Source organism: Euleptes europaea, chromosome 9 (assembly GCF_029931775.1).
Source record: "Euleptes europaea isolate rEulEur1 chromosome 9, rEulEur1.hap1, whole genome shotgun sequence".
NCBI lineage: Eukaryota > Metazoa > Chordata > Lepidosauria > Squamata > Sphaerodactylidae > Euleptes > Euleptes europaea.
In genome coordinates this window covers 70891688-71180045 of record NC_079320.1, presented here as the reverse complement: position 1 = coordinate 71180045, position 288358 = coordinate 70891688, and the positions used below count along the sequence as shown (strand labels likewise).

At 44.7% G+C, this 288358-nt stretch overlaps 1 protein-coding gene across 1 annotated transcript; it reads left to right on the top strand.

Annotated features, from left to right (window-relative positions):
• Positions 1 to 48432: 48432 nt before the first annotated feature.
• On the top strand, positions 48433 to 286073 carry LIMCH1 (LIM and calponin homology domains 1). The gene is made up of 25 exons (XM_056855094.1): positions 48433 to 48530; positions 142965 to 143035; positions 158423 to 158492; positions 189335 to 189441; positions 197865 to 197895; positions 207918 to 208028; positions 215714 to 215909; positions 218459 to 218711; positions 240114 to 240149; positions 245415 to 245544; positions 248717 to 248874; positions 251016 to 251424; positions 254963 to 255184; positions 257916 to 257985; positions 259705 to 259883; positions 261861 to 261966; positions 263633 to 263661; positions 264784 to 264867; positions 272956 to 273048; positions 275144 to 275248; positions 276009 to 276145; positions 279545 to 279622; positions 280788 to 280896; positions 282195 to 282297; positions 285791 to 286073. Exons 6-25 carry the CDS (start codon positions 208020 to 208022, stop codon positions 285814 to 285816), a joined length of 2532 nt encoding a protein of 843 aa, XP_056711072.1. The 5' UTR covers positions 48433 to 48530; positions 142965 to 143035; positions 158423 to 158492; positions 189335 to 189441; positions 197865 to 197895; positions 207918 to 208019; the 3' UTR covers positions 285817 to 286073.
• The last annotated feature ends 2285 nt before the right edge of the window (positions 286074 to 288358 follow it).

The window sequence follows — 288358 nt, the reverse complement described above, 5'->3', positions numbered from 1 at the left end:
GGGCCGCTCCATAGGTTAGAAATTGCTGTCAAATCTCATATGACAACGTGGCCTATCAAAAGCTGAATTGCAGAGTTTCTACTCACAGCATAAAGGAGCAGGTACCATCATATTCCATGTTTACAAACAGAGGCAGTTCTCAGTGCCAAATGTGGCATGATATGGGAGACCTGTGACCCGACATTTTTTTCTTTTTTTCCCTTTTCTTTTCTCTTTTTCTATTAATCGTATTTTTTATTGTTATAAATCATATATAGGGATACAAAAGGGGAAAGAGATAAGGAATATTGATTAAATTTCCATTTAACTTATCATATTTCTTCCCCCCTATGAGACGCGACATTTTTTTTAATAGCTGAAATGTAGCTATGAGAGGTGGACTACATTCTCAAAAGAATAATGAAAGGACTCTTTATCTGCAGTCCATTTTTAGTGTTTTTTCGATGAATGATGCCGGCCACCCAAGGCTAGAGTTTTGAATGGAAATGGCTTGGGGGGAAACGGGTAGTAGCCAATTCCTGCTCTTAAACTTGAATCCCCGCCACTGCTACATTTCAATTTTTAAAAAATGGCTCACTCGTTTTTGAAGTTTGACCCTCAGCCTACTTCCACTTGTGTCTTACTAGTAAGAACGCCAAAAATGGCCAAGAGATCTCATGTTAGGAGTCTTTACCCTCTATTTCCTTAGGAGCACTATGCTGAAACTATGGGAGCAATCTTAAACAGGCCTACTCAGAAGGAAGTCCACATTTTAATCTGTGGGGCAAGTTCCAGGAAGAGTGCTTATAGGATTCCAGCTGGTGTCATCCACAAATTCCACCAACCCCACCCACATCTGGTCTTCTTGCTCTTGCATTCGAAATCAGGCCCTTGATTTGGGATTTGTATAGTTCTTGTGGTGCTAGCTTCCTGATTCATAACTCAGTTTTTTCCAATAATTTCCTTCTCATCTGTTAGTCCTTTCTTCCATTAAAGCCCAGAGAATTAAACAAGTTACTGACAAACTATAAAGGCCTTCAAAATCTTTGAATATTTATTCTTCTTTTCGCAAGAGATCCCCCCTTTTTAGGATCTATAACTAGCATCAAGTACGTTTTAAATCTAACTACTGAGCTAGAAGTTTATTGAAGCTGCCTCAAATATAGAATACTTTTCTCCAAGACCAGATTAAATGCACTACCGTTAGGGGAGTCAGTAGGCAGGTTTTCAGGGATCACATGAACACATGAAGCTGCCTTATACTGAATCAGACCCTTGGTCCGTCAAAATCAGTATTGTCTACTCAGACTGGCAGCGGCAATCCAGGGTCTCAGGCAGAGGTCTTTCACATCACCTACTCACCTAGTCCCTTTAACTGGAGATGCCGGGGATTGAACCTGGGACCTTCTGCATGCCAAGCAGATGCTCTACCACTGAGCCACAGCCCCTCCTCTTTTCTGAACGATTTTGGGATTGTAATTCAGGCGATTTGGACAGCATTTGGCATTTTTTAAATTGATGTAAAAAGTATGATCTCGTCAGAGATAAATGGATCATCATATTTATCCAGAAGTGGGGACCTGCCCTAAAGCAAGAGATAGTTGCAAAGCTACTGGTTGATGCTGATCCAAATGTAACCCTCACCGTGGCAAAAAAATTTATCTACGGCTTTTAATGATACTTCCTCTTAACTGCATACCTTAGATTTTGTATCTCTGTATGTTTGGTCATTTCTATATTACTGAATGTATTGAATTTGTTTTGCTAGTGATCTGTTGGTCTGCAACCATAAAGAACAGAAATAAAGGAAAAGACTCTGAAGGTATGTGATGGAATTCTACCGTTGAAACCAAACTAGATTTAGCCAATGAATGAGAAATTGTCTAATAATCCCGCATGCAATAACTTATTTAAACGTAGCCAAAGCAGTATCTTCAAATCACAAAATACTTCACCCTTTCTACTACAGCCCACCTTTCACAACGGGATTGTCCCATCCACACAGAAAAATCCAGCTACAAATGACTGCTATAGTGCAACAAAAGTGTGATATTCAATGATGTGTGAATGTAGCCTTCGCGATGTCATGATGAGATACCTGCATTCGGCATATGCGTACCACTCTAACAGCGCATTCCTGGGAGGGGGGACCACAGAGGCTGGGACGGCCAGCTGTGAAGACTCCTCAGAGGCTTCCTGGCCGCAGTGGAGGGTGGGGGGAGAAAGCGTTTCCAAAATAAAAACAGGAAAAAATACTTTTTCCCCATAGAGGAAAGGGGGCCCGCACTTCAAAAGGTGGCGCAGGACCACCGGACTCCCGGGAGGTGTTCCCAGGGAGAAAGGGGTTTGGAAGCTATCCAAAGGCAGCTCCACCCCCTGGAATGCCTCGGGAACACCAGCACAGGGATTTGCACCAGGAGAACGCCGGCAGAAGGCCCTGCCGGCGCCCGAGCCCCATCCTGCAGCGTGGTGTCCCAGGGCCGGTGGGGATGCCCTCCATGGTGGTGTTAAGTGTCCGGTTATCACGGGGTAACCGGGCACTTACACCATCGCAGGGTCACACTGGCTCCTAAGCTGACTTGGCCCCCCCTTCAGGAATGCACTGTAAACCTCTCTGACGCTACAATAACATTAACCATTTCTTCCATATGAATTCAAACCTGAAAATTAAGCCAATCTCAGCTGCAAATATTTAAGTAGGGCAGCAAAGACTTTCGCGCTGCATTCTGGATCAAGTTGGATTAATAATGGCATTTCAAAGAAGCGTGCGGATGATTTTGCATTCATAACATTCATGTTTATGACATTAAGAAGAAGAAAAACAGAATACTGACCAAGAATGCAGAAAGAATCCAAATTTAATTACCAGGCACAAAATCTCTCCGCTCAGCTATCAGGCTGATCTACAGTCGACGTTGCAGCTGTCGCGTCTACCTAATGTGAACTCGGCAGTCTTATTTTAAAGGCTGACACACGCATGCCAGTCAAATAATCCAAATTTAAGACTTCCTCTGTACTTCCTGAAGTGGACCTTAGCGGCTTCTCAGGAGCGATACTGTTTCTCAAAACAGAAATCAGAGAGTTCAAGGTCCAATTCCAAATTCACAGATCCACTTTAGCATTCAGCTCCTTAAGTCAAATGCTGGTTTTTATACTAGACCACCTCTAGTGTTATTACTTGACTACATCAGGAACTTCCAGGTGCTACTCGGCTGAAGCAGGCTAGACTACATAATGGCATCTTCTAGGAAATACTCAGATGTATTAATTTGATTGTACTTTTATTAATTTGTTTATTTATTTATTAGATTGTTAGTCCACCCTTTCCCGACCAAAGTCAGGGCGGCTGATATCCAAAACATAGATTCCAGTAACATTCCAGTTAAAATATGACATCACAACAATAATAAATATAATTTAAACCTGTAATACAGCTTGATAGTCCACCAAACTAAAACCAAGAAGTCCAATGAAGCCTTTAATATTGGTACTGGTGGCATCATAGCCAGGGGAAGAAATGGAATTAGCTGAGGTAGAAAATGCAGAAGATGGTCAGGTGGCACAGAGAGGCCAACTATGTTGGCACCATCTCTGCCCTTATCTGTAGGCCTGGCAGAACATCTCTGCCTTACTTCTCCTTAATCCCTTAGAAGCTCCTTGATCCTTTGAACTTGAGCAGCATAATTTTAAGCCTAATGTTTGAGGGGTATAAGGACTGAAATAAATTTTGCCACTGTAGCCTTGGGATCCCTATCACTTAATAAAAAATGCATTATATCAGCCATGGAGGCATTGGATATCTCTGTCTTTACAGGCCCTGTGGAACTGAGCTAGAGTTTGACAGAGTTTTACCAGGCCAGAGCTGAAAAAGCTCTGATCCTGGTTTAGGACAGCTGGATATCTTTTTCTTTTAAAAGAACGCAGATCCTGTCTAAATGAAAGGCATTTTTGTGTGTCACTGAAATCCATGAAAGATGGAATGAGCCAAGGGCTGTATCAGTACAGGGAGACAGGAGGCCAAACATCTCTTCCCATGGAGTTATTGCCTTGTGTTTTTCTGAATTCTGTGGCACAAAATCAGGATTACACTTCTGTCCAACTTTTTCATGCTGCTGCCCCCAACCTAAGCCCAAAGAGTCGATCAAAGGCAAGACCACATCATGGTAAATAAAGGTAAAGGTCCCCTGTGCAAGCACCAGGTCATTCCTGACCCATGGGGTGATGTCACATCCCGACATTTACTAGGCAGACTTTGTTTACAGGGTGGTTTTGCCAGAGCCTTCCCCAGTCATCTTCCCTTTACCCCCAGCAAGCTGGGTACTCATTTGACCGACCTCAGAAGGATAGAAGGCTGAGTCAACCTTGAGCAGGCTACGTGAAGCCGACTTTCGTTGGGATCGAACTCAGGCCATGAGAAGAGCTTGGACTGCAGTACTGCAGCTTACCACTCTGTGCCACGGGGTTCCTACATCATGGTACAGGGCTGCATATTAGAGTTTATCGATTATCTTATGGTTTGGATTTGGTTTGTAGGACTCTTGGCCATAAGAACTGGGGCTCTAGGATAAGCAACATCAGCTGGATTCACATGAACAAGGTAGTTATCATGCAGCAGGCTTGTGCCGTGCAAACTTCCTAGCCCATGGATGAAACACAACCATTACATATATGAAAACATGTTCTTCACAAAGTCCAGCGCAGAGCAGAAATTTTGTACAGTTACTGCACACAATGCCGTACAAACAGGCATGTTCTTTTTGCAAACCTTCTTTCAAATCACATCAGGGAATGTTTGGTCAGCCATTTTTTAACATGTGGGAGGTTGGGTCGCAATGACAAGCCTCGGGAACCCCAGTTCTGTATTCCAAGAAGGTTTGCAAAAAGTCCAGGCAAATCAGAATATTTAGTTGGGGAAGAAAGTTAACAGTTAGCTAGAGGAAAACGACTGCACTTGTGTTTCTCAGGTTAGGGAACTGGTCATCATGGAGACCAGGTGACAGCCACCAAATTAGGTACCTACACAGGAATTAAGATCAGGCCAAGAGACAGTAGCGTGCCAAATTGTAACTTTGGTTTTGATAAAATAGCTCATTTTTAGGCAGGCTTATGGAAATGTATAAAGGTCAAATCCCTACAGATTTTATTCTATATTGCCTTAACCATTTCCTTTAATTTTAACAACCTAAGAACATAAGAAAAGCCATGCTGAATCAGACCAAGGTCCATCAAGTCCAGCAGTCTGTTCACACAGTGACCAACCAGGTGCCCCCAGGAAGCCCATAAACAAAACAACCGCAGCAGCATTATTCTGCCTGTGTTCCAAAGCATCTAATATAATAGGAATGCTCCTCTGATCCTGGAGAGAATAGGTATGCATCATGACTAGTAGCCATTTTGACTAGTAGCCATGGATAGCATATCCTCCATGAACATGTCCACTCCCCTCTTCAAGCCTTCCAAATTGGCAGCCATCACCACATCTTGGGGCAGGGAGTTCCACAATTTAACTCTGCGTTGTATGAAGAAATACTTCCTTTTATCTGCTCTGAATCTCTCACCCTCCAGCTTCAGCAGGTGACCCCGCATTCTAGTATTATGAGAGAGGGAGAAAAGCTTCTCCCTGTCCACTCTCTCCATAGCATAATTTTATAGACCTCTATCATGACTCCCCTTAACCGCCTTCTTTCCAAGCTAAACAGCCCTAAGCGTTTTAACCACTCCTCATAGGGCAGTGGCTGTAGCCTCCCTGATAATTTTGGTTCCTCTTTTCTGCACCTTCTCAAGCTCTGCAATTTTATTGTATTGATCACCAGGTTTGATTTACTTCCATGCACTCAGGGTCCTTTGAGCACAGTTGAAGAAATATAATTTTTTTAAAAAAATGCTGTCAACAGAATGATTTATACCACCTTTGACCCTTCCGGAACTGGTACTAACCTATAAATATATCCCACTGTGTCCTTCACTAACATGCCTTTGTCTCAAGGTCTTCCAGTTTACTCTGGGTCCACCCTCTTCCTTTCCTAACGATGGGAACCAGAAGATTAGTCACCCTCTGGCTCCCCTGCGTCTTTTGTCAAGAGCTTCAGGATGGGCTATACAGTTCCTTGTTATTTCCTTCTTGGCTGTAGAATACTAGTCACTTGGCAGACTTCAACTTCTATTTACCAAGTTTGTTCAGGTGTAACAGCAAAGTCTTTTAATACGTTGCTTCCTCACAGGCACAGAAAACAGTTCTTCCCAGGACACTCCTTCTGACTTCTTGTCGGATCAGGCAGACTCGTCATTCCTTTTAAGCTATTAGTCTTTAAACAAGCCTTACTTTCCTTTGTGGTTCCTTTTATCACTTGATTTGTTTTCTTCTCATATTAAAAAATGGTATTTATTTACTAAATAATTGTACAGTGGCAGATACAGAGGGGGAATCTTGATCAGCTATCACCCTAAGTGCTAATTTTCATGCACGGTGCTATAAGTCTCACCCATCTTCCTATAGCTTTGGTGAACCTCAGACATACTCCAGTGGCCAGAAACCAGCAACACCTTACGTCACGCTCCTTCATGGGATGACACAATGAGCAGATAGTCCAATTTCATGTTCATATTTACCCCTGAACACATGAAGCTGCCTTGTACTGAACCCTTGGTCCATCAAAGTCAGTATTGCCTACTCAGACAAGCAGCAGCTCTCCAGGGTCTCAGGCAGAGGTCTTTCACATATCCTACTTGCCTAGTCCCTTTAACTGGAGATGCTGGGGATTGTACCTGGGACCTTCTGCATGCCAAGCAGATGCTCTACCACTGAGCCATAGCCTCACCCTCCTGGCTGAAGGATGTTGAGAAACACAACCTTCTTGCCACAGAACAGAAGTCATAGAGGGAGAGGTCAACAGGCCTAGGTAGAGCAGGAGCTTGCTGGGCTGAGATGACTTGAGGAGGGGCAAAACACACCAACACAGCATCTGGCACTGCTGTGTGTAACAGTGGCGTTCATTTGGGACAGCTGTTTGAAAAGCTAGTGATGCAACTGTAGGCTTGAACACTAACAAAACTTGGCTCCCTATCAAGAGGTTCTGGAGTCTTGTGATAGAAAAGTTTTAACAACTATAACTGTTCCACAATAACCAGCCAAGCTATCGATATAAGATACTTGCGATTGTCATGTGAAACAGCCCAGAGAGAACAGGGGGAAGAGCTTGATGCTTCAAGCTTCCATTTCTAAGCCAGGCACGCCTCTTACACGTACAGGGGAGGGGTTGTGGCTCAGTGGTAGAGCATCTGCTTGGCATGCAGAAGGCCCCAGGTTCAGTCCCCAGCATCTCCAGTTAAAGGGACTAGGCAAGTAGGAGATGTGAAATACCCTTTTCTGCCTGAGACCCTGGAGAGCTGCTGCCGGTCTGAGTAGACAATACTGACTTTGATGGACCAAGGGTTTGATTCAGTAGAAGGCAGCTTCAGTGTGTTCATGTGTTCACCTAGTTGCTACCCAAGAAAGGTCTCTTGAAAGTCTTTCTTTATTCCCTATGTTTATTCCACATAAAGATGTAATATTTCCAGAAATTCTGTACCCATGGGGGGAAATGGTTTCTTTGAGGGAGAGCTGAAAGGGATGGGGTGGGGGAGATTGAAATATATGCAATACTTCATTCCCTGTCAAGCTTAACCCCACCTGGCTGCTTTAACATGAAAAAACATCCATTATACTTCAGTTTGCATTAAAAATTGTATTAATTGGTGTATTTATGGAATTTAAATATTGGGTTTCTACAAGCAAAATTGCAAGTATGTGTGTGTGTAAAGTGCCGTCAAGTCGCAGCCGACTTATGGCGACCCCTTATGGGGTTTTCAAGGCAGGAGACTAACAGAGGTGGTTTGCCAGTGCCTTCCTCTGCACAGCAACCCTGGACTTCCTTGGTGGTCTCCCATCCAAATACTAACCAGGGCTGGACCTGCTTAGCTTCTGAGATCTGACGAGATCAGGCTAGCCTGGGCCATCCAGGTCAGGGGTAAAGGTGCAAGCACCGGGTCATTCCTGACCCAAGGGGTGATGTCACATCCCGACATTTACTAGGCAGACTTTGTTTGCGGGGTGGTTTGCCAGTGCCTTCCCCAGTCATCTTCCCTTTACCCCCAGCAAGCTGGGTACTCATTTTACCGACCTCGGAAGGATGGAAAGCTGAGTCAACCTTGAGCAGGCTACCTGAAACCGACTTCCGTCAGGATTGAACTCAGGTCATGAGCAGAGCTTTTTGACTGCAAGTACTGCAGTTTACCACTCTGCACCACAGGGCTCTTTGGTATTGCAAGTATACACAATACCAAATCAAGCAGTTCCAAACTGCTGCCCTGTATGCGATCTTCACACATTTGACTCATTCCAAAAGATAAAAACATATTTCAAAGGAGTTTTTTCAGTGCCCCCCAAAATTTCCACTGGAAAAATGACAGGGGGAGTCTTCATGCTTGCATGGCTATTTTTTTTTTCATTTTGAACGAGTAAAACCTTGTCATAAAGCCATCTCCTCATTCCAAAGGGAAAAAACCTCTAGGAATCTTTTTCAGTGCTCCTCCAAATTTCCTAGTTTTCCTAATAGAAAATATTTGTTTTTCCATTATCTCCCCCTTCCCTAGCCTTCACATTTTAATTACACATGTAGGAAACATTATTATGGATAACTAGCCTATGTTGTATGCAAGGTATCATTTTTAAACAAATAAATTTATAAGGTCCAAAGTTCAATGGTAGAACAAATGCTTTGCCTACATAAAGTTTAGTCCCTTGCATTCCCTAGGTCTGAGTAGAAAGCATGCAACAAAAGACCAGCTGTCTGACTCAGCGTAAGAGGAATCTTTGTATGAAAAAGAGTTGTTTTTAATATGCCAACTTTCTCTACCTTTTAAGGAGAATCAAACTGACTTACATACTCCTTCCCTTCCCCACAACAGACACCTTGTGAGGGAGGTGAGGCTGAGAGAGCTCGAAGAGAACTGACTAGTCAAAGGTCACCCAGCTGGCTTCATGTGTAGGAGTGGGGAAACCAACCCAGTTCACCAGCTTAGCGTCCGCCGCTCATGTGGAGGAGTGGGGAATCAAACCCAGTTCTCCAGATTAGAGTCCACTGCTCTTAACCGATACAGCACGCTGGTATGTTCCCACATGCAAGAGAAATGTATGGAATGTTCTTCAAGAAACCAACTTTAAACATCATAGCATTAAATCATTACTTCCAAAAAAAAAAAAAAAGAATGAAAACAAAATCTAAATTACAGCGGAGGTGGGGTGAGGCAAAGCAGACACTGTTGAAAGTCTCAAATGCTTTCCACCTTTCAAAAATTAACCAAATATTATTATCATACAGGCAGGGAAATTAGTTAGGAAAATACCCCAAACATTACAAATGCTTGATTATTCCACAACTAAAAGAACAGCATTAACCAGTAAGCATTTCAATGTGATCCCGCTGGGTGCTATTAACCAGCTTCAGCACAGCAATGTTCAAAACATGAAGCTGGGGCCGCCCCGGCCTACAAATTTGATGTGGAAAGGAGATAGAAGAAGAGTTGGTTTTTATATGCTGACTTTCTCTACCACTTAAGGGAGAATCAAACAGGCTTACAATCACCTTCCCTCCCCACAATGCACACTCTGTGAGGTAGGTGCGGCTGAGAGAGCTCTAAGGGAACTGTGACTAGCTCAAAGTCACTTCTTCACGTGGAGGAGTGGGGAAACCAACCTGATTCACCAGATTAACGTCCATTGCTCATGTGGAGGAGTGGGGAATCAAACCCAGTTCTCCAGATTAGAATCCACTGCTCCAAACCACCCTTAACCACTGCATCCCACTGGCTCTCAGTATCAGCCGGCAATGTCCACAGTGCGTCTGGGTTAGAACTACATTACAGACATTGCCTAACTATACGGTAGTACATGACTTGACAAACCATCAACCATTAGAAAGCTGCCCAAACATTCCTCTTACTATAGAATACATTGAAAATAGATACGCCACACAATATCCTGTGGCTGCTGGATACTCTGAGAGGGGTGTCTGCGCAAGAGGTGTAACAAGTCTGTGATGAACTGACAAAGCTTAAATTACTCAAGAAAGCACCAGATGCTCGTCAACCACTTCAGCATCTCAGAACGCAACGGCCAGGGAAAAAAGGAGCAATGATTTATTTCTTAAATGAGCAATTGATCTAGGTTGGTAGATTACTGATTGAAGTTTTTCCCTGGTATTTTATTTTACTTATTTATTTTCAAATTTGTATCCTGCCCTCCCCGGCAAGCTGGCTCAGGGCGGGTAACTTCATTAAAACATAACATACAATCCAATAAAGAAATAAAAGCAGCAATAAAATCCTCAAACCCCACAACAGACTCCATAAGAAAGATGGTGTGCAAATTACTAAACTGTGGGCACCATACAGGTGACCCCCTCCTTTCACTCATATTGGAAGGGGGAGGAGGAGGAAAAGCTCTGTCTTATTTGTGTACCTTACAATACTAGAGGCCTATGGGGGGTGGGAGATCTGCAACCTAGGTCTCCCCCCCCCCAGCCATTGTGCCTGGATTCATTTCCAATGGAGAGGTCCCTCTTCTGCCCCACTGAGGCCAGAAGAAAAGGGGGCAGCAGCCAGGTATCCCTTTATGATGCCTGGACCAAACCCTCATGGAGAACCCCTCCCTTTGAGCATTTTTTAAATGACTGTGTAAGGGATACTTGTTGAGGTTTCTGTTTCCACAATCTGCTTTGCGAGCCAATATGAGAGATAAAAAAACTATACAATAAATAATTAAACAGCCAACCAAACAGTCCCAAAATAGCCTCGGCTGTGGCCCTGCATCAGCACACTCTAAATAAAGGACAGACACCTCTTGCATCTTGTAGAAGTCACTTCCTCCCTTTGCAGTTGGGAGTCTGAACTCAGCCTGCATTTTGCAGTCTCTGCAAGATCCCCCCCTCCCCAAATGCACAGTCTCAATTCGGTTTTCCACTGGGACGTCCATGGGATTATGCTGCAGGAAGCCCAGCATATTAACATGTCGTTCGCAAAGCAAGGGCCGCATTAGAATAATTGCCCTTGTTCTTTACTTCACAGTTTCAACCATGCCCTCAAAGCACCAGAGCCAACACTGGGTTCCTTCAGTCTTTCAGGCAGAACTCATCACTGGCCAGATTCTCTGACAACACATCAAAAAACACAACCAGGCAACAAATGAACCAATTATGCAACAATTGGAGAAGGGGTGGTCTCTGGAGGGGGGTGTCTTCCTTCCCCTCCCAAAAGCATGCCAAAATCGGGAGGGAAGAAAATAAAACACCAAGTTAAATAACAGATACAGAATGCTTTCAGGGTATATGGGAGACAAGCGAAGGCCGTTTATGCATGGGAGGTTTCCCCACTCTCTAGATGCAGAGTTTTGAGCATCCGGATCCGAAAAACGTGCAGGGGGGGGGGCTTATTTTTGAGTTTTGAGCATCCGGATGGGGAAAATGTGCATCTAGAGAGCGGGCAATCCAAGGCCAAACCTCCCCTGCAGAAATGGCTGATCTGCTTGAGCCAGGAGGCTTTAACCGGGCCTCCTGAGCAAGGCACGGACCGCAGCCTGGCAAAAGAGGGGGCGAGAACCCAGGGCCGAAGGTGCGCTCGCCCCTCCGCCTGGCCGCTCCCCCCCCCACCCAGCCCCATTCCGCCCCTTGCTCTTCTACCCCCTCCACCAGCCTCTTCCCTTCGACTCTGCAATCCGCTCGGCCTCCCACTGCAGCGGAGAGCGCCCCCCATCCTGAAACTCGCAGCCTCCCCCCCCCCACCCAATACACACACACACACTTCCCCACCCGGAATCCAACGCGGATGCCACCCGTTTCTCCATTGCACACACACAGCCCGGAGCAACTCCGGCGCCTCCCCGCCTCGCAGCCCCTCCAGGGCAGCCCCTCCACCCGCCGAGAAGCTGAGCGCGACCCCCTCCCCCAAAACAGCTGCCAACCTTGCAGGGACAGCGGCGCCCCCTTTCCCCGCCTGCATCCTCCGCAGGGACGAAGCCGCCGCCGCCGCTGCAGATGTGGCAGCTGGGAGAGACAGATGTGCCTGCCTGCCTGCCTGCCTGCCGCGCGCCCAGCCCCGCCGCCGCCGCCGCCTCCACGCGCTCCCTCCCAGGCCCGCGGGTGGGTGGGTGGGGGGGGGTGATGCCTGCCAGCCCCCGGCCGCAAGGAGAGCCGCGCCACCGGGCCGCTTACCTGCCCAGCGGCCGCGGCCGTCCCCGGCTCCTGCCTCCAGGCTGCTGGCGGCGGCGTCGCCCGCCCCGGCCGCCTCCTCCCCAGCCCCCAGGAGCGGGATGCAGCCGGCCGGCCTGCCGGAAACGCCTTCCCAGCCTGCTGCGCTTTCCCCGGGAAACAATTCCGGCCTCTGGCGGCCTCTGGCTCCTCCTCCTCCTCCTCTCCCTCCTCCTCCCGGGCGGGGTTGGGAAGCCGAGCGCGCCGGCCAGGGCCGCTCCGAGGAGGAGGAGGAGGAGGAAGGCGACGCGCCGTGGCCGCCGCTGGTCCTTGCAAGGAGCACGGCTGGGAAGAAGGGGAGAGAGGGGGGAAAGGGGCTCCGGGCACATTTCGCACATCCTGAACAAGGCCCTCGCCATGCACTTTTCTGTTGGTTGAGATGGCGATGCTTGCAGCTTTGAGGAATCAGAATGAGAATGAACAATTTTGGGGGGGGGGAATGGGAGGCTTGGAGAATGTTCTGTGCAAATTGTTTTTTTAACGGGACCGTTTCAAGGATACTCGTTGATCTAATCCCTGATTCATACTTTGTGTTAATTTTTATATTAGGGATTGGTTTCATAATGTTGGATACGACAAGAACAGATTAATTAAAACAATATTGGGATTATTGGTTCTTGTCGGTTATCCGGGCTGTGTAACCGTGGTGTTGGAATTTTTAAGGGGGGGGAAATTAAGGAAAGAAAATTCCAAGACCACGGTTACACAGCCCGGATAACCTACAAGAACCAATGAACTCTGACCGTGAAAGCCTTCGACAAAATATTGGGATTAGTTCCGTTAGCAAAAGATTATACAATTTAATTTTAGATGGAAGAGGGAGAGGGGGAAGTCATTTGATTGTTAAATTAGAAATACTATTTGTTTTTCTCTTTATTAGTATTATTATATTGTTTTTATGGATATATTAAATAAAGAAAAATAAAAAAAATAATTTTTTTTTTCAAAAACATACAAACATACCTCTCTCAACCATTCGTATATATGCAAGATAATGTAAGCAGGTGTTCAGGGAGTTCATATTAGTCCTTGTGTCAAACAGAACATTTATTTGAAAAGGGCAAGAGTCCAGTAGCACCTTAAAGACTAACAACAATATTTTTTGTTTTTTGTTGCCTGCTATTCACATTTTTGTTGCCTGCTATTCACATTTACATACTAATGCTTGTCTGAATTCACTCTCCTCTACTTAAAGACAGATGGATTCACATTCTAGCTGTATCTGAAGAAGTGAGCTGTGGCTCACGAAAGCTCATACCCTGCCAGAAAATATTCCTGTTAGTCTTTAAAGTGCTACTGGACTCTTGCCCTTTTCTACTACTGCAGACAGACTAACACGGCTACCCACTGTGAATTATGAACATTTATTTGATCAGTTGTCTACTTAAATGTATGAGCTCTGTGGCGCAGAGTGGTAAACTGCAGTACTGCGGTCCAAGCTCTGCTCACGATGTGAGTTCGATCCCGACAGAAGTTGGGTTCAGGGAGCTGGCTCAAGGTCGACTCAGCCTTCCATCCTTCTGAGGTGGGTAAAATGAGGACCCAGCTTGCTGGGGGTAAAGGGAAGATGACTGGGGAAGGCACTGGCAAACCACCCCATAAACAAAAGTCTGCCTAGTAAATGCTGGGATGGGATGTCACCCCATGGGTCAAGAATGACCTGGTGCTTGCACAGGGGAACTTATTGCACAGGGAAAAAATATTGTTGTTAGTCATCCACGCGTTCCAGACATTTACCCCTAATGGACTCAACAATGAGTTCGATCTTTCCTGTTTCATATAAGTAATGTCCCCTTTAAGAACCTGGGACTACATGGTCTATCTGATTGGCTAACCCGCCTTTAAATTATCTTCCTTCCCCAGCCCTCTTTACCGCTTCCTTGAATAATTCTGCGCGCTGAATTCCACATAGACGCAGTTTCAGGTAACAACTTGATGATAATCTCCCGGGTTTTATTTTCTATGCTTGTAACATGTAATTTAAGTATAGTGATATATTGTAAATATATGTGTGTATTTCACAGTTGACGGTCACGGGACAACGTGCTGTATACAGTTGGATTGTTTAAAAGCATTATCGTTGCCTACTAAATGGAGCTGAAGAAAGCTTTTGAAACGTGTTTTCATGACTAGCCACACGTTCTCCTTTTTTTCGTTCTTTTTTGACCTTCTCTGAGCCCTACAGGAGCTATTTTTGATTTTCAACATGCACTCTCCCGGGCGGGAGGCTTGCTTCACCTACGGACCTTCTCGGATTTCCGTGGCTCCTGGACTGGCCTCCATTCTTTTTGTCCTCCTTTTTTTCGTTCTTTTTTGACCTTCTCTGAGCCCTACAGGAGCTATTTTTGATTTTCAACCTGCACTCTCCCGGGCGGGAGGCTTGCTTCACCTACGGACCTTCTCGGATTTCCGTGGCTCCTGGACTGGACTCCATTCTTTTTGTCACCTTATCTTGCCTTGTGCGCAGCGGAGCTATTTGGTTCCAATTGAACTTTGCACTCTCCCGGGCGGGAGGCTTGTCTAATTTGGACCTGGCTCCTATACTGGAGTTGCCTATTCGTGATTCTATTTGGTTCTTTACATGTGTGCTAAATGATATGTTGTAATATGCCTGCTGCATAATGCCTGTTGTATTTTATGGTTGGTTATTGTTTTGGGGCATGATATTAATGCCTGTATATTTTCAAATTATATTGTTCTATTCAACATTGTGTTGTTGAATTTTCAATGGCGTGCCGCCATTTTCTTCAATTTACATTAATTGTGGCACAGGTGTTTCGCTTTATAGTATCTTACTAACTATGGCTCAACCTCTTCCTACGTTTAGCTACTCTGCTTCCGACAGGGATAGAATTTTTAAGCTATTACCTAATCTTAAGAACAAACCTCCCACCTTATCTATATCTAAAGACTTCTCCAGCATTACCAATTTGTATAAGAAAAGTATTCGCTGTGAGGCACATGCTCTGAATTTGTCACAATACATACAATTGGATATCATTCCCCGTGGACTACGCATCCAAAAAGCTCCTGCTTTATACCAGACGGATAAGGAGTTTGAAATAAAGGACTTCTGTTTCTTTCCTAAAGTGACAAGCCTCATGTGGACTTTATTCCAAAAGCAGCATCCCCGTTCCACAGCACAAACCAAGCTGTAAGCGAACATACCTCTCGCAGTCGATATTATGCAGTGTAAGGCTGAAAGCTGAGAGTCAAAACTGTATTGGGGAAGCTGAAGAGTGGGGGCAGATTGCAATTAATCAGTGTTTTACAGTGCCACCCTAAGCAGAGTTATGCAATGAGGTCTATGGACTAAGAAAGGTGTAACTTTGTATGGGATTGCTATCTGGGGACAGACTCAGACACCATGATCTCTGCCACCGCGGCAGAGTCCATCCCTGCCCAGGCATTGAGGCCTTCCTGACTCCCTCTGCCAGCCCCTACCAGAAACCCCCAGCCCCACTTACCTGCTGGGGGGCAAGAGCAGTTGCCCACCGCACCCACAGTCCAGGAAGGTACCAGACCTGCCACTGAGCAGCGGCAGAACCCTCCTCTCTACAGCCAGCAGCCCTGCAAATGCACTGGCTGCCAAGCAAGAAGGAGAAGCAGCTAAATGCCTACACTTGGGAGACAAGGTCCCAGATGGAGGAAGTGAGGAAAGGCCAGCACAGCTGGGGAAGATAGCTCATGAAGAGCCCTGAGAGAACAGGGAGAGCCAGGCTCAGATGACCATTGGTTAATAGGCACAGGGGAAAAGGGAAGCACCTGGGAGAAAGGGGTGGGGGCTGGGATTGAAGGGGGAGATAGGGATAAAAGGCAGCAGAAAGAGCCTGGCTAGGGAAGACAATGGTCTGAAGTTTGAACCAGAGAGACCAGTGGGCAGATGTCTTGGGTGGTTTGAGATGAGAGAAAGATGTCTCCAAGAACTCTGCCCTTTCTGAGGCTGGCTCAGGTAGGAGACTGCATCATTGGCAGGACAGAGGAAGAGGGAAAGAACTCTGTGGGTAGTACTCCAGCTTACAGTTACATTGATCATTACCTAATGGGTTATACTTCTCTACAAATTATTTCTTCCAATCTAGAAATTTGTCACATAACATTAGGCTATTAGATTTCTGTGGTTATTGTACAATGAAGGAAAGGCACTCTATGCATGCCTTCATATCAGACATTATTCTTGGCTAAAGTTTATTTTGATGCCAGACCTTAAGTTCTCTGTAGTGGGAGGTCTGCTCCCAAAAAAGGAGTGGTTAGAAAGTTTGAGGGAACTGTATATATGGAACAGGTTAACAGCTTTCAGTAAACTCAAAGAATGGACAAGGGTGTTGCCAGGGGAGGTAGGCTTTCAACTTTCCCTCTGCTCCATTTTCCAGAGCCAAAACACCCACAGAGGCAGATATGGCCCCCCTGCAGCTGTTTCAGCTCACAAAAAAAAAAAAGACATAGGTGGGAAGACTGATGCTCCTCTCTGCTGCATTGTGTTCCTAAACCAAATTGGGCTCCTGCACTTTTGAGAATGTTAGCTGTCCAATGTCACCTCTATCTGCAAAAAGGATACCATTAAGTGTGGGAATCCTGGTCTGACCCATGTCACTGGGACATGTAGTTTGGCCCCTACTGAGTTTCAAACTATTGTCGGGGCTCTACCACTTTAGACTGCAGGCAGGGACTCTGACTCATTTGACTGAATCTTAATCTACATAAAAAATTAACCCACCATATAGAGAATAAACACATATTCAGAAGAGGGTTCTAGGTTATTTCCCCCCCTGCATATTACAGCTCAATGTGGTGGGGTTTTTCTATACAGTGGAATGTTCAGTCATGCTCGACACTCCTAAAGCATGAAACGGGATCTCCTGCATAAAGGTTTGCCACCTGGTTAAGTTTTCTTCCATGTTGGTTTTTAAATATGTTTTTCATTGTTAAATGCATCTTGTTATGAGTCTGTTTTTTTCAAAGAAGACTGATGTACAAAGTATTGTGAACAGCTTCAGTGTATGTACGCATAATCTGTGCTTCAGATTATTTTATAGTATTTCCAATTAAATAACAAAAAGAAGAAAACAGTCACATTCAATAGTAGCCCTCATTAAATAGCTGCAATCAACCATCTTTATTCCCCACTGATCTCAGTGGGAAAGATTTATGCACATGCTCAACCTTAACATCAAAGAGATCTAAAAGTTTTCAACTTTGACTGCATAATGCTTATTGTGATTTGTCAAAGAGCTTAAAGTGGAATTAACATTAATGGGCCCTAACATCACAGTTTGAAGAACACTAAATTGAAAGTAACCTTTCAATCAAATCGATACAGATTTTCAACTAAAGCAGTTACTAAAATGCAACTTCAGCCCCATAACATGAGGCCTCAGAATTGCTTGATCGTTGGAGTCTCATCAGCTATGGAGATTAGGCAGACTGTGATGGCAGCACAGCGTAACAGCTTGTGTGTTGCACTTGGCTGGGGAGACCAAGGCTCAAATTTCTGCTACATCAAGAACCTCATTCACTGACGGAGAACCAGTAATGCTCTAAATTTGCTTGGCAGGGTTATTATGGCAGTGTACCTGTGTACACTGCCTTGAACAGTGACGCCCATGGCACCCCAAATTAGTTCCCTGGCATCCATTTGTTGCTTCAAGAAAGCATCACTTCCCCACAGCAAATGACCAATCCTGGCTTTCCATCCACCTCTCTGGAGCAATAGACACTTTATGAAAACGCAGGAGGCATCACCTTTGTTTCTGCAGGGAATAACCATTAGCTGCCTACACCAGAGGTACATGCTTGGCCTGAACCTAGGGCTGCCAGGTCCCTCTTTATCGCCGGCAGGAGGTTTTTGGGGCAGAGGGTGAGATTTGGGGAGGGACTTCAATGCCATAGAATCCAATTGCCAAAGCAGCCATTTTCTCCAGGTGAACTGATCTCTATCGGCTGGAGATCGCCAGCTAGTAGCTGGAGGTTGGCAACCCTACCTGAACCTCCAGCTGTTTGGCCCCTGAACTCCATTGCAGCCATTTTGAAATTGCCCCATGACAGCCATTTTGCGTTAGTGCCCACTCCCCGTTCTTGAAACTCCAAGAGACTCAACAAGATGGAGAACTCCTGCCTTTGAGGAAAGGTAGAATATAGAATTGCCAACTCCAGCTTGGGAAGTTCCTAGAGTTTTAAGGGGTAGAGCCTGAGGAGAGCAGAGTCCACCCTCCAGATCAGTCATTTTCCCCAGGGGAACTGATCTCTGTATTCTGGACATCAGTTGTAATTCTGTTTTTTAAATTTTTTAATTATTTTTCAAAATTATTAAACACAAAGTTCAAGAGTTAGTATAAACAAAGAATAAAATGCAATGGAAAACATTAAGTATGATCAAAAATATATTGACTTCCCCTACACCTCCCTCCATCTATTGATTAATTAGTAATCTCTTTTGCATAAGCTTCTAATCCTAATATTATTACTAATACCTATCAATCTCTTTGGCATTTATATTCTTTAAAGAGAGAATGATTAATGATTAATACAATCATAAAAAGAAGAAAAGACAAAAATTAGTAAATCTCATTAATAAATGGATTAGAATAATAGGAAACATTTAGTTGTTTTCATTAAAAAATAATTATTTTGTAAACCCTCAATTTCTCCCAAACACTCATCAATATACTAGAAATATAATTTGTATTAAAATATCTTGTTATTTCATTTCCATCAAAACCAAGCCTTTTAACCAATTCCTGTTTAATCCCTTCCAAAAGACTCTTTTAAATCAGTTCCTTTGTCCGGAATTTCCAGCATTTTTTTCTTTTCTTCATTAAGACTAGACATCGAAGAGCATCCTTGGAAGTTGTTGGTAAGATTTCTTCTGCTGGTGAATGATCTTTGTAGTACATCTGTGTTGCAGTTTCTTCCATCTCTAAGTCAATAAGAGATCCCCATAGCTCCAGTTTTTCTACCCTTTAAGTCCTCCAAGCTGGTGTTAAAAAATTCCTCAGGCAGATTATAAAAACAAAGATCTAAGTCGCTCACATTCAGATCCATTGTTGCCAGCTGGACTATTGCAGTTTGTTGTCATTCTCCATTTCCTTTGCAAGGTTCTTCTGTTCTTCATCTTGTCATCTGAAGAACCCTCTGATCTCACCTCCGACCTCATTGTGATGATTTGAATTTTTATATCTTTAAGGTCATCTAAGATAAAATCCAGTTTTTGGTTCATCAAAGCAGAAAATTGATCCAACTGTTTAATCAAACGTTCCATGGTTGCTACTTCTGAAAGTTCCATTGAGACTTAGTTGGTAAAGTCCCGACAAAGACCGGTGTTATAAATAGCAGAGAGGTGCTGCAGTTATCAGTGTCGTAAACCTTCCGTCTTCCTTTTGTTCAGGAACTTGGGAGGTATTTGCCAGTTGCACGATGATGCCACACTTCCGATTCCAAGTTCTCTGCTACTCTCGCGATGATAGATTATTTCCAGGAAGGACGTGGCAGGAAGACTTAGTGTAGTTAGAAAGATGACACCTCGCGATGTGGGGGGATTACTCCTCCTCCCTCCTCTTTATACATCGTAGTTTCTGATTGGTCGCAAAAAAATCTTAGTTGTTGTGTCTTCCCACCGATTAAATTGATAAGATTCTGCCAATTTATCTGATCTTTTCTTGTTTTCAAAGAGTCATTTAAACATTAAGTGGGGAGAGACAGATTCAGCAGATGTAATTCGCAATCTCCCTGTGCTTCCAGATCCAGGTAAAACAAGAGTTATTTTAACTTACTCAGATTTTAGGAGAGTAGGTATTCTTGCTTCTGTGTAGTTGCTTAGATGGTGATAGATAGGGGAGATCTGAGCATAATTCCAAAGACGTTTTAGGCAGTGTTTCCCCCTCAGGCCGGCGGGACCTCGTCCAGGATCCCGAGAGTCAACCGAAGACACTCTCAGCAAAACTGGGGGTCAAGACCGCTCTTGAAGGCAGCAGGGGTGTTCCTGTTCCTCGGTCCACTAATTAGAACTGGGGTGCGGTGCAAAAATTTGCCCCCAAGTTCAAACATTTCTTGGTTCTCTCGGGAGCCCCCGAGAAACGTGGCGCTCAGATCTGCGTCCCTAGCGGAAGTCGAGATCAGTTGTAATTCTAGATCTAGCCCCACCTCGAGGTTGGCGATCCTAGTGGAATATAAATGTGATCATGTTCATTGTTAATGATGGTAGGATTTCCATTAGTTAAACTTTATTATTATGGAAGCGAACTGCATCTTGTTAATACAATTAACTGTCTATATTTAGGGTTTTGCATCGTGATCAAATAGCTGACAACCGTAAAACAAATAGTGGAGATACACCCATAATACAGAGAACACTTCCTATACACATCAGTAAGCAGCCCAGACCAATCTTGCAACAAAATAGCTTCACATATTATGTTCAATAAGCGATCAGAGTAATAACTGAATAAATTATCATCTGTCAAAAAGCTCAATTCACACAATTTACCAAGAAAAGCATTAATTCTTGATGATAAAAATGAGTCTTGCCTCATAAGACATACTAAATGACTCAGGGGTTCTAGCAAGAATAATTTTAACCTCAAGTTGATAGCATAGTTCTGTGTAACTGACTGTAGGGAACAGAACCCAGTGTCTAATCTAATTACCAAACTGGAGATACAATTGAGAATTCACAATAAATTTTTTAAAAAGCTCATCTGCAATCTCAAGATCTTTAGCAATTGCATGCTGCCATAACGGTGCCACATACATGATTGGAGGTAATAACTTAGTTATATAATTTGAACAGTGCTGAAAAGGACTGTCCACTCTCCATAAAATATTTCCTTAAGGATGTTGACAGAAGCTGAAAGCTACTTATTATATATTTTAAATGGGGTTTCCATGTCACAAATGCATCAAAATGGATTCCCAGATATTCATAAGAATAGACTTGCTCAAGCTCCATTCCCTGCACACACATCCCACAGGATCCCTTGCCTTCCTCTGAACATGAATAATTTAGATTTGTTTTGACTTATGCTAAGTACCGGCATTTCACACTAAAAAATTGCTTAATTTCTTAAGAATTGATTTTTATACACTGACTTTCTCTACCACTTAAGGAAGAATCAAACCGGCTTACAATCACCTTCCCTTCCCCTCCCCACAACAGACACCCTGTGAGGTAGGCTGGGCGTAGAGAGGTCATAGCTGGAGATCCCCCCGCTATTACAACTGATCTCCAGGCGACAGATCAGTTCACCTGGAGAAAATGGCCACTTTGGAAGGTGGTCTCAAGTCCCTCCCCTCCACAGCCCCTGCCCTCCTCAGGCTCCACCCTCAAAATATCCAGGTATTTTCCAACCCAAAGCTGGCAATGCTATTCGTATCCATATTGCTGGCATCTGAACGTATGTCTTTTATATTTTCCCCCTTAGAATTCTGGCATGCACACTGAGTAAGCAAAAGCGTCTGAAATCTCTTGCAGAACAGCGGCTGCACATCTGCATTCCTCGGGGATCTCTCTGGAAAATAAGATACGCTGTTTTAGTCTAACTCTTTCACCTCGTGCATTTCTCAAGGCTGCTTTCCTCCCCCCCGCTTCCATTCATAAGTCTGTGCAAACCATCCCCCATGACAGAAAACACAAAGATAGGATTTCTTCCTTTACGCATTTACAATTTGGGCACCGCTCTGCATGAAAAGCCTTGTGTAGAGCAACATATCTGGGTACAGACAAATATTCATATAATTCTATGCCTGGTTACAAGTTCTGTGGGAGAAAGAACTTGTAGCTAATCTATAATGAATGACATTCATTATGAGGGAAGTAGACCTCGGGGGGAAATGCCAAGACATCCAATAATATTTATTTTTTGTTCAAATTTTATTTTTTCAAATTTATAGCCCGCCCTCGTCCCCAGCAAGCCAGGCTCAGGGCTTTAAAATGTTTTATTTTTCTTTGTTCTTTGCTGATAGCATTGTCAAACTATGGTGTTTTCTGGAGTTCTCAAGCAGCTGAAAAAAGGTGCCTTCCATAATTTCACAACCTATACAGTTCTAATGGTAAGAAAGTAGGTGTAATATAGGATGAACTGGGTTATATTAAAAATGCCTGGATTAGGGTTGCCAACCTCCAGGTACTAGTTGGAGATCTCCTGCTATTACAACTGATCTCCAGCCGATAGAGATCAGTTCACCTGGAGAAAATGGCTGCTTTGGCAATTGGACTCTATGGCATTGAAGTCCCTGCCCTCCTCAGGCTCCGCCCCAAAAACCTCCCGCTGGTGGCGAAGAGGGACCTGGCAACCCTAACCTGGATGCTGCACATGGTCCTCATGAAAATGTTTATAGCTGCAACTTATCCTTTATGAAAGGGCTCCAAGCTGAAGGTTATTTAGTCATTGTCTAGGCAGGACTGTCCATATACAAGTCCTCTCCACCACCATCATCTGGTTTTCTAATGATGGTCCAAACCGGTTTTGCACTGCTTTTTCCCTTGGGTATTTGCAAAACTTCCAAGAGATGGTGATTATGCACTGCTACCACAGGAGTATACTTAAGTCCCTTTTGTGGAATTTACCATAAAGATGGCATTGAGATGTCCAGAATCTGCAAGGCATTTAGGACTCTTTAAATCAGTGGTACTCACTCCGTGGACTGCCAAAAAAATAAATCAGTGGGTTATAGATCAAATCAAGCCTGAACTGACCCTAGAAGCTAAAATGAATACACTGAGGCTATCGTATTTTGGTCACGTCATGAGACGACAAGAGTCACTGGAAAAGACAGTCATGCTAGGAAAAGTTGAGGGCAGCAGGAAAAGAGGAAGACCCAACAAGAGATGGACTGACTCAATAAAGGAAGCCACACCCTTCAATTTGCAAGATCTGAGCAAGGCTGTCAAAGATAGGACATTTTGGAGGACTTTCATTTATAGGGTCGCCATGAGTCGGAAGCGACTTGACGGCACTGAACACGCACGCACACACACACACGCTCACTCACTCCACGGCTCACAGAGCCACATTTACAACTACCATCAACCAAAAAAAAACAAAAAAAACCCAGATCCCACACCCATTGAAACAAATTAATATATTTGTTTCTATCATCTGATATGGGATTAAACAAGTTGAGGGGTATAGTGCTTTCTCATTTCTTATATAAAAGCAAAAATATACTTGGATTATTCTAACTAATATACTCTGGGTATCTCAAATTTGACAAGTGGAGTAAAATTTAACCAGAGAACTGAAACAAGAAGAAAGAAATATACAGTTTAGCTTTCTAATATTTTTGTGAATTCTGATGGTGTTGGGGTCTCTTATCCATAATTACACTGTAAAGGACTCACATTAGTTTATAGGATTAAATGGAGGAAAATGTGTTTGTAATTTTCTTACCATTTCTCCCAAATCGATTTGCTTCTTTTCTATTCCTTTCCTGCCAAAGGGAACTATAATAATGGTTTGGTTTATTTTTTCTTGGCAGCTGTTGGCATGCTCAGTTCAACCTCCAAGAGTTTTTATTTCTTTAACTTACTTTCAGAGATCTGACTCCCACACCAGATTAGTAAATTAAATTTTTTGTTTGGTTAAAAGTTACTTCAGTTTGCAAGCCTGTACATATTTCCTAGGTAGGAAGTTCCATTGAACTTGGTGGGATTTATTTTTTGATAAACATGCATAGGATTACATCATTGGATTCCTTTATTAGTTCCACGTTTTTTTCTCTAGATGGCAGAATTGGGACACTGTTAAGTGAATTCTCAAGCAAGAATTGAACACTAACCTGAGCTTTTTCTTTTCCAGAATCATACACATTCAGAGATAGAAAAAGACTAGTCACATGCACACAGTCATAGCTATAGTATTATAACAGAATGCTGCGATTAGTAAAAATTCTCAATAGGCATTGGGTGTTTTCGTTGGCTTTTATTGGGTTCTGAAAGAGCTGTACATTTTGCATTTGTAAAATAGCAAAAAGTTAGATTCAGTGATTGGGAATGCCAAAAAGGACTGCAGCAGAACTCTCTCTTTGTACAACTTTGCTTATTCATTTGGAACAGTTCCAGATGAACTATGGAGTAGCATAAGGAAGTGCACATGGGAAGTGCTTCCGCAGCAGAGGTACTGGGTTTACCTTGCATTCGAAACACAAGTTTTTCTTGTAAAAAAGATTTGCCTCTTCAGCTGCTGTATTCATAGTGCTTGTGAATACTGTCTGGAATATGGTCGTGACTGTTAAAGGCACTTAGTGGGCAGTTCTTGTGACTTCATTGTTGGCAAGTTGCACAAATATATAATGTGAATTATGCTGCAGGGCAGGAATTTTCTGGCAGTCATTCTTTAAAACTTTAGAGAAACAATGTCCTCTTCCCATGTACTCATTCCCCAGAATTTTAGGTACCATTAAAAAAAACTGTACACAAATGTGGCGAAATTTGACAAGCATCTTCCTCCCAAGTTAAAACAAATTTCTACAAATTATTTATCTGGAAAATGAAAAAAAAGGTATTAAAACGCCAGCGTTAAAAACCAAACCCAGCATTTAAAACCCAGCATTAAAAACACAAGAGCATAAAAAGAACGTAAAATCGCTTTAAATGAGTCCCATGAAACAGCTCTGAGACCAGAAGCAGTCTGTAAAAAATTATTTTAAAAGGTCAACTCCTAAATTAAAAGCCTGGGTCAAAAGTAAATTGTGAACTAGGATGTGGATGCTTGGCTAAAAGGCCATTTTCTTCCTATGAAGGGTTCGTGGATCTCAAGGCTGAGTGGAACTCTTTAAAGGGAGAGGTGAGAAATGGTTGAGTAGATGTTGTCCAAGGCAGTGGGGCAGCAGCCTGATTGTACTCAGATAATCAACCTGCAGGAAACAATGAGGCATGCATTGAACATGGGGACAGGTACATTGTCTGGTTCAGCGTGTTAACACATTGGTCTTTACTCAAAAGATATTCCTTAGACTGAGGAAACAAGCTAGGCTTTACTGGGAAGTGAAATGCAGTTGCTGAGACAGTGAGCTGTAGTACCTACTTCTGGCCACCTACATTGGTGGCTCCCAAGCACAGTGGTTAGTAGGCTAGCAGCTTCTTCTGCTGATGCCACGGTGGGGATAAAACATAAAATTATTGAGGCTGGCGGCCAGTGTACCCACTTTCAGCATACCCTGATACCTTACATAGTGTTGATTACCTCCCCTGTTGTTGAATCTCAATACACACTTTATGTTGGCTGACGTTTATGGATTTAAAAAACAAAGATAATATATACAATACAATTACCTTTATTGGCATATGATGTGATACAACAGATCGTCCATACAGATAAATAATATATACAACTTAATATCTGAGGAACAATTTAGGTTGAAGGGCACTGGTTCTTAGAGAATTCGGAAAGTCATTTGACATCCCTGCTGATAATGCACTGAAGCTTTCCCATACAGGCTTCTCCCACATCTGTGCCCACAGGCCAATGGACTGATATTTTCTAGTCTCACGAGTGAATATCTGGTATTTTGGACCAAAAGCCTACATTAAGACCTTTCTCTAGACAGAACAGACAAAGACTGTGGTGATTGGTGGGGGAAACATTCACCCCAAGAGGTAGGGTTGCCAACCTCCAGGTGCTAGTTGGAGATCTCCTGCTATTACAACTTATCTCCAGCTGATGGAGATCAGTTCATCTGAAGAAAATGGGCGCTTTGGCAATTGGACTCTATGGCATTGAAGTCCCTCCCCTCCCCAAACCCCTCCCTTCTCAGGTTCTGCCCCATTTTTCATTTCATTTCATTAACCTTTATTGGCATACCAAAGACAGAGATAGAAAAAACAACAACAAAATACCTCCAAAGGGCAATACATATAAGTTACAGTCGGGTTCTGCCCCAAAAACCTCCCACCGGTGGTGAAGAGGGACCTGGCAACCCTACCAAGAGGCTACAGTTGTTTAAGTCCTGATTTCTGTGCCATGTCAGATACTGAGGTTAAAACAAACAAATAATATATTTGACCAATGTATATTACGTATCTAATTACATGGATTATAGGAGAGAAGAAAGGGCTGCTTTAAAGCCCCATTTCAGAGAGAAGTTTGTCCCAGCTGCTATTCTCCGCAGAAGTCATAAAGCGCTGTCTTTAGCCCACATGAAAATGTGAAAAGCGCTCTTCCATGTGGCACCAAGTAGTGATCCTTCTGAGCCAACTGTCGATCGAGCATTTTCCAAATATTTTTGCCCTGTAGTTTACGCAAGCCCAATTTTATATTTGAGATCAGGGAAGCCACAAGAAGGTGTGTGTCCCTTCTGAAAGTCATACAAGACCTTTTTATCTGAAGAAGAATCTTGTGACCAAGGATGTTGCCAAAACTTGGCTCAGGGAGACCCCATATATAGCAGACATCAGTCTTCCCTCCACCCCTTACGAAAGTTGTCTGTCTTTTAAATAATAGGCACATATACATTTACTAAATCACAGACATTACAATAATGTTCAAAACTGTTCTGGAGAGGGAGTTGAAAGATGGATTTTCATGACTGGGGTACTGGCCCATAGATACCTACTACATATGGATTTTCCTCATTTAAGCTCCACCACACTGAAAAGTTAAGACTTAGGTTTTTCAAAGATTTTTTTATTCTTCTAGGAACATTAAAAATATGTATATGTTTACAGAGCAGTGAAACTGCCTCTGCTACTCTCAGAACGGTACATTTACACCTCAAGTAAAATAAATACACCTCTCTTCAGATTCCATTTCTAAAAGCATTAAAGCCTGATGGGCTTTAGACCCATTTCCCCTTTTCCAGTCCATTCATGAACATTTGGTTCTCTTCTAACAGCTCAGCAAATTCTCGCTGGAAATCCCAGACCCAGACAGAGGTTGTATGGCTCCCTCGGGACTCTCCTTTCTTGCAGATCATGGGGGTGGCTGAGATGCACAGTAAACAACGTGCCTGTGATGCGGTACAGGGACACATTCAGTCCCCTAGCGAGACATGTATCCCTGCAGCACACACAATTAACTGTGCTGTAGAAACAGATAAAAGATTACATAGCAAACAATTATGTAAATACTTAATGGATGGAAATGGCAGAATTTGCTATATGAACATAGCCATGGTTACCAAGGGGGGGGGGGAAAACACATAACAAGTGGCCCAAATAGAGTGCAGTGTATTTACATAATGTTCAACAGCTTTGATCTCTACAAAAATGTAGTAACATAAATTATTTAACTATTTTTATTTGCATCTACCCTGAAGGTCCTAAATGCAGCGCAGATGTCACTATGCAGAGGCATATTTTCATAAGGGGAGGGGGAGGAATTCACAGCAGTGTTATCTAGGAAACTCTGTTGTTACTTTACATATCTCATAGTAGTCAGAGATTTATGTTCCTGAATAATCATGTCTAGTCTACAAAGGCACACCTGTTTCTCTACCTACTCTTCTGTGTTAATTTTTCTTAATAATTTTTTGTTTTTATATATTATGATGCAGAAAAAGAAAACGGGAAGGGGGGAAATCAAGAGTAAAAATATATGTCTGTGTTAGGGTTGCCAGGTCCCTCTTTGCCACCGGTGGGAGATTTTTGGGACGAAGCCTGAGGAGGGCAGGGTTTGTGAGGGGAGGGGCTTCAATGCCATAGAATCCAATTGCCAAAGCGGCCATTTTCTCCAGGGGAACTGATCTCTATCAGCTGGCGATCAGTTGTAATAGCAGGAGATCTCCAGTTACTACCTGGAGGTTGGCAACCCTAGTCTGTGTCCAAGCATCCATATAATACGTGCATACACCCATTATTATCTTAAAACTAAGGTTATTAGGTTCTGATACAGATTGTTAATTTATCATTCTTTTATCTTACATACTAAACAAATAAATTGAAGGGCCTTAATTAGTAATTAATTGTTATAATAACTGTTCCGGTACAGTAAATATGTACACATTTATATATTTTCTGTGTTACATTTCTTAATAAGTTCCAGTTCCTGCTGTCTTGTCACTTCTCATTCCTTTCACATGGAGCTTTTTTGTGGCTGGGTACTACAAAGGCTGAACAGAAACAGTATAAAAACAAATTAATGTATTATGCAGTGCACTTAAAATACAAATTTAAAAAACATAAGGCCTTGAATTTAGCCTCTAGCCTGACAGCCACCGGACTAAGTAGTCCTCAGTGTACAATATATAATACGTATGAATATTCCAAAATTGATGTTGTACAAAAAAGACCACAATCACAGTGAATGGAACTAAATATGCTTTGGCCTGTTCACAAATACATACATATATGTACACACCAAGAGCAAGTGTTGATACAATAAGGCAAACCAGGTGTTGATTGATTCACATATCATTCCATGTGGCCAAATGAATACATTATTAAGATTATGGATGTTCCATGATTTTCATGCTCGTGCATAAAGAAGGTATGATGGTAAATTATATCAATCTAATTTTGGCAGTTCATTTCCTCATGGTATGTATGTATATGTCAACCAGTAATCAACAATTATCACACTGGAATAGGATTTTTTGGAGTATTCGCACAAAGTGGTCAGCCAATTATCCACTTTCCTGGTTTTCCCCCTGCTTTGCTCTGTTCTTTTCCCAAATTTGCTTTGCTACAATCTGTTCTGAAAGATCTCGGCCAAAGCAGGTTTGCACACTGTATGTAGAGGAGAATGTGCACTTTTAAACCTCCTACACACACAGTGACATCATTTTACTGCCATCATTCCCTTGTAGGGTTGCCAACCTACAGGTGGTTGGAGCAACCCAAAACAGCACTTATAACAATGCAAAGCAAATTAAAGTGAATTTTATAAAGTGCAATAGTGAAAAAATATATACACAAAATATATACAAAATGCAAGTACAACAAGATACAAAATTTACAAAATGCAATCCAATAAATATGACTCTTCAAAGGATATCACAAATCCAAATTCAACAGGTAAGTCAAAATATATAACCCATTAGGGCATCATTTGATATGAAAGTCTTTTGATCTTTCAAGATTATTCCATGTATTGGAGCAAAGCCACAGAAGAAAGATGTCAGACGTGTAGTCTAGATCGGGACCACGTTTCGCACAACCGTGCAACCTACAGGTGGTGGCTGGAGATCTCCTGGGATTACAAATGATCTCTAGGTGACCCAGATCAGTTCATCTGGAGAAAATGGCCACTTTGGAAGGTGGACTGAATAGTATTATGGCCCATTGCAGCTCCTCCCCTCTCCAAACCCCTGCCCTCCTCAGGCTCCACCCCCAAAATCTCCAGGTATTTCCCAACCCAGAGCTGGCAACCCTCTCCCCTCATGACCACCATTCTCCCCACCCTGCCACCTGAGGGTTTTTTGTTACCTTTAAAAAAGTCAATTCTTGCGATGTCACTGTAGTGTGATAATACTATGGAGATAGAAAAACTACCAAGGTTTTTAAGGCCAGTTTTAAGCCAATTTTTTAAAATTTCCTTTCCCCCATCTCCCTCCCTTCCCAGCAATGTATTAAACTCCCCCCATGCTTTTCATTGTTTTATAAGCAAAATACACTAATGCAATTTCTAGTGCATTTCTACAGACCCGTTTAATTGGTAGGGCTAAGGACAATTTTTTAAAAAGGGGTTTGAAGAAGCCCTGCCAAATGAGCAAAGTTAGCAAGCAGGGAGGGGGGGAGAAAGAAATAAGGTGTTCCTGTAGACACTGGTAACTCGGCAAGTGAGCACATAAACCAAGAAAAACCTGCATTTTTTCTAACTGTCCAATAAATGTGAAGGATGAAGGACAAGCCAATAGCCGGGATGAAAGGCATGGTGAAACCTTTGTCCAAAAGACCAATAAAATGAATTATCTTCAGCTGTGGCTGAATCATGCCTTAAGCAAAAATCCATATGAGCGACATAGATTAGATAATTTTCAAACGATGCACCCCTCCAAGGACTTAATTTTCAAATTTACATTAATCAAATAGTATTTATCATAGGAAATTACAATTAATCTGAACTAAAGCTTTGCCTTTAGTGGAATGAATGTTTATACGAACAAAAAAAAATGCTGAAAATGTTAACCTAATGGATGCTTGGAACAGAAATGCACAAAGCATAAATAAAATATACCAAGTTAAAAGTCTTAGCATATTTGTTCAAATACTATTATAGACCATTTAATAAGTTCAGAAAAAATACAAAATGGCTAGGACTTTTGTCATCTGAATTTCATACATTGTACTCTTGAGCAGACACCAACAGAGTAAGTCCCCTTCTTTGGTGACAGTATGCAATTCATTTGACTATGAAACACTGTGGGTATTTTCTTTAGTATATATTTTAAAGGCATAAGAATAATTGGGCATAGTTTATAGTATCCACATTATACATTGTTTGTCATGGAAACTCCCTATATTTGCCTGCTTAGGAAACACATATTTTCTACTGCACTCCTTGATAATAACTCCAGTGATGTAGCTGCATTACTCTGTGGCAGTAAAAATAAACAAGAGTCTTGTCACATTCCTCAGAACCAAGGTGTGGGATTAAATTTTATCTCACTATAGTTGTTTAGCAGTTACATTCTCAGCCTAATCTTCCTCACAGGGTTGTTGTAAGGATAAAATGGAGGTGTCCTGCACTCTGCAGGCCAGCCAGTCATGTCTCCTCTGGAGCGGTGCGAGGGTTGCCGGCTCCAGGTTGGGAAATACCTGGAGATTTTTGGAGCAGAGCCTGAGGAGGGTGTGGTAGAGTCCAATTGCCAATGCAGCCATTTTCTCCAGGGGAACTGGTCTGGGTCACTGGAGATCAGTTGTCATAGCAGGAGATCGCCAGCTAGTACCTGGAGGATGGCAACCCTAACAGCGCACATACTGTTTCCTGCCTACATAAGTTTCCCAATAATGTGGTGGTGGGGAGTTAATTACCAGAGGACCCTCTCTTTCCATATGTCTCTGTGCACCAACTATGATGATCAGGCAGCCATCTATTGGCTTTCCCAACACATATGGTAGAATGTCTGGCATTTTCCATGGTGGCTCCAGCTCTGTGGAATGGGTTTCTGAAGAGGTGAGGGTTGCCAACTCTGAGTTGGGAAATACCTGGAGATTTTAGGGGTGGAGCCTGAGGAGGGCATGGCTTGGGGAAGGGAGGGACTTCAATGGGGTACAATGCCATAGAGTCCACCTTCCAAAGCGGCCATTTTCTACAGGTGAACTGATTTCTGCCGCTTGGGTATCAGTTGTAATCCCAGGAGATCTCCCGCCGCCACCTGGAGGTTGGCAACCCTAATGAGAAGGCCTCTCCCTGTGGACCTTCAAGAGGCCCTGAAAGGCTGTTTACCAGGGCTTTTGAGGGGGTTTAAACGGCAGGCATGTTTTAAGGAAGGGGGAGAGGGATTTGGGGCTTGCTATTTTATCTTCGGTTTAGCTGGTGATGTTTTAGCTATTGTTGAAAAACCCCTTGAGCCAAGAGGAAAGGTGTTATATAAGTGTTTTAATAAATAAAGAATAAAGACAGGCACCTCCCATTCACAATGGACTTTAAGGAAGTATGCCAGTAGTTACTGAAAACGTGAGCATCCATTTAGACCTGTACCCTGTGACCTGGCTGGTGCAAAAACACCCCATTGTGCTCTTGCCGGCCTATGCTAAAGGCTATAGCACAGTCAGCATTTTACAAAAACACTGAATTCCAAAGCAGGCTTTAATTGATAAGCAAAATGCCTTTCAGGCACCAATAGCTTGTTATTTGCTTGCGTCCATATCTGGAAATTAGTCATTATTGAATGGCGCACTAGCAGATAATGTGCAACCATTAAATGAAACTCTACTGACAAGTGCAGGGCTTTTTAATTAGAAGCACAAATGACAGCATTGCCTAACAAGCAGATGCTCTTGTTAGCCGTCAACAGTCAAGGAAAATGGAAGCGTTTTGGCACACCGCTCAGGTTTCCTGGGTTGCTAGGGCTTTATTTTCCAAATCGACACAACAGAAATTATTCCAAACAATTCTTCGAAATTATTTTCAGGGGTGCTACAAATGTTTTATTAGTGCCATCAAATGCAGCGCTCCGGCCAGCAATGTAGAACAGCCGGCATCTAATTTCACAGATCATTTAAAATGGCAGCTCATTTGAAATCTTGTCCCTTGAGAATAATGCTCTTTTCCCCCAGGAAATTTATCATACATTGGCCTAGATTTTAGAATGTAATTTGTAATGGATTTTCCTGATTTGTGACCCAGAATTCTGACATAGTCAAGTAGTCTTAGGGAAGTGAGAATGACAAGATACCATAGATCTATGTCCAGTGGTTAATTTTTTCTTGTCTTTTTTTTGGGGGGGGGGAGTTCAAAGCAGAAGATGGGAGGTGCTACTTTGGCCATTTTCTTATCAGTACTGAGTACAATGTCCACTCAAATGATTCACTATTAAAAACTTACTAAGGCTGAAACACTATGAATTAATCTTTTATGTCTAGCGATCTACACAGTTATTCTAAGACACGCATGTCTTCCACACAGGGACAGGATTTTGTGGTTTCCCTGTTGATGCTCCTGCATGCTCAGAATGGATAGTAGTCATGAGGCACACCTATTCTCTCCAGGATCAGAGGAGCATGCCTATTATATTAGGTGCTGTGGAACACAGGCAGGACAATGCTGCTGCAGTTGTCTTGTTTGTGGGCTTCCTAGAGGCACCTGGTTGGCCACTGTGTGAACAGACTGCTGGACTTGATGGATCTTGGTCTGATCCAGCATGGCCGTTCTTATGAGATGGCAACCCTACTCTTGATCCAATGCTCTTGTTGAGGCTCCAAAGAGAAGTGAGGAGCCTCTGAAACTAGGAACCACTCCAAGCATTTCTTGCTGACCAAACACAAAAAACACACAATTAAAATTATAAAAACATAAAGGAGCCCATAAAATAGCCTAGCGGGGATTTTCCTCCTATTTCTCCCCCTCCCTTTCATTTGTTTTAAGACCAATCTTGGTGAGTTTTCCTAGAGGCATGTTATTGCACAGCAAAGACTTCTTGGCACTAACAAGTGTTTTCGATTTGGGTTTGGTGGGCTGTTTTCGTATTCTTAATTATTTATGGGAGTTTTATTCAACAGTTCAGCAACATCAAATGACATTTTCCTCAGATACAGCTAGTCAGCACTGCATCCAAAGAGACAACGTAAAAGATGACAGAGGTTTCAAGGCATGATGTAACAAAAAGAGCAAAATTTAGGATCCAAGCATGCTATCTCCGAAACAAATAGGACACCATTTTAGTTTTCAGTGTATTGAGTGCCCCCATTCCATCCCACCTAGAGCTGTCAACTAGCCTGGAGAACAAAGTCTTGTCCCTTTAAAAGAGCCTTAATGTGTGAAAACGAGCAGCCAAAGCTTTTTATGGCATGCAAGTAAATAACATATCCTGGTAAATAACATACCATTAAACCAATTAAATTGAAGGGACAGGACAGTTTCCCCCAGAACTAGTGTTACCAGGTCCCTCTTCACCACCGGCAGGAGGCTTTTGGGGTGGAACCTGAGGAGGGTGGGGTTTGGGGAGGGGAGGGACTTCAATGCCATAGAGTCCAATTGCCAAAAAGGCCATTTTCTCCAGGGGAACTGATCTCTATCGGCTGGAGATCAGTTGTAATAGCAGATCTCCAGCCACTACCTGGAGGATGCTACAAAAAATCAGTACACAGCCAACAATCAATAGTATATTTCATTAATTGCAAAACATCATAACATTTAAACCAAGTAAAATTTATATACGTGTATATAGGTTTATGTCTTGTCTGTGCACTCTCACCATTGTACATATGATTTTTCACTGTTGTAAATTTCACTTGGTTTAAATGTTATGACGTTTTGCAATTAATGAAATATACTGTTGATTGTTGGCCGCGTACTGATTTTTTGTAGCAATCAACTTTGAGTACTGGTGGTATTTTCTAGCCACTCCCTGGAGGTTGGCAACCCTATCAACAATATACTCCGCCTACAAAGGTTCTTTTTAAAAGCTTTTACATTTGCAACAGGACAGCTTCCATCTGAAGAATGAGAGCTTCCTTTTACAATAGGAATTGTTCTTATTTTTTTAACCTGAATCTCTGAATCTGGAACTCACCCCCACCCCGCCATCTATCACATGTGAGTGATATATAGTTGTGATATAATTATTGGCATTTTGCATACTAAATTATACAAATGATAGAGATCATTGGGTTTGTATAATGTCATGTGGCTCAGAAAGAAGTAGTCCAGAACTGCTGTCAGTGAGCTTGGCCATCCTTTGTTCTACATGTCACACAGAGCCGGTGCCAGAGATTCTGCCCACCAATGTTTATACCACAGTTACATTATCAATAGCTATGCTGACCAAATTAAGACTTATTTATTTGTTTAGAAATTTTCTGTGCTTCCTTTCCAGAGGAACTGCTTGAGGTGACTTGCAAAGTAAAACACCGACAAATCATAAGCCAGTATAAAAGTGGCTGAAACTGACAAACTGCTAAAAACCCAGCAAATCATAGAAACATCATAAACATTTTGCAATTTAAAAACGAGTCCCTGGTTGCTACTTGTCTCGCCTCTGTAGGCATGGAGAGCAGAGCTAGTGAGGAGGATCTTAACTAGAGGGCTGGACAGTACAGGAAGAGCCCTTAAGAATTTCACTCACTAGTGTTTTGGACAGTTCTAGAGAGGGTAGCTGTATTGGGTTGTTTATGCATGGGAATTTTACCTGAGGTTTGTTGCTCACTGGACCCACACTTTCCTGTTAGGAATCTGTGCACCAGCAGTCTCCAAGCTCAAATAAAGAAGCATTTGAGTCCCGCCCTTTGAAATGCTACCTTGTAATTGGCTGTAGTGTCTACTGGGATAAAAGCCCCCCCCCCAACCTAATTGCTGCATAAAAAAGCATTTAAAAAAATGGAACGCTCTAAAAGAAATGGGGGGGACCCAAGCCTTGTTTTTAAAAACCTTTCTTCTCCTCAAAAAGAACTCCCAGGAAGCATTTTAATGCCCGCCCCTTGACACGTTGCTTTGTAATTGGCTGTAGCGCTTTCTGTGAGAGAAATGTCACTGCCCCAAGTTTCTGAGTCCTGCGCTTTGCCTTATGCATGGGGATTTCACCCAGGCTGAGCTCAGGGGAGATGGAAGAGTCGGGTTAATAGAGGAACGGGAACTCCTGGGATTTGTGAGGGCTGGCCGCGAGATCATTTCTAATGGATAGAAAACTAATGCATAACTCTAAGGAACAACCGAGACAGACTGGGAGAGAACATGAGGTAAAGTACTTAGGCATAAATGACTTTGATCTGCAGTAGAACAGCTAGATTCTAGTCCAGTAGCACCTTAGAGACCAACCAGATTTTTGGGTGTACAAGCTTTCAAGTGTCAAAACTCCTGTTGTCAGATTCCTGATGGAAGGAGTTTTGACTCTTAAAAGCTCATACTCTAAAAAAACTGGTTGGTCTCTAAAGTGCTACTGGACTAGAATCTAGTGTTTTGGACAGTGGACTCTATGGCGTTATAACGTGCTCTCCCCAGGCTGTACCCCCTAATCTCCAGCAATTTCCCAACATGGAGCTGGCAAACCTGCGCTGTGCCTAAATGGGATACACCTGGAAAAGTCTGCCCTGAATTCCATGATTCAAATCCAAAAGAGGATATAAATAAAAGGTGAAGCCTTAATCTCTCACATTTAAAAATCCCCCGTTTTTACCCTTTCCTCCTGTTGCTTTGCTTTGGTTGGCTTCACTGGCTTTTCTTTCCCCTTTTATATTTCCCTTTAAACATTCTTACTTTTATCTTGATTTCCCTTCTGATTTCCTTATCCTGAACTGACACCCCATTCTGCCACCTTTTGAACTAACAGAGCAGAAACTGCATTCTGGCATAGATCCAAGTCCTGATTCAGTTCTTTGCATTCCTCTTGCATTTTTACACACAATACTATTAAGGAGATCCTAAAAGAGCATGGGTCATTCACCAACTCTTCCTGGATGGTCATGTTGAAAAGGAAAGACTGCTGGGTGAGAAAAGCTATGTTGTTCCTCTTGGTTTTCCCTCCACATTCCTGGGCAGGTTTCCAGTAAGTCATCCTATTTACACAAGTAAGCACTTTGTAAAGCATTTATCCTTAAGCAGGTTCCCGGAAACATATGAAGTACACTGATAACAGGGGTGTATGGAATGGGAAGGATTGGAACTTTACTGGTATATAATTCATGTTAATATTATCAGGAGTTGGATGATGGAAATATTATCAGGAGTTGGATGATGAAATTTACAGAAGCTCTTAGCAGTGTGGGGAAGCGTCCTCTTTGGCATTTCATTGATTTTAGGTGACTCTCATAGCATGCTAATAGTTATCTTTGAAGTTACTGCTTGTATTTGTTTCACAAAAACAAGCTCGGGCCTACCTGACTCCATTCCTTCTTAAACACACTTGCAGCCCAATCCAATGTATGTTTACTCCAAGGTCAATCCCACTGTATTTAATGGTACTTACTCCTAGGTACAGGGACCTTAATTCTCAATGATACTTGCATTTATATAATTTAACGTAGTTGCCAATTTTGAACTAATCCCCATAGCTGAGTCATGTGATCTGCAGCTGTTGGCATGTTAGTTTTTCCTCTACTGTTCACATAGCCAGCTGTTGTTAAAGGCACAAGAGAGGCCAGGCCAGTTTTTGTCATTAACAGGGCAATCCTAAATTGAGTTACACCCTTCTAAGCTCATTGACTTAAATGGATTTAGTAGGGTACAAGTGGGAACCCTCAAGGACCTTTCCATCCTAAGGAGAAATATTATAGGTAGACATGGAATGTTCAAAATCATTGTTTGAATTAAGTATATTGGTTTTATTTCAGGGTGATTGCTAACAAAATACTTGGCAAGGCACATTGGATTTACGAATTTGTACTAATTTGCTGTAGCTTGACATCACCCAGAGTACCTTTGGGAACCATTTATTTATGGAAAGTATTTGGAAAATCCAGAGCAAAGCTTTAAAAAGTACAATTAAACAGCAAAGACACTTCTTTTATTTCCCGTGTATCTTTTGCCTTGCTCATGTCATAGTTCTTAACACTATTCTGTTGCGAGTGCTTCCGTCTCTTGGCAGCTTGTACGCTGCTGAATCAGTGCTGTAAAACTGCTGGAACCAACAGCTCTGGCATTAGGCTTTCCACTGCTGAAAAAATGCAGTACGATATTTAACAACAATTGGATTCAGGAAGGTGTTTTTATAAAGAGTACAGGAGGAGTGTAGTCTATGCCACTGTGTATGCTATATGTTGTCTACTTGTTGTATGTATTATCCTGCTTTTACTGAATTATTTTCTCCTTTTGGTTCCTTTTCAGCCCATTCCTGAGCTTTTGGTGGCTGGGGACAGCGTGGCTGAGGTGCCACTGTGGCGCCTCCAAAGCCGTTCCCTGGCCACCGAAAGGATTTAAAAAGCCTTTTGTTTATTTATTTTTTAAATAGGGCATTTTGCCCCACTGAGAACAGCAAGGCTGCCCCAGCAAAAAAAGATGACACAGCAACGTTGTTCTCCCCGTCAGTGTACCGGGCCAAAAGGGGACAGGAAGCTGCCTACTGGCAGCTCCGCCGTGGCACCCCATGGAACCACCCCCCTGGGATGCCGGCGTGGGGCTTTGCGCTGGTGAGACGCCGGTGGAAGGCCCAGCTGGTGTCCCTGGGTGGCACTGCCATGGCAGCGCCGGGAGACCAGCTTCCCGGTCCCCCCGCTGGCGTCTGTGCCCACCTGGATGGCGTAAGTGGCACGTCTGCCAGTGCAGCCCTTTCCTGGCCCCTAAACGACTTTTGTTCTTTGAGGGCCGGAATGGCCTGCTTGTAATTCCATATGCTGAATAGCATGTCTGATATTTTTTGCGCCAGTTCCAATGTTTGCAATCCTAGTCCTATTGCATTGCTAATGAGATCTCTCATACTATTTGACTGTGTTTATACCATGTAATCAACCTTGAGTCTCAGTGAGAAATGTGGACTATAAATAAAGTAAATAAAATAACTTCCCCTTAAAAATAACCCTGGGAATTGGGGTTTTGTGAAGTCTTTGAGCCTTCCTACCTTCCAGATTTCTCTGGTAGAGGAGAAAAAGCAGTGTACTGGTTAGAGGATTGGACTGGGATCTGGGAAACCCAGATGTGAATCCCCTCTCTGCCACAGAAGTACCCTGTTGCGTTAAGTAGTGGTTAAGAGCAGTGGATTCTAACCTGGAGAACCAGGTTCAATTCTCCCCTCTTCCACGTACAGCCTGCTGGGTGACCTTGGGCTAGTCACAGTTCTCTGAACTCTCTCAGCCGCACCTACCTCACAAGGTGCCTGTTGTGGGGAGGGGAATGGAAGGTGATTGTAAGCCACTTTGATATTCCTTAAAGGTAGAGAAAAGCAGGGTATAAAAACCAAGTCTTCTTTTCTTCACTGGCTGACATTGGGCTCGTCACTCTCTCAGCCTAACCTAACTCATTACAGGGTAGCTGTGAGGATAAAATGGGGCAAGGGGAAAACAATATTGTAAACCACTGGGGAGAAACACAGGGTATACCTAACTAACTAAATAAAAAGAGTTAGTATTAAACCAGGTTACGCCTGTTGTACAGACACTGCAATAGGCAAATAGAGTATAATGAAGGGTTGACAACTGCCCTGCTGCTTTAACACCAGCCTGATTTGCAGATTGAACTAGTGAAGCTTTTTAGGTGGGATAAACATCATTGCCGGTTGGATTCAAGTCCAGTAGCACCTTAGAAACCATCAAAATTTTCAGGGTATAATATTTTGAGAGTCAAAGCTCCTTTCGTCAGACACAAGTAGGAATGGAGATCTCTTTTTATCCCAGTCAGAAGGTGGTGGTGGTGGAGGGTTGCAAAGAATCCTTGTAAAGGGTGCAAAAGGTACAATGCATATTGTAATCAGGACTAGTAAAAGAAAAAGTTCACAACCTTAACATAATATACTAGACAATGCTTTAAAATGATACGCAGGAGGGTAGATTCTTGCTCCAAAGCTGGCAGTAGTTAAAAGAGATGATATAGCCAGACTATGCAATGAAGTGGTGGCCCACATCCCAAGCCGCAAATGAGACCGGAGATGCTGGTGAAGGGAACAGACTGCTGAGCTCTTCAAAGGAAGGAAATCTTGGGAAAACATTGAAGGAAGCTTCAAGGAAGTGCTGCTAGACTTTCTGGATTGGTTCCAGTTCAAAACAGGGATAAAGCCGGTTGTTGTCTTTGCACTGAACAATTACAGTGAACCTAGTTGGTATATTAGCACGTACACTGGTCAGTACATACATTGCTAGCAGGAAACAAATATTTTCAGTCTGGCTAGTGGGATTTAATAGCTTATATGGCAGTACATGGTTCAGTGGTTCCTTCTGCCTCATCCTTCCGATTTAGCAAGCTGCTAGAACAATGATATTAACAGTGGAGTTTCTAAACTATGACACTTAAAAAAAATGTATTAGCCTTTTGCTATAGTAATACTAAAATTTTCTCCTTTGCATGGCCTAGGTCAGGCACATTTGAAAAATAAAACAGAAGTCCAGTAGGAGCACCTTAACATCTGACAACATTTATTCCTTCAAGCATGAGTTTTCAAGAGTTGGAGCTCACTTCTTCAGATGCTTTGAATAATTTCCCACATTTAAGTAAGCAGAATTAGAGAAGGGGAAGGGAGGAAAAGAAGGAATTGGGGGCAGAGAGAGGCTTGATGTGAATCCCATCATAAATCTTTTAGGTGTGCTTCCCAGTGCAAGGGACTGGAACCGATCAGGTTGTTACACAAAACAGATGGTGAGAAGTCAGAGGTTCCAGCCCCTCCCTCACAGGGTGCAGAGAAATAAAAATGGAATTAAGGAGGGTAAACAACAGCAAATTGAGGAAGAAGCAGAACATTTTTTTTAACTATAGCAGATTTCCAGGTTATGCCCAGAATAGGTACATGACAAAGAAAAGGTTTAGCAAATAACAGTTTCCCCATGGCTCAGTAGCAGAATATTTGCTTTGTTTGCAGAAGATCCCAGGGTCAGTCCCTGGCATCTCCAGTTAAAAGGATCAGGTAGTTGTCTATATGAAATACCTCTACCTGAGACCTAGAACAGCTACTGCCAGTAGGGTTGCCAGGCCCCTCTTCGCCACCGGTGGGAGGTTTTTGGGGTGAAAAGTGGGATAAACTACAGACAATATTTGTCTATCTTGATTTATTATTTAGCACTGTCTTTAGCAGTTTTTAGGAGGCACCGTGAGGACATTTTATTTGTGAGGGCTTTTAAGGGGGCTTAAGCTGCTTGCATTTTCTTGAGGGGGGGTTAATTGGTCTCATATGCAGGGGGAAATCTTCTGATTCTGGCGCCCTGGGCAAAGGTCCTGGATGGGGCCGAGGAATTACTGCCCACACACACATATCCCATCGGATATGTAATTGATCCTTGTAGATCAATTTTAAAAAGCCTCTTAGGGTTGCCAGCCTCCAGGTACTAACTGGATATTTCCTGCTATTGCAACTGATCTCCAGCCAATAGAGGTCAGTTCACCTGGATAAAATGGCAGCTTTGGCAATTGGATTCTATGGCATTGAAGTCTCTTCCCTCCCCAAAACATGCCCTCCTCAGGCTCCGCCCCCAAAACCTCCTACTGGTGGCAAAGAGGGACCTGGCAACCCTACTCTTAGTTATTATGTTAATCCAACTGAAAGTGTTTCTGGGTGCTGGATTTGCACCAGGGATGTCCAGATTCAGACCAGGGATGTCCACTCAGCCATGGAGCTCACTGACCTTTGTCCAATCACTAGAGATTTTCAACACTAAAGCTGTTCTCTGCTATTGATGGATTGCTCTTACAAAACCATATGGAAGCAGAATTTAAACTGGATATTTAAACTGGATATAAGACGTGTTGATAATTCCATTGATATTTGGCCTAAAATGTGCTAAGTAAACAAATAAGCACCACCTCATCCATCTCCACTGGCCATATCCTGCTAAATATCTATTTGAAAACAAACTCTATTCAGGTCAGTTCCGCTTCTCCCTGCAGCTTCCCTCTGACTATTTTTGTTTCCCTCTTACTATTTTTGTTTCAGTCTAATTCTTTACTTTTTGTTTCTCTAGCAACCAGCATTCATTTATCAATTGCAAATTATCAATTCTTATTCCCTTAGGAAAGGGGTATATATACTGTTTCTTCACTTTGCCTCTAGCCAAAGCCGCTACTCATTATTGTTTTATTATACAATCAAAATGGGGTTACAAAATGATGAAAATATAAATAACAAAGATTGGCTTTTGATGGACACAAAGTGAAAAGTATTACTTACACACATGCACCCCTTCTCTCAGGCAAACAAGAATGGATAATTTGAAACTGATTAATTATTGCTGGCTGCAAGAGAAATAGGAAATAACGATAATCCTTACAACAATCCTGTGAGATCGATTAGGCTAAATGATCACCATGTAGGCTTCCTGGCTAGGCACAGATTTTAGCCTGGATTTCCCTGGTTTACATTTTATGTTCCGGCCTCTATATCATATTTGCTAGATCTGTTACTTCAGATCAAACCAATCTGAAGACTGTGTGGGTAAAGTGCCGTCAAGTCGCAGCCGATTTATGGCGACCCCTTTTTGGGGTTTTCATGGCAAGAGACTCACAGAGGTGGTTTGCCAGTGCCTTCCTCTGCACAGCAACCCGGGTATTCCTTGGTGGTCTCTCATCCAAATACTAACCAGGGCTGACCCTGCTTAACTTCTGAGATCTGACGAGATCAGGCTAGACTACAGAGGATTATTTTGCAACTGATATTTTTGGCGACTGAGCATTTATGTCTGATATCTTTGTTGAGCATTGATTAGTGTATAATGACAAGGACCAAAAGCAGACACAATTAATATTCACACTGTTTTTGAATGACACAGATTGCTGATGCCAAGTTTGACAATATGCTATTGAGGATGAATGGCCTAGCAAGAAATGTGACTGCTAGATGGCAGCATGGCAAGAACAAGCCAACAGGTGCCAGCAGGCAAGCGTCCTTCACAGTATGTATCATAACAGATGTCTTGATTAAATATTTGCAGTTTCAGCATTCATTTCAGTGACTGAAGATAAGAATATTCTAGTGGACATATTGGAAGTAATTAGTCATTGAAAAGTAATTCTGGTTTAATAATTGATTAGAATAATGTTGAAACCAAGCAAGGAAAAAGCCATAAATATTTACATACATATTGCTTGACCCTAGAATGTCCTGCTTTGTGATCACATGATAGGGTGAACTGATGGTCATTGGGTTGGATAGCTTTTAATAGGGTTAGACAACTCTATGAAGGATAGCTATAAACTATGATAACTATAGTGAACACCCAGATTCAGTAACAGTATGCCTCTAAATGCCAATTGTTGGATGGGGAGATGTCAGAAGTCTATTCTCTTATACCCTGTTTGTGGGTTTCCTAAGATCTAGTTCAGTGACACTCATTTACAGAAGAAGACGAGGAAGAGTTGGTTTTTATACCCTGATTTTCTCTACCTTTTAAGGAGTCGCTGGTTTGGAAGCCACATGTGGCTATTGGTCATGCTACTTGTGGATATTCTGAGCACCATTCCTCAATGTGGCACCTGCCCCATGTGTCAGGAAAGTGGGTAAGGCCATTGCCTGGTGGGACGTGTGGTTGGCAGGTGGTTCTCACCTTGAAACAGTTGCTGACAGAAGACTGGGTAAGCTGCGAGCCCCCTGAGGATCAGGCTTCATGCCAGGGATGGAAATCCATGTAGTTGCAAAATCAATGGTAATTGCAAAAATGGCTCTCTGAGAGCCAGAGCAAGTACCACTGATGTAGTTAGTCACTGATGGAAAGGGTGCTGATCAATCTAATCCAACATGGCAATTCTTCTGGGATTTTATATCTTGAGCAAAAGGAAATTAACCCCTCCTTGAGAGGAAGAGTATTCCAATTAAATCCTGGGAGTCAAGTAATGATGCACAATAAACCCATTCCTCCTTTTTCTTTGTGGTTCTTTCTTAATTCTCCACTCTTTCCCAACAGACATCTGCCAGGGCTGACTGCAAGGATCCTCTCTGGGAGCTGCCTAATGAAAGTGACTCATAGGGGAACTCCAGATCCAGTGGGTGTTGCCCTCCTCCGCACTAATTTAGCCCCCATTGTCTGTCAGCAGAAGACCTTATTGAGAGCCTACAGGCATTGTGTAGGGGCAGCACTCAGAGAACCCCAATAATGTTTATTTTGCACAGTAGTGCCCAGAATCATAGAGTTTTGGAAGGGACCACCAGGGTCATCTAGACCAACCCCCTGCACAATGCAGGGAATTCACAACTACCTCCCCCCACACCCCCAGTGATCCCTACTCCATGCCCAGAAGATGCTCAAGATGCCCTCCCTCTCATGATCTGCCTAAGTTCCTAAAATCCGCATTGCTGACAGATGGCCATCTAGCCACTGCTTAAAAACCTCCAAGGAAGGAGAGCTCACCACCTCCCAAGGAAGCCTGTTCCACTGAGCAACCGCTCTAACTGTTACAAACTTCTTCCCAATGTTCAAGATCTTTGTGGCGTTGTATGTTTAAACTGCAAAGTTGAATTGACACATTAGGCATCCTAAACTGGAGCATGGGCCATTTTGCAATCTGTCTGAACCAGACCCTGGAGCTGCATCACGGTCTGTCCTCTGACAAAAAGGTTTTGCCAGACAGAAAATGGAAAGCCAGGAAAACCAGCAAGCTCTCCCTTCTCCCTGTAACACTGGCCTACTGTTTTACCTCCTGAAAGGATAACTACGTTGTATAGGAGGGGAAATCTTTGCCTCGGAGCTTACGGAAAGCTGTGCAAATCCATAGGCAGATGGCAGTAAAAATGTTTCCATAGCAACTGTGGAGCACAGATACTGTCTGGGCTGCTTGGTTGAAAGGGAAACAGGTTCAACACTAGCAAAGCTAATCCTGTTTTCTGTGAAATCTCCGGTGTTCTGTTTGCGCTCGAGTATCTGAACATTTTCACTCACAATCTCAACATTAGGCCTCTCTCTACCGGGGACCTGCCTGTCCGAGGCCTGAAAAGGTTTTGAACCTTCACAAGGTTAGCCCAGTGACTCGTAAGAGGATGTCCAAACTAAACTGGCCTTGTTAACACCGTCAAGGAGTCACAAGTTATTTTACAGTGGCTCCTGTGGAGACGGCATTTGCAGCCACATTGTATCAGCGACAGGTGCTTGTGGTATAGACCTGTAATTTAAGGCTGCATATCTATGCACAATTAATGGGAACTCATTCGGAAGGAATTCAGTTTCTTCAAACAGGAGCTGAGATGATAAAACTTGTGTCTGAACTGCATTGTCTGTCTTTGTATCGATCTTATGTGTACACCTGCTCTTTCTCCAAGGAGCTCGTGGTAGCATATGTGGGATTATCAGATTTATCCTCACATCAACTCTGAGATAGGTTAAACTGACTTGCTGAAGCACACTTCATAGCTGAGTAAAAATTTGAACTAAGGACTCCCTAATCTGAATCCAGAATGTTCTCCATTACACCACACTGGTTTTCAGTTTGACTTGTGAGTAGAAATGTCTACAAGCCTGGTTTTAACATCTGGAGATAGTTGCATGTTCTATTCCATCTTGGGGGGGGGGGATGGCCAAGAGTTCAGTGTAAGAGCACACCCTTTGTTTGTAAAAAAAAACTCCCATATTCAGGCCTTGGGCTCTCCAGTTAAAAGGTACTAAGGTTGCAGTGCTGGGGCAGATTCTTCTCTATGGGGTATTTTTCACGGTGGATTTTGCTTCGGTTTCGAATCGGAGCAAACAATAAACCAATTTAAATAGCTTTTTCATGGCAGCACAGATTCTCCCCCCATCCCGAGGCATTTTCAATTTTTCACGGGAGAAACAGCGCACTTCTCTGCGCTGCTTACGTCTGCTGCCGCTCATGACTCACCGCTCCAAATCCGCCTAATCCCGCCCACTCTTCCCATGATCCTGTGTGTGTGTGTTTTTTGGGGGGGCATCCTGAGAGCAGCACATCCAAGCCAAAACTCCCGTCACCCTTCTTAAGAGAGGCAGCCAGTCTGCTCTGGGTCTCCCTCCAGCCGGTGCGATCCTATGTGTGTGTGTGTTGGGGGGCGGGTATCCTGAGAGCGGCAAATCCAAGCCAAAAACCCCATCACCCTTCTGAAGAGAGGCAGCCAGTCTGCTTTGGGTCTCCCTCCTGCCGGTGCGATGCTGTTAGAGTGGCAACTCCCCCAGCCAATCACCGTTCTTGGGGGAGGAGAAAGGAGACGTCCCGGGGAGCGAAGCAAACATTTTTTCATGGGCATCCGAGCAACAAAACGCTCTTCTACTGGAAAGTACGGCTCAGAAGTGGTTTGGATTGCCTCTTTTAACCCGGCTTATTTTGCTCAGTGGGGGAAAACACGGATCTGCAGTGAATAACCAAAATTTGCCTCCGACGCAAATCAGCATCGAAACAGCAGCAAATCTCCGTGGAGAATACCCCTATGTGAGGTTTTGGAGAGAGAGAGAGACATTGCCGATCTGTCAAATCAGAGTGGAATACAGGACTAATGGTCTGCCTTTATATATAGCAGTCCAATGTAAATAGTTGCTCCAAAGTAGACACCAGCTCTAGCTTTTCAGAAAGAAAAGCAGGTGGAATGTGTCAGTATGGAACTTTTATAATAAATAAATTTTATTTGCGGCTAATATGCCAGATAAAACAAAAACTGAAGGAACTTCTAAAAAAAGCTAAGATCCTCTTCTTAAGCCCTGCACCCTATGCTCCCCTCTCCATGGAAATAATGCAGATGACAACTAGAGGAAGGGCTTTTTCAGTAGTGGCACTTTGCTTTTGGAATGTCCTCCCCCTTGAGGCTCACCTGGCACCTACTTTACTGTCCTTTAGGTGCCAAGCTAAAACATTTTTGCCCAGGCTATTAACTGAGGGGTTCTGTCTTTTATAGCTCATTTTATGGTCCGCTTCTAGCCCAAGGATTGTTTTATGGTTATACTTTTAGGCCGTGGAGTGTTGTTTTGTGGCTTGTTCTAATATTAATACTTGCGTTGAATTTTTATTTTATCATATGGTTTTTAACTTGGCGATCCTCCTAGAACAGGTCTCTGTAAAGGATGCATAGAAAATTTATGAATAAATACAAGATATTGATTTTTAAAAACTGTTATGATGCTCTTATGAATGTAGGGTATTATTTTAAACTGAGAGGCCTTGGAAATTGTGGTTGAGAAGTAGATTATACATGTTGATTATCCCTTATCTGGACCTCTTGGGACCAGAAGTGGTCCATATTTCAGATCTTTCCGTATTTTGTAATATTTGCATATACATAGTAAGATATCTTGGGGATGGGACCCAAGTCTAAACATGAACTTCATTTATGTGTTATCTATACTTTATACACATAGCCTGAATGTAATTTTAAGCAATATTTTTAATAATTTTGTGTACATCAAACCATCAGTGGCACTGCTGAGGGCCTGTGAGTAATGCCTGCATGCCGGCTCAAAGGGTCTGGTTTTCGGATGTAGGGATAAGGGTAGGGTTGCCAGGTCCCCCTTCGCCACCGGTGGGAGGTTCTTGGGGCAAAGCCTGAGGAGGGTGGGGGTTTGGGGAGGGACCAATGCCATAGAGTCCAATTGCCAAAGCGGCCATTTTCTCCAGGTGAACGGATCTCTATCGGCTGGAGATCAATTGTAATAGTGGGATCTCCAGCTAGTACCTGGAGGTTGGGAACCCTAGATAAGGGATACTCAACCTATACGTATTTTTAGTCTATCAAAATGTGTGTTGGGGGTTGCTTAGCGGTTGACCTGGGGTGAGGGTTGCTGTGGTTATTTTGAAGGGTTCTATTATTTTGGGTGCAGGGATTTTATTTTTTATTTTTCATCCTGGTCATTTTAACTCCTGAAGGGTTTTTATTGTTTTTATGATCCTGGTCATTTTAACATAACTCCTGAATTTTTTCAGAGTGGAGGGGAAATAGAAGAAGAAGAGCTGGACACATAAAGGGCCCCATTACCTTCAATAGCTTAGGGCCTCATCAAACCTAAATACTGGCCCTGATCCAAAGCAAAACCTCCCATGCATAAATGGCGTCAAACCTGCTTACAAGCACCTTCCCCTCCCCACAACAGACCCCCTGTGAGGTAGGTGAGGCTGAGAGAGTGTGACTAGCCCAAGGTCACCCAGCTGGCTTCATGTGCAGGAGCGGGGAAACCAATCCAGTTCACCAGATTAGCCTCCGCAGCTCCTGTGGAGGGGCGGGGAATCAAACCTGCTCCTCCAGATCGCCTCTGCAAACCACCGCTCTTAACCACTGCACCACGCTGGCTCTTTATTTCTTTTTTATTTTTTAAGGTTTATTTTTATAATTAAGGGGATGCAGAAGGGAAAAGAAGGGAAGGGTAAAAACCGCGTGATATACCAAAACAATATAGCAGATTCAATGGAAACATAAACTTAGTCGAAGGCAATACCCTATAACAAGCATGAATATCAATCAAGTCAAATAAAATATATCTGAACATGTAATTGTAGAAAAAAAAATCAGAATATCTACCTATTACATAATAAAAGCATAGTATACCGTTTGAAAAGCCAGGAGTTCCATGACGAATGGTTGGAACATAATGGGTAAAACATTGCCTATTACTCATTCTAGTGCTATTCGGGATGTAGCAGTCTTTTGATTCCCTGGAAGTCCTATAAAGACGCCGGCTCTGCAGAGCCGCACGCCGAGCTGCCGGGGAGCCGCTGAGCCTCGAACTGGGGGAGAGGCCGGCTGGGCTCGGCCCGGCCCGCAGCGCGCGCTCTGCGCTCCCTCGGCGGGGCGGTGGCGAGCAGCCCGGGCAGCGGCCGGGGCCGGGGCCGGCGTCCAGCGCGCCTCCGGGTCCTGCGGCTTTATTTTTAGCCGCGCGCCCATTGCGAGGGAGGCGGGGCCGAGCCAGGTGTCCAGCCAGCCGCGAGCCCCCTGCCGAGAGGGGACCGCAGGCGCAGAGTCGCTGCCGCCGCCGCCGCGGCTGCAAGCGGCCGCCCTTCTCCATCGCAGCTTGCAGGAAAGCCCCGGTCGCCGGAGCCCGGCCTCCCTCCTGCTGCTGCTGCAGGAGGGGCGCGCAGCTCGCCTCTGCAAATGGCCAGTCCCGGCTGCGAGCGGGTGGACGAGCCGAGCCGGCCGCCGCGCGACCCCCCGCAGCCCGAACCCGCTTTGGCCGAAGCCCAGAAGTGGATCGAGGTAAAAGAATAAGAACCCCCACCCCTGTCCCCATGTTTGGAGAAATGATTCCTCTCCTTTCCCCCCCACCCCTCCAGTTAAGGCATGGGGATCCTTGTAACCCCCCCCCCCCCACCGCGCGCCACCCTCTGCAGTGGGCTCGATTTGCAGGCGGCTGGCGAAACCGGGGCTGGGGTTCGGCGGGTTTCCCCCCCTCGGATGGTGCAGAGTTACAGTCGCCAGCGAGGCGCAAACTGTAGCCGGGGCTGGAGGCGCGGCTAGACAGGGCTGCAGCGGCCGGTGGAGCCCGGTGGCGCGCCTCCTAGGACGCGGCTGGAAAGATGATGCGACTCTTGCCACCTCTTTTGGTCCACCCCCCCCCCCGGTTAATCTCTTAATCGCATTATTTCCCCCCCCCTCTCTGGTGGCATGAAATGAAAGCGGGGGTTGTAAACAAGAGCCCTGTGTGAGACGAAGAGGGCTGTCATAGTCTCTGGAGGAGGTGTGGGGGGTCTTCAAGGCTATTTATTTATTTATTTGGAGCTCTCTAGCAGTGGGATGAAAAGGGCAAGAGTCCAGTAGCACCTTAAAGACTAACAAAAATATTTTCTGGCAGGGTAGGAGCTTTCGTGAGCCACAGCTCCCTTCTTCAGATACAACTAGAATGTGAATCCATCTGTCTTTTAAGTAGAGGAGAGTGAATTCAGACAAGCATTCGTATGTAAATGTTAACAGTATGTCAATGTGAATCGCAGGCGTGATGGGATGAGGTGTGGTCTGCAGAAGAGCCTGTGATGTCCAGGGGAGAGATGGGGGTGGAGAAATCGGCATTGGTCATGAGCCATGAATGCAAGGTGAATTCCCACTGCGAATTAGCAGTGGGGTGTTCAGCTATCCCGAGGCCGTGAGAGACGGCATGCTTTTAGTAAAGGCGCAGAATGGCTGTCGGAATGAATTTGGAAGCGTGTGGGGATGCTGGAAATCGCTGATCCTGTGTGCCTTTGGTAGTTTTGTTGCCTGCGCTACTCCCTGCTGTTGCTGCATTACGAAAAGAGCGTCTTCCCTTGGAGAACACAGGAGTGTGGGTCTTTACACTTTTGTTGGTTGGGTACCTTGATTGGGATTGCACGTCTGAGACCTACCCAGAACGGCTGTGTTGTTGGAGTATTCATAGCATTTAGCGGACTGTGTTGTGAGCCTCTGCAGACAGGCAGGAGGTGCCCCTGTGAAGTTGGCAGAACTTTGATGCGCCAGGTTTCTCCATCAGAAGGTCCTGCGTTCTCAGCTGCCAGCTGAGTAATGGCTGCCTTCCCATTCTGGTGGAAGACCAGTTCTGTGTGACTTGAATGTTTGCGTAAAACTTCACGTTCAAAATACAATGTTTTTGGCCTCTTTGTGACACAAAACCATTTGTGGACCAAGCTTGAGATACGTTCTGGCCTTGGGGAAAAGAATCTTCAGGTCAAAGTACATTTCTAGAGTAACCTACTTGCTGGGCTGCTCTAGATGCATGAGGGCAGCCATATTGGTTGTTCATGCCCCGACCCTATACATAAAGCAGTGAGTGGTCTGATTTTAATGTCGAGATATGTAGGTGTCGAGCCTTTCCACTTTCCTGTCTTACATTCCTGCGCTTTTCTATCAGCCTGCCCCATTTTTGATACTTTGGTACTTGAGAGAAAAGACCCTAAAGTAACATTGGAGGCAGTGGGGATTCAGTTCCCCTCACCTATGTGCCTTGCAAATGTGGTCCCCCACACTTCGTGCTCCATAAATGAATGGGGTGGACACACATAAACTCTTCCCATTGTGGCCAGTTTAGCAACCAAGTTTCCTTTGCATTCCATTGTGACCGCCAGTGATCCATGGTTTTATTGGCTTCACCCAGGGAAGAGGGCTGTTCTTGATTGATAGGTATGAGGGTTTATTTATGGTATGATTGTTTTTAGAGACCTGTTCTTAGCCAAATCTTTAAGGCTGCAGGTGTTTTTCGAGACTTTGCTGTGGTGAGGGACTGCTTCTTTTATCAACAACTGATAAGAGGTGATAGAAAGGAATTCCTAGCCTGAACCTATGCATGTTTGTTCAGAATCTAAGCCTCACTCAGCTCAGTGGGGCTTACTCCCATGTAAGTGTGAAATACCATTGCAGCTCCAAATTTAATGGTTTGGAACCATGTGATTCGGTCAGATGGGTCATCTAATTATATATTGATACCCATTTTACAGGAGCCCCATGGCGCAGAGTGGTAAGCTGCAGTACTGCAGTCTAAGCTCTGCTCACGACCTGAGTTCCATCCCGACGGAAGTTGGTTTCAGGTAGCCGGCTCAAGGTTGACTCAGCCTTCCATCCTTCTGAGGCTGGTAAAATGAATACTCGGCTTGCTGGGGGTAAAGTGTAGATGACTGGGGAAGGCAGTGGCAAACCACCCCATAAACATAGTCTGCCTTGTAAATGTTGTGATGTGAAGTTACCCCATGGGTCAGTAATGACCCGATGGTTGTCCAGGGGGTCTGCCTTCATCTACTCATTTTAGACTAAAAATGGACAGTTTGTTTATGAATGAGAGCCAAATAAGAAATAGATCATGAATGCACACCCCTCCTCCTCCAAAAGGACCACTCTAGTTACATATTAAGATACTATTTTGGACCAAAAATTGACATTTTCAGAGAAACCCAAAGGGGGGGTAATTGGGATGGGCCCGGGGATGGTGCTGCCTCCTGAGCTGCTTGCTGCCTCGGGGCTACGCATCCCTTTTTGCTGCCACCAGTTTGCACCAGCAAAAGGGGGCATTCCCACAGCGAAAGGGCTCAGGGAGCTGCCCCACCCCCAGGAATGCCCCCTTTGGTGTTGGCATGAGCCCTTGTGCTGGGGAAATGCTGCTGCGGTGGCTGTGCCGGCATCCATATGTGGTCCTGCTGCACGGCTCCCCAGCACCAATGCTGGGGCACCAAGTGCCCATTTAGCTGGCACAAGTGGCACTAACACTGGCGCGGGGGGGGTCACTTACACTGCTCTAAAGGCCTCCCCCCCCCCCGGCCATGATTAAACCTCCTTCTCTAAATGGACTTTTCCAACTTAGCAATAATGTTGGGGAGCTACTCACATTTTCACTTTGGCTTAGGAAGCATGAAAATACAACAGATTTAGTATTTTTTGGTATTTGGTTCTCTCATCATGACGTGATTTGCTGGAGACTCCTCAGTTTTTAAGAAGATACAACAGAGGTTTGTTAAAGATCCTAAGATGTCAAATGTGCCTCGAGGGTTGCCTGCCGCCACCCACCCTCTTTCAGGCTGTGCATGATGAAACATAATAGTTGGTTGTCCTGAGCTAGCCTTAAAATAGATTCGAACTCTACATTGTATTTTAACTTATGCAGAATCAGTTGCCTCTTCAGATAGAGCAGTTCAGTGAATGCTGGGTGGTCCTCAGCTCAGGTTTGTACCTCATGGAACTGATAGATAACTTCTAATCACTGTTTGTTCAGGAAGGCCTTTAAGAATGCATTTCTCGGGGAAACAAATGCAGGTTTGTTTCCCATTTATTTTGTGCAAGCTGTGTCTTCCTAAGATTACAGGGATGTTAATTTCCACACTGCTCAGGACTGCGGCACACAGCGTGGCTGTTTCAGGAGGCTAGCCATGTCAGGCTCTTGCTGCAAACAGTAAACCGGAATCTTGTGATACCTTAAAGATTACCAAGTTTGTATTCTAACAAAAACTTTTGTGGAATATTTCCTTCTAGCTTCTGTGGCTGCTTGTCCCTGGAAATTTAATGCTAGCCTAAAACTGTGTCAGTCTTTAAGGTGTCACGAGACTGCCAAATGGAATGGTTCTTGGAGTATCCCAGGACCCCTGTGTGCGTAACAAAATTACTCCTTCAGCACCCTCCTGTGAATTTGCTCCTTTGTGTGAGCTGCTTATTTGTACTTTGGCACATCTTGTACACCTCTAAACAGATTTTTTTTAATTAAAAGGAAGAGGTGAACAGCATCCTGGTAGAAAAGCTAAACCATTTATTGTGTTGTGGGGAGGGGTCCTGGTCTTGTTGAAGGGAACTTATGGGGGAAAGTCAGCATAACAACTTACATGTGTTTGGAGCATACTTTGATAATGTGGAAGACTCTTTTGGTCTGTTTTCCCTCATCGGAAATAATTATGTAGCGAAAAAACGGATTTTTCCGATTCATTATTAATAGTATTAATACTTAGGTTCAGTGTTGTTGTTACATTCACCTGGTCACAGTCCTAGCTCTGTTGTCCTTCTTTCTGTCCTCCATCAAGCCCAAATGGAACAGAAGCACTCGAGCAGGTACTTGGTGACTTCAAGAATAATATTTGATGGATGTAATTGGATTGCTCTCCTGATGTGGATAGCCTAGGCTAGCCTGATCTTGTCTGATCTCAGAAGCTAAGCAGCGTTGGCCCTAGTTAGTATTTGGATGGGAGACCTCCAAGGCAATGGCAAACCGCCTCTGAACGCCTCTTGCCTTGATAACCCTATGGGGTCGCCATAAGTTAGCTGTGACTTGAGAGCAAAAAAAAAAAAAAAAAAACCTGGATTGCTGACATTGATAGAAAACTAGCACTTTGCAAATCAGATTAGTTGAAAGGCTGGATATAGCTCTAGATAAAAATATTTTGTTGCTTTTAAGTTTAGAATTGTGGTGTAATATGAGTGGCAGTCCAGGAAAACATACAACTGTGGGTTTAAGGTATCTTGAGGGGGAGGGTTCATAGATAGAGTGTCCCAAGTTCCATCCCTGGCATCTCCAGTTGGTAGAGGTCCCAAGTGCCATCCATGGCATCTCCAGTTAAAAAGGATCAGGTAGCAGGTGATATAAAAGACCCTGGAGAGCTGCTGCTTGAGTAGACAATGCTGATTTTGATAGACTAAGGGTCTGACTCAGTAAGGCAGCTTTCTGTGTTTATAAAGCATTTTCTATGAGGATAGACCACACTTCATTGAGAGGCTATGCTATTCTGAAAGGTCTCAATTGAGATTTCCTTGAATTGGATGGTGTTTGGACAGGCAAAGTATGTGAACAAGGGTTTGGCTGCATGTCTAGATGTGGCCTCAGAGATAACACTTTTGTGTGGGATGTGTGCCCTATGTGGGGATTGACAGGAAAGGGTGTGACGCTAGTTGGATTTTAACGTAGTTGGAATTTTATCTCACTGTTCCGTTAGCTTAAAATCATGGTATTGCATATCCACAGTGAACATTCAGGATTGCGTAGGATAAAAGCTGCTGTAAGTAATGAGGCATAACGCCTGCATTCTGTACTGGATGTACCAGAAGCTGGTTTCTTGTGGCCTTATTTATTTATCGGAATTTTCACTCCACCAATGGACCTACAATGGCTTACAAAATTTAAAGGCAACCACAAGAACAAATACGTTTTCAAAAAATAAACAGACAAGCCCTATCTGTTGCCAATGCCACGGAGAGGCCACGCCAGCTCAGGAGGGTGTTCCGGGGGCGGGGCGGGGGGAGGAGCCGCCGGTTAGGAGACTTCCTAAGCCCTTTCGGCCACTTGCGCCGGCGGCCGGAATGGCATTGCTGCGCCTGCTGTTTTCAATGGGGCGAAAAGCCCCAGTTAAACAACAACAAAAAAAGCCGCGAAATGGCTTTTTTGTTTAACGGCGTGCGCGATTTGGCTTAGGAAGAGGCACCGCTGCGCCTTTCCCCTGCTGACTCCACACACCATATTTTCAGGAATGGGCTGTTAATATAATAATAAATTTTTATTTAATAAAACAATTAAGCACCTATGCTTAGAATAGATCCTGGACACATTCTGGCAGCCAGTGTGTGTGTTGATAACGCTGTGTGATATGTGTACTCTGTCATGTTTCCTTTCTGATTTTTTTTTACAATATGTATGTGATTTAGCCTGAACCTTCCTTCCTCTGTTTCAGTATCAATTTCCTAGCACTTGTTGACCCCATAGTTCGTTGGTTGGCAATCAGTCTTTAACCCTGTCTGAAATGAGTTGGGATTAGAGATGGGAAGGCCTGGAAAAAAGCCAGAAAAATTGAAAAAAACAGCAACAGTTTTTTTTCCTTTTTTTCTGGAAAAATTGAAAAAAAATGTGTGTGGAATATGTTCTTTTCCATTGATAAATAATATATTTATAACATGATGTTCAAACTATATAACATGAAGACCTTAATGAAAGATTTCTGAGACTTTTTGTAAAGTCTTAAATTATTGCAAGTTCTCTCAGCTGGCAGTTCTGATCCAAAAGCATATATTGCTCTTGCAAGGGCATGATCAATTTTCTCCTGATTTTCAGGTGTCATTTTATCTATAAATGAAGATATGGTGCATTTTTTTGTGAGGCAGTGGTTTGCAACACTTCTTTACTTGAAGATGCTGCTGGTGAATACACACTTTGTAATGATCCAGAAGCAGCAGAAATAGTGTTCCTGGAATTAGAACTCTGGAAGGAAAAGTTACTTGCACATTTATTCTGGTCCTCATAATTTAATTCCATAAAGTATTTTTTAATGTCTTTATGGTACCTCTGGCATGCAAGAATGTGTTTTGTCATCCTTGTAGCATTTGCCAAAATAATATTTCTATGGAGCTTAAATACTGAGGTGAACCTTAACTTTATTTGCTGTTGGTGCTTAGGGGCAAATCTGATTATTTTTTATGTTGATGGTTTCTTGCTTTTTTTGTTGCTTTTGAGGGAAAGGGGGTAGTTACCTTATTGCAAGCATAATACTTTTATATACACTGTGTTTCACGCAGTTTGTAAAACTACTCCACACTGAACTTTTTTCAATTTTTCCAAAATTTCAATTTTTTCCGGAAAAAAACCAGGAGAAAAAACGTTTTTTTCTCATGGCTTCAAAATTTCCGGAAATTTTACATCTCTAGTTGGGATGGCAGTGTTGACTCTCCCTCTGACCGTTCTTTCTTGCATAAGTGAGGTCTGGACTGCAATCACCTAGCTGGTTAAGAGTGGTGGTTTGATTCTCCACTCCAGCACATGAATGGCTGACTCTATCTGGTGAACTGGGTTGGTTTCCCCACTCCTGCACATGAAGCCTGCTGAGTGATCTTGGGCTAGTCACAGTTCTCTCCGAATTCTCAGCTCCACCACCTACCTCACAAGGTGTCTGCTGTGGGAAGAGGAAGGGAAGGTGATTGTAAGCCGGTTTGTGTAGGGGGCTGGGTTGTGCTGAATTAGTATGGTAACACAGCTACCTCACTAGAAGGTATATGCATGGAAGCAAGCAAGTGGAAGAGTTCACTTTTGGATCACCCCCAGCCTGTGTTCTTCCCACTCAGCTGGAATTTATTGAACCCATCTGAGGTCGTATTAGACCGTTGACTGTTTGTTCCATATGCTCACTTGCAGATGTGGCTCTTGGGGAGTCTGGTTAGGTGCAGTTGGCACCTATTGCTACATGTGACCATTTTAACTGGTTGGTATCAAGGGTTCAGCTTTCAATTGGCTGTGTTTTGTTTTGGGTTAAGTACAACCTGGTAGCTTTGCGCTGTGAATCAGGAAACTTCTAGGAGAGCCAGCATGTTAAACACAATGGCAGGGCATGATCTTTTTTTGATGAGGACTCCTTGGCGTATTAAAGGTTAAAAGGTCCCCTGTGCAAGCACCGGATCATTCCTGACCCATGGGGTGACGTCACATCCCGACGTTTCCTAGGCAGACTTTGTTAATGGGGTGGTTTGCCAGTGCCTTCCCCAGTCATCTTCCCTTTACCCCCAGCAAGCTGGGTCCTCATTTTACTTACCTCGGAAGGATGGAAGGCTGAGTCAACCTTGAGCCGGCTCCCTGAAACCAACTTCCCAACTTCCGTTGGGATCGAACTCAGGTCGTGAGCAGAGCTTTGACTGCAGTACTGCAGCTTACCACTCTGCGCCACGGGGCTCTTCCCTAGGCATATTAGGAAACTCTTAATTCAGGGTAGGAGCCCTGTGTCGCAGAGTGGTAAGCTGCAGCACTCCAGTCCAAGCTCTGCTCATTACCTGAGTTCAATCTTGATGGAAGTCGACTTCAGGTAGCCGGCTTAAGGTTGACTCAGCCTTCCATTCTTCTGAAGTTGGTAAAATGAGTACCTGGCTTGCTGGGCATAAAGGGAAGATGACTGGGGAAGGCACTGGCAAACCACCTCATAAACATAGCCTGCCTAGTAAATGTTGGGATGTGACATCACCCCATGGGTCAGTAATGACCCAGTGCTTGCACATGGGACTACCTTTTCCTTTATTAATTCAGGATACAAAAAATTTTAATCTTTGTGTAAATTCTAGGTTGTGGCAGTAGAAACTAGTTTGTGGTTGGAAAAAAATGGCACCAGAGGCGTGTCTTTTTTGTTAATCATAACCTTTTTTTAAAGCCCTTTCCAGTAACAAAAAGACCTAAAATGAATGCACCTACTCTGTGAAACTTTTAATGCTGCCTGCATTATTGAAGGGCAGGTATGGATCTCCTTTCAATTAATACGTCTCAGTTTCACAGAAAGAATATATCAGACTTGCAAAAGTATGGCAGAGGTTAAGACAGTGAAACCGTTAATCTCACATGATGTATTTGGGGGCGCGACCCAGCAGATGGAGAACAGAATGCAGACGAGGGGCTCCTCCAGAGGTCGTAATGCAAGTCTCCCCTCCCCCTCTGGTTCTGGGCATGCTTCAGTGTGGCTGACCTTTCTTAGTAAGCCAAAGACTCCTTGCGCATCGCTGCCGTGCATCCAGCAGCCCTCCATTCCCCCAGCATTCAACCTGTTCCTGGCTGGACCTGACATAGTGTCTGGGGAACATCAAGCCACTGGGTACCTTTAGATAGAGTGCAGGAGGGTCTTGAGTTATACGGGATGGTCGCCCATTATGGTATCCCAGCCTGAGGCCAGCATGAGAGAAATGGCTGGGCTAAGGTTGCATTAGGAGCCCCGTGGCACAGAGTGGTAAGCTGCAGTACTGCAGTCCAAGCTCTGCTCACGACCTGAGTTCGATCCCAACAGAAGTCAATTTCAGGTAGCCGGCTCAAGGTGACTCAGCCTTCCATCCTTCCAAGGTCAGTAAAATGAGGACCCAGCTTGTTGGGGGTAAAGGGAAGATGACTGGGGAAGGCACTGGCAAACCACCCCGTAAACAAAGTCTGCCTAGTAAACGTTGGGATGCGACATCACTCCATGGGTCAGGAATGACCCAGTGCTTGCACCTTTACCTTTTAAGGTTGCATTGAATTCTTCAGAGAGCCTCCCTGCCCTTTGGTCTCTGCTTGTGTAGGGGGCTGGGTTGTGCCTGAATTAATTTTTCCTGCTGGGGGTGATCCAGAAGCGAACTCTTCCACTTGCTTCCTTCCGTGCATATACCTTCTAGTGAGGTAGCTGTGTTACCATCCTAAGCAGAATTCCACACTATCTTCTGACTCCCTTGACTTCAGTGGGCGTAACGCTGCTTAGGATTGCACTGTTAGTCTGTTGCCTCAAAAGCAAGCCTTGTGGTACCTTACTGTGCCGGATTCAGACACATCTGGTTGATACTGGTATGTACGCCTTCTATGGAAGGCTAACACAGCCCAGAAAAGAATAAGCAGAAAGTACTCCACGGCAGTAGGCTCTTTAATTTTAAATTTTTTATAGAATATATTGGGCACAGAGTCAAGTTGGAATACATCCCTACATACATAACCTGGGTTGTTGTTGTTATTCTGCTATAATATTGTTATACATGTTTTATTATGTGTTGGTGTGCATTATAAGTGATGTTATTAGACCACTGATGAAGGCCAGGGGGCCGAAACGCGTTTGGAATTTGGTTTTAGTTTATCAGCCTGTATTAGTTGCCATTTGTGCTTTCTTTCAATATAATTTTTAATGTTTTAATATAGCTATCAGCGCCTTAAAATAAATATATTCTTGTGCATAATTGATTTTTTCCACCCAACCTTTGGGTACCCATCTCTTGCAGGTGGGTCATAAGGCCATCGTGAGCTCACAGAAGTGAATACTCCAATAAATCTTAGGGTGTTTTTTTTAATTTTAAACCGTAAGAACACTCACTTGCACTGGCCCCTTTAATTGCTGCCCAGTCTGGGCAAATCCTGGCTGTCCTTGGAGGAAAGTTTGGTGAAAGGAAGGCATTGTAGAAAGGAAACTTCCCCAGCTGCCTCTGATGATACTTCAACGAGAGAGAGAGAAAGGCACAGGGGGGGTTGTATGGGACAAGTCCCTCCTGAAGGTAGTCTGGGCTCAAGCTGTGTAATGCAGTGAACTATAACCTTGAAACATCAATGTTGGCAGAGCAGAAGGGTTTTGTTTTTGTTTTAGATTAGGATAACAGATGGCCAAAAAGAGCATCTGTAAAAAATAGTTCTTCCACAGATTTATAGGAAGATAATACAGCAATAAAATTGCATGTGGTGCCTGATTAATTCCTGGGGGTATTATTATCTCCTCTGAATCACACCTCCTATTCATGCCTTATTGTCCTGCTATATCCTTGTTGCTGGAACTTTTTGTTAGGATTTTTCAATGTAGAGATGGCTTTCCCATGGGCTAGTATTCCTTAGAAAGGCTGCCAGTTGATAAGAATGCTTCCTTAATGTCTGCAAAGGAGCTGCAAACAAGTCCTGTTTTCATCTTGTTTTTACATTCTGTGTATAAGGCTGCTTTCCCTGAGGATTTATGTTGGCCAAGAAAGCAGTATCTTTAATAAGGAAGACTCGGCATGTGTGTTATGTAGAGGGGGTTTGTGCTAAATCAGCTATGTTTCATCCTTGAGGGTTGATAATGGGGGTCAGTCTCCTACATCGGAAGTGATAATTCTTGTATACAAAATGCGTTCCCATATGGAAGATAGTATACAGGCCATATCCCATGGGGAAATGTCATGTGTCTTGCTCCATGTACATGCAAAAGTAGAGCCAACTGGACCTTCCGATATGTAGTAGGTTGTAAAAGCACATGGGATATGTCATTTGTGCGGACTGTGGTACTTTGTCCATGCACAAAATTCATAGAACAGGTAGTTATGTTGGAATGTCCCCAGTACAATTCTTATCGCGATCAATGGATTACCCATTTACCCAAATTTTAATCAAATTACCTGCCATCGTAACAAAAGATAAAATAGTCCCCTTTTTGCTGGTGGGTAGAGATCCAAGAACAATACTGGCAGTGGCCAAGTATCTCTCCACCATCTTTTCCTTAAAGAAATAAAGGCTCCCTTTTTATTGCTCAAGACCTTTGAATCATGGGAGCTTAAAAAAGGAAAGAACCGGTAGTGTACCTGTTTCACAAATGGACGTTTCTCATATGGAAAGGAGAAACATGTGAAGCTAGGTGGTGTGTCAGAGAGTGGAGTAGACCCCGACACCAGGCAGCGACCTCTGCAGGGCAAGTTTGACCAACAGCAAGCTCCCCCTTTCAAGAGCTGGTTGAACTACAGCCTATCAGCAATGGTGTCATGGCTAGGCGAGGCCTGGCCTTGCAACCAACTCTGCTGACTCACTATCCTTTTCGCTCGGGGATTGGGACATTCATGAGAGTGGGAATGGCAGCAATCTAAGAGGCAGTGGAAGGGCTAGTGAGGAGTTCACCGGCTTCCTGCTCAAGTCTGTGCGAGAGAGGAGCCCGGGGAGAAGGAGCAAGATTTGGATAAGCTGAAGCCTCTTCCTCTCTCCATCTGAGGCCACATGGGCATTGACCTTAGTACTGAGATGGGTAGAGCTGGATGCTTCCATTTACAGGTGTGTGATGTAAAGTGCCGCTAAGTCACAGCCAACTATGGTGACCCCAGCAAGGGACTTTCAAGGCAAGTGAGAATCAGAGGTGGCTTGCTGTCTCTTTCCTCTCAAGTCCTCCTTGGAGGTCTCCCTCCCAAGTACCTGCCCTGCTTAGTTTCCGAGATCTGATGAGATCGGGCTATACTATGCTGTCTTCCATCCCCCCAGTTATAGGTACTGCTGGAAAATTTGCACTGATGCTTACATGGAAGTTATGACAATCATCTTGTCATACTGAGCAGTATGCCACCTTGGTAGGATAGTTGTATGCCATGACGTCTATTTCTGATCCTCTTTCATTCTTGGTAAGTGTGGATCCAGCCCTAAAATAACTCTCATATATTTGAGTCAACACTATTCTTTGCATAGTTGCCTTTTGAATCTGGAGGCCTATTATGTCAGTGATCAAACTGGTGTTGCTAAAAATATGTAGGCTTGGGTCCTCACCAAAGTTTACTGGTGTCTATGGAAAAACCTCTGTTGACTTTGAGCGTGAAGTCACAAGTCACAATCTAGCCCAGCGTTAAGCACCCTTAAGCCCAGCTGACTTCAATAGGATTTAAGTGCACATACCTTTCATTGGATTGTGGCCATGTTCCCTATGTTTGGGAGAAAAATTGTCCTAGACAGTGGAGTCATGAGTCTGGGAATTGACTTTCAGAAGATTTTTTTATCTTCCAAGTGGCATAAACATATGGCTTTAAATACTTTTTACAGGTTGATTCCTGTCTACCATTTCCTTTGTTGGGGCAAAGTTGCTGTGGGTCTGATTAGGGCAATTGTTAGATCTCCCTCTCTCCCCCCCCCCACTGGTGCCAGCCCAAGCCATGTTGTTGGCCCAAATGACTACCATGAGATCTGATCTGAGGTTTCAGTCTCTCAAAGGGAATTTTGTGTGTTGCTTTCCCTTTCTGTTCCTATGTTACCCTGTTTGCCTCCAGGCAGTTTCTCTCCGGGAGAGCCAGAGTGGTGTAGTGGTTAAGAGCGGTGGACTCTAATCTGGAGAACCGGGTTTGATTCCCCACTCCTTCACATTAAGCCAGTGGGTGACCTTGGGCTAGTCACAGTTCTCTCCGAACTCTCTCAGCCCCACCTACCTCACAGGGTGTCTGTTGTGGGGAGAGGAAGGGAAGGTGTTTGTAAACTGGTTTGATTCTCCTTAAAAGGTAGAGAAAGTCAGCATATAAAACCCAACTCTTCTTCTTTTAAGTACAGATGTTTTGCTGCAAATCCTTGAACTCCCCCATTTCCTGTTTGTGGCTCTCTGCCCCCTTTTCCATCCCCCAAACTCAGGGGTCTGCAGCAGCAGCCAATGCTCAGTATGAAACCAAATACGGCTCTTTAAAATAAAAAATTGAATCTTTAAGTTAAGGTATATTGGAGGGGCAGGTGGGATGTTGGATTAACCAGTGTGCGAAGGAAACGGTAGGCAGAGATTTTCATGGGACAGAATGGCTTATAGGTGCTTCTGAGAAAGGAGAATGACAGAGGGGAAGAGTTGCCCGGAATCCAAGAGCGAACCATGTACAGATTTATGCCAGTGCACTAAAACAATCACTCCTGTGTACTGATTATGAGAACTTTTGTGTGCCCCTTCCACGAACAAGACTGACAAAAAGCAGAGTTTGGTCTAGAGAAACTTAATGGATTATTAATCAATATCTTAATTGTCAGTAATATTAAGTAGTAAATTTTCAGTTATGCAGGTGGGTTCTTTTACAGTGGCTCTTTGTTGATCACTGCCAACTTAGTGTGCTTTTCAGGATGCACCACTTCATTGATCGCTGCAAATTTTGATGTAGTCTGGCGCTTTCTATGTATTTCAGCTCTGGTTTTAATGATGTGTTTTGTTGTGGTTTTTAATGGTTTTAAAAATGTGATTTTATTCTTATGTTTGACTTTGTTAGCTGTGTTGGTGACCCTTACGAGGGCAGAAAGGGGCACAAATTTTCTAAAAGAGATACAATAAAACTTATAAAAGGATGCTGGAAACTGCCTAGGTCTGTTTTTCCCCTTAGGCTCTCCCCCCCAACGTTCCCCTTAGCCTCAGACAGGTACTTACATATAGGAGTGTTTTGTCTGTTTTCATCTGCTAAATGTTAAATGGTATGGGATGGAAACGCTACAGTCTCTGGATTCTGACAGTCTCTGTTACTCTTCATCACCCAAGTATTTTTTTTGAACCTGAGGATCTCCTCTTCCATCCTCCACTGTTTCTTTTGTTGTCGCTCAACCATCACCACCTTTGCATCTGTATTCTTTTACGCAGTTTTGCCCCCCCCCCTTTGGTACTGTTATTCTGGCTATCCTGTTACCACTGGCTGGAGAATAAAGCACTGGTTCTCAGACTGGGCCTTTTATACAGGGACGTTTCCCTGCAGTCACCCCTGCTGACTGCTTTGGGGCTTCCTTTTGATTATGCATGCCTTTTCCGACCGTCAGAGGTCGCCTTGCTCTCCCCGTACATTTTGCCCGTGTTTTCCAGATGCTGTTTTAGCCAGAATCTGGGAAATGCGGGAAAAACACGTGGGGAGAGCGAGGCGACCTCTGGCAGTCGGAAAAGGCATGCATAATCAAAAGGAAGCCCCAAAGCAGTCGGTGGGGGTGACTGCAGGGAAACGTCCCTGTATAAAAGGCCTATGGGTCCGGACTAGGGGTGTGCAAAAAAATATTTTTGGTAAAATTTGGGTTCGGGTTTATTGGGTCAGATTTTTTTTTGGAATACCCGAAATAAGCTTAATTTCCTAACCGGTAAATATGAGAATTCGGTTTATTTTTGGGTTTCCTGAAAAAAATTGGCCCTGGGGGGGGGCATTTTGTGAGGTAGAATCCCCAAACTTGCAGGGTAGCTTGCAGGGACTCTCCTTGCAAGAACCCCCAAGTTTGGTGAAGATTGGGTCAGGGGGTCTGAAGTCATGGGGTCTGGAAGAGGTCGCCCCTTCCCACCTCCATACACAAGCATTGGAAAATAAGAGATTCTCTGTTCGCTAATTGGCTAATGCTTGTCTATGGAGGAGGGAGGGGGCGACCTCTCCAGAGCACATAACACCGGACCCCGTGATCCAATTTTCACCAAACTTGGGGGTTCGTGCAAGGAGAGTCCCTGAAAGCTACTGTGAGCTCTTGACCCAAAGAACCAGAAATCACCACAGAGACATTTAGAATCCAAGCAGATGGCTTTTACTGGTCAAATAGGCGATACAGTGCACAGAAGATAAAATGACAGCTATGAGTGTCTTGCTAGCTAGTTGGCAATATAAGGCTTGAAAACAGCATCACCAAAGCCTAAACAGAGCACACTTTCCCAGGCTTTGGTATGTGGAGCTGTCCTTGAGGTCTGGACGGTTCAGCAAAGGAACAGAGGCAACAGAAACTGAGATAACAGCCTGACATCCTGCTCCCCTTAAGGCCCCCTCCCATTCTGCAAGGGGGCTGGTCTGTCTGGGTAGGCAATGTGAAAGGCGTTGACGAGTTTGGGGGCGGAGACATCCCGTGCGCGAACCCATTCGTCATAGGCAGGGGGGAAGTGTTTCCAGCGGACCAAGTATTGCAAGACTCCATGGTGTATGCGGGAATCCAGGATTTTAGAGACTTCGAAATGTTCTTCCCCCCCCCCCCACCATTATGGGCTGTTTAGGAGGTGGCTCCGGGTGCCATTGCGGGGAAGCAACATGGGGCTTTAGAAGGCTGATATGGAAAACGGGGTGCACACGCCTCAGGGTTTTGGGGAGAGACAGTTCCACCGTGACAGGATTTATGACGCGAACGATGGGAAATGGGCCAATGTACTTAGCATTGAGCTTATGGCACGGACGGGTGGAACGCAGGTTCTTGGTGGAAAGGTATACCAGGTTACCCACTTGCGGGTCCCCCCCGGGGGAACGATGCTTGTCGGCCTGCGCCTTGTATTTGCGCTTGGCTCGGTCAAGGTTGCTAACCAGCCAGGGCCATGTGGTACGGAGGGTGTGTGCCCAAGAGGCAATGTCGGCATCCCCCTCCCCCTCCAAACCTTCTATCGGGGTGATAGGACCGAAGTCCTGTCCATACACCGCATAAAACGGGCTGAAGCCTGTGGATTGATGTACAGCATTATTGTAAGCATATTCTGCAAAAGGCAACAGCTTTAACCAGTCATCTTGGTGGTAGTTGACATAACAGCGCAAATAACATTCAAGTACAGCATTGACACGTTCGGTTTGACCATCCGTTTGGGGATGGTATGCACTAGACAACCCCTGTTCCACCCCCACCAATTTGAGAAAAGCTTTCCAAAACTTAGCAACGAAACTACTTCCGCGGTCGCAGATTATTTTGCGCGGAAACGAATGTAGTCTAAAGACATGTGACACGAAGAGGCGGGCCAACTTCTGAGCGGAGGGGATCCCCGCACATGGAACCAAATGTATTTGCTTAGAAAATAAGTCAGTGATAACCCATAATACAGTTTTTCCCCCGCTGAGAGGGAGATCCGTCATAAAATCCATAGCAATCACTTCCCAGGGTCTGTTGGGTATTTCAAGTGGTTGCAGTAGGCCTGGGGGCTTGCCTTGAGAACGTTTCACTGTGGCACAAACAGGACAGCTGCGAATAAAAGAGTCAATGTCAGAACGCATTCCCCCCCACCAGAATTGTCTGCGCAACAGGTGAAGGGTTTTCAGGAACCCAAAGTGTCCAGCTGTCTTTACTCCATGAGCCAAGTGTAAAACGTCTTTTCGGAGCGCTTTGGGCACATACAATTTCGAGTCTTTGTACCAAGAGCCTCCTTGTTCGATTACACCAGGAGGCAGGGTTTGATCTGAGCGTTCCATAAGGCATTGTTCCCGAAGGGACTTTAAGAAGGATTCGGAGATGGGCCCCCCCCCCTTGGTCATAGTGGCATCAGGAGCAGTCATGGGGGTTGACGAGGGGGAAGCGCTTACTTGCGGTGGTGTGCAGACTGCAGGCGGCAGGGCGGCCGGTAGAGCTGGAGGAGCGGGAGCGCCGGCCATCATGAGTTTCGGTTGCAGAGGCGGCTGGGCAGCCGGTAGGGCTGGAGGAGCTTGTGCTTCGGTTATTGCGTGCTTCCGTTGCAGCAGCGTCTGGGATCGAGTTTGTACAGCTAGTACAGGCAGGGCTTCTCTTTGTGCGGGTGTAAATAAAGAGTTTGTTGGCCGATCGAGTTTCGCCGGGTATTGAGGTAACCGGGAGAGAGCATCTGCGAGAACGTTTTGTTTTCCAGGGACATGCTTCAGGACGAAATGAAACTGAGCAAAGAATTCTGCCCAACGCTGCTGTTTTGCGGACAATTTATGGGACCCCGTGAGGGCAGCTAGATTTTTGTGATCGGTCCAAACTTCAAAGGGGACTTTAGACCCCTCCAGGAATTGTCGCCATAGAGTAAGTGCATGGTGAACGGCCGATGCCTCTTTCTCCCAAATGGGCCAGTTCAATTGGGAGTGCGCAAACTTCTTCGAGAAGTAAGCGCAAGGGTGAAGGAGACCATCCGATCCTTTTTGAAGAAGAGCCCCTCCCATAGCCACGTCGGAGGCATCGACTTGCACAATGAACATTCGATTCGGGTCTGGGTGCCGTAGCACGGGTTCCGAAGTGAAGAGGCGTTTGAGGGCTACAAAAGCGATTTGGCATTTATCAGTCCACAGTATTTTAGCGGAGGGTAAAGTAGCCGAGTTTTCTTTACCCTTGGTTTTCAGCAGGTCGGTAATGGGTAGCGCCACTTGGGCGAAGTTAGGGATGAATCCGCGATAGAAATTAGCAAAACCTAGAAACTGTTGCACTTGTTTGCGGTTGGTAGGAGGGGTCCAATCGAGAACGGATTGGACCTTGGTAGGGTCCATGCTAAGGCCATGGTGGGAGATTATGTATCCTAAGAACGTTATTTTGCTCTGATGAAATTCGCATTTAGCCAACTTTGCAAAGAGTTGGTGATTGCGCAGGCGCTGCAGAACTTCTCGGACCAGAACTACATGCTCATCCATGGTTTTTGAATAAATAAGAATGTCATCCAAATAAACCACCACCCCGCGATACAGCAAATCGTGGAGGATTTCGTTGATGAGTTGCATGAAGACCCCCGGGGCCCCTTTCAACCCGAAAGGCATCACGAGGAATTCAAACATTCCAAAACAGCTAGAGAAGGCAGTGAGGGGCTCGTCTCCTTCGCGGATGCGGACCCGGTAGTAGGCTTCTACTAAGTCCAACTTGGAGAATATACGACCCTCCTGCAACTGCCCCAAAATATCTGATATTAGTGGTATAGGATAGGCGTTGGCTTGAGTAACTGCATTGAGTTTTCTGAAGTCAATGCATAGGCGAAGGTCGCCCTCCTTTTTTCGGACGAAAAATGCAGGGGCTGAGTTTGGGGCATTCGATGGGCGAATGAACCCTCTGGCAAGGTTTTTGTCCAAAAAGTCTCGTAGTACAGTGCGCTCGGAAGTGCTCATAGGGTAAATTTTACTCTTGGTTAGTGTGCAGTCCTTTACCACTTCAATTGCACAGTCAGTGGCCCGGTGGGGGGGTAAGGTATCACATTCTTTAATGTTGAAGACATCAGCAAAGTCCTGGTATACATCAGGGAGGGATGGCGGTGATGGAACTTCGGAGATTAATGCCGAAGCGGGTGGAGACAGCACCGCAACTTGCTGTCGGTGCTGGTCGCATTTTGGGTTGGCAAAGGAGATCGTGTTCGTGTCCCAGTCTATACTGGGACTATGACCTTTAATCCAGTTAATTCCCAGGACCACTTCAAATCGGATAGGGGCTATGGTAAAGTCTATTTGCTCCCAGTGGGAGCCAATTCCCATCGCCACCCCTATAGTGCGATGATCAACTGGGCCCCCTTTGAAATGGCTCCCATCCATTTGGGCAAAATGGACGGGGGCTGGTAAAGCCTCGGACTTGACTTTGAGTGCTGCAAATGTGGCTTCATTGATGAGAGTGCGAGCGCAACCGGAGTCAATAAGTGCCTTGACAGGCAGTTGGGGACCCCCTTTATAGTGTTGTAACACTGCATCCACATACACCGTACTTTCTACTTCTTTCACCTTCGTCGGTTTCGTAGGTTTTACAGGAGAAACTGCGGGGGTCTGCGGGGACGTTCCATTCACCGCAGACTGTGACCGGTTATTAGACAGGTCAAGAGGCGAGTCCAGGTTTAGCACTGGGGTATCCTGGAGATGATCCCTGTCCGAAGATGGAGAATTGTCCCCCACTGGGGCACTTATAATCCGAGACCCGGAGGGGTCTGTAGAAACAGGAAGATCGGGAGAGTCTCTGAACAGGAGTGCAGAGGGTGTGAACCGACCTGGCGTTGTACTGCGGGCGGTCGCAGCGCCTCCGCGTTGAGACCTTCCCCGGTTTTGTGAAAGGTCAGGAAGCGAGTCCAGGGTTAACGCTGGGGTATCCCAGGAAAGATCCCTGTCCGAAGACGAAGAATTGTCCCCCATTGGGGCACTTGTAATCCAGGACACGGAGGGGTCTGCGGAAGTAGAAAGTGCAGAGGGTGTGGGCCAACCCGGTGCTGTACTGCGGGTGGCCGCGGTGCCTCTGCGTTGAGGTCGTCCCCGACCTGGCGTTATACTGCGGACGGCCGCGGCGCCTCCGCGTGGAGACCTTCCCCGGTTTTGCGAGAGGTCAGGAAGCGAGTCCAGGGTTAATGCTAGGGTATCCCAGGGAGGATCCCTGTCCGAAGACGGAGAATTGTCCCCCAATGGGGCACTTGTAATCCAGGACCCGGAGGGGTCTGCAGAAGTAGGAAGTGCAGAGGGTGTGGGCCGTCCCGGTGCTGTACTGCGGGTGGCCGCGGTGCCTCTGCGTTGAGGTCGTCCCCGAGCTCGGGGCAATGCATTCGGTCGAGGGAGTTCCAGGCGTTGAGGACATGCTGAAACAAAGTGGTTCATCGCGCCGCAAACGAGGCAAGCTCCCCTTTGGAATCGGGATTCGCGATCTCGAGGGGGCCGTGCTGATCTCTGCGGGCAGGGAACGGAGACTTCGGGGGGAGGCTTTTGGTCTCCCCTCACCTTGGGTCGCTGACAAGGTAGTATCTCTGCCGAGTCGGCAAAAGAGATCTTCAGTTTGGGTGGTCTCCATGGAACTGGAGGTAGTACGGGTGCTGGTGTAGATCCAAGCAACGGGACCCCTGGACTTCCTGGGGGTGGCAGGACGGGAGCTCTGGGGTCTCCTGGCACCACAGGCACTGCTAGAGTTACTGGCAACATGGGCGTTCCGCCCAGAGGTGCCGCAGGTTGCTGCGGTTGAGCCTGATCCGGAGACCCTGGTTGTGGAGCTGGGGCCAAGCCATCCGGGTCGGCTTGTATCTGCTGCAAGCAGTCGTTGTCGTGAAGCAAAACGTGCATTTGACCCTGCAAGTGGGCCACCCGGTCTATGTGTTCCCGATTGTGCTGTCGGAGCAAAAACATATCCTTGCCCGCATCACCTAAGCGACGGGGCTGGCTGATTCGGAAGTTTGCAGTCCAGAGAGTTTCCTCATAGTGCAAGTCCTCTTGGGTTCCCTTACGATCCGCTAAAACTTGATCCGTTTCAAGTTTGGTGGTCAGGGTCGTGGTCACTAGTGGCAGAGCTTCCTGCTCCCATGCCGACATAGAGCCGGCTTGATCCGGAAGATCCAGTTGCGGCAGAACCTGAACCGCTAAGGTCGCTGCGTTGACGCCAAAGACGGGGGTTGACAGCTTAGCAATCCCGGCCATTGAAGTGGTGGTCTAGGTCATTCCGTGGAGGAGCGCAACCATCCGTTTCGCCAGTACTTTTAACCCGGCTCCGCACAACCGGGCCAGTTGAGCATCCTCCACTAGACAATCTGACACTAGGAGGTCGTGGCGGGCGCTGGCCTCCACGCTACGCCCTTACAAGTCCAGTCAGGCGGCTACGTTCCACTTCTGCCCGATGAACGTAGTCTAGGGCTTCCCCAAAGGAAGGTATCAAGGAGGAGACCCTTCCAGAGCTCCTGCTCCGGGGAACAGATCCACTGGGAACGGGCTCACTCGGAGAGCTCTGTAGTAGCTCCCATCCGAGCGGCAGGCGAGCCACACGGGGCTCCAGGCTGACTGATGAAAAGGGTGATGAAGGTGATAGCTGTCATAATGTGAGCTCTTGACCCAAAGAACCAGAAATCACCACAGAGACATTTAGAATCCAAGCAGATGGCTTTTACTGGTCAAATAGGCGATACAGTGCACAGAAGATAAAATGACAGCTATGAGTGTCTTGCTAGCTAGTTGGCAATATAAGGCTTGAAAACAGCATCACCAAAGCCTAAACAGAGCACACTTTCCCAGGCTTTGGTATGTGGAGCTGTCCTTGAGGTCTGGACGGTTCAGCAAAGGAACAGAGGCAACAGAAACTGAGATAACAGCCTGACAGCTACCCTGAAAATCTGGGACCTCTACCCCCCAAAATGCCCGAACAGGAGCTTTGCAAAAAATCTCCATAGACTTTAGTGGTGGGAATTTCTCCATTAGCCAACTTTTTGCAACATAGGCACAATCCTGGGGACTCTACCTCAGTTGAGGTCCAGTGAGCTAGAGAATTGGCTGTATGGGTTCTCTAGGATTCTAAAGTAATATGAGTGGTTTCCAGTTGAGATCATACACATCCAACTTTGACTTTGCTGTAATGCTACAGAAATATTTAATGTTACCATTGTTACCCCGGTTGTACTGCAGTTAATCTAGAGTTATATGATGACAGGCAATTGATCGGTCATAAGTGATCACTATATAGGTGCAACTAGTGGAGTTCATTGCCAACTCTGCAGCCCCTTTCATATTGCCATTCTAAGCTGGTTGTTATCCAGCCTGATTCGGAGTATGATTCTGAGTAAAGTGATATTGGAATAGGGGTTGCATAAAGTGTATTAAAATCTGTTTATGAGCTGTATCTAAAGCGCTCTGTCCATTTCAAACTGTGCTTTTTTCCCCCCACTGCCCTTTTTCATGGCATCTTTTTTTTGGGGGTGGGTGGGGTTGGATCTAACTTTTGCACTATAGTACTGGACCAATATAGCATGAATGCTGGCGATATAGCATTGAATTGTTATATTGGTCCAGCACTATAGTGCAAAAGTTAGAGTGTTAGAGCTGAGTGTCATCTGCATAGTTATTTCTTTATTCATTTTGTACTGCACCTTTCTCCCTGCTTGTTTTCCCAACGTCCATTTTATCCTTTATTTGGAAGGAGAAAGCATGATTAAGCTGTGCTTTTGATTCCAAAGGAATCAATGCCAAGTACCTAAGCGTGTGTGTGTTTGGGGAGGGGAATTCTGTTGTGTCATGTTTTCCATTATACTGTGCTTGATGACAGCTTTAAAAATAATGCAGCTCTGTTTAATAGTATTACTAGTCCGCATGACTTGAAGTGGGAATGAAGTTATGTGCATAAATCTGTACATGCAAATATGGCAAGACTAATTCTTCCTCCTTAAAGTTCAGATGGCATTGAATCGTTGACCTGTCAGTGTGAGAAGTTCTTTGTTTTCCTCTCCTCGGGTTTCAAATACTGCCGTGTGCTGCGTTAGAATAAACCATTGTGTAGTGGTTGTTTAAGCGATCAGTGTGTGGGGATAGTAGAAAGGAAGCAGAAAACCAGAGAAAAGATCCAAATTGCAGCCAGGCAGGAGGAGCTGACTGTTGAAGACTTCTTTACTCATGGGCATTGTGTGCAGGTCTACCACAGTGGCAGAGGTCGGTGTTATTCCTTATGTCCCTTTGTGGGTTCACCCAATATTCGTGTTACTAAATTCTGGTGAAACTGCCTCAGACAGGGCTGGTCCTACCATTAAACAGAATGAGGTGATCTGCCTAAGGCAGAAGATCTTAGAATTAAAAGGTAGCAATAATCAACCATTAGTTTATATTTTTACTACTATGTGATTGTTGCTATTTGGGGTTTCGCCTCAAGTATCAGAGAGTCTTGATGTCTTTGGCCTTATGTCTGCGTTTCCAGATTAGTATCAAGATCTGTTTATTTATTTCGATTTATATCCTGCCCTCTATCCTGGCCGGGGCTGGGCTCAGATCTTGGCTTGAGCAGCAGTTACTCTGCATGTGGTACTTTGCTCTTCAGTTTCCTATTTGTTTCTGGTGCTGTTTCTTCTCTGGATTTTCCTCCTGGTATCCCTCTGAGTGACTTGGGTGCTCCTTTTTTAAAACACCATTTTTTGTTTGCAGAACTCGACTCCAGGCAAATTACAATGATGATAAAAACAGTACAGTCAAACCCTCAAAAACATACGTGATTAAAAATTAGGTACCAGACCTGTCAAAAAGCTTTCCTGAGTAATCCTGCCTTACCTAATTTGTGGACACTCAATGAAGTGGAAGCCCTTCTAACAACTTCAGGAAGGCTGTTCCATGGGGGGGGGGGGAAACCTAGTTCTAGCAGTGACCATCCTAACTGCACTACAGGAAGAAATAACCAATAGATCTGGGGTCCCCAATAGATCTGGGGTCCCCAATGTGGTGCCACGGCACCTGCCAACACCTTTCCTGGTGCCCGCCAAGCATTTTTAGAAAGCAAGCCGGGCCAAGTAGGCCTTTCCCCCAGCAAGCCTTCTAATTGGGCAATGGAAATTTGATTGTTTTAAAGGTGGCTTTGGCAGCAGTTGCCACCACAGCACAAGGATCATCACTGTGTGAGTGAAGGTAAGCTTCAGCAGCCGTTTTGTGTCTGGCTCCACCTCCTGCTGTGGCCGTTTTGTGGCTGTGCTCGCCGTGCTATATCAGAATTCGAAAGGGTGCTCACGTGGTCAAGAACGGGACCCCAACAATATATATGAACTCCAGTTTCAGTGGCTTTCTTGAACCCTATTCCTGCTGGCCACCATGTTATCCCTGATCCTGTAAATGCTTTCGGGGATTGTAGTTGACATACAACTGGGTGAAGCGGTGTGTGGGGGGGAGGCTTCTTCGTTAGTATATGAGGTTAGGAAGGCATCCACACTCCTGTTGTTCTGTAGAATGTGTAAAGCAGGATTATTCAAAATGGCATGTTCATAAAGTGAATAAGATTATAGTTACGACTAGTGGAATTTTAAGTCTTCCTGTATTATGCTGTATTAACAGCGTTGTCTTCTAATTTTATAATCCAGCTGTGTTACACTGTCTGTTGAATGACTCTATTACATCGTTTGCCAGTCTGGTAGTTCCTGTGTTACGGTCTGTATTAGACTCTTTATTTTTAGTGCAATGTTCTCTAATGTTTTTTTAGAATTATTATGGAGTAATTGTTGGTTGTGTGTATTGTACTGTTTGTTTGTGTGTGTGTGCCATCAAATCACAGCTAATTTATGGTGACCCCGTAGGGTTTTCAAGGCAAGAGACATTCTCCTCTGAGGCAAGGGCATCTTGTAGCTGTGGGTTGTTGTCACGCCCTATCCGGGAGGCAGGACCAAATCTAAAACCCTGACGCCCCTATCGGGACAGCAGCCCCTAGGAGCTCAGTCTTTTAGTCCTGCCTAAAGGGAGAGCAGTGATTACCACAGCTCCGAGTAGTTTAGGAGTAGGATAGTGATCTGTTTGTCCTTTCCCTTTGTCTTTTCCTGAGTCCTGTTTAGCCATTCCTCACCTACCTGTCCCAGTCTCCCTGGTGTCTATCCCGTCCCTTTAGTCCCCCGGGGGATCGGGGAAGAAGACGGAGAATGGCGTACGCCATTTTGAGTAGAGAGGACGATCTCCTCTCGGTGGAGGATTACACGGCGGGGCTGGTCCGATTCGCCCCTGAGGACGGCGGTACACCCAATGGCCATGAGAGCGGACCCTTGGTGGCTGAGGAGAATGCAGGAGAGCAGCAGAGCGCCCGGGAAGCCGCCTCTCAACCGAAGTTGAAAAAGGTGTGAAAAGCCGCAGCGAGTCTTTCTGGCGCTAAGAGGAGGAGACGCGGCGGCGGTAGAGTCTCCACCGGAGTGAAAGCCAGCGGGAAGGTCCCTGATGCCTATTCGCGAGCCGAGTGCTGCAGTACAGCCTTGCCCGCGACTATGGATCCCGAGACAAACGAAGTAGCCCCAACGGGAGGTGGTAACGTACCCCCTCGCCTTTCTCAGCAGGCAGCGCGGCAGTTCGCGCCTAATTTCTCCTCCCTTCCTTTAGATCCTGCAGGGAGCCGCTTTATTCCTATGGAGCAGGCGGCTGCCACTCAATATTTTGCCAACCCCTTCCCCGCACCAGGAATGTCGGTGGGACGGGTTTTGATGGCCGAGCAGCAAATTACATGGTCAATATAGCCTTGCAGAGGCAATGGCAAGCTTTTCAGTTGCGCCTGCCTCAGTTCCCCTGAGGGCTGGCTGTGGGGTCACCATCCACCTCTCAGTCCCAGACGCAAGGGGAGGAGGGGAGTTCTACTGTCTCCGGGGGTCCCAGTAAAGGGGAAACCTCCGGTTCATGGCCAACTAAGGCTTCCATGAAGGCTAAAACGCAGGCGACTTCTCTAGCCCAGTCCCTTTCCCCCAGCCATCAAGACTCCCTTTCTTCAGATCAGGAGTCAGCGGGGGAAGGGCGCAAGGAGAGGGAGTTCGATTCAGACGAAGAGACCCCCCCACCCAGATGATCAGCAACCCAGGTTGTTCTCAGGGGAGGACTTCCAAGGACTGCTAGCAAAGGCTATGCTAGCCCTAGATCTCAATGAAGAATTGCAATCTTCTGAGGAGCCCAAAACAAAGTTCAAACAGGGAGTCAAAGAGTGTTTCCCTAGGAAAAGGGCACAAAGCAACCTGGTTCCCTTTCCAGAGTTTTTTATTAGAATATTGTCGAACGCTTTCACGGTCAGAGTTCATTGGTTTTTATTAGAGCTCTAACGGACGAATGTGATAACCCTTTCTCCAATAAACAAGTACCAGCCCACGTAAAGAAGCATTATAGCCTGGCACCCCATGCTATGCAGATGCTGAAGGTCAACTTAGTGGATGCCCCTGTGGCAGACCTTCAAGCTCCTGGTTTAATACCTGAGGACGGGGTGGGGTCCATCCGTGACCAGTTGGACAGAAAAACAGACCACCTGGCCAGGAAGGCCCACGAAGCCTCGGCACTGGCCATCCAGGCCAGTGTCACCACATCCATTTTCGCGAGGGAGTTGAATTTATGGGTTAAGAAACTCATCCAGTTGGTTCCAGCAGATAACCGCCGGGTGGTAGGAGGGCTGGAAAGAGTGCTCAGTGCCATCACCCTTATGGCGGATGCCTCCCTGGACACAATGTCCTTTGCGGCCAGGTCCATAGCTTCCACCACCTCCATTCATAGGGCCTTATGTCTCAGGGCCTGGCCAGCCAATTTTAGATCTAAGACCATCCTCATGGATTACCCCATTAGGGAGGGCCGACTATTTGGGGAAAAGATGGACGGTATATTGATCAAGACCAGGGACAAGAAACACGTGCTCCCAAGACAACTGCGGAAGGAGACTAGAGCCCCCTCCTACCCTTCCTTTTGGTTGTCCAAAGTCTCTCCCAGATACCGAGCAGACTACAGGAAAGGTTCCTGGAATTCTAATAGGTCCTTTCGGAAAGGGGGGAAGTTCCAGAGACAGGGGCAATCCAGGCCCGACAAAGGGGACAAGTTCCCCAAGAACAACAACTCCCGGTGACACCACCTTGCTGGGAGTGGGGGGGGGAGACTTCAGGCTTTCAGCCCCATTTGGGCCATGTCCAGCCCAGATTCACGGGTATCCCAAATATCATCTCAGGGATACCTCCTGGAGTTCTCTTCCCGACCTCGGGACCGTTTCTTTTCATCTCTCATTCCCCTAAAGGAGGAAAAAAGAGCCAGAACCACCAGGGCCATTCACCATCTATTACAAATCAGAGCCGTGGAGAAGTTTTCTTCGCCAGAGAGGGGACTGGGAGTTTACTCCCTCTTCTTCACTGTCCCAAAGAAAAATGGGGACTGGAGGGCCATCCTCAACTTAAAGTATATAAACAGGAGGATGAGGCGCAAGCACTTCCGGATGGAAATGCTAAGATCCATCGTGGAGTCCCTCCAGCCACAGACCTTCATGATGGCAGTGGATCTGACAGAGGCTTACCTCCACATCCTGATCCACCCATCTCACAGGAGGTTCCTTCGTTTCACTCATGGCCACGACCATTATCAGTTCAGGGCCCTCCCCTTTGGGTTAGCTTCTGCCCCTCGGGTATTCACGAAGACCCTGGTGACAGTGATCGCCATCCTCAGACAGGAGTCCATCCAGGTACACCCATACCTGGACGACATCCTGACCTGCGCTCAATCCAGGGAACAGTCCAGGGCCCATACCACCAGAGTGATTCAGACCCTTCAGGCCCACGGCTATCTGGTGAACTTCGAAAAAAGCTCCCTTATCCCCTCACAGACCCTAGTACATCTAGGGGTCCGTATCGACTCACTGACAAATACACTATCGCTGTCCCGGGAGTGAATAGAGAAGATTTATATCCTGGCCTCAACTGCCGCCAGGACCAAGCTGGCCAGGTTAATGTCCTTAGCAAAACTTTTGGGGCATATGATCTCGTGTATAGCGGTGGTATCTTGGGCCAGGTTCCACTCCTGACTGTTGCGATGGCTCCTTCGTCCACATCAAAGGGACATCGGAAGGAAGAGGGACAGGGCTATCCCCTTACCTCCCAGAGTCCGCAAGAGTCTATGCTGGTGGGCATCCAGGGACAATTTAAACTACTCTACCCAGTATCTGCATGAGGATCCTCTCCAACCTTTTACAGACACCAGCTTGGAGGGTTGGGGAGCTACCCTCAATGGTCAGATAGCCCAGGGACGCTGGTCTACACAGGAGTCAACGCAGCACATCAGTCTGCTAGAGTTACAGGTCGTAAGACTGGCACTTCTATGCTTCTCGGCAGACCTCCGCAATCATCACGTCCTAGTCAGGATGGACAATACAACGACCAAGGCCCACCTGAACAAGCAGGGGGGTACAAGATCTACGGTCCGGCATCAGGAGTCTGTCAGAATATTCAAATGGGCTCAGGCCAGACTCCTATCCCTGAGAGCAGAGCACATAAAGGGAATCCTCAATGTGGAAGCCGACTGGCTGAGCCGACAGCGAGTAGATGAAGGGGAGTGGGCCTTGGATCAAGACTCCTTTCGTCTCATTACTCAAAGATTTGGTCTTCCAGAGGTCGATCTGTTTGCCTCATCAGACAACTGCAAACTTCCAAGATTTTACTCAAGATACTTCCACCCAAGGGCAGAGAGAGTAGATGCCCTTCTCACCCCATGGCCAAGGACTCTTCTATACGCTTTTCCACCACTGCCAATTCTACCAAAGGTCATCCGCAAGATTCAAGTGGAAAAAGCAAATGTCCTACTAGTAGCTCCCTTTTGGCCTCGCAGGCCATGGTTTGCCACACTACGACAAATGGCAATTCAGGAGCCATGGCAGATACCATCGGAGTGGGTAATCCTTCGCCAGGGGCCTCTAGTCCATCCAGACCCCCAATGGTTTTGTTTGACCGTCTGGCACTTGAAAGGATGAGCCTCGTCAAACTGGGGTACTCAAGAGGTAGTGGATACCATTCTGGAAGCGCGACTCGTTGTATATACTCGGCTTCCTGGAAGGCTTTTGTAAGATGGGCACGTAGAAAGAAATTCGACCCTCTCCAACCAGGAGTCGGTAACATCTTGGGCTTTTTACAGGAAGGAGTGAGATTAAATCTATCTGCCTCTACTCTGCGTCAACAGGTAGCAGCAATAGCCACGGTGATCCCTCTGTTGGAGGGATAAACACTGACGCATCGTCTTCTTTCTGAAGGGAGTCTCTCAGAATCGTCCTCCTGTCGTTCACCGTTTCCCCACGTGGAACCTTAACATCGTGCTCAAGGTCCTAACGAAAGAACTGTTTGAACCCCTTCGAACAGTTCCTCTGAAGCTGCTTAGAATGAAGGTTCTATTCCTGGTGGCCATCACGTTGGCAAGGCGCGTCTCGAAGTTGCGGGCCCTCTCCATTCGCCCGGGGCTTTGTACTTTCCATAAGGACAAGGTGGTGTTAAGACCAGACTCCACCTTCATCCTGAAGGTTAACTCGCCTTTTCATCGTAACCAGGACATTTCTCTACCTTCATTCTGCCCAAAGCCTTCTTGTCCAGCAGAGCGGGCATGGCACACATTGGATTTGCAACTGGCCCTTCGCATTTTCATCAATAGAACAGAAGTTCTGAGAAAAATGGACTACCTGTTTATTAACATTTCAAACCCCAATAAGGGTCTCAGAATGTCAGCGGCATCCATTAGTTATGGTCTAAAGAACACCATAGCAGAGACCTACAAGGCCTCCAAGGTTCCTGTCCCACAGAGAATCACGGCCCATTCGCTCCGCAGCACCTCCACATCGGTGGCATTTGACAAGCAAGCCCCAGTCGACGAGATTTGCCGGGCGGCCACGTGGTCCACGATATCAACTTTCACCAAACAGTACAGTACGTGGTTATCTGCACAAGTGGCATTCGGTCGCAGAGTGCTACAGCATGTAGTGGGAGAAAGCATGTAACCCACCCTGATGGGAGCTCTTATAGGTCCCACAGCTACAAGATGCCCTTGCCTCAGAGGAGAATGGAGCCTGGACTACTTACCGTGAGGACTCCTTCTCTTCTGAGGCGAAGGGCATCTTGCCCACCCGGGCGAAGATTCAAGACGACATTCTATGGACCACACATTCAAGAAATATTTAAGACGACACGCTATGGACCACACGTTCAAGAATACAGTTGTTTCAGACCCAAGTTAGGGTCTCAATACCTGTCAGTTAAATAATAGGAAAGTTCCTTCTTGTTCTGTTGATGTTGCAGTTTGTCCTGTTATGCCTTGTTTATTCCTGTCTAAGAGCTAGGCAAGCCTGTGACTGAGCTCCTAGGGGCTGCTGTCCCGATAGGGATGTCAGGGTTTTAGATTTGGTCCTGCCTCCCGGATAGGGTGTGACAACAACCCACAGCTACAAGATGCCCTTCGCCTCAGAAGAGAAGGAGCCCTCACGGTAAGTGGTCAAGACTCCATTCAGAGGCGGTTTGCCATTGCCTGCATGTTACAACCTGGTATTCCTTGGAGAGGTTGCCCATCCAAATACTAACCAGGGCCAACTCTGCTTAGCTTCTGAGATCTGGCGAGATCAGGCTAGCCTGGGGCTATCTAGATACTGTTCTTCCTGCTTTGTTTTTAGTTGCAGTCTGCCTTGATTCTAAGTGAGAACTATAAATAGAGTAATAAATATGTTTCGCATGGGGGTCACTGCTCACTCTTAGAAATGAAATGCTGGCCCCTATGTTATGATCCAGGTCCCATTGACAAGAGTGATCCTTTGCACTGCATAAGTATGCAGTTGCTGCTTAAATAGTTGTCTGTTAAAAAAAAAATCAACTATGTGTGCATTTGTATGATGTGTAGCAGTGGTTAAAACCAGGCAAATGACCAGAAGCTAAATATGAACTATGTGATATGGAAACAGACAGTAAAGCTCTGAGTTAAGCAAAACAATTGCATATGTTATCAGTAGCTTTGCCAACATGTTGATTGATGGAAAACATTAAGAATGAAGGATAGGGAAACATTTTCCTGCAGGAAACATCTGTAATGAGATGCACAAATTATTGTATTGGGATCAAGAAGAAGTAATGGCAATTAAATGATAGAGAATTTAAATCCTCAGACTTTAGAAAAGAAATACATCTTTATGTCTACGTCTCTCTATAATGTATAGATTTGTCTTGCAGTGCAATTCAAAATGCTATAAAAGCATCCACAAACCAAATGGTGATACTTACAGTGTAATGTAGTAGTTAAAAGATCAGACAAAGTCCTGGGATCAATTTCTGCGCTCTGGCATGAAGCTCAGTGATGTAGTTTGGGCCTTCCCTCTCTCTCACAGGAGTGTTGTGAAGATAAGTGGAGGAGGGGGAGAATCGCATACTCTGCTCTGAGCTCTTTTGAAGAAGGTTGGGTAAAAATGTGACAGATGTTATGCGAGTCCTAGGAGAGCTGCTGCCAGTCAGAGTAGGCAGTACTGACCTTGATAGACCAATAGTCCAACTTGGTATAAGGCAGCTCCATGGAAAGAAAGCATTATAGTCTTCATCAGCGTAAGTTCTTCTAGACTGAGCAGGGAAGGCCAGCTTCTTAATCCTGGGAGGGATGGGTATTTTACCCCTCAAGTTGTTTTCTCAGAAATAAAGCAAACACAGTTACTCACGTATAAACAACGTGACAAATTTGTACAGCATGTTTTCTTCCCCCTTTGCCAGTCCTAGTGCAGTGGCGCAACAAGCATGACTGTCCAAGACTGTTGGTATTGCTGCTGCTTGTTTATTTCTCCCATCCTGATGGCTTGCCTCATGGTGGAGGTTCTGGCTCCAGATTCCAGGCAGTGTGATCTGTCTGCAATGCTGTCTCTTGTAGGTGACCGAGAGTTGTGCTTGCAGTCTGATGGAAGTTCAGTGCTTAACTTTATTTACTACTTTTGGAGATGAATAAAATTATCTTGAGGAGGATGGATTTTCCATTTTCTAGTGCAGCTCTGCAGCAAGTATTCTTCCTAGCTATGGGAGAATCCATACCATATCAATCATTTATTTTTGAAGTCTGTGTGTAATACAGCAAAGAGAGAATGAAGAAGAAGAGTTGGTTTTTATATGCTGACTTCCTCTACCACTTAAGGAAGAATCAAACCGGCTTACAATCACCTTCCCTTCCCCACAACAGACATCCTGTGAGGTAGGTGGGGCTGAGAGAGCTCTAAGAGAGCTGTGACTAGCCCAAGGTCACCCATCTGGCTTCATGTAGGAGTCGGGAAACCAACCTGGTTCATCAGATTAGCGTCCACCGCTCATTTGGAGGAGTGGGGAACCAAACCTGGTTCTCCAGAGTAGAGTCCACCGCTCCAAACCACCGCTCTTAACTACATGCTGGGGTGTGCACAAAATCTGCAAACTATCTGCATGTTCTTTGGGCACACATTAGCACTCTCCCTTCAACTGGTACCTTTACTGACTGGTGGAAGCAGCTGGCAGATATATTGAGTGAGCACCATATATTGTGTGAGCACCCAGCAAGTTGTACCACCTAGCTGGGAGAAAATACACCTATGCCAGTATGACTCAAAAGTCTAGCTTGGCATAGCAAACATTTCTGGCAACAGAAGGGCCAGACATTCGCCGTTTTGCATTCTCAAGCTGTACAAGAGATCAAGAGTAACCGCAGATGGCTCTGATCTTAAGAGAATTTCACACAGCAGCATGCATGCCACCAAACTCCTGCCCCGGGACAAAGGCCACCTGTTCTAGGAGGAGAAAGGGACTGATTGGACTCAGCCCCACCAACAAGTGATCATTTGTTGGGGAGGAAGAGTTCTGGTTCAGCTGTCCATATATCTCTGCCTCCCTCTTAATCAGCTTTGTGTATAGCTGATTTGCTCCGGTATTCTGTTGTTCAAAAGTCTGGAGGAATATAACATTTTGGAGCTTTTGCTGTGCTGGGTTTTTCCTTTTCTGTTTGCTTTAAAACCTCAGAGATTACTCTTGAAGAATATTTGCACCTGCCAAGGAAAATATATATTACACTGTTTTCTGTGACAGGTGCAAATATATATAATATATACACACACACCCCTACCTGTTACATTTTCCTATGTGCAACCTGACATAGTTCCATACAATTTTGCAGTATCTAAGAGGCCTTTGGTTTGAAACTGTCGTACTTTTAGCGTAAATGTTTGGAGTGCAAGGTCTGGGGACTGTTTGGAGGCTAATGTTTTTAACTGGCCAGGCATTCCGGGTGCTGCTAAAAGTGGACATAGCGGCTGTTCCCTAGCGATCCCTGGCATTCAGAAGGCTCAAGATTGGCATATCACAGCTGGGTTGCTTGAGCAGAGGAGTGGATGTGGGAGGAGGCTGGGTGGGTTTAAAAATAAAGACAGCCAGGCTGCTGGACTGAGTCATACAGTCTTGCCAAGTAGAATCCATTTTTAACCAATGTAATCAAGCCCTGCAATCACTTAGCAGCTTATGCGAGTTCCCTCGCAGGAATATGATTGTTCCCTCGGAGGAGATCAGCTTGTACTTCTTTTTTAAAAAAAAATCTGGAGAATGATGGTACATTATAGACCATGGTGAAATGTTAAGTGAAAACAGGTGTAAATTTGCGGCAGCAGGGGGAGGGGTGTTGCAGGGGGGTGCGTCCGTTGTGTCTGGAGCAGAACCATCTTCTTTGACAGTTGATTCATTATCAATAACTTTTCTGGGTTTCTTCCATGGGGAAATGTAGGCACTTGCTCTGATCGTAACATTCTGATAACCTCACATCCTTGAGCAGGGTAACAAGGGAGAGTTTTGTCCGATTAGCCTTACTGTGAACTACAAGATTTAGTAGCGGACCTGGCTGTGAGTAGTTTGAAGCAATATCCATTATTTCTATTATTTTCTGTCTATTTGGTTTTCATTATATGGGCTTTGATTACTCTTTATTGTACTCCTGTTCTCTGCTAATTTAATTGACCTTTTAGTTTTGGCTTGTGGTCAAAGTTTTGAATTATCTATATCTAGTTTTGGGGGTCGTCATAGATTCTGTATAGTTTTGTTCCTGATTCCTGGAAACATTGATTTTCCGCTGCTTCATGCTTTCTATGATATTACTGTTTAGCCTCACGACAGTCTGTATTAAATTAGTGTAAACAGCTCAATGGCCTGTTAGATTCTGCTTTAAAAACAAACAAACAAGGAGCGTATGTATTTGTGTGGCTTAGGTCATGGTATTCTTAATGCAGGGCTGGCTTTTTATGGCCTTTAGGCACAAAATGTTTGTGGGTCCATCCATTAGAGTTCTCCCCCCCCCCCCGCCGCCAATGGGTGGGTATATCCATTATATATCAATCTGTCATTAAATTTCAGTACTCCCTCTTTGAGCCATCAACAGCTCCTGACATGTTCCAGTTTGTTAATCTCAGATATCTCTGGGTCCACCTGGACTAGTAGGTTAGACAAAAGATTTTTCCTTCCAATAGAGCGACTGAAAGCTGCAAGGAATAGTACTCAGAAAGCAAGCTGCAAACAGTTGCAAAACAAGATCTTAAATGAGGATTTGTCCTTTGTGTTTAAGGACGCAAATCGTAAATGTTCACCTCGCTTCATCCAGATACCCTTCAACAGAACAGACTATTTCCGCTGGTTAGAAATTCATAAGTTCAGACGAGCTTCCTTATAGGTGAGATGTAAGGCTCTGGACTCAGCCGAGACACAAAGGCGATACAATAAAATTATTGAAGAAGAACAAAAATGCCCATTTTGTCTAGATCAAATAGATTCCCTAGCCCACATTGTTTTAGCATGTCCAAAAAATAATATTGCCCGAAATAAATATATCACTCCCTGGATAAAACAGCTTAAGACACTTTCTGAGAAGTGGATACCGCGTTATCTGCTGTCAAATAGATCGGTCAATTGTGTGTGAGTTGTGGCAACGTTTCTCTTTATAGTGTCAAGGAAAAATTAAATTTCATTCCCCCTTTTTGAAGTGTGAAGTGGTTGATGGATAGCCAGTGGCTGTTAAATCTAGGGAAAGGAAGATATTCCTTTTTACCCCATCCCCAATCGTGAATCCCCTTTCTTCTCTAATCGTGGTTAGGCTGGAGGGAGCAGATTGAGCCTGTGGGTCTAAAAGGTCCATGAAAGTATCAGAGGTCTGGCCCTTGCAGTGCTTCTCCTTCTGGAAGAGACACGATGCCCCAAAGCAGGAACCTCAGGGGTGAATATCTGTGTTGGAATATCTATGGTCTGATATTCCAATATTCAGCAGAGTGCGCAAAAGGCATTCAGCGCAACGGAATCACTCGTTAGATTCTGAACACGTGTGTGTGTGCAAGTCTGAAACAAAAGCATCAGGCTTCTGTTCTATTTAAACTAAACTCATTTATTGGTGAAATGAGGATAGGAAAGGACAAACAGGGTCCCCTATCCTGATCTAGCTTGCTAGCTTTCTAGATATAAAAAGGTAACCTGCCTTCCACTCCATTGTGGGGTAAGAAGGCCTGAGCGCGACAGCGCTCGACTCTAGCGGCTTGCTTGGATGAGGGCGAGTAGGCGAGAGAAGGGAAGTTTTCCCTGACAATATAACTCTAAACATCAAAGGGGACAGGAAATGAGGGAGAGGTGTAACTGGAGAGGACCTCCTGTGTCCTGTCTATCTATCTGACTCTCTGGTCAGTTCCCCCCCCCCTCTGAATGTGGAGGCAAGTGACACCATTAAGAAGGGCATATTTTCCAACAACCTGATGGGAAGAGCATCAGGAGGCAGTTGTGGGAAATGATTCTTCTGTCCTGTTTTTAAACCCACCGGCAATTCTCCTTGTGCTCCACTTCCACCTTTGCTCTCAGCACTCGATTGGTATGGTGTCTCCAGTTGCTGGTGGGTCGCTGTTGGGTTATGGGCTTCAGAAAGGTACTCTGCTACAGGCTTGTATGTGTGCATGTGTGATGGTACTCGCTGGTACTGAAAACCGGCATCTTTTTTCAGGGCTGTCCCAAGTTCTGATCCTCATGTGTTGGTCTGTGCTACTTAGCCAGAGAAAGAGAGGGTGGACCCTCGGGATCTGCAGAGGGAAATAGGTGCCACCTTATGTATGAGAACTGGCACCTCAACTAAAAAGCACCGCTCTGCTAAACTAAAATGTGATGCTGGTTATGCTCAATGGTTGGGTGCCACGGACAGAACCCCATCAAGCTCCCTTGCTCCTATTCCAGCGTGGTATAGTGGTTAAGAGTGGTGGTCTCTACTCTGGAGAACTGGTTTCCATTTCCCATTCCTCCATGTGAAGCCTGATGGGTGACCTTGGGCCGGTCACAGTTTTTTGAGAACTCTCCGAGCATCACCTTCCTCCTAACATAACTATTGTGGGGAGAGGAAGGGAAGGTGATTGTAAGCCACTTTGAGACTCCTTAAGGTAGAGAAAAGCAGTGCATAAAAACCAGCTCTTCTCCTTCTCCTCCTAGGTGGTAAGTAAAACCATCTTTTATTAAATCATATCAAGGGGTCTTCTGGTGGTGTGGTAGGGTCTTTAAAAAGAACAGCAATAACATCCAAAGTATTTTTAATATATTTAAATGTATGTTTGCATTATTTTTGTACATTTGAGTTTTGAAATGTGTGGTTAACATTGTAATAATGGGGTTAGTCTGCTAACGGGAGTGATGGATTTGTCATATTTGGTTTCAAAACCCCTTTTTTCAGCATATGGAAGGGCCGCTGGTACCCCATTCTTTTAAAGCAAATTGCTCTTGATAGAGAAAACCAAGGCCCTGCATACAGGTGGGAAAGAAAAATAGGTTGTGGGGAGGAGTCGGATTAAGGGCAGGATCTTCATTCCTGGGTGTGTTAAATTTGTTGTTTTCAGTCCCATTTATTGATGAACTGAGGCCGAATATTTGGCAAATATTTTAACTAAGGATCTTCGTACCGATAAGTAATAGTCCATTTTATTGCCTATTTTGTTCATGGCGTTTGTTGCGGAATTTTACTACTGAATTCGTACTGATTATGATCGGTACTGTATTATATTATTCTGCTTTCCTCTTTGCTTTTATGCCATTAAAGGTTTTGAAATTTGAAATTTGGTGAACTGAGGCATCTTCGCAGATTCTTGGGCGTGCTTGGCAGCCATTCCTTTAGATGCATTTTCATGTGCACTTTGGTCAACAAAGGAGTTATTCTGCAAGTGGAGCGCAACATGGTCCTTTAGTCCCATGTACACAAGGTAATATTTTGGAGGGAAAAAAGTTCAAGGTAAAATGCTAAGTGTTGCTGCTGGCTGTTACAGATGGTTGTTTTGTGGAGTTCTGCTTGTATTGTTAGGGTGCTTATCTAGAGCAGTTGCATCGTAGGTGTGAGGTGGTGAATTGGGACCTGCCATTAGGGGGAGGGAGAAGTCCATGGCCTGGTATTGTGGGTTTCCATAACCGGAGAAAACTCCTAGGGCCAATTTAAATGCATGTAGATTACTTACCTGGCATGTAGATTACTTGCTGATGAAGGTTTGAACCAAGGGTGGGGTGGTATAAAAGTTTTCTCTGTGGGTGGTCCATCTCCAGGTCATTCACATATGAGTGTCATCCAGTGATGACATGATGTGTCAATCAGCTCTTGGTGTTACTGCTGTTGCCTACATTGTGAAAAATCTATGGTGTAAAACAGACTTGTAAAACAGAAGCTTTGTTGTGTGTAGTAGGTGAGAAATCTTGAACAAATCCACCCTGGGAGGGAGAACGTGGTTTGTTTTCTGTGCTGAATGTGTTGCCTTTCCTAACATAAGTAATTATGTGCCTAGTGTGGCTAATTATTGCATCTCTTTGACATTTTATTAGGTTAACGTTTTCCCCAGTAACAATCATTCACTGGCATTAATGGCTTTCTTCAGTCCTGCTTCTTGGCCAGTAGAGTTCTACGCACTTAAAGTGTTATTTATCATGGCTGTTAAAGCTGTAGCTCTCTTGAAGGCAAGTTGTAATACTTGGTGTCTTTGTCTGGAAGTGGAACAGATGGAATTGGGGAGGAGAAAGCTCCGCAAGATGTATGGCTTGTGTTGTGTGTGCTTAGAAAATGTCTCCGTAAAAAAAACGTTTAATTCTGAACAACTGCAGGATCCTTGTAATGCTTGAAACAAGAGTTACTAATTATTTGAAACTAGGGACAATTTTTTTACCTAGAATGAATTTGGGGATTCCTTCTTAAATGCACCATTTTGAAAGCACCTCAAGAGAAGCAAAAAGTTTCCATGAAATTAAATAAATTCCTCAGTAAGAATTTGCACATCAGTGCTTGATGCTGGGTTGATTCAAATCCAACAAACTAGCCGAGCGCACCTGAGCCTCCCCTTTCCTTTCCCTCCCCCCTCCCCTGATGTACTCTGGCTTGGGCTGCATCCACCTCTCATTCCAGTTGTGAATCCACCACACCTAAAAAAAGGATATTACAGAGCTTGAGAAGGTGCAGAAAAGAGCAACCGCCCTATGAGAAACAGTTAAAAGGATTAGGGCTGTTTAGCTTGGAAAGAAGGCAGTTAAGGGGAGACATGATAGAGGTCTATAAGATTATGCATGGTATGGAGAGAGTGGACAGGGAGAAGCTTTTCTCCCTCTCTCATAATATCAGAATGCGGGGTCATCTGTTGAAGCTGGAGGGTGAGAGATTCAGAACAGATAAAAGGAAATATTTCTTCACACAATGCATAGTTAGATTGTGGAACTCCCTGCCCCAGGATATGGTGATGGCTGCCAACTTGGAAGGCTTTAAGAGAGGAGTGGACATATTCATGGAGGAGAGGGGTATTCATGGCTACTAGTCAAAACGAGTACTAGTCATGTTGCAGACCTGTTCTTTCCAGGATCAGAGAAGCCTATTACATTAGGTGCTTTGGAACCCAGGCAGGATAATGCTACTGCACTTGTCTTGTTTGTGGGCTTTTTCGAGCCACCTGGTTGGCCACGGTGTGAACAGACTGCTGGATTTGATGGCCTTTGGTCTGATCCGACATGGCCTTTCTTATGTTCTTATTAGATATTGTGCAATGGGGTGCTACAGCCATCCAAATTAACTTGCCCTCACTAGAAAATCCAGTTGTGAATGGTTGCTGCAGTGCTACCATGGCACAGTAGTCGTCAATGGGTGGATCCAATCTGGGTTAATGTGACCTCCAAACAAGGGTTGCAAATAGGGGTTGCCAGCCTCCAGGTGGCACCTGGAGATCTCCTGTTATTACAGTTGATCTCCAGACAACCAAGATTAGTTCTCCTGGAGAAAATGACTGCCTTGGAGGATGGGCTGTATGGGATTATACCTTTCTGAGGCCCTTCCCCTCCCCAAACCCTGCCCTCCCCAGGTCCACCCCCCAAATATCCAGGAATTTCCCAATCCAGAGCTGGAAACCCTAGTTGCAAACATTGTAGTTTATAATTTTAAAGCTGTTGATAGTAGACATAAAGACTGAAAGATCCATTTCAGCTAGTTATCTTTTCTCCTTCATTGTGTCTCCGGGGCTAGCATTTGTGGCCTTTGCAATTAACCCACAGGTGTTTTACTCTGTGAGATTTGGTGCATGTGAGAGCGTACATTTGGCATCTCCTTTGAACACAGGCGGTATTGACGAGTTCTTTCCTTAACCTGCTGAAAAGTCCAGAATGACTTCCACCATACCTGCTATCAGCTTCCATGGTTCTCTTCCTGTTCTTTTATGCTTAACTTTGTCTGTAGTCGGTTTCCTCGTACTGTATTGCTAGTTGGTAAATATATGGGGGGAAAAACCTCCGGGCCCCCAAGAGTCTAAAACTGCTGGTGATGCTCATAGGAATGCTTCCTCTGGTTTCTTTGTCTTCTTGGTAGAATAATATTAATCAGTTTATTTATTGCACCCTTGTTGTGGCAAAATGGTTTGGGCCTTTTATTATTCTGATTGGATCTGTTAATGGAGATTCCAAAGACCTGTGGAGAGGTTTACTTAACCCTCTTTGCATTTTTCTTTTTATGAAGAAAGTTCTTAGCACACTAGACTGATGCGTTATAGTTCAAAATAAATGAGAGTTTAGACTTAAGTCATTTAGGTTTTCTGCTGACCTAGGGGAGATCGCTGTCTTTTCTTTCAACGAAGATATTTCCCCCTGATTCTGATTTTTCCAGGAACTGACTTGAATAACTTTCCCTCTTAAATGCTTAACTTCCCTCCAAAAAGCCCTGGATGGTGTGTGCTTTCTTGGCATAAATTGTTGCTGCATTTGTTTTACCGGGTACAACTCATTACAAACTATTCCTCTTGAGATTATTTCCTCTTTTTTTAAAAAAAGAAGGGAAAGAAAGTGTAGTTTGGCTTGAAAACAAGAAAGGTCCTTAGCACTTGTGACGACTTCAGGGAATCCTGTTACCAAAAGTAATTTCCCTGAATAAACCATGAGTTTCACTTCTTTTGAAGGGAAAGGCTGAGGGGTAGGTAAAGAGAAGTGGAAAGGGTTTGTTTATTTTTTTGCGTTTGCCAAGATGTGCCCTTTCAGAGTGGGAGAGAGAATACCAAGATGCAATCAATTGAATTGTCCGAATTCTCTGGCTGGATTTTAGAATGTGAAACTTAATAGATCAAAATGCATCTGTTTATAAAGGGTTCGGCCTCAAGATTTGTGCAGTGGGTTAAGGTCTGTTCCTTGTCTTGATGGCATTTTGGCTCTGCTTCCTGTCACATTTAAAATCTGCTTTATGTCTGTGTTCTTGGTGGTTTGCTTAAGGTGATGGACTTCTTAATAAGCAATAGAACTGGAAAAGGCCAAAGTCGAGCAATTAAACACCCACAATATACGGGTGGGGGATTTAATATGTCACAAAGCAGCATTCATTTGGAACTTGCTGCAATCTACAATTTTATATGGCAGATTTTAGAATAAAGACTTATTGTTGGCTTTAAATGCAGTCTCAAATCTCATGCTTTCTCCCCAGCCATCACTGTAGAAGGTCTCCTAAAGTTTTTTGCTTCTTGTATGCATGCAGAAGGTGCCACGGGGAGGGAAGGAAAGACAAAACAACAAGAAAAATTGGAAGCCATTGCGTCGGTCTAGACTCTATAGGGGCCCTGGTAACCCACAATGCATTCCGATTACTTCTCTGTGTAATACTGTGCCAATAACAGGAAATTTTGATTATCCATTCCATTAAAAATAAATCAACGTAAAGCTAGAAAAAGTTATAGCAGAGGTGAACTGTCTGAGTGATCACCTTCTCGCCAAGTTGTGCTGTTCTATTGAAGTTGATGGGCTTAGAAGAGTGTGGCTGTGCTTAGGATGGCACTGTTAGGGTGCATTCCTAAGGGGGGGGAATCGGCTTAGGAGCTGATGTGACCCCGTGCGGGCGTAAGTGCCCATTTATCCCTTGATAATGGATGCTTGCGCCTGCACAGGGAGCATTTCTGCCAGTGTCTGGGTGCTGTGGAGCTGCACCGGCCTCCCCCGCAAGCTCAGCCTCCCGCTGGCATCCATCCGGCGCAAGTCCCTGCACCGACATCCCAGGAAGCATTCCCTGGGCGGAGCTGCCTTTAGGCAGCTTCCTAGCCCCCTTCTCCCCAGGAATGCCCCTTCCTGTGGCGGCGTGGCTACTCCACCTTTTTTTGTGGCGTAGCCCTGCTTAAAGGCAATGGGGCTTTTCTGCCCTTCTATTTTTTTAAATTTAAAAATGGGCTTTTTGTCTCCGTGGTGGCCGGGAATCCTCTTTGGTGATGGGATGGCTGCGCCACTCCTAGCCGCCACACAACCCCCCCTCCTCAGGAATGGGCTGCCCATGTTCAAATGAGGGCTTTATATGAAAGGTAGCAGAGGCTAGTATTGCAGAATCAAATACAACATGTACCTTCTTAGTTCAGTCAGAGTACTTTGAGAGGAGTTTCACATGTTATACAGGGGAAACCTGTTTTGCCATTAAGATCACAGCGTAGTGGGAGCTGCTGGTTATCTCCACTACTTTATGTCTTTATGAGTTACATCACATGTAAAGCATTTTAGGGGCCTTGGACTAAAGGACCTACCAGCCTACAGGGGACTCCCGTGCTTGTAGAAAGTAGTAGCAGTGCAGTAGTAGAGTCCTGAACTGGTAGAATGAAGTATGCCACTTCAGGCAGGTGGGACATTATCACCTTTTAAAAATACTCCCCTACTTATCCTGCAAGTAGAAAACTAATGTAGCATAGCACAGTGGGCTGAACGGCATCTCTTCTCTCTGGTGTGTCAGGGTAGGATTTCCAGGGATTTTTTACGCAGAGATATATTTAAAAATGGCGCCCTTCATCTGTAACCCTGCCCTGGTGCTGCCCATGTTATGTTACTGTCTCATGCTGCATATGTTTAGGTCTGGTCTACACACGGAGCACGATCAGGGGGTAATGAGTTGGCCAAGGAATGAGGTAGTAGAATGGACGGTACCATTTCACACTGGAAGCTCGGGATGTGTTTTCAAAGTACATTAAGCAGAAAACCTACGCAACATGTGAAAAAGTGAGGTGTGCTAATTTTTAGTTTGGAGTGAGGTTTTATGTAGGTACATACCCTCCCCCCGCCCCAGCCACCATAGTTTGAAGTGATACAGATAATTAGGCTGCATGTATAGATGAAAGACCAGATGGAACCAGTTTCTCTAGAGGTGAAGAAGAGAGGGTTCACGCAGAAGCCTGAGCTGAGGATCATAGGGCCTGCGCGGGCAAAATCCATGTTGGACAGTGGTTGTAGTAAGAAGAGAAATTGAGTGAGATTGAGTGATAAGGCTGGCTGGATCCAACCCTTAGCCTCATCTGTTTGTGATCAACTAATGGGTTTGACACAGTTTGTACATTTTGTGAGCTTTGTAGGAAAATAAGGCCCTTGTCAACAGTCAACTGCAAGACTTCTGTATCATCCCAGGTTTGGGCTGGCTGGGTTTCTTGTTTCTGCTCCTTGCCAAAACCTGTTGGTTTAAGATTTCTCTTGGCAGATGCCGCTGACAATGAGAAACTGACTGAAATGCCAAACGGAAGCGGTGGGAGAAGCAAAGCAAATGGGTTCTCTAGTCCCGCCCCATCCACCATTCTCCTTCCCTCAATAGCTATGCAGTAAAATGGAGCTTTATTTTGTGTATTCAGCCTTCTTGCCAGAAACAGCATGGTTCTTCTGAGGAACCAAAGCTTGAAGAAGCAGATTTTAGGGCATTTTTTCATATAGAGCTTAAAGTTACTTTTGCCTAAATTTGGGTCTGTACTGTGAAAGTAAAGCTCAATTCACACAAAGGGACATTTGAATTTCCCACGGCTCCCTTTCGTATTCTGTTTTGCATTAATAATGATCAGACATTCACATGCATAGCAATAGAGGCTCAAAGGAGGCAAGCCTTATGTGTGATTTTGTTTAAAGATGTCAACCATTATTTTGAGTATTATCATTTAAAAACAACTGATGAAAAAGGAGAACAAGGAAACTCAACCTAAAAGTCAGGGGAGACCAAAGGGGTTGAGCTAAACACTATCTAATATAGCAACCAATAAATCTATTTTTGTTATATATTGTGCACAATTGTATTTAAAAACACAGGGCCTGATATACAGGCTTCCTAAAAAACAAATATAGTTACAAATATTACCAACACATAACAGTTGATGCCAGTGCAAAAAATGACCAAAATCTGACCAGACATGTTTTAGCCTTTTATAGGCCTTCCTCAGTGGTCATACATACACAATTTTACAATACACATCCTGACAGATACGTTGTACAAGGTAAAAAATATATTAAAGCCTTTTATTCTGTGTGGCTTTATGTTAAAATAGTTAGTCCATGTGCCATAAAACATGGCTCACGGCTCACACCTTGTGTATGGTGTCCAGCGTTTCAGGATGTGCATAACATCAACAAACGTGAAGAAAAGGATTATCATTTAAGCCATTGAGGGAATATTCTTATTATGAGCAGAACGCTTCTTTAAGAGTACATATCATAGCACCAGAATTGATTTGGATAGAGCCATACGCTTGTCAAGTGCAGAAGTGGTCTGGGGTGACTTCACCCAATGGAGTATACAGGTGAGTTCTGACACTCCCAGCTTGTGTAAAAGTCAGATGTGAGTTGCAGGTTCTCCTCAACTCCTGCATGTCTAGTGCCTGGTTCAGATCACAGCCATGGCTCATGTGGAAAAGATGCTTCATCCTTCCCCTGTACCATTTTCCCAACCTGAAGCAGACCCAAGGGTTGCTACTTAGCCCATTGGGGACATGGAGGTTCCCCAGTGGGCCAACTTGTACCTCCCTGGAACCATTTTAGATTGGGAAAACAGTGCAGGGAGAAGGTTGAAGCCCCTTCTCCACATGCGCCATGGTCCTGATCTCAACTGAGAGCCAGCATGGTGTAGTGGTTAGGAGTGGTGGATTCTAATCTGGAAAACTGGGTTTGATTCCCCACTTCCACATCAGTGGTGGACTCTAATCTGATGAACTGGGTTGGTTTCCACTCCTACACGTGAAGCTGGCTGGGTGACCTTGGGTTGGTCACAGTTCTCTTCAAGCTCTCTCAGCCTCAACTACCTCACAAGGTATCTGTTGTGGGGAGAGGAAGGGAAGGAGATTGTAAGATGGTTTGATTCTCCTTGAAAGGTAGAGAAAGTCGGCATATAAAAACCAACTGTTCTTGTCCTTCTCCTTGTGGTGAACCTTTGACTCATGCCTGACTGTTATGCATTGTGGGGACCCAACCCGTGTACTCTGTGATGAGTGGATCAGGATGAAGACAGGTGAAATTTTAAGAGTGGTGGAGGCAGTTTGGTGGTACCTTCTCTGTAAGCACCTGTTCATTTATCTCTCATGGGCATCAGTTCTGGAAAAAGCAGTTCTTTATTTGCAGAATGGTCTGGCTGATGGGAGAGGGAACAGCTGTGGAAGGGGTTCATTGGCTTGCTCCTGTGACATTACAAATATAAATCCTTCTCAAGTCCTCAGAACTGCTTTTGTAACTGTCTTTTAATTGTTTGAGGGTGTTTTTTTAATTTTGGAAATATTAAGGATGAACATGTATAGAAATAAAAGTACACCTGCATGCGAGGCGGCGTGGTATAGTGGTTAAGAGCAGTGGTTTAGAGCAGTAAACTCTGTTCTGGAGAACCGGGTTTGATTCTCCACTCCTTCACATGAGTAGGGGAGGCTAATCTGGTGAACTGGATTTGTTTCCCCACCTCTACACACGAAGCCAGCTGGGTGACCTTGGGCTAGTCACAGTTCTGTTAAGAGCTCTCTCCGCCTCACCTACCTCACAGGGTATCTGTTGTGAAGAAGGGAAGGGAAGGTGATTGTAAGCCACTTTGAGACTCCCTTAAATGATAGAGAAAGTCAGCATATAAAAAACAGTTCTTTAAAAAATAATAATTGTGGATGGCCCACTTGATGAACGAGGAGAGATGGAAATCTCAGCCAGTGTTCCTCTGACAGGTCTGTATGTGTGCAGATGGCAAAGACAGGCTCATGCTGTGGGTAGGGACTGCTTGTAACATCTGGTCTTAAAACCCCGTGTCTGTCTTCACCTCTGTAAATCACGAGCAGGAGTAGTGGGCTAGCAAGCTTTCAGACTGGAATGAGTGACTGATCTAATATTGTATCCTCTTGGCTTCGGAGGTTGCCAAATAAATCATATTGGTGTCTCTCCGCCTCCCCCCTTTCCCCCCCACATAATGTCTGTAAACAGTAGAACTAATATCGTAGAAAGTAGCAGGAGAGCACAACTTCCCAAAAGGGAAAACAAGGAGGGGAACAAGTAGGTAAAATTAACATTTGGCTGGAGCCTTGGGAAAATGTTAGCGGCAGAAGTCCCTTGTGCAAAGGAAACCGTAATCTGAGAAGTTTAAGAAGCCCTCGCACAAGGTGGCTTTGTGCTAGCAACTGTAGATTGTGAAGAGAATGGAGCTAGCTGTGTGACAGATATACGAGATATTGGTTACTATTCCGTCCATCTCTTTCTTCCTGCCCCTCCTTAAAATCTTATGTGGGGAAGGGAGGGGGATGTGAAAGAATGCTAACAGTTTCTCTGTATATCTGCCATCAAAGTGACGTGGGAAGATGGCAAAGACAAAGCTCATCCAAAGCTGATTTTGGAAAAAGGTATCCCACTGCCTTACATCTTGAAAGCTGCTATGGTCTTGCTTGGTTATGTCACTGATACTCCCCAGAATGGATGTCCAGAAGCCACTGGAACAGATTAGCAGAGGAGCCACTTGTTAAAATTAAAAAAAAAGGAGAAATACAGTATACTTTCAGAGCTATACAGACCATCAAATGATTCGTTAAAGCTGAATAAGGTCAAGAGTGATTCCGTATGAAACGCATGAGTCAGACCATCATTCTTTCAAGGTCAGTATTCTCTACTCTGACTGGCAGCAGAGTCTCTATGGTGGAGGTCTTTCACATCACCTACTACCCAACGAGATGCTGGGGATTGATCCTGGGACCTTCTGCATGCAAAGCAGATGCTATAAATTAAGAGTATATTTCAAAGTTGGGTTTTTTTGTTTTTGCTTTTACAAGTAATTACGAGAAGAGAGAAACCCTTACTCCTACCCCTCCATAACATAGGCACAGCAGCCTAAAGAATACAGAAGAAGAGTTGGTTTTTATATACTGAGTTTCTCTACCACTTAAGGAAGAATCAAACCGGCTTACAATCACCTTCCCTTCCCCTCCCCACAACAGACACCCTGCGACAGTAGCGGACTGGGTCTAAAAATATTGGTTGCCAGGAGACAAAGGGAGCCCACCCACAACTATAAGGCTTTAATTTAATTTTTATAAGAAATAATTAAAATTTTCAAAAAATACCTAAGTGGAAAAAAGATACAATTAATTTTTTTGTGAAAAAATGTATAGATTTTTTTAGTAATTACAGTGTACATATAGCATACATATTACTGGCAGTATACAGTAGATACTAAATGTAAATACAGATTAGTATAATTGAATTTTTATTTTTAATTTTTTAAAAATAAATAATTTTAAATAAATCTGTTATATTTTCAAGCTACTAAAAGGTCATTAACATTTTTAACATATAGTCTAATGTTTAAGGAGGAGTGGGGAATCAAACCACGTTCTCTAGATTAGAGTCCACCGCTCCAAATCACTGCTCTTAACCACTATACCACACTGGCTTCTACATAGAAGAAGAGAAGAAAGACCACTAAAAGGTGGAGAAGAAGGATAGTGTGAATGAAGTTGCATGCTCCAGTCAAGCATGGGAGATAGAGTGTAGGGTGCATCGATGTCAAATAATTTGAGAAATGCATACCGACAGACAATATGTGGGAGAGAAATTTGACTCTGTCTAAAGGTCATTTCAAAACTGTGGCTGAATAGCTGTTTTCCTGTTCTTGAAGTACAAGATGTTTAGCAATCATGGCTGCCATTAGGGTCTTAAAGCTAAGGGCAGAAATCCCAGTATGAAGGAGAGTTGAAGAAAAATAGAACTCAATCCAAAGTGAAGTTGATGGTGCTGTCGCCAAGACTGTAGGTGAAATTGGTATGCCATGACATGAGTGGCTCAGGCTAGCCCAATCTCATCAGATTTGGGAAGCAAAGCAGTGTTGACCATGGTTAGTAGTTGGATGGGAGACCACCAAAGAACTCCAGGGTGCTATGCAGAGGCAGGCAATGGCAAACCACCTCTGTTCGTCTATTGCCTTGAAAACCCTACAGGGTCACCATAAGTTGGCTGTGACTTGATGGCCCTTCCCACCAACAAAATTATTCTGGTGTCTAGTAGGAACAGAGGAGAGTCTGGTTTTGTATCTGGTGTAGCCTTTGAATATTTTTTTTACTGCTTTAACTGATTTAAAAATTTGATAGACATGAAAAACGCATTCAAGATTTTAGTTGATCTAGGTACATGTTTGATTTCTCGGGTCCATTCCTTTTTTAAAAAAATCAACATTTTATTTATTTTTATACCCTGCTTTTTTTCTTCGAGGGATCCGGAATGGCTTATCACATCATTCTCTACTCTTGCACATTACCTTCACAACAACCATCCTTGGGGGTAGGTTAGGTTTAGAGAGTTGATGGGCCCAAGGTCACCTAGTGAGCTTTCATGGAAGAGTGTGAATTTAAACTTGGCTCTCTCCAGCACTCTTATCCACTCTGCTGCACTGGCTGTCCATGTTTAAACTTTATAAACATTCAGCAGTCAACGAAGAGCCCGCAGTTCCTTCTTATGAGACATTTTACCTGCCTGATACCCAAGATGTAGTGCATGCTTGTCCATGGTTTGCTGTACATGACTGATGCGCAGGGCTCTTGGTAATGCACATTACCATCTCCAACCTAACTTTGCAAGCAATGAGAACTTAGTTATTTCCAGTCTTGCAGTAAACCATAGTTTGCCATTTTAACAGAATAGGTTTGTTCTTGCCCTGCAGACCTGGATTCCAAATACTGTTTGTTCCCTGTGAGAGAACATAGGGGTAGAATGCCATCCCAAGAATCCCCTGGGCTTATTCCAATCTGAACCAAGTCTATGTGAATACATGATGGCAGAAACGTCTTTTACAGAAACTCTGCAATGTGTCCATCCCCAATTTGGAGGCGGATGTCGTTTTTGCCCTTCTTGCTATGAGTAGTCTGCATGCCTCCAATTTGAGGTTTGTAGTGATAATTTGGTTAACTAGTAATAATAGGAACTTGTGTAATATTTCTGGCAGCAACAAAGCGCTTGTTTCTTTTAACAAATAGGGACCAGCTTGAAATGTTAAAAACAAGTAGGAGAAAAAGCAGAATGTATTGACATTTCTTCCCCTTGTGGAATGTGCCTGCTTGAGTGGATTATGGTTCTGAGAGAGTGGTTTTGTTTGAATTGGCTTGGGTAAGAGAGCTTCTTTCAAATAATGGACCTTTGATCCTAAGACTTTAAGTTCTTCTAAATCATCTTGTTCTTCAAGAGGGATGCTGAGGTGGGCCCGTCTGCTGCCAAGTCGAACTTTGCTGTCGTGGGGAGGTAGTTGTAGTAATCGCTAGGATATGATTTGCTTTTCTTGTGGACTATCAAAGAAGGCGAGCTAAAACTACACCCTATCACCAAAAAATAGACAAGACTGTTGCCCTGGGGAATGATTTTTTAAAAATAACATTTTCCCCACTGAAGCTGCTTGGGGTCTGCGTGTGATTTTAACGGGGAGGGACTGTGGCTCAGTGGTAGAGCATCTGCTTGGCAAGCAGAAGGCCCCAGGTTCAATCCCTGCCATCTCCAGTTGAAAGGACGTGTAGTTGGTGATGTGAAAGACATCTGCCTGAGACTCTGGAGAGCCACTGCTAACCCAAGTAGACAATACTGATCTTGATAGTTCTATCTGATTCTGTTTAAGCCAGCTTCATGTGTTCATGTTGATGTGTCAATGTGTTCATAAGGATAATGGTGCGGAGAGAAAGTAGATGCGCATAATACAGGTATGGATTAACCACCGCTCTTAATCACTACAGCATGCTGGAAGGAGGTGGCCTTGGTGATGGACTCCTGGTGAGGTCGAGAAGCCAGAGGAAGGAATCGGTACCGTGGTGCAAGGGACTCACAGGAACTGAGGGAACTGGGACATTGTGCACTCTAAGACCAAGAAGGATCACTAAGGGATAGGGCTGCCAGCTCCAGGTTGGGCAACACCTGGAAATTTTGGGGGTGGAGCCTAAAGAGGGTGGGGTTTGGAGAGGGGAAGGACTTCAGTGGGGTATAATGCCATAGAGTCCACCTTCCAAAGTGGCCATTTCTCCAAGTGAACTGATTTCTGTCAGCTGGAGATCAGTTGTAATCCCAGGAGATCTCCAGCCACCACTTGGAGGATGACAGTGCTACTGAAGGACTAGTCGGCAAGTGCATTGCTGGTGGCCCAGTCTGAGGCTGTGGGAATGTATGACACTTGGTTATAGTTATGACATCTGGATGGAGAAGTTCAAATAGACCGAGGCTCGGTGGTTGGCACCAAATCAGATCCTTTTATTGCATTGACTCAAAGTCGTAGCAAACAACAAACTCAGAATCATAAAAATCACAGCGCAAACAGAAACAAATATAGTTACATTGCCAGCTACTGGGTTTGGGACAGTGCGCTCGTTCCTGCTCCCCCTCCTCGATGTGTAGTATTCTCCCTAGATATGTTATCTGAGGAGTGCTGCTGTATTCACTAGGGCTGTTGAATTAAAAAAAATTCGATATAGTTCGGATTCGGCTGAATTCGGCCCGTTTAGATTCGGCATATGCCGAAGTCCGAACTCCCCCACTTCGGGTCCGTGCAATTCGGTGGGAATTCAAAGTTCGGGGAAAAATTTGGCCGAATAAAGCCATTAAAAACACAACCGCGCCTTTCCGCGGCTCTGGGGGGGCATTTTTGGGGGTAGAGGTCCCAAACTTTGAGCGGAGCTTCAAAGGACGCTTCTTGAAAGACCCCCCAAGTTTTGTAAAGATTGGGTCGGGAAACTGAGATATGGGCCCCGAAAGGGGTCCCCCCCACCCTTAATGTGCATCTCTGAGCAGAGCTTGCCGCCCACGCACAAAGCTCCCAGCTCCGACAAACAGCTGATAAGTTTGCAAAGCATTGCAACACAACTGCAAGCAACACGACTGCAAAAGCAACACAACCTTGTAAGCAACACCTTTGCAACTGTGCAAAGCAACACCTGACACCTGGGAGTTTGCAAACCATGGAAAGAGGCAGCTAGCTATGCATAATGAGCAGGGGTGGAATTTCCCCTTTTGCATCGGACTCCAAATGCATTCTTTAAGTCACCATTTGAAAACAAGTTTTGATCAAGCATCCAAATAGACCTAACCCCTCTTATGAATGAGGGAAAACCTGAAGACACACAACTGAAACCCCCCCTCAAACCAGGGAGAGAGAGACTCAAGGGGGAACACCCCCCCAGGCAGAACCGGCAAAAGCCCCCTTTGGCTTCCCCCCCACCCACAGAAACTGCTCCCTCCCCACACAGACTCTGCTTCCCGCCCACACACACACACACACACAGGAGAAAAATTATAGATTAAAGCCCCCAAAGGGGTCTTACTGTGGCTGACTTCTGTTCCATCAGGAGGGGCTGGGGAGGACTTGTAATCCAAGACGATTCCAATTAGGCACGGGACGTTTTGCTCTGGAGATGCACAGGATCAGCTGATCCATTCATCCCAATAGGGAAAAGGGGAAAAGGGGAAAGCCCATATCTCGAGACCCCCTGACCCAATGTTTACAAAACTTGGATGGTCTCTTAAGAAGCCTTGTCTGAAGCTCCGCTCAAAGTTTGGGATCTGGACCCCAAAAAATGCGCCCCCTGCAGCCACGGAAAGAGAAAAGCGGGGGAGCCGATATTTCTGCCCCCACTGAACCCATCTTTACAAAACTTGGGTGGTATCTTAAGAAGGATCATCTGAAGCTCCCCTGAAAGTTTGGGGTCTGTACCCCCAAAAATGCGCCCCCTGCAGCCATGGAAAGAAAAAAGGGGGGAGCCCATATCTCGGGACCCCCTGACCCAATGTTTACAAAACTTGGGTGGTCTCTTAAGAAGGCTTGTCTGAATCTCTGCTGAAAGTTTTGTGTCTGTACCCCAAAAAATACGCCCCCTGCAGCCACAGAAAGGAGTGAATGTGCACAAGCACACCCCCCCCACACACACACGGATTTCCCTCTCTCTCTCTCCCCAGCCGGGCCGCACATCAGCTGATTCCTCCAGTACTCAATCCTGACTGATTGGCCAGGAGACCCAGCTTGGCCACCGATTGGCCGGGGGAGGAGAATGCTGCTTACTGACGGTTATGCTGCTTACTGAAGGCCGAATTTGCCGGATTTATTCGTGGACTCCCGAACTTGCTGAATTCGGCCCCCCTGGTTGCCCGCCATTTCTGAGTTCGGTTCGTCCCGAACTAAAAACCACCGAATCAGGGGAAATTCGGCTGTTTTTCAGTTCGGGCCGAACCGAATCAACAGCCCTAGTATTCACCCCCTTGCTAGGAAGGAGATACTTCCCCAAATCTACTGAACTGTTCTGAAAGAGGCTCCCTGAATTTTGTAAACATTTTTGAGCTCCTGTGTGCCTGTTTTTGGTGGTGGGGTGTGTGAAATAATGTTCAGCGTTTCATAGGGCATGTTCTCATGGCCAAGGCTGTGGCCAAGGGGAGGGTCTGTGGCTCAGTATGTAGAGCATCTGCTTGGCATGCAGAAGGTCCCAGGTTCAATCCCTGGCATCTCCAATTAAAGGGACTAGGCAAGTAAGTGCTGTGAAAGACCTCTGCCTGAGAGCCTGGAGAGCCGCTGCTGGTCTGAGTAGACAATACTGACTTTGATGGACCAAGGGTCTGATTCAGTATAAGGCAGCTTCATGTGTGATCAAATTCATGTGTGAGGGCAACTCAGTTGAGGTCCAATGAGACAAGTGGCTTTTTTCATCAGGTTGCTGAGAAAGGTGCACAATGTATGAAGACTTGTCCTGTTAAAAGCCATGCTGGTTGATGGCATCCCGATTCAGGGCAGCTGCTCGTCTAAAATCCAAATTCCGAGTCAAAAATCTGAGTTGTCAGAGTTTTCCAGTAATACTAAAAACAGCAAATTCGGGCACGGCTGTATTTCTTGACACGTGGAAGATAGCCGGAGTTAGAGGTGAGGGCCACTTGTTGATTGACTTAGCGTCAGTCTACTTCTTGATTAATGTGTCTCTGTCGGACTATTTCCTGTCAAACCATTGTCCTGACAGTGCAGAATACTCTTATTCTCTTAATATGTATATCAGACTTTTGTTCATGCTTATGGACTTTGGCACACATTTTCTTCCTTCCTTAACTGACTTCCCCAGTTACAAATAGTCTCTCTTTATCCGATTTGTGCTAGGAAACAGGAAGGCCACTGTTATTATGTCTGCAATTCACAACATTCTTTAGTCTTAGTGTAGGGAATCAAACTTATTTTATACTGTACGTAGCACCTTCTAACTGCTAAGATTCTGCCTTGGCAAGCAGATTTTTTACCTCCTCTCCTTAGTCTGTTAACACCCCACACAGAGCCTTGTGGCTGCCAGAACAAAAATCCTGTGTTAAAAATTTGGGTTCATTTTCAGTCTTCGGTGCAGCCCCACATGTGGGACTGCGCCTGCACGCAGGCCTGCCGCCACTTTTTATTAGCCTCAGACCTCTAATTGGGGATGCCCTTCCCCTTAGCAGGCGGGCCGGCTTCGCGCCGAAACCACCGCATGCTCCTGGGCGGGGCATCCCCTCCCTCCTCAGTTCCTTCTTTGCCGCCGCCAAGAACGGAGCTTTCTTCTGACCTCAGAGTTTTTTTCCTCCTTACTCTTCAATCATTCTCGATTCGTCACTCCAACTTCAACGCAGGTCTGTAAGACCGTCTCTTCGCATACTCTTCCCTATTCCTCCGGAGAAAAGAGGAGCTTGCTATACCTCGGTCCCCTCGGCCATGTGCTGAGGGCCGGGATGGCCCCCAAGACCCCATTCAAACTCTGTCCTAAGTGCGCAACCAAGATACCGCACACGGACCAACACGAACTGTGCTTAATTTGTTTGGGCCAGGGGCATAACGTTGCAACTTGTGGCATCTGCCAGAAATTTCCCACCCGGGCACAAAACGCCCATGCACACCGCCTGAACGCGGAGCTCTGGAAAAAGCCCCTGATGGCTCCTTCCCCATCAGCCAGTTCCAAGACGCCAAGAGATGCGCAGTCCGACTGCTCGGCACTGACATCGCCAACACCCGGATCCGGCTCGGATCCGAGACGCTCGGATCCGTCCCCTCAATCGATCCGACGCATGTCCCTAAAAAGCATAAGCACAAGACAAAGCATAGGGATAAGCATAGCGGAACCGGCCGCCCGAAGCCTAAGCCGGCCACCCCCGCACCAACAACCTCGGATCCGACGATCTTCCAACCGCCAGCGATCTCGGTACCGAGAACCCCGTCTTTCTATTCGGGCTCCCCGCTCCAGTGTTTTTCTGAGGTGGAGCTGGATCCGTTAGAAGACCCTCTTCTGCTCTCGAATCCGATTCCCTCGGATCCGAGCCCCCCAGATCCGAACCCCTCGGATCCGAGGAGAACACCACAGCCTCCTGCACCTCTCGCAGCTCAACCTACCATCTCACCTGAACTGGTCCGTGATTGGATTGAGTTTTGCAAATACCGCCAAATCACTCTGCAGGGCAAGCCTCTAGTTTTGGACATGCCACAACTACCTTCACCCTTTATTCCACTGACTCAACGGAGCCCTAGGTTTGAATCAGAGCCAGATGATTCAGAAACCAGAGCCTCTGTCAACAGCTCTGAAGGCATCTCAGAACCCTCCCCTGATGAGTTGGTGGGTGATACGGATGCAGTCTCCCCCTCAGAAGATTTAAGGCTTAGAATGGAACAGATTATAAGAATGGCGGAAGCCCTAGATCCCCCCCCCCGCTTCTTTTCATGGTGCTACGTTTTTTGTTTTTAAAATGCTTTTTGTATGCGGCAATTGAGTTTTTTTGTGGGGGGACTTTTCTGTCACTACAGCCAATTACGAAGCAGCATTTCATGGGGCGGGGACTTGATTTGAGCTTGGAGACTGCTGGTGCATAGATTCCCAACAGGAAGGTGTGGGTCCAGTGAACAACGAACCTCAGGTAAAACTCCCATGCATAAACGACCTTAGTGTATATACTGTAAAAATATTTACTCATTTACTTGAAAGGGGTAATTCTGTTTAGTATGGCATCATAAGTTTCTTTCAGTGTTTTTTACTATGTCTGTTGGGTGCTGCATGAATCTGTGGACCCCTTCAAGATTACATCTTGCAAAAGCAAGCTGAGATGGCTATCTGTGACTTCCAAATAAGTATCTCAGCATGCTGGTTGAATTTTTCCCTTTTTAAAAGACATTCTGTGCGACTCCTTTCCCCTTCTTGTTGCTCTGATCTTCTGATGTATCTCCAACAGAAATGCAGAAAAGGAACAGACAAACCATTGTGCAGAAATGAGGGATAATTCAAAGTGCAGCAGAAAGAAATGACCGCTGCAGAAGGACCCCAGGGCAGACATGCCTAACAATGTCATCCTAGCAAGAATCACATATTTCTAAGCCCATTGACCTCCATGGACTTAGAAGGGTGTAATTCTGCTCCTGCTGACGTAGCACCCCTAGGAGAAGGGAGATACGGAAATTAGAGAAAGCAATAACAGTAATCGGGATTACTGTTGTCTGCTTCACTGAACAGCCAGAGTCCACCCATACATACACAACGTTCCTATTTTCATCTGTAATAATGTTGATTTCTTCACTCCTGTGTGATTTCGAGGTTTTTCTGTTGCCGGGATGGCCTGAATAGCAGCAACCATACTGTTTGTATAACATAAGTATCTGGCTTTAGTATTCTATGGATTTCCATAGGACATACGCAAGATGAACTATATGTAAAATTCCTGGCATCTGCTGGATTTTCAAGTGATTTCCTGTGGCTACCATGTGCCCATTCATCATGTGATTTGGCTCTATCTTTTGCCAGCTTTTTTTTTTTTTTTTTAACAAAAATGCTTTTCATAAAATACATTTCCACAGTGGTTATTAAAAACAGATGTTCCTGCACACAGGCCTAACACATTTTGACTGTGACACATTGGATATAATAAATCCATGTGACATACTCCGGACTATTTCCAGTTGTAGTTATTGGCTCACATTTGGGTTTTCTCCTGTTTCTTCAACATGGGATCTACTGTAAGAAGAGTTAATTAATGAGCCTTCAGTTCTACGTGTATTTATCAGGATTTTTATTGAAACAACATATCATCTGCAGAGTAATACTAAGAGGTATAAATATGCTCAGGGGTATTCCAGTTTGGAGGCATTCAGCCATAACTACGAGACAGTAGCATCACACCATTAGTTTATCAGACAGACGCATAACAAAAGTCTAAACCTGCAGTTCTTCCTATACTGAGCAGGAGTCCTACTGGATCAGGACATCATGGAGTAAGGTGAAATTGGCTGCTGTTACATTTAGATAAGATTCTTAAGTTCATAATGGTTTATCATGGCCCAAATGTAAACTAGTATGACAGATAAGTTTACTGCAGTACATTTTCTGTGGTCCTCCTGATCCTTGTGGCAAAGCCTCACGGAAACTGGTTAATTATCTCTCTGTTAGTACTACCTGTGATGTTCTAATGCTGGCTGTTCTGTGGTTGGCACTTTTTATGTATGTTCAAGGGATGTAGAATACGCTGCTCTGCAGTTGAGGCTTTCATTAGATCAGTAATGACCTGTTGCTTGCGCAGGGGACTACCTTTACCTTTTACCTTTGTTGCCAAATATATTCTCTCAAACCATGTGCTGATACCAGTGTCAATAAGCCTTTCAATGTCCCTTTATCCAAGCAAACCGGGATATTTTAGAATGGATTGTTCCATCTGTAGGATTAGCAAACATCAGCCATGCCATTTGTAATAATACTTTTTGTGGTGCTTTTAGTGTTCAGAGCCTTTTGTATGCATGATCACAGTAATTGTCAGTTTTCCAGTACTGATAGTTTTGTCTTATAGTTGAATATATTTGGCAGAACTCAGAATAATTTCTGATAAAACGGGCACGTTGAAACTAGTGAGAAGCATAAAAGGGTTCTTAAATTGTTTATTATACTTAACTGTATATTATATTTGTAATCAACTACTCATATATGCAGTTTTTGTAATTACACTTAATGAAAATATGGTTGAATTGAACTTTAAAAAATAATTTTAAAGGAACATAAACTTTGTAGCTTTCTACACAGTAAGCTCATGATACACAAAACTTTCTACCATGAAAAAATCTTTCTCTAACATCTCCCTTTTAGATGCCAAATAAAAATGCTGTGAACATCTGTTGAGTTGTCCAAGGATGGCAAAAACCATCCACGTAATAATATGAATGTCTTGCCAGATTCTGCCTGAAGTTAGTAATTGTGGATGACTCTAGTAGGTGTTATCTGTCAAACCTGGTAGTGATTTAAGGGGTGGGTGAAGAGTCCTCATCAGTTGCTAATAGCCCACAGGATGGGATAATGATGGGAAAATAGCTTCTGCTTACAAAGACAAATGGATTTGAAAAAGGAAAAAAAAGACCACATGGTCTTATGCAGTAAAACTAGCAGTGTGCTTGACCTGGGAGTTGGTCCTATTCAGGTCTTATGTATGGATGAGAAGAGTAAAATACAAAGTCAAGATGAAAATTGTTGGACCCAATGGGTTGGATCCAGTCAGGTTTTTTTTGCTCACTCACAACCAGTCCTCCTCTTTACTACTGTTCCCTTCCCACCTGGCTTTGTCTGTACAGCAGAACTTATTTGTGGTCAAAGGCGGGGGTCGGGGAAGACCCCTTTCTCTCTTTTTTCCCGCTAGCAGAAATGTTGGTTTCATCCAACCCACTGCATTGTATCCTATGACTCCTTTCCACCAAATGTTTGTCCAAAAGAGGGAAATTTCCTTTTACAGAGAGAGACTTTTCTTCACCAGAAGGAGGCGTTCTCCATCAGAAAACGTCATTCTCCTTTGGAGGAAGTCTTTCTAAAGTGCCTTGGCTACTGGTGGGTGCGGCGGGCAGCCGCCTCCTTCTTTGCCTTGGCCCGTCTTGAGGGTCCCAGGTAAGGGTCGCGGCGTGCAGGAGTCTCGAGACGCTGCGGACCGCTGGTGTCTCAGGACACTAACCCACAAAAATGCGTAATTGGATTCTTCCCACACATGGCTGTGTTCATCACTTCTGCCCTAGAGGAGGGGGACACCCCCTTCTTCTGTCAAAACACCTTGTGCCTATTCTTACTAACCATACCCTGGTGCCTATTCTTACTAACCATAAGTGACTGTGTGGGTATCAGTTTTCAAGCCTGGCTTATTGTTGGTTGGAAGGCAGTGTGTTGTAGTAATGGATGGGGTGTTAAGCCTAGGCTTAAGAGACTGTAGATCAGCTCTGGCCTGGGGCCACTTGCTGTCACTCATGGTCGAACTACATGTTATGTTTTTGTCGCATGTGCTATGAGTTGAATTCCCAAGCACACAGGGGCTGATTTGTATTGGGACAATTGCATACACCGACAGCCTTCTTGTCCCCCCTTCCATTTTCTCAACCTGAAACACCCCATTGGGGTGGGGAATGATGCATACATGTATACACTTCCCTGCTAGGATACATAGCAGCTCCCTGGGTCTGTACTAGGTCTGGACGATGGTGTTAAGAAAAGATTTAACTGCCTTCTCTCCATGCACCACAGCCCCAATCTGTATCTGCCCCTGTGCACCTGGAATGGAATTCTGTTCTTGGAACTCACAGCACTTCTCTGATTGCCGTAACCCAGGAAAGACATGAGAAGGTCATGTGTGGTTAGGCCTTCAAGCTAAACTGCCTCACAAATTTGTTGGGAGGATAAAGTGGGGAAAGAGATATACTTGCACCTTTCCTCTTATAACTTGGCAGTGAGAAGAACCAGAAAATATATATTTTTAAGTGAAAGTTGGGAACTAGTATATTGTTTCTATAGATTGTTATAACATTATTATGCTATAGCGAGCTAACTGTTACTGATTTTTTTAGAAAGTGGTTAAAAAGCCCTCTGGTTGTAATGGCAAAAAAAATGGTAGTTGCAGGGGCCAAGATGAAGAAAATTATGCCAATGTGGGCAGGACATGCAAAAATGTCCCCCATTCCCTACCTGCTCAGAATCCAAAGGCACTGCAGCCTTTCCAAAAGTATCTTACCAAACCAGGTTTGGGGAAGATGGCAGCAACGTACGGAAAAACACGAAAGCAGGACAAACTAAAGACATAATGCAAATGTTCCTGAAACCAGTGCCTATTAAGGAAGCCAAGATGGAGCGCGTGTCTGGCAGCAGCTATGGAATAGGCAAAATTTGTGGACCCTTTGCAAGTCTGAAGTATTTATTCAGGATTATTATGGGTATTCAGAAACTCTTGACTAATTCCATGACAGCCTCAAAATATTTGAAATAGTTTCATTATCTTCAGTGTAGTGCACAGGTGAAACAAAGAAGTTGGAAAGTCATGCACAACTATGCAACTGTTGGAACACCTCCCTGCCTAAAGAGGAGGGTATTGGGTGATCAACCTGCCCAGACCGGTGCCAGCGTGGAGCTCAGTTAACCTCTCTCTTTCTCTTTTTTAATGAGCTCTAAAAATAAGGCCAGTGTGAGGCTAAGAGTCACATGCGTTTTGGGGCTTCCCCAGAGCAGTCTCTGGAACTGGGAAGAGTAGCAAAGAGAATGAGCGGTGATATTTTATATGCACACAGGAACTAAGGGAATCACTTTTCTTGTCTTCCTTGCAGTTACTGAGTGCATGTGGTTCACAGGGTTTTTCAGAGATGCTTTCCAAGATGAATCTGCCTGTCTTCATTTTTAAGTGATTTTGACCTCCCTCTCTTTTTGGGGAGGTAATGAAAACATCTGATATCAACTTTACTTTAAAAAAATTATTAGAGATTGCCATCAGCAGTGGATTATTCCCAACTGTGTAAACAGAGTTTTAGGAAAAGTGTCCTTTTTTCTGCAAATGTTCCAGTATACATTGTCTCTGACCTTGGAATTAACATATGCTGAGCTTGTTTGCGTGGGGGCCTGTATGTAATATATGATGTGAGCAGAAACATTTGCAAGTTATTGAAATGTGTTTAATTAAAATTTCTTGGATTGAAAGCAAGAAGAATCTTAAATGAAATTTGAACGGCAGTTTTTCTAGTGTACTGATGACAGATTGTTGTTTTACTTTAACTTGAATTTTTTTACCTTCTTAAGTCTGACCTATCTTTGTAACAGTTTTATGATCATTTTTCTATCTAGCTGTTGACACAATTTCTGAAATGTGGAGTGAGGTTACATATTTTTTCATTGGTGTGCAGACATTAAAAAAAAACCAGTTGAACTTCATAATTTATTATAAAATGTGAAATAAAACAATAAAATGGGCATTTGAATTAGATACAGTCTTTTTCTCTTTCCTCTATCGTGTGTGTGCATATATATACATAAATATATAGATTTCCTTTTAAATACCATACATAGATATGCATTTTGTTTTGTGGTAATATTTTATTTCCTGCTCTGAGAGAAGGGCCTATCTGCACATTCCTATTCATCGATTCCACCATCGTTTCCTGAAATTCTCCTACCTGGACCTACATATGCAATTCAAGGCTCTTCCATTTGGCCTGGCCTCAGCTCTAAGGGTCTTGTTGAAAGTCCTGGTCACCTTGGTGGCCTCCTTGAGGAGGGAGGGAATTCAAATTCATCCCTACCTCAACGATATACTCATCTGTGCTTTGTTGGTGCTCCATAGAGAGACAGTAATGATCTTCATGTGGGCGGAAACCGATCTGAAGTCTCTCCAGGTGGAGCACATCCAGGGCGTCCTCAATTTACAAGCAGACTGGCTGAGCCGTCGAAACATCGAAGAGGGAGAATAGTCGCTCAGCTCCCAGACCTTCCAGTCTATAGTGGACAGTTCTAGCTTACTGAAAGTGGACCTTTTCTCCTCCTGCCAAAACTGGATGCTACCAAGATTCTTCCTCGATTCTTTCATCCGAATGCAGAACAAATCGACGCACTACTGTCACCATGGCCTCCAGGCCTGCTATATGCCTTCCTGCCTCTTCCAATCCTCCCAAAGGTCATCAGGAAGATCCGGCATGAACAGGCAGATGTGATCTTGACAGCTCCCAACTGGCCATGCAGACCTTGGTATCCAGCCCTAATGGAGATGTCTATACTGCAACCATTGCGCCTCCCAGGATCTCCTCCATCAAGGTCGCGTTCTCCATCCAGATCCAGGTTGATTCCAACTGGCCTCTTGGAGATTGAAAGGGGAAGGCTTCTAGCCCTCAGGCTTTCCAACAACATGATCAGTACCATCCTGGAGGCTAGGCATCCCTCCACTAAAGGGATTTACAACTATACATGGAAAGCCTTCGCATGCTGGTGCAGATGGAAGTCGGTCATCTCTACTTCCCCTATGCTACCCCAACTTCTGGCCTTTCTCCAAGATGGGGCTCATCAAAATCTCAGAGCCTCTACACTTCGTAAGCAAGTTGTGGCCATTTCCACAGTCTGCCCATCACTAGACGGCATCCCTCTCTCCACTCATCCCCAGGTGAGGGCCTTCTTAAAAGGGGTGTCCAGTCAACTCATCCAGTCATCCACCGATTTCCCACCTGGTGTCTGAACACCATTCTTTCTTTACTCACCAAACCACCGTTCGAGCCATTGAGGGAAGTTTCCCTGTAATTCCTGAGGATGAAAATATTATTTCTTGCAGCTATCACCTCTGCCAGACATGTCTCGGAGTTGTGGGCCCTTTCTATCAGGAAGGGGCTCTGCATCTTTGATAAGGACAAGGTGGTGCTATGAACTGACCCTACCTTTGTCCCTAAAGTCAATATCCACTCAGTTTCATAGACTACAAGAGTTGCACCTCCTGTCCTTTTGTCCCAACCCCACCAATGCCAAGGAACGGGAGTGGCACTCCCTCGACCTACGCAGAGCCCTTCACGTATATATTAAAAGGACAGCAGCCATTAGAAGATCAGACTTTTTGTTTATTTCCATCTTGGTTCCTAACAAAGGTCTATGAATGTCCCGGCCGGTGCTAAGCAACACCATTCGACTATGCATAATGGAAGCCTATAGGGCTAGTGACCTCCCTGTTCCAGATGGTAGTACGGCCCTTTTTGTGCGCAGTGCCGCTACTACAGCTGCCCAACAAGCAAGCATTGATCGAGGAGATTTCCAAGGCTGCCACTAGGTCTACCATCTCTACCTTCATCAGTCATTACCGCATCAATACGTATGCCTCGGCAGATGCGGCCTTCGGTGGATGTATTCTACAACATGTGGAGGAAGATTATGAGGACTGATTCCCACCCGAAAACACATGGCTCTGGGACATCCCAAGCTTCAAGATGCCCTCCTCTCAGAACGGGAAAGGGGCCTTGATTACTTAACGAGAAGGCTTCTTCCTCCTATTAATTCTATTAGCTTACTGTTCCTTGTTCATACTCATGTTAAGTGAGTATGAATTTACATTATAAATGTTACACCTGTTTCTCCTTAGCTCGTTAAAGTAAAACTGGAAGCTTGAGGTGATTCCTGCCAAGGAAACAGGAAATAGAACTTTAGTTCCTGCCTCCTCTAGCAATGGATGAGAATCACCCAAAGCTTCAAGATTCCCTTCTACCTCAGAGAGGAAAGGACCTTCTTGGTAAGTAATCAAGGCTGCTTTTTGCTCTCTTGCTAGATTTTGTGAATGTTTTGTTTAAGTGTTAGTAAATGTGATTTTAACAAAGTAAAATTTTGCTTATTTTACTTTTCCTAGTGACCTAGAGCTAAAAGAAATACAACCTGTTGCAAACTCTTATACTAATATTTATCCTATCTGGTTACTCCATGCTTATAGTTATGAGCAAAATCTAGAAAAAGCATATTCATTGGAATGCGCCAGAGCCCTTAGATTTTATGTCAGAAACCTATCTAATTTGGGACGCTGTGGGTCCCAATGTTTACAGATCCATAGTGCAATTAATTGCATGGCTGCTGGTTCTCACCTTTTATTAGGTGATTAAAAAAATAACATCTCTTAGATGTTACAATAAAAATGTTTAAAATTTTTGCTCACATTGTTTAGCAGGAGTTCAGAACGTACTTTGCAATCCTGAAAGGGGGTGAATGCCCATAGGAGTCAGTGTGACCCCTACGGCGGTGTCCGTGCCACCTGCGCCATGCAAACTTGCATGGACACTGGCCTAGGGTGACTGAAGCCAGCCCCCCTGGACCGCAGTGGCAGTATGGCTCTCGGACGCCGACGTAGCCTCCCACCTATTGGTCCTATCTGTTTCCCCAGTGTATCTCCCTGTGCAGCGTCCTGCCCTGGGCGTTCCTGGGGGCAGGGCTGCCTTCGGGCAGTTTCCTAACCCCTTTCACTCCAGGAATGCCCCTCCACGCTGCAGTAGGGCTATGCTGGAAAAATAGCTGGCGCAGCCTCGCTAAAGACTATGGGGCATTTGTTGATGTATTTATTTTCGGTGCATTTTTCTTTTTTCCAGCTGGGAAGCCTCTGTGGAGGCAGCGCGGCTGTGCCACTCCTGGCCGCTGCCTAAATGCCCCCCCCTTCAGGAATGGGCTGATAGCCAGTCACATGCTATAGTGAGCTCTTCTGTCACCTTTAATGATAATGCATTAGTTGTTCTAAATATTTTTAAAGTGTGTATGTGAGAGACAGACAGAAACAACAAGCTTTTTCATGAGAGGATGGTGGCCAGAATACAAAACAGCTGACTTGGTATCCAGATCGCTATTCCTTAAAACTAAATAATTCTGCAAAAGGAAAAAAAAAGTAGTAGGAAAGTTAAACAGGGCTAATGCATCTTAATTAAAATTCATGTGCATTTATATTACACCAGTGTGGTGTAGTGGTTAAGAGGGTTGATTTGGAGCGGTGGACTCTGATCTGGAGAACTGGGTTTGATTCCCCACTCCTCCACATGAGTGGCGAACGCTAATCTGGTGAACTGGATTTGTTTCCCCACTCCTACACACGAAGCCAGCTGGGTGACCTTGGGCTAGTAACAGCTCTCTTAGAGTTCTTTCAGCCCCACCTACCTCACAGGATGTCTGTTGTGGAGAGGGGAAGGGAAGGTGATTGTAAGCCGGTTTGATTCTTCCTTAAGTGGTAGAGAAAGTCGGCATATAAAAACCAACTCTTATTCTTCTAAATTGCTTTGCTGCACTTCCCTGAGCTGCCAGGACTCGTGAAGCCTATATCATGTGCAACTTGAGCACATCTTGTGGGAAGCGAGCATCTCCCCTCTTGTGGGACCTGAATGTGTGGGGCCTGCTTGGAGAGCAGCAAAAAATCGATGCAGGCCAGTACTGTCCAAGAGAAAGCAGAAACTTCTCAAGTGTATTTCGTTTCCTATTTATGTACTCTGTGTGTCCCACTTTGTAATAGACACTTTCACACATCTGACATGTGGAGCCAGCTGCTTTCCTTTCTATATATCCTACAAGCAGATTGTGGAAGGGAGCCAGGAAGTCTTCCTTCAACTCCCATGCGGGTTTGGGCTGGCCAGAATTACAAGGGCTAATAATAAAACCCAAACTTGAAAACTAATCCACAGAATATTTGCTAGCCTGTTTTGCTTGAATTCCCCTGTGTGGGATGTTAACCGTTTGAGCAGAGCGCCAGCATTTTAAAGGCCTCCCTACTGTTAATCTGGAAACCGTTCTTATTTGCCACAAACAAATAAGCAAGTAGCTGTTTTGCGATCAACGGTTATATCTATGGAATGCAAATTTGTATTTGTGTTATTTTCCAGCCTCGTCTGCATAAAATTCTGGAGAATATCTAGAAGAGAGAAAATCCAAGTCTAACAATATTGTAATAGATCATGATGGCTAGCTGTGTTAGTCTGTCACTGGCAGTAGAAAAGAGTAGGAGTCCAGTAGCACCTTAAAGACTAACAAAATTTCTGGCCGGGTATGAGCTTTCGTGAGCCACAGCTCACTTCTTCAGATACTGAAGTTATCTAAAGAAGTGAGCTGTGGCTCACGAAAGCTCATACCCTACCAGAAATTTTGTTAGTCTTTAAGGTACTACTGGACTCCTAATATTTTAATAGTCTTGGGTCTATTGACTATTTTTGGGGCGGAGCCTGAGGAGGGCGGGGTTTGGGGAGGGTAGGGACTTCAATCCCATAGAGTCTAATTGCCAAGGCTGCCATTTTCTCCAGGGGAACTGATGTCTATCGGCTGGAGATCAGCTGTAATAGCAGGAGATCTTCTGCTATTACCAGGAGGTTATAGAAATAGAAAAAGAAGACACCACTGTACTGATACTAAATAGTTAGGAAATTAGCACAGGAGCGACACACCACTATAGTTACAAAGTGCAAAAAGGTTCTATTGAGAAAGCTACAAGTAGTAAGCGACATGAATACAAAAACAATTTGTCTAACATGACCCTATATCTACAAAGTCCAATATTACTTTGAAGATACATACATCAGTGACTATTGGACTTTGTAGATATAGGATCATGTTAGACAAATTGTTTTTGTATTCATGTTGCTTACTACTTGTAGCTTTCTCAATAGAACTTTTTTGCACTTTGTAACTATATTGGTGTCGCTCCTGTGCTAATTTCCTAACTATTACCGGGAGGTTGGCAACCATAAGCAATAGGGCTCTTCTCCCTCCCCCTGTTCAAGAGTCAAAACAGCCTTCAAAGGGGGCAGCAACCATTACACAACTGTCCGATGATGAATAGACAATGACCCTGGATACATAGAGGGCTGTCAGACTATGCAACCAATCACTTTATCTGCCAAGATATTAACTACAAATGCCTCAGAGCATGTATAGAGTGTCTTAGGTAGGTCGACAGTAGTTACTTAACCTGGCTTAATATTAACTATAAAAATGGGGTTTGGGAGGAAATGGACCTGTTGGGGCAGGGCGGAGCAATTCCTACTTGCCAATGGCAGGGGACACATTATATAGCTGCTATATCATGAGGAAATTGCCTCAGAGCATGTACAGAATGTCTTTTGAAGGAGACAGCAGACTGTGAAAATTCCCTTCCTTTCCCAATGCCATTTTTGTACTTAATACACCCAGCCAGATAAAGATTCTCTGTGTTATCTGAAGCATTGCTTCCTCTTGTTTGCAATAGAAAATTTTGTGTTGCTGCATTCCACATGCAAAATGACAGAAAACCTCATAATGTGGCATGAAAACAACAGGTTTCCCCAAATGCCTTCTCTTTGAAAGATTTTGGGTATTACATGTTTTGAGGAAGAAATACCCAGTTTGGAATCCACAGGCAATTTATAATTTGCACTGCATTGAGCAGGAAGCGCAATTGCCAATACAATAAAGGGTTATACAGGTAAAATATGCATGTGGTATACTTTTTGATAAGCCAGTATGGGCATTCAAGGTCAGTGATTAACAGTGGGAGATACTCCACATTTTCTACTCTTTGAGTTCTGGAGGTATTTTGCAGCGCTGCCGTTACCATAATAAGCAGTGTTCTGTTCCCATTAACACTTTCCCCCATATTGGGGACTAAAAATAACATATTACACAATTTCTAAGCCTCTTTAGACTTATTTTGGCTGTATTTTCTGTGGTGTAAATAAATCTGATAACAGTTGTGGGCAAGAAAAGGGAAAAGCGCCTGTGGTTTTGCAAGAGAATATGGTCAGTAACATTCTGACCCAAAATCCGATAAGCAGCATTTTATGACACTACAGTAGCCAATAATTTTCCATGAGGAAGAATAGGAATTGGAGAGGTTTCGAAGGCAGATCTCTGCCCTTTGTTAGGGATGATTGGGGGGGGGGGAGCGAGAAGCAGACAGCTGCTGCTGCACTGGTCTGAATCTCATTGAGGGTGCTGGATCTCAGGGGATCTCACGTGGGGTTGTAGATCTGACCCCCTGGAGAAGAAGCTCTGTGCTTCCACTTGTTCTCTACCCATGTATTTTGCAAATCAGTACAAAGATGTCACGAGCCTGCAGTGCCCTCTCCTCCAAGGAAATAGACCGGGTTAAGTGCTGGCCCCAGAACTTTTCTCTGCTCAGAGAATTGGGGTGAGCATAACAATCTGCATTGTCATCTGTTGGTGGAGAGATCTGACGTTGTTGCTAGCAGTGTTTTAAATAGTAGCACAAGTGAAAGCGAGTTCACCATGACTAACTTATGGCATCCTGAGGCTCTGGGAATAGTAGACAACTGGGAAAACCTGTGCTGTCAGCAAAAGCCCCGCACACCACATTTGGCTGCGGCCCAAGAGAAGTAGAATAGGTTGCATTTACATCTGATCGGATTGGAGTATGCATCAGTGGGCACAGCCAAAGTCCCTGGAATCGTTGAACTTCCCCAGCAAGAAGGCTCTGATGCAGCTAGGTTGATAATTTTGCTTTGTAGAGGAAAATTTCTTTGGAAAAAATGTTTGGTAACTTGAGGGCTGAGCATGTATTTCATGATGTCGAGGTTTCTCCACTGAATTTGGGTTGTCTGCTCACCAGCAGAACACTGAAACGAATCCAGCTGTGTGGGTTTTCTCTCCTTTCACTTCACCTGCAAAATTGTCATTCATTTAATTTATTGATACGATTTCTACTCCCCAGATGCGATGCCTGAATGAGGGCTGTTTTGTGCTCCACTTCTTCTTACCACAGTGTATTACAAGCTCTACATACACATTTTCCTTCTGCTCTTCCTCCAAGGAGCTCAGCCCCCCCCCATTTTTATTCTCACACCAACTGTATGAGAGAATGGCTCAGGGTCCCCCAGTGAACTTCATAGTTGAAGGGAGATTTGAGGCTGGGTCTCCCAGTCTTAGGGCCTAACTTTGTTATCTTATCCTTGTGTCCATCTTGGATCTGGCATGCGGATGCTGTGGTTCAGTGGTAGATCATCTGCTTGGCATGCAGAAGGTCCCAGGTTCAATCCCCGGCGTCTCCAGTTAAAGGGACTAGTCAAGTAGGTGATATGAAAGATCTCTGCCTGAGACCCTGGAGAGCTGCTGCCAGCCTGAGTAGGCAATACTGACTTTGATGAACCAAGGGTCTGATTCATTATAAGGCAGCTTCATGTGTTCATGTGAAGCTCAGTCAGATGTGCCCTGCAAGTTCTGTGCTAAAAACTGTCGCAGGAGCTTAGCAGATTGGTCAGACATTCCAGGAAACCACCAGAGACCTTGCTACGTAAAAGCAGTGCTTGATTTATTTACAGTGATAGTTTACAACAACTCCACTCACGTTCTTCTTCCACTAAATAATCTCCCACACAACAGTTACAGGGATCCACACATATATGAGTCCTAACCACCAATCAGGTGAGGCGCTTAGTCATGCCATCTCTTGCAGGACCTTGCATCAGCTTGGCCTAATCAGGTTCTAGCTGGTTTACAGTATGACCTCAGTCAGGGACTTTCCCAGGTATTTTCCAACCCAGATGGCTCAAATCTAGATTGAGACCTGTCAGTTTAGATACTGATGTGACAGCCTTGTTATTCTGCATGTAAGGCATGGGGAAGGGCTGTGAATCCATGGTAGAGCATCTGCTTGGCATGCAGAAGATCCCAGGTTCAATCCCTGGCATCTCCAGTTAAAGGGACTAGGCAAGTAGGTGATGTGAAAGACCCCTGCCTGAGACCCTGGAGAGCTGCTGCCAGTCTGAGCAGACAATACTGGCTTTGATGGACCAAAGATCTGATTCAGTATAAGGCAGCTTCATGTGTTCAAGTGTGTGATTTACATTGGGACCATGACGTAGTGTGAGAAGGGGCTTCAGTCTCTCCCCCCACTGTTTTCCTAACCCAAGGAGCCTCTGGGAGCCCTATTGGAGAAACTTATATGTAAACATCAAAACATGCAAGTCCAGTTTCTAATCTGTCTGCTATTCATGTCCTCCTCCTTTTTGTCTCACTGAAATCAGACTTAATACTTTCCCAGCTCTATCTGTGTTGCAGAGATCGGAAGGTAATTAAGTCCCTCATCCTTAGTAGGATTGCTGCTCAGTGCAAGTATCGTGCCCAGTTATACTGCATACTGAATTTCCTACATATGCTGTAAAGACTAACTACAGCTGTTTTAGGAAACCCCATGGCCTGGTATCCATGGCTACCCAAAGGCAGGCAATGGCAAGCTATTGCTATCTGCTGCCTAGAAAACCCCATTGGTAGTCGCCATAAATCAGCTGTGACTTGACGACACTTTATGCTCATATATGGCATCTATATGAAAGAAGACACTAGAGGTATATCTGTGGAACTGGTATGGTATGCAAGCCATGATATCCTTGGAAGCGGCAGATGTCAGTGGGGAAAAACTTGTGTGTATGACCAAACATACCTCCGTGCCCTGATCTAGCTCCACAAATTCTGTGATCTCCTTAATTTCTCCTCCTTACAAGTAAATACTTTAAAATGATCAGTTGAGTTATGAAGTACCACAAATGTATCTGTCGGACAGAGGGAGGATGTTTTCTTTCTGGGAAACGTTCTAAATGAACTGTGGCAGATGAATGTTGATGTTAGGCATTTTTTTGCTAGGCAGACTCTCCAGAGATGTATATTCCTCAGGAAAATAATATTTTTGCACACATAAAAACAGTACAATGTGGTCTTTGTACTTCTTTTGAGTGGAACTTTTTAACCAATCTCCAAATGTAGTAATAATCTGAAAGATGAAATGGCGATTGCTGAAACCGAGCACCCCCGTGGTATTCAGAGCATCTCTTAAGTGCTCTCTTGCTCTCAGTTCCCTCCACAGCTTCAGTGAGATGCAGACATGTTTTCATCAGGGGGTTGCATGCAGTGATTGCAGTTTGCGCAAGCCATTGCTTAATCAGCTGGGCTGTTTGAATTGCATTGCACTGCATGTCCTGTTTCATGTGTCCCCTTGTTTCTTTGTCACTTCTGTTACTGCTTTTTAAAGAGAATGGGGTGATGTTGCACATAAAAGAAAAACACTTTGCTAAGTACCCTCTCTTCCATATATGTGAGTTCAGCTTTAACTACCTGTATTCCTGAGGCCTGTATCCTGACCTCAGTTCTTGGCCCAATCCTAAAAAACTACCCTCCTTATTCATTAAATGATTGTTACTTATATGTAACTGTCCCACAGTTGAATTACATGTGCTGTCTTTACACATGTGTTCTATCTATATCAGAACTGGTGTTCAAAGTTGCATCAAAGGATACTGACTTTTTAACTGCTGTGGTTTTACATGCAACCTGCTCTAACTTGAAAAATGAATAAACTATTATTTTGTTAATTTATGCTAGCTCAACCTCTTGCACTCAAGAAGACATGATTCTTACTTTTAACAGTGTCAATAGGTCCTGCTACCTAAGTTTTGCATGCGCATGCTCTTGCCTATGGAATCCTGGGAACTATAGCTCTCTGAGGATACTTAGGGGTTGCTAGTGGGCTAAACTTAGCATTGGGCTAAACTATAATTTCCAGGATTCTTTTGGAAAAGCTCTGACAAACTGATATAAAACAAAGGTATATAGTATGACATAAAGCATATTCCACTTTGATAGTGCAGATTCCAAAATGTATACAAACCTGAGTCTTATCAGCTTTCAAGAATACCTACAGGTTTTTTTTTTAAATAATGTCAGGATTTGACCAATCTCTTTTCATGGAGAATTGAGAAACAGACATAATGAAGGGAAGGGACAAGGAGAAAAAGAGACACTCCGTCATTTCACTCATGATCATTTTGTAGGTCTTTGAGTGCATTTGTATGCTGGGTACATTGTTAAGGATTTTCTGTCTGAATTCAAAAGGCTTTTGTTCAGTGTGACAGCCTGGGCTTAAACAGGAAAAATGTAGATCACTCCTCTGGTTGCATCTGTCAAATGCAAACTGCAGGCTCAGACCGCCTCAATTTGCTTTGGTGCCATGCATGGAAGTGAGAGAGCATTTTAACCCTTCAACTTCCACACAGTTTTGCTATTTTAAAAGTGAAAAGGCACCTTTGTTAAAAATATTCAGGTGGATAATAATTCTTTTGTATACACGATATTACAAAGAAGTGTTATAGTTTGAGCTTGCCGGCATAGTTGGCAGTACAATCTTAGAGTCTGGGCTCTAGTTAAGTATTTTTGTTGTGCTCTGTTTTAGCAAATGGCCCCTTTGGGCTGATTTACATAGTGTTTCAGTACTTAATATAAAGTAATTTGAACTGTGAGTTTCTGATCCAGCACAATCATTTATATGATCACAGATGAAAGTTTAAATGGGCTATTTTCAATAGGCCAAAGTTTCCAGAATAACAGGGGCTCAGAGAACAATTTAAGCATGTGTGACGTAAATCTTCCAACTGTGTTACTCCTTCTGAAGCAGGGTTCTTGTTTGAGTTTACTGAGATCACTAATAAATTCTGGGTTTTGTTTAATAACTTCACTTATACTTGTAAAATTTCTGTGTTTAAGTGTTCAAGGTCCAGCTTTTAGGTTAAATCTTTTAAAGTGTAGAATTTAATAGTGCCAATGATAAGGTACATTTAGCCTTTCACATCCAAGTTCTTGATGAATTTTTCCAGAGTGTACCTCTGAAAGAAACAGTTAATTCTCCTACCTAGGTTAAGCATCCAAATGTTGCTAAAGCATGTTCCCTGTAATTCTGTTTAGGAAGGGATAGAAGTACAATCATACCTTACCAAGCCCATTGTCAGGAATAGCACTCAAAGGCTTCTTTCTAGCATTCATGAGATGGTGCTTGTTTTCTGGCTGAGGATGAATGATCAAAATGCAATGACTCAAAAATCAACAGGTGGATGAAGGTTGATAGACTTGGCTTCAATGGCAGACACTGTCTGGCCCATCCTGTTTGAAATACAAAGCAAATAGCCGTAGATGCCCTCCTGGATTCTCCCTTCTTCCTTTACGATCAATTAATCATGGCGTTTAACTTTGGAGATAGATCCGAATGGGTAGCCATGTTAGTCTGTCTGTAGCAGTAGAAAAGAGCAAGAGTCCAGTAGCACCTTAAAGACTAACAAAATTTCTGGCAGGGTATGAGCTTTTGTGAGTCACAGCTCACTTCTGAAGTATCTGAAGAAGTGAGTCATGACTCACGAAAGTGCATACCCTGCCAGAAATTTTGTTAGTCTTTAAGGTGCTACTGGACTCTTGCTTTTAACTTTTGGAACAGCCTAAATAGGCTTGAGTTTGGCTTGAACTCATCAGGGCTTGGGAGCTAAGCAGGTTGGCCACAGTCAGTACTTGGATGGGACACCACAAAAGTAGATTGGGGTTGCTTGCAACTTGATGGCACATTCTTCTTCTAACTTTCATGTTGAGCGATCACAGTCTGGCTTGTTCAAGCAGATCCATCTCATGGCACTCTTCCAGCTAAACGGTTGTCATATTAGTTGAACTCCTGTGCCTTCAGAATGTAGGAATTATTGAGAAGACTGGATGAGAATGGGAGCAGCTGTAAGTTGTGGTCCTAAGGGTTGTGTGTTTGTGTGTTACAGTGCAGAACAAGAGAGCACCAGAGGACAGTGTAAGTAAAGAAGGGGAATGGTGCATGCGCACTAGCTTGCCTTAAAGTGCCTATTAAGAGGTGATTCTCCTGTGCAGTATGTAGAAGTGGTCTTGGCAAGAAAGAGTGTTGCAGTCATGGTGAATTTTTGGACCTCCATTTGGCTGCCCAGGATCTCCAGAACATAAAGGGAGCCCAATGTTTAGTTTGCTCGTACTGAAAAGACCGCATTTTATTCTGAAAGTTAAATACTTTCTACTTTCTACAGAGTTCTAAAAGGGAAAGAATCATTGCAATATTTGCATTGTTTGAAGGAGCATTTCTTGTCTTTGACCGGCATTAAAGGGGCAAGCTAATCACAACCAACACGACTTGGGTGGGGCTTCTAGGCTCAGGGATCTCAGGGCTTTATTTTTACCAAAATTACTTAAGTTCTGGAACTGTGACCAGAATCAAGCTGTTTGGGAATCAGCAGGATTCACTACCATGTGGTTGTGTTTAGGTCTGGGACCCTTTCTTGTTAAAATAAGGTACTGAATCCACTGTCACTTCCACTGTCTTTAGATTCAGCATGTTTTTCTTTTTGGTGTAATTGAATCAGCTGTTGAATTGAGTTCTTCGTACTCTAGCCTTGACCTAGATGGCCCAGGCTAGCCTGATCTCATCAGATCTCAGAAGCTAAGCAGGGATGGCTCTGGTTAGTAAGTGGATGGGAGACCACCAAGGAATACCAGGGTCATTGTGCAGAGGAAGGTAATGGCAAGCCACCCCTGTAAGTCTCTTGCCTTGAAAACCCTATGGGGTCGCCATAAATCGGCTGCGACTTGATAGCATTTTACACACACAAGCACAATAATATTGATTGAAATAGAATCTTTGGGAGCTGATAACTTTAAGGGCATGAAGGAATGCAGAAAAAAAAACAGCAGATTTGGTTGGATGACCGGAGAAAGGAAAGGAAAGATGACTCTCCCAGTCTCTGGAGAATGGGATAACTCAAAACTCCAAAATTGCTTACATGTGAGGTCCATGCAGATTCAGCCCTTTGGGATAAGCGTATAGGATTTACGTGTTTAATTATATTTCTTAGTTTTCTTTCTACGTTCCTTATGTTTATACTTGGTAAAGGAAAGATGAAGAAAACCTAGCAGCGTGGCTACAGAACTCACCTGGCTCAGGATGATTTTTTTTTTTAATCTCTTGTACATCTTTGCATGAATATCTGGAAGCTTTGAACAGAACTGTGTGTGCTTTAAAACTGAAAAGGTCAGAATCTTGCTCTAAATTGATATGTGAGGATGGGAAACAGAGTGTGCACATTAGCTCCCGTCTCCTTGGCATGATTCCCCTGGGCATGGACCTCACATGCAAGCAAGTTTGGATTTTCAGTTTATCCCACTCTCCAGAGATCGGGAGAGTTATCTTTACTTTCCTTTATTTGGTCATCCAACTAAATCTGCTGTTTTTCCTGCACTTTTTCATGCCCTCAAGTTGTCAGCTCCAAGGCACCTGGATTGGCCACTGTGTGAACAGACTGCTGAACTTGGTGGGCCTTGGTTTGATCCAGCAGGGCTTTTCTTATGTTCTCCTCTCTCCTCCTCTCCCATTGAGAAATGTGTGCACATTCATGCTCTCAGAGTAGAGGAAGCTGAAGTTCTGTGTGCAGGTTTCAGTATGTGAAAGCAATAGTACAGGCAAAAATGATTCCTTTTATACTCAGGTGGCTGAGGACAGTTTATTTTAATCTCTTTCATGGTGATTTTTTTTTTGCCTTCAAGTTGCAGCTGAGTTATGGCAATCCGGTAGGGTTTTCAAGACAAGAGATGTTCAGAAGTGGTTTTCCATTGTCTGCCTCTGCATAGGGACCCTGGTATTCCTTAGTGGTCTCCGATCCAAATACTTACCAGGGCCGATCTGCTTAACTTCCGAGATCTGTCCGCAAATAACGGTTCTATAAATTGAGATCGACCCCTAGCATAAAGCGAACAGTTAAGTAGGACACGAGGGACTGATTCTATCTCGCCCTTCCCACATGGACAAACCCGTTTACAGGGTGAAGACCATTGACCCAACCTGTGAACAGAGACAATGTCATTCTTGCACGTTCCCCTCAATTCCAGGGTTCTCCTTTCCTGCTCCAAATCAGGACTGTGGTGTGTGTACAGAAAGTGCTTCAGTCTTACTCCCCCCTACGTGCTGTTACCCTGAACAGAAACGATCTGGCGGGAGCTGTCCTTCCTGTTGCAGAAGACTGTGTGGCACCATGTGGTCTTCAGCAATGGACCAAATAATTCCCTCCCAAGACCATCTCAGTTCACGGTAATAACGTCACAGAGATTGAAGTTCTTTCTGCAGATGCACCATGATCCCAGTCCAGAGCAGGACCTGCATGCATTGAAATTTAGTGCAACACACAAGTTACTTTTCACAGCTTGGGTCCGTGGCCCTCACTGTGTGAGTTCCACGTTGTGGAAACTGGCTCTTTGGCTAAGCAGCTTCTGGTTACCGGGAAAGAGGTGTTGGCTGGCTGGATTCTGTTTCCTGCCAGTATCTCGAGATGATTATTTTCTCTGTTCCTTTCCCTCCAATTGCTAGGGAAAATTCCAGAGAGATGACACTGTTAGATAGTCCATATGTAAGTAATCAGATGGCAGATGTATGTCAAAACTAGCCTACTGTTTCACAAAATTTACTACATTTAGCAGTTAATGTTGTATTGGCAAGGATGGCATTATTTGCATTGATTTAAAAATTTGTAAGTTTCATGCGTCCTGATCCTGAATGTCAGTAAGTTCTAGATTTACATCTCTGGGGTTTTGTGCAGGGTTTTGTCCTGATTCTATAACCACCTGTCCTGTCTTTCCTCCCAAGTATTAAATATAGCAGATCCTCCCTGTTCAATATAACACACACACACATTCCTGCAGTATTAAGTCAGTGCTAAAAGATTTTCATGACTTTGGAACAATTTTTGAAGGGATGATTAAGCCCCCCCCAAAGGTTTTTGGTTTCTGCTTAGATTTCCTGCCCCCGCCCTCCACCAAAAGGGGTGAAAATGCACTGATATATTCAAAAATGTGTTTCCTGAGAGCTGTCCATGTTTTAATGGGATTTGGAATGTTTGTTTTTTCAGTGGGAGGTCAACAGGAGAGCCGTTGCTTCTGCGGCCGCAGGTGTTAACTCTGAATTTGGATTTCACTAGGATGGGAAAGTGTGTTGAGCTTTTTGGGAACTGGGATTAGATTTTTCCCCCTTGGTCTGATTCTATGGAAACTGTAGAGCCTGCAGATCACATGTGGAAAAACTGGTCAGACAAACACGTCATCTTGATGTTACTTATTACACACCATCCCTCTGCTTGCATACTCAGTCTGCTGCGCTGCCGGGAGTTATCCCACTGTTCAGCATGCTGTGAAGGGCAGGAGCTCCTACCCTGCTCCATCCCCAAAAGCAAGCAATCAAATTGCAAAAGCAAAAGAAAGCCGAACTCATCCCACAAAGTTTCTCCAAAGGATACCCTGTGAGTTCCTTTGTTTTATTACATCCGTCTTCATGCAGAGTAGGCGAAATATTTCATTGAAGGAAGATAAATGTAGTCTCTCTCAATACAGATGACCAATTAACTACATGGCAGGTTGTTCTTTTTTTAAAAAAATGGTTGTTTGGTCACCTGCCTTATTAAAGAAGTGGTGTTACATTTCAGTGCCACTATTTTATGTATGGTAAATAGGGGTGTGCAAAAAAAAAAAAAAAGGAGGGATTTGGATTTGGGTATGTTGGACCTGAAAATTTTCGAGATTTCCAAATATGCCCAAATTTTCATACCAGTATGTTTTTTCCCCCGGGGTGTGTGTTTGTGTGTGTTGGGAATCTGAAAAAATCTGGCTCCATTTTGTAGGTGTGTTATGTATGTGTTAAGTCACAGCTGACTTATGGCAATCCGGCAAGGTTTTCAAGGCAAGGCAAGAGACGTTCGGAGATGGGTTGTCATTGCCTACCTCCGCCTGGGCTGAGAGAGTTCTGAGAGAACTGTGACTGGCCCAAGGTCACCCAGCAGGCTTCAGGAGGAGTGGGGAATCGAACCCGGTTCTCCAGATTAGAGAGCCAGCATGATATAGTGGTTAAGAGCCAGCATGGTATAGTGGTTAAGAGCAGTGGACTCTAATCTGAAGAACCGGGTTCGATTCCCCACTGCTCCACATGAAGCCTGCTGGGTGACCTTGGGCTAGTCACAGATCTCTCAGTACTCTCCCAGCCCACGCGGAGGCAGGCAATGGCAAACTACCTCCCAGCGTCTCTTGCCTTGAAAACCTTATGGAGTCAGCATAAATCAGCCGTGACTTGACAGCACGCACGCACACACACTGTTAAAATGCAAGAATGATTCTTTTATACAGAAATACCTTTTGGAAAATGTGAATTAGACTTTAACATGTGTATCAGCGTCTCTCACATGTTGTTGGACTTAGCCAAATGTGTCTGTTTCGGTCCTATTTTGGAAAGGAATGAGAACAAAGAGGGGAGAATACCAGTGAGATTTATCCTACCATAGAGAATGATGCTCCTGATACAAATTTCTCTGGGGAAGTTTTATAGAGCTATAACTCCTTCCTGCTTTGCAAAGTGCTAATGGGCTGTTGGGTCAAGTTCACAGACTTGATCTAGCAATTGTAAATAATTATCAAACGGCCCAAACTATAAACTTGGCCATCTGGTGTCTGTAATGACTTTAAAAATGGCGCCGAGTGCTTTGTGGGGGAACATCTGGAAAGCAGCGTTTAGCAAGGGGTGACATGTCTTAAATCTGTGGATTCGCTACAGTTGTGTAACATCCGCTTCAAGTTGTTGTCAGACAAGTCCGTTAATTTTCCCTGGCATAAGACTGAAGCGGGCAATGTGAACTGAAAGAGCATAGGCGGGCTGGAACAAAAACATTATAAGGACTGTTCACTTCAGAATGGAGTTCTACTTTGGGCCACGGTTTCTAAGGCCATCTTGGTTAAGTGATGAGTGTCATTCCCAATTATGAGTGGCCACAAACAGCAACTAATGTTAATCCGAGGTCATATTTTCACTTCAGCCAGTGATGTATCTCCTCCTGGGAAGTCATGCCTCTTTGAACTCAGGAGCAACCCAGGGCCATAACTGGGGGGGGGGGGACACGGGACGGGACGAAGAGGGCATCTGAAACCCCTGTGGCATGCGGAGAGGGCGGTAGAGCTAGAAGAAGTAAAAGAAGAAGAGTTGTTTTTTATGTACCGGCTTTCTCTACCACTTAAGAAAGAATCAAACCAGCTTACAATCACCTTCCCTTCCCCTCCCCACAAAAGTCACCCTATGAGGTAGGTGGGGCTGAGAGAGCTCTAAGAGATCTGTGACCAGCCCAAGATCACCCAGCTGGCTTCGTGTGTAGGAGAGGGAAACAAATCCATTCATCAGATTAGCCTTTGCTGCTCATGTGGAGGAGTGGGGAATCAAACCCGGTTCTCCAGATGAGAGTCCACTGCTCCAAACCACCGCTCTTAACCAACTACACCACGCTGGCTCTCTACCTGGCACAAAGGCGCCTGCTCCTCCTGTAGGAGAGGCATTTCTGCCACCCTCTTTGCATGCAACAGGGGCAGTGGCTGCCCTCCTCTCCACCCCCCAGTTGTGGCCCTGGAGCAACCTTAGGGCCTTTTTAACCCCTCCTACCCCTTATCAGCAACAGAAGCTCAGCATTGGGGAAAGTCACTGAGGTTGGAATGTTTTTGAAGAAGGTCATGCTGAGAGACAGATGGGAACACCAGCATGGTGCAGTGGTTAAGAGCAGTGGTTTGGAGCGGTGGACTCTGATCTGGAGAACCCAGTTTGATTCCCCACTCCTCCACATGAGCGATGGATGCTAATCTGGGAAACTGGGTTGGTTTCCCCACTCCTACGCATGCAGCCGGCTGGGTGACCTTGGGCTAGTCACAGCTCTCTTAGAGCTCTCTCAGCCTCACCTACCTCACAGGGTGTCTGTTGTGGGGAGGAGAAGGGAAGGTGATTGTAAGCCAGTTTGATTCTTCCTTAAGTGGTAGAGAAAGTCGGCATATAAAAACTCTTCTTCTCCTTCCTTCATCTGCTTCTTCCTTCTTCTTCTTCTGCCACCCATCTGTAACTGTATTCCAAGAAACACCAGACTTCACCACTGAACTCTTTAATACCTCAGTAGGTGCTGTGAAATGTCTGCTGACCGTCCATTTGAGTTGGATTGGATGTCTACCAGCGAAAGCCTGACTGCAGACTGGTTGGAGTCTTTCTTACTGCTCCTCTCAAATTTGAATACAAAAGCCTTTATTGGCATTAAAAGGTAAATCGTAAGTGTAATACCGCTCCTCTCTCTGGTCCTGGGAATTGCACCTCTTACCTGAGAGGATGTATCCAGACATTATGAAAAGTTGTTTCCTGATTGAGAACTGGTGAACCTTAAGGAACTTCAGTCATGACAACACATTTCCCTGAGAAGGCCTGGGGGACAGTTATTTTACAGGTCTGTCCACGTACCTTACATTTTCCAAATTTCTCAGTTAAGTTCAAGGGAATGGAGGAAGGATGAGGGAAAAGGTCTTTGGTAATCAGTTGCAGGATGTGGTAGAGGACTGCCGCACAAGAAACTCTTCAGGCAAAGCTTTGTTGGTTTGCTAAATCACATTCAGAAGCGCATTTAATCCGTCCAAACCTGCTTTTGTTTAGGCAGCCTGTAAACTTCTTGACGTAAAACAAACTTTAAAGAAATATCTGGCTTTGAAATGGTGACCAAAGACCACAGCATAATTTTTCATTGTTAGCCTGGGAGTAACTATCACTGTGTACTGACTTGTGGCTTAGAGAAGTAACTCCAAGCAAACGTCTTTGGCTCTTATCTAAATATATTAAAGGGATTTAACTAGTAAAATGGGGATTTTTCTGTTACACAACAGAAGTAGGTTAAGGCGGTGTTCCTAAATGATAAAATTATATCTTGGACCTCTAGCAGTGCTAGAGGAGAGGAGGAGGAGGAGAAGACGAAGAAGAAGACGACCAAGAAAAAAGTTGGTTTTTATATGCTGACTGTCTCTGTGAGGTCGGTGGGGCTGAGAGAGCTCTAAGAGAGCTGTGACTAGCCCAAGGTCACCCAGCAGGCTTTATGTGGAGGAGTGGGGAAACCAACCCGGTTCACCAGATTAGCCTCCGCCGCTCATGTGGAGGAATGGGGAATCAAACCCAGTTCTCCAGATTAGAGTCCACCGCTCTTAACCACTATTCCACCCTGAGTGTGAGTAGTAGATTCAGAAGGGGACACCATAAACTTTGTGTCTTCCATCTTCTCAGAGCTGCTCTGTAAGGTCTTGTGGGCATAAACAGGGTTTTCTCTGCATGATTGGAAACCTTGCTAGTTTCCCTCACAGCCAGTTACAAAGCAGCATGTCCAGAGGCAGGGATTCAAATACTTCCTGCTTCCGCAGAGCTCTTTCTGAGCAAAAGAAAGGCTTTTTAAAACTGAGGGTTGGATTTCTCCCCCCCCCCCTTATTTTCAGATTGCTCTGTTTTTCGTTTTATGTTCTTAAAATGCTTTTTTATGCAGCAATTTGGTTTTGGGGGAAGAGAAGCGTATTGAAGAGAAGCGCATACCAAAAACTGTTAATGTACCACACATGTACTCTAGGGATCATCAGCCGGATGCCCTTGGTCCAAATCTGGCCCCTTAGGAGTATTGTTTGGCCATCCCCACCCCAGAAGAAAGAGTGGTGTGTGAAAAGAGAATAATCTGTGGCAACATAAATTGCCAGCAAACCACTTGAGGCTATAGGAATTGGATCTCGGTTCTTTTACCCCTGATTCCAGTCACAAAACAACTGTGGATTCCTAACTAGCGGAGCTATACTCTGTATGGTTAGCATAGTATTTCTGATCTGCATCATAGATCTTTAACATATTTTCCATTTCTGCCTTCTCTCTGGTATTGTGGGAGTCAGATACTATCAAATTAGTTGCTTTAATTTTAAGTCCGCAGAAGTTATTAATCCATTGAAAGAGAGATTACCACCAAGAAATCAGAAGGAGATTGAGACTGGGGAGGGTAGCCATGAAGGAGGTAGAAAAGATTCTGAAGTGTAAGGATCATGCCATAGTATTCCCTATTACTATGTATGGGCATGAAAGTTGGGCGATTAAGAAAGCTGATAGGAAGAAAGTAGATACCTTTGAAATGGGGTATTGGAGGAGAGTTTTATGGATACCGTGAACCGCCAAAAAGACAAATAAGTGGGTTTTAGATCAAATCAAGCCTGAATTTCCCCTAGAAGCTAAAAAGACTAAACTGAGGCTATTGTATTTTGGTCACAGTATGAGATGAGAAGACAAGAGTCACTGGAAAAGACAATCATGCTAGGAACAGTTGAAGGCAGCAGGAAAAGAGGAAGACCCAACAAGAGATGGATTGACTCTATAAAGGAAGCCACGGCCCTCAATTTGCAGGACCTGAGCAAGGCTGTCAAAGATAGGACATTTTGGAGGACTTTGATTCATAGGGTCACCATGAGTCAGAAGTGACTTGACGGCACTTAACACACACATGTCTCCACACAGATTAATGCCAACCTTTTGTGTACTTTACTGGGTAAAAAAAGAAAGAAGAACCAGTTTTCTTACAATTCATGAGGACTTGGTTACCTGGAAGAAATTCTTACACCACAGGTGACCAGACAACTGGTTATTTGTTAGCCTTAATAATACATTTAATCTTACAGATATCAAATAAAAGGCAATCATAGATTTCTCCCACCTCCCTCTTTCTTTAGATGCTTCCACTGGAAAGCTGATGCTCAAAGTCAGTTTCTAAAAAGATCCAGGGGCAAAATGGCATGGGACTTGGTGGTGGAAAGTTTTCGGCAAGTTTCAGCTGACTTATGGCAACCCTGTAGAGTTTTCAAGGCAAGAGATGTTCAGAGGTGGTTTGCTATTGCCTGCCTCTGCGAGGCAACCCTGGTATTCCTTGGTGGTCTCCCATCCAAATACTAACCAGGGCTGCCCCTGCTTAGCTTTCGAGATCTGACAAGATCGGGCTTGCCATGGGACATGGGGGGGAAGGGAAAATAGGGCAATATCACCCCTATCTCCTCCTTATGCAGACGGTGTTTCTTGCATCAACCAAAGAGCAAAGTGGATGGTATTTCCCAATTTTCTCCTCTTCATAAGCATCCCCCTTGCCTTGTTTGTGGTTTTTTCCCACAGGGCTCCCCTGACTTCGACTTTCCAGATCAGTGTTTTGGAAGTCTTGGGAAGTTGTTGATGGAACAGGAAGGTGCGAAAGACACCAAACAACTTTGAGCTCCTGATTTATGGGGCCCATATGAATTTGCTTTAGTGCAGTGGTTCTCAACTTTTTTTGCTCCATTCCCTCCCTTTTCCCCATTGTTCAGAATATAATTTCCCCCCTTCCCAAGATAGTCTAACTCAAAAAAAAAAAAAAAAAAAACACTACAGTTTTACAGATCGTACATAATCTACAGGACATCACACTTTCTGAATAATGGTCCCAATCCCCCCCCCCCACAACCTTAAAATCCCCCCGGGGGGATTCTGTCCTTGTGAGAACCCATGCTTTAGTGCCTTTAAAATATGATTTTTAATGTGAGTGCATTGCAACCTTCTAAAAATGGAAAGTGTAGTTGCAGGTAACGCTTTCTGCTGTGGCATGGCATTTTCTTCCTTTAGTATTACTTTTGGGTGCCTTTGGCTTTCTATCCTGACTCCACACTGAAGACAGCACATGTTTTTAGTAAATTGATTTCAGTAGACCATTCTCTGTATCCATCTCTGTATTAAAAATGCGATCCTGTTGCGCTGGGTTATTCTCCTCCTTTCTCAGTCTTTGTCCTCCTGGTGCCGAGTACAAGTTGTTATATAAAAACAAGCAGGCAGCAACATAAACAGGAATTAAGGACGAAGAGATTGCATTTCTAAATGCAAAGTGAGAAATTACCCTGTTTTGTTTCTTTGCGTTGACACGGTTTCAGAATTACGGCGTGCGGTCCCGTCACCACTGGCATGTTACATAATGGATGAGTCTGTACTAAGGGAGGCAGCAGGTGTTCTAACAATAAAAAAGAGGCAGTTATTGTTTCAGCAGGCATCTCCCCACCCCTGCCCCCGCCCCGCCAACAAAACCTCCCTCTATCTCGAGCAGCAGGGAGAAATAAGCCGTCACAGTAGCTGCCACTATACGGCATCGCAAACAGTCTTGATTAGCCATGCAGGGAAATAAATTGGTGTTTTTTCCCCCATCTCTGGCTATGTAGGAACCAATGAGTAATGCGCTGTCTTCTAGGGCTGTACCGCAAGCCCACAGATAACTGCCATAGGCCTACCTAATGAGAAATTGCATCCAATTATTACCTTCATTGTCAAATGGTGCACGCTAGGGAGAAACGTGCTAAAAAGGTAACTGCTTTAATACTTTTGGGGGGAACATGTTGAAAACCTGCCGTGTGTTTGAATACACATTGAAAGCAAAATACACTGAATAGGTTGTTGGCAGAGGTGAAGCAAAAAACAGGAGACCAGTTGGTGTAGTGAGAGAATATCTCGTTTGTGGCTCTTTCTCTACATGCAAATTCTTCCCGTTCTGTCTATCCAGTGCATTTTGATACTGCTTTCCTTCCAAGGAGCTCAGGGTAGCACACGTGGTTTTCCTGTCCCTATTTATCCTCACAACAGCTCTGCAGGTAGGAAGAGCATGGCTGGTACCCAGTACAAACCATGTAGGGGTGTGGCCGGGGCTCAGTGGTAGAGCATCTGCATTGTTTGGAAAGATTCCAGGTTCACTCCCTGGCATTAAGGGATCAGGTTGCAGATGATGGGGAAGACCTCCTCCTGAGACCCTGGAGAGCCACTGGTGGTCAGAGTAGACCACACTGATCTTAAGAGATGAATTGTCTGACTCAGTATAAGGCTTCTTCATGTGTGGGTTTTGAACCTGGCTTTCCTAGATCCTTATTCACTATTTTATTTGTTTGGATACTTTTGCATTTATATCTTGCATTTCTCCCCAGTGGGACCCAACACAAGCTTACAACATCCTTCTCTCCTACTGCATTTTTCCTTGCAGCAGCAACCTTTTAAGATAGGTCAGTCTGAAAGAGAATGGCTGACTCTAAGTCACCCCGTGAACTTCCATGGCAGAGTGATGATTTGAACCTGGATCCCACAGATCCTGGTCCGACACCGTAACCACTATACCACGCTGGCTCATTTTATCTATGGTTTATTTAATGCATAGGTTACACCCTTTTGCCTGGCAATTACCATCCACCTTGAATACAAATGATGCAGATGATACATAAAACATCTGTATGCCTAACTCATGTGAGCTGCATTCAGGTTTTGGTGGGGTGGGGGGATATCAAGTGAACGTGTGGACCCTGTGAGTTGCATCTCACCTCTGTGTGAAGTAGTTGTAAGGAAATGATGTATGTGCCTGCGCTCTCCTCTTCATATCCAGGATCCCCATCTGGTGAGTTATGTGGTTCAGTCGTAAGAACATTTACAGGTGAATCCTAAAATGAATTATTTAAACTTGTTCATTGTGATAAATGTTGACATTCCTCTTAGTTTATATCATGGTTGCAGAGGGTCTCTCCTTTCCCTAGTAGACATGACATCTTGGCTTCTGGCATTTTTAAATACAAGAATATAATGGGGTAGAGGAGGGGGGATCAGAATTGGTAGATTTATCAACCTTCAGCCTTATGGCAAACATTCTGTTCCGAACATCTGGGATGCTAAGCTTGTTATTTATATATGTGTATCCACATCCTGGAGATGCGTGATGGCAACATAGTTGGGTTTGGATAAAGGAGTCCCACTTAGACAGAGGTGGCTTCAGATAGGTCATCACTATTGCTAAGAGCTGATTTCCTTACCTGTAGTGGAGGACAAAATAAAGAAAAGGTGGGAACAATACATTGAAGAACTATACAGAAGAGATGAAAGGATAAAAGATTCTTTCCAAGAAGAATCTTTTGAAGAAGAACCTACAGTTTTAGAAAGTGAAGTGAGAGCTGCATTAATTGGGAGAAACAAATCACCAGGAGCAGATGGGATATGAATAGAGCTATTCCAAGCAACAGAAACAAAGTCCATCAAAATCTTGACAAGAATATGCCAACAGATATGGAAAACAAAACAATGGCCCACAGACTGGAAACGATCCATTTACATTCCAATTCCCAAGAAAGGAGACATCAAAGATTACAGCAACTATCGGACCATTGCATTAATTTTTCATGCAAGTAAAGTGATGCTCAAAATCTTACAGCAAAGGCTGTTACCATATATGGAATGAGAAATGCCTGATGTTCAAGCTGGTTTCAGAAAAGGAAGAGGCACTAGAGATCATATTGCAAATATACGCTGGTTACTAGAGCATACGAGAGAATTTCAGAAGAAAATCAGCTTGTTTTTCATAGATTACAGCAAAGCTTTTGATTGTGTGGATCATGAAAGCTATGGCTAGTTTTAAAGGAAATGGGTGTGCCACTACATCTGATAGTTTTGATGCGCAACCTGTACTCTGGACAAGAGGCCACAGTTAGAACCGAATATGGAGAAACGGAATGGTTTCCAATTGGCAAAGGTGTCAGACAAGGATGTATTTTATCTCCCTATCTCTTCAGTCTATATGCAGAACATATAATTAGGAAAGCTGGATTAGGTTTAGATGAAGGTGGAGTGAAAATTGGAGGGAGGAACATTAATAATTTGAGATATGCCGATGACACTACATTATTGGCAGAAAATAGTGAAGATTTGAAACGACTACTGCTGAAAGTTAAAAGAGAAAGTGCCAAAGCAGGACTACATCTGAACATCAAGAATACAAAAGTAATGACTACAGGAGAATTACACAACTTTAAGGTTGACAGTGAGGAAACTGAAATTGTTCAAGAGTTTCTATTCCTTGGCTCCACCATCAACCAAAGGGGAGACTGCAGCCAAGAAATCAGAAGGAGATTGAGACTGGGAAGGGCAGCCATGAAGGAGCTAGAAAACATTTTGAAGTGTGTCACTGGCCACGAAGACTAGATTAATTCATGCCATCGTATTCTCTATTACTATGTATGGGTGTGAAAGCTGGACAGTGAAGAAAGCTGATAGGAAGAAAATAGATTCCTTTGAAATGTGGTGTTGGAGGAGAGTGTTACGGATACCATGGACTGCCAAAAAACCAAATCAGTAGGTTATAGATCAAATCGAGCCTGAATTGACCCTAGAAGCTAAAATGACTAAACTGAGGCTATCGTATTTTGGTCACGTCATGAGACGACAAGAGTCACTGGAAAAGACAGTCATGCTAGGAAAAGTTGAGGGCAGCAGGAAAAGAGGAAGACCCAACAAGAGATGGATTGACTCAATAAAGGAAGCCACAGCCTTCAATTTGCAAGATCTGAGCAAGGCTGTCAAAGATAGGACATTTTGGAAGGCTTTCATTCATAGGGTCGCCATGAGTCGGAAGCGACTTGACGGCACTTAACACACACACACACACACACACAGTGGAGGCTGATGGAAAATGATTCTGAATGGCAGTACTTTGGGTTCTGTGCTGTGATAGTTTTGTGTGGGACTTGCGTGTGAGCTTGTGCATGTGTCTGGGCTTTTCCACATTCTCATTTTCTTTGCTTGTAAGTTCCTGTTTCTTTGGCGCCCCCCCACAGTTCTGCATGTGTTTTGCTCCCTCTAGTGGTCAATTCGATATTGCATAGGTTTATGTCCAGCATATCTCCCTGCAGATTTAAACTGCAGGTTTTTATACCGGACATCAATCTATGCAATATTGAATTGACCACTAGAGGGAGCAAGACATATGCCAGAACAGGGAAAACCCCCAAAGAAACAGGAACTTACAAGCAAGGAAAATGAGAATGTGGAAACGCCCTTTGTCAGAACTCATTGGTTGCAGCTGGATACCGGTATTGTCCAGCTTATCAATTAAGATCTTCTTCCCTTATTCTCCATGCCCCCACCCCACCAGAGCTCAGATGGGGGTAACCAGAGATGGGGGTAACCAGAGTTTGTTCAGTGGTGGCATCATGCCTTTGGGATTCGTTTCCCCTTTAGGCTCACCAGATTACTACTTTACTGCCCCTTAGGCGTCAAGCCGAAACATTTCTGTTTCCCTTCTTTTGTAGTAGTGGTTCTAGTGCTACGATGCAGAGGGCACCTATGCAGTCTCTTTCCTGTGTGGTTTGTTCGCTTTAGGCAGGCATTTTCATATGGAAAGTATTTGGGGGGAAAGTTATATGGCAGTGTTTTTCATACATGTTTTGATAGAAATATCTGCTACCTCCAAGTAAGAGTTCTTTGGAAGCTGTGTTGAGCCACTGTCGTGAGAAAGGGGGTAATAGAAGTATTTCAATAAATACACCTGGAGGAAATTATATGATGGTATTGTGTACTTGGGGGGAGGAGTAGTGGACTGAAGGTGAAGAAGCACTAGGTGGGACTGGCCAAATGTCCCCCGGTGGGTGTCATGGCAGTGTTGGAATTTGAACCTGGGTTTCCCAGATCATAGTCTGCCATTCTAACCACTTCATCACATTGGCTCTCAACACTCACATCAACAGAGAGATCCATTTATAATAAATGTCCCCAGCTTATATCCCAACTTTTTATTAAGTAGATGTACTTAAATAAATTATGATCTCCTGACAGTATGGGGGGGGGGGCGTTTGCAAGAAGAATGCACTGTTTTGATTTATTGTATCAACAAGAACTTCACAGAGCTCCAAGACTATATAGCCTGGACGTGTTCACAAGTTACAGTGGATGCCCATACAATCCCTGTACAAAATATTGTCGAAGGCTTTCACGGTCAGAGTTCATCAGCTCTTGTAGGTTATCCAGGCTGTGTGACCGTGGTCTTGGTATTTTCTTTCCTGACGTTTCGCCAGCAGCTGTGGCAGGCATCTTCAGAGGAGTAACACTGAAGGACACGGTCACACAGCCTGGATAACCTACAAGTACTGATGAATCCCTGTACAGTTGATAGTCCTTTGTGCATAAAGTAATTCTCATGTTGCGTCAACACATGTACAACTGAATATATGATTTAAACTCTGCTTTTATCCAAGTACTGGTTGCTAGATGTATGCATCTACCAGCAGGATGTACATGTGTCCACTGTTGCTGGTTTCATTCATAAAGTGAACACGTTTTTGGCTCTTTCTTACAAATAGATGTACATCCTGCTGGTAGATGCATACATGTGTCCACTGTAACATATGAACAGGGCTTCTGCCCAAGCATGGGGAGGGGGCTGTGGCTCACTTGGTAGAGCATCTCCTTGGCATGCAGAAGGTCCCAGGTTCAATCCCCGGCATCTCCAGTTAAAGGGACTGAGCAAGTAGGTGATGTGAAAGACCTCCACCTGAGACCCTGGAGAGCCGCTGCTGGTCTGAGTAGACAATACTGACTTGGTTGGACCAAGGGTCTGATTCAGTATAAGGCAGCTTCATGTGTTCATTATTGGAACTAATTAAAGAACAAAAATCCATCTTAACAAAAGGAACATCTTTTCCCAAGACTACGTTTTACCCTGGGCTAGTTGGCACAGAGTGGTAAGCTGCAGTATTGCAGTCAGAGCTCTGCTCACAATCTGAGTTTGATCCCGACAGAAGTCGGTTTCAGGTAGCCTGCTCAAGGTTGACTCAGCCTTCCATCCTTCCGAGGTCGGTAAAATGAGTACCCAGCTTGCTGTGGGCAAAGTGTAGCCAAGTGGAGAAGACAATGGCAAACCACCCCATAAACATAGTCTGCCTAGTAAACGTCGTGATGTGACATCACCCCCATGGGTCAGGAATGACCCAGTGCTTTCACAGGGGCTACCTTTACCTTTTTAGTTCTCTGTGGTTCTGATGGGCAAAAAAAAGAAGTGGTATTTTGTGGGTCCTGCCCTGTTGTTTCAACCGGCCACCAATCTTGTTCTCTGAAACCACTGCGAGAGTCTGGAGAAAAGAAAGAAAAATAGTGTAAGGAAGGAAGCCTCTTCTCTGTTTTAGATTCTGAATCAATGTGGTTTCCAAAAGATTGCACAAGACATTTTGTAGCAACGATTTATGATGATAATGATAACTTTGAACCCTAATCTTTTTATTCAAATTGCGACATTCTTCCCAGTAAATGTTTGGTATGGTGAGACTGGCCACAGGAAGGATTCCGTGGTAATTTGCAATAGCAGTGTACCTAACCTGTGGTTCCTGGAAAAGATGGAGAAGGAGTAACAACAGAGAATGTAAAATTGTGAAGGCGTGCTGTTTTGCAAATGCTTATAGCCAAGAGTCACTGGAAAAGACAGTCATGCTAGGACAAGTTGCGGGCAGCAGGAAAAGAGGAAGACCCAACAAGAGATGAATTGACTCAATAAAAGAAGCCACAGCCTTCAATTTGCAAGATCTGAGCAAGGCTGTCAAAGATAGGACATTTTGGAGGGCTTTCATTCATAGGGTCGCCATGAGTCGGAAGCGACTTGACGGCACTTAACACACACACACACACACACACACAGCCATTTCTAGTTTCTTTTGTATGGGATGGGTTGCATGGTGGACAGGCTGATGCTCAATTATCTACCATAACAGGCTATGCTGCAATCCATTAGCCACTGCCTGGAGAAGTAATCAGAACTGTCACAGGGCAGGTAAATTTCCTGGAGTAAGTCCTTGCCTGTTGACTTCAGCCTCTGAGACTTTAGGTTAATCTCTGTAGCTATTTTAGTTCACCGTAGCAGTCTTTACTTGAAGAGAATCTTTGCTGGAGAACAGAATTCATGTTGGACTATTTCTCTCTAAACCCAGAGCAATATGGAAGCCATTTAGTGCAGACCCAGCAAGAAACAGACACTTTATCAAGCATGATTCCCTGTATCCTTTCTGAGACAAATGATCTCTTCACAGCTTTATTTCATGCAATGCAGGCCTAATACATTTCAGGAAGTAAAATACCTTTCCATACTTGCTATCAACCTCGCTCAGAAACTAAATAATTGTGCCAAGTAACAAGCCAGGATCTCATTAAGCTTTGGCATTGCTGAGTCAGTTGACTTACACTATCTTGTGGTTTAGGAAATATTTCACCTGGGGACAGCATCTGTTTTGTTATTTGTAGCCTTTTTGCTTTCCTCCCCCCTTCCCTTTACCTTAAGCTGCTCTGGCACCTGGGGCTTGTTAGCTTAATGCAGTGGATCATGTCAAGCCTCAGTAATATGAACTGATCCATGCTGAAAACAATTGTGTAATATGGCTTGGTTTTAGTGGTCAGGCAGCAGTCGTGTTTGGCGCTATTCATTTAACAATTTCTTTCGCTCTCGTATAAAATTGTGTATTGGTTTTATTGTATTCTATTTATTGTTTATTGCAAGCCGCTTCGAAAGCCCCACAAGGATAGTTCAGAATGGGGGTATACATGTTGGCCTTTTATGCAGGGACGTTTCCCTGCGGTCACCCCCTTCGAGTGCTTCGGGGTGTCCTTTTGATTACGCATGCCTTTTCTGCCCGTCAGAGGTCGCCTCGCTCTCCCCATGTGTTTTGTCCGTGTTTTCCAGATGCTGTTTTAGCCAGAATCTGGAAAATGTGGGCAAAACGCATGGGGAGAGTGAGGCAACCTCTGACGGGCGGAAAAGGCATGCGTAATCAAAAGGACACCCCGAAGCAGTCAGCTGGGGTGACCACGGGGAAACATCCCTGTATAAAAGGCCTTTGAAAAATAGTGGCCAAGAGACACTGACTGCTATTCTGCGCATTATAACTGTTGTCTGGATGGCAGTTTGTTCCACTGGGGGGTCACTTTGGGGAGAAGATGGGAAGGGTGAGGCTTTCTCGCTACCTGCCAGCATGGCTTGAGGGCAATTGCCGTTGCCTCTAATTTGGTAGCTAGCAGATGGAGAGTTGGATTTATCCCAGGGGCTCATGGTTGCTGAACCCTCAGAGGCGGATGTGTAAAGTCCTAACTACATGTTCGGTTTTTCCATGGGCTGTATCTGGCTTCCTGACTCTGATTTTCAGAAAGATGCCTGCTGCATGTTCCTGCTAAGAACTTAGTTCAGTGAAGACTTCAACCCCCACCCCGCCGCCCCATTTTCTGACCTGAAACAGCTCCAGTGTGGTCAATTCTCTTCTTCCTAATTCTTTTAAAAACCTTAGGTCATGGATAGGCAGTTATTCAGACCCTTACCTAACTTCAGTTACTTCCCCTTCATTAAGATCGACCTTTTCTAGGGCCCGATTTGATGCCCTTCCATCAGCTGTACTTTTGGGAAGGTTTCTTCATTGCCCAAGAGAGACACACAAATGTTCTTGCTCTATGGATGTGGTGGAGACACTAGTCCATATACTGTTTCATTGTGAATATTATGATGATGCCAGAAATCGTTTAATCACTGCCCTATTATCTCAGTTTGTACACTCTTACACCTCTGAGGCCTCTTTGGTGAAATATTTATTGGAATATAGGGTGATTTTTATTTTGCACCCTTATGTCTGTTGGAAGCGGAAAGCATTAATGATGAATAAAGATCTTATGGGAAAATCTTCAGGTTAATCAGCACGGATGAGATGCTGTAAGCAGGATTTGTATAGTTTTATCATAGGATGTATATTTTATATTTTAAGGTGGCCTTTGGCTGTAATAAAGACGAAAGAATGCTCCAGAGTGGAGTAATCACGAGATTACATGCACTTACGCTGGCGGGGAGGGTGGCTCTGCTGGCGCCCAAGCGCCATGGAGCCGCACCTCTCCCCTCTGCTGGCGTGGCCTCTCCGTGGGGCTGTCAACGGCGTAGAGAGGCCGTGCCGGCGCAGGGGGGCATTCTGGGGGCGGGCCAGGGGGAGGAGCTGCTAGTTAGGCGGCTTCCTACCCCCTTTCGGCCACTTGCATCGGCGGCTGGAACGGCATTGCTGCGCCTGCTATTTTGCAGGCGTAGCCTCGCTGTTTCAATGGGGCGAAAAGCCCCAGTTAAACAAAAAAAGCTGCGAAACAGCTTTTTTTTGTTTAACGGCGTGCGTGATTCAGCTTAGGAAGAGGCGCTGCTGCGCCTCTTCCCCACCGATTCCGCACACCATATTTTCAGGAATGGGCTGTAAGTTAGCCCTTCCTGAGCAGGTACAGGGAGTTGCTAGGGGGAATGCAGTTTACCGTAGAGCAGGGATGGGGAACCTCAGGCCTGGGGGCCGTATGCAGCCCCCGAGGACATTTTTTGTGGCCCTCGGGAGCTCGGGGGCCCCGCCGCGGAGAAACGGCACAGGGCGGCCCTCCCTGAGGGTGTTCCTGGGGCCACGGCTTGCAGGGGTGCTGCGGCGCCCTTTGGACCTCCTCTCGCCAACTGACGGCTGTTAGTCGGCAAGAGGAGGGGGAGGGACACTGCCCCCTATAGCCGCAGCGTGCAGGAACGCCGGGGCACACTGTAAGCCCCTCTTGCTGCCTGTCGGCTGTTGAGAAGCGAGAGGGAGTGGGGGGAAAGAGGCCTGCGGCTCCCGGTGGCAGAGCATGCACGCAGGAGCCGATCGGGCTTCGGGGGGCCTTTTGTGGATTCTGGGGGTGGGAGGGCATGGAGCCTGGGGCCAGATTGCGTGGGGCTGGCGGGTATGTGTGTGGGGCTTTTCTCTCTCCCTCTCTTTCTTTGTCTGTTTCCCTCCAGCCTTTTCTTTCTCCCCCTCTTTCCATTTCTTTCTCCCTCTCTCCCTTTTCCTCTTTCTCTGTTTTCCTTCCTTCCTCCCTTGCTGATCGACTGCGGGCTGCCCCCCCCCCGGCACCTCGTTTGCTCAGTCCCACCACTGGCTGCCCTCCCTCCTGGGAGGGGGGAGGAGTGGGGGAGCCCCCCAGGCCTTCTCTGCGTTGCCTCCCCTGTGGTTGCCAACCTCCAGGTGGTGGCCGGAGACCTGGCAACCCTAGCCTCCCCCCCCCACCGGGAGATCTACACCTGATATGGCCCCCGAATGATGTTATAAATGTGCAAATGGCCCTTGCAGGAAAAAGGTTCCTCACCCCTGCCGTAGAGAGTGATCAGTAGGGTTGCCAGGTCCCTCTTCGCTATCGGCGGGAGATTTTTGGGGCGGAGCCTGAGGAGGGTGGGGTTTAGGAGGGGAGGAACTTAAATTCCATAGAGTCCAATTGCCAAAGTGGCCATTTTCTCCAGGTGAACTGATCTCTATCAACTGGAGATCAGTTGTAATAGCAGGAGATCTGCTATTACCTGGAGGTAGGCAACCGTAGTGACCACAGAATGCTGGAGAGAGAAAGATTGAGAAATGTGAAATGGAGTAAGAGAGAAGACATAGGTGCATGTGTGTATAAAGGCACAATAGTTGCTTTAGGTTCCCATGAGTATTCTTACATCCATGGCCTTATCAAATAACGCTGTAAGAAGTTCGTTATATATACAGTGGCTTGTCACAAGTAGCCCTTACACTCCACCGGCTTCCTTACGATTTCCTTTGAGTGGTTGGCTAAATCTAGGTTTGAGGGTCCTTGTTAGGGACTATGGGCCCTATCTGTGAAGACCTCCTGTGGTGCTTTGTGTTTTCTTTTGTGAAAGCCCCAGCGGATGTAATAGAAACTCAACGGAAAATGCAAGCAGCAGTGCTAGGTGAATTGTACAGAGTTGTATTGTAGTGTCTGCCCCAAATTTTGTTTAGGTATGGAGAGTCGCTACGCTGTGTTTAGTCTCTTCATGCTAATTTCCTTTTAAAAGTACATTTTGACTATAATTACTGTTTGCAGTGGACTAATTCCATGGTCGAAATGGGATACAGGCTTGTTAAGTGGGGGGGGGGGGATTTATCCCAGATGATGAAATCATACAGTTTTCTTGTGCAAGTTTCAATGTGATGACAAATTATATTTAGCTTTGGTTCTTGATTTTAATCACGATATCACATGAGAAGCAGCCTCTTCCGGTTTTTCTGTGCTTTATAAATCGTATCAAAGACTTGGCAAGCAGCTCAAACGTCAATAGAGCATAAGATATGATTGGGAGATTCTGTGTATTTTTTAAGGAGGTGGCAAAAGGAAATGCTTGCTTGTAACTCTGGGCTCTTGGACAAAAGGCCCATATCGGGGCCTTCTCCAAGACTTCCACACTGCCCGTACAACTTAATATTATTAATCCATCACTAGGCTAGGAAATAGATGCTCTCAGATGAGTTCTACTTACCTGTCTCGGCATCAGCCTCTCTTCCCCCTGTCCCCAGTTAGCAGTATGCATGTCAAGGCTCCATCATCAACCAAAATGGAGACTGCAGCCAAGAAATCAGAAGGAGATTGAGACTGGGAAGGGCAGCCATGAAGGAGCTAGAAAAGATTCTGAAGTGTAAGGACATGTCATTGGCAACCACGATCAAGTTAATTCATGCCATAGTATTCCCTATTATTAAATATTGCGTGTGAAAGCTGGACAATGAAGAAAGCTGATAGGAAGAAAGTAGATTCCTTTGAAATGTGGTGTTGGAGGAAAGTGTTACGGATACCCTGGACCGCCAAAAAAACAAATCAGTGGGTTTTAGATCAAATCAAGCCTGAACTGACCCTAGAAGCTAAAACAACTGAACTGAGGTTGTTGAACTTTGGTCACATTATGGGAAGACAAGGATCACTGGAGAAGACTATAATGCTAGGAAAAGTTGAGGGCAGCAGGAAAAGAGGAAGACCCAACAAGAGATGGATTGACTCTGTAAAGGAAGCCATAGCCTTCAGTTTTCAAGATCTGAGCAAGGCTGTTAATGGTAGGTCGTTTTGGAGGACATTGATCCATAGGGTCGCCATGAGTCGGAAGCGACTTGACGGCACTTAACACATACACATGTCAAGTATAGGAGAATGAAATATGTTGGCATACAGCAAAGAGTGGGATTTATCATGTACCTGCCTTTAAAGGTGGATTGGGTAGAATGGATGGTACCTTCAGCCAAGAGGAAAGGTGGGGGTATACATATTTGAACAAATAAAACAAATTGCGGGGCTTTGGCCCTTTTAGGGGAATTGGATGACAATGTGGCTGCTCAGAGGTGCCAAAATCAAATGCATTGGCGTGATAAACTGTTGGGAATGTTTTTTCATAGGTGCAGGATCCAGTGAAGGGGACTACCATTATGAAGAGCGGTACTGAGGCTCAGTCGTAATTAGTCATTGACCTGGCAGTCTTGCCCCCCTAGCCCCAAACAGAAGTGGGATAGGTTGAGATATTGTTGATAACTTGGCCAAGCATAATTTGACCACATGCACACTTTATTACCCATCAGGGATCTTTTCAGAATAGATGTTTTGGTGGACATTGGCCCCTAAATGGTGAGTTTAGGTCTCCTAACTGTTTTGACTCCTAAGCTTTAACTACTTATGTATTTCCCAAAATGAAATGTATCCTATCATATTTGTTCAGAAATTAGGGTTCCCCATTGCACCAGTTGCTATTTTATCTATGGGCGAAAACGCATGGTTGCTTTATCCTCCTTTAATCCCTGTTTTAGCCAGGATCGAACGCACATTAAGTGAAACGCATGTGTTCGATCCTGGCTGAAACAGGGATTAAAGGAGGATAAAGCAACCATGCGTTTTCGCCCTATCTGATACATTTCTATCCTTCTCTTTGTCCTCAAACCTGAGCGTGGTGTATATCGTTCTCCATTTTATCCTCACAACAACCCTGTGAAGTAGGCTGGGTTGCAAGAGAATGACTAGCCCAAGCTCACCCAAAAGAGCTTCATGGCGGTTTGGAAATTTGAAATAAAATGGAAGAGGGGAGAACAATGTTGTAAGCAGTTTTGGATCTGCATTTGGTAAGAAAAGCAAAGTGTAAACATCCAAATAAAATAATATGGGCCTCTGAGTCCCTAGACTGACTTATGCAGTGATGTTTGTTTATTTGTATCCTAGTTAACTGAGGGATGAATAGATGTGGATTAATTGTGCCATTATTGTATTTGTTTGTTACGATTGTAAACTTATCCATTGCCTCTTGCCCCCAAATTGGCTTGTGATGCATTGCTAATAGTTTTTGTGTTAAGAAAATGTTATTTGATGGATTGGTTCTTTAAGAAGAAAACTTTTGGATTTTCATACATGCTTGGATGTTCACACTTCTCTTTTTTTTCTTTCACAGCAAGCAACGGGGAAAAACTTCGGAGACAAAGATTTCCGGTCTGGACTAGAAAATGGCGTTCTGTTGTGTGAGTAAGTAATATTAAATGCTGAGCTATTAAACTTGTTTTGAGGTCTGAATTATATCACCATTAAAAAAAAGCTTTGGGTGATTCAATTAGCTTCTTGACCTGGCCTTGTGAACACAGGTTGCATTAAAATGATCAAAGAAGGAACACTATTTTCCCAGGCACTCTGGTATGAACCTGCAGTTAAGAATCATCCAGCCTCAAGCCAAAGAAGCCCCTTATGGGAAGATCTCCAGCTTCAACAAGTTTAGCCAAAGCAAATAACCAAAGCTCATCATCAAATGTGTTGCATATTTAGAAATTAGATGCTCATGGTGCGCTGTCCAAGCATCCCCAAAGTACACATGCACATCTGTTGGGAACGGAGCCATTTTTGATATGATATATGTCTTGGCAGAGTTCAGCAAGGAGGACTCGCCAATCTCCTTTAACGTTATTAAATACACAAGCTTCTCTTGTTGCCTATATCTCCATAGAAGCATTCTTCGCAGCTTAAAAAACCAGTTTAGGATTAGGAGCCTTCCGCCAGAATGTTTTTCCTTTGTGTGTGAACTTGAGGTGGTAGAAGCCAGTTCCTGGGATTTATCACTCCAAGGAACAGAACTGAGGGTGCGGGGTATCCAGGCAGGAGCTGACTCAAATCTTCAAGACTCCCACTGAGTTTTAGGAAAGCGGTCTGGGACACATTTGAGAGAGCCAGAAGCTGTCCCTCATACACGTGGCTGTCTTTCACGGATGTGTAAAGAAATGAAGTATTTTGTGCTGGGGTCAGTTGTAGCAGGGAGAGAGGTGGGTGGCGAGGCCTCCACCCAAAGAATGCGTATTTGTGCCCATAGCACCCTTCATTACAGAATTAATGGATTAATGATCTTGTCAGATCTCAAAACATAAGCAGGGTTGACCCTGGCAAGTATTTGGATGGGAGGCCTCCAAGGAAGAAGAGTTGGTTTTTATATGCCGACTATCTCTAGCTTTTAAGGAAAATCAGACCAGCTTACAATCTCCTTCCCTTCCTTTCCCCACAAGAGACACCTTGTGAGGTAGGTGGGGCTGAGAGAGCTCTAAGAGAACTGTGACCAGCCCAAGGGCACCCAGCAGGCTTCATGTGGAGGAGTGGGGATACCAACCCGGTTCACCAGACTAGCGTCTGCTGCTCCTGTGGAGGAGTGGGGAATCAAACCCGGTTCTCAAGATTAGAGTCCACCACTCCAAGCCACTGCTCTTAACCACTACACCACAGTGGCTCTCAATTGAGTCATATGCTTCCCCCCCGCAACTTGCAAGTCAAATGACAGGTGTAGTTTCAAGCTATTCGAGCACTACTTTTTGTCTACAGTTTTTCCACTCAGCCCACTTGAAACAGATCACCTTTTTATTGTGTAAAGCACCTCTTGTACGTTTAAGCAATTAAAGCCAGTCTGCACCTTCTGAAAGCAGCAACAACAATGGTGCCAGGCTCCGGTGGGGGGCTGGCCAGAGTCTGGAGCCGTCATTCCCTCTATCATCCCCTTTGAGCTCTGACTTGCCCGTCCCAGAAGAGCCTCAGGGTGAGGAGTCCCTCTCTGACCACTCTGTCGCCTCTCCTAGTGCTTCTTCGGATAGGCCTGGCTCTTCCTTCCTTGCTCTCACAGGGCTCGCTTTTAAAGATTACCCTGGGGGAGGGACACCTCCCAGCTCAGCCACTCCCACTTCCCCAGGGGCAGGGCCTAGAGGAGTGGTGAGTTCCCTTACTGTTGGGCTGACTGCTTGGGTTCCCAGTCCTCCTGTCCCTCCCACCTGTGTGTGTGTTAAGTCCCATCAAGACACTTCCGACTCATGGCGACCCTATGGATCAGTATCCTAGATCTTGCATTCATTGATGGGGACGTGTGAGGGTGCTGACCCCAGACGAACAGGTTGGATCTAGGGCAAAATTTCTGCTTGTGCTAGAGCTCTTGCACAAGCAGAAATTCAAATGAAAGACTGCAGTAGTTGCTTGTGCTAAGCCAAACTTACTGGATTCCCTCTTGTGTTTCCTCCTGTGCTACCCATTTCTGGACACTATAATATAAACAGGAAAGCACTAGGTGTTGCATAAGATTTTGTGCAAGCAGAACTGCCTTGTCTGTTTATGTTTTTTTTTACACACCTCAGGATCCAAGCCAACATTTTCTAATATGAAAAGCTAAGAAAACTGTAGCAGTGAATCCATGACATTATAGGTGGCAGCCAATCAGTGCTGTGCACATCCAGCTTTTGCTGCAAATTGGCCCAACTGTTTCCCCCTGAACTTGAATCCTACTGAGTGTGCTTCCACAGTAGCTTTGCTGCTGAAGTCCCATGCATCTGTATGCCCCCTTAAACATTCTTTCTCTGACTTATTCATTCAAATTCCTAACTCTTTGGGTCTGTTTTAAAAATGCTTGTATGTGATAATTTGATGTTTGAAACACACCCCTTTGAATGGTGTGTGTTCCTCGTTGAACATCTGGCCCTTGGCTAATTGCGCATTTGGAAGAAAAGTGCTTCACTAATAGGGAAATAAGCTATTGCTCAGCTCATATTGTTCTTTTAATTTCACTCTGACCAATTTGTGGACCTTGGCACAATGAAAAAAAATCTCTGCTTGCCTAAAAAAAAACTATGCCTGACCAGTCCAGCTTGAAAATATAGCTCTTCTTATGGAAATTGCTCTGATGGGCAATTGCTCTGATGAGACAGGAAAAAGATGTGGGCTGAGACCAAACCCCTTTTCTGCCCATGCAAGGCAGTCCTAATCTGAACTAGGCCTCACATGCTTGGAAACTGAGTTCCCAGCAGGAAATTTGCAGCTGATGTGTGACTGGCTGAGCAGAAGTTAAGTTGGGGAACTTAGACATGTCCCACAGAAAACCGTTAAGTGTAGTTTGACCCTCACAGTCTTGCATTCCCAAGTCAAGTCTTGTGCCTGACTGGATAATCAGGCAGCCACCAGGGTGCGTTTCGGCAGAGCTCCTTCCCTTAGCATATCAGAGGTGAAGGGTGCATTATTTTAAAATGTCTGTAGTAATCCTCTGATCTACTTTTATTTTAAAAAATGCAAGCCAGCGAGGTGTAGTGGTTAAGAGCCGCGGACTCTAATCTGAAAGTCGAGTTGGGTTCCCCACTCCTCCACCTGAAGCCTGCTGGGTGACCTTGGGCTAGTCACAGCTCTCTTAGACCTCTCTCAGCCCACATGGAGGCAGGCAATGGCAAACCACCTCCGATTGTCTCTTGCCTTGAAAACCCTGTGGGGTTGCCATAAATCAGCTGTGGCTTGATGGCACACACAGTAATCCTCTGACCTGTTACTTTTTTTTAGAAAAGAAAAAAAACGTAGCTGTAGTCAAGGGATTTTTTGGGGGGAGGGGGACATTTAACCCTTTCCCTGCAGACTATTTCCGAACTCAAAATCTCCCACTACCAAAAGTAGTACTTTTTGGATGCTGCTGATTGAGAAGATAGTAGAGTATCAGTCTGAGTCTAGAGTATCGTTCAAATCCCCACTCTACCATGGAAGCTTGCTGGATGACCAGCAGTTGTACACTCTCAGCCTAAACTACCTCATGGGGTTGTTATGAGGATAAAATGGAGGAGAGGAGAGTGATGTAAGCCGCACTGGGAAGAAAGGCAAGGTATAAATGAAGTAAATAAAGAAATAGATATTTGTGGCAGATGTGTGTGGATAACATCTGAAGACGTCCCTATATGTTGAATAACCAGATTAATGGGTGGGTGGGCCATTATGATACTGTGTTCCCAGCTGGAAGCAAGCAAATGAGCCACAAGGGAAAATTGGGCTGTAAATATTGTAATAAATAACTCAATAATAATTCAAATTCTGCTTTGTGGGTAGTGATGGGAACAATTGAATTGTGTTGCGGAAGAAGTTAGCCCTTAATATGCTCACAGTATATTAAAGCTTTTCCACTTTCGCACTTAAAGGAACAGGGCAGGCATATTGTCATATATGAGATCAATATTCTACAGCACCATAATACCCTGTCAAGCGCAAGGGGTATTTTTTATTTATTTAGGGCATTTTTATGCCAGCTCTCCTTGGGAACCAACCCTGTTTAAACACCCCCTTGAGACAATCCAAAGGAGTGGGTTTTGTGGGGTTGCGTGGAGGACCCTTATGGGAAGGGAGATCTGTGGAACTTCCCACCTCCTGTGAATTCTACTCCGTTTCTCGTTGTTTGGCTCCAAGTTTGTGACCGGGAAAGGAATGTGCGTTGTAGCAGTACAATCTATCCGTGAGTGTGAAAACCTTTGGAGAGGCTGTTCTTCCTCTTTAAAGAGAATGCACCTCTGTTCTTCATAACGTTACCAGTTCCAATTGTTAATGCAGCTGTGCTTAGGCGCGAACCTCTTTGTTTTTTAAGGAATGATTTCATGGCTTCTGGCACAGTGATTTGGATTGACTATTACCGCACACAGCAGTTTCCGCAAGAGCTAGAATGAGAGGCAGTTCCCATTGTGTTTCTTTCAGCTTTGCTTTGAGTTACTGTAAAAGAGATCACAGTTGCTCAGAGCCTTTCTGGTTTTCTCCCTTTTTTTTTTTTTGCTGGTCGTGGAATGTAACTGCTGCAGTGTGCGTGCCAATAGCCAGTAACGGTAAAGGTAGTCCCCTGTGCAAGCTCTGGGTCATTCCTGACCCATGGGGTGACGTAACACCCCGACGTTTACTAGGCAGACTTTGTTTACAGGGTGGTTTGCCATTGCCTTCCCCAGTCGTGTACACTTTACCCCCAGCAAGCTGGGTACTCATTTTACTGACCTCGAAAGGATGGAAGGCTGAGTCAACCTTGAGCCAGCTACCTGAAACCGACTTCCGTCGGGATCAAACTCAGGTCGTGAGCAGAGCTTGGACTGCAGTACTGCAGCTTACCACTCTGTGCCACTATTTGAGATCTAGACATAGAGATTCAGACAAATATTCATGGGATACAGCTCTAGCAACTGTATTTGAAAAATGTACAACTCAGTTAAACACTTCTTTTTTTAAGGTGAATGTGATGGAAAATGAACTGCTGGTAACAGGTGGTCTAGCAAAGTAGCTGTGATCTGGGAGACTGAAATCTCATCTCAGCCACGTAGCTCATGAGGTAGCTCATGACAAGCCAGTCCCTTTCAGCCTCAGTACTGTTTTTAAGATGGGATAATAATTGGCTGTTTTTATGGCTTTTGCACAGGTTGCTGTGAAGCACTTTGAACATCTATAGATCTAATTCCGAAGTGTGCCCCCACCTGCAGATACTTACATCCACAGATGGGGGCACACTCACCCGAACAGGTTTTTTCTGCAGACTCACCTGAACAGGTTTTTCTGCAGACTCTAGGCCTGCAGAAAAATCTGAATTTTTTTTTTTAAAAAACAACACACACAACTGGGGGGTTTAACCCCCCCCCCCGTTTTTGAAATAGTGTTGTCTGCATATGTGCAGATATATTGCCAAAAAAAAAAAAAGTAGTAGCCACAAAGATGGTTATTGCTCAGCACTGGAAATCTGTATCTGTCTACAATTATGGAATAACTAAAAAGGATACTGGATGCTTCCGAAGCAGATAAGCGAATAGATAAACTACGCAGAAGAAGTGGACTTTCATTTTAGTTTATTTAAAAGAGAAGTGAATACCATTTGTTCCCTACTGGTACTCCCTCAGTGTAGATACAGAAGGCTGAAAAGGTTTGTTGATACAAACATGAAATGTGTTAGTCAAGCAGGAAGGAAAGACCCTGGCTGAAATCTGGTTACAAAATCAAGTCGGTGCTGTCATTTGACAGGAAGGCGCAGTTCAGGGGTCAAAAAGAAAGGCAAAGTGTTTTGGACTCCATCTCAGGCTTGCTTAGTCTGTAAATTTTAATCCGAGGGATGTTGGCAGGTCAAGATGGATACATTAAAGATGGCTGCTGTGTGTCCAAGACAGATGTGTGCTCTATAGTGCGGAGTTACTTCTGTGTTTTCTCTGGTCATCTAAAAGCAGCCCTTGGGCAGCAGAATAAAAAATGGATTATACTAAAAAAGAAAAAAAAGGATTATACTATAAAATATGGCGAGGAGAATTGTGCAAACCAATTCGCGAAGGAGATTTTTGCCTAGGAATCCAGCCTATCTGTTTTTGTAAATTTTGCAAGCCTGTCACTTAACAGCTAGATTAACTCTGCTGGCAGATGTTTGAACAGATGTTTTTAATTTTGCCAGTTTGTTTTAAAGTGGTAATTCACTGTTAATACCAAGTAGTCTCTTTAAAAAGCATTTAATACCTGATCAAAACAGTGCTTTTAACTGGTATTTAAAACTGAGCATTGAGAGAGATTGCGGTTATCAGAAACAAAGTCTAGTGTGGTCCTTAAAATTGGTAGGGGAAGATCCCCCCCCCCCAATAACTTGTGAACTGTATTCTGTTTTCCTTATTACTAGGGAGAGACTGTTCCTTGGGCTACACCATGAAATAAGTCTAGGGTGTTCTTTCTCTTCAGTTACATAAAGATTTCACTTGAAGTTTTAAATCCGTTCACTGTCCGTTTTTGAGGAATTGTGTAACACTGAAAATCACAAGGTTTGGGTTTTTGACTGATTGATTAGTCCAGGGATGGGGAACCTCAGGCCCGGGGGCCGTATGCGGCCCCCGAGGACATTTTCTGTGGCCCTCGGTAGCTCCGGGGCCAGGTGTGTGTGTGTGTGTGTGTGTGTGTGTGGGAGGCGTGGAGGCTGGGGCCTGGTCGCGTGGGGCCGGCGTGCGCGGGTGTGTGTGTGTGGGGGGAAGGCTTTTCTTCCTTTTCTTCCTCTTTTTGTTACTCTCCTTTCTCTCCGTCTCTCCCTCTTTTTCTCTCTTCGTCTGTCTCCCTCTGTCCTTTTCTTTCTTTCTTCCCCTCCCTCCATTTCTTTCTCCCTTTCTCTCTCTTTTCCCCTCCCTCCCTTTTCCTCGTTATCGGTTTTCTTTCCTGCCTCCCTTCCTTCCCTGCGGATCGGCTGCGGGCTGCACCCCCCTGGCGCCTCGTTTGCTCGGGCCCACCGCTGGCTGCCCTCCCACCTGGGGGGGGAGGATGGGGGGAGCGGGGGAGCCCTCCAGGCCTTCTATGCGTGGCCTCCCCTGGGGTTGCCAATCTCCAGGTGGTGGCTGGAGACCTGGCAACCCTAGCCTCCCCCCCTCACAGGGAGATCTACACCTGGTTATGGCCCCCGAATGATGTTATAAATGTGCAAATGGCCCTTGGCAGGAAAAAGGTTCCCCACCCCTGGATTAGTCAATAGATTGTTATGAATTTGTGAACTGTAAACTAAATATCTATAGACTATGCTACTTATATATAACTTACATGTGCACTGTGAGGTATTTTATCTTTTAATACATACAACATCCCTGTACAAAGCTAGTTTATTTATTTTATTTATTAATTAAAGCATTTACATGCTGCCTTTCCTCTTGGTTCAAGGTGGTTTAGTTTTACTTGTGGGAGACTGCAGGAAAGAGAAGAAAAATTGGTTTCAGAATCAATGGCAGAATTCATTATGGAACTTGGCTGCCAGGTTATGCTGTTTAGCATGGTTTGCTAATTGCTTGGATGTAAAAAATCTTAAGCTACAATTTTAATACCAGCTTTGGAAGATTTTTTCAGCTCCATTCAGGATTTAATTGTCAACTGTTACCTTCTGTCCAATCTGTGATCAAGTGTATCTGGTCCTTAATTGGTTAATTTGCTACCACATACGATTAACAATAGTTCTGCCAACAATCTACTCATCTCCTAGCAAAGGAAGTTCTTTGTTTCTGCAAAATGCTTATGTTTTGCTGCGCTGCCACATAACAACCTTGTTTGTGTGTGCCAAAAGCAGGTAGTTTTGTCTTTGCAGGATGAATATGAGTGACCCGTGTCATAAGGTGACCAGCGGCTGGCAATTTCCTGAGATTTCTTAGGCTGCATATTGAGATGCCAAACGATTATTGGCTTCGTGGATTTGGCTCATCTCCAGCCTGGAGGGAGACGTTGAGTCTCATTAGGGATGGAGACCTAAGTTCAGGCAAGGACATTGGAAGTGTGTGTGTGTTGAGCTGCACTTGTAACTTGCTACATTTTGTTAATTGAGATACAATGAAAAACTAATATAGTTTGGTGTAAGGTCTGCAAAAGGAAAGTTGTGCGTCAAGTGAAAACTATGCAAAGTTCCAGCCAGAATGAGCATTCTGTGTAATAAACTTGGTGAAATATAGCTGAAGGGCAGCAATAGAGGTGTAAATAGCTCTTTCCTACGAAAGCCAGGATCCAAAAAGTGAGTTTGGGCCTAGCCAAAGGCTCGGGTGTGCCTAGTGGAATTTTTGACCAATTTATTTAATGACAGAGCAGTGCTGCACTTGGCTGTTTTGGAAACTGTGGTCAGCATCCAAAGCGGATTTGCCACTTGAGGTAGGAAGGGTTGAGGCACTACTCTTTGACTCATGCGCTCCTGAAGTCTTAGGGTTGCCAACCTCCAGGTAGTAGCTGGAGATCTCCTGCTATTACAACTGATCTCCAGCCAATAGAGATCAGTTCAACTGGAGAAAATGGCCACTTTGACAATTGGACTCTATGGCATTGAAGTCCCTCCCCTCCCCAAACCCTGCCCTCTTCAGGCTCTGCCCAATAAATCTCTAGGTATTTCCCAATACGAAGCTGGCAGCCCTATGAAGTCTCCTTAGGTAATGGGCACTCAGTTCTGTAGTTCTTTTGAATTCAGGATTGTGACTGCAGTTCCCTGCACATTTAGGAGGAAGTGTTATTCAGCTCAATAGAACTTACCTTCCCCCATTTATATTGTTTTTAAATGACAGTAGAAAAGAGCAAGAGTCTAGTAGCACCTTAAAGACTAACAACATTTCTGGCAGGGTATGAGCTTTCTGAAGAAGTGAGCTGTGGTTCACGAAAGCTCATACCCTGCCAGAAATTGTGTTAGTCTTTAAGTTGCTACTGGCCTCTTGCTCTTTTCTACTGCTGTTGGCAGACTAACACCGCTGCCCATCGTGATCTCTTTGAAATGAAAGTCAGCAGCATCCAAGGAGATAAGTATGTCTTCCCCTCCTACAAACCACCTGTTAATTATCCCTTCCTCCTGAATCCGACTCAGCTCCCTGTACCAATCTGACAATTGAAAGAGAAGGAGTGAGACAGGAAAGAGAGTGTGCATAAGACAGCATTAAGAATGCATTCTCTCTGTAGTCATGGAACTCCAGCCTGTTTTCATAGAGTTCGTCTGACTTGGACTGTGCAAGGTGTACTTCTGAGCAACCTTAATGGTGGACTTTAATCTGGAGAACCGGGTTTGATTCTCCACTCGTCCACATGAGCGGCGGATTCTAATCTGGTGAACCGGGATGGTTTCCCCACTCTTACACGTGAAGCCAGCTGGGTGACCTTGGGCTACTCACAGCTCTCTTAGAGTTCTCTCAGCCTCACCTACCTCACAGGGTGTCTGTTGTGGGGAGGGGAAGGGAAGGTGATTGTAAGCCGGTTTGATTCTTCCTTAAGTGGTAGAGAAAGTCAGCATATAAAAACCAACTCTTCTTCTAAGTCCACAAAAGTCATTGGACCTATTAGTCTGCTTGCCCTCAAACGTCTGCCAGTTATTTTGGGCATGTTGATCTGAAAAGGGGAATAAATCCCCCAAGACTTCCTGTTTACAATGTTTTCTTGCTTGGCAGAGATGGCTTCAAGCTTGCAGTCAAGCGGCTGTGCGGAAGCCTGGTGTTGGAAGGGGGAGATGACGGGTTAATGATGTAGAAAAGCAGAAAACCCATTTGCTTGTTTTTCTAAAAAGCTGGTCAGATTGGATGTTTATCTGTTTTTACTTAATCCTCCTCCTTCATTACAGCCATTTCTTTAAGAACAGACAGATGCTTTGCAATGCAGATATCTGCTCATGGTGTGCTCCCCAAGGAAACTTCTCTTTCTCCTAACTGATTAAGCAACAAGAAGGTGTTTGGGAGAAGCTCCTTGAAAAATTAGGAAATGCTGACTTTCTCTACCACTTAAGGAAGACTCAAACCGGCTTACAATCACCTTCCCTTACCCTCCCCACAACAGACACCCTGTGAGGAGGTAGGGCTGAAAGAACTCTGAGAGAGCTGTGACTAGCCCAAATCACCCAGCTGGCTTCTCGTGTAGGAGTGAGGAAACCAACCCAGTTCACCAGATTAGCGTCTGCTGCTCATGTGGAGGAGTGGGGAATCAAACCCAGTTCTCTAGATCAGAGCACACCGCTCCAAACCACTGCTATTAACCACTACACCACGCTGGCTCAGTGAACATCACTCTGTGTATATCTCCTTTGGAATGACATGTCCAATTTGGTTTTCACTAAGCTATTCGAACTGGACTCTAAATATATATGTTTGTGTATTTGTTAGAGTTCAAAACAAACATGTATGTTTTTCTTGATCAGGTGACATTTGAAATAGGGCGATCAGCCTTTAAAAGATCAGAAGTAAAAAGCTTTACACTGCAATCCTGTGGACAGTTATTCCAGCAAATTAGTTGGTTTAGTCTGGGAGTAACGCTGCATAGAATTGCACTGTTCCCTTGGGTGGGGGTGGGGAGATCCTGAATTCAAATCATACCAGAAAGCCCTGGTTTGGTCATTCCCTTCTCCCTACAGTGAGGGAGCCTGAGAACTCTGATCATATGAGAACCTGATGTCTCTTTGGAGGTGGCAAATCTTGCAGGGGAATCCAAAGAATATGAATCCTACCTCTTTTCTAAGAAGTTCAGGATGGTATATGTGGTTGGCCCCTTCCCCTCCTGTTTTTAATGTTCTCTTTCAGGCAGCTCTGTGATGCTGCATAGGCTGAGAGGTAGTATTCGACACCAGGTAGCCACTGAGCTGTATGGATGAGTGGGGATTAGAACTTGGGGCTCTCCAGAGTTCTCTTGACTACCCCATACTGGCTTCCACACTCATTTTCCTACCTGGAGGTGTTCCTCTACCGCAGTGGTTCTCAACCTTTTTCCGTCTGTGGCCCCCTTCCAACCTTGTTTCCTTCCTATAGCCCCCCTGTCCTACCGGTAGAAAGGTAGCTGTTTAAATGTTTTGTTTGTAAATAGCCAAGGAACAAAGAAGCATAAACAGCCACACAAAATGCACACATGCAGTTCTTATTGAGAAACTGAAATTTACAACAAAAAAACCACAAAAAGGGAATACAACACACTAATAAACAACAATGTTCACATACAAGGGAGAACAAAGCCTCTACCACCATTGCACGAGATTACAACGATACAAAAATCCACAGCTTCAAACAATGCATAGAAGTGCAATGAAGAAAGTCATGTGTTAGGTTTTCATGTGTTTCTGTTTTCTTCACTTCCCTCTTTGGCCCCCTAGTCTCGCGCCGTGGCCCCCCATTTATACAATTTTCATTTGTGGGCCCCCTTGGAATATCCTGGGGGCCCCCGGGGGGGCCAAATGGCCCCAGGTTGAGAACCACTGCTGTACCACACAGCTCCTCTCTCAGAAGAAATATTGCTAGTGATGCTAGTTTTTGTTACGTTCGCATTCAGATCATGGTGTTCTGCTCCATGCAGTAGTTAACGTTGTTGTATTCTCTATTCGATGTAAAAGCAAAGAACAGATTTGTATCTGAACAAGAGACCTCCTTCTTTCCTTCCACTTATTTTATAGGTCAAAAGAGAGACTTTTGAGCATTTGGTGTATTGGTTTTGGTGACTAAACAATTCTCTTGAAATACTCAGTTCGCTTTGAAAGTGAAATGCTAAGGCGGGGGAGAAATGCCAAGGCTATTTTGTTGCTTGAGGCAACAAATAGTGAGGGATTTTTTTTTCTTGGTCTTCTTCCTCCTCCGGCTTCCTCCTAAGCCTCCTCCCCTGTTGTATATAGTGGTGGCCTAACCGCATTTTTCATTTCCTCCCATTGCAAGCCTGGACCCCCTCCCTTTCTTTTCTTCTTTGCCTCTAACTTAACCTGCAATGAGACCAATGCGAACATTTTTTAAAAGATTTATATCAAGCAGCTTCTGATGTTTGGCATTTGTGTTAAGACCTCCAGGACTCGGCTTTTGGGGAGGGGTGTTGTTTGTGCCTGAAACCAGGGAGAAATTCTGCAATTAAGTTTTCATAGTTCATGCATCCTTAAAGATCGCTGCAAATTCTCATCTGTATACCCTAATTCAGCAGTCTTTTCCACTGTGACAAATTAAGGCAGTAGATTAGGATTAGAAAGTTTTTATGAAGTGTTGGTTGGTGGTATTATCATTTACCTGATTACAAAAAATAAAAAGGGGTGACTTGCATACACGTTAATGAAACAGACTATTGCTGCTTGCAGAAAGAAATTGATCAGTCCTATACTTCGATACCCCCCCCCCCAAATAATTGCTTCTGAATGTCACACATTGGATTTTGAGTGCCCTGGGCATAATAGTGAATTGTAAATTCAATGCTGCATGTATCCCAGTAGGCATATTGAACACAAACTTCAGCTTCCTTGCTGAGAACCTCGGCTCTCACATTGTTGATTTTTAAAAGCATGATTCTAGCCTTTCTGGATGCAAATACATATTTGAACGCAGGTGGCCTGTACTGCAGACATCTCAGAAGCCGCAGAAGTGACATTTCCAGGGATTAGGGGCAGGGCTTTGGTACATAGCTATTGAATAGCCCATGGCTATTAAAACCAGAATGACTTACGCAAATATTCTCTATGCTCATTTATGCAGCTTGCAGAACTTGATTTTACTGGGCTCAGGATTTTAATACTTTTCCTGCAGAAGACACACAGGAGATGCTGAAGAACATTAGTGAGCAATTATCACTTACGAACTTGGAAAGTTGCTGTCATCAGTCAGCGCAGGCCTTTGCCTTTGGAGTACCTTTGGCCTTTTATGCGTGGCTATTTCCCTCGTAGTCAACTCCCCCCGACTACTTGGGGGCTTTGTTTTGCTTATGCATGCATTTTCCGACCTTCAGAGGTCGCTTTGCTCTCCCTGTGCGTTTCTGCGTGTTTTTTGGAAGCTGGCCAAACAGCATCCAGAAAATGTAGGGAAAACGTGCGGAGAGAGTGAGGCGACCTCTGAAGGTCGGAAAATGCAAGCATAATCAAAACAAAGCCCCGAAGTAGTTGGGAGGTGACCGCAAGGGTAACAGCCATGCATAAAAGGCCTCCGCCTGTTTTCCAACAATGGGGGTGAAGATAGAATGTGGAAACCTGCAAAACAACAGCATCTGGGTCTCTGAAATTAGAATGCTGGTCCAGTTTGGCCACGTTTCTGTTTTGTTTACATGGTGGAGGAGTGGGATTGCGTCTGCCATTTCACACCACTCACTGCCCAAGCAGGTCCTGTCTGTGGGCCCATTTTCATAGAGCCTGATGGTCCAGCCATCAGGAAATCAGCTGTATGGCATTGCTTTTGCCAAGCACTTTCTGTCGTCAGTGAACTGTTGCTTCTCTAGTATTTAAAGTGTTCCCCAGTTACTACCATTTGTTGTCCTTGTAAGCACAGCTATTGTGGGTCTTTTCCCAGGGAGCACGGCGTTACTGTATTAAGCCTGTGATTCTATGTGGATGCACTTCACAAATCCTTTCCATTGCCATTTTCAATGTACTCCCAATTTAAATCTGTGTTATTGTGGCCACTGTGGATTCATCCTTTCCCAGGGTTCTGCTAATCTAAATGTAATTTCCCTTTGCTGTAGCAATTTATAGCATTCAGACATTGACACCTCCGTATGATAGAACTTGTTTTGCTATGTATCTGGGCTGGAGTTATGACAAGTATAGCGGAGAAAAAGAATGAATCTGGTAGTTCCACAGTTTCAAAAACAGGTGTAATTATTTTCAAACCTTTGAAGACGGTGTAATTCTGATTTACTATTCCCCTCTCCCACCATCTGTGACTGTTCCTGATATTATACCTAAAAGTTTTGTTAAGGGGGTTGTACTCAGTGTGTGAAAGATAAAGGGAACAATGCAGGGAGTGGTGGGACATCTGTCACCACCCTACTCTCAATGAGTAGAATGACCAAGTGGGGGGGGGAACCCTCTAAGTTAAGCACTGGCGCGAAGTTATGAAATGGCTTTATCTATGATAAGAGTTGGAGAAAGCGGAGTCTTTGGAAGCTAAACTTGACTCTCTGATATTGGAATTTAGTTTAGAAGGATAACAAGCTTACAGTCAAGTTTCTTAAACAACAACAACCCCAAAGCCTGAAAATCTTCTAATAGCGGCCATTTCATTCCACCTCCATCAGAGAGTCCCCCTCCAGTGTGGTGTAATGGTTAAGAGCAGTGGTTTGGAGTGGTGGACTTTAATCTGGAGAACTGGGGTTGATTCCCCACTCCTCCACATGAGTGGTGGATGCTAAGCTGGTGAGCCTTAAAGACCCCTTGCTGGGGTCATCATAAATCGACTGTGACTTGACAGCACTTTACACACACAAGACTAATTGAAATTAATGAGTCCACTTCAAACCATGGTTTTGGATCCTGGTTTGACAGATCTTAAATAACCAGGGTTAGTGGAGTGGCCTACATTAGGATGACCACACTAATCATGGGTTTGTGCTGCTGTAAACTACTGGTACCACTTAGTTCTTGTGGTTTCCACTTATTACTCTATTTCTGTTGTACCACCAAACTTCCAGTTCCATTTGAAGTAAATTGCCAGGCCCGACTTCTCCAGAAGAAAGGTAGAAAGAAAGAGCAGCAAGAGCAAAGTCTCCTTGTTGTTCGGGTCAGTGAGTTTGTATAGGGATTAGAGGATAATATGTGCCCTATTCATATCGATGTACTTTCTCGCCATTGTAGCTAGTCTCTCTGTTGTTCCTTTCTTTGTCTGGAACTTGGATATTGATTCATAGGTTCAGTACATGCTTTAACTCCACCCAGGCTGCTGCTTTAAGACAGTGGCCTTTTATGCAGGGATGTTTCCCCACAGTTACCCCGCCGACTGCTTCGGGGCTTCCTTTTGATTATGCATGCCTTTCCTGCCCGTCAGAGGTTGCTTTGCTTCCTGTGTGTTTTGTCTGCATTTTCCACATTCTGGCTAACACCATCTATGAAGCATGGGCAAATTGTGCAGGGAGAATGAGGTGATCTCTGACGGGCGGAAAAGGCATGCATAATCAAAAGGAAGCCTGGAAGCAATTGGTAGGGGTGACTGCAAGGAAACATCCCTGCATGAAAGGCCACTGTGAACTTATGCCTTGGCAAAACTAAAGAAACCAGTCTGAACGTAGAACATAACTGACTTGTCTAATTTTTGTCCCTATTTACCTGGACTTCAGGTTTCAAAGTAGTGGCCTGTTGTATTAAGCCATGCACATGCTGAGAGAAAACCATGTGAAGTTCAATTCTTGTGACAGATGAATCATATGACAAACTTTTTTTTTTTGCGGCAGGTTGCTGAACACCATAAAACCCAGATTGGTCAAAAAGATAAATAGATTGTCTACTCCCATTGCAGGTCTGGTGAGTATCCCGTAACAGAGATGTGTGTGTTGTCTTGTTTGCATCCAAATGTTGTGACAGCAGTTTTCCTGACACTTGTTCCAAAGTAATGTAAGTACTTCTTAAACCTGGGCAACATAACTGAAAATTCACTTTGCTGCTAGTGCTTCTCTTGGGAGAAATTCCAATTAGGGCTGTAGTCTGGCAAGTTTTAGTCTGACAACCTTTTTTCCATGACCCAGGCTGGAGTTTCTAGGTTTTAAAAAAATGTTTCAGGCAAGGCAGTTAACATCTGCAAGTTAAAGTAATAAAGATGTTGATACGTGTGTTTAATATTTAGGTAAATGTCAATATATGTTTTTCCTCCTCCCTGGGAGGTGCAACAACTCTTATTCCACTCTCCGTTCTTATGAACGCACTTTAGAATAGTGAATATTTCTCAGCTTAAATTGGAATAGATTTTGAAATGGATTTTGGTGGTCTGTAATAGTCCCCCCCCCCCCCGCCCCAACATACACTCCTTTAATACATGGCACACACTTCAAAATTCTGGTACTTGTGTGCTGTTGCTCTTCACATTTCAGAATGCACAATTTCAGATTCCTTGTTTTTAATGTCCTGTAACTTTCCAGGGTAAAGGCATCCGTTCATGATATATGAATTTAATATTCTGTTACCACAAAATGATAAAAACGACATCATGCAGAGGAATTAATAACCCAGAAAAAGTATGGCTGAAGAGACAAAATATATAATGCCAGTCTACTCTTTTATTAGCTGCTCCATACGTCTTACGCCTCAGTCTTAATCATTAAAGCCAACATGAAAGACTGAAGATGGCCTCAAGCCAAGGCTACAGCTAATGCTAGGAATATTACTATGTCCACATAATGAAGGAGTTGTTAGATTGCTGTGCCTTGCAACCAGATAATGGTTCAGCAAGTGAAGAAAGGAGTAGAAAAGAGTTAAGTCCATATAACTATATTTCTTGGCATTCATCCTTTGCTGTCCTCTTCCTGTCTATCCTTTCCTTTGGCTTTTAAATTGGCAGGGGAGCAAGGACCTCTCCCCCCTACTTATGCAGTGAGGTGTCATTTTTATTGATGTCACAATATCAATACTAGATAAATCATAACAATAATATAGAAAATGTGCACCTTTGTCATGTGGCCTACAGTAGTGCGCTGAATAATACAATGCTGAGGGCCTAACTATACGATACCTTTTCCTGCACAAGTTCTTACCGTAGGTCAGTTGGACAGATTTGTTCAGGAAGTTCTGTGCTTCCCAAGCACTTCCAGGTCAAATTCAGATCAGGGGCCATGTCATGTGAAGAAAGGGGACTTAATCCATCTGTCCTCCCAGTCCTGTGCCCCATTTGTTTGACCTGAAGGCCTCAGGGGCTAATTATTTGCCCTGTTGGGAAGATTTTAGCACGTACAGACTGGCTTCACAGTAAATTTTTCCACAGGGGCAAAGGATAGCTCCTCAGGGCTTTTCCAGGTGAGGCTTGTGAATCCTTCTTAGGATTTCTCTCTAAGTTCCTAATCTTCACACAATGCATAGTTAGATTGCATAGTTAGGAACTCCCTACCCCAGGATGTGGTGATGGCTGCCAACTTGAACGGCTTTAAGAGGAGAGTGGACATGTTCATGGAGGAAAGGGATTTCCATGGCTACTAGTAAAAATGGTTACTAGTCATGATACATACCTATTCTCTCCAGGCTCAGAGGAGCATACCTATTATATTAGGTACTTTTGAACAGAGGCAGGATAATGCTGCTGCAGTCGTCTTTGTTTGTGGGCTTCCTAGAGGCACCTGGTTGGCCGCTGTGTGAACAGACTGCTGGACTTGATGGGCCTTGGCCTGATCCAGCATGGCTTTTCTTTTGTTCTTATAGTACTATCTATGACCTAAAATACAGGTGGATCTCTTTAAAATAGAAGGGTATTAGCCAGACAGAGAGGTGCTGAATCCTACCCCCACTTGCTGTGCGTGCCCTTAAAATTGCCTGCCCCGGCCCCCGCTAGTATTTCTTTTTACTTTTGGTATTTGAGGCTGGCTGTAAAAATGTGACTAGATAACAGGGCAAAGTTAACAAGCAGGGGGGAAACTAAGTATACCTAAGTATACCTCATCATGATCCTTCTCCACATGATTGCTTTGATTTTTTCTCTCCTGAAAGTGACCCACGCTCTGGCATACCAGTCTTGCCACCACAGTGTATTTGTAAACCACTTCCAGCTCTTTGAAGTGGTGGAGACAAGACAGAATACAAATATTTCAAATAATAAGTGAAATCAAGTAAGGGGCATCAGGCATTAGAAATAGCAATTATGGAGAGAATGCAGCGGCTTGCAGATGGATTTCATACTTGCATTAATATCCTTGAGGGGGAGAGATCAATCTCATGTGCAGTTGGTATAATAACGATATTAACTGTATATAAATTATAACTATTCCTCCACTGAAAAACTATGCTCTTTACTACGCCTGGGGAAATAAATAGCACAGACCATATACTAGCAGCTGTGCCTTTAGCTTAGCAGTCCACAGCCTCTGTGGGACACTTCTTTCTCTTATCAACCATAAGATCTTGTTTATTATATAATCTGTGCTTGGCTTGGGGGAACATATATAATCACTAGGCTGAATGTATTAGATAGAAGTATGTATGACTCACCGTATTGTGCAGGAATGAAATTGGCCCCCAGAAAGCCATTTTTTAAAATTCCCTAATGTGGGTTGAATAAAAACTCACAACCACCTCTGGATCGCTCCACCTAAATCTAGAAGGCCACTTTGGAGGAGCACTGAAAATGGGTTTGAAAAATGTGAATTGGTGGTCAGTAAATCAAATCCAGTGCATGACTTTAATGAAGTTTTTTTTAAAGAGAGAGAGAGAGAGAAAAGGTTTCAGACAGCACATTTTGAATTGTAGTATTTATTACAAGAGCTTTGAATGCATGCATCAGTAAAAATAGTTCATCTGATAAATCATGAATTTTGAGCCACTGCTTTTCACAAAATTATATGATTTCCCCTCCCTGGTGGGCCACCAGAAAGGGTAGGATGCAAAGAACTTATTATATTGGAAACAGGTGGAAGTCTCCAGACATCTTGTAGAGCAAATTTGACTCCTGTGTCTCTGAGTGCCATTCCATTGAGATTATTCATGGAAGGGTTTCTTCCCAGCTGAATTCTGCTTCAAAGAAGCAAACCTCTCTGCCCACAAAAGAATAACTGAAAGAAGGATCTGTGGGCACTGACCGAACTGCCCAACTCTCCCAGGCACAAGAGCATTTGATTTAAAAAGAAAGGAAGCACTACTGAGTTGCTCCTGAGCAATGGCCCATACTAGCAGTGTTGCAGCCCTTGGCCTACTCACAAAAGTCCCATTAATGGTTAATTGGAGAATATCCTTGCTTGGGACTCTGTTGTTTTCCCTTCAATAGACTAAGGAGCTCAGCTCAGTAGCACTCCTTTCTGTTTATGCCAGCCTCCAGAAGGAACGTACACACTGGAGCCAAAATAGGCAACTTTTTCATGAGAGGATTCTAGTACTCACTGTGAATAATAATCTACCATCATCACTAACACACACAGTCCTGGGGTGGGGGGGACTTCCCAACAGCATCAAATCTGGGGCAAGTAACCCATGTGGAAATGGCCAACATTAGCTTGTACTCATGGTTTCAGTTGATGCTTCATTTTTGAAACCATCCTATACAGACATGCTGCACACCTTTGGATGTCATTCTGAGTAAATTTAAACCCTTGAAGTTGCAAGGGGCCATTTCTGTAGGGAGGTTTTCTCTTTCCCCTTCAAGTTTTCTTTCTAATTCTGAATAGTGACACTGTGAGAAAATGAATTCCTTGTTTTGGCCTTATCTTTTGTTTGACTGGATTGAGTGGCGTTTGTAGCATTACTTCAGTTCCTTACGCTATTCCTATGGGAATTCAGACATTTACTTCAGAGGGTGTGTGAAAAAGGACTCTGAAATAATAGTAGGAAATGGCAGAGGCAAAGTTGAGCGGCTGAACTATCGCTGCTCTCTGGCTCATGACTCTTGGCTTTCAGCTGTAATGAGGAAAGCTCTGTGTACCACAATATTGGCTTGCAAACAAGCCTTTGCATAGAAATGGGGAAGAAAAGGGTTCATTTTGGTAAAACACCTGAGCATTTTGTAAGTGATGGTACCTTCGAAGGAAGAGAACTGCAGCAGAATGGATAATACAGAACAGCTCCACAGAAAACTGGATACTTATTAGATTATTTTCTTAGGAAGTTGATTTTGGCACAGGAATCTGCAGGAACTTGGTTAGGAGTGAAAGCTTGTTAGGAGTGAGAATTACCTATCTATTGGGGGTTGTTCTAAAATCTGAGCTACTGCAAATAATTTCTGTATTTTATTTTATTTTTTGCTTTATGCGCTGAGTCAAAGATATTTGAAGGCTGTGCGTGTTTGTGTGTCAGATGTTAAATAAATGCAGTAAATTGGTTAAATCCCATTCCAAAATAAATTGAATTTTTTGTGGGGGGAAAATCAGGTGGTGAATTTCTTTGATAATGAACTGCACTTAAATCCAGGCCCAAACCCTAAAATGTTAAGAATTTGCATGGGCGTGTAGATGATGGCAAATTATCAGGCCTTTTATTTTTGTTTTGAAAAGAAATTGATACTGCCAGAGCACTCATTTATTTCAGCCGCAATGGGAATATCCATTGTTTTTGCTTATGAGTGATTATTTATTGGTTTTTATCTTCAACAAGTTGAATTGCATCTCAGTTTTTGTGTCAATGATTCCCAGTTTTCATTTTACAGATTCTTCCATTATTATTAGTAATATTGCCTGGGACCCTTCCTGAATGTGGTTTTATACACTTGCAGAGAATGAACTGGATTCACACTAAATTTTCCATTAACAGAAGGGGATTTGTGATTTCTACCAATTCTCCCTTCCTGTTGCAGACCCCCAATTTGCCCCTCATGCCATTCTTGAGCATTTTGGAAGATCAGTGGACTATAGTTGGGGAGGACAAGTGGGGAAATGTCTGTTCTGCTGGCAAAAATTTCCTTGCATTAGTGGAAAATTTAGTCTGAATCTAACCTAACTGCATCCAACTCAACCCAACTTTCAGCTTTTGTTGAACTCAGTTTTTTTTACAGGGGGACGATTTTTCTCTGGAGAAACTCTGGCCCTTTTCACAAGTTACATTGAACACATGTATAATCCATGTACAGTGTACACTGGATTGTTCTTTATATGTGCGTTGAATAATTTTCATGTTACAGACAAAGCATGTGCAACTGAACATATGATACAAACCTCACATTTAACCAGGCACTGATTCCGGGTTTCATTCATAAAGTGAACACATGTCGGCTCTTTCTTACAACCAGGCAGAATATCCATGCGTTACTTGTAACATGTGAACAAGGCTTTTGTGTTTTGGGAGGGGAGATTGTTTGTAATCCAAAACAGCCTGCACAAAGTATAAGTTTGTTTAGTCTTCGCTGTTTCCCGCTCCCAAATCCCCCTTTCCCTTGGAAGGAAAAGCGATGGGGACTCGCAGTCTACCCTGGCTAATTTAGGTTTGTACATACACAGGAAAGAATTGCATAATTCTGCATATTTTGTGTTTGAGACTAATGGCATAATCCTACACAGGCTTACTGAGAATAATGCCCCTTTAATTCCCATGAAATTTATTACTTGGTAACAGTTTAGGAGTGTAGTGTTATTCTCTGTAATTCTTGGCTCTTAGTATCCCACTCTGTGGGTGAGATGGAATGGTAAACCCATTCCAAACTTGGACATGGATTTAGTGGTTTAGACTTTGTCATTGCTAACCAGTTATTTCCTATGGTTGACCCCAACTGCTAGTCTCTGAAAGGTCATCTTAAAACCAAACCTGTGGTTTGGAACTGTGAAAAATATTTTGGCTGTTCAGCTGGAATACATGCTAGACAGTAGCTTTTAAGAAAAGAATGGTGGAGTTAAAGCAACCCAGCCTCCAAACCAGTTCTGTTTTGTATGCATGCCAGCTCATTTTATACCCAATTCCTTCAGATTCATCTTACAGATTTATTTTCCATCCCTTCTCTTCCCCCTTCCCCATTTCCATTTGATTTATGACTCTTGAAGGGATGAAGCAGTCATACATGCTAAATCTTTTCCTGTTCCTCAGTTGAGTCATATGTTGTGTTCATACTCAGACCTATTATATGAAATGGGCAAAAGTATTCAGAAACAGTTTTCTTTGTATAGTTCCTCCTGAATTGGAAATAGAAACATACCCAGTGGTGGGCCATCTTGGCAGTGTACTCTTATCAGCTGAAGACCAAAAGTAGCAGTTGACTTCAGATACTGTATATACTTTTATATCTGTGAACAGGGAGAAATGAAGGGAAATGAGTTGTTTCTGATTTCTCTACTTGCTTCAGCCATTTTTTCCAGGTGAACTGATCTCTGTCATCTGGAGATTAGTTGTAATACCAGATCTCCAGCCACCACCTGGAGGTTGGTAATCCTAGCATATACTCAAGATTGGCTTCTGATTTGTTAACCCCACTGAGTTGTTATCTTTGCTGGCTGGGTCCAACACAGTATTTTCTCTCTCTCTCTCGTTCGCTCTCTCTCTCTCTCGTTCGCTCTCTCTCTCTCTCTCTCTCTCTCTCTCTCTCTTTTTTTGGTGCCATCAGGTCGCAGCTGACTTATGGCGACCCCGTAAGGTTTTCAAGGCAAGAGACGTTCAGAGGTGGTTTGCCATTGCCTGCCTCTGCGTCACAACCCTGGTATTCCTTGGAGGTCTCCCATCCAAATACTAGCCAGGGTCGACCCTGCTTAGCTTTTGAGATCTGACGAGATCAGGCTAGTCTGGTCAGGGCTCTCTCTTCTTAGAACTTTCTAAATAATCCACAGCAGGAAAGGTTTGTGTAAATATTTCTGCCTGTCTTTGTTGCCCTTAGCCCTTTTCCCCCTTTTCCATTCACTCCCCCAGGGCCGGTTCCAGGTTTTTGAGGGCCTTGGGCAGACAGCAGCCAGGGGCCCATATCTACCCACCACCAGGGCCCCCTCATGCCTTCCTTTCCACCTCCACACCTGCAGGTGTCCCTCCTGCCTGTGCCTCCTTATCCTGCTTACAAGCCCTCCCACCTCCTGGGCTCAGTCCCTACACCATCTGCAACCCTTTCCTCAACAACACTGGTCAGTATATGCAGCTGGGAGTGCTACCATTCCCACCAGGAATGCCACCACTGTTCCCCCCACATGCCATTCCTCTATGACTCTGGGCAGTTGGGAGCATGGGTACAAACAGGTGGCGGAAGAGGTGTTGTTGGGGGTAAGTGGTAGTGGGCTCCACCAGAAGTACTGGGCCATGGCGGCTGCCCCACCGTAGTGTATGCTGGTGCCAGCCCTTCTCCGTCTCCACAACCATGCCTCAGTCTTTGCCAAGTGATTATAATATGTTTAATAAGGTTTTATACCCAATTCTTAAGTGTAAGGACATGTCATTGGCAACTAAGATCAAATTAATTCGTGCCATCGTATTCCCTGTTACTATGTATGGGTGTGAAAGTTGGACAATGAAGCAAGCTGATAGGAAGAAAGTAGATTCCTTTGAAATGTGGTGTTGGAGGAGAGTGTTACATATACCGTGGACTGCCAAAACAACAACAACCCAAATCAGTGGATTATAGATCAAATCAAGCCTTGACTGATCCTAGAAGCTAAAATGACTAAATTGAAGCTATCGTATTTTGGTCACATTATGAGAAGACAAGAGTCACTACAAAAGACAGTCATGCTAGGAAAAGTTGAGGGCAGCAGGAAAAGAGGAAGACCCAACAAGAGATGGATTGACTCTGTGAAGGAAGCCACAGCCCTCAGTTTGCAAGATCTGAGCGAGGCTGTTAAGGATAGGATGTTTGGGAGGACATTGATTCATAGGGTCGCCATGAGTCGGAAGCGACTTCACAGCACTTAACACACACACACAGTAAGGTTTATTCTTGGAAGGTGAATAAATGCAAAACAAGTTCATATTTGCAAATATATGTACTTTGCCTAATTCTAATGGTAGAATGTACGGTAGATTTCCTTGAGGCAGAGATCATTTTAAGCTTGGATTGTTTGCTTTCAATCCTCACTGAGAAAATAAAATGGCTGCAATCTAGCATATGGTTTTGCATACTGAAATTCCATTGATCTAACCAACCGAGGGCTGGATTATGGCCAATGTCTTTTACTCTGTTGCTTAGAACTGAGTTTACAGAAACAAGTGAGAAAAAGGGGGAATCGTTGAGTCATCTAACAGCCGCTATTCTGAACCAATAAAGGGGCTTTGGTCAGAATAACACTTCAAAGAATGGTTTCTTGGGCTCTGTAGTTGCTTTTAATGGATAAGAGTGCAGAAAATCCTCTTACAAATTTACACTGTGTAGAAATGCCAGAGCTTCCTGTAGGTGTTGTTTTTTTAAAAATTGTGTATTCACCAGGAAAATAATCTATTTAACAGAGGCTCTCAGTATGTGACTCTGTTCATAAGCGTTGATTAATAGTTGTTAATGTTGTTCTTCAAGTTTTCACATGCCAATAAATGGATGGCTTGTGTGAAAAACACTACCTGGGTACACATGAAAGATGAACAAAAAATAAAATAAACTAGGATAAGGGAAGTTCACTTTACAGGCCATACGAGGCTTAAATGTTCAGCGTTTCTAGTTTTTTGGCTCTATAACTTTTCCTTTTGAACTGTGTCACTATCTCAAGTGAAAAGGGTAGAAGAATCATAGAATAGAATCATAGAATCATAGAGTTGGAAGGGACCACCAGGGTCATCTAGTCCAACCCCCTGCACAATGCAGGAAACTCTGAACCACCTCCCCACCACTCCCCCAGTGCCCCAAACCCAGAAGATCAAAGTCAGTATTATCTACTCAGGCAGTGGCTCTCCAGGGTCTCAGGCAGCGATTTTTCACATCACCTACCTGCCTAGTCCCTTTAACTGGAGATGCCGGAGATTGAACCTGGGACCTTTCTGCATTCCAAGCAGATGCTCTACCACTGAGCCACAGCCCCTTTCTGTAGATCTCTGTAGTCTGGGGATGAGCTGTAATTCTGGGGGATCCTCAGTTCCCACCTGGGGGCTTGCATCCCTAATTGGTGCACACGGAGCCCCCAACGGGGCGGGTGGTCCTCCCAAACAGTTTCAGGTCAAGATAATGGCCTGTGAAGAAAGCCATAAACCCCCTTTCCCTGCATATAGAGGTCTTTATCTGAATCAGGCCCGCACATGCCTGGAATTATTTTTTTATCTCAGGACTCATAGTACATGTTAGGTCAGAGCCAGTTCCAGGTTTTGATGGGCACTGGGCAGAAAATGCCTGGGGGCCCTTCCCTGCTTGTGCCTCCCTTTTTGCCCACATGCCAATGTTCATCCTGTCCCTTTCAGCTAGCTTCCTTTCAAGCCCTGTCATTGCCTGCATTCCCAGCTGCATGGATTGCACGCATGCACTTATCCCAACAACACCAGACAGCATGTGTGGCCAGGAGCACGGGTGGCTGGAGGGCTTGCAGATGGGCATCAGGGATGCCAGCAGGGAGCAGTAGCTGTGAGCTCCACCAGAATATCTGGGCCCTGGCTGACACCAGTCTTGTGTTAGGTCATAAGGGCCTGAGGGGAAAATGGTAACATGTAGGTAACCCCGCAGCTGTAGTGCACCCTGGGTGAACTTAAGCCAGCCATACACTCTCAGCCTAAATCTATGGTCGTTTATGCATGGGTTCTTTCACTCACATTCACCCATGGTCTGTCTCAGTTGTTCCTTGGAGTTATGCATGAGTTTTCCATCCATTAGAGATAACCTTGCTGCCAGGCCTCACAAATCCCGGGATTTCCCGTCCCTCTATTAACCTGATTCTTCCCTCTCCCCTGAGCTCAGCCCAGGGGAAATCCCCATGCATAAAGCAAGCTTGGTTTCTCTCACAGCCAATTACAAAGCAGCATGGAAAAAGGCAGGGATTCAAATGCTTCCTGCTTCCTCAGAGCTCTTTCTCTCTCAGAGGGTCCAAAGGGCATCTTCATGATGGGTGTTTCCGTTTCCTCTTAGTTCGGGAGGCAGGAATCAAATATGTAAATTTTCTAGCCTCCTGGGGTAAACGCCCCTAATTGCCATTCTATTTCCTGCCTTTATCGGGAGAGCAGCCTTTTTGCAGCTCTCAGCTTCAAAAGGAATAGATAGCTAGCCTTATTTCTTCTATCCTTTTCTATTCTATCCTTCTTCTAAATTCTTTCTTACTTATCTAACCCTCTCTCCCTTCCTCTTTCCTAAGAGATTAGGAGGGGGTAGGAAGTATAGTGAGTTTTTTCCTGCTCTACAAAATGGCGGCCAGGCAAGAGGACTCTTATATTGCGCAGGGCGATTTAGACCCTATCCTTCTGTCTGCGGCTCCACGGAGTTCCCCTCCCGACGCTAACCAGCCCTCATGCAGTCATACAGTTGATTCCAAGGGCAAGGTTAAAAATAAATATGGTGCGAGCGGTGCCAGTAATCACAAGAGAGCCGGCTCGGCTAACAACAGGCGCGCTAAACACATTCTCTCTGCCGCCTGTTCTTCAGCTGCGCCGCCCAAAAGCGGAGACAATTCCATGGCGGTTTGCAGCAGGGACACTACAGCGGCTGTGGCCGTTGATCCCGCACAGCCTGAAGGGGGAGAAAGAGACTGGCGGCTCGCCTTTGCCTCCGGAAACCCCATCCATAGGCGGCTCGCCTCCAAATCAAGGACGTGACGTGATAGCGGAGACTCCAGCTACAGTTAGGGCAGTTTCTCCCTTGGTGCAAGAAAGCGGATTAGCATTCTTAAAAGCAGAACTTCCCGCACTAATTAGAGATGCCTTTGCAGAAGGCTTAAGAATGGTGTAGGGCGGATAATTCTGGGGATGGTAGGTGGCCCACCAAAGCAGCCTTAAAGGACACTTCTGGGTCCCAATCCTATCAAATGCAGGGCGACAACTCCTCAGCCTCATCCGGAGACGAGGATAACGATAAAGAGGAGGGAGAGTTCAGTTCAGACGGAGAGGACATTATTGAACAACCTAAACAATCTAGAGTTTTCAGTGCAGAGGAATTTCCTCTTTTATTGTCAAAGACCTTAGCAGCCCTTGACCTCGCAGAGGATTCTGAAACATCTCATCCACAAAGAGAAAAGGGAACCAAGGAATTTTTCGATATGCATGACACCCCAGACAGGGTAGTTCCAGTGCCAGATTATTTCTTATCTCTGATGAGGTCGGAGTGGGAGAAACCAATGGCTTCCAAACAATTCCCTATTTCATCAAAAAAGTTTTACAACCTAGACCATAACCCCTCAGAGTTACTTAAGGTGCCCCCGGTGGAAGCACCAGTCACTGCACTACACACATCTGATCTTGTAACTGAAGAAGGTCAGGCTATGATCAGGGACCCCTCTGATAGAAAAGCAGAACTAGCATGTAAAAAGGCACACGAGGATTCTGCTCTAGCCATCAGCACTTCCATTACTTCCGCACTGGTTTCCAGGGCAGCCATTATATGGACAAGAAAGCTTACACAGCTCATACCTCAGGAAGAGAAGCAGGCTTGTGAAGGGGTATCCAGAATATTGAGAGCAGTTTCCTTTCTAGCTGATTCTACCTTGGATACAATGTCATTTGCGGCTAGGGCTCTAGCCACTGCTTTAGCAGCTAGAAGGGCACTATGGTTGTGCCCTTGACAGGTAGAACACCATTCAAAATCTGTTCTCATGGGTTTCCCATATCAAGGGAAGAGGTTATTTGGGGATAAATTGGACCCCATTCTTGTAGAGACTAAAGATAAAAAGAAAGCCTTACCGAAGAGTCTTCAAAAAGATTCCAGGGGCTTCTCTCAATCCACTTCCTTTAGAACTTACCACACACTTCAGAAATACAGGCCTGAACAGAGTAGGTTTCAGTGGAACCAAAACCGCAGCTCCTTTCGTAGGGGGGGGTAGATACAATAGGACAGCAAAATTCTCTCCCTTCCAAGGCAACAAAGGGGATAAACCCGGTCGCCAAAACAAGCAATGACGCCATCTCGCTGCCTGTGGGAGGAAGGCTCAGTCTGTTTCTTCATCAATGGTCTTCCTCCCAGCCAGACCAATTGGTAGAGAGCATCATCACACACGGATACCAAATAGAATTTTCACACATTCCACCCAACAGAATAGTTGTCTCCCCAGCTTCAAAGAACAAACTCAAACCGCAAAGGACTTCAGAAGCCATACAACACCTATTAAACATCAAAGTCATAGAGACAGTCGCTCTCCTGGAGCGCTTATTACCGTGTTTCCCCGAAAATAAGACACTGTCTTATATTTATTTTTCCTCAACAAGACACACTATGCCTTATTTTCGGGGGATGTCTTATTTATTTATTTATTTTTAAAGTTTTTTTTATATATTGGGAAGAGTCAGCCCAAGGCAGATGGCATGGGTCCTGGGGTGGGGGACAACCCGGGGGACCCGACAGAGGCCAAAGCTCGGCCCCGTGTTCCAGCGGGGGAGCGGGAGTCCACCGCGAGTGGCGGCAGATCGCGGGGGGAGCCATCGGTGGTAGAGGGGAGTCGGTGGGGAGAAGACGAGGAACGGGAGTGATCGCCCCCTGGGAGGTCGGGGCCCGAGCGTGGGAACAGGGGAAGACTGAGCCCAACGGCCCACGAAGGGCGTGGCTCAGGGGAGTTTAGTCTCTCTCTAGCCATGCCTATCACTATGTCTTATTTTCGGGATATGGCTTATATTGTGCAAATGCTTGGAAATCCTGCTATGGCTTATTTTATGGGTATGTCTTATTTTCGGGGAAACACGGTAGGAATTTATTCAATTTTCTTTACTGTTCCCAAAAGGGACAGGGGATGGAGACCCATACTAGACCTCAGCTTTCTGAACAAGTTTATACCACTAAAGCGCTTCAGGATGGAAATGCTGAGATCAGTCACAGAGGCCCTTCGACCAATGAACTTTCTGACGTCTATAGACCTCACAGAGGCCTATCTACACATACTCATTTATCCTGCACACCAACGCTTTCTCAGATTCCTGTATCAGGGAATGCATTTCCAATTCAGGGCCCTCCCATTCGGTTTACTTCTGCTCCAAGGGTATTCACCAAAGTATTAGTTGCCCTAATAGCAGATCTGCTCAAAGAGGGGATCAGAATATATCCATACCTCGATGACATACTAGTATGCGCAGACTCAAAACAGCAAAGCATAGAACACACACAGAGGGTGATAGAGAAGTTGACAAGTCATGGCTTCATTATCAACTACAAAAAGAGCCAATTGTCTCCCTCCCGTCGTCTAAAACACCTTGGAGTAGACAGACACAAAAAAGAACAAACTCTATCTCACACAAGACAAGATAAACCTAATCGCTTCTCTAGCCAAAAAAGCATACTCTTCCCGGTCCGCCAAACTCATGTCCCTGGCAAAATTGCAGGGACGCATGGTAGCCTGTATTCCAACCATTCAATGGGCACGTCTTCACGCAAGGCCCTTACAATGGCTTCTCAGACCTTACCAGGGAGACATCCAAAGAAAAAGAGACAAAAATGTAATCCTTTCCAAAGAAGCGAGAAGTTTAAAATGGTGGTCTCTTCAGAGCAACCTGTCCAAACGCCTTCGGTTCATCCACCCTATCCCAATTCAGATACACACAGACGCATGTCCTACAGGTTGGGGGGCAACATTACAGGAACTCCTGGCACAAGGTGCCTGGAATCCTCTGGAGCAAAAACTTCACATCAACATATTAGAACTCAGGGCAATATTCAGAGCCCTTCAGAGCTTCCATCTCCAAATTCAGGGAAAAGACGTCCTAATCAGGACGGACAATGTAGCCGCAAAGGCACATTTAAACAAGCAGGGGGGATCGAGGTCCTCTGCCTTACACAGGGAAGCGATAAATATTCTGACTTGGGCAGAGCAAAACCTGTCATCGCTCTCAGCCGAACACATACAGGATGCTGTCAACATTCAAGCGGATTGGCTCAGCAGGAAGACACTCAGCGAGGCAGAATGGTCACTACACCCGGAGGTTTTTCACATCATCACACAGAAATTCGGAACCCCACAGGTGGACCTGTTTGCCTCGAACAACCACCACCAATTAAACAGGTATTTCACCAGATACACACAACAGGGAGCAGAGCAAACAAATGCACTGATAGCCCCATGGCCCAAGGAACTGCTCTATGCGTTCCCGCCTTTCCCTCTCATTCCAAGAGTTCTGAGAAGGGTGTGTCTCTTAAAAGCACATGTACTGTGCATAGTCCCATTTTGGCCCAGGCGTCCCTGGTTCTCATCCCTAGTGCAGATGTCGAACAACAATCACTGGAGGTTACCAGAAAGACAAGACCTTCTGATTCAAGGCCCAGTCTGTCACCCCAAACCAGGATGGTACAAAATGACCGTATGGGAATTGAACAAAAAAGACTATTAGACATGATATAATGCAGATGTACTGAGACAGCCCCCAGCCCCGGCAGTCCGGCACCACCCCGGTTCGCGGGGACCCCAGACGACGCAGCAGAAACAGAGAGCAAACCTGCACAAGTTGCAGCGACGCCTGCAGCCGATGGAGAGGAGCAGGACAGCCCCACCCCGGGGGGAAGCGTCGCGGAGCAAGGAGCGCAGCTGCGGCGGGCCGCAAGGACGTGGCGGTGTGGCTCCGACTCCCTGGTGGGGGAAGGCTGATTCGCCCTTATAAGGGCAGCGGGGTGGAGCCCAGGGGTCAGGGATGGGAGGCAGGCCCATAAAAGAAGCCGAGGCCGAGGAGGAGCCCAGTCAGAGGTCCTATTGCTGGCTACAGACAGCTGTGTGACCCTGGGGTCTTCTGAGGGAGAGGGCGACTCAGACTCTCCCTCAGAATGGTCTGAGTGCGAGGAGGCTCCCTTGGCCAGACCCTTCCAGCTCACTGAAGAGAAGAGGGCGGTTCCCCTAGAGGCCGCCAGCTCTACAGCAGACATCATTCACACCATACAGGCAGCGCGCAGACCCTCAACCCAGTGGATATACAATACATCTTGGAAGGCTTACACTAGATGGTGTAGATGCAAATCAATCCTCTCAAACCCAGAACAGCAGGGACATAGTCTTACCTTCTTTCTGTCCCAATCCAAAAACTCCCAAAGAAAGGGCTTGGCACACTCTAGATTTAAGAAGAGCCTTACACACTTACATCTCTCGTACACAATTCATAAGAATGTCAGATGCACTATTCATTAACATTTCTCCCCCTAATAAGGGCAAACCCATGTCAAGGGCATCCATTAGTCACAATATTTCCTCATGCATTAGGAATGCTTATCTAGAAAGCAAACTACCTATTCCAGGAGGTATCACTGCCCATTCTGTATGAAGCGCGGCCACATCCACAGCCTTTGACAGACAGGCTCCTATAGAGGAGATTTGCAAGGTGGCCACTTGGTCATCAGTGTCCACCTTTGTTCGACATTACAAATTAGACCTTTACTCCTCGGCTGACGCTGCTTTCGGCAGGCGGGTGCTTAAGAGTATAATCCAAGACGTCTAATCCTCCCTTGCTCTTGTATGTCCCATCATGAAGATGCCCTTTGGACCCTCTGAGAGAGAAAGAGCCTTGGGTACTTACCGTGAAGGCTTCTTCTGCTCAGAGGGACAAAGGGCATCTTGCTTTCCCTGACTTCTATTGACAGTTTTCTTTGCTGGTTAAAGTTCCAGGTTCATCATAGGTTAGTCTATTCACGCTATCTTAGTATCTTTTCCGGGAGTGAATCTCTCTGCAGTTGCACATAACTTGTTTCTTTCAGTATTCTCATTACTAATATAAGGCTTGGAAAGTTTTGAAATGGCAATTAGGGGCGTTTACCCCAGGAGGCTAGAAAATTTACATATTTGATTCCTGCCTCCCGAACTAAGAGGAAATGGAAACACCCATCATGAAGATGCCCTTTGTGCCTCTGAGCAGAAGAAGCCTTCACGGTAAGTACCCAAGGCTCTTTCTGAGCAAAAGAAAGGCATTTCAAAACCAAGGCTTGGATTTCTCCTCCCCCTCCTTTCAAATTGCTCCATTTTTTGTTCTTAAAATGCATTTTTATGCAGCAGTTAGGTTTGGTAAGCTCTACAAAGCAGCATTTAAAGAGGCGGGGACTTGATTTTAGCTTGGAGACTGCTGGCACATAGATTCCCAACAGGAAAGTGTGGGTCCAGCAGGCAACGAACCTCAGATAAAACTCCCATTCATAAATGACCTAAGTCCTCCAGAGTCAATGGGCTTAAAAAGGTGCGACTCTGTTTAGGATTGCCCTGTGCCATAAAGGTCAACAACTCCATGCATCTTCCTGAATCCCACATCATCCTGAATATTCCTGACATCATATATATGAACACACACACATATGAACGCACACACTCCAGACATGCATCGTAGACAATTCTGCAATTTTTTTTCCACCTAGCCTATGGAATATGATGATTAATTAGAAAGGAAGACTGAGGGAAAGGACAGGGCAAAAATCTGAGAGAGAGAAATCAGGACACTGACATTTTCTTATGATAATTCATTAATTGTATAAGCTAATACAGTGAAGAGACATGCTCATGAGAGGTCATGCATCCCCACACATCCAGAGCTTTGCTGGATGTTTTCATTGTAGCAGTTGCCCCTTCTCAAGAGCCAAGGTGCTGAAGTTGAGAAACAGCTTCCCTCTTTCATACTGATAACAGCCCAGAATGGGAAGTCATATCTTTCCCAAGTTCTCATGTTTTCCCTGCCTTTCTTTGAGTACTAGCCATGATTATGCAAATTTGACTGGCTCAAAAATAGAAAGAGTGGGCAAATATAAAGAAAACCCCCCCTTATTGTACTAATGACTAAGTTAACTGCTGTGTTACTGGAAGAGTTTCGGTAATCAGAACGCAAGAAAGATCTGAGGGCTACAATGGATAAATATGCCACTGAAGGCGAAATAACTGTCACTGTTTCTTCTGGCCATGTTGGCACTGGGGACTCTGGAAGGGTCACAGGACAAGCTTAATGAAGAAAAACATCTGATGGGAACTGCTGTGGCTGAAGCCGTAAGAACATTACGAAATGCACAGCTTGAAATGCCCCGCATTGTGCCTCTGTTCTCAAGCCACTAGTGATGAAAGTGGATTACGTATCTTTGCTGCCACTCTAGCTGGTCTTGGGGCCAGTGTACTCATTTAGGATCAGTGTGGGGAGGCTGTTCTGAGGGTCCATCTACACATTACAAAATCCTCATTTTTGTTGGGGAACAACACAGGGGCTTTATATCACACTTGCAATAGGAGTTTTGTGACCGGCTCTTTCCTGTTTTAAGTTGTGTTTCTTAAGTAATGTGATTTTTACAATGGGGCCAATAGCAGCTCCACGGTGTGATTCGAGGATGTGAAAACTAGGGTTGCTGGGTCCCCCCTGACCACTACTACCATGGAGGGGTAGGGTTGCCAGATCCAGGTTGGAAAACTCCTGGAGATTTGGGGATGGAGCCACGGGAGGATCTCAGTGGGGTAAAAGGCCATGGAGTCCACTCTCCAAAGCATCCATTTTCTCCAGGAGAGCTGATCTCTGTAGTCCAGAGATGTGCTGTAATTCCAAGGGATCCCCAGGTCCCACCTGGAGGCTGGCATCCCTAGCAAAACAGTTGCAGGGGGAGTCTACAGCTGCTTTTCCCTGTGTGCTGGGGTCGCAAACGGAAAAGAGACAGGGTACATCTGGGAAGCACAGAACTCCAATTTCACCTGTGAAACAAAGCCCTTGTATTGTTCCCCGACAAACCCAAGGACTTAATAATGCATAGATGGACCCTGAGGATATAGTACAACTTGTCATTTGGATTGTTGACTGTGTGTAGTGAGGTGTAACACATGCGGATATGTGGCTCCCAGGAACTTCACACTGATTTCTTTACTGCCTGCCTGCCTTGCTTTCCCCAGTGGATTGTCTATTCAATGATGACTCGTTCTGGATTAGGCCTTCGTAGTTCTGAAAGGTTCTACATAAGGAATATATTGTATGCATTGGCCAGCATATGCAGAATGATCTTATGGTACAGTGCTATGCTTATTGTATGTAGGGAGCTAGAAAGTTGGGGGAAGGTAAGGCTAAGCTACAACTCAAGTGCGGGAATTTTTTAAAACATGAGAGGCACTGAAATATGCAAAACACACACAAACACCACACACAGGGTATTCTGAAGTGATACATTCTCCCTATCTTTGCACAAGTTTTAGTTTCTCAGTGAATGTGGTAGGATGTTTTTCTGGGACTCCATAATGTCTTGTTGATATGCCCTTCCTGCCCACTTGTATCACTTCAAGGAGGGCACGTTTGGATTTTGCTCTGATTATCTGTGCTTGATGAAATCCACTCTGTGATGCTCAAAAGCATACATGTGTTCATTCTTCTGACAAAACATCTATAAAGCTTCAGCTGTTAACTGATCTTAGATTATTATATTTTGCTACTGTTGTGGTTACACCTAAACTCCATTCATGTTGTAGGTGGTGTCACAATCCTACCTTCTCAGTCTTAGCTGTGTGTACTTTTTGCTGTCTGCTGCTATAGCAAGCCAGCATTGGGTTGAGTTGGTAATTTTGTCCTGGTTGGCCTCAAATGCTCTTTTGTCCATAGTGGTTTTTTTAAAAAATATAATCACAAACCTAATTTTTCATAAACGCCATTACACAATCTCTTTAACTATGTAGCCCCTCTATTATTTCATGCTTTAATATATGAACTGATTCGAAGAACTAAAATCTCGCAAGGTCTTAGTTTTGATATGTCCAGCTGCAGAGACCCCAGGACATTTGCACAGATCGCACCTATTGTTCCTGAATGTAAATCAGATCAGCAGAGAGATTCCTGACCATCTCGGGTTGCGAAAGCCATTGGCATTAGAAAAGATTTCCAAATTCTCACTACCCTGCCCCGGTAGACACAGCTTAATCCTTCTGTCACCTTTTGTCACCTGGGAACCTGGGAGGGGTCAAACCCCTCTTCCCGCCCCCAGAAAATAGTATAACTGGAATACCCCTGGCCCATTCTAGTCACCTTAGGTCTTTACTGGCATCTTTGCCGTTACTCTGTTGGTTTGGTTTCGTGAGCCTTACCACGCTCCCTTCCGCCTTGCTGGTCAAGTCTACGGGAAACCCCCCCCCCCATCTCGGTCTTCCTTTTCAATCTGTTAATAGCCTGCGTGAGTTGGACAACACCTCATCTAGATACGGTAAATATTGGGTCAACGCTCTCCTGCCACGTTGGCAAACGTCTCTGTGCTACTCTCTGATATTTCTTAGCCTCTTGTATGTCTGTACTGCACCATTTGAATGCTTGAATACATAAACACTGTTTAATTTGGAACTCCTAGTCTCTGTCTTTATTCAAACGTCTCATTAAACGGATTCTGGTATAGTTGAGTGCGAGATCGCTATAAAAATACATAGTTACCGATTGCTCAGCTAATTTCCCCATATAAAGGAGCATTTCGGCTAACAGCTTCCTAGAGGCCCCTGGTTGGCCACTGTGTGAACAGACTGCTGGACTTGATGGACCTCGGTGTGAACCAGCATTGCCTTTCTTATGTTCTTGGTGTTAGGCAGCTTTATATGTTCCTATGATTTCTTCAGTCCAAGCAATTGACGGGCAAGCAGAAGAAAATGATTGAGAAAGGAGAGCCTCCCCCACTGACACAAGTAATTAACTATCAAGGCATTTTTGACCGCTTTGATTGCTGCTATATATAACCATGAAAAAAGGTGGGGTATAAATGTTTTAGTAACAAAGAAAGAGATATTTGAAAGACTTGCATGAGAGGGAAATATCATGCTCTCCTGGTCTCCTTTTCACTTCCTTTCTACTCTATTTTCCTTCCTTCCTGGCTGTTCTTCCCCACTCACTCTTTGCCCCTGATCTTCATGCCTGCCCACTGCTTCTCCCCCACCCCCCGCCGATCATCTTTGGGAATCTTAGTGAAGTAAATGATCACTGAAATCTTGCAAGATCACCTCACAATATCTTGGCATCCATTTCCTGGGCAACCACAGACAAGATCAGTGATGGAGGTTGACTAGGCAATCCAAAATGGCTGCTGAGAATTTGTGAGATGATCTTGAGAGATCTCTTCACAAACTATTTTATGTATATTTCTCTCTCTCCTTTTTTTGTTAGAAACATCTCCCCTTTCTGTACCAGGCCCATTGTGCAATGTAGCCATAATGTTTATTCACACTGACCATAATCTACTTTATTTGCTATGGAATGGTTCTTATTCTCTTTGAAGTAGAATGGAAGTAGTAGTAGCATGTCTTCCTCCCTGTCTAACATAAGTTTTTAAAACGTTGTTGAACAAGAGATTGAAGTTGTTTATTGAAAGGCTTTTCTTAGATTTTCTTTTGCACAACACTGGCATAACAACAGCAAAGCCATAAATGAAGAAAAAAACATTTAAAGCACGGCTGTCCTACTGCCGCATGATTTTGGTTTTGTTTAGTCAGAAATCAGACCATTAGAGATTATTGAAACATAGCCTTTGGCACGCGAGGAGGAGATGTTTAATTTTAAAAGAGGAAAGGAATTTGTGGCTCTTCCCCTTAAGAGGTCATGAACTTGAGCAGGAATGAACCATTCTTTGGCAGCTGTAAATATTTTGCAGCTTGTCATTTGGGAATAAAGACTTGGTCTGGGTATAATAGCTACTGCCAGGCCTTTGGCCCTCACAGATCAGGCCTTGTTGCCTTTGAGGTCCAGCAACACCGGGTGTAACAGATACTGCTGAAGGCTTTCCGGGGGCCTGCCATCCGGCTGTACAGCAGGAAAAGCACTCCTCACGTCGCTGTTTGTTCCAATTGCTGGGGAGAATATTGGTATTGGCCAGTGGTTCCCTTTTATTGGCTTTAAACGAAAGATAACATGGCTTAATTTGACACACACAACAGCACAAATCGGGGAAGAAAAATGGGTGGATATAGCTGCAATTAATCGTAGCCCCATGTTTACAAGAGGCTTTGTAGGGTTTGCCAGCTGGCGACACCCTTCGGTTTTAAGTATTTCATGTGGTGTTTGTTTCCATCTTGAAATTTCTTTTTCTTTTTCTCATGAATTCACAGCTACAAAATTAAAGATGTTGAAGAGAATTCAAGGCAACTTGGGTTTTTCTTCTTCTTTTTGTTTTGCTTTGCTTTGCTTGTGTGGTCCTTCATACTGTCCTCCCAAAGTACTGCGGGAGTCTTTTCCTTCTGTCATATTCCCATGCCACTGTGATAAGTAGGGTTGCCAACCTCCAGGTACTAGCTGGAGGTCTGCTGTTACAACTGATCTCCAACCAATAGAGATCTCCAACCAATAGAGAGCAGTTCCCCTGGAGAAAATGGCTGTTTTAGCAATTGGACTCTATGGCATTGAGGCCCCTCCCCAAACCCCGCCCTCCTCAGACTCCACCCCAAAAACCTTCCGCCGGTGGCGAAGAGGAACCTGGCAACCCAGGTTCTCAGCCGAAAGGGAAGATGACAGTTAACCACGACTTGCATGATTCTGGGTTCCAGACATTTACCACATATTTTGCTCCCCATATAAAAGCAAACAAAACCACTGTACATGGAACCTAGGCCTAATTTTCTCCTTGGTGAGTGTGATGTTTTCAATAAATAAACCCACATCTAATTTTTCTTCACATATTAGAAGGTTTGTCAACTCTGGGTTGGGAAATACCCATAGGAGGGGCCTGAAGAGGGCAGGGCTTGGGGAGGGGATGGACTTCAGTGGGGTTTAATGCCATAGAGTCCCCCTTCCAAAGCAGCCATTTTCTCCAGGTGAAGTGATCTCTGTCACCTGGAGGTCAGTTGTAATCCCAGGTGGTCTCTGCCACTTGGAGTTTGGCAACCCTATATTATTAGGTTGATTTTTACAGATACATATCTCAGCCAGGCTTATATAATACAGCTCTTGCAGACATCGCGTTGCATGTACCGTATATACTCGCGTATAAGCCGAGTTTTTCAGCCCCAAAAATGGGCTGAAAAAGCTGGCCTCGGCTTATACGCGGGTCAATACGGGGGGAGGGAAGGAGGAGGGAGGGGGGAAACTTACCGCTGTCGCCGCCGCCGGGCCCGTGCCGCTTCCTGCCGCTGGGAGCGGCCTGGGGCAGCCTCCTGCAGCCGCAGGAAGGCTGCCCCGGCCCCCCCGGCCCCCGCCGCCATTTTTCCCGGGCAGGAGGGGCCATGGGAAGCCTCCTGCAGCCGCAGGATGGCTGCCCAAGGCCGCCCCCGCCGCCATTTTTCCCGGGCGGGAGGGGCCTTGGGCAGCCTCCTGCAGCCGCAGGAAGGCTGCTCCGGGTCCCCCTGGGCCTCGCCGCCACTTCCTCCCGCCGGGAGCGGCCTGGGGCAGCCTCCTGCAGCCGCAGGAAGGCTGCCCAGGCCCCCCCAGGCCGCGCCGCCACCGGACCCTTGCCGCTGGAGAGCCCTGTCAGGTAAGCCTGCGGGGGGGGAGGGGTTATAAGCCGACCCTCGGTTTATACACGGGTGCCTAATTTTTCCCCATTTTTGGGGAGAAATTAGGCACCTCGGCTTATACGCGGGTCGGCTTATACATGGGTATATACGGTATGCAGGAAGGAACTTCGGCTGGGAAGGTCCTTAGAAATCCCTTGCAGATTGGAATCTATGCTTGGAATTATGCTAAATCTAGGCCTGATGTACTGGAGGGGTAGGGGAAGGGAAAAGCAAGACTGCTGCATCAAAAGGAGGCAATTTCAGCATTACTTCAGACAGACAGGTTGCAATATAGTAGAAAAAGGATGAGATGCAAATCTTGTAAAAGAAATTGTAGTTCTCTTCCCCCCCCCCCTTCAGTTCAGTTTAGTACAGCAGCAATCCCCATCCGCAAAACTACATGAAGAAGAGAGATGGACAATTTACAACATCTCTGCAACATCCTGAATATAGTTTTCTCTCTGGAAGAAAGAATCCTTATGCTTAGCATTTGTCTTCTGTGGCTTTTGGACGGTAGATTGACTTCAGTGAAATCGGGAGCTCCCTACAACTTCATGCCAGGGTTTTTGCAGTGTAACTGGTAGTAGCTGTGCACTTTACGTCAGTATGTGCGCACACTGATGGTTGGCATGCCAAATGCCATAGCAATTAGTGAACTGGTCACTGCACACTGGAATAATAAAGAATGCAACTCTTGCGAAACTGTAAAATAACAGAACAGTGTGGTTGGAAAGGAATGGCTAAGGTTGAACAGAGGGACAGTTGTAACATGGTGGTCTCACAGTACACTAAGTGGAACTGAGGAAGAGTTGAATTTTTTTCTGTCTTCAGATTGCTTTCTGTCTTTCTATTAAATATATTCGGTGGGACTATATAGAAGATACAAAATCATCTTGTATCATCCCATAGCTAAGGCAGATTTTATTTGCCACTAACCAAAGGATATAACAAAATAACAGCATCAAAATAAAAGTTTGCATCTGTTCCAATGCAGATATGATTAATTGATTAGGCTTGAATTCCAATTATAATTTTGTGAGCAGATAAGCAAAACATACACCAAATCACCAAATAAAACATTTTATTTTAGCTGTAATTGATTACACATTTGTAATATAATATTACCCCAGCCTTGTAAATAACCATTTTCCTCATCACCTGTGATAGATATTATTGCCTCCAGGCAACCAGGCAGGTTCTTTCTATGTCATGACTTGCATGACATCTCAGACCATATCTAATTTATTTTTGTGCAAAATCACCTTTTTTGGGAATCCAGATGAATGAAAGGTTATCTATTTATACTGCTCACTATCCAGGCTCAGGATGGGAAACAAATTCTAACACGACACAATGAACTAGTTTCTACCACTAAAAGAGCTGCAATGTAATAAAGACTTTGAAAACAAACCATAATAATAAACGTAACAATATTTTAATTTATAGAAAATGATAAACTGCAAAGCTTATGCACTTGATTACTTCTAGCATCCTGGCTGTATCCTTCTGCTTGTTGTTTCCTAGCTATTAGATCATGAAAGCTGTAGAGAAGTTTTTTGGGGTGGGGAGGAGATGAATGATTTGGGAACCTCTCCATAAAAGCCCTTCCTCTGTCCAAATTTATTAGCTCTCAAGACTTTGAGTAGGCCAATTTCCTTGTCTCCCTTGTTGTTGTTGTTGTTTAGGTTTTCCATGCCTTTTGGAGCATGCTCAAGCTTCATTGAGTTGTTAGAGTTGTTTTCTTTTTGTTAATTTATGGGAGTATGTGAAGGGAAGGAGGGAATGTATGCATCTTCCAGGGACTCCATTCCATGCCACCTAGCAAGCAATCGTCACTTTTTGTGTTCCTGTAGGTTGAAGGGGGAGAAGCCAAAATGGCTAACGACCTTCATCTTGCCAACCAAACTACAGTGGATGCATGTCCATGCTAATCTGTTTCAAAGTGAGGAACTTGAGATGCCCCACAGACCTTTACACAGATATCTCAGTAATCATTACAGCAGTCATGAAGGGTGTGTGTGTGTTAGGTGCCGTCAGGTCACTTCCGAATCATGGCGACCCTATGAAACAATGTCCTCCAAAACGTCCTATCGTTTTTAACAGCCTTGCTCAGGTCTTGCAAACTGAGGGCTGTGGCTTCCTTTATGGAGTCAATTCATGTCATGATGGATCTTCCTCTTTTTCCTGCTGCCTTCCACTTTTCCTAGCATTATTGTCTTTTCCAGTAAGTCTTGTCTTCTCATAATATGACCAAAGTACAACAGCCCCAGTTTAGTCATTTTAGTTTCAGTCTTGATTTAATCTAGAACCCACTTATTTGGTTTTTTTGGGGGGGTGGGGGTGGTCCACGGTATCCGTAACACTCTCCTCCAACACCACATTTCAAAGGAATCTACTTTCTTCCTTTCAGCTTTCTTCGTTGTCCTCCTTCACACTCATACATAGTAATAGAGAATACTATGGCATGAATTAACCGTATGTCAGTATTTTATTCCCATCTTGTAGGATGCAAGATTGTGGTTTACCTAAAGCTGCATTGTGAATTTGCAGTTAAAGGGAGCCAATGCTTCCTGGCTTATAGCCATTATGCTACATTACACTCCCAAATACTGGCTGGCTGCTTCCAAATATTAGCCAACTTGGAGATGGGGACAGGGCTTCTGTCAGCCACGACAGGTCCCCAGATAAAGATTTACTCTGCTCTCCCCCAATCAAGCCCAACAATAATATTAAGGGCAGTGAGCGTATATGGTCTGTTGCTAGTGACAAGCATATCTTGGTGAAACAGCTTTGCAGAGATTTTCAAGTGCATGATTGCCACTTTCCACTGAAATGAATCGGGAAGCTGTTCGCTGTGTGGGTACTGTTGCTGTGACTATTCAGCATCCATTTTTGGCCCCCTTTCCGATCCCTCGTTGATCCACGATCAGCCCACCTGTGCTGCTATCGTAGCAGAATCTTGCTTGCCCCTTGTCTAAAGCATTGTCTGCTAACATAATCTGGTGAGCCTCACTCCTTTGCACAGGAGGCAAAGGTTAGATGGGTGAGGCGAAAGGCAGGAGCAGGCTGCATTTGCATGATTGAATTTCAGTCGTACAAAAGTGCAGCCTGAGCACAGAATGACAAGCCAGAAAGGTCAATCAATCAGGTATATTGAGCTCCATAATTATTGTTCTAGGATGTTTTTATTCCATCCGAGCCCCATGCCTTGATTGCCTCCTCTCAGTGTAGCCTGGCAGAAAGGGCTGCCAGAGATTGCAAAACCTGTAAGGAAAGGAGGCTATTGTAATGTTGCCCTAACACTACCTGGTTCCAGCTCTTTTTATTCGGAAAGCCTCCCGCTTTGAGCACGACCTCCAGAACCTGCCTCCGCTTTGTTTTAAGGCTTCCTCCTTCACAGTCAATCCGGATTCTTGCTTCTGATTTTGTCAGGATTTCCCCCCATCTCTCTCCTGCTCCACAGAAATTAGATCAGACCCTATACAATGGCCTTCATTGTTCCTGCACAAGCTTGGCTTTGAAAACTGTGACTGTCCACCCTGGGTCTTTTTGATTCGTTTGTCATTCCCAGTCTCAATCCATGTGCTCTGTCCTCTGGACCTTCCTTGGATTTGTTGCTTGAAATGCTGTCTGGATTCTTGCTTGGCACACTTGCCAAGTGACCCTTCCTGGAACTCCCAGACTTCTGGTTGGTGTCGGTCCAAGATCCTCATGGATCATTTGACCCCCAGGATGCTATAAGCTGCCCCTGATAATATTCCAATGCAGGAAAGAATGTGAAATATCAACTTCTACTCTCATCTCTGTCCCTTCTTCTTCTTCCCCTTCTTTAATCTGATCTTATATGAGATACACATCGTACCATAGGGATAAATATTGCGTCAGTGCTGGAACCGGGGACAAATGCCTGTGAGCTCCTTAGCATCGCAGCATATTGCCTGATACCCGTATACTCTTCTGATTGCATTGTTATATCTTGCTTTGTCTCAATAAACTTTCTCTGATTATCTCACTCAATTCCTGTCACCGTCTTCATTCCAACCTTGCCTTAGAGCCCTGTCACTTTATCAAAAAGGCCCTTCAAATAGAGCGCAATGGTTTAAGTCCAGATTTGGAAGCCTCTATCCCCTCCCAGCCAGGTGTTGTATGTCAACAGCTCCTGCCAGAAGTGGAAGCGAGAGAAAGCAGAGGGGAAGTTTCTCTCCCACATTTGCCGGTTTTATGTGATGCAGTTTGGGAATTGGGCCCACTCCCATAAAAGCACGTCTAGCTGATGCATGAACCGACGTTAATGGATTTATCTGCAGGTGCCTGATCAGCCATGCCCAAAATAGGTGATTGGATTGGGATGATCCAGCTCGATGTGTACAGGTGCATGTTTTCCAGTATGGAGCTTTGTGAGGTTTCCAGTGCCAAGAAATGCTGGGAAGAGCAACGGAAAGTAAACAAGTAAAAACAAGTTGGATTGTTAAGACCATCTGGTTGGAACTGAGAAGCAGTGAGCAGCTTCCCTACGTGACATGTTGCTTAAAATGTGGGGCACCGACCGGACCTGGGTTTTGCAGAGCTTGAGAAGGTGGAGAAAAGAGCAAACAAAATGATCAGGGGACTAGAGCAGCTGCCCTATTGGGAGCAGTTAAAATGCTTAGGGCTGTTTAGCTTGGAAAGAAGGTGATTAAGGGGAGACATGATAGAGGTCTATAAAATTATGCATGGTATGGAGAGATTGGACAGGGAGAAGCTTTTCTCTGTCTCTTAATACTAGAACGCGGGGTCATCTGCTGAAGCTGGAAGGCGAGAGATTCAAAACTGATAAAAGGAAGTACTTCTTCACACAACGCATAGTTAAATAGTGGAACTACCTGCCCCAGGATATGGTGATGGCTGCCAACTTGGAGGGCTTTAAGAGGGGAGTGAACATGTTCATGGAGGAGAGGGGTATTCATGGCTACTAGTCAAAACAAGTACTAGTCATGATGCAGACCTGGCTTTGCTGGCTGCACAGACCCACTGCTCCCCCCCCCACTGTCTTTTGTGAGGGCGGAGCTCCCCGGTCTCTTGATTTAGATTGCATTCTGCCTACAGAGCTTTGTGTTCAAAGTGGGATTTGCAGTTGGGTTACTAAAGATCTAATTCAGGTACATACAGCAACAATTATTAAGAATTATATATGGTTTTGAAAAATTATGAGACATACAAAATTTCAATTTGTTTCCCATAATTTTGTTAGAAAGAAGTTAAAAGGGTTCCGAGGAAGTTAACCTCTACGTAACCAGTGAAACCTAGAAGCTTGTTAACTGAAACACGGAGTTAACTTGTTACATGGAGGAAGCAAATTTGCCACTCTTGATATATGAAAAAGTGTTGCACAAAAGAGAGAAAAAGCAGTAGAGTCTCCATTTACTTTGTATTAGAAGGTGTTTATTTGTAAGACTTGTATTACAACTGTAAAACATACCTTTGATATGCGACCATACTATTGAATGGATATTCATGTCCATACAAACATATTTTAGAATATATTATTGTGAGTGCTGGAAATAATTTTGTACCAGAGGTTGGGTACCAGTTGATATATTGTTAATCTTGCACATTAAGTACCTGACTCCACCCATAATTTTTATTTAGGGTTACTAAACGGGGCAAGCCGCATAGGTTTGTGGCAAGCCACAGAGGTTTGTGGCTTGCCGAGCAGCAGTGGCCACGTGGAACTAAACCCCATCGAAATCAGTGGGGCAACTTTTTTTTTAAGAATTAAAATTTATTGGATAATAACAATAAACAATAACAGCAACTGAAAGAAGCAGAAAAAAGAAAGACAATATTCATGATTTAAAATACAATATATCTATATACACGATAAGATAAAAGCAGGATTCCTACATTGCAGCTTATTTCTTTGTCTTCATATTCATCGTTCTGTACTGACTGAGTACAATGCATTCCCCTTTCTCGCCCTTATTTATAAAATTCTCTATTTTATTTATAGTTTGTGACCATAACTCATCTAAACTTATTGTATCTCTATTTTTCTGATATGCTGTTAGCTTAATTAAAACATAAATTCCTTTAACTTTAACCAGCCATTCCTCTATCTTTGGATTCGAATTTTGCTTCCAATGTCTGGTAAAGGTCGTTCTAGCAGCAGTTATCATATGTAATCCCATACAAAGTTGGTCTTTAGTTAGGTTAGGTACCAGATTTAACAGGAATATCTCGGGTTTACATGGAATATCCATCTCCATTCCAACAGCTAAGCATTTCACTATTTCAGACAATGGGGCAACATTTAAATAGGATTGAGGGTTGTTGTTTTTAAAAATTATGGCATAGTGATTTGAAAATCCTGTGAGATTGTGCTGTTACGGTTGGCCAGTTGTCAGTTTTCAGTTCCTTGAATCATTAAGATAGTTTCAGGTGGGTAGCACCTGTTAGTCTGCAGTAGAACAGCAAGATTCAAATCCAGTAGCAAGAAGACCAAGAAGACCAAGACCAAGAAGATATCCAGGGTATAAGCTTTTGAGAGTCAAATCTCTGAGGAGATTCAGATGAAGGGAGATTTGACTCTAGAAAGATTATACCCTGGAAATCTTGTTGGTGCTACTGATAGGGTTGCCAAACATCAGGTACTAGCTGGAGATCTTTTATTACAATTGATCTCCAGCCGATAGAGATCAGTTCACGTGGAGAAAATGGCCGCCTTGGCAATTGGACTCCATGGCATTGAAGTCCCTCTCGTCCCCAAACCCCGCCCTCCTCAAGTTCCACCCCCAAAAACCTCCTGCTGGCAGCAAAGAGCAACCCTAGCTACTGACCTTAGATCTTGAATAATTAAATATCTTTTGTTGAAAAACAATCATTGTGGTATAAGAAAAGATATACTGAAACCGTTTCCTTGCCATTGACTAACATATACTAGAGATAATAATCATGTAAAGCAGGGGTGGGGAACCTCAGGCCCGGGGGCTGCATACGGCCCCCGAGGACATTTTTTGTGGCCCTCGGGAGCTCCGGGAACCCTGCCGCGGAGGCGGGGCGCAGGGCGGCCGTCCCCAAGGGTGTTCCTGGGGCCACGGCTTACAGCGCCCTTATAGTGCCCTTTGGACCTCCTCTCACCGACTGTTGGTTGTTGGTCGGCGAGAGGGGAGGGGGAGGGACTCTTCCCCCAAGGCTGCCCCCTACAGCTGCGGCGTGCAGGAACACGCGGGGTGGGGGGGAGGTGAGCAGCGGGGTGGGGGGGAGAGGCCGGCGGCTCCCGGCGGCAGAGCATGCATGCGGGAGCCGATTGGGCTTGGGGGGGGGCTTTTATGGACTCTGGGGGGGGGAGTGCACGGAGACTGGGGCCCGGTTGCTTGGTGCTCTGTGCGCCACCGGGTGTGTGTGTGTGTGGGGGGGGGGAGGTGGGGTGGCTGGGGCCCGGTCGCTTTGGCCGGCATGCGTGTGTGTGTGTGTGGGGGGGGAGGCTTTTCTCTCTTCCTCTTTTTCTGTCACTCTTTCTCCTTTCTCTCCTTCTCTTCCTCCCTCTTTTTCTGTCTCTTTCTTTGTCTCCCTCTGTCCTTTTTTTTCTTTTCCTCCGTCCTTTTCTTTCTTTCTTCCCCTCTCTCCATTTCTTTCTCCCTTTCTCTCCCTTTCTCCCTCCCTTTTCCTCTTTCTCTGTTTTCCTTCCTCCCTTCCTCCCTTGCCAATCGACTGTGGGCTGCGCCCCCCTGGCGCCTCGTTTTCTGGGGCCCACCGCTGGCTGTCCTCCCACCTGGGAGGGGGGAGTGGGGGCACTCTGCAGGCCTTCTCTGGGGGGCCTCCCCTGGGGTTGCCAACCTCCAGGTGGTGGCTGGAGACCTGGCAACCCTAGCCTCTCCCCCCCCACGGGAGATCTACACCTGGTATGGCCCCCAAAAGATGTTATAAATATGCGAATGGCCCTTGGCAGGAAAAAGGTTCCCCACCCCTGATGTAAAGAGTGAAGTGAGCTCATTGGTTGTTGGCCTCTGGTTTTTCACCTATGTCACAGTTCATGTGCGTTTGAATAAACCTGTTAAGAAGATGCCTGAGGTCTGTTTGTTTCTTTTAAATAAAGAAACATCCAAGCCCCATGCAACTACAGACTGAAGTGATGCGTTAATGAGTCATATCTTGAATCTTTCACATTTTGATTTATTACATAACTGAGCTACATGTTAGTTCCAGATTTGGAGATTAAGAAATGGTAAACGATCCCTGGTCATTTAGGCTGGCACAGAACAGAGATGGGGACTGGAGACGATAATCTTTGATAACCAGGAGCTATCATAATCGTTTGCTTCTTTTCAGGACAACATTGCCCTGTTCCTACAAGGTTGCAAGGAACTAGGCCTCAAAGAATCACAGCTTTTTGACCCGGGAGATCTGCAGGATGCATCGAGCAGAGCAACAACCAAGTAAGTCGAATACCTCTTGCTTTTCTGGAATGAGACCAGTGTATGCGCTTGGTTGGTAATCCTTGTTTTGCTGTGCAATAAGGATCCTAGAATCACAAGGCGGATGCCGTTCTTTGCACGAGTTTATTGACTTTGAAATGGTTCCAGTGGCGGATCATCACACAGCCTTAAGATGGATTGAACTGTGTCACCACAACCATTTCCCCCCGCTTTTTGTTTGATTCATAGAATCGGAAGGGACCACCAGGGTCATCTAGTCCAACCCCCTGCACAATGCAGGAAATTCACAACTACCTCCCCCACACACACACCCAGTGACCCCTACTCCATGCCCAGAAGATGGCCAAGATGCCCTCCCTCTCATGATCTGCCTAAGGTCACAGTACCAGCATTGCTGACTGATGGCCATCTAGGCTCTACTTAAAAACCTCCAGGGAAGGAGAGCTTAGGTTGAGGGTAAAGATGTCCTCCCCTCGAGTCTCTGGTGCAAGAACTGTGCACTTTCCGTGGCCGCCATGTGTTGAGATGACTCTAGAGAAGATCCAGGCAGTGCTCTTGCTTTGTTGTGTGTGTTAAGTGCCGTCAAGTCGCTTCTGACTCATGGCGACCCTATGAATCAATGTCCTCCAAAATGTCCCATCTTTGACAGCCTTGCTCAGATCTTGCAAATTGAGGGCTGTAGCTTCCTTTATTGAGTCAGTCCATCTCTTGTTGGGTCTTCCTCTTTTCCTGCTGCCCCCAACTTTTCCTAGCATGACTGTCTTTTCCAGTGACTCTTGTCGTCTCATGATGTGACCAAAATACGATAGCCTCAGTTTAGTCATTTTAGCTTCTAGGGTCAATTCAGGCTCAATTTGATCTATAACCCACTGATTTGTTTGTTTGTTTGTTTGTTTTTTTGGCAGTCCACGGAATCCGTAACACTCTCCTCCAACACCACATTTCAAAGGAATCTATTTTCTTCCTATCAGCTTTCTTCACTGTCCAGCTTTCACACCCATACATAGTAATAGGGAATACGATGGCATGAATTAATCTAGTCTTCGTGGCCAGTGACACATCCTTACACTTCAAAATCTTTTCTGGCTCCTTCATGGCTGCCCTTCCCAGTCTCAATCTCCTTCTGATTTCTTGGCTGCAGTCTCCCTTTTGGTTGATGGTGGAGCCAAGGAATAGAAACTCTTGAACAATTTCAGTTTCCTCACTGTCAACCTTAAAGTTGTGTAATTCTCCTGTAGTCATTACTTTTGTTTTCTTGATGTTCAGATGTAGTCCTGCTTTGCCACTTTCTCTTTTAACTTTCAGTAGTAGTCGTTTCAAATCTTCACTATTTTCTGCCAATAATGTAGTGTCATCGGCATATCTCAAATTATTAATGTTCCTCCCTCCAATTTTCATTCCACCTTCATCTAAATCTAATCCAGCTTTCCTAATTATATGTTCTGCATTTAGATTGAAGAGATAGGGAGATAAAATACATCCTTGTCTGACACCTTTGCCAATTGGAAACCATTCCGTTTCTCCATATTCTGTTCTAACTGTGGCCTCTTGTCCAGAGTACAGGTTGCACATCAAAACGAGCAGATGTAGAGGCATACCAGCACAAATGAGCAATTCTGGGCTTTAGCTATTCATCCATGCTCAGAAGACCTGAAGTTTCTGCTCAGGTACTAAGGGGAATGAGCAAAGAAAGGCTGATGCTATAGGGAGGTGGGTGGGGGACACATGAGGGACTCAGCAGCCCCATGAAAGGAAAGGTGAGCAGCCTAGTGGATTCAGAATCTAGGATTACCGTCAATCCTTGGGTAAAAGAAATACCACTAGGACATGCCCGAGGTAGCGGGTGGGGGGTACGTGTGAAGGAAGGCCTTTCCACACAGGCCATCCAAGGTCACAGTGCTGCCAGGGCCAAGAGCTTCAGGAGTTTGCAAAACATTTATGATTATGTTAACATTTTGCCCAAATCCCAGTTCTGATTAAAAACATAACAAATGCTAGGTTAAAAACAAATGCTAGGTTAATATTGAGATGAAAATATTTGTTCAAAAAGCAGCTTAAATTTATGGCACATATTTACGTTTATGCTATCAATGCTCCTAAGTAGGCAGAGAAATTAAGTACCTTGTTATTGCAGATTAAAGGGGCTTTCAAGATGCTTTATTGTACTCATTAAAGGCTCCTCAAAAGCTGATGGCCCTGTGATTAAACAAACCATCCCTCTGTTTAACTTCTGATCAAAACAGCAGACTGTGTGTCTCTGTATCCAGGAGAGACAGAATGAATTCAGACAAAATGTCTGCCCTACCCACCCACTCAGCCCCACACACACAGCAACAAACACTGAAGACCCAAAGCACTGGGAATAAATAAATAGCACTTTGAAATGTGGTGTTGTAGGAGAGCGTTACGGATACCGTGGACTGCCAAAAAAACAAATCAGTGGGTTATAGATGAAATTAAGCCTGAACTGACCCTAGAAGCTAAAATAACTAAATTGAGGCTATCGTACTTTGGTCCCATTATGAGAAGGCAAGAGTCACTGGAAAAGACAGTCATGCTAGGAAAAGTTGAAGGCAGCAGGAAAAGAGGAAGACCCAACAAAAGATGGATTGGCTCTATAAAGCAAGCCACGGCTCTCAGTTTGCAGGACCTGAGCAAGGCTGTTAAAGACAGGACGTTTTGGAGGACATTGATTCATAGGGTCACCATGAATCGGAAGCAACGTGATGGCACTTAACACACACACACACACACACACACACACACACACACACACTATTTGTCGCATTTATAACTCCTGTTCCTCACAGGTGCTCTGGGATAATATAGAAAGCAGTTCTAAGCAAGTCTGCTCCGAATTCTGCTGATCTATTCAGTGGGGCTTACTCCCAAGAAAGTATTCTTAGGAGGGCACTAATAAGAGTCCTAAAGTTGGAAAGGAGGCCCTCTGGTCCAGTGTCCTGCTCAGTGTAGGATGTCCAAGAACGTTCCTGACAGGATGGCTCGAATGACAGCTTGAACGAGAACCCACCCCATGGTGATTGGTTCTACTGTTCTGACCATTAGGAAATTTCTCCAAACTGCCAGCTGAAATCTTTCCTCCTGTAGCTTAAACCCATTAGATTTAGTCTAGCCCATTAGAGCAGCAGAGGACAAGGCTTTGCTATTTTGGACCATGTTTCCCCTCTTCTCCAGGCTCAACAAAAACCCACTTCCTTCAGCCTTTCCTCATAGGACTTGTTTTCCAGATCTACAGCTGTCTACGTTGTTCTCCTTTGGGTCCCTACTTTGCCAGAGGAGGGCAACAAAGACATCTGGGGGCTCTGCAACAGTGCTTGCTCAAGGTGCCAGCCAGTTCCGGGCATGCTCGACTTCAGAGGCTAAGCTACATCAAGTCTCTTTCAGATCAGATTTTGGAAAAATCTAGTTTATATCTGGCGTGTCTTATCTGTGGAGTTCATTGATCACTGGCTGCACTCAGACAATTAGGGCCTGGGTTCTGGAACCTGTGAGCAAGTATATCACTTACAAGAAGGCATGAATCTTGGTATACTTAGCCGCTGTTATTAGCAGTAAATGTAAGTAGAGTAAACCCTGCAGAAAATCTCCATTTTGTAGGATCGATTTCTGCTACGATCCTCTCTCCAACTTAGCTCTTAGAAACAAACTCTTAAGGTGATTTGGGTGGGGACAATGATTATACTTGGTGTATACTTCTGTCCTTCCTGGAGCCCGTCTCTGTCAGGGACTGGGAGGCATGAACTTTTCAGGCAGGACTTTGAAGTTGGGATCAAGCTAAGCAAGATGTTGGAGATCTGTGGCCTGAGCTCCTGTTTCTTTAAAAAGCCGCCACAAAGGGGCACTTGGATCAGGACCACAGCACTGAAGAGAGCACAGTTTAATCCTGTGCCATTTTACAAATTGTCCCTGAAGGTGCTGTTTACCCTCTTCCCATAGTGGGAGAATGTGAGTGTTCATGCCTCTTTAAGTATAGAAAGGATGCACAACATTTGCTGCTGCAATTGGCAGGCAGTATGAAGCATTTGGATTGGCTAAATATCAGGAACTGATTTTCTGCCCTTGCTTGGCCATCCGACCAAAGGGTTAGGTCCCATGAAAGATTTCCATTTGCAAAAGCTGTGAAATAACGCCCAACTGTCTTTTCCACGTTCGCAAGACATAGCCCAAGGCATTTCTTCTGATTCAGTTTCAGAACTAAATTAAATGAAATCATGCGAACCATTCAATTCTCCTATATGCACACTGTTTTATTAAAAATTATATTCAAGCGGTATGTATTACTGCCACTGTTGCCTTAACTGTGCAAGCAGAATGATGCTAAGTACATTTTCCTTTCTGCGCATGCATTACTGGATCCAACCCAGTGTTTTGTTCCTGTTGCTGTTAGTTTCCAGCATAAACCCTAATTCTGCCTCTGTTTCCACCAATGGGCAATGGGAACTCAGGGATGGACTACTCCCTTGGGATTTTTGGGGGTACAGCCATCCATGGCCCTTTCCCAACCCTTGCCAAAAGATCCCATTTGAGCTCCATGGGGTTTTCCCCCAAGGCCTCTGCAGCATTGCATAGTCCAGCTGTTCATATGGCAGCAGTCAGTGGGGCCATTCTCCTTTCTCTGCCCCTTCTCTTACTTAGGGGTCCCTGTGTTCCAAAAGGTTGTGATTCATGGAACCAAATCGCTCAGAGCTTTAAGGCTGTGTTTGTTGCTCTGTCTCCCTAGCAACTGCACTTCATTTGCTCTCACAGCATTGAGAAATGTGTTCCCACCCCTCATTGCAACCTCTGCATCTCGACAACGTAAACACTGTTATCTGTAGGGTCACCCGCTGTGTTGTTTATCTAGACTTAGCTCATGCCCTTCTGAAGAGTCAAGTGTAAGCCAAAACCAAAGCAAATTGGCTGCTAGAGGAAGATACGTTGACATCTTCCTTAATCCCAGGTTCCTCATGACTTGCTGTGATTTCCCACCAAATCTTATTCCAGCTGTTGGCCTCCTGCTGAGCTGTCAAAGAACAGTAGACTTCTGTCTAAGGAACACATTCCTGACTTAGAAGAAGAGCTGGTTTTTATATGTTGACTTTCTCTACCGCTTAAGGGAGAATCAAACCAGCTTACAATCACCTTCCCTTCCCCTCCCCACAACAGATACCCTGTGAGGTAGGTGGGGCTGAGAGAACTTTTAAGAGACCTGTGACTAGCCCAAGGTCACCCAGCTGGCTTCATGTGGAGGTGTGGGGAAACCAACCCAGTTCCCCACATTAGCATTCACTGCTCATGTGGAGTACTGGAGAATCAAACCCAGTTCTCCAGATTAAAGTCTACCACTCCAAACCACCACTCTTAACCACTACACCACGCTGGCTCTCTTGGGGCCTGAGCATAGGAACTTCTGCTCTCCTGTGGCTGAGTTGCATGCTGCTGATCAAGAAGGGTGATCCTTTGGAGGGATCAGAGCCTCTTGTTTTGGATGGAGTGTAGTTGGCGTTTGCAGGCCAAGTTAAAAACTTGGATGGTACTCAAGGACCCACCCTTGCTCTTTGAAAAGGAGGTTGGCACAGTGGGCAAGAGTACCATCTGTCAGCTGCATTTGATTTGTCAACTCTCTCCTTTCCTAGCCTCTGCCAGTCTTGTCACTCTTATTCATGCTTCTGCAACTTCACTTACTTGCTCTGTGTTGAGTTTCCCTTGAGGACAATCTAGAAACCATATCTGGTTCAGAATGCAGCAGCCTGATCGTTGTCAGGGACTAGCTGATGGGGACACCTCGCGCCTGTTTTAAAACAGCTATGTTGAATGCCCTTTCCAAACCTGTAAAACCTTTCATGGCCGCATATTTGCAAGACAATCTCTCCCTGTATGTCTCTGTGTGCCAACTGTGATCCTCAGGTTGCGACCTTCTGGCTGTTCCCCCAAGATTGTCCAACTGGCCATTCCTTTTCAATAATTGCTCTCACTTTGTGGAATGGGCTCCCTAAATTGGTGAGGAAGGCACCATTCAATTGCAGGCATTTTCTTGTTGGGGGGTTGGTTAATGGGATTTTATTCTATTGCAGCTAGGGTTGTCAGGTCCCCCCGGGCCACTGGTAGGGGACGGGGTGGGGTGGGGGGTAGGGTTGCCAGCTCCAGGTTGGGAAACTCCTGGAGATTTGGGGGTGGAGCCTGGGGAAGACAGGGGTACAATACTATAGAATCCACCCTCCAAAGCATCTATTTTCTGCAGGTGAGCTGATCTCTGTAGTGGAGAAAAGCTGTAATTCTGGGAGATCCTCAGCCCCCACCTGGAGGCTGGCATCCCTAATTGTGGATGGTCTTAATTTAGAATTGTGAAGTGCCTTGAGGCACAAGGGAATTGCAGTATCATAGAAACACAGAGATGGAAGGGACCTCCAGGGTCATCTAGTCCAACCCCTTGCTCAATGCAGGAAATTCACAACTACCTTCCCCCAAACCCCCAGTAACCTATACTCCATGCTCAGAAGATGGCAAAAAAAAAAAAAAAAAAAAAAAAAAAAAACACCCTCCAGGATCCCTGGCCAATCTGGCCTGGAGGAAAATTCCTTCCTGACCCCAAAGTGGCAATGAGCATTTCCCTGAACCACAAGAGCCAAGCACTTCCTGCCCTCCCTCTCATGTTCTGCCTAAGTTCACAGAATCAGCATTGCTGTCATATGGCCATCTAGCCTCTGCTTAAAAACCTCCAAAGAAGGAGAGCCCACCACCTCCCAAGAAAGACTATTCCATTGAGGAACTGCTCTGACTGTCAGGAAGTTCTTCCTGATGTTTAACCGAAGACTCTTTTTATTTCAACCAATTGGTTCTGGTCCGACCTTCTGGGGCAACAGAGAACTACACCACACCAGCCTCTATATGACAGCCCCTCAAGTACTTGAAGATGGTTATCAGATCACCTCTCGGTCTTCTCAAGAAAGATAGAGTATAAATAAAATGAACAAATTATGCATGTGCAACTGAACGTTGTATGCTAGAATCAGGGCATAGTTATGAGTGCTATGTGAAAAAAAAGCATGGAGGATGGGCCCTAAAATATAGATTTTAAAACAGAGCAAAAAGACCTTAGAATATCTAAAGAGATCAAAGATGATGGTGGTGGTGGTGGTGGTGGTGATGATGATGATGATTGTAGCCCAGGGTTGGGGTTGTGTGATTGGTGGCTCCAGACTTCCCAAAATATGCATGGAAAAATCAACAATAGAAATTGACCCTGCGCGTTTTTAGGCAGTAATCTTTGTCAAGAGTCATTTTCCATTGTTTGCACAACAAAATGTGTCTCTTTATTCAAGTAGCTGCCTTTGGACAAAGAGCACTGCCTCAGAATGCATGGAGAGAATTTCTGCTGTTGATTTTTCTGCACACCTTTTGGGGAGGTTCTCCTTCTCCCTCTTCCCTTCTTCAGTGGATTAGTGTGTCTCCTTTTAGTTTTGCATTGTTTAGGCACACTCCGCCGCTGTAGGCTGGCTTTTAGTTTGCAGGACCTCGCATGTGAGATGTTCACCAGTTTTGAGGTGAGAGAACCGCCCTAAATCATGATTAAGGCCTGGTAAAATCTGTGTCAAGGCTACAGATGAATTGAGTGTATCAGTGTGGTTCTGGTCAAATAGACATCCTTCAACATTCTCTATTCAGCTGTGACCTGCTCAATGTGGCAAGAGATAGATGGATTAAACCTTTTATTCGGGACTCTAGCTGTGAATTGAATAATTTGAGTTGGTTGTGTGTTTTTTTTTTAGCAGGGATGGATTTTGATATTACATTGGCAGTTGCCAAGTCCCCCCCACAGTTGATTAAGATTAAAAATGATCAATTCTGGATTGTTTATTCAGATATATAGATACAAATATGTTTTTTTCTTTCTTTTTAGTCTTAGTCTTAATATGACACTGTTCAGAGCCAAATTGGCTGTATGAGCAGAATCAGTAAAGAACTGCAGCTCAGTACCTTCATAGTCTGTTTGCGTTTAATGGGAAAGCAGGATGAGAGTTGTCTGCCATGCAAAAATAATAGCGGACATCGCTCAAAAAGTTAACCAAATCAGCAAGCTACAGTGATGCTGGAGGGTAGGGTCTTTGCTTCTCTCTGTCTTTCTGCTCCCTGCCCTATTTCCAGTTAAAAATAGCTGTTCGTCTCCTTTAATTGTTTTGCTCCGATAAAGTTCTGGCTGTGTCGACCGCAGCAACCCTGGGCGCTTCATGCTACCAGACGAATGAATGATTGCGTTCCACCTTCCCAGTATTTTTTTCCCATGTGTTTCTAACCAGCAGACACATCCTGCAGGCTTTTGTTAGGGGAAACATGTGACCTGCTGCATAATACAAGCTCTTGGAAAGAGTTTCTGCTTTCTGATATTTCTCTCTCCTTTCTTTTTTTTGTGTGTGCACATCCAGGCATCTTGATGGTAGCAGGAAGCTGAAAAATGTAAGTATGGAGACGCACAGCATCTCCCGGGTTGTTGTGTCGTTAACAGATTAAACTTGCGACTCTTGTAGGCAAACGCAGTTGTGCGTCTAGAAAAAAGTGTGGTTTTTTTGTATCTTGGCATGCGCTTGATCTCTCTTCGGTTCACGATCTGTGGTGCTGTTGTGGAAACCTCACGTTGCTCCCTCTTCAGTTAGGAATAACATAATGCCCTGAGGCACCAGCAGAATTTTAGTGCTTGGCTCCAGGAAAGGGTTATTTCATCAAACGATTTTTGTGCCTTTCCCAGTTTATTTGTTTTTGTGTGTGCATGTTACAAAGAAGTAAAATGGATTTTTGTTCGGTTTATGTGGCTGACCAGGAAATACAATTGATGTCTAATCCTAAATTGTCTTACAGAACTGTCATTTTTCATTGTGGCTGCAACCTTGCCTTTGTTTCTGCACATTGCATGTGGGGTTGCCGTTTTCAAAGCAGCCCTTTCTGTTCAGTCATCTTGTTGATTGCAACCAGTAGCAGCCCCGGGGGTTGAGGGGAGAGAGTTTTTGAATGGTATGATGAAGAAGGACATTTTTAAAACTGAGTTGATCACAGAGTTAAATGAACAGCCAAAAGTCAGACAAAACGTCTGGTTTTATTGTCAGTTGTAAAGTACTAAATACAGTCTTCAGTTTGTCTTTGGCTGACATTCTCAGACATTCTAGGGAAATATCAAGACCTTTCTGCAATATCTTTCCAAGCCCACATTATAAGTCCAGGTAAAAAGGGCATCGTTTCTATAGCCTGCTTTTCCTGGAATCAGTATATTAATAGTTTTCCCTTCAACAGTGCACAAGTATAGAAAGGGACTTTTTGGAATAGGTGCTTTGAAGGCTGCCCGTCTCCAGACTTTGTAAAAGACTAGTTATCTGCATTTGCTTTGTTTTTTCAAAGTGATGGGAGCACTGCATGTAGTTAATTTTCAAAAAATCTGCTGATCCTCCATCCCAGCTGAAAGAGTGGCTCAAAGAAGGATCAGCTGAATCCAAATCCAGAAACAGTGGCTGGCAGGCAGACACCCAGTGGGGGGTTTAGGGTGGAGGAAAAGTTCCTGTTTTCTAAAATTTTGAAATGATGTTGGGGCAGCTTAGGAAAACAGTTTCCAAGTAGTGGCTCTAGAGTTGCAATTCTGGATTGCTTGAATTTTTTATTTTACTGTTATATGGCAGCACCGGGTCATTACTGACCCATGGGGTGACATCACATTACAATGTTTACTAAGCAGACTATGTTTACTGGGTGGTTTGTCATTGCCTTCCCCAGTCATCTACACTTTACCCTCAGCAAGCTGGGTACTCATTTTACCGACCTCGGAAAGATGGAAGGCTGAGTCAACCTTGAGCCGGCTCCCTGAAACCGACTTCCGTCGGGATTGAACTCAGAGCTTTGACTGCAGTACTGCAGCTTACCACTCTGCGCCACGGGGCTCCTTACCCTTTTATATTAACAAAGTGGTATGTTAGTTATTCCTTGACTATTTACTCAGAGCAATGTCCCATTGAATTCAATAGGACTTGCTCCCAAAGGGAGTATGCATGATAGTGTATACTTACCCTGAAGTAAGTTTTGTTAATTGAGTTGTAGGACTGCAAACCTACATACGCTTGCTTGTGATATTAATGAATTCAGTGGGACTTTTGAGTAAGCAGCAAGGCGTTAATCTCGGGGAGGGGATTTCAGAGTATAGCTGCGTATGCATAACTCAACAAACATGGAAGATCAAATGGGGGAGCCCAACTTATCCAATGTTACTGAACAGCAGCGACATCAGATTTAGACCAGCAGCCAACGCAACTGTATGCACACTGATGCGTTATAATTTCCCATGCTGTCACCTGCCGAAAGAGGAGCAGATTTTATGCAGTTTTTGACATTTCAGGTTTTGTCACACGTTCGCGTTAAACAAAGGAAGATTCAGAATAAGATTCAGTCATTGCCCGAATGTAGGCAGAAACCAAATCGCACTATTATAGAAGTTGGATGTATTCTGAAGAATTTGGCTTCCTAAACAGTCGAGTAATGGAAACATTTTTCATTTCCGTAGTTGTATATGTCCGTGTACTCCCCTCCACCACCCCCAAAATGAATTCGTTACAATGTGTGGAAATTTCCTCTCAGATCTGATTGTTATCTAAAATGGTCCCAAGCCCAGCACCCTAGGTTACCGTAAACAGGAAAAAACACTTTCATTAATAAATACTTGAGACACAAACAGGCTATGAAAATTAATGAAAGCCTATTCTTTTTTTTTTTTTAAGTCAATGCTCGTTAAAGACTGCATTAAAACTCCTTTCCAGTTGGAAGCCATCCATGATAGCATTTTAAGGTCTCTTTTCATTTAACTTTTAAACTTCATTTAACTTTAACAAAATCATTCACGCTACTTCCTTCCAAAACTGTAGGCTTGTGTGTGCATCCCCCCCCCACAAAAAAGCAATACTGAATAGGCACAATTTGCCCCCTCCACCCTATGCGCCCCAAAAAAGCCAGAATGGGAAGGGGTAGGGGAGGTACCTCTCTAGTATCCCAGCCGTCCCACCTTTTAAATAAAAACGTCAATTTTGTCCAGTTTTGCACCTCATTACACTTCCAACATTTGTTTCTTCGGTTCTGACATTTCTTATGCTGCATGCAGGCATGGCTGGGTAAATTCTCATAGAAAAAGTGCTCCAATCGGGTTATGCTAATATTACATAACCCCTGCCCTGTTTTTGCCATCCCAATGTCCCGTTTTTGTCTTAAGGAAATATGGTCAGCCTATTCCTAGAGGCACCTGGTTGGCCACTGCATGAACAGACGGCTGGACTTGATGGACCTTGGGCTGATCCAGCATGGCCTTTCTTATGTTCTTACCTTGAAATGGTTTGTAGATCTAACCATTCTCAGTACAGAGCCAGTGTAGATGCACTTATTTTTCTAAACCATGGTTAAGAGACTTGGAACAAGCCATGGGCTCATTCACTCCTTTTAGTTGTATTCCCCTCTCCAAGTTTCCATTGCTGGTTTTAATAATGTTGCATCAGCTGTGATATAACAGTTCACCAGAGTTCTCATGGGCGCTTGATTTTTTTCCTCAAGAGTTTCCTTTGTAAATGATCCTTGCCCTGATTTACTTCATTCATTTTGGAATTAGGTGCAAGGACATTTCTAAATGGAAATCACTATCGTCCACATGTGTATATTTCTCCCTTAATTTCCTTTGAAGAGTCTCTTGCATCTGTTACCCGAACTATTTTCAAATGTGGTGCGGTAGTTAGAGTATCATCAGACTAAGATATGGCAGACCCAGGATAAAATCTCAGCTGGTTGTCCTTGGGTCAGTCACTGTCTCTCAGCCTAGCCTACTTCACAGGGTGGTTGGTGTGAGGATGAAATGGAGGAAGGGAGAACAATGTTGTAAGCTGCGTTGGTCCCCATTGAGGAGAAAAGCAGGGCATAAATGTCTAAGTAGATTAGCCAAGGTTTGAAACTGGGCCTTTCCCACTCTAGAATATCCTTGTGCTGCTGAGGCAATGCTGGAATAAGAGTTATAATCCAATATGCTTAAAGTATATTAACTTTTCAAGATCTGAGCAAGGCTATCAAAGATAGGACATTTTGGAGGACTTTCATTCATAGGGTCGCCATGAGTCGGAAGCGACTTGACGGGACTTAACACACACACATGTTTAAAGTAGCTCTGCATACTGTATTATTGTCCCAGTCCCCACAGCAATGGTACCAGCCTTAGTAGAGAAGAAGAATGTGGCGTTGAGTCTCAACTGATTCTTGGCCATCCCAACCACAGGACGTTCAAGGCAAGAGAGGAGCTGAGGTGGTTTGTTATTGCCTTCCTCAGCATAGTATCCCTGGTCTTCCTTGGTGGCCTCCCATCCAAGTACTAAACATGGCCAACTATGCTGAGCTTCCAAGTCCAAGACAAACGTAGGCCATTTCCACACCATTCACTCACAGCATATTATCCTCGTGTTCAACCTGCGAGGTTTGGCTGTGAATTCCAAATTTCTGTCTGCATTTCACCACTTTCTCCATTGCATACATTCTTCCTGTCTGCACCTTTTAGAAAAAGGACGATGTTCCACAGGGGAACGTTACATCATTTGTGATGTCATGAATGCCCAAGACACTCCCCCTTCTTCCCCTCCCCCCCTTTTTTGCACATGCACGCTAGCTTTGGTGCAGTGGTGCACTGTGATTGGCTGCCGTCTCGCTGGGTTACTTTTTTATTTTTCCTCCTCTCCTTTTGTGTGCTTCTTGTGTTTGTACACCATTTTGAGAATCACTTCATTTGCATGGCATGTAGAAAGGCCCAAACCACAGTGTCCATGCAGCCACATTTCTTCCCCTCCCCCTCCACAAACAATCACAGAGCCACCGTTTTGTCAGGGTTATTACAACGCTCCAGCGTTCCTTCTCTAGTAAAAAAGTTAATGTTTTTTAAAAAACGAAGAGCAGGGGGATTGGGAGGGAGAAGGGAATCCTGTCCGTGTGATTGTGTGGTGTGGGAACCATTTCAGAAAATGCTGAACTGGTTGCCGCCGTGGGGAGATGCCACCGGCTCACAGCTTGGGATGCAGCACTGGTAGCTTATGCTGCCACTTAAAAGGTCCCCGCAGCCTCCTCCAACTACTCTCTCTCTCTCTCGCTGGTCCCCTCCCTCCTTGCCTCACATGTGTGCCGCCCTTCTTGCTGATCCTTGCCGCCACTTTAAGGGGTAGATAAGCAGAGACATTTGGGGCAGGGGAGCAGAGTGGGAAGCCGCACGTGCATTTGTTTTCAGTTTACACAAGTGGGGACCTCTCTTTCCCCTGGAGCCCCCTTCGTGGGTAGTCAGCCTAGTTAAAAAGTGCACTTAAGGGAAATGAGTTGTTAGGAAAATGAGGTGTTAGGAAAGAGTTAAATCGGGACCCCGTGCAAATCAACGGGGTTAGTTCTTCCGGTAGTCCAAATGCAGATTAGAAGAAAAAAACAAAGAAAAGAAAATGATTGGCAGAAGGAGAGGGGAGGGAGGACGGGAGGAGACAGGCAACCCAGTGGGTGTTGCCAACAGAGGGGCGGAGAAAGGAAGTGTCTCCAGCTTGTCCGCACCCCGAGGATGATCACCTTTGAAACAGAGTAAAGAAATACACCGTCATATAAACGTTTTTCAAAAACACAATGATTAAATGCTTGGAAAACATTTCTGAGACCAAATTGGGGGGGGGGGATGGTGCGGACACAAAAAGATAAGACGTTTCATTAAACGTTTCAAATAATTAGTGCGGAAACCCCCTTAGGCTAAAAGCATCCGTAGAAACCTAAAATTTTGTTTTAACATTTTCTGCTTTAATTTTTTTTTAACGGTGTGTTAGTGAACTTGCTCTGTTGTATATCTCCGTGTCCCTCCCTTCAAACCAGCAAACAGATCAGAGGCAGCTGCTTTGTCTCCTGGGTGCCTTTCCCAGGCATTGAGTTTCCATCCATCCTGCAGCCGAGCAGCCGTCTGCTCTCCCTTCTCCCTCCCGGTGCCAGGTGTGCTTGGCCGCTGCATCCTGAGCCATCTCCTTCTTGGCATCTGCCTGCCTTCCCCCTCCCCAAGCGCGACTTGAAGTTTCCAGCATTGACTTTTCTGCTGGGAGGAAAAGGGCAAAAGAGAGATGGTAGGTGCGTAGGAGGAGGGTACTGGCAGCAGAGTGATTAGGAGACAAATGGCTCAGACATTGGCTGCAGGGCCATAGCTTGTGTAGACAGTATTTATTTATTTTATTTATTTCATTAATCTTCTACCTCGCCTCCCCAGCCAAAGCCGAGCTCAGGGCAGCTTACACAATAAGATAAAAATAAAGTTAAAGTAAAACCACTTAAAAAACATCAATTTGAAAGCCCTATAAAATTGGGGGGAAAATGGAGGACAGAAATCTCCAATGGTGCCCTACCAAGTGTACCATGCAGTTACGGTCAGGAGAGCAGGTATATATGTCCCCCTAATGATAGCAAGGAGCCCCGTGGCGCAGAGTGTTAAGCTGCAGTACTGCAGTCAAAAGCTCTGCTCACGACCTGAGTTCAATCCCGACAGAAGTTGGTTTCAGGTAGCCGGCTCAAGGTTGACTCAGCCTTCCATCCTTCCGAGGTCAGTGAAATGAGTACCCAGCTTGCTGGGGGTAAAGGGAAGACTACTGGGGAAGGCACTGGCAAACCACCCCACAAACAAAGTCTGCCTTGGAAACGTCAGGGCGTCACACCATGGGTCAGGAATGACCTGGTGCTTGCACAGGGGACCTTTACCTTTAATGATAGCAAGAAGGGGTGGGGTCAGAATGAAGAAGAAGAGTTGGTTTTTATATGCTGACTTTCTCTCCCACTTAAGAGAGACTCAAACCGGCTTACAATCACCTTCCCTCCCCCTACCCACAACAGACACCCTGTGAGGTAGGTGGGGCTGAGAGAGTGTGACTAGCCCAAGGGCGGCTGGCCCTTCTGCCTCTTTCCTCAGCCCCAGAGTGGTGGGTGTCAGCCGATGACATCATCACCCAGCACCAAGTAACGAGGAAGACACCAGGGAAGGGCAAAGCCCCGCAGGAGCCCCCTGGCCAGCCAGCAATTGCGGTAATGGCCAGTGACAGAAACTAGGATCACCAGGCAGGATGGGAGTCACGTAGGGTTGCCAACCTCGAGGTCCTAGCTGGAGATCTCCTGCTATTACAACTGATCTCCAGGCGATAGAGATCAGTTCACCTGGAGAAAATGGCTGCTTTGGCAATTGGACTCCATGGCAATGAAGTCCCTCCCCTCCCCAAACCTCGTCCTCTCCAGACTCCTCCCCCAAAACCTCCCACCAGTGGCAGAGGGACCTGGCAACCCTAGAGTCAAGCCAAGCATGGGGTGGGGAGAGACTGGGGAGGACAGGCCCAGCTGGAACTCCTTCGAGCATCAGCCATTGACAGGCTGGAGGGAGATGGCCAGAGGTGGGGCAGGAGATGGGGAGGGGTGGGTGGAGCTCCAAACCCTGTCCCAGGTGTGCGCCCAGGCAGTAGGGGTGGAGTCGGGGTGGGGCTTGGGTTAAACGGTGGGGCAGGGAAGGGAGATAAATAGAGGCTCCACAGCCAGGCTGGAGAGGAGGCAGGGTAGTTCCCCTAAGCCAAGTGAAAGCCACATTCTAGGGAAAGAATAGGAAGTTGGGGTGACACAGCCCTTCACGCCCCCTTTCCTGTTGCGAGGCCAGGGAGACCACTGGGGGAGTGTGACGGCTGAAGGCCGGTAGGCGGCACCAGAAAAGGAGGAACCTCACACTTGATAAGATACTTTAGCTCAAGGATTGGGAGGGAAAGATTAGGGAAACTGGGGCTTCACCAACCATGTTACCAAGTGCTTCTGGGATCCCCTCCTCCACCGGGTAAGTCAGTAGTGCTTTCCAGTCCATACTAGATGGGCAGGTGCAGGGCTGTCTTAACAGCATTATGGGCCCCTGGGCAAACCAGTGTGTTGGGGTCCGTACGACAACCACTCACAGGAATAAAAAGTTTTGTATAATCTAGACTACTGTGTAGTAGTATTTATTTATGGCAAGTCACTTAACATACACAGATTAGCATAGGGCCCCTATGCTCGTGGGGCCCCCGGGCAAGTGCCCATCGGGCCTATGTGTTAAGATGGCCCTGGGCAGGTGCTGAAAAGCAAAAACAAACAAACAAAACCAAAACACCAAGTTTGAGAAAAGACAGGGAGCCCCTGAAATGCTGCTATTTGGCAGTGATGTCATCCGGATTCTCTGTCATGGCTGAGAGAACCACTTGCATTATTTGCAGAGAAAAAGGAGTAGCTTGGAAGCAACCTGAGACAGCAAAACAGAGCATGGTTAAAGGGGAACCCTAGTTAACATTAATCGTGGTTCAAACTGGTTAAGAGTAATGTGCCTGTGAGCAAAGAGGTCCCTGAGTTAAAATACACTGAAGCTATGAAAGCTGAATAATTCAAGAGGGCTTTTTGCCCACGAAATAGGGCTGTACTATGACAGTATGGTTCAGAAAGACGTTTGGAATAAAAGGTTAGGTACTGTAGACTATACCACTGAGTATAATTTGTACTTCTCAATCAAGCCTGAACTGACCCTAGAAACTAAAATGACTAAACTGAGGCTATTGTACTTTGGTCCTATTATGAGAAGACAAGAGTCACTAGAAAAGACAGTCATGCTAGGAAAAGTTGAGGGCAGCAGGAAAAGAGGAAGACCCAACAAGAGATGGATTGAATCAATAAAGGAAGCCACAGCCCTCAATTTGCAAGACCTGAGCAAGGCTGTCAAAAGATAGGACATTTTGGAGGACATGGATTCATAGGGTTGCCATGAGTCGGAAGTGACTTGACGGCACTTAACACACACACACACACACACACACACACACACACACACACAATTTATACTGTTGCTCTAAGTAGGCTCCTGTTATGCAAATTTTACTTTCATTTAACGTATCATGTTAATAATCTGTGAGCTACGGAGAAACACTTTAATGGTTGGGGTTTTAGCATCAGTCCAGTGATCCTTCATGATGGGGAAGGAACAGGTGCTTAACCACCTCAATACTGGTTCTTGTAGGTTATCCGGGCTGTGTAACCGTGGTCTTGGTATTTTCTTTCCTGACGTTTCGCCAGCAGCTGTGGCAGGCATCTTCAGAGGAGTAACACAGAAGGACAGTGTCCTTCAGTGTTACTCCTCTGAAGATGCCTGCCACAGCTGCTGGCGAAACGTCAGGAAAGAAAATACCAAGATCACGGTTACACAGCCCGGATAACCTACAAGAACCAATGAACTCTGACCGTGAAAGCCTTCGACAACACCTCAATACTCTTTAGAATACCCATTGATGGCCCATTGGCAGCCCTTTTGAGGGCAGAAAGAAGGGATATAAGTTTTGTAAAATAAAATAAAAAATAGATGACAGGTTCATCAGTCCAGCTCTTGCATTCAAACCATCAAACTTGGCCCATAATCCTTATCTCTTTGAAAAGGCCAATTGTAATCCCTTGCTGTTGGGGTTCTTTATTTCCTTTATATATGGCTGTCTCAACATAAGTTTCTGTAGGAATTTTAAAAGCCCATTTGAGTGTAATTTGACTTTAAAACACTCATTTGAAAGGAATGCTGTTGTGTGCTAGATTTGTAGATACAGCTACAAGGGCATCTCTACAGAGTCATCGAGGAGGCTCTCAAAACTCCTTTCCAGTTGCTCAGAACATGAAAAGCAGCTTCCGAGCTGTTCCCTATGTGAACTCTCTCACAAAATGGCCAGTGATTTCATGTCGTGGACCTGGGGGTGTCTACATGCCTGATAGGGTTGCCAGGTGGCTTGGCTCGGCGGGCAGTTGCCATCATCCGGCTCAGGAGTGGGGATCATGCGCGGCCACGCTGACACAATTACGTCACTTCCGGTTTACCCCCAGAAGTGCCGGCATTTGGGGGGTTTGAGCGGTAAAGCGGCCCGTCGTAATGAGGCTCTTCCAGGTGTAAACGTAATTGCATTGGTGCGGCTGTGACTGCGCACATGCACGCACAATCCCTGCTCCAGCTCCACCCCAAAAACATCCCGCCGGAGGAGAGGGGGGACCTTGCAACCCTAATGCCTGAGGGAAATTGTCCAGTACAGGCTTAATGTGTGGAAATGGGCAGCTGAAGTTTTTCATGGAATGGAGCGTAAATAGCATCACTTGGTAAGTAACATCCCAGGCCTCTATCTAAGGGACAGGAACATTTTTTTTCTCCAGGCTTCTAGGTGATCCTGTTTAGGTCCTGTGGATCAATTCCATTAGTGCCTTCTCCTGGTGCAAAGGACTTTCTCCTGGCACAAAATGATCTTCTGCTGGCCCCTTTCTTACACCAGTGCCACCAGTTGTAGAACTGATCCATGGGCTCAAAACCAGTGTAATGTAAACTGCCATTAAGTAGAGTAACTGTACTGAACATACAATATGGTTAGTTCCAATTAATGTTCTTTGAATTCTTTCAGGTTTTAATCACCCTGTATTGGCTGGGGAGAACCGCAAACAGCAGTACTTCTTATAGCGGAGCAACGCTGAACCTGAAGGAGTTTGAAGGATTGCTAACCCAGATGAGAAAGGTATTTTTGTTGCTTTGGGGGGGGGGGTAGAAACCAATTTGGCATTAAGGACTTACTTTGATCCCTCAGATTGTGGCTTACATTCCAACAGGTTTTATTGGGGGAGGCGGGTAGTTCTTACGGTTTGAGAAGCATATGGACGATGGGCAGTGGACCAGAATATAAATGAGCCTATCCAAAAGAATTGCATTAATCAACTGCTCTTTCAGAAACCAAATGGATGTAATGGGGCCTCTTTGTTTGGTTTTGGTTGTGGGTTGTTGTTTTTTGAAGTGATACTAATGATGCAACTATTGCTGGCATACGCTAGTGCCTTGTAGTAGTAGTCTGCTAAATTGAATTCTGATATAATTATTTTCACTGGTTGCTTCCACGCGGGAGATGTTCCCCTATACAAACAGCAGGTTACCTCCATGATTTGGGGACACATTCACATGATGGTGTGCCCAATCCCAAGACAACTTGTGTGGCTTCCATATTTTTCCATGGTGAGCCAGGCACAAGAGAAATGTCCTAGAACTAGCTCATCTGGGAAGCTTTGGGCTGGCAGCAGACAGAGTGTCATTGTGGGTACCCTGCCTGCAGCCAGCCTGGGGAGGGGTCCGAAAATAAGAGCAGCCTTCAAATGCAAGGGCGTGGGGTTAACCTCCAATAATCAGAGAGCTGGTCTCAAAACCACACTGGTCTCAAAACTCAGCTCACGTTTTAACAATCTTGCCCTTCCTGGCAGTTTGAGAAAATGGTTATCTCTGTTGAAACGCATTGCTCTGCTGACGCTTTTGTGCATTTTATGGCCCTTTTCCCTGGGAAAGCGTAATGTTCCTAGAACATTTGGGATTCCCTTGGTGAGCTTCAAGGCACCTTACATCTCTGAGCTAAAGAATGTAGTACTAGATTTTGTCCCATGTCAGTGCAAAAAAGGGATTTTCTGTCTTGGGCATCAAAGTGTCTTGGGTGGTACCTGTGGTTCAGCTGCCCCAGAATCTAGTTTGGCATAAGAGCTTGATCTACCAGAAGGCTTCTGTGGACCAAAGGAATTTCCATCCATAGAACACAACTTCCCTGCCTCCCTCCTAGCACTGCAGTCCAAAATGTGCCTCCAAATCCTACTCCTGGGGAACAGCGGACCTCCAGAAACAGCAGGAGGGAGGAGTCGGAGGTATGTCATGGGTGAAAATATCCTTCTCCCCTTCCCATTTTGCACAGAAATTCTCTAGTGGATTCAAGCTTAGGGAGCTGTGTCACTCATTCCAGCAGCGACCAGGTTGATTTGAGAATAAAGATAATTTGTCATGCAGAGGTTGCTAAACTTTCTGCAACCCACAATATGTTCATAATATGTGAAATTCTGTAGAAAGACGTCTTCTCTGTGGCTGTTATGACTGTTTTTATTGCGTGTCTGGGGATTTGATTTTATCCAGATGGCTGCGATAACTGTTGCGTTACGGAATGCTGCGCAGCAGATTATCTGTTAAAATGTCATTGTGCAGATGTAAGCAAAGTAACTGATGCATGCGTTTGAAGTGCAGCTGAAACAATAAGATGCAACCACAGTGGCTGTATGCTTATATATGAATTGCAGTAAAAATAATAATTATCTGCATAATGCATTTTACAGCACTTTTTATCAGTTGTCTGAACAATCTTTTCACTTGTTTTGCAAGGTAGTTCAGTGTTCTTATTCCCAGCTTTCTGAGAAGGGGGTTTGAGGCCATGACAGCAGCGGCATGATAAAGACCCTCTAGTGTGTTTGTGACCCAGAGGAGATTTACTTGTGTTTGTTTATTGCCGTCAAGTCACATCTGACCCATAGCAACCCCATAGGGTTTTCAAGGCAAGAGACATTTGGAGGTGGTTTGCCACTACCTGCCTCCGTGTCACGGCTCTGGTATTCCTTGGAGGTCACCCATCCAAATTACTAGCCAGGATCAAGCCTGAGGTGCATTTCATCATCAGCCCTTCGTTATGAGTTTGGTCTTAGCTCAATAGAAGCTTGCTCTTGGGTACGCGCCTTTAATTTCTGGTTTCATCTATTTTTTGAGGCTCTGGAGGGTAGCTTGGTAAGCTTAACCCTCAAGGGCTCTTATAAGGCTCCCTGGCTCCTTCATCTTGAACAGTAGCTATCACTTGTAAATTTGAAGGTGGAAGACCTTTTATTCTTCCTCTGTAAAATGTAAAAAACATGTGGCCAAATTGATCTATGCTAGAGATAAGAGTTACACTTATTTTGATGCTCTGAGGACATGTTCTCTGCTTGCCCTGGGCCTGTTATCTAAGGGTAATCTTCCTTCCTATCTGGATTCTCTGGTTAGTCCAAAGTTATGTAGAATCTTTATGCATTCAAGATTTAATTGCCCTTTTTCAATGGTTTTGCTGGGTCATGTGTTAAGGATCCCTTTGTCAGGTTGGCTGTGTCCCTGCCCTCTTCAGTCAGTGGACTCCCAATTTAGGCTAAAATGGATTATTCCTTGTTTTAACACATGGTCCGCGTTTTCTCGAGCAACTTTGGAGCAAAAGGTTCAGTTCCTCTTAGAGGATTCTGACCCTAAACGTACTTATTTTGTTGCTCATTTTTGGAGGCTGCAGAGAAGAGTCAAAGGGAGGCTGAGAGTGTGTGACTGGCCCAAGGTCGCCCAGCAAGCTTTCATGGCGCGAGTGGGGATTCGAACCTGGTTTCCCCAGGTCCGAGCCCAACACCTTAACCACTACACCATGCTTACTCATGTATTTGTTTAGACCCCACTTTTCTCCCCAGTAGAGACCCAAAGTGGATTACAACTTCATTCTCCCTTCCTCCACTTTATGCTCACATGAACGAGCCAGTGAGGTAGGTGGGAAGGACTCTCGTCACCCAGCAAGTGTTCATGGCATAGTGGGGATTCAAACTTGGGTCTCCAAGATCCTAGTCCAGCACTCTAACCACTACACCACAGTGGCTTTGAACCAAATGCATCCTGCTGCAGAGTTTACACTGATAGCCTGCTGTGCTGCACCCACTCTCGGCTGGCATATTCTTTGTACCCAGCTGCCCTTATAAATTGCTGGCACGACGGACAAGACAAAGCTGAACTGCTGTTGAGGAGACAGGCTAACAAAAGTGAGGCTTTCAGAATCGAGGCTTTTATTCTACAGCCCCTTCATTCTTTAATTCATTCAAATGTGTAAGGGGATTTTTTTTTTAATAAAAAAGAAAAAGAATCTGTTTTGTATTTTTGAAATCTTTTATGAATGAAAAATTGTCCGTGTCACTGACTCATTCATCTGATTTTCATTGCTTTTGCCGCTGAATGTTTTTCCCTGATAGTCAACATACTAATTCTTTTTTTCTTGCAAAAATTGGCCACCTGCCAAAGGATTAAATGTATTTGATTGGTATGCAAGATGTCGAGCTTCAGGGAATTTGGGAGAGATTTCAGATTGGTGGGGGAGGCAAAAAAGGGCTTTCATTGGATTGACTTTTTAGGTCTGGAGTTCAGGCTTTGTTCTGGCAATGTACAGTGTGCTTTTAAAAAAATGTTATATAGTGTGTGACTGTATTGTATGAATACAAAATAGAAATTACTGTGTACAGCATACTGTATTCCACCATTTGTTGTGTGTTTATACCAAGATTTATCTCAGTGGGTGGCCTCCACTCTTAAACAAGGTGAACTGACCCATGTCATATGGCATTTTGGGGACACCATTGAAAGGGCAGATAATTATCATTTATGTAGTTTAATCTGCTTTTACTACCATGGAGGCATCTTTTGGATTTTCTGCCCCAAATGTCATCTTGGACTGTGTCTTGCTGGAGCAGATAATCATCCTACCTGAGAGGAAAAGAGATGCATACAAATCTGGGAAGAAGGCACAAAAGACTGTGTAAACAATTGCTAGAAATTAGCACTGCGTGCTGAGGTAAAATTGAACACATGAGCACAGGATGCTACCTTATACTGAATCAGACCCTTGGTCCATCAAAGTCAGTATTGACTGCTCAGACCAGCAGTGGCTCTCCAGGGTCTCAGGCAGAGATCTTTCACATCACCTACTTGCCTAGTCCCTTTAACTGGAGATGCCAGGGATTGAACCTGGGACCTTCTGCATGCCAAGTACTGGTAGATGCTCTACCACTGAGCCATAGTCCCTCCCCAGCAGTTGACATTCTAGAGCAGGTAAGATTGACATTCTAGAGCAGGGGTGTCAAACTCAATTGTTACAACGGCCGGATATGACATAAATATTACTTGGTTGGGCCAGGCCATGCCTCGCCATCCCAGATTGAGAATGAGGGTGGTGGCGGCGGCTGGCTTGCAGGCTGAATGAGAGCTCTCAATGGGCCAGATCTGACCCTTGGGCCTTATGTTTGACACCCCTGTTCAAGAGGCTCATCTCTGTGCTCCAGGTGTTTATGCAGGTGGCTCTTTGTGAGCCTAGTATTTATGTATTTAGAATTTATTTTAATTTATAGATTATATACATTTGGAACGAGAGCATATTTAACAACCATCGATTCTGTAGTTATCGTCGCTGAAGAGAGAGCAAACATGAAGGGTCAGATTTCTTCCTGTCAGAAGTATTAAATCCTGCATCCTTTGATCTGTGATTGATTTCTGTTGCTGTCTTGGCCTGATGCAACTGAGGGTACTTTTTAGCAGCAAACTTCTTACTGACTCTTAATTGCTGGTGGGTTTTTTTCCTCACTGGGAAATCCATGGGACACCAAGTATTTTAATCATTCTACTTTATAGGTTGAATGCTTCTCCTTTTCCATACTCCATCAATTTATTGGCATTTTTTCATTCCCAAAAGAGTCTTGTGGTGTAATATACTGGCCGAGTTATGAATCAGGAAATCCCCCCCACCGTTTGAGTCCTGCCTCCACTGTGAACTGACTTACGCATAATGCACTCTCTTCAGACAGCCCCCCTTCCCCAGCAACCTGACCTATAAAGCTGACCTATTTTACAGGGTTGTTGTATGGATTGTGTGTGTGTAAAGTGCCGTCAAGTCGCAGCTGACATATGGCGACCCCTTATGGGGTTTTCAAGGCAAGAGACTAACAGAGGTGGTTTGCCAGTGACGTCCTCTGTATAGCAACCCTGGTATTCCTTGGTGGTCTCCCATCCAAATACTAACCAGGGCTGACCCTGCTTAGCTTCTGAGATCTGACGAGATCAGGCTAGCCTGTATGGATTACAAAAAGATAAAGCCTGAGAAGTACCTTTACAGTGCATTCCTAAGGAGAGCAACTCCAGTCTGAGCCCATTGAAATGAATGGGCTTAGACTGGAGTAACTCTCCTTAGGAATGCACTGTTAGCATTCATGTAATGCTCTAGAACACTAATTTAATAGAACACTCTATTAAGCTATGGGGGATTAATATGTGTGTGTAATAGGGTTGCCAGTCCCCCCACCCCCGACCACCACAACCAGGTTGGGAAACTCCTGGAGATTTGAGGATTGAGCCTGGGGAGGGCAGGGACCTCAGTGGGGTGCGATGCCACAGAATCCACCCTCAAGAGCATCAATTTTCTTCAAGGGAACTGATCTCTGTAGTCTGGAGATGAGCTGTAATTCCGGGGGATCCCCAGGTCCCACCTAGAGACTAGCATCTCTAATATGTAAAAAAACAAAAACAATACAAGCTGAAACAGGAAAGGGCAATATGGACAGGGACAGCCTTGATTCTTAGGCTAGGTCATCATTTGTCCATGTTTTTTCGCACGCTTTTTGATCCTGCATTCAAAAAATTGAACGCATGGGGCTGAGAAAGAAGAGGCGCCCAAAGGAGCCACCGACGCTTTTCCTCTGTTGGTGGGGCTTCGTGCGCTCCTCCATGCCACCCCCCATCTTGGAAGGGTCCCAGAGGAGGGTGGAGAGCCTGCCGAGGGTGCGGCAAGGAAGGGGCGCCGGAAGGAAGGGGAGTCAACCCTCGCGATGAAACGCACCAGAAAGTACTCACTATTAAAGTGAGTCTTTATTTTAAATTGGAACAACACTGGGATTGTAAAACCAGGTACAGTTTTGCGAGGGAAGTGGGTTGGTACTGCAGGAGGGAGACAACCGTGCATTTGGACAACGGAGATTCGCTACATTCGCAGGAGAAGCGGAAGACGAAACAGCCATGCATTTTCGCCCTTAGTGGCTAGGGCCACCAAGGAAGAGAGACAAAGTTTGCATTTGAGCAAAAGTAATTATTTCTATTTGTCTTGGCCCAGCGTTGTTGTGAACTGATGATAAGACACCGTCTGAAAAACAAGGGGTACCGTTCTAATATCACAAGGCTGAGGATGGCTTCTGCTGACCTTTTCCCTCTGCTGGAGCTCTCAATGTTTTAGTATGTGCAGCTTGCACTGGAAAGAATTTATAATCACCGGGGCTGTCAAAGGCGGCCATTGTTCTCCGTGCTCTGAACATGTGGGTCAGCTACAAGTGCTTTCCTATCCCCTAGAGCCAAGAGCTGGCAACAAGCAAAAAGAGCAAGGCTGAATTCTTTGGAGGCATCAGGAAAAGCGTTTTGCATATTTTATTCCCCCTCCCCATTGTGGATCGCTTTGGGAAGAAAGACGTCCCCCTCTTTCAGAACAGGAATTTCTCCTCAAGGTAGAATGAGGACTGCTGGAGAGCGTACGGCTGCATAGTTTGGCCAAGACCAAAGCGGCCGGAGCGAATGGTCTCCACCGGGGTTCCAGCCGGATACAACAGCTAAGCCGAAGAGATCCGTTCCGAAGACGGTGGGGTTAGTCCTGCCTTGCCTGTTAGCATAGCCCCCCAAATTCTTTTGCCTGCATGATATGGACAATGAAGAACCAGCAGCATTTCAGGTGGAATTTTAAAAAAACAAACTTTGGGGCTCACACGTAAACTTGCATCTGATTGAAGTGGGCTGTAGCCTCCGAAAGATGGCATAATTTAAGTGAGTTGGTCAGCTAAGATGCCAAAGAATTCTGTTATGTTTGCTGCAACAGATGAAGACATCTACTCCTCTGTACAATATGTAAACCAGGCTTGCTCTCCATTACAGCTATCTGTGTAAATCGGGTGTGTGTGTGTGTGCATATGTACAATGTTTGTTTTTTAAAACTTTTTTTAAAAAGTTGATCCTTTGTTATTTTACAGCAGTCTGTTCTATCTGGCATTCTTTTGATTGGGAGAAGTGGGAAGGCTGAGAGGTGGGATGCAGGTTTTTTGAGTGCAGGAAGTGATATGAGAGAGCATTGTTGCCTGTTACGTAGTACATTCGTCCTACTATTTTCTTTGCTAAACTAGACAATAGAATTTTTTTTAAAGTGTTGGAAGTGGCTTGAGAGAGGCATCCCTTTCTTTGGTGTGTATATACACTTCTTTTGTCCTGCTTTCGCCGCTGGTTAAACAGGTTTTTGAAACAATGCTAAAAACTGTTTAATAGGGGTGTAAGCAGGCTGGGTGCACATGTTATGGACACCAATTGCTTTTTCAGACAGCCTTCTGCTCTTCAAAAGCGATTGTCTGTCTCCAGCACCAGGCGGTACAGGTTTTTGTAGTGTTTTTAAAAACCTGCAAAACCTATTTGGACGTAGATGCAACAGGACCACTGAAGAGAGCTGTTTTCAAGGGGAATGAATTCTTCTTGTCTGTCTCCAGCCCTAGGTATGTGCACATTGAATGCAGATTGCAGCCTTTTTAAAAATGCCTTTTTATGTACCTTTTTTCATGTCAGGAGACTGAGGATGTCGAGAGCCCGAAGCGCAGCATCCGTGACAGCGGCTACGTAGACTGTTGGGACACGGAGCGGAGCGATTCTCTTTCTCCCCCTCGCCACGGTAGAGATGATTCTTTTGACAGTCTGGATTCCTTTGGCTCTCGCTCCCAGCAGACGCCATCTCCAGATGTGGTGCTGAGGGGAAGTAGTGATGGTAAGCAATGGTTTCCGGGGCTCCTGTTGAATGTGGCACACAGTCTTTTCGGGGGGGGGGGCTCAAAAGGCTGCTCATTTGCCACTCGAGAGGCTGTCTTCAGTCGTGGAAACATGGTGTGCCTTGCTAATCCCGCAAAGGGGGGAAAGAATCTTGTCTTGAGTGCTGATTTACGGCTTGCGAGTTCTTGATGTAGACTTGCCCTCTCTGCGTCTGAAGTCTTCCCCCTCTTGCTCTTTGTGGGAGGGAGAAGACTGACATCATAGCTGACTAGTTTATGAATGCTTCTTTGCTCTGAAGTGTAAGATGATGTTGGGCAGGCATCAGTTATATTAATGAAGGTGGTAGAAACCCATGCAATGAGAAAATGAGGATGGCAAAAATATTACTTCGGATGCAGAATGCTAAAAAAAGAAGTAGAAGCTCCTGGTAACTGAGAACTGATCCATTTTGAATCCACAGTGTAGGGAAAATAACACTCCTGTAAAATGTAGCACCTCACAATGGGTGAAGCACATGCTGTTGAGAAAAGAGTATCTTTTGTCAAAGTGAGTGCCCAGCTTGCGTCTTGGACTACACCTCATCTTTCAACAGAAATAGGAGAGAAGTGGAGATGCTGAGTGTATTTAAAACTAGGGTAAAATGGTGTACAATGATAATCTAGGGGGGCACTTCAAGTAACTGCTGTGACAATTGTTTGTGGTCTCCTAGATGCATATCTTCTTTTTTTAATTATGTTTTAGGGATAATCTCCCTTCCATGATAAATTTCAGACCTTGTTGTGGTACCCTTGTAGAAGTGCGATATCTACCTTGAGAGTGAAGAAGCAGTAAGGTGGCCAGTTTTCCCTCTTAGAGGCTGATGTGCTTTAGGCCCCAACTTATTTTCCCATCCCAGTAGTAGTAGCAAGGGGAATGGGCTGGCTGGTAGACACTCTGTTCCTGTCAATTATGTAACGGCCATTGGCCATATGCAGTAAGAACTGGACTGAACTGGTAGAAACTCTGTTCTGTCAATTATGATGTGGACCACTACTATTTTTTTCTACTCAAGGCTATAGCTGTATGAGCAGAGATAGATAGATAGAGAGAGAGAGAGAGAGAGAGAGAGAGAGAGATAACTACTATTTTTGAAAAGAAAAAAATAGTGATTGCAATTGTAAAAATAGTGATTTTTTTTGTAGACTCCACCGTTACAGATTATTTCCCTTCCTCTTTCATAATAAATAGGTATACCGAATTAAGTTAATGGACAGTAGATTAAGGACAGGCGAACGAAAGTACTTCACTCAAAGATCAATTGGCTTGAGGAATTCGGATGGCCACTAAGTTTTGTTGACTTTAAAAGGGAAGTAACCAAGTTCATGGAGGACCAATTCATCAGCAGCTGTTAGCCACAATGACTAACTGGAATCTCCATGTTGAGACATGGTAACCTTCTGAACGCCAGTGCTGGGGAGCAACAACTAGGGGAGGCTTTGACCTCCATGCACTGTTTGTAGACCTTCTGGGTGGCCACAGTGTGGAACAGGCCTCTAAGCTAGATGGACCGTTGCTCTGATCTAGTACAGCTGCCTTTACGTTCTTACTTGGTCATCCAATGAAGATGGACAAGTGGCTCTGTGTCCACTGGTTTTGAGAATACTTTTTACAGCCCTTTTCCAAAAGGATTCAGAGATGGCTTTAGATGGCAATTCGCTTTGGCACCTCCATCCTTAGAACAGTTGAGTATCAAATGCTGTAGATAAGCAAGGATGGATGACCACCACTTTCACACCCTGCTTGTGAGTTTCCGGAAGCTATGCAGCTAATGTGTATCAATGTCTTGAACATTTCTGTCTAAAATACATAACACATTAAATCCCAGAAAGGCTTAGAGGAGTTCTATTACATTTACACATCAAAGTTCTTCTGGGTCTCACTTGCATCTTGTAGGAACATGTGGTAGAAAAGACAATATAAAACTGTACATGTTTGATTCATTAGCGCAGAAGTCCACAATGTGGTGCCCATGGGTGACATGGCACCCCGCCAACACCTTTTCTAATGCCCGCCAAGTGTTTTTAGAAAGTGGGTGGGGCCAGATGGGGCTTTTGCACAGCAAGGCTTCTGATGGAGCATTGGAGATGTGGTTGGCTCTGCGGATTTTTAAATAAGTTGTTTGGCAGCAGCTGCCACCACACCACAAGGCTCTTCACTGTGTGGCTGAAGGTAAGCTGCAGTAGCCATTTTGTGTCTGGCTCCAGCTCCCGCAGCAGCCATTTATCAGAATTCCAAAGGCGCCGGCAGGCTCAAAAAGGTTGGGGACCCCCTGCATTGGCATAATGGAATGTTTGATGCAAATCAGCTGTGATACCCTACAAATGTATCTATTGCTTTTTGTGAACTCCTTTATGCAAAGGACTTTATTGAAAGGACTTGTGCTTTAAGGGCAGTCTGAACCCACAAGCCAAAACTCATTGTTGAGGTTCTTATTCTGGCCCATTTTGATCAAATATTTAAACTTGCCTATTCTTGTTTTCTTTTCTTTTTTAATCACAACAACAACAGGGAGAGGAAGTGACTCTGAATCTGACCTGCCACATCGAAAGATTCCAGACATGAAAAAAGACGATATGTCTGCCAGGCGGACCTCCTACGGTGAACCCAAATCAGTCGTGCCTTTTAACCAATACCTCCCCAACAAGAGTAACCAGACTGCCTATATACCAGCTCCACTTAGGAAGAAGAAAGCCGAACGAGAGGAGTACAGGAAGAGCTGGAGCACAGCTACTTCTCCTCTAGGAGGAGAGAGACCTTTCAGGTAAGGCTTTGGCCTGGGTCTTCCTGACCAGATCCTGTTAGATGGGGCTATCTAGTCCGAACCAAGTACATCTGTCCTCTAGAACAAGCCAGTAGACACTATTTCTCCTCTTGGTTGGTTAATGGGAAAATAATAAGCAAACAAGTTTGCCCTTAAGAGGAATGTCGTGTGGATGACTGTGCTATTCTCAGTGTATGGAGACATTAGTACTGAGTTGTAGCCCACCATGGGTGTGACTCTGCACTGAGAATGAGCTTTATCATACATAGCAGGTGCCTGGAACCTCTCTGTTTTTAGCAAGATGTTACTTTATGTTAAGATGATGCACACTGCTTGAAACCCGAATCCTGGTTCAGATGCTTTATAACAGGGATACTCAGTGGGTCTTTGACGCATGATCTGTGCCACTTCTGAGTACTGCTCCCCAAAGTTGCACCTCCACCATGTTTCAGGAAAGTAGGCAAGACCCTTGCCCAGTGGTGCTTGTGGTTGACATGTGGTTCCACCTTGAAACAGCCACCACCAGAGAAACTGGTAAGCCTCCTGGAGTTGCTGGCCTCATGCCAGGGATGGAAGTAATTGTGGATTTTTTGGTTGGTGGTAAGGCTTTCTGTGAGCCATGGATTGAGTACTGCTACTTTATAACCTCTGCCAGATGGTCCTACTACCTCGCCTTCTCTCCATTCAGCCCCCCCCCCATCCACTGTCAAGTTCCACTGGGGTCAGGTCTGAGTCTAGGGAGGTCTTACACTCCGGGGTTGCTTTAGTTGGTCAAGAGACCCAGTAGGGTTGCCAGCTCCAGGTTAGGAAATTCCTGGAGATTTTTGGGGCGGTGCCTGAGGAACTCGGGTGGGCTGGCTTCTGCTGTTGAGCATGATGCTGTGGCTCAGTGGTAGAGCATCTGCTTGGCATGCAGAAGGCCCCTGGTTCGATCCCCGGCATCTCCAGTTAAAGGGACTCGGCAGGTAGGTGATGTGAAAGACCTCTGCCTGAGACCCTGGAGAGCCGCTGCCAGTCTGAGTAGACAATACTGGCTTTGATGGACCAAGGGTCTAATTCAGTATAAGGCAGCTTCATGTGTTCATGTGCTGAGAGCCGGCTGGGCTCCTTCAAGCTGGCCGACTCCAGAGTTGACTCCATCAAGGTCACCCACCTCCTGGATGAACACTCTGGCGAAGCTGTTAAAGTGAGCTCTGGCTCACAAAACTGTACGCTGGAATAAATTTTGTTAGTCTTTAAGGTGCCCCAGACTCCTGATTTATTTTGCTGCTGGAGGCTAACACAGCTCCCCCCTCTGGTATTTTCATCCTAGTCCCCCTCCCCGGTTCCCCTTGTCTCCCTTCCTTGCTTTGGTGTCTTCCACTGTTTGAACTCAAAGTGATGGAGAGACCAGTCTCTGTCAAGTGCTGTGTAGCTTGATGCTGCTGTATAAATAATAATAAGAAGAACAGCAGCAGTGGAAGAAGCAATAGCTGACTTGGGAATGTGCCCGCTTCCTGGCAGTGATTTGCATGGGCGCAGCAGCCCCTCTTCTTGCCTGCTGTGCTGATGCGAGACGCTGCTGGGAATCGGCGTCGGTCAACTGGGTCATGCTGGGTCAGGCGTTGCTCCCTCCGTTCGGCTGCATCTTCTGAGCGGACTGTTTCAGAATGTCTGAACCAGGACTCGGTAATGTGCCCGAGCAAGATTTTTGTAAAGTCATCACATTTTCTTTTCTTTTATAATGTGTAATATGTCTGTATGTACAAGAATTGTGGCTGTGTCTCTTCAGTGCATATCTGCATACTGAATCAGTGGCATCTTCCTTTTCCATTTTGCACTGTTTTCGAACGCAGAGGGGTCTTGTCCCTCTTTTTATTTTGTTGCTGGAGAAATTTGTCTGGGTCGGCTTTGTTGCAAGTAGCAATAGGTAAGAAAGGAGGAGAGGCTGTGCAGTAATCTGCCCTGTGTAACTTGATAGCAAGAGCCATCCTGAAACGATAGAAGAAGAGCAAAGCGAAGCAACGGCACAATCTGAAGAGGAATCCCTGGGCGATGGAAACGTCCCCATTCAGACAGACCCAAGGCTAAGCGCAAGAGACTCTTTGCCGTTGTCTCCTGCCCATTCCACAAACACAACAGCAGGGCCCAGAAACCCTGGAAAAGACCCCCAAGAGCTTAGAAAGTTAAGACGGCTTGAACAGGCTGGTATTAAGGTCACCCCAGCGGAACAACGCTATGGCAGCAGGTCAGCCCCATGCTGTGGGACTTCCTATGCGCATGCGTCTCATTTTAAGCATTTTTGTCTGCTGTGTGGTTTTTCTCAATTTGCCTTTATGTCGTTTCCTGTAACACACACCCAAAAAAATCAACCTAATAAAAATGTGCTTTGTTTGCTGTCTCATAATTTGTTAATGTTAGAAGAAACTAACTGGAGTTTGGCTGCTTTGCATTGCAAATTCTGTGGTGTTCAACACATTTGTTGTAATTGGTAATTACAGGGTAATAGTTCTTGGCTGGGGCAGAAACATTGCACTAATTTCTGTGTCAGTATAGTAGCTTCTAAATATTCCATTTTTCTTTGACTGGCTGAACTGTGCTTAGGTTTATATTAAGTGGGTGGGGGTGGGACAAACAGCTGCATTAAAGAATGGGGAGGGGGTGTGGCTCAGTGATAGAGCATCTGCTCGGTATGTAGAAGGTCCCAGGTTCAATCCCCGGCATCTCCAGTTAAAGGGACCAGGCAAGTAGGTGATGTGAAAGACTCCTGCCTGAGACCCTGGAGAGTCGCTGCTGTTCTTAGTAGACAATACTGACTTTGATGGACCGAGGGTCTGATTCAGTATAAGGCAGTTTCATGTGTTCATGTGTTCAATGTCAGATTTAAAGCAAGGAATGTAAAAAATAGGAAGCACATGATGACATTATTGTTGGCAAAACAGAGCACATTTCTGTGCATCAGTTTTCCATCTGTGGAACACTATGATTAGATTATAAGGGTTAATCTGTTGGTACATGGAAGAGTCAAGCCTTTTTCAGGTTCAGATTTCTGATACCCCTCTCAAATACTGGGAGTGTGCTTAGAAGAAGAGTTGGTCTCTACCTTAAGGAGTCTCAAAGCGGCTTGCAATCACAGTCCCTTCCTCTTCCCACAACAGGCACCTTGTGAGGTAGGTGGGGCTGAGAGAGTTCTGAAAGAACTGTGACTGGCCCAAGGTCACCCAGCAGGCTTCATGTGGTAGAGTGGGGAATCAAACTTGGTTCTCCAGATTAGAGTCCACAGCTCTTAACCACTGGCTCTCTTTGCACTTCTTGGTACATGTAATCACCATTTTGTGTGAAACTGGCAGCACATATAGTTTTCAGCTTCACTATGTGCAAACATGGAAATCTGTATTTTGGGTAGTATGCTTTTTGAGTAACAGCTGAACATCAAGAAGACAAAAGTAATGACTACAGGAGAATTACTCAACTTTAAGGTTGAAAATGAGGAAATTGAAATTGTTCAAGACTTTCTATTCCTTGGCTCCATCATCAACCAAAAGGGAGATTGCAGCCAAGAAATCAGAAGGAGATTGAGACTGGAAAGAGCAGCCATGAAAAAGCTAGAAAAGATTCTTAAGTGTAAGGATGTGTCACTGGCCACCAAGATCAAGTTAATTCATGCCATCATATTCCCTATTATTATGTATGGGTGTGAGAGCTGGACAATGAAGAAAGCCGATAGGAAGAAAGTAGAGTCATTTGAAATGTGGTGTTGAAGGGGAGTGTTATGGATACTGTGGACTGCCAAAAAAGCAAATCAGTGGGTTATAGATCAAATTAAGCCTGAATTGATCCTAGAAGCTAAAACAACTAAACTGAGGCTATCGTACTTTGGTCCCATTATGAGAAGACAAGAGTCACTGGAAAAGACAATCATGCTAGGAAAAGTTGAAGGCAGCAGAAAAAGAGGAATACCCAACAAGAGATGGACTGACTCAATAAAGGAAGCCACAGCCCTCAATTTGCAAGACCTGAGCAAGGCTGTTAAGGATAGGACATTTTGGACGACGTTGATTCATAGGGTCGCCATGAGTCAGAAGTGACTTGACTGCATTTAACACGCACAGAAAAATACATGCATTGTTTGTTTCACGCAAGTAGTGATTACACATACCAAGAGACACTCTCCCAGTATACAATATAGGATCACCTGGAAAGAGCTTCTGGCTTGGAGCAGGATTGAACAATAGGCCACTTCTTTCTGCCTTATGATTTCTATTATTTTTCAAGCTTAAAGGTCAAGCTTGATTGTGTACCCATGCCATGCATGTTGACAGATCACTTACAGTATAGAGTAGTCCTGAAGACAACAGAATAGCTTCCTTAAATGATCATTTGGCAGAATCCTTGTAGAAGGGCTTGTGTTAAAACTGTGACGAAGTAGGGTGGTCTTTGCATAGTATCTGATGATAGGCTGAGTCCTTCAATCTACTAAGATGCAGCTGAGCAAACAACAGCTCAAATAGAACCACATCATTGGAAGGGTTTAATTGCACATGGTATTGCAATGCACAGGGTCCCACCTCCACAAAACCCCTTGAACCCTAAGGTAAAATCATCCTTGGTTCAGAGTCAGTTCCAACTAATACAGTGGTAGCAGACATAAGGATTTAAAAATTGGCCATGTAAGCAGAGCCTCCTCATGGGGACAGTGGGATGTCAGAACAACTAATTTGTGCAGCCTTCTGTTTTTATTTCCCCAGAAGTGGAGCTCTGCTGTCGCTCAGGTACATGTTGCTTGCTCAAGTAGGCTGCTTGTGCAAAGCAGTTGTTTTTGCTCAAGTCATCTGCTGGTACGTTGTCAGAACTGCCTCTTAGATTACTTGGGTTGTTACATTCAGTCAGCGATGGAGGAAGTGTGAATGGAAGAGAGCAGGATACACTGGATAGCCCAGGCTAGCCTGATCTTGTCAGGTCTCAGAAGCTAAGCAGGGTTGACCCGGGTAAGTATCTGGATGGGAGACCTCCAAGGAATACCAAGGTTGTGATGGGGAGGCAGGCAATGGCAAACCACCTCTGAATGTCTCTTGCCTTGAATACCTATGCGTACCTATTCTCTGCAGGATCAGAGGAGCATGCCTATTATATTAGGTGCTGTAGAACACAGGCAGGACAATGCTGCTGCAGTTGTCTTGTTTGTGGGCTTCCTAGAGGCACCTGGTTGGACCTGGACTTAATGGACTTTGGCCTGATCCAGCATGGCCTTGCTTATGTTCTTAAGTCAGATATGACATAAGAAAAAAGAAGAGCTTGTGGATTTGGAATTTGCATGAGCTGGCCAGGATCTGGAATTCACAAGGCTTACCACAGGGAAGTTATGCAAGTCTATCACAGATAGGCATAGATAGAGGTGAGTGGTTGATCCTTCTTCTGACACCTCTTGTTTATAACATTTGAAGCTTCTCCCATGTTGCTTTTCTATACCTTGTGGAACAAAACCTTCTGTAAAACCAGAATTTGTCTCCTATACCTGCACTAAGCAAAGCAACGAAGTACAAAACTTGGACGTCCACCAATATGCTAATTAAAAATGGACCTGCCTTATGTAATGGATATCCTGTTAATGAGTTCAGAATCCAGAATTTGCATTTAAGGTCCTCAATAAATGCCTTGACCAAGAGGGTTATGTTGGGCGTAATGTCTGTGGGACATGTTCATTAGAGGGAGGTATTGGCTTCAGGCCATCCGGCCCAGATCCAATCTTGTAACTTCAGTTTTCCCTTCCAAGTTGCAAACACATGTGGGCAAGTCAATTCTTCAGCCAAGGAGGGGCAGTTCTGACGTCTTCTTATCTGCAGGACTCCTTGTGTTTTCTTTACAAGGACTCCTTGTACTGCCTTTGGGTCAAATAACGTTGCTCAGCATCTGCAGCTGTAAGCAGTTCTTTCCTTCTCTGTTATCCTCGGAAGTATATTCTTTTTAGTATGCCAGGTGCAGACTTGCAGACGGTAGAGAGAGGAAGGGAATGCCAGCCTAAGAATCCTTGCATACTCCTTCTAGATCCTGTGTGATCTCTCCTGTAACCCCACCAGTTGGAAAGATGCTGAAAGGGGGTAAGGGGAGACATGATAGAGGTCTATAAAATTATGCATGGGGTGGAGAGATTGGTCAGGGAGAAGCTTTTCTCCCTCATAATACTAGAACCATGGGGGTTATTGGCTGAATCTGAAGGGTGAGAGATTCAAAACAGACAAAAGAAAGTATTTCTTCACATAACACATAGTTAAATTGTGGAACTCTGTGCCCCTGGATGTGGTGATGGCTTCCAACGTGGAAGGCTTTAAGAGGGAAGTGGGCATGTTCATGGAGGAGAGGGCTATCCATGGCTACTAGTCAAAATGGATACTAGTCATGATGCATACCTATTCTTTCCAGTATTCGTGGAGCATGCCTGTTATATTAGGTGCTGTGGAACAGAGGCAGGATGTGGCTGCAGTCGTCTTGTTTGTGGGCTTCCTAGAGGCACCTGGTTGGCCACCATGTGAACAGACTGCTGGACTTGATGGGCCTTGGTCTGATCCAGCAGGGCTTTTTAATGTTCTTATGTAAAAGAACTGTATTTTCTACAATAACAGAATTATTAGAAAGGGGAAGAGGGAGGACAAGTCTTTAAATCAATCTGAATATTAAAGAATTAATATAAGCTAAATTACCTCGTTTTCTTTCCATCGTGGAACATATCTACATCCAAAATTTCAGCTGGCTAAACTGCCATGGCTCCCCTCCCAAGGAATCCTGTGAATGCTGGCTCAGAGCATCAAATGGTGACGCTCAGCTCCGGCATGTCCCCCGCTTTAGCCCTTTAACAATTTTTTTATATCACAAACACTGCTGATGCTTATCCATGGGGGGGGAGAGGTCGCTGTGTTGCAGGGGGGGAGCTGGCAAGATGGTCATCTGATCAGTGAGGGACGGTGTGAACAGTGAACGTTGCAGGGATGGGGCATGTGAATGTCATCCCTGTGCGCCTCGGTCTTGCTCTCTGCTGTTTGGACAGCAGAGGCAGGCTTTCCCCTTGTGCGAGAGCAGCCTGGAGCAACTGCAGACTCCAGTTTCCCCTCTAAAGTACGAAGAACATGGTCTGTTGTGAGGGGACAAAACCCCTAGTGGAAAGCTTTCATGGGACACTGGCGGAGCTGCGTTTTTAAATGTTCAGTATTGGAAAATATGTTGTTTATTTAGGGAGGGGTTGTGGCTCAGTGGTAGAGCCATTGCTTGGCATGCAGAAGGTCCCAGGTTCAATCCCCAGCATCTCCAGTTAAAGGGGCTAGACAGGTAGGTGATGAGAAAGACCCCTGCCAGAGACCCTGGAGAGCCGCTGCCAGTCTGAGTAGACTCATATAGTTTACATTTAGCCATTGCGAACATGTCAAGGATACCACGGATACATAATAAAAGGAAATACGAGGTTAATAAAAATCTGGGTTGATAATAAATATACATAATAAAACTGTGCTAAAAACCATGCATACAAAGAAATAATAACTAAAAATTGTGGTGGTGTCCCAATCAGCCAGTGGGACCTAGCAACCACTAAAATCAACTTGAAAGTTCAGCTCTCTTAGCAACCATATTGGACCTTATTTTGTTTGCCACCAGAGCATACAGGGAAGTCCTTTAACAAAAATACTAATTTCTCAGCACTAGGACAAGTGTTTAGGCCAGAAACCAACCCAGCAAGAAATTTAGTCTGAGTAGACAATACTGACTTGGATGGACCAAGGGTCTGATTCAGTATAAGGCAGCTTCATGTGTTCATTCAGATATTTATACCCCACTTTTCTCCCAGGGAAGATCCCAGCTGCTTACTACATGGTCCCCCCCTTCCATTTTATCCTGACAACAAACTCCCTGTGAGTTAGCATTGGAGAGGGGATTCGAACCTGGGTCTCCCAGATCCCAGTCCAAGACTCTCACCAGTACTACTCCACTCTATTGGAATAATCATTATTGGCCATTGCTTTTGAGTAGGAATTCCACTAACTTGTAGCTGTTATGGCCTCTGTGTATAAAGAAAAAACTTGCCTACAGTGGAAGTACTAAAAGAAGGAACACAACTGGACCCTCCCCCTTTACACCATACCCTCCAGCCCACTTGCTCACACGTGCCAAACCGGTCAGGATCTTGTGCTTGAATTTGAAGCTGCTCTTTTGTTGACATAAAAATCAGTCTCCTTTCCTTTTTTATCGTTTCACAGCTGTACACTGTTGCCTAAGGGAGGAATTCAAAATGGGGCGATCCCCCAAATTCACACTTCCATCATAAATGCTGCTAAGAAATTTAGCCTTTGATACGAAACTCCTTTGTCGTTTTTTGAACACCACAGCTGCGACATCTGGGCTCCCTATGTCAGTCTACAAAGAAGTGAAAAAACAGTGCCAGACTTTTTTAAAAATTCTGTGCTTCTGCTTTCAAAGCTCCAGCCAAAATATGACAGTTGAAAATAAAACTGCAATGTGTTTTTAATGTCGTGTTCTTGGGTTATGCTGCCAGTTGTAATTATTCAGTATTGCGGCAGATGGAGTTATGTTTCTGTTTTCCTAGAGTGTCCTAATAATTGTGTTGCTTATGCAGTGAAAGGAGTGCCGGTGGTGTCATGTTCTCTATCAGAAGTGTTTCTGGACAGATGGAGGTCCCTTTATGGCATAAAAGAACCTTAATATTGAAATTCTGCACCTCTAGATTTTTCAGGTCCATTTTGCCCTAGGGAGATCTTTGTGGGGCTCTGGGGAGGCTGTGTTTTCAGATAGATGCACCAAATTTCTAGCCTAACTTCAGATGACTCGCCTTAGAATACCCTCTTCTCCCAATATACCCCTCAGACAGCACTAAGATCTGCTGGTACAAACTTATTGGAGATCTCTGCCCCAAAAACTGTCCGGCTGTCCTCAGCCAGAGCCAAGGCTTTTTAGGTCCTGTCTCCAGCCTCGTGGAATTCTGTCAAATGAGACCTGGGCTCTGAGGGACTTAAAATCAATTCCATAGAGCCTGTAAGACGGCGATGTTCCACCAGGACTGTGGTTGAGGGCAACAATGAGAAGATGCATAGAGCCAGCCTCCCTTCCTCTTTTCCCTTCCCTTGTTCCTTTCCCTAGATCCTTTCCCTTACATTTCCTTTAAATTTCTTCCTCTTAAACCTTTCCCATCCCCACCCCCCAGGATTGTGTGACATCAATAAAAGGGTATGGAGGCACCATCACCCTAGGTGATGTGGAGATTTTTGGTGCCGTCAGGGTAGCATTGTATTTCTGAATTTTAAAGCAGGTACATATTGGATTGTGTTTATTTTATTGAATTGTAACTCTGATGTTTTATATGATGTTAGTTGCCCTGAGGCCAGTTCACCGGGGGAGGGCGGGATAAAAATATAGTAGTAGTAGTAGGCAGTAGCCTTTTGGGGGCTTGGTTCATGCTTATTCAGGGTACTGAGTTTTCGTATTCCAACAGGGAGATGATTTCTGTCCCTTTGTAAAAATAAGTCCCACAAATGCTGCTGTGACAGCAGGAAAAATTAGGCCACCTTCATGCTGCAGTGGTTTTAAATCAAGGAAAGCCGTTTCTGCTCTTAAGTCTGGTGCATTATCAGGTAACTGTTGATGATTGTATTCATCGTGTTCTGCGATGATCGTCAGTGGGACCATAGCCTAACAACTTTGACAGAGGTGGACACACTGCCAAAGTTGATGCCATGTTCCTAACTTCACGAAAAACACGGGAAGAGAAATTTGTGTTAACTTACTGTAGATCCTAGAAGGGCAATGAGTCCTTAGCCAGAAGCTGTTTTGGTACTTTCTGATTTAAAAAGGACAATTTAAGTATTTGAAAGCAAAGGTGTCTCTTTTAAATCAGCACTGCCTGGTACTCTACACACATTGCAATAAAAATTAAAGAGCCCGTGCTACTAACTGTTTGTGCATGGAATTCTGGGTTCTGCGGCATGGAGTGCTAAGTGATGAAGACTTCCTTTAAACTAATAGCACGTATGAGCACATTTTGCTTGCTTTTCTCGAAGTGTGGAGAGGTGTGTTGTCTTTCTCTGTGCCACATCTGGGTTTTCTATTTGATTTTGCTGTGTATCAGTCAAAAGCACGTGAATGAAACAGGTGACCCATCTCCAGACATTATACTCCGCAAAGAGAACCCCTTTATCTTGTGCTATCAACAAAAGGATTCTGGCTCTGAAGATGAACGAGATGAGAGAATTCCTGATCTAGAGAAGGATGATTTTGCTATACGGAGAGCAAAACTAAATCAACCCAAACATACATTGCCTTTTAGCCAGTATCTGCTGGGACCCTATATAAAGAAAGAACAAAGTAAACTGGAAGAAGGAAAGAAGCAGAAGATGAAACAGGAAACTGCAAGGTGTGCTTTTTCTGTCTTTAATTCATCCCAAAAATTTTAACTGGCTGAGTAAAATTGAATAGGTTTTCTTTCCTGCATATTTGCAGTTGAATTTGCAGGTGTATTTGACTGTCAGAACATGTCCACGTTGGTTTTTGTTGGGTTTGGATGCGTTGAATTGTAAGGGATTCGTTTCTCTGCAAAACGTCAAATTTAAGAGAAGTGAACCACACTATATTGAGGCCATGTAATTCTCAGCTCAGCCAAGAAACCATTTTAGGCTAAGTTATTATACATGGGCATAAAAAGACTTCCATGACACTTCACGGAAAGCTACTCGTCTTGTGTTGGAAAGGGAAGCTTCCGATTCAAAGCTGTCTGACCTAAACAATGGTGAAGGAGAGGGAATATTTGTGACAAATATGGGGTAGACGAGAGACCGAACAGTGTTTTATGGCCCTGTTGTAAAAAGAAGAGTCCTTTGCATGATACAGACTGTTCAGAGAATTGTAAGGGTTGTAGGAAGCACGTAGGTCTATTTCAGCAAGACCTGTACTACTAAGTTATCTGCTACATATAGCTGAAGACTTAGCAAATCTTTTATTTGAGCCTCTGGAAAGCCAACTCTTGTTCGGTTTGGAGTATACCTTTTTGTCGTTCCCAATGTGCTGTACAAAAATTATGCTAAATACCGATGTATTGAGATAGCACTATAGGGCTACATGCACCAATCATTGGATATTGTACTATCATGCGCACTAAAAATCATTTGCAATTGCATTTTCTTGTATACACAAGAAAGTCCGGTTGCAAATGAGGGCTATAACACAATAGTAGTGCAATACCTAATTATATGTGGATGCAGCTCAGGTTGAATTGCTGGGTTGGCATAGGTGGTGCATCATACAGGTAGGAGTGTTGGACAAAACCCCATGGAAACTGGGTTCATGGGTTTGCATGTACTGCTTCCCATGCTTCTTTTTGACTGTTGTAGTGGAAGCATGAAAACCACCTGTGTGTACATGCCCAGACTTGAATAAAAGTTCTTAAATTGTGCAGATGAATGTACCTTTGATTAGAGCAATAACGAGGTCGCTTGGAGCCAGAATTAGCATTTGGTTGGCGTTACTTTAGAAAATCAAGGATCAGTTTTAGTAAGTTCAACTACCCCAGTTGTCTCTTTAAATATGCTGCCAAACATCCCTCGTAATACATACCAGTATAGTGTTAACCTTATTACAAAGCATAAAAATAATGTATTTTGCTTATTTATTCTGTGAGACATAGTTAGTAGAACATATTTTCTTCTGTTCTGGCAATATTAATTACATCTGTACTGATGAATCTCTCTCCCAGAGAGTTCAAAAAGTATTTGAAATATCAGCTAGTTTCATCTGCTTTTGGTCATATGGAATAGGTAGGGCTTTCTTAGTGACGACAATAATGAGCATCAATATTTGAAGTCTTCAGTTTGACTTATGAGTAATGTCTTGGAATAGTATCTGAAGAACATAACAGACTCGGGAAATCTGAAGTTTTGCGATGGTTGTATATTAGGTGACGGTAAAAAAACAAAGCTTGAATTCACCATAGTTTGGGAAGTGGACGTCGTAATTGTCAAAATTAGAGATCGTTAATAAGTTCAACATTGTTGCAGAAATGCTTCAGTGGGTTTACTTGTATGGGCTAATAATGTGTAGATTGTCTGTTGAGAACGGGGCTGGCTGTAGAGGAGCGTGAGGTCACCAGGGCCCCCAAGCCAGGAAAAGGATCCACTGTGCCAGCCGTGCTGCTCTTCTCCCATTTGTAGTGGAACAGTCAAAGAAAATTACAGGCAATGAGGGAGCATTCTCAGTTTTTATCCCCCACCACTTCCAGATAAAGAATAGATTGAGGTTGGTTTGCTCAAGGATCCCCAAAATTGTGTTGCCAGCACTAGTGGGAAATAATCATGCGAACGGGATATTATCTCACTATGGAGTCTACTGCATTCTACTAAAGCAGTGGTTCCCAAACGTTTCGGGCCACCACCCCCTTGGTTCCACAAACTCAACCCCAGCGCCCCCTACCCTATCCTACAAAAACCATTATTCAAAATAGGGGTTTGCATGACGCACTAAAGAAGATAATAAAAATAAAATTTCAAATTAGTAACAATTAATTGTGCATCCTTTCAAAATCAAATTAAAACTTTTTAGTTGAAATGTATTCAACAAAACTGATGAACTTGATCCAGTGGTACCAGCTCTTCAAAGTCTGGAAAAAAATTCTGATAGTTTCCACCAAATTTGCCAGCATGGTGCCATAGCTTGATCTATTGTAAATTAGTGAACAACACAGTTGAAGGGGCCCACCTCTAGCACCCCCACTGCTTCCCCCTTGCCTCTTAGTTCCCCACCAGGGGGTGGTACTGCCCACTTTGGGATCCACTGTACTAAAGTGACAGCAATAGATTTTTGCTTCCATCCCCCGCTCCCCACACGGTCTCTTTCTCTCCATTGCAGTCACCATTTCATTTATATTTTATATGTTGGACTTCATTGTTGGCATGACGCTGTTCATTCTTCTCCCAAATTGTCCTTCTCTTGCTGCATCTGGACTGCACATTAAATTAGTGGGAACAAGGCTTCATCAAAGCCAATGGCATTGCGTGAAGAGAGACTTTTCCTTCAGTCTCGGGTTGATGAGCCCGAGGCGAAAGACCCAGCAAAAGATCACAGTGTTCAAGGAAAGGACCTGTCTAAACAGAGAACTAAGGCTAACCCCTTTCAACTAGACTTGTCAATGCTTACAAAAGGTTCTATAACACAAGAGGACAAAGAGACGTGGGAACGGCTGAAAGTTTCGGGGAAGACCAGGTAATATTTTCGTAACAGGAGGAGAGAGCATTTTCTCGTTGTTCCTAAAGTCTTTTTGTATTTACAGTAGTAGCATTAAGAGCTTTCTTTTCACTTTCCAAATTCCGAAGTTAGGCCTGGGCAGTATTCAGTCCAGGTGCATAAATGTTACATGCAGCAGGCTGTGGGTTATATAGTAACATCCACTATTATTCCTGCTGACTTTTTAAAATAATGCCATTGTCTAATTATTAGTCATCTGTGGATGCTCGTTCTGTTTCCTTGGTCATGGTGAGATGTGGGTCTATCTATAACTAACCGAGGGAAGTGTGGCGGTTTTCATTTTTCATCAAGCTAAGAATAGCGTCATGGGCTTTTTTTGTGCAGTTCGTTGGATCACATCTGTTCAGGAACCAGGAATCTCCCTTATCATCATGCGTATGATTTGAAGCTGGAAATGAAACACTTTTTTCTTCTCACCATACCAGATTCAAGTTTTCCATTTTGGGCTTTCCTTTTCTTGGCACTCCGGGGCAGGAAGCAGCTGTTTCAATAGGCCTTGTTCTCCCCAGCATTTCATGGGAACGTGCCCAAATAATCAAGGCTAGACGATAGTTCTCTATCTTGTTCAGTGCAGGGACTGGAGGCACAATCTAGCGATAGGTTGTCAGCACATAAAACACTGCCGCTGGAGCCATTTCTAAATCTAACTGCCCAGATTTGCAAGAGACATTATGCCATCACTTGGCACCAGGCCCATGTGGCTCGGTCTGTTTGAGTCACTCTCCAAACATGGCGTCAAATCAGTATTTGCAGTTTTGTAGAATTGTTAGATTTGGTTTACTTTCTTGAGCATAAAAGCAATTTCTCGGTGTAGTGCTGCTGTTGTTTTCTCAGATCTTCCTTTTGGGGAGGGGCTGTGGCTCAGTGCTAGAGCATCTGCTTGGCAGGCAGAAGGTCCCAAATTCAATCCCCGGCATCTCCAGTTCAAGGGACTAGGCAAGTAGGTGATGTGAAGGTCCTCTGCCTGAGACCCTGGAGAGCCGCTGCCGGTCTGAGTAGACAATAGTGACTTTGAAGAACCGAGGGTCTGATTCATTATAAGGCAGCTTCATGTGTGTTCATTTGTCAGTTAAGTTGTTTAATGGTTGCTTTTGATCTGACCTTTTTGTTTCCACCTTGCTTATTAGTGATGAGGAGCTGATGGACAATAAGGATACTTTTCTGTCCTCTGAAATGGCAGGGGAAGCTGCCAGTCATAATGATTTTGCAAGCCGCAAAGCAAGAATGTACAAGAAGGCTACCAGCCCCAGGCAGAGGTTTGTGCATTTTGGGCCAGTGACAGAAATTGACCATCAGAAATGGGAGAAACTTTCTGTTGCTAGTGCGGCAACAAAAGATGACCTGGAAGAGGAAGCCAATAGGGAAAGAGCTGGGGCTGTTGAGACTTCATGCTCTGGGAGCCATGTTGAATCCTCTGGTAATGATGAAACACAAAGACCACACGTTGATGCCAGGTATCTAGATTGTATGTTGGGGTAGCTGTACCTTAATGGAAGGCAGTGCTTACAGTACCCAGAATGCAAAGGAGGCTGTCAAATTCTCCATGGGAACACCCAATCTCTCTGTCCCCCACAAGAGTTTCTTTTTGAAACGATCCTTGTCCTGATTTACAGAGGTGGACTGGGAATTAAACGCAAGGACATTTCACCTGGAAATCACTGTGATCAGTATATGTGTATACTCAGTCTAGTTTCCCTTGAATGTTCCCTGTTACCCAAACTCCTTTCCAGACTGGAGGAATAGAAAAGAAAATGTAGGGCTCTGCATAGTGGTGATGAAAAGAATGTCCTGAAATGTTTGGTGGGTGGGGTAGAAATGTAGCCCATTGGACCTAGGCTAGTACATTGATTTTAATAAAAGGGATGGCTGTAGGTCCCATCCAGTGACGTACAGCCTTCTAAGTGCTTGAGATGGGTTCCTGGCTGAGTTATATGTGACAGTGTTATATGTGAACAGCATGACATCTCCTTGGTCAACTCCTGTAAGCCACATAGACCCTGTGTCCATTCTGGGTTGATCTCCTACTCATAATCCAGACCAAAAAAATGAACGTTATATGTGAACATGGTAGAGACCACAAGAAAAATGTTGGCTTGCGAAACCCCATTGGTTGAAATGCCCTTTCCATGCTTCCAGTTCAGCAGGTGTAGTTTGGGAGTTTTCTGTTAATGTACTCTAAATTGATAAGTATACAGATGAATAGAAGAGCAAGCAAGCAATTGGATTTATCTTCCCTGATAGACAATGCAATAAACGTTGTTAATTAGTCTTAATCAGTGATGGGGGTGTAGCCAGATCCCCTGAAAATATCCTGAACAGTGTTTACTAAGGCTTCCTTAAAGCCTTATTAATTAAGGAAGCCTTACTAATTGGTGGGGTTTTTTAATGTTCTGTTACTCCTGAAATGGTAGCATAGTGTTCAATGAACTTCTGGCACTACAATATGGAATTTGTCTTTGCTTGAAGGCAACAAGTTGCTGTTCCTTTCTCTGGAATCTCTTGAAGTATTCAGATTAAAAGTGGGCTAGTCTTTGTTTCTGTCATGTAAAAATGCTTCCATTTTCTATTAATCCAAACATAGGGTCCAGAATATATCCTATCGACCCATTATTATAGCAAAATTTCCATGTTTGTGCTACTAATAAGAAGCTCCAGAATTAAGACTGAAAGAAAAAGACAGTCCTTTCTTGGCACATCCATGTGGTTCTCATTACCTTTCTTTCTCTCCTCCCTCCATCCTTTACTGTTAGCAAAATCACATGGTCCAGTAAGGATGCAGATAATTCATCCATCTCAGATGTTTGTGCCGACTCTCAGAAGCAAACACCCAGCCGTTTGAATGAGTGGCTTGAAAGCAGTGATGAAGAGTTGGATGGTAGTGTCCCAGATATTGAGAGAGATGACATGCTGGCTAGGAGATTTGGAACATTTCAGAAATCTGCTAGTCCTGTTCGCACATCTTGTCCTCCCGTTTCAGTAGCTGGTTATCATTCATTGAAACAGCAAGGACACACTGCTCTTTGGAAGAGTTCGCACAAACCAGAAAGGTCAGAAATAGATACAGGCTGTGCGCTTGCTTTGCATGCTGTCTGGGCAGCAATATTCCACTTTTAACCAAAAAAAAGAAAAGAAAAGAGACGTTTCTGATTAATTAAAAACTACCCATAAAACCCCACTACATTTCATCTTTTTTGGGAGAGGGCGAGATAGTGACTAAAGATTTAGAATAGAACATAAGAAAGGCCATGCTGTATCTGACCAAGGTCCATCAAGTCCAGCAGTCTGTTCACACAGTGGCCAACCAGGTGCCTCTAGGAAGCCCAGGAACAAGATGACTGCAGCAGCATTGTCCTGCCTGTGTTCCAAAGTACCTAATATAATAGGCCTGCTCCTCTGATCCTGTAGAGAATAGTTATCCATCATGACTAGTATCCATTTTGTCTAGTAGCCATGAATACCCCTTTCCTCCATGAACATGTCCACTCCCTTCTTAAAGCCTTCTAAGTTGGCAGTCATCCCCACATCCTGGGGCAGGGAGTTCCACAATTTAACTATGTGTTGTGTGAAGAAATACTTCCTTTTATCTGTTTTGAATCTGTCACCCTCTAGCTTCAGCAGATGACCCTGTGTTCTAGTATTATGAGAGAGGGAGAAAAGCTTCTCTCTGTCCACTCTCTCCATACCATGCATAATTTTATAGACGTCTACCATGTCTCCCCTTAACTGCCTTCTTTCCAAGCTAAACAGCCCTAAGCATTTTAACCGCTCCTCATAGGACAGTTGCTCTAGTCCCCTGATCATTTTGGTTGCTCTTTTCTGCACCTTCTCAAGTTCTGTAATATCCTTTTTTAGGTGTGGTGACCAGAACTGTACACAGTATTCCAAGTGTGGTCTCACCATAGATTTGTACAAGGGCAGTATGATAGCAGCAGTTTTATTCTCTATTCCCCGTCTAATTATGGCCAGCATGGAATTTGCCTTTTTCACAGCAGCCACACATGAGGATGAGGAAACATTTGTTTGGCCTAGGATCAGCGTTGTCCCTTGGATATAGCGGATCAGGGATGACCATCCCGGGCTGTATTTCCTGGAAGAAGCTTAGAGAACTTTCAGCGTTTCATCATAGTGTCTTAAATGATGATAACTAATTGCTTCTTGCCAGATACTGTATTTGAGTTTTTAATCTGCATGATCTAGTTTTGCTTCTTGATAACATTTTTTTAAAATTATGAAGCATTTCTATAACCTAGTTCCTCATGCATTGAATTGAATAATATTCATGGACACAAGGATTGCAGATCTTTCCCATGTACCCCTCCCTGAAGCAAACCTAGGGAAAGTTTAATAGCCACACGGGTCAGGAGGCTGCAGTTGAGAGGGACAAGGAGACCAAATCACCTTTTCTACCTTTTCTGTCAGGATAGTTTAACTGACGGAAAAGGAAGGCCCCTCTTCACGGCAGCCGCCTGACCCTCATTGTTTTTAAACTTGTCTGGAATCAGAAAGGTCTGCTGTGGGGAGGGATATCTGGGGAAGATCTGTATCCCTTGCATCTGCAGATCACTGGATCCAACCCAGTATCTTGTGTGCCGTCAGATCAATGAGTGGGGCTGCAATTACTATGCTTACGTAACTGAGCTATATTTTCATCAGTGACCTTTTTTCCAATAATGATACCCCCAATTGCCTTAGCAGAAGTTCCCCGTTGACTTGCATAGCACAACCTTTCCACGAAACACCTTCACCTGTATCCACAAGTGCCACTGTAATATGTGAAGATGGCCACGGGAAATCAAAAGTTCATGATGAGCACAAAATTGATCCAAGAGGTGACAAAATGGGAATTAGAAATCCTGGGAAAGATGACATGATGGTGAGAAGAACCATAGTTTTTTCCAAGCAGACTGAACCCGATGTGAGACGGTTCCTTCCGGTTCCTTTCTCACAGCAGCAGAACGGTGAGGAGACAACCAAGCAGCTTGTAAAGACTGAACAGAAAGTGGAGAGGTCAGAAAAGATACACTGTAGTCTTGTCTTTTCCTGTATAATTTCCCCAAAGGGATAGGATTTGTATTTCCCTGCTCTGTTTTAGTTCTGCTTCAGTTTCTTGATGCCCCATGATGCATTAAGTTTGTAAGCAGGCTTTCAGCTGATTGCCTGTGATGAGTAGTAATCTATTCCAGGTGATCAGACAAGGGAACTCCCAGTAGCCAGTCCTTGTTTTTCTTTTAGACCATGAATGACTCACATATGCACATGTAGCATAAGTTCATAATGTTTAGCAGAATTACAACTCTATACATTATAAAAGATAATTTATAGTGATATCTTCTTAGGCTAGTAGTCATTTCCCTCCTTGGGCGAGCTTTATACTGTAAGGGAGTTTCTACCTTCTTTATGATTTCCAATTGTAGTTCTTTTGTAACAACCTCTTTAGAATAGGTGGATTATTGAACTGATCCTAGGAAAAGATGTCAAAAGAATGGTATCACAGTGAACTTTTGGGCTCAGGAATGACATAATGGTAGTTGAGTGGTGCAGAGACACCCAGAATATTTGGATAACCAGGAATGGTGTCCGCAAAGTACTGTGATATCCTGAAACTGAATGATGAGGTACACAAAAGTGAATTTGAATAACCAGTAGTAGAGGATTGGCTTTGTATGCAGAAGGTCTCAGTTTCAATCCCTGGCTTCTCCAGTTGAAATGACCAGGTAGGAGGTAATGTGAAAGACCTTTGCTTGAGACCCTTGAGAGCTGCTGCCATTAGAGTAGGTAGTACTGACCTTGATTGTCCAACATTCTCACTCGATATAAAGCAGCTTCATGTGTGTTCATGTTTACGTACGTGTTCATCCATGACTTTTGGATAATTGTGATAATGGGTTGGGAAGACTCTTTATAGAGTCTCTGAAAGACAACTGCGCTGAACAGCTTATAAAATCAGATTGTCCCAGGGTGGAAGGATGGTCATATGCTTTGGTCTTGTGCTTGTTGCTGCAATCTGTTGGTTTGGGTGGGAGCATGTTGGTGAACTTCGAATACATCCCCCCCCAAATTGTTTCATGGCAAAAGCCCATATGGTATAGATTAGCAGGAAATAATTACCCTGGCTTCATTTTCCAAGATCTGGCAACCATATATCATAATCTGTTTCAGTGATGGCTCACTCTTTTGTCTTCTGGCCTGCTGAGCTGAGGAGAGGACAGCAGTGCAGTATGGGAAAGACAAGTGGGGGTACAGGTCTATGCGCAATGCTTAGCAAGGCCTGTGGACACTGTTGCTACAAAGCCTATGGTTGCCAACTCCAGGTTAGGAAATGTCTGAACATTTTAGGGGTGGAGCCTGGAGAGGGCAGTATTTGGGAAAGGGAGGGACCTCAATGGGGAACGCCCTTGAAAGCAGCCATTTTCTCCAGGGGAACTGACCTCTGTAGTCTGGAGATCAGTTGAAATTGGAGGTTGGCAGCAAGCCCCACTTTCTATGCCATTGGTGATGTTGACTGGCCACGTATTTGTTCTTATTTATTCAATATGTTTGTAGCTGGGCTTTCTTTTTGGGAACTGTAGGAGGGATACTTAGGATTCCTTGGAAGTCTCCCACCCAGGAATAGCCGTGCCAAAGTCTTGCTTAGCCTTCAGCAAGGTTGCGGTATCAGATGCCTTCAGATTATGCCCTGGGCCATAAACCACTTAGTGTATGAAAGATCTGTTGGTGTAGACAAAAAAAATTCACTGCTGTCTTTGAGTAAAGTGAGGTAGGCTGGTTCTTTTATCAGGACAGGCGTGGAAGCGCAAACGCTTTGGAGCTCTGAACACTCAAAGTTGTATTGGTCTTCATCCTTATGGGGGCGTGCGTTGTGACATAATCGTGCCTGTTATCTTCTGCAACAGTTAGAAATTCATCGCTTGATACACAGGGCGTATTAGTATGCAGTGGTTCATTTCGAACTAAAATAGAATTACTTTTTCTAGTGTTATTATGACCGACACAGTAGGCACTGAAACGTATCCAGAGATTTGTGCAGAGAGCCCTCAAAGAGTTGCACTGCAACTAGAACCTACCCTGGAACAAGACAGACAGAGCCCCCCTAGTGTAATACAAGAGGATGCGCCTTCTGTTGCTTCTGAGGATACGTTTGACCCCAAACTGGTCCAGCGAGTACATTTGCCTTCTGAGACGCAGGAAGCTCTTGAAAAAAACAGCAAGGAATTTGCTTCACTCGAAGATGAGCCCACACAAATGTGAGCAGCCGTGTGCCCTGTAATTTGCATTGGCTGAAGTCATTCGTGGTTGTGTGTGTGAGTGTGCATGCTGGGAGGGATCTGTTTTGCTCTTGCCTGATTTATTGGATTATGTAGTGTGTCTTCTGAAACTAACAGAATCCTCGAAGGAGAGCTTTCAAGGACTGTAAGAACTCGTTGCATACGGAGGACATGGAGAAGAGACCAAGAAGACACACTTTCACAAGCTGACGAGAAAGTGAAATAGCTGAGTCTTCCTTAAGATTTATAATTTGCCTTCTGATGAATGGAATAGAATCATGGATAATGAGTTGCACAATCGTTCAGGAGTAAAGATCAAAATGTTGGATGCTTGCATTTCTCCATGGAGATGCTTCCTTTAGTTTGTGCCTACTACTTACAGCACATGCTTCATTAGATTACCAGATAACATTTTCTCCACTACAGGTGGCATCCCATAGGCGACTTTCTGCGCATGGCGTACTTGTTCTTTGTCTCTTTCATGAATGTTGATCACTCACTGTTGTAAGTTCTTATATACAGAGTAACCGCACATGTATTTCACCTCATAAAATAGGGTATATATTTTGTTAATATCAGCTTTTTAATGAGAAACTACTTTCCATGTGCAATTTCACAGTGTGGTTCCACTAATGGTGTTCTGGATTTTGAAACTCGTTTTAGTGGTTTGTAAAAGTAATCGTGTTACTGTTGTGTGAACTTGTGCTGTTTTGAAATCTTTCAGCTGTCTTTACTGTGTTTACTGTTCATTTACACTTGATTGTAAATGAAAATGATATCTTTTTGTGGTTTTCCCACTTTGCCCCCCCCCATTGCAAATGATAGTTCCCCCTCCCCCAAGTCTCTAATTTTATATTTGGTTTTATAGATTCGGCTCCAGAACTCCTGTGTCTGATGACGCAGAGTAAGTTGTTGTGTGCTCAACTGGTTGCTTTGAACAATTCTAAGCTGCATGCTTTCCATACTTACCACTAATTTAAAATGCAGCTGATGCGCCATCGTTACTTGTCATTGTTCTAATGCAGAGCTGTTTGAAGTTCATGTGCTTTAACTTACCCTGTGGTGATATTCCTCTGTTGCATTGAAGCAATCTTGTTTTTTAAAGAGAGTAGCAAAGCATGCAATTGTTGCTTTGAACGCTGGCCTCCTTTAATTCATAGTGTGCTCTTCTTCTTCTCTCTTTGGCTTTCTCAAAACCTCTGTGGGTCTGTAGGGCTACATCTGTGATTAAAGAAATCAGAATTAGAACTATGGTAAGAGCGTAGCTCTTGGAGTAGGTTTTTGACTTGTAAAATACGGGGGAATTCCAGATTCAAAACCCAAAGCACAGTTAAGTTGTCCTTTGAGGGTCTCTGCTGGTCGGACTAGACGCTGTACACAAGAGGCAGGGATTGCTCTACCTTTCCCCATCCTCTTGTCTGCTCAAAAGTGCAGCCTTCCACTCTGCTTTCCTACCCACAAGAGAGTAACCAAGAATATACTAGGTAGTGATAGATGGCAGAGGGCATATTATACTCTGCAAAGGTTACATTCATTTTATAGCAATGTAACAGTCATGGCTTCCCACAAAGAATCCTAGGAACTGTGGTTTGGTAAAGCTGCTAATAATTTTCTGTTGCAAATACCTACTTGCTTGTCTTTTGAAACCGCAGTTTCCCAGGGACCTACTCTTCAAGCCATTGACTGTAGTGTAGACATGCCCCAGAGAGCTCTGTGGACACAGACGCTCTTTGCGGCTATCCTGACCCGAGCTTCTGGCAGTTCTGAACCTTTTCCCACTTGAATCAAATAAGTTAAAAAAGGAAAGAAAGTATGCATCTCTTTTCTGAAGTTAAGCTCATTTCCCACCTTAAAATGGCACAAAGAATGGAGGCGGGGAAATTACCATCTCACAGCAATCAGGTACCCAAGTGACGGATTTTCACTCAAAATATTATTTTGATAGCACTGTAGCTCTATCTTGATAATCTGTCAAAAGCTTAAAAAAGATGATAGTTGGAGATGTCTTGGCTTAATGCTGTTTGACTCTCTACCTGATAGCAAAGTGTGATTGGCCTCAAAGGTCACACGATAGTTATTCTGACAAATACTTTTCTCTCTCTCTCTCTCTCTCTCTCTCTCTCTCTCTCTCTCTCTCTCTCTCTCTCTCTCTCTCTCTCTCTCTAAAAAAGCAGTTGTTTAAACCTTGTGCTCTCTAATTGCACGCGTTGCTTTTTAATAGGCTGTTAGCAAACGGAAATTACATTTCAGGTTTTGTTTTGTTTTTTAAGTGCAGTGATTAGGAATCATGTGTCCATATTTTAATTTTCAGGCAACAATAGAGTCCTCTGATAAGTGGCACCTTTAGTCAAGAGCCAGCCTACAGTACCGATATTAATAATTACCATTTAAATGCTTTTGAATGTTCAACACACTTCATGTTAGCCTGTTGTAAATCGTAAAACACTCCTAAAAGGCAGGTCAGTGTTAATATCCCCATGTATCAGATAGGGGTGTGTGCTAAGATTGGGAGGCTGACAACCGTAGCTTGCTTAAGGACACCTAAGACGTGTTCATAAGTCACAGTGAACTCATGTTCAATTCGTGTACTTGATTTGTTTTTTAATACATGTGTTGGGTAACTCTCATGCTACATTCAACACATGCACAGCTAAATGTGTGATACTAGCCTCACATTAATCCAGGTATTGGTTCCTGGTTTCAATTGCAAAGCAAACATACCTTGACTGTTTCTTACAAACAGATGTATGCATGTTCACTGTAACATGTGAATAGGGCTCTAGTGAGTTTGTGGCAGAGGTGATATTCTGGTGGAGGATTTCCTGATCAGTCTCCTAGCTGAGCAGCATCAGCTGTTAGCATCAGATTATCTTGTAGGAGTAGAAACACACCACTTCCTTTTTGCTAGAAGGCAAGTTAGGCCAGAGAATGGCATGTTATGGTCAGTGCCAGAAGAGCACTCCTGTTTCATCTCCTTTTTTCTCCTTATAATGTTTAAAATGTAATGATGTCATGACAAACGTTTGGGCTTACTAAAAATTAGGATGGAAAAGGGATAGAGGTGGTCTTATCAGCAATGCCTTTGCACTGGCTGCTTTGCTAGGCTTAGTTCCAATCTTGGGCCAAGTCTGTTTTCAGCACCCCGTTTTGTGTGCCTGTAATATTTCTGTATTTAAAACATTTCTATGCCGCATTTTCTCCCAAATAGACTCCTTAAGGCGGCAAACATTGAACCATTAAAACAGTTCAACTTTAAAACAAGCTTTAAACCAAAGTATATATAGAATAATTCAATAAAAGCATATAAACACCCATAACACCAAAACCAGGGATAATAGATGGTGGGGCAATCCAGCATGGCTAAAATTGTTGCTGGTCATTGATAGGGTATTTTTGTTTGTTTGTTTTTGCATGATTTCTGCCGTTCAAGGGTCACCCGAGAGAGTTCAGGAAGATTTTTCTGAATCAATGGCAATCTGCTTTTGATTTTAATTGATCTTTTATTAGTGTTTCATTGGCGTGCATTTTCATTATAGTTGACATCATTGGGTGTTTTTGATCTCACATTTTACTTGTCTGTCACTTCAATCAACTGTCTTTATAGAGAAGAGGGCAATAAAATTTATGGATAGATAAGAAGTATCTAGGAGAAAGAATGAGGGCCTTGATGCTGCAATTCCCGGTGCCCACCCACCTTGATCCTGCTAGTTTGTTTGAAGTAGCAGCAACCAGCATGACCTAACCCAATTGAGATTGGGTTAGGTCATGCTGGTTACAGATAACGCGGTGCTGCCACCTAAATCAGCAACCTGTGTCAGACTCCTTCGCCTCCTCTCCACAACGTCTAGCTGCGTCTCTGTCCTAGCATCATTTTGGTGTGTGTTGCCCCACCTTCACCAGTTATTTGGGGCAGAGGGGACTGTAATGACATGAGAATATGAGAGAAGTTGAACTAGACATTATGGAGAAGAGTTGAGAATTCAACGCAGAGTGCCATTTTCAACAGCAGTCCCATATTCTTTGCAGTGGGTAGTTCTGCCCTGAAAGGGTTAGTAGCGAGAAACAACCATTTGAGTACCAGTCCTGTAGAAATGCCCTTAGAAGAGTAGTATCCAAGATGACAATATCTTGTAAGAGCTTCCATATCAGTAAGAAATTTGGGAGGATTCTTCAGCCCCCTCCCCAATTAAGGTAAAGGTAGTCCCCTGTGCAAGCACCGGGTCATTATTGACCCATGGGGTGACGTCACATCCCGACGTTTACTAGGCAGACTATGTTTACAGGGTGGTTTGTCATTGCCTTCCCCTGTCGTCTAAACGTTACCCTAGCAAGCTGGGTACTCATTTTACCGACCTCGGAAGGATGGAAGGCTGAGTCAACCTTGAGCCGGCTACCTGAAACCAACTTCCGTCGGGATCAAACTCAGGTTGTGAGCAGAGCTTTTGACTGCAGTACCGCAGCTTACCACTCTGCCCCACAGGGCTCTTCTTCCCCAACTACTTACCACAAAATGCCACAGGATGGAGCTGGCGGTGGCCATTGTTAATAATAGTGGAAATTCCAGAGGGACAGTTGTCCCTTTCTGCTAAATTGAGATGGCTAGTCAGTGATCCACTCGACAATGAAATTCTCCCAGAGTTGCTCTGTATTCAGCATAGGTCACCTACCCAGAGCTGATTCTGCTCATGGAGAGTGACAAACAAGTCTCATATAATGTATTTGTAGGGGCTGTGCCTCAGTGGAAAAACCTTCGCTTTGCATGCAGAAGGTCTCGGGTTCAATCCCCAGCATCTCCAGTTAAAAGGCTCACCTCTGCCTGAGACCCTGGAGAGCCGTTGCCAGACTGAGTAGACAATACTGTCCTTGATGGACTAATGGTCTGATTTTGTATAAGGCAGCTTCTTGTGCATTCCTAATTTATTTGCTTTACCTTTTAAAACCTTTTACTGTATTCACTTTCCCCTCAAAACGCAATCAGAAATAACGGTACTCATCCCATAAGCGTGCACTGGAAAATAACCAGAGGTGTATTATGTCATTGAATTGTACTACATGTGCTTAGAACCGTTTGTCTTGCCTAACGTTAATAATGGAGCTTCTAACCTCATCATGCCAAAAAATAAAAATAAAAAAATAGATGGTCTTTGATCGGAATATTACTGTCTCTCTTCATCTAACAGTTCATTAATACATGCTGTTGGAATCTTGGATTTTCCCAAAGAAAATAAACAGCAAAGTCCAGTGTATGCTCATTCTGCATGTGTGCTTGATAGAGGTGGTTCTCACAGCTTACCTGCCATCAGCATTATAAACTACCCTATGGGCCGAAGGGTACCTCTCAACTGTCTCTCAGCATTCAGGAAACCTGAGCCAATTGTTTCAGAAACAGTATTGCAGAAAGCTTTGCTTAAAGTATTTCACGACCTTCTCATATCTGATGTTCGGAGCAGAGGTTTTCAAACTTTCTGCCATCAAGAAATATTTTTTCACGTAAGCTTGCATGCCAGGGAATTTGTTTGCCTTTGCTGTCGAGCCCCTGTTTGCTTCAATGTATTCTTGGAGGGTGTTCTAAAGCATGTGCTCGTTTAACGCTGAACACTAACGAGGCTTTGTCAGTCTCGCTGTCACTGCATGAGAACCGAGCACATGAGGTGCCGTCATTCAGGGAAACTTGCGTGCCATGATTGGTATTCTCACAGAGAAACCCCGGTGAGCTTCCACGGGTTCCCCAGAACACAGTTTGATAACCACTGGTTTACATAAAGGCATCAGTTCAGAACAGATCATTATAGATATAGATGCTTAAATGAGGGACAGTTGAGAAATGTGGCCCTGCTCTGGGTATCCAGGACTGTCTTAGATTCACATTAAATACCAAGCAAAAAGGAGCTTCTAGCTTTTCTTTTTTAGCGGCGCATTACTAGAATGCACCACGAGCAAGCAGTTTGCATGCACATTAGTATGTCTGGTGCTAAGTGCTGCACATATGCATAAAAATGGCTTTTCATGTGGCAAGCGTACATCCAGAGCCACCACCATAAACTGTGACAGATGTTGAAGGTTTTAAGTGGAGGTGCTTTTAATTTTGCTCTTGCGCCCTCCTGTGGCTGAAACATTCCATGTTCTGTCCATATTCGTAATGTGGATCTCCCTTCTCGCCTTCATTCAGGAGCGTGAGCATGTTTGACATGAGATGCTCGGATGAGGCTGCTGTGATGCAACCACACAGCAAAGCTCGCCACGAGAAGCTGCAGACCATTCACCACCAACTGAAAGAAGATGAGGATCGGTGGCAAGACGTGAGTATGAGACCATTGCAAGGATACGAGCCCCCCGAGTCTTTCCAAATGCCGTTTCGACTAAGCAGTAGAATAATCTTCTTAAGCTGCATGCACAGAGAGCAGCTGTCCTGTTCCACCAGAAACCATTGACTATTAAGGAGGTTTCTGCCCCTCTCTGTCTTTTTAGGATATAGTTGATACAATTGCAAAAGGTTTTTAGGTATGCCTAATCTTTTTTGGGGGGGGGGGCATTTTTTATGTGGTGCACATGTTGAGTATCCCTTAACCGAAATGCTTAGGCTCAGAAATGTTTTGGGTTTCTGATTCGGATTTTGGAATATTTGCATAGACATAAGGAGATACCTTGGGGATGGGACCCAAGTCTAAACACGAAATTCATTTATGTTTTGTATATACCTTATACATGTAGTCTGAAGGTAATTTTATACAATATTTTTAATAATCTTGTGCATGGGGGGCATTGTGGGGAACCTGCTGTTGCCGCGACTGGCCTGCACACGTGCCATTTGTGGGTGTGAAAAAAGTTTTGGATTTTGGGTCATTTGGCTATTGGATTTTCAGATAAAGGATACTCAACCTGTATTACCATTTCGTGTGTGTGTGTGTTTAACAATTTCTAAAGTGGATTTTTTTTCTTACCATTTTTGGTATTTTATTTATTTTGGTACATACTTTCGTTGCAGCTCCCGTTTACATTTTTTCTTTCTTTCTTTCTTTAAATGGATATATTGTTAAGAGCCTACTGCAGAAGCAAACTATTTTTTGAGTGCAGAGGGAAAATAAAGCTGGGAAACTTCCTTTTCTGGCATACAATGGCTGGAAATGTAGGGATAATTTGTATAAACCATTATATGTAACACTTTACTAGCTTGTTCAGGCATGAGTCCTGCAGAATCACACACACACACCCTGTATGTGTAAGTTGCATTAAGCTGCAGTGTCAGCATGCCTTTAGAGTGATTCACACATGCAGACTGCCTGATTTCTTGCAGCATCCCCAAAGGAATGGCTCACCTGTCGAGAAACAACTCCGGCTGCATGGAGTTCACTCTGTGTGAATCGGAAGTACATTTGTTTACAATAGCCTGCAAACATATTTATGCTGACTTCCGGCTCACATGAAGCTAGCTGCACATGGTTGAGGCCACAAGCATGACAGAGGATAATTGTATGGCGAAAACCCAGGTCTACTACGTGTGCGAGCCAGCTCGTACTGCCAGGGCCTGTACTGCCCCTTCTAATGGCGCTGCCGGACCTGAGCAGCAAGCAGGTCCCGCGTGCCGCCAAACCCGCTCCCCCTGCAGCTCCCCGGGCCCCCGTTGGCCCGTTTAAAATCTGGGCGAGGCAAAGCAGCGTGGGCGGAAGCCCAGGCTGCCTCAGGTCCTGTGCTTCCTGCTTCTCCGGCGCTCGCTGCCATTTCACGGTGGCGGGGGAAGGCCCCGCTGCAGGCTCCCGGCTGCCCGCTGGCCCGCCTGATGCTGCTGCTCGACACCGCCGCCTGCAGAGTAGGCTCAGGCCCCGCTCCCAGCCCAGCCCACCAAATCGGGCCTTTTTGATGAGTCGGGGCCCACTAATCTCATGCTTGTCTTACCAAATCTGGAGACATTACCAATTGCAAGAAACACCTCGCACATCAAAAGCGGTCAAAGGAGTAATCCATGCTGTGCTTCTGCTAGGCGGTGTCCATTCAGCTAAGGATGCATATGCTGGGTGCTTTAGATGTCAGATATTACAGTACCACTACATGGCAGCCAATGCTTAATCATTTACTATTATATGCAGGAAGTTTTTGTGTAAGGCACCAAAACATCTTGTATGCGTGTGTCTGGCAAGCTCACATTTCACAGAAATCAATTCAGGTTCCCACCATCTCTGAGGTATGCTCAGGAGACTCTCTTGAGCCCAGTAATGGATCAAATAAAGTTTTCAGAACAGTTGATTGCACATTAAAAGCACAATAAAGTTAAAAGAAAACAGTTTTCAGCTTGGTAACACATTTTATTAAAGTCAGCCTCTGTTTTTCCATTTGAAATAGGATTACTGTTTTGACTACATAGATTTGTGGAACCAAATCACACTTGGTCAGTTTTTGCCTTTGCAAAAAGACAGCATAAAATTAAAACAAGGCAATAACAACAGCTAATAAATAACACAAAGCTAATTCCCAGTACAGAAACCCTGCTAAGTATGCTTAGGGCTCATTGAAGTAGCCATTAAGCACACATGTTTTAATACAATTCTGTTGTGTCTTGGCCAGAGCCAAGAAAGAAGTCTATGATCTGCATAACATACTTGTGATCTTTAACAACTAAATCAATTTGTGTACGCGTGGTATTAAAAATAAGAATTAAAAATAAGTATGACTGGAGCCAGCGTGGTGTATTGGTTAGGAGCGGTGGACTCTAATCTGGAGAACTAGGTTTGATTTCCCACTCCTCCAAATGGAGCCTGCTGGGTGACCTTGGGCTAGTCACAGTTCTCACAGAACTCTCTCAGCCCCACCTACCTCACAGGGTGTCTGTTGTGGGGAGAGGAAGGGAAGGTGATTGTAAGCCGGTTTGAGACTCCTTAAGGGTAGAGAAAATTATAAAAACCAACTCTTCTTTTTCTTCTTCTCTTTCAGTAACATAGGTATAAATGTGTCTGGAAATATGCAATGATATGGTAGTAAAACAGAGCATAACTTCAACTTCTTATAAACATACATTATATTTCAGCATCTTCCTTGTAGAATCGTGGAGGGGGCATTACATTAAATCTAGGAAGGGCAAGTGAGTATCTCAGTGCATTGCTAATCATGCCAGAAAGAGAGATCAGTTAAGCCAAGGACTGAGTGTTGGCTTTCTTCTGGCAGGCCTAGGTTCAAATTCCCACTCAGCCCATGGGTCAAACCACTAGATTGGCTCCATACAGCCTTTTCTCTCAATTTTACTCAGTTCCCTTCCTTACTACAGCCCCTGGAGCACGTGGATTTTGCCCATGCAGGTCTTGTGTTCCCCAGCATAGCCTTCTTGGGGGGGTCAAAGGGGATCCCCTCCATCTTTTCACCACTGGAAATCCTAGTTGGATCCATCCCACAGTCTTTAAGCCTGCCCTCCTTCATGGGGGTCAATTTTCAACATGATGCATATATGACGTAGGGTTTTTCCCCTCTCCATTCCCCCTCCAGGACTTAGCCAGGTGGAAGAGTCGTCGGAGAAGTGCGTCACAGGATTTGTTGAAGAAAGAAGCTGAGAGAAAGAAGATGGAACGGTTACTGAGCACAGGCGATGGGAACAGTGAGCGAAGGAAAAGCATCAAGACTTACAAAGAGATTGTGGAAGAGAAGTATGTTCTCTTAATGAAACCCAAGTTGCATGACTCTTGATCCTTTATCACGCTAGAGCAGTGGTTCCCAACCTTATTTTGACCAGGGACCACTAGGACTTTTTTGTTTGGTTCAGGGACCCCAAAGTTCAAAATAAAAATTCTGAGAATTTGAAAATAAACTTTAATCATAACTGTTAGTTAAACATTAAACTTAGAATAACATTTGAATATATATTTTTATAATAGAGAACTTTTAATTGAAAATATTAATTTATTATGGGTTTATAACTTTGTTTCGCGGATCTTAATTTAGTTCTCGTGGACCCCTGGAGGTCCATGGACCCCTGGTTGGGAACCAGTGCGCTAGAGAGTCAGTGAGGTCCAGTGGTTAGTATGTTGGACTAGAGACCCCATTCTGCCATGAAACTTGGGTTGGATCCCATAATCTGTGAGATCCCACCCATTGTTTCTCAGCCTACCCTACCTGATAGGGTTGTTGTGAGGAAAGAAGAACCATGTACGCTGCTCTACGTTTCTTAGCGGAACAGCAGGATAAAAGCGTACTCAGCGGATAAATTTGCTACTGTATGGAGATTCTATGAGAGTGCAGAGAAATGAGCAAATTGCTCCTTTTGCAATATCAAAGAATTTATTGCACATCATGTACAGGTGTTGGTAAAACAAGCGCTGGAATATTTGATAAAATGAAGCATGGGCTCGTTAACCAATGCCAAGAAATTAAGTGTGATAAATGTTACAAGCGTGTTTTTATCGGACTTTTTAACGTTATTAATGTATGTTGTTTTGATAGCATTGTTTTTATTTGTAAACCAGCTTGAACTGGTCTCTGGAGAGGCAGCATATAAATCCGATGGCTGGATGTATGTATGTTTAATATTAAATAATAATAGGGCAGTTTGCACGACCAGCTGACTTGCACAGTTCTCCCTGTATTACCAGGGTTTGACGTGGGTGAGTTTTTAACCATGTGGTCTCCCCACCTGCAGCTTGTGGTGGTATACGCCAAAGCTTTACGACATGGAAAAGGATGTGGACAGAATTGAGCGGGTGCAGAGGAGAGCGATGAGGATGATCAGGAGCCTGGAGGCCAAGCCCTGTGAGGAAAGGCTGAGGGAGTTGGGAATGTTTACTCTGGGTAAGAGGAGGTTGAGGGGGAGACATGATTGCTCTCCTTAAGCATTTGAAGGGCTGTCACTGAGAGGAGGGCAGGGAGCTGTTCCTGTTGGCAGCAGAGGATAGGACTCGCAATAGTGGGTTTAAATTGTGGGCGAAGAGGTACCAACTGGATATTAGGGAAAAAATTTTTTACAGTACGAGTTGTTTGATAGTGGAATCAGCTACCTAGGGAGGGGGTCAGCTCCCCCTCACTGGCAGTCTTTAAGCAGAGGCTGGACACGCGCTTGTCAGAGATGCTCTAGGCTGATCTTGCATTAAGCAGGGGGTTGGACTAGATGCCCTGTATGGCTCCTTCCAACTCTATGATTCTGGTAGTTGTGTAAATGATACTCCCCACCATTTATGCATTTATTTATACCCTGCTTTTCTCCCCAATGGGAACCTAAAGGAGATTACAGCATTGTTCTCCCCTCCTCCATTTTATCCTCACAACAACTACCCTATGGGGTAGAAGAGTTAGATTTGAATCCAGTAGGACCTTAAAGTAGGACCTCAATTTGCAAGATCTGAGCAAGGCTGTCAAAGATAGGACATTTTGGAGGACATTGATTCATAGGGTCGGCATGAATCAGAAGCGACTTGACGGCACTTAACACACACACACAGAGGACCTTAAAGACCAACAAGATTTCCAGGGAATAAGCTTTCGAGAGTCAGGGCTCCCTTCGTCAGATCCTGTGAGGGTAGGGTAGGCTGAGAAAGTGTGACTAGCCCAAGGTCACCCAGCAAGCTTCCATGGTGGAGTGGGGATTTGAACTTCGGTCTTGCAGATTCTAGTTTAATACACTATGCTTGCACCCGCCCCCCTTCTTATATATCTTCAGTGAACCAGACAGTAGATATTGATATGCCTTTGCCAGGATCATCAACAAATTAGAAATGAATACAGATTTCTGTTTTGCTCAAGTGTATTAGAACTTGGTCGTTTTATAGCAATCTTCCTTCTATTGTTCCCACACCAGAGAGAGGCGCGAGAGAGAGCTACATGAGGCATACAAGAACGCCAGATCACACGAAGAGGCGGAGAACATCCTCCAACAATATATCGAGAGATTCACCATTAGCGAAGCTGTGCTGGAACGCCTGGAGATGCCAAAAATTCTGGAGAGAAGCCATTCAGTCCAGCCAAATTCGACATCCCCGCCTAAGGACCCAAACCCTCTGAGATACTTACGGCAACAGTCACTCCCTGCCCCCAAATACACTGCCAAGGTAGAGGCAACCATTGTTCCCACCAGCGAATCGGAAGCCAGCGTTTCATCGGGCCGCACCTCTCCGAGCAAACCTTTTGTCTCCAAGGCGGTGCCTATGCTGACACCCAAGCCTTACTCACAGCCTAAAAACACCCAGCAGGTTTTGAAAAGCTTTAAGGTAGGCTGAACTTCACGGGTTCCCCAGATGCTTTGAAACAAACAAACAAACAAAAACAACTACATGTTTCAAATATCAGTAAGAAGGCATTATTATTGTTGCTATTGCTAGGGCTGCAATGTTTAGTCATGCAGCAAGATAGATTAATTGATTTAAAATGTTTTAATTGATTAACATTTATTGACTGAAAGATACCTTTTTAGAAGCTGAATTATTTTTAATGTAAGTCACGTACCCCAAGCCTCTAAGGGTCAATCTGCATGTTACCAAGTCCTCGTGTTTGTTGGGAAATGACGTGAGAACTTCACATAAGATGTTTAATGGGTGTTTTATGCTGCTCAAATTCACACAAGCCCTTTTCTCCTGACAACCACAACATCTGGGTAGGTAGCTTCACCCTCCCTGTGGAGCCAATGTTGCCTCTGTTTGTGAAACCAAGTTATTTACCATATATACTCGGGTACAAGCCGACCCGAGTATAAGCCGACCGCCCCAAACTTGAGGCCAGAAAAGGGAATTTCTTATTGACCCGCGTATAAGCCGAGGGTCAATAAGAAATTCCCTTTTCTGGTAAAGCTGCGCTCTAAAATGGCGGCCGCCATTTTAGAGCGCAGGGAAGATCTTGCCTCTGCCCCAGGTCGCCCTCCCACCGGCCTCCCGGGACCTCCCAACCCACCCCGACCCCAGTGCCATTCAAGGGGGGGAGGGGGATGAGCCCCTGAACCCCCTACTCACCAGGAGAGTCGGCGGCGGCAGCAGCAGCGCAGCCTTCCCGGCCCTGCAGGAGGCCGCTGCCGGCCGGAGGAACCCTCGCGGGCCTGGCGGCGCAGGCGGCGCGGCCTTGCCGGCCCTGCAGAAGGCCCCTGCCGGCCGGAGGAACCCTCGCGGGCCCGGCGGCGGGGGCGGCACGGCCTTCCCGGCCCTGCAGGAGGCCGCTGCCGGCCGGAGGAACCCTCGCGGGCCCGGCGGCGGGGGCGGCGCGGCCTTCCCGGCCCTGCAGGAGGCCGCTGCCGGCCGGAGGAACCCTCGCGGGCCCGGCGGCGGGGGCGGCGCGGCCTTGCCGGCCCTGCAGAAGGCCCCTGCCGGCCACTGCCGGCCGGAGGAACCCTCGCGGGCCCGGCGGGGGCGGCGCGGCCTTGCCGGCCCTGCAGAGGCCCCTGCCGGCCGCTGCCGGCCGGAGGAACCCTCGCGGGCCCGGCGGGGGCAGCGGCGCGGCCTTGCTGGCCCTGCAGAGGCCCCTGCCGGCCGGAGGAACCCTCGCGGGCCCGGCGGCGGCGGTGAGAATGGTAAGTTCCCCCCTCCCTCCTCTCCCTTCCCCCTCCTCCCCCCTCTACCGTATTGACCCGCGTATAAGCCGAGTTCGGCTTTTTCAGCCCTTTTTTGGGGCTGAAAAACTCGGCTTATACGCGAGTATATACGGTATGTGACTGCCCGTTAAGATTCACAACCTGTGTGTCAGTGACCCAAGTCGCTGTTTCTACTTCCTGTCCTGTGGGGCTACTACTGGCTCCTTTTGCACTAGTATCATTTCATGTGCAGTCATGTAAGTATTGTGATTTTGCAAACAGAGCCAATTGTGGCTCCATAGGCCGGCCTACAGATGCAGGAATAGTCATGGGGAAGGCTGAAGCCATTCCACCCATGAAGAGAAAAAGGGCACTCATGAGTCTGGGAGGTGGGCAACTCCATTAAACAGCTGGTGCAAACTCCTCGCACCATCCACCAACACACACAAGGACTTTGTAATGTGTAGGCTGGCCTTCTGCAGTGCGAAGTGAGGCCAAAGACAAGCAACCCCTTGCTAACATAGGCAGGAAGTGGACATATTAAGCGGGGAGTGGACATGTTCAAGGAGGAGAGGGCTATTCATGGCTACTAGTCAAAATGAATACTAGTGATGCATATGTATTCTCTCCAGAATCAGAGGAGCACGCCTATCATATCAGGCGCTTTGGAACACAGGCAGGATAATGCTGCTGTAGTCAAAGGATAATGCTGCTGCAGTCGTCTTGTTTGTGAGCCTCCTAGAGGAACCTAGTTGACCACCATGTGAACAGACTGCTGGACTTGATAGACCTTGGTCTGATCCAGCATGACCTTTCTTATGAGTGGACATGTTCATGGAGGATAGGGCTATTCATGGCTACTAGTCATGATGCGTACCTGTTCTCTCCAGGATCAGAGGAATATGCCTTTATTTTGGGTGCGGTGGAACAGAGGCAGGATGGTGCTGCTTCAGTCGTCATCTTTGTGGGCTTCCTAGAGGCACCTGGTTGGCCACTGTGTGAACAGACTGCTGTTCACTGTGTGAACAGACTGCTGGACTTAGCAGTCCTTAGAGCATAAGAGTCTTCATCACATATTCAAGATGAAGCATCTGTACAGACAGTTATTCCAGACAATCAGTCTTCAGAGAGACAGACTGTGTGGCATAATAACTCTCTTTGTAAGAGTTCTCCAGAAACAGAGACAAGAATAAATGTGTCCTGATCCACGCAAGGATCAGTTTCCTAATCCACACAAGGACTAGGCTGCCAAGGCTTTTACATCTCTTGGTAGATGGAGGAAGTCCATAGGTCAGCATGTTCAGACCATCAGGAACCTCTCTCTTAGTCTCACTCTTAGTCTCACGCAAGAGACATATGTAGGGAGTGAGGTCAGACAGCGTCCAGCCGTCTTCCTTCAACCCCTTGCCTTCCTAGTTTTACATTTTAGCGGATGTTCTGGAGAGTTAAAACAGCCAGGCAACATTCAGTTGCCCTCTGCCAACTCTCTAACCCGAAGTCCAAGAGAGAGCTCTATTTATACCTTTTCAGAGCCATTTATCTTGTAGATGGGCTGGTTCAGTCATCTTTTAGTTCCAGCATCCCTTAGCTAAGGCATTCTATAAATAAACCATAGCTAGTTCAGTCAGTAGTTCAATAGGCTATTCAATTATAAACGGTACTGTACCCTTGACTGACATCTGTAATAGTTAATGGATATGACCTTGTCTATCTTTGTCCAGCTGTTTGTCCAGCTGTATGTTTTGCTTAATCGGCATCCCTGCAGCTGTGACCTTTAATGATATGAAATGATTTTAATAGCAAGTTACTAGCCTTGAGCTTAATGCAGTCACAGGTGTTCCAGGTGTTCCAATCTATGAAATGACATCATTTCTGTAACATATTTCGGTCTTCATGAAGCCTAATGGGACATGCTTTCATATCAAAATCCTGTTCACATATGATAGCCCATGACAGGTTCGTCCTCTGAGTGGTCTGAGGCCGAGGAAACTCTACCTGCAAGGGGGTTGGCCCGGACAGGCGGTGCCCCAACAGGGGAAGTCTCCCTCGAAGGTGCAACGGCACCAGCGGGGTTATGACACTTACGTTCTTATAGGGCATCAGTATAGTTCTAGAAAGGGGTTTCTGTATGGCGCCATGTCCTGGAGACGTTGGTGCGACACAAAGAAGTCTTTGTTTTCTCCACTGAAAAAAAAACAAAGGCCGTCTTGGAGCTTTTTGTTGACACTGTCCACTTTTGTTGTGCCCCACAGATAGATGGAAAAGTCAGCATGAACGGTGACACCTTCAATGGAGTAGAAGACGAAAAAGAGAAAGAATACACCACATTGATATTTTCCCCTTCCCCAAGTCGATCGCCAAAGTCTGACAGTGCGATGGAAGTGGACGGCGCTTTGGAGGTGAAGCCAGATTCCTCTAGCCCTGAGCTGGTTCTGAAGAGGCTCCTTGAGCACAGCCAGCTCAGAGAGCAAACCGTAAGGACCACATGCGGGTGCTTCTGGGCGCTCTTCATTGATGTGTTTAGATGCCCCTTTAATAGTCCTCCCAATTATCTGGAAGCTGCTTATCCATGAGAAGAGCCAGCGGGGAGACAGTGTGGGGCAGTCTTTAGAGCGTTGGACTTGAAACTCAGGTGTCCTGGTTCAATTCTCCACTCAGCCATGGAGTTCACTGGATGATCTTGGGCCAGTGACTCTTTCCCAACCTAATCTGCCTTACAGGGTTGTTGTGAGGATAAAACAGGGAGGGGAGAGCCATGCATACCACTGTGAGCTCCTTGGAGGAAGGGCGGAATAGAAACGTACCAGATAATCACACAGTTTGGTGGAATCTTAAGTGTTCAAATGCATGGGTGGCTGGGGCTTTCGTACTGACTGATGATTTTATGAGAAAGATCCATACAGTAGGTTCCACCCACCATTTTTAGAAACTACCTGTTCTTCTATGAGGGAGGTTATGGATTTCCAAGTGGTGTGGTCACAGCAAAATGTGCCTGCAAGCTCGAATCTTGGTTAGCTTTTTTGCAACCCTGAACACATCAGGGGGAAGGAAAGGAAACTGTCTAGCTTTATTACAGGCCCAAAGAAGGCATTTTCCCAAACTATAAAACTAATCACATAATTCTTTTAAAGAGTCCCAGGACTTAGTTTAACAAGGTTGAAGGAGTTTCTTGGCTCATGCTGTGTCTGCCATACCAACACTCTTATAATTTGCTCAAAATATAAAGCTTTCCTCCTCCTTGCCGAGTTTTCTTTCAATGGCAGAGTCAAATTTTAACTCCTATAGCTTTTGCAGTGCATTCCTAAGGAGAATTACTCCAGTCTAAGCCCATTCATTTCAGTGGGCTTAGACTGGAGTAACTCTCCTTATGAAGGCACTGTTGGAGTGTTTAACAAACCACTAGTATGAAATCTACCCTGACCAACCCTATGAAGCTGTCCTCACATGGACATCTAGAGGGTTACAACTAATTCTAGTTAAATTTAAAATAGAAGGGAGAGGGTGTTCCAAAGGTGATCCACCAGCAGCAGCAAAAAAGCTCTTTCTATAGTTGCCATCTGCGTTAAGTCTGCAAAAAGGGACACATAGATCAGGGCTGGAGAAGAGGACCTTAACTGGGGATCTGGATAGTACGGGAGGAGGTGGTCCTTCAAGTACTGTGGCCCAAGATGTTTAGGTGAGAACCAACACTTTGAATTGTGCCTGTATACAGATGGGCAGTAATATAGATCTTTCAACACAGGAGTGATACAATCCCTGTATCCAGCCCCAGTAATGTTAACCAGTATATAAGAGGGGAGTGGACATGTTCATGGAGGATAGGGCTATCCATGGCTACTTGTCAGAATGGATACTAGTCATGATGCATGCCTATTCTCTCCAGTATCAGAGGAGCATGCCTATTATATTATTATATATATATATATTATATTCACCTCAGTAACGTAACTTTCAGTGGACAAGCTAAGGAGCAGTCTAATTCAGGTTCTATTAAACTTAACAGGTACTTTTGAGCCAGCATTATGTAGTGGTTAAGAGCAGCGGCTTGGAGCTGTGGACTCTGATCTGGAAAACCAGGTTTGGTTCCCCCACTCCTTCACATGAGTGGCACACACTAATCTGGTGAACTGGATTTGTTTCCCCACTCCAAAATATGAAGCCAGCTGGGTTACCTTGGGCTAGTCACAGCTCTCTTAGAGCTCTCTCAGCCCCATCTACCTCACGGGGTGTCTGTTGTGGGAAGGAGAAAGGAAGGTGATTGTAAGCCGGTTTGATTCTTCCTTAAATGGTGGAGAAAGTCAGTGTATAAAAACCAACTCTTCTTCTACTTTGAAGTACTGCTCCAGAGTTAATGGGTTGACAGTTGACATTTAAGCCATTTAAGAAGCAAATTCTGCCATTGCGTGATTACAAGCATACCGTATATACTCGTGTATAAGCCGACCCGCATATAAGCCGAGGTGCCTAATTTCACCCCAAAAATGGGGAAAAATTAGGCACCCGTGTATAAGCCGAGGGTCGGCTTATACAACGGGTCGCCCTCCCGCCCGGCCTCCCGGGCCCTCCAGACCAACCCCAGTGCCACCTCCTCCCGGGCCCTCCAGACCCACCCCGACCCCAGCGCCACCCTGGGGGGGGGGAGGGGGAAGAGCCCCTGAACCCCCAACTTACCGGGAGAGGTGGGAGGAGGAGGCCCGCTGATCAGCTGGAGGCGGCAGCGGAGCCCTTCCAGCGCTGGAGCCGGTGGCGGCGGCTGGCCACTTCCAGGCGCTGGCCACTTCCCCGCTGGCCACTTCCAGGCGGCCAGAGAGCGCGCCGGCCGGCGGCGGAGGCGGCGGCGGGGCCCAGCCTGCGCGCAGGCAGGCCCCGCTGGCCGCTTCCAGGCGCCCAGAGAGCGCGCCGGCCGGCGGCGGGGGCGGCGGCGGGGCCCTGCCTGCGAGCAGGCAGGCCCCGCTGGCCCCTTCCAGGCCGCCCAGAAGTCATGCGGGCCAGCGGCGGCGGTGGCGGTGGTAAGTTCCTCTTCCCTCCTTCCCTCCTCCCCCCTCCCCCCTCCCCCCTCCCACCGTATTGACCCGTGTATAAGCCGAGTTTGGTTTTTTCAGCCCTTTTTTTGGGCTGAAAAACTCGGCTTATACACGAGTATATACGGTATATTTGTTATCATGTCCTCTTATGACCTAACAGTAATGAGAATGTTCTTTTCAGGGCTCCTTGTTCGAAGAAGCTAAACAAACCAAGAGAAAAGACAAAATGGGTTCAGAAGGAGCATCTCCAGGTTTGTTGTTTTCAAGAAGCATTTTAAGGCTAGCTAAATTTGCATGTATTTTCGTTTCATATCTGGGTTGGTTCAGATAAACTGTATGTTCTTCACACAGTGGAACCCGGATCTATGGAAGTGGTTCTTGAACTTATGCATCTTTTGCCCTGCATAGTGATCACTTACCGTGAGCCATGATTTATGCACTTAAGTTTGTTCGTAAATACGGACTCACAAACGCACATGAAGCTCCCTTTGGTCTCACAAGCTCAGCGTTGTCTGTTGCAGCTGTTGGCAGCTATCCAGCGTTTCAGGCAGAAGTCTTTTGCATTGGGAGGGGGAGTCAGTGGAAATCATCCCCCTCTGCCCCCAAAACAGAAATTCTGTCCCATAGCCAGAATTACATGATTGGATACAGGCCACTAAGTCCATGTGTTCACCAACGGACCATTGTGTACCATTAAGATGCCTCATATGTTGTATATTATGTTTCTGATATTGACTTTGTCAGAAAGGGGCCCACTTTGTTCAAGTTCAGGGAATTATGTAAGCCAGAACTTTTTAACGGATGGCCAGTTTCATGGGGAGGACGTCGACAGACTGTAAAACATTTGCCATCTGTGTTTTGAATGTGCTTATGCTTTTTATAATTGCTATGATTTAAAATCTGTTTAAGTCGCCTTGAGTCCACTTTTAGAGAAAGGCGGGATAAAAGTATCTTCAGGGATAAAAGTATTTATTTTAATAAGCCTTGGGGAGGATACAAAGTGCAACTTTGGGAATGGGTCATCCAATATTTCCATGATTGTCCCCACTTCGCCAGCCTGCTTTTCTCAACCTCCTGTAAAACCAGGGAAGAGAGAGCACCCAGAGACACCATAAAATCCTCTTTTTCCTGGCTCAAAATACCAGGAGAGGCTGGCCAGGAACCACAACAGTGCCATGAATCATTTGGGCTGTTTGCAGAGAGGGAAAAAATGGAAGGTGCATCATATTAGTCACCTGGGGTGAGCAGTTGAATGGGAAATTACACATATAGTATATGCATATTTAACTTTTTTTTAAAGTATGATTCTGAAGCAGAAGAGCATCTTTTCCCCTGATTGGCTAATTCTGACTAGCAGAAAGTTGGGGAGCAATAACTATATGACACATATTCCTGCCCCCTCAGAATATGTACACCTCACAGGGTGTACATAGAGCAGCCATTAGTTGGAAAGAGTAGCATAAAACTATCCATAGTTGCGTCTTCACCCTCTGCTAAGCAGTCTATGTGGACAGTGCTCTCTAGAGGTATCATGAAAGAAGTGATGTTGGCTTCTGAAAGAGACTGCTGCCTTCATCTCAGCTATTCTTCTGTAATTAATGAATAATGATCCTTGTTATATGTAATGTCTTAAGTTTTTAACCTGTTTTATTCTATTAGTTTCTGCTGACTGCATGCTGTCTAGAACTAACAGCCATCGGATTAGGCAGATGATGAGAGGGAGGGCATCTTGGCCATCTTCTGGTCACTAGGGGTGTGGAGGGGGGAGGTAGTTGTGAATTTCCTGCATTGTGCAGGGGGTTGGACTTGATGGCCCTGGTGGTCCCTTCCAACTCTATGATTCTATGATTCTGTGATCACTTACTGTGGTGTCAGTTTATGTCTGTCATTCTGGGCGGGGGAAAATCGCCATTCTGGAAAAATTAGTTCAGCATTGCTGATTTAAACTGTTTGTCTTTTGTCCCCCATAGTGCGATTAATGTCAGACCGTAAAGATTTCAGCGCAGCAGTCTCCTGTGCCAGCCCTGCAATGAACACTGTGGAATTCTCCCCCCTCAGTAATCCTTCCAAGGAAATGGGTTCAAACGATGAACTGAAGGAACCGGAGGCAGGGAAACAAAAGGAGGCAGAGGCACCAGTTATTCAGAAGGTAACAAGAAGGACTGAAAAATGATAAGGAGGGAAGCATCGCTGATTTGCACATTCTCTTTCCATTGTCTGAAGGGGGAACTTGCTTATGTTCACACAGGATATTGTGTACCTACCAGTGAGAGTTCCCTGGCTAAAAAACCCATGAAGCAGCCAGATACTGCATCAGACATTTGGTCTGTCAAGTTCAGTCTTATCTGTTCTGACTAGGAGCAGCTCCCTAGGGTCTCGGGCTGAGTTCTTTCCTGTCACGTGCTACCTGACTCTGTTAACTGGGGTACCAGGAATTGAACCTGGGGCCTTCTGCATGCAAAGCTGATGTTTTACTGATGAGCCACAGCCGCGCCCCTAAATGTCACGTGACATTACCTTATATTGTCAGACCACTTGTCTGTCAAGGTCAGTTATAGTCCACTCTGGCTGACAACAGCTGTCTGGTATTGAACTTTGCATCTTGCAGATGCTAAGCAGTTTCTAAGCCACTGTCACTCCCTCTTTACCTAAATTATGTTCTTTTTGACCTATTCCTAGGGGTGGGATTTCAAGGGGCTCTTACTGGTTTAGTGGTTTAGTTGGCCAGCTTGGTGTAGTGCTTAGGAGTGGTGGACTCTAATCTGGAGAAGGGGTTTGATTATCCATTCCTCCACATGAGCGGTGGACTCTGATGAACCAGGTTGGTTTCCCCACTCCTAGGCATGCAGCCTGCTGGAAGACCTTGGGCTAGTCACAGTTCTCTTCATACTCTTTCAGCCTCGCCTACCTCACAGAGCAATGGCATTTCTCCCTTCCAGTCAGATCCTTGCAAGGGAGGAGCAAAGAGTGCTTCCAGCCAATCACCTTCGGAGACAAGCCACAGAGAGCGGCAGTTCGCTTTCCCTCCCTCCTTTGTGAGAGCAGAGCCCCTTTTGTTCTTTGCAAGTTCTGTGGCTGGGGAAATAGAGACCTGAGGGCACCGTGTTCAAGGGGTCATACAATTCATCCTTTTGGCCCAATTTGCTTGATACGGGTGTGTGTGGGGGGGTCCTCTACAGGATAGGCACCCTTCACTCTGCCTCAATTCTGATGTCATTTGGTCGAAAAACAGCCAATCCATCCGTCCCAAAAAATGCCGCATAGGGAATAAGGAAAGTGCAGGTATGCTGGCTGGGGGCAGCTTCTTCAGGGGCCAATATAATCCATCCCCTTGGAACCAATTTTCTTGAACTTGGGGGTTCATTAGAGGACAGGCAGCACTCTCCTGGCTGCGATTTTGGTGGCATTTGCTTGAAAACAACCATTCCAGCCGTCCCAAAAAATCCCCCCTAGGAAATAATGGCAGACTGATGGAAAGGGATGGTGGGGTTTGCAAAGGAAACCATTTTCACTTTGTGAAAGGAAACAAGCAGGCCACCACAAGGAAGGATGACGAATGCAGAGATTTCAGTGGAAAGTTAAGACATTTTAATTATAAGTCAGTCACTGTGAGAGTAGGAAAACACATGGAGCTGTCCTGCTAAGCTGCCACTTGACTGCCCTTTTAGAAATTAGTAGAAAGAAGTGCAGCTGCTCAGAGAGTCACCTACTTCGGGTTTTTTATTTAATCGAACACCTGTGTTCCATCTGCTTGAAAATTGGGGGGGGGGGGTTAGATTACAGGGAAGACTGTGTCTTGTGCAAATTTGGTGCCATTATCTTTATAAGCCAGCTGCCACAGACATTTATATACATTCCCTATTGAAAATAATGGTCCTGAATTCCAGAACCACACAGATTTGAGTCCCACACCAGTGATGTCCTACCTGAAAATAAGCAATCATTGTAGAGTGCCCCCCCTCCCAAAGTCCAGATCCAAAATTATAATGAGATTTTTCTTGGTGCACACCCACTAGTTGCCATAAGTCATCTGCAAATGGATGGCCCTTTCCACCGCCAGTTTTCATATGCTGACCGTTTTCTGTTGTCTTGCTGCTGATGTGTGTTCTTCAAACAATTGGCCTAGGTAGTGCCCTTGGGAGCTCCAGAACAAGATGGGAGCATCTTGTATCAGCCTCTGAACAAGACACCCGAGACGAGCCATGTTATTTTGCAGAATTCTACCTTACAAGGTAAACAAACAGGAAGGGGGTTTGCACTCTCTAACTGACTTACCTCACAGGGTAGTTGTGGGGATAAGATGGAGAGGTTTAGCCATGCTTGCTACCCTGAGCTTCTTCTTGGAAGTAGGTCAGGTTGAAATATACACAAAGAGAAAGTCCATAATACTTAGCTTCTGTGCAACACTTTAGAATGCTCATGCACGCGTTATCTCTGTAACCCCTCGCAACAACCAAACTACACATTGCAGAGGGGAAACTGAAGCAGAGACTATGGACTGGGGTCCTCTTGCCAGGTGCTCACACAAACAACTTCTATACTGATAGATCATTATGGGTAGCTGTGTTAGTCTGTCACTAGCAGTAGAAAAGAGCAAGAGTCCAGTAGCACCTTAAAGACTAACAAAATTTCTGGCAGGGTATGAGCTTTCGTGAGCCACAGCTCACTTCTTCAGATACCTTCAGGGCACTGTTGAGGATGAAAGTCGTGGCTGTGGAGATGGGCAGTGCCACATGGGCTCAGACCCTTCTCAAAAAGGAGCCCCTCTGAAACTTGGGTTTGCCCAGTTTCTATTTCCTTCTTTCTCCAAACAACATGGACATCAGATGGGCTGCCAAAATATGGATAAAACTGTAAAACTGGAATGAAAAACTGACCACTCACAAGAGAGCATAAAATCAGTGTGTTAAAATTGACATATCACCTTGCCCCATCTGTTTCCTGGAATAAAAATGTTTTTGCCGTTGTCTGGGACCTTCCAGCTGTGCTCTCGATTTATCTTGATGGCAAGCGGCAAGCATGATTCACTAAGCATCTTCGCAGTCTCTTGGCTGCCCTCTGGTCACTGGCTTCTTTTTCACAGTGTTGCATTTCTTGTTTTTGTTTCTGTTCTGCTGTCCTCTCTAGAGTCACCCGCCCCTGCCAGTGTTCCGCTTAAGGTCCGGAACTCCTGGCGGCGCTACCTCTTTTTCTTGCAGCCAGGTAAATCAGCTGCCTTGGGTGTCGTCATCCCTCTCGCTATGCTGAGTAGATGCCTTTTTTAAATAAACCGTGGAGCAAAAGCGTGGTCGCTCTCCATTCTCCTTACTGTGGTAGAAAGTTCCTATTCCTCTTGCAGAATTGGCTAAGAGCTTTATACTCAGTGCATAATGGTTATCAACTCCTGCTTGATGGTTTCACTTCAGAGTATCCTTAAAATGTGAAGATCAAAAACGTGTCACCAAAAATGGCAAGGGCTCTGTTGATAACTGTGGCACTGGAATAAACTAGCCCCTTTTCCCCATGGCACAACATAGGGGAAAATGGGAAATTAAACTTAGACAACGTGTTATATTCAGATGTTGCTAATGCCTGTGACCAAAAGCAGTAGCTGTTGGTGCCTAGTAGTAGTTTTAGAATCTGACGTTCATGGGTGTTAACTCTTATTTCTCTGTCTGTATAGAAAGTTCTTCTATTGGAGGAGGGTACAGTCTGTTTTCTTTGATCCCTCAGGAGCTGTGCTTGTTTTTTTAAAATCATTTTAATGCCATAAATTATTGTGGAAAGTCCTGTATTATATAGATGACTTTCTTCTGTGTTCCAAATTTGGTTTTACTGTTTTTTTTCCCTAAGGAAATAATATGCAGCCAGCTTGTATTTTGGAAAGTTTAACTATAACTCGTTTTACTTCCCAAACAGCCAATGCTGAAAGCAATGAGAAGTCAAGTGTAAGTTTTCTTTTCTTTATTTCTTGGCGTTGTTAAAAGTTTTTGGATTAGGGATATGCAGAACTATCACTCTTCCGAGATTTCCGTCTAGGTATAGCTCTCAAACATGACTTCCCGCTCAGGATCCAACACCGCGGAGTAGAAAGCCTCACCAGAGGCTGCTGGGCATTGACTTTGATGTGGAACATTTTCCTCTGGGGATGTGCATCCAAGATGGTGCTGTTGCATAAGAACGTGTAAAGATTCTCCTCCTGCGGCAGTAAAGTTGTAGGAAAGAGTACCACCAGATCAATGGGAGCATTCCCCATTTGCCTCCAATCTGTGGTTCCCCTCCCCCACTTTTCTTCTCAAGAGGCTTCCTTCTGCTCTCAACCTCCTCCTTCAGGGGCAGACTGGCCTTGGAGTTTAGCCAAGATGTTCCCAGTGGGCCACTGCCCTGGGGGGCCACTGATGGCCAGGAGTCAGCTGATGTAGGTGGCCCTGTGGTGCTGGCTAAACTGCCTCAGAACCAGACTGTGGCCATGATGGCAATGGGCCTTGCCGTCATATCCTGAGACATGGTCTGAGCTAAGCAGTCCCAACAGCACAGCCAACACTGAACGAGACATTGGTTCTCGTAGGTTATCCGGGCTGTGTAACCATGGTCTTGGTATTTTCTTTCCTGACGTTTCGCCAGCTGCTGTGGACGGCATCTTCAGAGGAGTAACACTGAAGGACAGTGTCTCTGTCCTTCAGTGTCTCTGTCCTTCAGTGTTACTCCTCTGAAGATGCCAGCCACAGCTGCTGGCGAAACGTCAGGAAAGAAAATACCAAGACCACGGTTACACAGCCCGGATAACCTACGAGAACCAATGAACTCTGATCGTGAAAGCCTTCGACAATATACTGAACGAGACACTTGGCTCAGTTTGCACCAGGGTTGTTTTAACATCCCAGTCCACTGCTGTTATCCACAAAGTCCCAAAATTGATCTACCGATGTGGAACTTCGAGGCACAGGTCTTCCTAGACCTGTTCATTTATTGTTTTTTAAAAGCCAACAGTTGAAAACAGTTGATTGTAACATAGGTATTTTCTGGAATGTTTTGTCAGCCCTTAATGACCTCTTATCATATTACCTCAGCATTTTGGTGGCTGGTCTTGGGATCCCGAAGAAGAGCGGAAGCGGCAACAGCGATGGCAGCATGAACAGGAACGCCTGCTTCAGGTAACGTCCATGTCCTTGTTAGTTCAACCCTTTGTAACCTGGCCCTTCCTCAGAGGAAGTTGATGTTGTGTTCGTGCTCATATTAGCCAATGGGACCATTTATTGGAAAAGAAAATGAAATGTCTAGGAATTACAAATGACATGGTAAAGACGATAGAGACCAAAGAAATAATTAGGCTAATCAATATGCAAGTAAAGGAATTGGACTTCAACAGTACATCTGTTAGGGATCATAGGATATGCTCAGTCTCCTTTTTGGGTATTGCCATTCCGATGCAACTGCCAAAGTATTTCTATTGCCTGACAACACCAAAACTCAGAAGAGCTTTTACTTTGGCAAGAATGAATGCCCTTCCTTCAGCAGTTTTGGAGGGCAGATATCAAAAAGTGCCGTACTCAAATAGAACATGTAGATGCTCTCATGATAAAATTGAAACTATTGAACATATGAGCATGGAGAGTCCTATGTTTAACGAGCTGAGGGCCAGTTTAATTAATCCTTTATTCATAAACATGGAAAGGTCCGATGAGGCATCTGGCAGTACGAGGGTGCTGGTGACGTGGCTTTTATCAGATACAAATGATTCTGTTACTCTGTCTGTGGCAAAACTGATAGGAGCAATAATTAAATACCAAAAGAATAACACTTAAGTAAAGCATTTTTTATTCCTTTATTTTCTGCTCAAGGCTATAGCTGGATGAGCAGAGATAGATAGACAGACAGACACACACACACACGTGTTCATGGGTTACCCTTTTTTGTCCTCACAACAACTTTCAACTTAATGGTTTCTGAAACCATTGTTTGCCAGGCAGGCGGTTGCTTAACGTCTCCTCTTCCTCATCTGCTGGAGGGGGGAATGGCATTGACCGTCATTCTCCCTCTTTCTGCCAGCCACTTGCTGGCTCCTATGCCCAAGGTCAGGGGGCGAGGAGTAAGGTTGACATGGAGCAGCAACCCAGCAGCCCCAATGTTTGTTAGCCTGCTCCAGGTGGATCAGCAGTAGTTGTCCATTAGGTTTACAAGGGCTCCATCAAGCGTGGGGTGGATGTAGGGAGGGCCACCTGGGTAGGAAACACCACAGTGGCATTTTGGAACACCTGGAACTGGCCCCATGTGATAGGATTTGTTGTTGTCTAGTTGTTACTTCTTGTGGAACAAGTTCTGCAAGTTTTTCAAACAATATTAAAGCCTTCTTACTGTAAAGGTAAATGACCTTGAGCATACTTTGAGCGTTGATCCCTTTTTCTCAGACCAGACAGTAAGAAGTCAAGGACAGAAGCCCCAAAGCTCAGCAGAAAAGGTGGCCGTTGTTACCCTGAGCTACACTGCTGGTTGTTGTAGAGCAAGGGTGTCAAATCCATTTGTTAAGAGGGCCGGATATGACATAAATGTCACTTGGTCGGGCCAGGCCATGTGTACAATAAAATTTAATGCCAGGTACCGAAGATACAAACTTTATAGAAGACATAGGCAAAGCCAATTAATGATATTATTTTTTTACTTCATTTTTATTTAAAATACAAACATCTTACAGTATTTTCTTTTATTTGACAGTCTTTGATAATTGACACCTTGGGAACGGGGGGGCCTGGCCCAGCTGGCAAGCCCGCAGTGAGATCGCCAGCCCCGATTGGGAACAGGGGGGTGGCTGGATCGCGGGCTGGATAAGAGTTCTCAAGTGGCTGGATCTGGGTCCCGGGCCTTACGTTTGACATCCCTGGTGGTAGAGTCTGGATAAGGCTTGAGCTGTAGGAAACACCCATATATCCCATCTGAGCTGATGAGGGCCTGCCAGCATAACCCATCTTGCAACTTCCTCTGCTTGAGGAGCCTTAAATGAGCTCCCGTACCATCTCCTACCAAATGCCCCGAGTAGCTGATTAAGCAGAATGCCCTGATTTGACACCTGGCCACATCTGTATTCGTGCCCACAGACTTCAGTACTGGATCTTTGTCATTCTGCTTCTCTTTCCTCACAAATATGCACACACAAGCTCACTGTTGCTTTATATTATTTTCTCATGTTTAGCTGCCTGTGATGCGGTTGTGGCTTGCAGAATAATACCAGGAAAATAAATGAGAGCTTTGTGTTGGGACCTCACCAGTGCATTCTCCAAAGCAGGCATTTTTACCTGCACTTAATTATAATTCATTTTTCTGTAAAAACTCACCCAGCCACACCCCGTTCAGAGTTTCATGACTGTCAGCAATCCCATGCTGTTTGCTGTGATCAGGCACCAAACATTCCAAGCTTACGTTTTCTGGCCACAACTCATTTTGATTCTTGTGTTTAGCAAATGTATCAAATTTGCTACTTTGAACTTGGCCACTATTTTGGTAACCCAGCATAAAAACAGTTATTCGAGTCTGTTGATGGTTTCTTTCTTTTTTCTTTTTGCTTGTAGCTGTGCCATTTTTTAAAAAGCTTCAGCAAATACACAGCGTTTCAGGCAATAGGCCTTCAATCCAGGCAGAGCAGCGATTCAAAGATTTATTTCAGAAAGTCAGTGATTTCAGTAAGAGACGCGCAAGGTTGAAATACATGACAGAGGGAGTGGGTACATTTATAGGGCTGATACAATAGGGTTACAGGAACAAAGAGACAATGTAGTTGTTTCCTGCCGGTAACAACTTAAGTAAAACTGAAACAGAAACAATCATGAACAATCAGTGGAGGAGATGGCTGAGCTCTCGGCTTTGTGCGCGGGACCCGATATCAGATCGAAGATTTACACGGGCGGGTCCCAATACAATTGTAAATCTCTGGCCGGAGCTCGTGTGCAAAACGGGGGGGGGGGAGGAGTGTACGTAGAACTCCATTTTGTTTGCGGGGGAACCATTTTGTTTGAGGACAGAGCTGTCAGAAGCCCTATCTGACAATTCCTCAACAAATATATCTTTATATTGTCGAAGGCTTTCACGGTCAGAGTTCATTGGTTCTTGTAGGTTATCCGGGCTGTGTAACCGTGGTCTTGGAATTTTCTTTCCTGACGTTTCGCCAGCAGCTGTGGCAGGCATCTTCAGAGGAGTAACACTGAAGGACAATTCCAAGACCACGGTTACACAGCCCGGATAACCTACAAGAACCAAATATATCTTTGGTTTAATTACCTAAATTGGCAAAACATCCATGAAACTATCTGAAAAGTCCATGTTTGTTATCTTGTTCCTGCCTTGATCCAGCAGGCTATCACTTAGAGGAGGACAGGGAGCTGTTCCTGTTGGCAGCAGAGGATAGGACTCGCAATTTGTGTAAGGTGCCATCAAGTCGCAGCTGACGTATGGCAACCCCTTTTGGGGTTTTCATGGCAAGAGACTAACAGAGGTGGTGTTAGCCAAAATGCTCTTTGATTGGGGAATTAGCACGCGTATGGCAATTACAATATTTATATAGCGGGATTGCAACCAATGTATACCAGAGCCGGTATCTGTGACCTTAGAATAATGACAGAGGCAAGAGATTCCAAATTAGGAGAGTTTATGTATTTCAAGCATTCAATGTGGCAACACAAACATACACAGAGAGTCTAGGAATCAAAAGGGAGGATTAGAGAGACAATTGCCAATTTGGCAGGCAGATGATGGGATATACTGCACCTTTCCTGTAGAGGAGTTGTCCTGAGTTCCGTAGGCTAAAAGATACTGAGAAAGCGGGGGTGTATGTGAAAGGGGGTTCCCATAGACTTGACCAGCAAGACGGAAGGGGATTGTGATCAGGCTGCACAAAACCAAAATCACAGAGTGACAGCAAGTATGCCAGGGAAAGACCTAAGGTAGGGTATGGACTTTCAGGACCTTAGCTATACCTTTTTCTGGGGGAGGGGTGATTGGATTACCCTCGTGGTTCCCAAGCTAAAACAAAAAGGTGACAAAACAACTAATGGTCAGCTTCCAGGATGTGGAGGTTGGGCCATTGTGTAAACTATTCTAATTCCAATGACTTGTGCAATACTGAAAGGGTCAAGAGTTGCTTGAAGATGGGATTATTACTCATATACAAAGGCGCTCTTAGCTGTCTCCGGGGCGCGTCACTTTGCATAGCCAGAGGAACGATGTTTCGCTGTTATCTCAACGTCTATCGATGGCTCGCTAATCATGCTGATGAGGCAAGGGGAGGGGGGTGTTGATGGGTGCTACGTGCCTGACAGCTCCCTGCGATATGGCTGCCACTGGAACAGGACACACAGGAACATGGATGCCCTCTGGCCCTCTGGAGGGGCCGCCCTGCCTGCTGTTCTTTGACTGCCGGTTTCGCGGGATGAAGAGGAGTCCTTTCCGCAGCGGTACAGGTTTGCCGCTTGGTCTGGAAAGGCTGCTGCACGCGTCTGCTGGGGTTGCCATGACCAGTCCAGGAGATTGGCACCCCGTTTGCTTACAGTGGTTTGCCAGTGCCTTTCTCTGCATCACAACCCTGGAATTCTTTGGTGGTCTCCCATCCAAATACTAACCAGGGCTGACCCCGCTTAGCTTCTGAGATCTGACGAGATCACGCAATAATGGGCTTAAATTGTGGGTGGGAAGGTACCGGGTGCATATTAGGAAAAGATTTTTACAGTAAGAGTTGTTCGACAGTGCAACCAGCTACCTAGGGAGGTGGTGAGCTCCCCCTCACTGGCAGTCTTTAAACAGAGGCTGGACAAACACTTGTCACGGATGCTCTAGGCTGATCCTGCATTAAGCAGGGGGCTGGACTAGATGGCCTTTATGGCCCCTTCCAACTCTGTGATTCTATAATTCTAAAAATAATATAACTTAATAGGAGTAGATGAGCTTTCTGAGGGAATATTTCTACTTCTTTTATTTGAGAAAAACCAACTGCACAGCTAATTGTCATCCTCTCCACTTAGGAACTTTATACATTGTCTGTATTTATCTTCTAAGCTGACACGGTTTTTCATCTTTCATTTAAATTTTAATGGCAACCATTTAGGCTGATTAGATTACTGCCAAAGCCTGTGAAGCTGAATTAAAGTTTAGTCGAATGAAAATGCAATGCCTACTTTCCAGCATACTGAAATATTTGGTTAGTCTTTTTTCTCTCCCCCCCCTTTTTCAAAAGAGAAAACTCATTTCCCATTTATAGATGAAAATATATTCTGGTTTGAAAAACTACCTACAATTTGATAGCCTAGTTCTCAGCTACTCAGATATTGTATATCATGATGCCATACTTTACAGTTTTGAAGCGAATGTCAAATTGATCACAGAGAGGAGAGAACTGTGAGAGAGATCATCTTGCTTAGGGCTTCTCAAATTTAATCATGGGACTTCCTAAACTTTTTTTCTTGAATTGTTTGCCCTTCCCCAAATTAACTAGGTCAAGATGAGAGATGATTTTCATAGAATCTTAAGAGCTCTAAGGGGCCTTCCAGTCTGTCTAGTCCAACCCCTTGCTCAGTACAGGAAATCAAAAGCTAGATACTTGTCTAAGGTACAGTGTGATAGATCACAATTAAATGCACATATGTCTGACATCAGAAACCACAACATTCAGAAACCAGTGGGGAAACATTTTAACCTTCCAAGACATTCAGTTGCTGATTTAAGAGTAGCAGTTCTCTTACAAAGGGATTTCAAAGGGAGATTATAAAGAGAGACTGCTGATTACAGCTAATACTGAGGCTCAAGACAATGCATTCTCTTAGACTGAATAGAGGTGTAGGATTCCAGTGCCAATTTCTCCACGCCTACTATCCCTCTGCATGTCACACCTAATCCAATCACGCCTGCTAATATAATTTACTTGCTTTTGACATTTACATTGCCACTGTGTGTGTAATTCACTCTTCCCTACTTGAGGATAGGTGGAATCACATTCTAGCTGTATCTGAAGAAGTGAGCTGTGGCTCACGAAAGCTCATACCCTGCCAGAAATTTTGTTAGTCTTTACGGTGCTACTGGACTCTTGCTGTTTTCTAAGGTACAGTGTGCCATTGAGTCGCAGTTGACTCATGGTGGTCCCATGAAGTTCCCACATTGTGCGGTTTGATGAGCAGAAGTAGTTTGCCATTGCCTTCTTCTGCATAGCAGGCTGCTTAGTTTTCAAACTCTGACAAGATGGGCTAGTCAGGGCTATTAGGGCTGCTACAGATGTTTTGCTAGCCCCCCTTTTTTTGCGTCAAGTCACATCTTATTTATGGTGACCCTTGGTGAGGTTTTCAAGGCAAGAGACGTTCAGAGGTGGTTTGCCGTTGCCTGCCTCTGCGTCACAACCCTGGTATTCCTTGGAGGTCTCCTATCCAAATACTAGCCAGGGTCGACCCTGCTTAGCTTCTGAGATCTGACGAGATCAGGCTAGCCTGGGGCTAGAGACAAAGTAAAATAGAGAGTGGGTCCACCCAGAGCCATAATCTGCTTTTTGGTAATTGAAAAAGGGACTTCACATTTTAAAAAGTTTGTGAGAGCAAAGCAATAGTTTTTTAGATCCAGGAACCAGCTTTTAACTCTATGCTGCAATGTGAGCCCTCTTCTTAATGTTTATGTCATGCCATCACTCTTTCTTTGTCTTCACCCTCTGTTTTTCTCCTCTTTCCTACACAGCTGTCTTTAAATTTTTCTCTTTTTCAAGAAATAGATTCTGAAAAAAAGAGAGAAGAAAATGGCAACAGAGCTAGTGCTACAACTTGCCTTATATCAGGGTGCAACCGGCTGGAACACTCTTGGAAGACTCAGGGTCTAATTAGATGATATGTTTACTGTGAGTTGGGTGAAATCCCAACCCAACTTGCATTTAATGTGTGACTTGGGATTCACCTTAAAAATAGTAGGGGAACCACAACATTTTTGGGGAGGTGCTCTGGCTCAGTGGTAGAGCATCTGCTTGGCAGGCAGAAGGTCCGAAACTCAATCCCCGGCATTAGACTAGGCAAGTAGGTGATGTGAAATGGTATACCCTGATATACCCCCCAAAGATCTTTACGGTCATCTGATAACAACTTACTGGTGGTCCCTGGGCCCTAAGAGTGTGCGGCTGTCCTCCGCAAGATATAACAGGAAGGAGGGGCAATAGGGAGGCCAGCAGATACTTGTGGCCATAGGCCTGGCGGAATAGCTCTGTCTTGCAGGCCCTGCGGAACTCTTTAATGTCACTCAGGGCCCTGATGTCACCAGCAGAGCATTCCACCAGGCCGGCCTTCTTGCTGCTGCCTTATGTCTTCTGGGAGGACACATGGAACCAGAACTGAAACAAAACCCATGGCCCTTGTGCTGACGAAAGTGCATTTAATGTATCATTTAAACCCTTGGGTTTCTGTATTGCGGTTACTGGAAGGAGTGAATTGATGTTGATTTCTGGCCAAGTCAAGATTCAGAGTGGGCCTCCCCTGCCATAGGGCTATCTGCCTTACATTGAACCCCTGTTCTGGTTCAGAAATTTCCCCCGACTTCTGTTCTTGATTTTCAAATCAGAACAAAAACATAACAAAAAACATGGAGCTGCTGCCAAAAATGGCAACTCTGTGTTGAGCACTCTCCCCACTTCCAAAAACATTTTGTCCAGTGTTGCCCTATCCTGATGTCATTGTAGTGTGTATTTCTCTACTCACATTTCAACATCTTTGGCTGTTACGGGTGGGATCAAAGGTGGATCCAGTGCAGATTTTCCACTTGCACGAGAACTCTTGCACTAAGTCATACTTACTATATCCTCAGCTGTGATTCAACTGGCAAAAATTTTGTGCAGTCAGTTTCTGGAAACTATAATATATAGGGAGGGAAACTTTAGGTATAGCACAAAATCTTGTATACGTGGAACTGTGCAGAGTAGTTTATGTTTCTGCTTTTGCCTCATGGATCCAAGCCATAGTGTAAACTGAATGGGGTAAGTTGAACTATAAGGGGACGAAAATTCAAGACGTGGTTGCCATTTTTAGTGGCAATGCTGAGTAATTCATCATCGTTTTTATATTTAATTCCTGTAAATAAGCCAAATAATCTGCTTTGCCTTAAAAAAACTGATAAATAATAAATGTTTCTGAGAATAATTTTTGGCTCACAGATCTTGCTTGGGTCCAAGCAAATGAAAAAAAAAGTCTCCCTTTCAGTCGTATTTCTTGTTTAATAGCTTATATTGGCATTTTATACAGGAAAGGTATCAGAAAGAGCAGGACAAGTTGAAAGAAGAATGGGAAAGAGCCCAAAAAGAAGTTGAAGAGGAGGAGCGCAGATACTATGAGGAGGTACATGAAGGAGGCAGAGGCATTGTGGTGGTGGTGGTGGTGTTGCCTTAAGAGGCGAGATGGTAGCAACCTTTTTTGCCTCTCCTTTCTTTTTCCTACTGGAAAATTGCTTTGATCAGTTTTGACTCCGTCTGTTTTGAGGACTGGAATCTTATCATCACTTCTTTCTTATAAGATAAGAAAGTTAATTTTGAAATTAACTTTTTTCACAATTGAATTAACATGTAAATGGAAGCCTTTTCAAATGCCTAATCGTATAGGCATATTTTTAATGGGCTATTGGTAGTGGTAGCGAGAGCCCCGTGGCGCAGAATAGTAAGCTGCCATACTGCAGTCAAAAGTTCTGCTCATGACCTGTGTTCGATCCTGACAGAAGTCGTTTTTTTAGGTAGCCGGCTCAAGGTTGCCTCAGCCTTCTATCCTTCCAAGGTTAAGGTCAGTAAAATAAGTGCCCAGCTTGCTGGGGGTAAAGGGAAGATGACTGGGGAAGGCCATGGCAAACCATATGGTAAACATAGTCTGCCTAGTAAACGTCGGGATGTGACGTCACCTCATGGGTCAGGAATGACCCGGTGCTTGCACAGGGGACTACCTTTACCTTTTTAAATTGGTAGTGGTGGAGAGTGCCATCAAGTTGCAAACAATTTATGGTGACCCTGTAGGGTTTTCAAGGCAAGGGGTGTTCAGAGGTGGTTTGCCATTGCCTACATCTGCGTCACAACTCTGGACGTCCTTCGTGGTCCCCCATCCAAATACTAACCAGGCCTGACTCTGCTTAGCTGGTAAGATCTGACAAGATCAGGCTAGCCTGGGCCATCCAGATCAGGGCCTTTGGTAAAATCTACAAATTTAGTGTATTTTGTAAGACCTCATTAGGGAAAACTGCTTGCTAATAATTGTCACAGGAAATGGTTACTTTCTATGATACCATATACTGTTTCATTTTATAAATTAAAGGTTGCAACAGTATTTTAGTACCAAAAAGACAATTTGCCCTGATAGCTAAATGCCGTTTCCTTGTTCAGGGGCAGCTAGCCACTAAGTATCAGGGGATTGCTGTTGCATTCACTCCACACATCTTGCTTGGCACTATAGAATAAGGGGTGCTGAGTGCTGAGCTAGAGTGACCTTTGCTCTCATCCAGCAGGGTGGTGGTATTGCTTGTTTTTCCAGTTGTGTTTAGACTTTCATGCATTTAACATTTCAATTGAAAGAGAAAGGAGGCATCATTGACAAACATTAGTGTCTTCAACAGTTGGCATCGGGTATTTTGCCATTTTATTTGACAGGCACATTAAAACATCTGGATAGCAGCTAAGATGTTAGTAAAACCTTATACTTACATACCTATCTGACTGTCCAACACACTCATCTTTTTGATGAACAGTCACAACTTAATCAGCATGATAGCATCTCAGGCTGCCACTTTATACCACTGTGTCCACCGCTCATGTGGAGGAGTGGGGAATCATATCCGGTTCTCCAGATTAGAGTCCACCGCTCTTAACCACTACACCACGCTGGCCAAACCATGCCTTTGGATTATCAGCATGATAGTACATACTATTATAAACATGAATTATCTTGTCAAGAAATGTTTGTGATTAAGCTTCTTTTTTTAGCACATGGTAAGTAAGAATCAAGGTGGCTTGTTATCTCAACTGAAAGCACCCCAGACCCTAGATTCAGAATGGATAATAAAAATCGGATGCATATGCTTACATTTGACTGCTTGTGGGTGCCTGTCTCCAAGTTTTAGGTCTTCAAATAATTTATAATTTTGTAAATTATAATTAGGGTGGCAGAGGTGAATGAACAGAGGCAAAGGAAGCTAAATAGCCAGCAGGGTGAGGCGGCAGAGATGATTAACTGTAAGGGATGATTAACTGTAACTAGCAACTCCACATTGTACCAAAAGCTGACCTTGGCTTCTGGAGGACCATTCTGGCAAAAGGACCGGACCACGTCAGACACAGATATGCCTGAATCAGTCCTTGCCCTGGTTGCTAACTATGGAATTGTGCGACTGGCTTTATGCTTCTTCCTCATAGCTTTTATCATAGGCTTCCTCGATAATCTTCTTTTTTCCCTTTAGGAACGCAAAATCATTGAGGACACTGTGGTTCCATTCATGGTCACTTCAAACTCCTCTGAGCCCTTGTCCACGTTTTCCTCTGTGACTGATGCAAATGGGGCTATGGTGAGTTCCCCTGAGAACTACTAAAACATAAAATAGAAACAAGGCTTTGTAAAGCTGATTTTTCTGGAATACATAGTGAAATCTTAATATGATCTTAAGAGCGTCCAAGAACAGTAGGAAAGGCAGTTTGGTTGCTGAGCTATCAAAAAGCAGCATTCACTTAAAACAGGTAGTGTGGGGAAATTAATGGAACGAATGCTGCCAGCAGAGGCTTGGATTATATATGGCTTAAAAAAGAAAAAAAGTAGTCAGCTCCATTGTATGACAACTGTGGCTCAACTCGTAGTTCATAAAATCCCATGTCAAATCATGATTGAATATTCTCAAGGGTCATATCTCAGTAGACAAATCGTGGGTTCCAGTTGTCTGGCAAACCAGAATTGGAAGCGGCGCGTAAGTGCGTTTGCAAACATGGTTTCTGCTGTGATTTGGTGGCGTGTCTAAATTGACAAACCATGATTGTGTTCATTGCGCTGCCTCCAGACACTTCTAAACAATGGAAGCAGGAAGTGAACTTGTGAATCCGAGGGCTAAAAAGATGGAAAGCACTCAAGCAGCCCTATCTCATAGCTGCTTTTTATGCAAACGCAAGTCCTAGGTGGGTGTGTGAACCTAAGTTCTAATCAGCTTTCCTTCATGCATAGTAAATCTACCGTACCTAGGCATTCTGTACACTTTTCATGTGGTTTATTTGAAAACCAAAGCCTGGTCAAGATTTGTGTCTGTAATAATTTTCCGTTGTTCTCTCTCTCTCTAACAGAATGTGCTAGACATGAGCAACTCTGAAGAGATTGATAAGCAAAAAGAAGAAGAAACATCAAAGGAGGTGCTTTGTGAACAGGAAGACACTCCCTTTTCAAAAAACAAGGAGTATGAATTGTGGAAGGAAAACACAAGGTCTGTGTAGGGCACAGCATTCCGTAGGGCATGTCAGCACAGAAGCTTCTTCCGCAAAAACATATTGCAAGTTTTGTGTGTCACCCACTAGAATGCAAAAGTTCTGTTTCAAATTAAATGAAGAAACCCGAAGTGTGATGTGTCAGCTCTTCCTGTTCCTTCTGCAAAATCATCACATCATAATCTTCTCTGAGAGAGAATTCACATATGCATACCCCCCACCCAGTGACTTGGATCCAAACTTTGTTCTCCACCACCGTGGAAGTGCATTTTCACTGGTGGAAGCCAAAAAAAATTCCCCCAGTACTGTTGGGGGGGGAGGGGAGGGTTGTGAGTTGCCAGATGCTTGAGTGATGGACTTGTGAATCAGTTTTCATTAAGCTGTCATTTGTTTCTAAGGTCATATTAAGAAATTCTGCCATTTAATCCCGGTGGAATACATTAGACAGATGCCCATTCCCCATGAACAAGAAGGCGTTTATTCCATAAGAACACTCTTGCACTTACCTTGGCAGGCCGGCCATGTTGACCCCACAACTACTGCACTCTGCCTTTTATGAAGGGACATTTCCTCACAGTCACCCCCTGCGACTACTTTGGGGCTTCCTTTTGATTATGCACGCGTTTTCCGGCTGTCAGAGGTCGCCTCGCTCTCCCTGTGCGTTTTGCCCGTGTTTTCCAGATGCTGTTTTTGCCAGAATCTGGAAAATGTGGGCAAAACGCGCAGGGAGAGCTAGGTGACTTCTGATGGTTGGAAAACGCGTGCATAATCAAAAGGAAGCCCCAAAGCAGTTGGTGGGGGTGACTGTGAGGAAATGTCCCTGCATAAAAGGCCATAGATGCTAGTTTCTCTCCCCTGTGTAGATCAAAGGAGAGTCTACCATTCTGCTTGCTACTGCTGGCATGTTTGTTACTGAACGTGTTAGGACAGTAGGCTGAAGATGTACCCAGAAACAAAGAAACAAGGCATCTAGAACCAACCTTGTTTGTGTATCTGTTCATTGATATCTAATACACATGTCTTATTATTAAGCATTTGCAAATCTGATTTGATATTGTTTCTGTCTTTCTTTTTAACCAGCATAAATAAAATAGGCTATCTAGAAGCAAGTAATCAAAGCAGAAATGAGCCAGATAATCCGACATCCATGCCAGAATGCAAACCTCCAACCAGAATGACTTTGCCATTATGTCAGGGTATGTGAAGATATTTTTTAAAACTCTTACTTTAAACTAACTAAAACCTACGTAGTCTTTTTAACAACTCCTCTTGCTTTGGAAATAAGATCTACAATTCTGCTTGCTAGTATTGTAGTCTCTGATAGGATTAGGATTTTTTGGCAAATGTACATATGATGAAAATTGACAGTTCAAGAGGACATGTATGCAAATACTTAGAATTTAGGAGACTAGTTGATTTAGGAGAATAATTTTAGAGTGTTGTTTCTACAATATGGAATCTGTTTATACAGTTTTGAAATGCCTATTAAAATCAAAATGTTAGCAATATCAGCAATTTCAGAGACACTCTGCATCAGCATGGTGTAGTGGTTAAGAGCGGCGGACTCTAATCTAGAGAACCGGGTTTGTTTCCCCACTCCTCCACATGCAGCCTGCTGGCTCACCTTGGGCCAGTCACAGTTCTCTCCGAACTGTCTCAGCCCCACCTGCCTCACAAGGTGCCTGTTGTGGGGAGAGGAAGGGATGGTAGAGAAAAGTGGGGTATAAAAACCAGCTCTTCTTCTTCTTTTTCTTCTTCTTCTTTACTGCTGTATAATCAGTTGTTGATAATTATGTTTGTTGTTTTCCCCCCACTGCCACCGCGTTACTTGTGTTAATCTATTCCACGGATCCCCAACCTTTCTGAAGGTGCTTAGATAGGAGACCACCAAGGAAGTCCAGGGTTGCTACACAGAGGGAGGCAATGGGCAAACCCACCTCCAAATGTCCCTTGCCTTGAAAACCCTAATAGGGTCACCATAAGTCAGCTGTGACTTGACAGCAGTTTATGCCACTAGAGAAAAGGCTGCCTTGTCATTTGACAGCCATAACAATATAAATTTAAGAGGTTCGTGTGTGTTTTTTTAACACAGTGCTGCATTTTAAAATGTGTCTTATCAAACGGCAGTTTAACCCATACCTATTTGCTTAGTTTGGATCTTCATTTTCAGAGGTGCCATGGACTGCACTGGTGTTAACTAAACAGAGCCCACAGGTCCCAGACACAAGACGGCAGACCTCGCCCTTGGAGAATAATTTAAGTCTGCCGGACAGTTCCACAAAAGAAATTAGGAGGTAGGTGTTGGCTTGCTTGCTTATTTTCTCAGTCTTCACCGAAAGAGAAGTATGGTAGCTCAGACTCCTCAGGGAGGTACTCTGGGGAAGAGGAACGTTTCTTGGAAGGCCCGTGTCCCTTAACCCTGTCAGAAGCCTTGTCAAGGGAGAACTGCTTGTGATCTACACAGGTAGTCTACAGAAATGGTGGATTAGGTGGTTTTTCCCCCTTTTAACATACAAATCTAATGCCTCTGTGTCTGACATAATGCCTTTTTTACTAAGCGATAGGAATCCCAAGGCTACATTGTCAGTGGCAAGATTTGTTTCAGTCCTTATATCCCTCAAACACTAGATATATGCTGCTCAAGATCAGTGGATCAAGGAGCTTCTAAGGGATAAAAGGAAAGGAAAGGATTAGGTGGTGAAATGTTCCAGGTTTCTATCACTACAGATAGCAGGCAGTGGATTTCATGGAGAGAGCCAGTGTGGTCTAGTGGTTAAGAGTGGCGGACTGTAATCTGGAGAAACGGGTTCAGTTTCCCTGCTCCTCCACATGAAGCCTGCTGGGTGACCTTGGACTAGTCACAGTTCTCTCAGAACCCTTCCAGCCCCACCTACCTCACAAGGTGTGTGTTGTGGGGAGGGGGAGGGAAGGTGATTGTAAGCCGCTTTGAGACTCCTTACAGTAGAGAAAAGCAGGGTGTAAAAACCAACTCTTCTTCCTCCTCCAAATAAAATATGTTGGGAAAGTGGAGGTTCCAGCTTAGCCTCTGCCCTGAAACTTCTAGGGAGACTATTTTTGCATGAGGAGCCATTCATACTTGTGACAGGCTGACAGCAGTTTGTAGCAGTAAAGTTCAAAAACCCTTTGATCTGTGGTTTGCAGAAATAGTCCGTGATTCAGCCTCTAGTCCCTGAGACCCAAAGCTTGGACCTTCATCCCTGCAACTTACCATCCCCTAGGACCCAATGCTACCTGAAGTAACAGAAGGGGTTCTTAAAAGCTATTCAGCATTTTTCAGCAGGAGGCTGCCCTATAAATACTGTTTACTGTTTGCCGCTGACAAGCAGAGCTTTTCCTGTTAATACTTCACCATTGTTCTTGTCACCCTTGTCCTTCAGGGCAGGCTGTCAAGAAAGCTACCAGACCGGACCGCAGTTGCCATGTTCTCTGGGAATACAAAGCCAGTCACCCAACAGGTATAGGAAGGCCCAGGAGCTGATTCACCACTTTATAAATGATTATCAACCAAGATTTCCTGTCTGATGAACGCACTTGATTTCACTCCCTGCGATCCTAAGCAGTGGCAGACCCTTCTAAATGCACCACAGTCCATGGGCATAGAAGGGTCTAGCTCTGCTTAGGATTACACTGCAACCTACTTACGCTGCAGCCTAGTATATAGCACAGTTAAATTGTGGAACTCCCTGCCCCAGGATGTGGTGATGGCTGCCAACTTGGAAGGCTTTAAAAGGGGAGTGGGCATGTTCATGGAGGAGAGGGGTATTCGTGGCTACTAGTAAAAATGGATATTAGTCATGATGCATACCTATTCTCTCCAGGATCAGAGGAGCATGCCTATTATATTAGGTTCTGTGGAACATGCTTCAGTCACCTTGTTTGGGGGCTTCCTAGAGGCACCTGGTTGGCCAGTTTGTGAACAGACTGCTGGACTTGATGGACCTTGGCCTGATCCAGCTGTGCCTTTCTTATGTTTTTATGTACTTAGATTCGTAAACATATTTCCTGCACTGAGTTTTCATGACCTGGTTTTACAAACAATCGGAGCTTTCTTCGGTGGCGCTTTCAAACATGGAGTCCTAGTCTTGCAAAGGATGGTTGATCTGGTTGATTGACCTGCAGCATCCTTATAACCCGTCATGAACATAGAACATCTAGAAATGGTGCTTGTTAGACATTGGATGAGTTGAAACAGTAAACACAACTGTCATATTCTCTGTTGCGTGGGTGCTTCACTGAGCTCTGGATCCCTGCCTGTATATTGACAGAGAAGACTGACGTGGAACCTGAACAAAGTGTGCAATCTGTTCATTGTCCACTTGGTGGGGGGTCTAATAAATATATATATCCCATTTCTAGAGATGCTGGCTATACATTGGGCTGTTCCCTGTACTCAGGCTTCTGCACCCAAATACAAAAGCTATTGTAAAAAAGGAGCTATGAGAGCCGATCATTGACCAGTGGCATTACTGAATTAAACATTGTCCAGACACTTTTATTATTTTCATTCTTCTTATTGTTTGTCTCATTGCAGAATTCGTTCCACGCATACACAAAGCACCAACAGATCAATCAAAGCAACCCTTTAAAAAGTGTTTTTTTTTTATTTTTTGGTCATTTTAGGTCTGTCAGTGGAAGGAAGCTGTGTTCTAGCTGTGGACAAACTCTGGGGAAAGGCGCAGCCATGATTATTGAGACCCTTGGTCTTTATTTCCATATTCAGTGCTTCAGGGTAGGAATTTCTAATACATTCTCCCTGACTAAAAGTTGCCTTCCATGTTGGCTTATTGTTCTGGGAAGAAGCTCCTTTTCGCTACAACTATGATGTCTAGTATACAGTATATATGTATATAGTATATATGTGTACAGTTCTGGTCACCACACCTAAAAAAGGATATTGCAGAGAATGAGAAGGTGCAGAAAAGAGCAACCAAAATGATCAGGGGACTAGAGCAGCTGCCCTATGAGGAGCGGTTAAAATACTTAGGGCTGTTCAGCTTGGAAAGAATGCGGTTAAGGAGAGACATGATAGAGGTCTATAAAATTATGCATAGTATAGAGAGAGTGGACAGGGAGAAGCTTTTCTCCCTCTCTCATAATACTAGAATGCAGGTCATCTGCTGAAGCTGGAGGGTGAGAGATTCAAAACAAATAAAAGGGAAGTATTTCTTCACACAACGCGTAGTTAAATTGTGGAACTCCCTGCCCCAGGATGTGGTGATGACTGCCAACTTGGAAGGCTTTAAGAGGGAAGTGGACATGTCCATGGAGGAGAGGGGTATTCATGGATACTAGTCATGATGCATACCTATTTTCTCCAGAGCATTCCTATTATATTAGGTGCTGTGGAACACAGGCAGGACAATGCTGCTGCAGTCGTCTTGTTTGTGGGCTTCCTAGAGGCACCTGGTTGGCCACTGTGTGAACAGACTGCTGGACTTGATGGACCTTGGTGTGCTGGCCAATGACCATAAAAATAAAATGTAGTGATGGACTTTGGTCTGATCCAGCATGGCCTTCCTTATGTTCTTATAACTTGTCCTGTGGTGAGATTCTGAGCCAGCACCAAATGTTTTATGAAGGCATTTGTAATTCTGAGGATCTGTATGACAAGCCACCCTAGACTTTGGTTCAGATCCACAGGAGCATTTACATGGATGGAAGGATTTCTGCCTGCAGTGCACAACTTTCTTGCCTCCCCCCTCCCTCTGCAGCCCAATATGCCCCCTGAAATGTTGTTCTTGAGTGACAGGGCTGCAGTGGAAGGGTGTGTGAGTGAGAAAGTTGTGCTCCGCAAGGAAAAATCTTGCCATCCATGGAAACACGCTGTGGTATCCAACTCATTACGAACAGTTGTATCCACGCTGTTGTATCCAACTCATCACCCCATCAGCTCTTCTTGCCATGGAGATAAAGAGCCATAAAACTAAAGAAGCCCAAATCATATATCTACACAGCTGACTGACAGATGTGGTGTGGATGTGCTCCTGACAAGTCGCTCACTGTGTCCACTCTTTCTTAACAAAATAGTGTGGAATTTGTAAGGGCCAGCTTGGAGACGCAGCCATTGGCACAGACGTACGGATTAGAAATGGTCTTCTCAATTGCAATGATTGCTACATCCGATCCAGAAGTAAGTACCAAACGTCTTTCTCGATTGGGTATGGCCTGTTAGTTTGTTTTCTTTTCCTTTTGTGTGCTGAATCCTGCAGCTGCTTATGAGCCTGTCTAACATTAAAAAGGTAAAGGTCCCCTGTGCGAGCACCGGGTCATTCCTGACCCATGGGGTGACATCACATCTCGACGTTTCCTAGGCAGACTTTGTTTACGGGGTGGTTTGCCAGTGCCTTCCTCAGTCATCTGCCCTTTACCCCCAGCAAGCTTGGTACTCATTTTACCCACCTCAGAAGGATGGAAGGCTGAGTCAACCTTGAGCCGGCTACCTGAAACCAACTGTGGTTAATAAACAAACTTCAAACTATGGTTCCAGATCCTGTTTGGCAGACCCTAAATAACCACAGTGGCATTCAGATGATCGGACTTAACCAGCTACCGGTAATTAGTTTTGCATGTTGTCTGAACTGAGTCATACTCTTGTCCTGATTTCATGGCGTTAGAAAATACTTGATATCTGAGCTGAATTTTACACACACACATACACAAATGGCATCCCAGAATACCTTTCTGCTTTCTTTTTTGTAATCTTGCAAGAGTAATGTATGAGGATTTTTACGTACTTTAAGGATTATTGCATTTGCACCAAGAGATGCCTTCTCCTTTTCAGTTTCTCTCATACCTGGAAGAAATAGATGTACAAAAACACTTGGTAGTCAGTCTCAGAGTTAATGGGATGTTACTTTGGTAGGTAGGCAGCCTGACACACACACACTATCTGTCTGTCTGTCTGTCTATCCATCTATCCAGCCAGCCAGCCAGCCAGCCATCTAGCCATCCAGCCATCTAGCCAGCCAGCCAGCCAGCCATCCCTAAAAATGGCGAATGGAAGGGGATACTAGCATGAGCATAATCTGTCTGCATTGATATGGTGAAAGACTTCTCAGGATACTCAGATCAGCAGGAGTATTACAAAGTGGACACTCCATCTCCTGCACCTTTGTTAACTTTGACACTGGCACAAGCTGTGAGGAATAGATGGAGGAATCAGCTAGCTCCTGTTGGTCTTGGTTTTGATGGGGGTCTTTTCCCTTTCAAAAATCAGTGCAAACAGCTCAGAGGGGGTGGAGACTTGTTATCAGCCTACTTATGTAATAAATTTCCCACTCGCCACTGGCCCACTGCACTAATCAAAAAGAATCCAGAGTAAGTTTTGAGCTACACCTTTTCCAACGTGCCTCCTGGCCTGGTAATTCTTCTTGCAAGACGAAAGACTTCTGCTTCCCAGCCCAGAGAGCAAGGCTATCCATGACCTATGCCCTGTACATGTTATGAGTAATGAAAGGAATCACTGCAAATGCATCGTTTCTGGAAAATACTTTCTGCTTTTCTACAGAGGGGAAGAATAAGAAAGGCAAGTCCTACAGAGCGGACTTTGGGGCTCAAAAACAGTTCCACTTCCAGAAAAATAGAGGGTGCTGTTGTATAGCATTTCAGTGTGTACAGCTGCTATCGTTCCGGTTAGGAGATGCGTTCGTTTCCCAGATACACCCCTAGTAAATGGCTAAAAATGCAGAAACAGCTATTTAGACACATAGATTGGATTATTTTAAACCATCATTTGCCTGTGACTTGACTCTTGCCCCATATCACTCTCTAAGGCAGGAGAGGCAACAGCTAACTGTGGTCTGCTGGAAGGACTCCGGCCAGTTGACTGCCTGTTGCCTCCTGGTTGCTGAACTAGGGAACTTTGGTTGAATCCTGCAAGACATCTTTGAGGCAGGCAGGTATACTCTGGATGACTTAACTCACATGAATGGGGGCCTTCACCCATTCCGACATAGCATTCTTGCTTGTTGAATTTAAACTAGATCAACGGGTTGTGGAGATTCTAGATTCATGCAAAACTAGAGTTGAACCACCTGTGCTCTAGCTGTAGGTGAAATTGACATACGCCCTAAGGATAGAAACATTAAACCGATAAGGATTTGTTTACTGTTTCTCTATTTGTGTAAATGTTTTCCAAGGCTTGGAAAACGGGCAAAGAGTTCCCTGTGTATTCCAGAACCATCTGTGCCTATTGAATGTGTGTTCTCCTGAACTGGCCTTATTGTTAATTGTCTGTTTTTTCCTTCCTTTTAGTCTTAGGGTGACACTGTTCAGAGTTGAATTGGCTGTATGAGCAGTATCACTAAAGTAAAGTTCATTGTCTGTGAACAAGACTGACACCAGAGCATGCAAACATGTTCATTTTTCTTAACAAAAATGAGTAGCAGTACTGATAATGTGTAAGAATATGTATTAGGCTAGATACATTGTGAGCTTGCTAATGTTTAAACAATAGCATTTTGATAATTTAAATGGCTGCTTTATTAAACAAAATTTAAATCCCTAGAACTTCTTCTTTTTTTGTGACACCGTGATACCAGAGTAATTGTTGTGGTACCCTATTGGGAAAATTCCACTATATTAAGGCTCTGTGCCCAGATCTCTTGCATATTTATTTAGCACACCCAAGACTGCAAACCCCACAGTGTCAGCCAATTCACATATTTCATAGTATGCCGGTTGGGTTTGTGATCCCCACTCACTCTAACAGTCATATATGAGTTGCAGCTTCTCTACAATTCCTATGAATGTAACACCAGATTCAGATCAGGACCACAGTGCATGTGGAGAAGGGTCCTCATTGCCTCTCATGCCGTTTTCTTGACTTGAAATTGCCTGGGGCGCTATTTGGCCTTCTGGGAAAACCCACATGTATTCCAACCTGTATACTCTCCGATACCCTGACCTGGATAGCCCAGACTAGCCCGATCTCATCAGATCTTGGAAGCTAACAGGGTGGCTTTGGTTAGTACTTGGATGGGAGACTACCAAGGAAGTCCAGGGTCGCTATGCAGAGGCAGGCAGTGACAAACCACCTCCGATTATCTCTTGCCTTGAAAACCCATAAATCAGCTGCGACTGGACAGCAAAAAAAGAACGTAATCTCTGATGGGTATGCTCTAGGGTGCAGAGAACAGGATGCACAAGAAGGGAGCTCAGGCAACCTGTAGGCTGTTCCTTAATTTCTAGTCTCCATTTTAGTCATGCTTGTATTTATTTAGCCAGCATGGTGCAGTAGTTAAGAGCAGCGGACTCTAATCTGGAGAACCGGGTTTGATTCCCCACTCCTTCCCATGAAGCCTGCTGGTGACCTTGGGCCAGTCACAGTTCTCTCTGAACTCTCTCTCAGCCTCACCTACCTCACAAGGTACCTGTTGTGGGGAGGGGAAGGTGATTGTAAGCCACTTTGAGACTCCTTTTGGTAGCGAAAAGCAGGGTATAAAAACCAACTCTTCTTTTTCCTCCTCCTCCTCCTTCTTATATGCTACATTTATTCATTTAGGATATAGACAGGGGGGATCTCAGAGGGTTTTCTCCCAGGTGCGTACATTTTAGCAACTGTGTTGTTTCTGAGACAATTGGTTCACTGGACATTTGTTTCTTTTGTGTGTGTGTGTGTATAGCCGCTGGTCAGCCAACAACTTTGTGACATGGATCTCCGTCTTGCTTACAAAAGTACTCTGCAAGGAGGAAGGTCATGACTGTGTTCCTGCAGCTGCTTCTGGACAATCACTCGTACGAGCATCTCCCCACAGACTTCACGGCCTTCGGCTCATCTTGAAAGGCTGGCATGAAAGATTACATCAGCTCCTTTCCAATGCAATACCTGTTTTCCTTCCTTAATTCACTTGCATTATGTGTATGAAGTGCATCTCTGGACACTGAGCTCCCTTTCAACCCATGAGGGCGTGCGCTCCATATTGTCAGTGATGCGTGGATTCAGAATCTGCTCCTTCCCCCCCCTTTTTTTGGCAAGTAACATGGAAATGAAGATGCAATAAATCTGCTCTGTTTTAATATAACTAGGAACTGAGGATTTTAAGTTTACACAACCTTTGTAGATGTTCTGTAATATGCCAACATATTAATCTAATTAGGTGCATTTGGGGGAATACAATTAAGCATCACAGAAAGTGACTTTTCTGTTTATTATTAAAGCGGTAACTTGTGTTTTTTTTTTATACAAAGACACTACTTTGATAAAACATACTGTAATTCTGCAACGTTTTACTATATTACCTTCAGTGGAGGGTAGGAATTCTATGAATAAATTATTGCTTTAATCAAGCAATTTGTGTGTGCATAAGATAATGTTCCTAATGATAACACAAATATTTTTTCTAACGAAGGTATAGCCACTAAACTTGTATAGTAATACCTGCATTCAGCAGTTGAGCAAATTGAGTAAGTCCAGAGATGGCTAGTTGGCTGCCTGTAAGGCAGATCAGTTCCTGGAAGCAGTGCACAAGGTCCTTTAGTGGCCCTATCCCATTTGAATCAAGAGTAGTAAAACAGTTGTCCAGAGATTCACTGATAGTACAATAGCTGTCCTTTGGTGTTTGATGGCCCCAGTGCTACCTGAGGACACGTGCATCGCAACTGTGAAACTTTTCCCACTAGGCAGCACAGATGAAGTTAAATAATGTGGCATCCAACTCTCGATGGTTGGGAGGAGATCAACTTCTGGCATCTGTCCACTGGCTGGAAAACCGAACAGCCAGAGAATTAAGGAGTTGGCAATCCCTGGGGAAATGAATAAGAAATCCTTCTTAAGATCAGTACTGTACAACTGCCTAATACAAATGCTCCCCACAGCATGCGCAGGGCAAACCCACAAGCCAAGGCTGCCCGATGGCAATGATGGGAAAAGACCGATGTGTAGCCATGCACAAAGCTTTCCATTGTGCGCACGTCGGGATCCTGTGAAGCCATGGGTGTTTGCATTTTCACTCTGTAGAGAGGGGGCACTGGTGAAATAAATACTGGAGATTTTAGTTGACTGTTGCAGCTAAGGGACTACTGGTTAATTTCTTTCTTGTTCTCAGAAATACTGTTACATGTGAGAACACTTGCATTTTTAAAAATCTACTGTACCCCAATGATACTACATGTAATGAACTAAATCGAAAAAGCAGGACCTTGAAAGAATGTGTTTGAATACAGGACATCCATTGTGTGCTATAGGCCGAGATCTTACTTAAGTATACAAAGTTGGAAGTCCATTTGGTTTCCCTCAACAGAATATACTTCCAAATAGGTGTGCTTACGATATGGTTGCCAACCTTCAGGTACTAGCTGGAGATCCCCTGCTATTACAACTGATCTCCAGCCGATAGAGATCAGTTCCCCTGGAGAAAATAGCTGCTTCTGCAATGGGACCCTATGGCGTTGAAGTCCCTCCCTTCCCCAAACCTCCTCAGGCTCCCCCCCAAAAAACCTTCCACCATTGGCAAAGAGGGACCTGGCAACTCTCGTTTATGGTCAACGTTTTTTTTTTCACACAGAACTTAATCCCCCTTATTCCCCTGGTAACTGCACTTACCGTTTGTGAATCGAGATGTAGAATCGGTCACCATGTTCCGATCCGCCAAAGGCCGTTGCCTCATGCCTTCTGTTGAATGCTGCTAATGGGAGGCCGAGCTGGAAGGGGTTAGCAGTCAGCGGTCCCTGGTTTGAACATACGAACTCACTCTCTGTTTGCCAAGATCCACACACACACCAATCTGGAATAGTCCTTGTGTTATCATAGCAACCATCTGCCCCCAAACTGTTTGCTATGTTGCTCTGATAACATAAATAATGGGAGGGGGGCAGTGTGGGACAGAACTGAAATGTGGTTACTGCTAACATCTACCCCTTACCTAAATCCAATGGCGCTGTTGTGGGGAGTAACCACCTATGTTCCTCTCAGATAGTTTTCCAGTTACATGTGTCACTGGAGCATTGTGGGAATCAGCCATGCTGAGTCAGCAGTACTACCGCTGCGTAAGTACCACTTTTTCTGAGCAATACTGAGAGTATGTTTAACGCATTAAAAATTAGAAGTTCAGGCCAAAATGGGACACTTGAATTTGAATTTAAGCATGTTCACTCCAAATGGTACCAAGTGGATTTCTAATTATCATTATTTCTCTTCTCTTTCTTGGCTGCCACATGGTATAGGAAATGGAACAGGATATGAGTACGGGAGC

Excerpts from the sequence above, each read along its gene's own strand:
- LIMCH1 (XM_056855094.1), top strand. Across the intron at positions 257,986-259,704 it reads TTCAGAAGGAGCATCTCCAG|TGCGATTAATGTCAGACCGT; the intron begins GTTTGTTGTTTT and ends TGTCCCCCATAG. Across the intron at positions 275,249-276,008 it reads CTGATGCAAATGGGGCTATG|AATGTGCTAGACATGAGCAA; the intron begins GTGAGTTCCCCT and ends TCTCTCTAACAG.